At 49.7% G+C, this 245,634-nt stretch overlaps 3 protein-coding genes and 2 long non-coding RNA genes across 13 annotated transcripts; 3 read left to right on the forward strand and 2 right to left on the reverse strand.

Annotated features, from left to right (window-relative positions):
• The first annotated feature begins 478 nt into the window (after positions 1–478).
• LOC139178178 (uncharacterized) lies at positions 479–35,726 on the forward strand. 2 transcript variants are annotated; one of them, XR_011562565.1, is made up of 2 exons: positions 479–1,048; positions 34,288–35,726. It is a non-coding gene; the product is annotated as an uncharacterized lncRNA (long non-coding RNA). The 2 variants fall into 2 exon arrangements; XR_011562566.1 differs by lacking the exon at positions 479–1,048 and adding an exon at positions 17,230–17,849.
• Positions 35,727–38,988: 3,262 nt separating this feature from the next.
• On the forward strand, positions 38,989–107,879 carry LOC139178179 (uncharacterized). The gene is made up of 3 exons (XR_011562567.1): positions 38,989–39,557; positions 105,941–106,023; positions 107,794–107,879. It is a non-coding gene; the product is annotated as an uncharacterized lncRNA (long non-coding RNA).
• On the reverse strand, positions 101,428–126,533 carry RHCG (Rh family C glycoprotein). 3 transcript variants are annotated; one of them, XM_019983282.2, is made up of 11 exons: positions 126,236–126,533; positions 117,712–117,898; positions 114,182–114,332; positions 110,701–110,848; positions 109,757–109,923; positions 108,080–108,217; positions 107,777–107,913; positions 107,341–107,465; positions 107,059–107,132; positions 103,180–103,272; positions 101,428–101,873 (listed from the first exon to the last, which is right to left on the reverse strand). In XM_019983282.2, exons 1-10 carry the CDS (start codon positions 126,420–126,422, stop codon positions 103,204–103,206), a joined length of 1,383 nt encoding a protein of 460 aa, XP_019838841.2. In that variant the 5' UTR covers positions 126,423–126,533; the 3' UTR covers positions 101,428–101,873; positions 103,180–103,203. The 3 variants fall into 3 exon arrangements, with proteins under 3 accessions (XP_019838841.2, XP_070631208.1, XP_070631207.1); XM_070775107.1 differs by lacking the exon at positions 101,428–101,873 and adding an exon at positions 102,571–103,008; XM_070775106.1 differs by lacking the exon at positions 101,428–101,873 and having other exon boundaries at positions 102,571–103,272.
• A 52,837-nt stretch (positions 126,534–179,370) lies between these two features.
• TICRR (TOPBP1 interacting checkpoint and replication regulator) lies at positions 179,371–221,937 on the forward strand. The gene is made up of 22 exons (XM_019984025.2): positions 179,371–180,135; positions 188,522–188,801; positions 189,732–189,970; positions 191,226–191,460; positions 192,381–192,510; positions 194,194–194,333; positions 195,210–195,428; positions 196,713–196,879; positions 197,490–197,587; positions 198,396–198,489; positions 198,584–198,663; positions 198,832–199,068; positions 199,588–199,681; positions 201,625–201,685; positions 205,516–205,662; positions 212,860–212,950; positions 214,000–214,061; positions 215,329–215,463; positions 216,531–216,688; positions 218,475–220,614; positions 220,728–220,853; positions 221,729–221,937. Exons 1-22 carry the CDS (start codon positions 179,473–179,475, stop codon positions 221,839–221,841), a joined length of 5,709 nt encoding a protein of 1,902 aa, XP_019839584.2. The 5' UTR covers positions 179,371–179,472; the 3' UTR covers positions 221,842–221,937.
• Positions 221,485–243,250, reverse strand: KIF7 (kinesin family member 7). 6 transcript variants are annotated; one of them, XM_070775110.1, is made up of 20 exons: positions 243,095–243,250; positions 242,545–242,925; positions 240,379–240,730; positions 238,746–238,946; positions 237,725–238,118; positions 236,950–237,469; positions 236,405–236,521; positions 235,532–235,759; positions 234,483–234,628; positions 233,962–234,077; positions 233,614–233,766; positions 231,833–232,035; positions 230,432–230,629; positions 229,965–230,090; positions 229,612–229,788; positions 228,355–228,570; positions 227,284–227,490; positions 226,931–227,129; positions 226,706–226,852; positions 221,485–226,494 (listed from the first exon to the last, which is right to left on the reverse strand). In XM_070775110.1, exons 2-20 carry the CDS (start codon positions 242,572–242,574, stop codon positions 226,121–226,123), a joined length of 4,104 nt encoding a protein of 1,367 aa, XP_070631211.1. In that variant the 5' UTR covers positions 242,575–242,925; positions 243,095–243,250; the 3' UTR covers positions 221,485–226,120. The 6 variants fall into 6 exon arrangements, with proteins under 6 accessions (XP_070631211.1, XP_070631213.1, XP_070631209.1 ...); XM_070775112.1 differs by having other exon boundaries at positions 229,612–229,785; positions 234,483–234,631; XM_070775108.1 differs by having other exon boundaries at positions 234,483–234,631.
• Between the last annotated feature and the right edge of the window lie 2,384 nt (positions 243,251–245,634).

A 245,634-nucleotide genomic window follows, 5' to 3' on the forward strand; every position in this document is an offset into this window, starting at 1 on the left:
TATCTCATATTTTTCTAAATCTCATTTCCCCCCACCATGAACAGTCATAAAGCAGAAAAAGGGGGAGTCAGTTAGAAAAGCACTCAGTTACACTGCTGTCAAACTAATTTAGAAGAAGAGAACCTGGAGATATTATGGAGACCAAAACAGTAAACAAAATGATGGAGGAAAATGGTCAGGAAATGCGTTGGGGGTGGTGGGATGGGGAGACAAATCCTCTTTCTCTCTTCCAGCCCTTTTCCCGAGTTATTCAGGAAAGAGGGAAATGGGAAAGAAAAAAAGTGCTGTGGCGACCACAGCTTTGGGGAGGCAATGAATGCCTCTAGAATCGGAGAGAGCGCGCCCCAGCCAGGCAGCTCCTTCTTATGGGAGGCGCTCGGTTTGCAAGGGGTTAACAGCGTTGCTCGTGAACTTGGCCTGTCTGTCTGGCTTGTGATGGATGGTGAAACCCGCTGACAAGTTCAGCCGCAGGGACCTCCCCTGCTGTGGCGGCGGGAGAAACACACAAGCAGTGAGGACCCGGGACGCGCGGCCAGGGCGCGCGGGGAAAGACGGCGGTTCGGCGACAAGGGCAGGGCGACCGACACGGCGCGCGTCTCTGCCTGCCCCCTCGGCTCCCTCCTTTCCTTAACCGCTCGCCTCCTTCCCTGAAGCTTTCCGACCTCTCCGTGGAGCACCAAAGTTTCCCGGGACTCCGCGCTGGGTGTCCCAGAACCCCCTGCCGGCGCCTGTGAGCACTCTGGGCGAGGGGAACGAGGCATCAGGAGCCAGCCTCTAAGGAGGCCGGGTTCAGCATTTGGACAGCGGCTCCGGGGCGCCGTCGGCCGAGCGCGTGGAGTTTGCAGGTGCACAGCCCCGGGCGGGCCGGCAAGGAAGAGGAGGCGGAGGCCTTGGGCGTTGGAGAGGCAAGACCCAGGCTGGAGGGCTCTCTGCGCTCCGCACGGGACACGTTTCCCCATGCTAAAACATCCCTTCTGAGCTTCCACGGGGGCTCCGGCCTATCATCGTGGATATCCTCACCCTAACCCACACTCGCGTAGGGATCAAGGTAAGACGTCCCCTTCCAGCCCGGAGAGGAGACGTCCCCATCTTCCCAGCTCTCCATTCTCCGCGGGTCCCTGAGCTCAGAGCTGCCAGCGAGGCTTCCAGCCCGCTGCTTCCAGTTGTCGGCTCTGCACGAGTCAGGCGGCGTGAGGGGAAAGGAGGGCTCGAATGGCGCCACGACTCCCCGGGAAAAGCTGAGAGGCGAGCGGGGCGGGGGGCGCAAGCGCCGGGGCGCGGGGCTGGGCGCCCCTCGCTGCTTGCCTCCGCCCCCTCCATTCCGCACTGGTCCGGGTGAGGGGAGGGGGGACGGGGCGGGGGGGAGCCGCGCTGACGTCACTGCGGGCCGTGCCCGCCCGAGGAGGCGGCGCTGAGAGCGGCTCGGAGGAGCCGGAGAAGCAGCGTACCGCCGGGAGCCCCCAAACCACCGCTGCCACGCTCGCCTCCGGAGGTTCTTGGCCGTGCGTCCGCCGGGGCCGGGGCGTCCGGAGAGCGGCCGGAGCCGGGCCTGAGCCCGGGGACGCGCCAGATCAGGGACCGCGGAGCCGCCGTCCCCGCAGCCGCCCCACCCCCGCCGCCGCCTCGCGGGCCCCCGGCCCCCTTCCCGGTCCGTAAGTGCCGCTGCCGGCTGTGTGTCAGTGAAGCTGGGGAGCCGGGTCTCGGGCGCCAGGGCGGTAGCCTCGCCTAGGGCAGCGTCAGAAAGCTGGTCTGGACTGGGAGAGGGGCCTGGGGCGCCCCTGCTCAGCCCCTTTGGGCAGCACGGGCGGCTCCAGTCTTCCCGTTGGCGCCGGGCGGGGTGAGGGGTGCGCTCCGACTGCGGGTGGAAGGCAGGATCGGCCTCTGGAGCCTGACCGCCCCCCTCCATCCCCAACAAATCACCCAGGCCAAGGTCAAGGGTCATGGGGCAGTGGGAAGAGCCCAGAGGTGAGGACTTTGGGTGTGCAGGGAGGGGAGGGGCGCACGGCCGACGGAAGTTGTGGGATGGCCGACAGGTTGAGCAGAGAGGAGGCAATGTTTCGGAAGTGAGGTTCCCTGGAGTCCCCGACCCACCCCCTTTCCCACCCCACCCCCGCCCCTAAAGCTCCTCTTCCTTCTTATCCCTGCCCCCCCCCTCACAGGAAACAATCCAGAAAGTGGTTTCCTGGAAAAATATTTTAAGGACTATTGCAACCCACAGCACCCACTCTAGACAAGATTTATGGCAGGCTGTCCCCTTCTGTAATGGGAAGTTGTGGGGAAACCCTTTCTGGTCTGTTCCCTTCTCCATGCCCCAGAGCAGGCCTCTTGGATCTGTTTGGGGGTGTCTGCAGCCTTCTCCAGCCTGGGTTCCAGTGAACTGAGAAAGAATGAGGGTGCCAGTGGAGGTTGAGGCTCTGGTGAGGGCCTTCTCTGGGAGAAGTCTGGGTGGGGGCGGTAGCCAGGCTGGCCCCCTAGAAAAGCAGGGAGGTAGAAGAAGCTGGGAGTGGCTCCCAGCCAGTTCATGGGAACTGTACATGCATCCGAAAAGACACAGTGTGATTCTTTGTGACTGAAAAACAGATGCTGGGGCTGAAAGGGAACTCCTTTCTGAGCTCCCCCCACCCCTACCCTGAAAAAGGTGGTTTCTCTAGCTACGTAGAGGGACAGAATGGAGTTTGGAGGCCTGGCTTTCAATCAAGGAACAGAGGCCAGAAGGTGAGACAGGTGGGCACTAAGGTGGGGGTAATATGCAAAGCTCCACCGCAGGAGCTTCTATCAAAGATGCTAGCTGGACCTCGGAGAGGGGTGCTGCTCTGCCCACATCTTTTCAGAAGGGCTGTTTCCGGGTTCCTGGGTCACCCCAGCGCCCACACCCTGGATGTCTAAGCTTTAGCTGCTGAGGAAAGGGAGGCTGGATGTGGCAGCCATAGAGAGCACCACAGCTCTGCTGACCACGTGGACATGAAGGTGATGTGGAGGTCCTGGGTGCAGGAAGCTGGGTCCATCCGAGGCAGTTCACTGTTGGACTTCCAGACTCCAGACAACAGGAATATCATTTTAATCAAAGCTTGAGCCTGAGGGAGGAGGAACAGAGGGAGTGGGAAAAGGGCATTCTGGACTTGGCCTGGGTTGTGACCAGGGATGTCATCTCCTATTTAAGTCCCAGCAGAGCTCAGGAAGGGAGCACAAGAGCCAGGCTGAATGTCAGGTCCGGTGGCTGCATCTGCCTGGGCTGGAGCTTGGGGAGCCCTGTGGGTCTCAGGCTCCCAGCCTCTGGATAAGGGCCAGTCTGGCAGCAGGTAAAACGGGCCTGGCACAGGCTGCTGGCTGGAGTCAGGACTGCTTGCTCTCCTTCCATGTAACCAGTTAACTCACTGTGTCTTAAAGTGGGGGTCACACTCCTGTGGGATGGTTAGGGCCCTCACACTGACTGGTATAACAACCAAGAGGAAACAGGAACTTGGGCCAAAGCCGGCTCGGAGTCCTAGCAGCTGAGGTTGCCAGTGGATATGAGAACGCTGGTGCACAGAAGTGCCTGGATGGGCAAGGGACCTGCCACCTGCCTTAGGCCGGCTGCTAGATGGGTGCCTGGGCCAGGTTTTGAAGGTGGGGTTTTCGGGTTGCGTGGCTCTGCAGGGCTACAGGGCACGTGTGGCTGAAGCAGGAATGAGCATTTCTGTAGATGCAGGTGTGAGGGGCCCATGAGCCTCTCTGTCCTTTGGCTAGACTCAAGTATGAAAAATGAAATCTCTGGCCCTTGGGGGAGGTGCCTAGGAGGGAAGCCTCCTCTTGAGGAGTCACTTGCCAACAGGACTCTCTTCAGGAGTCGCTCCCTTTTTTTCCTGGTAGCTGCTTGTGTCCCTGGAGCTTGGTTTAGGACTGGGGAAGCGGCTGAAGACAATCAGGGCAAAGGGAGTGGGGGCAAGAGAGACCCGGCCGGTGCTTCTCAGCACCATGGCCAGGGCCCAGCTGCACCACTGCCGCCTGCATCTCCCTGCCCAGCACTCAAGTCAGCCCCAGTGTGTGCTTCCCCATAAGGCCTGTGCTGGGGCCCTGGCGCCAAGGCTTGGCGTGGGACAAAGTATGTAGATGCTAGACCCAGTCCACTGTGCAGAGAAGAGAGTGATCCGGGCCAGGGCAGATGGGGTTCTCCCCAGTCGGGCTTGGAATCGGCCTGCTCAACAGCCTGCCACCTCAGTTGTCGGTGTCAGGCCCACACAATGCACCTCCACCGGAAGGGCTCCAACCTGGACCATTTCCTGGGCCCCAGTGTAAGCTGTGCGTGGAGGCCGGCCACGAGCCTGAGGAGAACACGGTCAGCCCTGACCCCGCAGAGTGGTCTCCTTCCCAATGCCTGTGCCCTCAAGGTCGGATTTTTCTGTAGTCTCCTTCCTAGGAGCAGAGCTCAAAGGGCCAGCTGCAAGTGAAGTGTAGGGGTCGCTCATTCTGGGAGCATCCCGCTCAGGCAGGGCCTGGGACCTTTGCTGGCTGGTTTCATCTGCTCCCCGCCAAGGGACTCAGTTTCTCAGAAAGGGAGTGGATACGTGGCCCTGAAGACAGTGGCCTCTCACATCTGAACTCAGCCTAAATCAGGCTTTTAATTCTTCCTCCCAGAGCCCCTACTCGCCCTCAGCAGGCCAGTCGGGCCTCCGGCACCGCCGCTGTGTTACCGTGAGCCTCGCTGAGGAGCCATTTTGTGCAGCATCCTGGTTAAATCACACTCCGAGGGGCTCCTTTCTCGCTCTCTTCCCCCACGCTCCCTCTCTCTCCTTCCTCTCCCGCAGGTGAGCAGTGCTTCTCCACCCCTTCCTGCCTCTGCAGCCCCACCCTTCCCACCCTGGGGTGGCCCAGAGGACTAGGGCTCTGGAGGCCACCCACACACACACACCAAGAAGGGGAGATGGTGCGGGTTCCTGGAGCTGCTGGAGGAGGGGAAGCAAGGGGCGCCTCCCAATTATGGTAATCCTTTGGAATTAACTGTCTCAGGCCCAAATTCAGGTGGTTCCTTCCCGGAGGCTGCTGTCAGATGCTCTGTTCCTCCACCCGTTGTGGTTCTGTCTAGTTCTTGTTCACGTTCTGGAAAAAAAGGGATGTATGTGCAAAATGGGATTGGGGGGAGATATGTAAACACCAGGTCTGGTCTGGCAAAAGCGGACTGGGATGGGAATGGGATGCAGGCTGCCTTGGATTTAGGTTCAGGATGAGACAAGTGGTGGGGCAACAGGAACTGACAAAATTGAGAACTTGGAAAAATGGAAATGTGTCATGTTTTTAGGAGAAGATCAGGGAGATCAGGGATATTTAGAAAAATCAAGAAATCCTTTCCAAGCCACCCGCTTTGGCCCTCCTGTTTGGAACACATCCTGTGGAGATTTGCCTGGTTGAGAGTGGCTCAGCACCCCTGCATCCCAGGAAAATAGATCCTCATGGGTACCTCCGCACAACCTCCCCGGTGCTCTGCTCAGTGGCAGCAGTCTCTGTTCGGAGAAAACTGGTGTGTTGGCTGCTGAAAGTGGAGAATCCACCTGCCTAGTCCATTGCTAAATCTCTCCCTAGCTCTTGGACTCACTACCCGCCCCGGGGGTATCTGGGAGCAAATATAACACATTTTTTTCACATTTAATCTTTTGCCTCCCTGGGATGGCTGGCGTGGGAAGGTGAATCTCAGTGCCTAAGGTTGGAGGGTAGCCACAGCATCAAGGAGGAAAGGGATGATGGCTGGAGTGAGTGAGAAGGGCCGCCCCTGGCCATGCACCTCTGGAAGGCTACAGTGGGGCCTCCAGGTCTGTGTCAGGCTTACTTGGGGGTGATTCTGGGAGGTCCTGGGTGGCAGCCCCTTCCCCTGTGGAGCTACTTGCAGTGAGTAGGCCAGGCGGGTGCTGAGAGTCCTAGAAGGAGGGCCGAGGCAAGGCTTTGTGCTTTCATTTTTCACTGACACAGAAATGTAACCAGAATCGTAGTTCGGGCCTAGGACATCTCCAAGGGGTCGGGCACAATCGGTTGTATGTTTCCAGGCTTTCAGAGAGAGGAGGGACCCAGCAGCCTGGTACTGAGCGCCAGGGCCTGGCCCAAGTGTCGCACGGCTCCGGAGCCTCTGGGTGCCAGGCACGCACCAATGGGTGGGACACCGACCCACGCGCACCAGGACATTTACTTCCTCCCTCCCTTCTCACTCAGTCTCGGCAGGCGCGTGGGCTGGGTCGACTGTAAGGGGTAGGGCGTGGGGGAGGGAAAGGGAAGTTAAAGGTGAAATAGCGCCTAGTCTCGGCTCTCGGCCTCCCAAGCGCGTATCTCTGGCCGTTCTAGGGAGACCTTCACCACGCCCCACGAGCGCGTCCCCAAAACCTGTCACCATAGCTCCCTAACTCTGCTGGTCCGCGGTGGCTGCCAGGCTCCCAGGGACTTGGGGGAAGGCAAAGGAGTTGGGGGGAAAGGATAGACGGTGCGCACCCAGGCGCAGAGCCCCAGCGCTTTTGAGAGCAGAGGGGGCGCTCCCTGCGCTCGCCGAGGGGAAGCTGTGAACGCCGAGGCCATTGTAAGGCTGGGTGGTACGGAGCGCGGGAAGGGGGCTGGGATTTGAATGAGAGCCGGTGATTGGTCAACCCCTGGACTGACGTCACTTCCCCGCGGGGCGATTAGCCTGAGAGAGGAGGGCTGGCAGTCCAGAACGCTGGGGGCGGCCGGGGCGCCCGGGGCTGCCGACGCGCGCCGCGCGGGTGCCCTCGGTGCGCCCCGGGGAGCCGTCGGAGCGGGCAGCCGGCGCCGGTGCCCGGACGCACAGCGCGGGGAGCCGGGCAGGAACGCTCTAGGAGGGCGAAGGAGGGAGGGGTGGAAGGGACTGGGCGGGGGCTGCCGGCCTCGGCTGTTGGGAGTCAGTGTGTCTGTGTGTCTGTCGGTCCCCTTCGGCTCTCCGCGTGCGCCCGCGGCTCTCAGAGCGGCGCCCGCTCCAGTTTCCGCGCCCGGTGGGCAGCGGCACGTGGGGCCAGCGGCGCGGCAGCGGCGGTGGCGAAGGGAGGCCCGTTTCTCTCTTTGGTTATCTAGCTGTATGAGTGCCACAGAGCCGTCATAAAGCTAGATAACCGAAAGTAGAAATGACTCTCACAACTTCTGCGTGCGAGCGCCCGTCCCGCCGGCCGCCCCGGCCCCCACCAGCCCGAGGAACCCAGGAGGAGCCCAGTGCTGGCCCAGCGGACTCCAGCCCGGCGGAACGGCCGCGCCCGGACCAGGTACCTGACCTCGGCTGTCTCCCGAGACACTTTCCGAACCCTGGAGGAACTCGCCCGCTTTCCCCACTCCTCCTCCTCCTCTTTCCCCGCCCCCACCCATCCCCCAGCGCCGAAGTTGGAACCCCAAAGTGGAGAGGGCCGGGGGAAGGGAGGGGGTTGGGGTTGCAGAGGGGTCGCTGGCGGGGAAGGCGCCAGCCTTCGCCTTCACCCCATAAATCAGGCTGGAACAATCCTCTCCCGGAGCTGCGGACGGGGATTTTGGGATGCAAATGTGGACGGAGAGAGACAGTGGCCGGTAGGGGGTGGGAGTGGGGGGAAGTGAAAGGGTGGGCAGGGGGGCTGCCCTGCCGCTAACAATGCGCCCTTTATCGAATTATTCGACGAGTCAGTCCCTGAGCGTCATTAGCATACGGCTTGGGGGTTGCCGGAGCCTCGCCCCTCGGTGAGGTCAAGTTCTTGATAATTTGATCACTTTTCACGGGCTCTGGCAGCTGCCTTTGTGTGCAGTTGGGGGGTCTGTGTGCAGCGTGAAGCGGAGCAGAACCGGCGAGGAGTGCGCTCAATGGCTAGGGGCTGGGGTGGGGGGCCTCCCTCCCCGACGGGCCGGCTCTGCCCTGCATACAAACCGAGCGCTGGCCAGCCAGCGGGCAGGAAGGACGGAGCTCAACCCCGCCAACCTCTGCACTAGCCCTGGCTCGGCCATTCCTGCCCGTGCCTCCCCAACTTCCCGGAGTGGTTAGGGTGCAGGCAGGCTCCCGGCGCCTTCCCACTATTCTCCCTAACCCCCCACCCCTTTGCAACATAAGATGTATTACAATGTCTAGCAAATAAAAAAGCAATTGGGGGAAATCTGCATTCCGTTCCCATGGCAACCCAATGCAGCACACCCGGCCACTCAGGCTCCCAGCCCCTCTTAGCTGGGTGTGGGGGTGTGGGGATGCACCCCTGCTCACTGCATGGGCATCAGGCTCCCACACAGCACACAGCACTGGGGTCCCTCCTGCGGTCCTCATCTGCCTCCAGGTCACTTTCCTCCCTGGCAACTGACTTGTCCTGGAAGCCCTGGAACCTCCTGGGCTCCCAGGGATGAGTGGCTGTAGACCCAGCCCTGCACCCTGCCATGCTTCAGAGAAGAAAGAAGCCAATGTGGGTTCAGACCTCCTGATGGTCTGGGGGGCTTTCTAGGAATGTACGTGTGTGAGTGCTATGACAGGCAGGCTGGAATGAACTTGAGCCACTGTTTAAACATGGCCCTCCATCCTATTTCCCTTTTATACAGGAGGAAACAAATCAGGAGGCCTAGAGTGATTCCTGCAGGGTCTCCCAGCTCAGAATTGCGGAGCTGGGCCAGCTCTTGTTCCCACCTCTGCCCACTTCACTCCCCAGACCATCTCCCTCAGGTGTTTATATGGCTTATCATTCCCATCCTCTTACCCAGAACCTGCCCAGTCCTCTTTTAATTACAGAAATCTTTTTCCATTTTTCATCCCTTTAAGCCTTTTTGTTTTGTCTTTGCTTAACAAAAAAAAATTTTTTTGAAAATGGGTTATATGTGTAAAATGCAAAAATTCAAACAGTACAGAAGAGAAATCCATCAGCCCTCTGGACAGGAACTGTGAGGCTGAGATGAATGGTGGACGGAGACTTTCCACTACATCACCTTTTGAATTATGAACCACTTGAATGTGTTAGTTATTGAACATAAAATTAAAGAAGAAAACAAAAGATTAGGCAGGGAAGTTCAAGTTGCCCTCCCTCTGTCCCCCTTCTCCTCCTCCCTAGAGATAATCACCAGGTAGAAGGTTTTCACGGATCCTGTGTGATATCTGCCTCCCATTTTTAAAGGCCATTCTCCCCTTTTTTCCTGGGAAGAGGCAGGGAGGGGATGGCTATCTTGTTTCAGGATCCTGGAGGCCACAGGCAGCATCCCTGGGGTCGGCCCTCCCCTCTCAGCACACCTGGGAGTCTGTGCAATGATCGTGACCCCATTTCGGAAGAAACCAGAACAGCCCTTCCTGCCTCCGTTCCCAGCCAGCTGGCCCTGGGTCCCGGGCTTCCATCTTCCCTTCCCACCATCCCTATCCTTTGCTGTTTTGCAGGAACTAGTCTTTCTAGTAGCCTGATGGCTTTGCACCTTCACAGCTGTGTCTACACAATTCAAATGAGTTTTTGTTTGTTTGTTTTTAAACACTAGGGTCCCAAATCCTCTGGTCAGTCCTGAAATCTAGGTCAGGGGAGGAGGAGTCTGAGCAGGAGAGAATACGGTTTTCTTTCCGCTTATTACGAAAATTCGTTGATGCAAACCCCTGGGTCAGGGAAAGGATCATGGCGGGGCTTTGGCAGACAGAGAGCGCCTGCATCCTAATCTCCCGGACCCCACCCTACACCCACTAAGAAGTGGCCCTCGTAAAGAGGCCAACCTGCCGGATTTGGCTCCAGAGTATGAATGCCCGGCCCTAACAGAGCCATGTTGACATCCCCTCTGGACACTGAAAGCCTGAAGCACAGAGTCAAAATCGATGCCTCACCCCATCAAACCTTATCTGGCTTGCCCGGGCCTGGAGGAGCCGGCTGGGCCTTGGCCCTTCTTGACTCTTCTCTCCATGCCCCAGGGAGGCCTTCCCCCAAGCCTCCTCTGGCCACTAGGCTCCCCATGTTTGGGCTTCATTTTTGCCCCATGTTTCCGCTACCCACTCAAAAAGGCTTTAGGGAGCCTGAGAACTGCAATTAAAGATGGAGCTTGGGAGCTGGGAGTGGTTGGTGTCTCAAAGATGCTCTTTACCTAACCTCTTTCATTTGACATCTATAACAGCTAGCTCGGTAAGGCCCGGTTTCTCGCCAAAGGTCGCACGGCAAGCCACTAGTAGGGCAAGGATCAGGGTAGCCACCGTGGTGAGTGAGACATAAAGGGTTGCCTTCTCAGTAGTCCACGAACCGGGAATGCCTGCCGGGATCTCTGCCCAGCGAATGAAAAGCTGGCATCGCTGGGCGCCGCCGAAAATCAGGCTGCGGCGCGGCTAGAGGCCTGATCTAGGCTGGTCAGGGAGCTCTCCACGGTCGCGGGCCGACCTCCCGGGAAATGGGACCTGAGCGCGGAGGGAGCGAGGCCAGAAGGCCTCTCAGGGCCCAGCCGCGACGCTGAAAAGCATGAAGGGTCGGAATTAGGCGCTCATTTAGCGAGCGTTACTAATCCGAAGTTACAGCGCTAATTCCCTGATCCGGCCGCTCCCACACGCAGCGCTGGGATTAAAGGCGCGGCCGCCGCCCCGCCCCGCCCTCACACCCCTAAACGCGCGGGCCCCGCGCCCTCGGGTCTGCGGGCTCAGGGCTAATCCGCCGCGCTCGCCCAGCCCGAACGTGCCGTGCGCAGGGCGGATCCGGCCAGCTGGGGTGTGCAGTCCTGTACGCCTAGGTCGGGGAGAGGCAGGGAGTAGTCTGCCCCGAACCCCGGAGCAGCCCCAGCGGGATTTATGCGCCCTCCAGGTCCCAGGCAACGCGGCGCGGTCAAGGAAACCGCCCGGATTTCTCCAACCCGGTTATGCGCACCCAGAACAGCGGCCCCGTAGAGGCCGCGGCGCCATTTTAATAGCCTTCAGTTCCCCCTTGGCATTTCTCTTTCTCGTGTGTGTGTGTGTGTGTGTGTGTGTGTGTGTGTGTGTGTGCGTGTGTGTGTGTGTCGGGGTGTCTCGGTCCCCCATCCCACCTAGACTTTAGCCCCCCTCCATCAGCCTGGATGGAGTGACCAATCAGCTCTGGCCCAGGGTGGGATGCGCGTCACCATGGCGACAGTCAGGGCGCCCTGGCAGTGCCGCCCATCACAGAGGGTGAGTCTTCAATCCGCCTGGACAGGAAGGTGGTGACAGGTGGGGGGTTGGAGGAAGGCTGTGGCACCTCATCCTTACTCCTATCCCATTCTCTGTAGGGTCAGTTCAGCTTGAGTCAGGCAGGGGGAGAATGGATGACGTGGGCAGTGCCTTGGTAGAGACCTGAGCTTGTGCTGGGAATTGCTCTTTCAGGGGTTTTCCCATTCCTCCAGGTGGTATTCCCCTCTGTCTCTCATCTTGGTCAACCTCTTACCCTCTTCTGTGTCTCTCTTCCTCAGAGAGTGGTGTTCTGGGGCTCTCAGAGATTCCGCCCCCCCCCCCCCCCCCCCCCCACCAAATTGCCTTGTCTTAGGTGCTGTGATTTGGGGAAGTCACTTCCTCTTAGATTTAATATCATCCATAAGGTGGGCTGGTGTGCTGGCTCATGATGGAACATACTGAGTGCATAGTGGGAGCTCTGTCAATGTTAGACCTCCTCCTTTAGCAGGGAGGGCAAGATGACTGGGGACAGAACTCAGGGATGTCTTCTCTGTCTGGGGTAGCCAAGTTTGGGTGTCTCATGGCTTCCTAGAGCCAGCTTTTCATTTCTCTTCTAGACAGCTGGGAACTGGAGAGGAGGGGAGGGTTTTTCAAAATAGAGTTGGGGGTGAGGGGCTGTGCCGGGAACAAAACCTTGGTCAGTGGCTCTGAGAATGGGCCGCTGCAGTTCCTATAGTGCTGGCTCCTTCCTTCCAGGCCGGTTTGGCTTAAGCACCACTTTAAGTGGTCCCGGCATTCACTGGCCAGCCCCTCACCGCAATTGAGCCGCAGGGGTTTGAAAAGAGGGCCAGGGCCTCAATGACAGGACCTTGGGCCAGGCTAATTGGTTTTGGTTCAAGGGGATACTGGATTTGTGAAAAGCTCCAAACTGCCTTTCCCACGCCAGAGCCAGGCCACGGCTTTAAGGAGACGGGCTTGAGGAGCTTGGAGCCAGGCGAAAAGGCTGGGAGCCAGGTGTCTCCAGCTGATGATCCTGCTCTAATGGCCAAGATATCCCTCTGGTTGGAGGGCAGGGAGTTATTATAAGGCATTTCATGGGTGCAGGCAGGTTCTACTAACCCTCTCTCACACACATGGCTATGCCAAGAAAAGCGCCCCTTTATCTGCGCCTTTGGCCCGCCTTATTTGAGGAGCAGCCTTGTTTTTTTCCATTGCAGTCATCCAGTAAGAGAAACCAGCAATCACTGAGTTTTCATTCTTGACCCCAGAGCTGGACCAAATTTAGTCTATAGACTGTGGGAGAATCCTGGTCTCTTCTTGAGGCAGGCAGTGGAGTTGGTCTTAAGGTAACCCACTTCTGTCTCTTGAAATGTCCTTACACCACCCTGAGTATGAGCAAGCAAGACAGAGATGGGAAACAGGGAATCTTGAGGTACTTTTTCCTATTGTTTTTAAATGAAGGGTCAACTATTTCTTTACATTAAAAATTAAGCATTAATTGTATTATGATAAGTCTATCATTATTGTAGATAATAACATAAATGCTTTGGAGCTTTATGTCTTGAGGTGTACCAGATATGTGTGTGCGTGGACCAAATGAGTGAACATCCGTATGTACAGTATACCCATTTTTGTATATATATGATCTGTAAACTGAATCATACACTTACATGACAATCAGTTATGTTAAAAGGATGGCGGCAGGGTTAAGGAAGAGCTGTAAAAAGATCACTCCCATTTCAAACATTGCATTGATTGAGACCTGTTTTTCATGGTCCATTGTGTGTACTGGAGGGAACATTCCCAAGTAGTCACCAGTGAAGGAAACCCTCTCTACCTTTCTTATTATTTTCCACATTTTGCACCATGTTTGCCCACTTGAAACGTAGAATAAGTAGGAAGAAGTTACTTTGAAGAGATACAGAACTCTGTGTATCACATTTTCCATTTTTATTTCAATTTTTAATTGCCCAGAGCCTATTTTCTTTGGGCCTCTGCTGATTTGCATATTTTAGATTCATGTGTAAATATGCATGTGGCATGTGTGCACGCCTGGGCTTCCTTATCACAAAGTGTGCTCTCTTGGTGTTTAAATACACACAGTCCACATCGATACATGATTACGGGCTTGCATATTTGCCTCTTCTCTAGAATTGGGTTAATTTTCCCTTCGCTAATCCTCAAACCCATTAAGTTCCTCATCCCACCCCCACCCCTGCCCCCACAAAAAAATTGCAAACCCTATCACAGACCACTGGTCTCACCCTACTTCTTCAGCAGGCAGCTCCCAGGCAGGGTGCTGGAGTGAAGGTTCCTATTAGGCAGACTTCATTAATGTTACCAAATATACCCCAGCACATTTACTCGTCTACTATGAAGTATTATCATAAATAATTAAAATTAAACTGCACTTGTCAAAATAAATGAACAAAGTACAGTTAGTGATGTCTTTGCCTTGATTTGCTGATTCACTAATTTGAAGAAAAGGAGGAAAAGAAAGGGAGAGAGGGGAGGAGAGAAAGGACAGACCTCCGTGAGAAGGGGAGAGGAGCTGTGGAGAGAAAGCAGAGGGAGAGACCGAGAGAGGAGACCCCCGCAGTCCTCTGCCCTTGGGTTTCCAGTCGTTAGGGCACTCAGGGAGACTGGAATGCAGTCTCTAACGTCCGCTCCTAATGAATATTGAGGTGTGGATGTCGAAGGAGGGATTTCTTTGTTTACTGAGGAATGGCCATGGGAATGGGGGAGAGGATTGCCTTTGGGGATTAAGGAGGGGGCTTTGTTTTTATGAAGGGCCTTACTTCTTTTCTGAAGTTTTCTGCAGCTAATTGATTCAATTCAGACCTTCAACCTCCCTACCCAGCCAGCCCAGGCCCTGCGTCTGGGAGATGCGCGCGGCTCCACTTCCCCATCTGCTCCGACCCCTTTCTCTACTGTGACCCTTGAAAAGGGTATGAACCTTCACATCCAGGAGATCACAGGCTATGGAGAAATCGGTCATCGGCTGAGACCTTTGTGTGCATATGTTTGAGATATACTGCCACATACTTCTACACCTACATATATATTATTAGAAGTATAATTTACACGTAGAAACAGCTATAGCTGTACAGTGCGTTTACATCCATGTAACCAACACTCAAGACAGCATTTCCCTCATTCTAGAAACTTCCCTCCTGCCTCTTCCCAGTCAATCCCTGCCCAACCCCCTTCTGCCCTCACCTACCAGGGATCTGTTTGACCCATCTAGAGTGTCATCTGCATAGAGTGTGTGCCAGGACTTCTTAGATTTCATGTTTGTGGATGCGTCAAGTTAAACATGCTCCCCTTGAGTGAGTCCAGAAGCCCGACCTGTAGTTAGATTTGTTTGGGTGGGGCAGCTGGATTGGGGTGGTCTTCCTTCACGACAGCCCTGACCTCACCTGAGGTCTGTTAACGGTGGGGACAGGTGAAGCTCACACTTGCCTTTGCAACTTGCTTCCCATCAGCGGCACCCAGGAGCTGATGGAGAGCTATTAATGGAAGGTGCCGGCTTTGTGCTAATTAGAACTTCCTTTCAGTTTCCATCTGCACAAGCACTGGAGCCCTCACTGGTCAGCCTCACCTCCCCCTGCCCCCGCAATCAGCATGCAACCTAGTTTGTGTCCCCACCATGAATTAGGAGGTACTGTGAGTGGAGCTGCTCTCCTCTGTCTCTGGCCAAACCCGGGTTCTTTGTGTGTTGCAGGAATGTGCAGAGTGGCATTTCTCAAACCTTCTCTGTCTTGTTAGGGTGGGGATGGACTGCAAACTGGAACGGGGTGGGGGCCTGGCTACCATGGCCATTGCCCCAAGTTAGGCCGGTCTCCCACTCTTCCACTTGAGTTTATTTTGAAAGGAACCTTTCTCCTCTGTCCCCTGGAAAGTGTGTGTGACTTCAGATTCTTGTTCCCTCCATTTCCCCTGTTCCTAGTGTCTCTCCAGTCTGGCTGTACCCACCCCATTGCAACCTTCAGCTGCCATCTTTGCTGTGTCAGGCAGCTGAGGGTGGGGGCTGTCTCCCTGGTTCTCTTCTGAAAAAAGCCCAAACTCCCCCTTCACCATTTTGCTTTATCTTTCTTTCACCTCTGGTCCAATGGACATAATTTTTTTAATTATTAGAGGTTGTTTCTTATAGAGATTTCATAAAAAAGAGAGAGAGAAAGAAAAAAACATTAACGTCACATTAACGTCATATAAAGAAAAAGCACCTCTCAGCTTGAAGGCTGGGGGAGTTATAGATAGCTTCCTGTCTGATTATCAATTGGGATTGAAATCTCTTACAGAGAAACAGAAACAGGGGCATTTCCTCATAACTCTCGTCTTTATAGCTCCTGAATCCCCCCAGGTCTCCACTGGGGTTATGTGTAAAAATATCATGCCCTCCTGCCCCTTCATCTCATTTTCTCCTGCTTGAATTATCTTGATTATAATACAGGTCACCCAATTCTTTGACTGTGTAGACTGGGATTTTAAAAATCAGGAGTGGATTAATGGCCAGTCTGAGGCTTTGCTAGGTTCCCTCAAGGTTCTGGACCCAGTCTAAAGAGGGTGGAAATGCCCCTGGAGGGGTGGCTGGGGGGGCAGACGGGTTGCAGAATTTCCCCATCACAGGTCACAGGGCGAGCAGGATGACATGTTCTCCTCTGTGACCCTTTCTGCCCTTCTGGGTGACAATCCTGAGTTCAGGCACTAGGATGGAGAGCTCAGGACTATCCTGGAATGGGTTAATAATCCAGCAGTCCAGATTTCAGAAGGGCAGCAGCTGCGGGTGGGGTGGGGCTGCCCATGCCTGTGAGGCAGGATTTGAGGACATGCTTTAGCCATTACAACTCAAGTGTATCCTTGACAAGTCACACCATCTTTCTGGGCTTCTGTTTCCCCATCTGTGAAATGGGAATACTAGTCCCCAACGTCCAGGGGTCCTGGGAGAATTAAGTAAAATATACAAATAAAGTGCCTGGCATATGTAGGTGCTAAGTCAATGATAGCTACCTTCAGGGTCAAACCGGGGTGCACATGAATACTTGGATCTGAAATTCAAACCTCCACCTGCTGGAGATAGCGTGAAAGCACCAATGGATGTCCAGAACCCCCTGGAAGAACTGACCAGTGCCTGCCATTACCCCCTGGGCCCCTGAATTAAGAGGCGAAACAGGACTCCAAGGTGCACCGTTTTCTGGGGGGCGGGGGGCGGGGCGGGGCGCTAGACCAGGTATAAAGGTCCAAGCTTGGCGGGCTGGGGAGGACACACCAATGTCTACAGACTTGAAGGGAGCAGGATAAGGATTGACTTTCTCGCCAAGAGGGTATAACCAGTTGGTCCTTGTCAGTTCGGGGGTTGGGGATTTCTAACAGTCGGCGCCTGGCATCCCAGCTCTGGCAGGTTCTGAATATCAGGATTCATGAACATCTGTGAGGGGAGCCAGGAGCGTTTTGGGGCGCTGTAGCCTCTGCACTAATCCAGGTGCCCCACTCACGATTCTCCATTTCTGGAGCTTCAGCTCTTAGCGAACCTACTAGGGGTTCAAGGCATCCTTGCTGGTGGGTGGATGCCTGGCCCACTGGCCATATGGAGCTCCCGGCCGGGCCGGAATCCCCCTTAGCCGGTACACCGTGCCCCCTCCCCTCCGCTCCGTCTTCCCTCCTGAGTCCTGGGCGGACGAGAGAGACTCGCGGAGAGCGCCCAGAGGCCTCCCTGGGCTGTGGTCTTGACCTGGAGGACGCATACGCCTCTACCTGACCTTCAAGTGGACGCGGGCGCCCTTCTGGGCCGGCATGGGTTGAGAAGGGGAGGCAGGGGCTCCTGATTCTCCGCTCTGTTTTGCAGCTACTGCCCTGCAAGCGCTTGCCTCCTGGCGCCGTTCCGCCTGCGCTCGGCGCCCTCTTCGCGGGCACGAAGTAGCAGTGGGCACGGGCTCTGTCATAGGAGGGCGCGCCGGAGGCAAGGTGAGTGGCCAAGAGCCAGGGAATGGAAGGAGGAGCTGTCCTCCCGCATCCCACCTCTGCCCTGAGTTGTCTCCAAGAGCCGGCTCGCCGGCCGGCAGCCTGGGGGTTGGGCGATTCCCAGCTCGGGACGGTGGAGCGCCTGTGTTTTAACCTGGGTTACCAGAAAGGCGTCCCCTCCTCCCTAAGCCCAGATCCAATGGCGCGCGCGCGCACACACACACACACACACACACACACGCCCAACGCCCTGTGAGATGCCATTAACAACACACTCTCTGGCTTGCGGTGCTTTGTGATACAATTCGGCATGGCTTGCGCGGAGCATGCGGGTAGCACACAGTAGGCCTCAAGTAAATGGCGGCCCTGACGCTTCCGGCTTTGGCTTCTTGGACACCTGGTCTCCCCCCCAACACCGTCGGCTTTCTGCGGGAGGCCGAGGCCCCCAGTAGCCCGCGCCTTGCCCCTCTTTCTGGGGGTGCGCGGCTGGCCCGGGAAGGGTGGAGCTGAAGAAAATGGAGTCCCCGGCACAGGCTCGAGGGCCGCAGCGGGGCGCGAGCCTAAGCTGAGCGAGACTCCTTTGTAAGCCTTCACACCTCATGTATACCCGGGGCACTGCCTGGGCCTACGGCTTTCGGAACCAGACGCGCCCGCGGGCCGCACAGCGTGGGCTCTGAGGAAGGGGGTTGAGCAAACTGGAGGCCCTCGGGGCGGGCCGAGGTTGGCGGGAAAGGCGGCGGCGGGCCCGCAGCCGCGACCTCCTGACTGGCGCCGAGACTCGGGTGGGGCGCGCTGCGGGGCCCGGGAGGCCATTTTGAGAGCGCGAGGAGCGGCGGCAAGATGGCTGCGTGGGCACCAGGTAGGTCGTGGCCCCGCCGAGCTCCTCCTCGTCCCTCCTTGCGCTTGCCGGGCCGCGAGCCCACAGAAGCGGGAAGCGCGTCGAGCGCGCCCGGCCCCGCCGCGTCCCGGCCGCCGCTCGCCCTGGGAAGGCCCTCGGGCGTTAATTACCCCGGGGGGTGGGGCGGCTGGCGAGGGGAACGGCCGCCGTCCTCCTTCCCACCTCCCGCCGGGACCTTCCGTCGCGGCTCCCCGGGTCCCCAGGCCGCTCCGTGCGCTCCCACCCGGCGGGAGCCGCGGAGCCCGGCGGTTGCACATTGCGGCCGAAAACAGAGGCGCCAGGCTGGAGCTCGCCTCACTTAACCTGCATCTGACTGGGGCTGAGACGGCCTTCCCCCTCGGCCCGAGCAGGTTGCGGCAGGGCTGGAGCGGACAGGGAGGTTATGTTGGAACCTGGAGCCGCGGGCCCGCTTCGCACTCTTATTTCTGACGCCCGGTTTTCTTGAAATGGCGAGGCCCGAGTGGCGAGCACACCGTAGCCACTCTTCCTTGGACTGGGTGTGCCCCGGAGCTCAAGAGAGTGACAGAGGGGGCTGAGGAGCAGAGAGCCCCGCCGACGGGGGCGGTAGTCTCTCGGAGGGTCTCCGCCGCGCTGCGGTGGTGCGGGACTGAGGACGGGCTTGGAGGCACGGCTGTCATCATCCGGGACTGCTTTGGGGCCGTCGCGTCCTCCGCTGGCCAGTTGGAGCCACTTTGAGGTCGCCCCCTCCAGGTCTCGGCCCAAAGGTCAGAGCTATGGCTCTAATGCGCCCCCAACCCCGTCCACCTGGTTGAAAAATTTAAGCTCAGTCCTACCGCTGCCCTAAAGCAGGTTCCACGCTTATGCTTTTGTACAGACTAAGAAACTCCAGTAATGTTCTCTGTGTTTGAGTCCTGCTTTGTGCCTGGCCCGCTGCTAAGCATGCATCGGAGTCTCAGCTTGATACATAAGGTGATGATTCCCTCTTTGTGATTTTGGCTATATAGCTAAGATGTGGCAGAGCCAGGAGGTGGATTCAGGCCTGTCTTCCCCAAAGCCTGAGTTCTTACCCACAAACTGCACTTACATAAATAACAACAGACTCATGGATTCATCTGTTGTGGTCTCATCTTTCAAACACACACCAAGCCTGTCCCGAATCCAAGCCCTCATCCCCACATCACCTATGAGGGCTCACAGAAGAGGACTCTCCTGTCACCCCATCATCCCCAACCTCTTGACCTAAATGTATTAGTCGCTGTCGTGTCAGCCGGCCAGGCTCCTCTGTCCATGGAATTCTCCAAACAAGAATACTGGCATGGGTAGCCATTCCCTTCTCCAGGGGATCTTCTAGACCCAGAGATTGAACTCGGGTCTCCCATAATGCAGGCAGATTCTTTATTGTCTGAGCCTAAAATAGATGTTCTAATTTAATGTTGTGATTCTGAGCCTCCTGGCAGCCAAGAGAAAGAAGAAAGATGATGATTTATAACCTTGTTCAAAAAAGGAAGCTCATCAGGATTTTTAGAGATAAGGACATTTTTTTCCTCCGGAAGATTTATCGAAAATTTAAGCCTTGGTGATTACGTAGGTCAGCAGCTCATGTCACAGATGAGGATCCAGCCCAGAAAGATTCATTTTCCCCAAAGTCATGAAGTTTGCTTAGCAGAGCAAAGAATGGGACCCAGGAGTCCTGATTCCCAGTCCAGTTTCCATCCTCTCATGAGCGGCTTTCGTGGGGTTCTCAGCAGTGGTTTAGCTGTGTTTAGTGACTGCTCCATCTCCACTATAAATGTGCTTGCCCTGGTTCCTGGTGCTAGGCTGGTCTCCTCATTGTGGGTGTCTGTGAATATCTGGTGGTGGAGAGACATTCTGGTTTCAGTCCTCTGGAGGGACTTTGTTTCTTGAACATCACTGAGCCCATGAATTGCCTAGACCTCTCTTGGCAGATGGTGTGAACTAGGTGGTATATTTCCCCCTTTTGGTAGTTGTCCGACTCCTATCACGTTGTTGGACCTAACAGGAAGGGGCCGCTTCTCTCTTGTTTTTATTTTGTTCTGGCTCCATGGTGTGTGGGATCTTAGTTCCCTGACCAGGGAATAAACTTGTGCCACCTGCAGTGAAAGCACGGGGTCCTCACCACTGGACCACCAGGGAAGTCCCTGGGTCATTTCTTTCTTGAAGGGACATGTCATCAGAGAGACCTGCAAGTCACTTTTTGTGAAGTAAGGAGAGTTTTCCCATGTCCCCAGCACACACAGCTGCTATAAGACCTGGTGGACCCATTCTTTTGTCTTTGGGTGCAAAGCCAGCCTTTCTGAGCCTGCTCAGGTTTGGTTCCTGCAGCTTAAGTACAAGTCACAGACTGTGGCTCATCAGATCCCCAGAACTGATACAGATTAGCAGATTTCCATGGCTCCCAAAAGGTAGCCTTTGAACCCCTGGCATGATAACTGTTGGTGCTAAGTACATTTAGTGAGCATGTCATAGACCAGATTCTCTGGAAATTTGTACTAGAAAGTTGTCACTTCTGTGTGTGGTCGGTGGGGGGGCGTGGAGGGGATGTGGGGAGGGGTCTGCTCCTTGGTGAGGAGCCCGCATGGAATCAGCAAGGCTCCAACAGACCCTATCCAAATCCTGACCATGGTCTTTGGGCCAGCTCTGCCCAGGCATAGCAGAGTGGAGAGCTGAGGCCAGTCTACAGCTAAAGCCCCAGCTGTGGAAGAAAAACAGGGTTCAGCTCCCCAGCTTAGTTACTGTCTACAAGGATTAAAGGCCCCAAATAATGGCTGGCCTCTCCCCTCCTCCGTGCCAAGGGAAGACATGTAAATACAGCCGCACGCCAGCTTAGGCAGTAGATGTGTATAAATCGAATTTAGCAAATCAGATCATGGTTTAAATGCACTATTTAAAGCAGTCCTGCAGTGAAGCCTTTTACAAAGGGAATAATCATTTTGTGATGCTAATCATCAGCCTCCAATTTATCTCCTTTGTAAGTTCAGATGTTGGTGCACTGGGTGTTCTGAAATCGGGGCGCTCTTGTGCCGGGCCCGGGTGATGGCTGTCTGCCTTCTTTTCCTGGCCTCTCATTTTAAATGGGTGTGCGTCCCTGTTCTCACAGGGGCCTCAGGATGCTTGCCACTTAGTCTGATAGTTCTCATCCATCCCACTCATCTTTTTATAATCGGATAGAGGCCACCATTCAGCGGCTCCTGGCTCCTTTTCTGAGATTTGCACCCTTCCTGGGGGGAGATATAAGCCCTGCTGTTCTCAGGGTATTAGATAGAACCAGCTCCCTCTCTGATCTGAACCTTCTTTTGTTTCCCTGAGCTTCTGGTACCTCTGGGGCTAATCATAAAGAAGATCTTAGAGTTGACTGGACACGCATCAGCCTCTAAATTTAGTAGGTAAATTAGATGCAGGCGCCCACCCACTGAATAGACACTGTCCGAAAAATATTCTCCCCATTCACAGCGAAATAACTGAGGCCTAGATGTTCAAGTGACTTTTCCCACAAGTTAAAATCGGGACTCAAAGGAGAACCTGTCTCCTAATTGCTATAAAAGTGTTTTATACACTGAGCCATAGCGCCTTTCTTTGCAGAGAAAATATAATCAAAGACCATCTGGGTGGGAGAGAAAGAATGAAGGGAAAGAGATGGATCAGAGTGGAATAAAGGAAGTGGGCAGGAAGCTGGGGGCCGCGAGGAGCCTGACCTTGCTTAGCTCACAGGCCCTGATATAGTGTCTTTGTCAATGCTGCCACTATTGGCGCGTTCCTCCGTAATTATGACTGTGTGTTGGCATGGCGACTCCGAGTAAGAAGACTAGAAGCACTGGGTAAATGCACGACTTGTTCTTGCCTTCTAAAGCAGAGAGAAGCTTTTGTGGGTAGTTCCTCCAGGGAGACATGGTAGCAGAATCACCAGACCCAGGGCTGGAGTGTGGGTATTTACAACCCACAGGAGCCAGGTGGCCCTGCTCACGGATGCCACACACAGAGGTCCTCATCAAGACTTGCCTCCCATGCAGAGATCTCCCAGAACCTCCCGTCTGTTCCTTCCTGTTGGTCTTTGTTCCGGAGCAGAGCGCGTGATGTCAAGTATATCTATTTCTGCTCCTCTCCGGCTTGTCTATTTCAAGTAGGTTTAAGTCGCAGGCCCCTTGAATTGTATTTATCATAAAATGATCTATTTCATAGGCCACAAGTATCTACCAGGAGGCTGAAGGGAAAGGCCCATGGGCCCAGCTGTAGGGATCGAGTTTGGGGCCTCCCTTTCTGCCCCGGTGCCCTCTCCTTAGATACTTGGGTCACATCCTTCTCCAAAAATGGGGGAGGTTGCTGGAGTCAAGAGCTGCGTTGTCCAGGATGCTAACCACTGTCAGTCTCATGAGTTGTTTGAGTGCAACATGCTGAAATGATAATACTGAGTTAAAATATATTATTAAAGTGAATTTTAGGGAGAAGGAAATGGCAACCCATTCCAGTATTCTTGCCAGGAAAATCTCATGGACAGAGGAGCCTGGTGAGCCACAGTCCACAGGGTTGCAAAGAGTCGGACATGACAGTGACTTGAGCATGCACACATGCAACTTATATTAATCATCCCTTTACTATTAAAAGCCTCCTGCATTTAAAAAAATTTTTTTAAATAAATAAATAAAACTTAATTTTGGACTTCTCTGGTGGTCCAGCGGCTAAGACTCCACGCTCTGGATGCAGGGGGCCTGGGTTCAATTTCTGGCCAGGGAACTAGATCCCACATGCCACAACTAAGAGTTTGCGTGCTGCAACTAAGACCCAGCACAGTCAAATATTTTTTAAAAATCAAATAAATTAGTTTTAATTGTTCTTACTTTTTGTTGTGTCTTCCAGAAATTTTTAATTAATTTGACTTCGCCAGGTCTTAGCTGGGGCATGCAGGATCTTTAATTGCGGCATATGGGTTCTAGTTCCCTGACTGGGATCAAACCTGGGCCCCCTGCATTGGGAGCACAGAGTCTTAGCCACTGGACTACCAGGGAAGTATCTAGGAAATTTTAAAGTGATACATGCCACTCATATTTTCATTGAGCTAGACTAGAGAATTAAGACCTCTTCCAGCCCCAGCGCTCAGTAACTAATGCTGATCTACCCCTGAAAGGTCTCTGGCCATGAGATATCTGTGCATGGAAAAGCCAGACAGGAGGCTGGTATAGCCTTTTAAATGGGGATTAACCCTCAGTCCTTTGACGCAGAAGACCTGATGGCTCAGATGGTGAAGAATCTGCCTGCAATGTGGGAGACCCAGGTTTGATCCCTGGCTTGGGAAGATTCCCTGGAGAAGGGATTGACTACCCACTCCAGTTTTCTTGCCTGGAAAATCCCATGGACAGAGGATCCTGGTGGGCTACAGTCCATGGAGTCACAAAGAGTCGGACACGACTGAGTGACTAACGCTTTTCACCCCTCAGTCCTTAGAGACAGACCTGAATCTATAGGCAGCATCGAGTTTCTCAGGTTTTAGGATGGGTGGGGGGAGGAGAGCCAATGGGGAACCCCAGAAGAGTCTTTGCTTGGAGGTTTAGTGGTGCCTGGTGGAGTTTGTAGGGGCACAGATGTAGATGACAGGAGGGTGGTCCTGGGGTGGAACACGCCCCCCATCAACTCCTGTCCTCAAAGTGATTTCATCGTCTCCCTGATGTGTGGAGCCCTCAGGGCACGAGGAGACAGCCGTGCACCCAGGTTCCTGCCAGACCCACGTGCAGCAGGTTTCCTTTGGCTTGAGGGATCCTTGTTGCCCCTCTTCTGGCGACCCCTCCTCCCCTCCGCCTCTGCTGCTCTCTGGGAGCTGAAGCTTCTGGGATGCGCCTTGGCTTGGAGCCAGCATCTTCTTGGAGAAGCCTCCTGCCCTGGCTCTCTGCCAAGCCTCGGGTCTTCAGCAAGATTTTCTAGGGAGGCGCTGGGCTCATCCTGCTGTCAGAGGGCAGAGGAGCTTTCTCACCTCGGAGGACTCCTGACCTTGGGTCCAGCCTCACTCCCAGTTACCTCCACATCTCTGAAACTTCCTGCCCTGGAAACCCTGGGCTGGGCTAAGGGCCTCTGAGCTCTGTAAAGCCTCGAGGTTATGAAAAGAGGGCTCCTCACACAAGCCAGGGAGGTGAGGAGTGGGCAGCCAGGAAACCGTAATGAGTCATGATAATGGTGACAGGAACCATTTATTGAGCACTTATGTTGTGCCAAGTTCCACGCTAACGCTCTGCATACTTTATCTCCTTTAAGGCCTGTCTCTTGGGGAACAGAGAGAGTGATAAAAGTAATCTAGAATCTGCCCTTCTTTTCTAAGCCAGATGCCATTGGGGTGTTCACATGAGGTGTGTCTCAGAAGCTAGAGCCATTGGGTGGGGGCGTCTGAGTCCCCTGTGAGTCCTTGTGTCCTTAGGAGTCAGCCTGGGCTTTAGGAAGCAGCAGGAGCTCACTTGGGCTGCCAGGGGATGGCTCTGTAGTGTCTCCGCTTTGGGCTGGTATTATACCTGGATGATCCAGGTAGGAAGGCTGAGTGCTGGGCCCCTGGGAGTCTTGGTGAGGTGCTCAGAGGGGTGAGAAGCACCCACCAGCCCTGACTTTCTCCTAATTGTCCATGTGATCCGTAGCCTGGCTATGCTTCAGTCTGTGAAGTCGGGTGGATTCAAGCCCACCCATCTGCCCATGGTGCCAAGGGATTACACCTTCCCTGGGACAAGAGAGAAGTTCTGCTTTCTGCAGTGTTACATGCCCTGAGGTGGCATGCTGTCTTCTGCATTGGAACACGGATTTTTAACCACTGAACCCCCAGGGAAGTCCCAGACTTGTGTCTTCTGGAGAAGGCAAAGGTCTCCACGTCTTCTGTCTAATCTTGTCCCTAAGCAGAGACCTTTAGACCCACTTCTGTTCAACCAGTGTGGCGGCACAGGAAAGGGAAGGTGGTGCGTGCCCCTGAGGGCGTGTCATGTGGGGAGTGCTGGGAGACTGAGAGCAAAAAGGAGGAGGTCTCCAGTTTACAGCCACCCCCGCCCTTTGAGTCTGCAGCTTCTCTTACCCATTTTTAGTTGTTTCCAGTCTGTTTCTCTCTCTTCTGCTGTTGGATTGCAGGCTTCAAGGTCATGGTGGTGTAAGGAAGTGCATGTGGCTCAGTGGGCTTCGGGGGTCTGTCTGACCTAGTTGGGACCTTGGCACACTCTCTCTTGCAGCCAGTTCTCCCATCTGTAACATTGAGGATAGTAATACTTAACCTTGTAGCTCTCAAGAAATGTCAGTTTGCATCCCCCACCTGCTGTCCTGGAGCGGATGTGTGTGTGTTGAGAGGAGGAACCAGCAAGTTTCTGCAGGGAGCCATCTCACTGGTGGGCCAAACATGTGGGATGAGGGAAGGAGCAGGGAAGGCAATGAGCAAGGGGCCAGGCTCAGCCAGTCTACCCAGCTCCTAGCTCCGAGGTCCAGAGAGAACCCAGGAGAAGCCCCGACCCGTTCCCTAAGCCCTCGGGGCAGAAAGCAGCTTAAGGATGCACACATTGGAGATGTACAGAGCTTGACTCAGGCCATCAGAGTTAGGAGAGGAGGAATTTATGTGGGGCAGAGCATCAGAGCAGGCTCATTGTAGCCAAAGAGGTCTTCTGGGCTGAGGAGGGGCAGGACTCCCTGAACAGAGGCTCAGGTGTAGGCATGAGTCTTACAGGACTGACCTAGAAATTTGGGTATGAAAAGCAGGTCAGATGGAGGAGGCAAGAACAGTGACAGTGGAGGGCAGGCTAAGGGAGGTGGTCTTGTCACCCTGTCCACGGTGGGTGTGTGTGCTGCCAGGCCAGCCTGAGTCAAGTAGACACATCCACCCTGGGCCTCTCACCTCTGCTGGCTCTTGGCCTGGATTTCAGCGCTTCTAGGGCTGTGCATGGAACCATACCCCAGTTAGCAAGGGAACCATGGAGCTCAGGAATTGGAACTCTTCCCGTACCAGATTGTTTTTTTTCTACTTCATTCATTTATTCATTCAGGTTTCATTGACCAAGCATTCCGTGTCAGGCTCTGGGCAAGGCCTTGAGGATAAAGAGAAGAAAACCACAGTCCCTTGTCCAGACCTTTAAAGCTTGTGTGATACAAAATTTCATCTATTCAGTCACGACCGGAAGGCTAGGCCCTGGGCAGGGGGTGTTGGATTAGCGGGCGCTGAAGGTGTGACAGCTCTCACCCATTTGCAGCTTCCTGGCTTCCCTTCCCCTCTCCACACCCCCAGAGCCTGGTAGGGGCCATGTCATGTTTTGCCCTTGGTGACCTTAAGCTGCCATTTAGCCTGGCCTAGAACTTTAATTTTCCAGATTCCACTGATTCTTTATAGAACTGTGACATCTCAATTGCCTTTTCTTCATTTTTTTTTTTTTTCTTTTCTTCATTTAAAACACAGCTTTGATCCTAGGAATCAGCATAGCAGTCACCTATCAAGATTTGCATTTGAGGCTAGACTGTATCCCGCCAGGCTTCTCTGTCCATGGGATTCTCCAGTGGGTTGGGTTGCTGTGTCCTCCTCCAGGAGATCTTCCCGACCCAGGGATAGAACCCGGGTCTCCCGCATTGTAGGCCGATTCTTTACTGTCTGAGCCACCAGAGAAGTCCTTGAGATTGGTAGGGAGCATCTTAAATGCAATCAAATGATAAATTACCTCTAATTCTTGTGCAGAAGGTTTTCCTCAGAAGGAATCCAACACTGTTTGGGACTTCAAGGCCAGAATTCTCTCCTGGTTCTGCTCAGACTGGAGCCCACGTGCAGTGGTTGGGAGGTGAACACGCATATAAGGTAGCAGTGGTGGGCACCCAGATACCTGCTCTCAACACGTCTGGTATTTGGAAGAGTCATCCAGGTAGCCGCTAGGTTAGAGCCCACCGTGCAAATGCAACTACCATCTCTGAAGCCCCAGCTACAGGCTCACATTCTCTCACATGCCTCTCAGGAGAGGGAAGGCCAAACAGATCTCATCTTACTGTGGTTGTTGGTGGTCATGTTTTGGTGGTTTTCTTGTTGAAGTTAATGTAGTATGTGTTTAGAAAGTTAACGCGGTAATACTAGGAGTTACAGGGCATTTGTGGTCAGAGTACTTTGTCAGAGGTGTGAGAGAGACCATGCGACTTCCTGCTGCATGGAAGTCTGGAACTGGAATCCCAGGTCACCTGGAGACTCTCAAGGAAGTGTCTTGCTCTCAGCTTCTATAGGGATGGGCCAGCTGTCTCTGGTGGGCAAGATGAGCATCTGTGAAACAGGCCTTCCTCTCTGGACAACGAAGAAGCAGGTAATGATATGCAGAGCATTGCTGGACTCTGCTTCTGAAACCTTCCATCTTTCCTCCCCTGAGAAACTCCGGAGAGATTGGCGAGAGTGATTTCTTGGGAAGATGTGGTACGTTCTGTGTTCTGTGAGCAACAGGACCATAAATGTTCAACTGCTGGCAAGGAGTGGGCCTTCCTCACACTGGGTGGCCTTGTACCCTTCTAGTTTCCTGGGCATGGCTCTCCTACAGGTAGTTGGAGTGAGTGTCATATGCACAGAGCCTGGCCTTGGGTTTGTATTTGGTGGCCAGTTGACAATGCACACTTTAGTCTCGAAGCTGCATGGTTGATGTCTCCTCCAGTACATGCACAGACTCTCAGCTAGCCTGGACACCTCTCTGGAGAAGAAGCCAGTAGCACGGCTGCCCCATTGCCCATGCCATTCTAGTCTCCTATTCCTTCCGTCCTCCCTAGGACATGCTCCAGAGCCAGACGATGGAGAAGGAGAAGCAGGAGCCCTGGTGGGGGAGCCTGAAGGTGGGGCTTGGCCTGATACAGGCCGCAGGCTGTGTGCGTGCTTGGGCGCGCGTTTGTGTGTTCACAGGTCATTCCAGCAGCTACTGTGACGTCTCTGCACGATGTGGCTATGTGGCTATAGACAGATGCTCCAAAAGTAGATCTGGGTCTTGGATCATTGGGTGTGTTTTTTTTTTCTTCTTTCAGAAAAAAATAACCCAGTCTGGAGAGGAAGTTTAAAAAGGGAAAATACACTCAATAGTTCTTGGAGCCAGTTGCCTGTTAGGTTGGCCTATATGAAATTTCTTTTTGATAGATCATAAATAGTCAACTATTGGTGATCTTGTGTGGCATTTCCACTTTGCCCCAACTTCAAGACATGTCTCAAAATGCAGGACAGTCAATATGACTTTTAAACACCTTTTCTTTCACTGTTAAGAAAATCCTTCAGGGCAGCTCAGACTGCCCTGACTAAGGGCTGAGTCCAGTTCCAAGCCTTTCTGTCTCAGGAGACATTTGCTCCCACCTGGGTGCCTGGCATGGTGTTGCACCTCAGCTCCACAGAGCCGAGAGCCTGGGAGAGGACACTGTGGGGAGCAGGCCTGCAGCCACTCCATAACCTTTCAGCCACCCTGGTGCTGGGCGACCAGCGGTGTGGGCTTTGGACTGAATGCTGTCGCCGTCCTGCATTCATTACACCATTGTCAGTGTGTGTGTCGGGGGCTGCCTCTGGGTGTGTGTGTTTCTTTTTATGTCTGCGTGTCAGTGTCAGGCTGTGCATGTCTGTTTACATCGTCCTGTCTAGGAGGGCTCAGTGCGACAAGTTGCTGGGGAACTGTTAGGACGAAGGGCTCAAGCCCAGATCGCCCATTCAGGAATCTTGGAGGATTTGTATAATGTATATAAATTTACATGTGATATATATATGTGTGTGTGTGTGTGTGTGTATATGGGCCTTCCCCGATGGCTCAAGTGGTAAAGAACCCACCTGCCAAGGCAGGAGATGCAGGTTTGATCCCTAGGTTGGAAAAATCCCCTGGAGGAGGAAATGGCACTCCAGTATTCTTGCCTGGAGAATCCCATGGAGCCTGGTGGGCTATAGCCTGTACGGCAAGTCAGACACAACTGAGCACACGCACATACACACACACACACACACAGAGGGTATTTTTATGCTGCTCATTGTTGGGCTCTGTGCAAGTGTCTGACCAGGTGTGGCATGAGCAGCCAAGCACTGGGTGAGCCCATCTGCCAAGAGCTCACAGACTTGCCTTCCCACCTGCCTGCCCGCTGTCCGTGGGGAGTCTGTCCCTTCGAAGCCCACGGCCTCCTCTCTAATTTATTAGCCGGGAAGGAGGAGAAAATGAAATGTTGCCTGAAGACAATGGCCGAGACAGCAGGTCCCACCCCAAGCAGCCGCCAGCACCTCTCCCCGCAGCCCCATCTCCTTGTCTGCAGTCCGGACCTGTACATTCTGCTGTAAGAGGAAAAAGGACCCCCAAAACCAGTTACAAAAGGCACACCGGCCATGGACACTCAGGGGTAGCTGTAGACTGCTAAAGGTGGGAGAGGGCGACAAGGCAAAGATTTGAGCCAGACTTTGTATCCACCAGCCCCGTAGATTCAAGGCCCCTAATCTACTGCGGGGACCCCCCACCTCCGAGTCAAGTCCCAGGACTTCTCCCCGGCTGCCAGCCTGGTGGGGGAAGGGAGAGGGGCCCAAGGCAGCTGCAGGGGCTGTGTTAGTAAACACTTTCCTGGGTTCCCATTTTCTTTACCACCCCACCCTTCTCCACTCCTGATGCCCGGTTCCACTGCCCACCCCCCGACACACACCGCCCCCCCCCCCCCCCCCAGAATCCCTTTTTCTGTGGCCTGCACAATGAGCTCATTGTCCTGGGTGTGATTTGAATAAGGGATCGGCAGGCCTGTTCCCAGCATTGTCCGAGGGGCTGGGAAAAACCCCAGCGCAGGCAGGAGGACCAGACCAGACAGAGACAGATGCCTAAATTAGCAACAAAGCTTTGTGCACGTCCCCTGGACAAGGGCTCGCCTTGTTTGCGTGGACTCGAGGGTGTGGAGCTGGCCGGCTGCTCGCATGTCTCCCCATGTTAATTAGTTTTGCATGCATGTCTGAGAAGGTGCCAGGGGAGACGCGTTTGCCTTTCCCCGGGAGGGGGACCTGTTTATGGCTGTGGGGCTGAGCCGGCCAGGGCTTACCTGGGGAGCCAGGCTCTGTGCCTGGGCGGGAATCTCGGCTCCCCAGCCTGCTTTCCTGTCTCTGTCATTTTAGAGGGGCCTGGCGGCACTCCCCATACCTTCTCTACTCCCACCCTGCCACGTTTGCGAGTTGGTTAGCTCTGGCTACAGGGAGCTCACTGGCTTCCACCCAGACCCGGGCCAGAGCCTGTCCATCTGGCCGTCTGTCTCTCGCGACACAGGGTCCCCAGGGACCAGGCAGCAGAAGCGGCCAGTCTCCTCCATCCCCAAGCCAGATGGCCAGTCTGCTTATCGCATTATGGCCTCCCCTGGCCCCAGACCCCCGCCGCCCACAGTTGGGCCAGGATCTCGTTTGGGGTATGACGGAGAAGCCCTCTTTTAGGCCCTCGCAGGAGCCTGGCCCTGAGCAGACGCGGCAGGAGCACGTGCTTGCTGCATGACCCCAGGGAGGCCAGTTCATCCTTCACACTGGATCCCGGTGTTCTCCCTGGCACAGTGAGTGAGGAAAACTTAAGGAATCTCTTGGTTCCTTCTAACTCAGAAAGTCTGTGATGGTTGTGATCATTTCAAACCTGTGTTGATTTCGCACTCCCCGAGCACAATGACGGGCGTGGGACCAGTGAATTCTGGCGGGCGGTGAGAGGACCTTAGAGGAAGGATTTTACCCCTGCGGACACTGGAGTGTGGGCCTCTGCTCTCGGAGCAGGTAGAGCCTCTCTGCTCAGGTCCTCACAGAACCACCCCTGCCCCCAGGCCCCCAGGCTCTCCTCTGCTGCCCCTGCCCTGCAGTGGTGGCAAGCAGGACCCGGCTGGCAGAGGGGAGCCTGGCAGTGGCAGCAAAGGAGAAACTGGAGTGAGAGCAGCTGCTGGCCGAGGCCCTGGGTGTGTCCTGGTCGCCCCCTGCAGGCCCTGGCATGGAGGATGAGGGGCTGGACGCCTGCTGGGCTGGACCTCCAGATGACTTTATGGGTCAGAGTTTCCAGGTCTGCACAGCCCCGCACAGAAATGCTGGAAGGTCAGGGAGTGGGGACCTGGAGCATGGCCCCTCTTGTCCAGGTGCAGGAGTCTTAGGATCCAGGGGAGCTGCTCCAGACCCTTTTCTTGCTTTTCCCCCACCCAGCCCCACTGGTCCTGTTCTCTCTTCACAGCTTCCCAGTGATTGAAAGGGTGAGTCTGGGACCCTCGCAGTCCAAAATTCCCTAGGCCAAAACCTCCAGTTCTTTCCACTGGGTCTCTATGAATCTAGCCATCTCATTTCTTACAGACCTTGATTCTTTGCAGACAGAAGGGAACTTCTTTTCCTGTGTTTGTACTTTAAATGCTTGGGGATGGCATTGGTTCAGGAAGTGCTGGGGTCTTAGGCAAGGGCTTCAAACGCCTTCTCTTGCCCCTTCTTCGCTGTTCTTCCCATCCCCGGTGCTCCCTCCTGCTCCCTCATGTTGCGGGGGTGCACCTTGCTGTGGAGTTGGGTGGTGGTTAGAGAACCTCTGGGATCCCCTTCAGAGGGCATGGGAGTCCTGGCCAGGGAGGCCTGGGCTCCATCTGGGGTTCTGGAGGGGAAGTTAGAAGCTACATGAGGAAGAGTGTAGAGGTTAGAGCTCAGGCAGGAACAGAGACCAGGGCCCACAATACGGGTGGGAGAGAAAGAGGCAGAGCAGGCAGGCCTTGGGAGAGCTGCCCACTGCCCTCCCTGCCCCTCCCCTCCCCTCCCTCCCCCTCCCTCTCTCCTGGGTGTTAGCTGCCTCAGCTGTAGCCCTGAGCTCCTTAATCTGGTGATCAGTGTGGTGCTGGGGGGTGGGTTGGCAGAGGCTTTAGGGGGTGACAGGGGATCTTGGGAGTCGCACTCTGCTAACCGAGCATCACACAAAGCCTGGGAATCACATTCCAAGCGTGGCTCACCGTTCCGAGGCTGGACCGGCATGGGTGGCGCCCAGTGGGGCTGGGCCGGGCCTGCGTGCAGCCAGGCTGACCTTGTGCTTTGTCCCTCAGGAGGAAAGCTCCTGAGATTAAGGCTCTGCTGCCCTTGCTGCCTGGCTAAGGTTTCATTGTTTGGTAGCTGTCCCCACCCTGATCCCAGCCCCCAAATCCTCAGGCTCCCTGTCTTAGTAGGAGAAGCCCTTTCTGAACATGGCAGACATTCCTTCCCCTGGTTAGCCAGGAAAATGCTGTCAGGGCTGCTCAGGGGCTGGGGGATTTGTTCTAGAATGAATCAAGTGTGCTAGGCAGTATACCACCCCTGCTTACACCGAACCCTGAGAGAACCCTAGGGAGGAAAGAAAATGAGGTGGGGGTGCTGGGCCCAGGCCCTTCAGAGCCTTGCAGTCCCGTGGGCTGGTGATAGCCCGAGCCTGGGACCCTGGCTGGAGAGGAGGGGCTGGCGAGAGGCCCAGATTGGCGTTCTGCTTCTGGCACCACTGTGCAACAGACCCCTGAATGTCTTAGAGCCTCTAAACCCTCATCTGTAAAATGGGAATAATAATTCCTACCTCCCAGTGGAGTCGCTTACCACTGAACAGGGCTCATCTTCCTTCTCCTATCCCCTACAGTCCGGGGCAGGTATGGAGGATCTGAGCTTCTCCAGGTGGGTTGATGCAGCCATGATTCGGAGGATGAGGACAGTAGTGATATGCAGGATATTTAACTGTGGGCACCGGCCAGTCAGGCGGCAGCTGGCCCAAACCAGCAGCCCAGGAAGGAGGGCACAGCTGGGCCGAGAGAAGTTCATTTGTCTTTGTGTCTTTCTGTCCCATCACATGTCCCTTCATCAGCCAGTGCACAGACTTCCCTCGAGGGCGGTTCCTGACAAGGCTGCACAACGCAGGGTCCCTGACCTCCTTTGCATTTTGAGCAGGTCAGATCTGCCTGGAATGGGGCACCCTGCTCCACCTGGCAGAGGACCCGGCAGCCAAGGGCAGCAAGCCGAAGTCCTCCCCAGCTCCAGACCCCGCCCTGGCTAAGGCTCCACCATCAGGCTCTGTGGGGACAAGCTTCTCCTGGGAGCTCCCACCCGCCCTAGTGCCGTTGCTCCTCCCTGACCCTTCTGGAAAGCATTGGTGGGTCAGGCTTCGGGGCCGGTCTGTGTTCTGATCCATCTCCTCATGCCTGTTTTGTCATCAGCCAGGTAAGGTTTGTGGTCCCTACCTGCGCGGTGGTGACAATGGTGTTTTCCAGGAAGGCTTCTGCTCTCAAAGAGGCATAGCAGCCACCCCTTGACACGTGGTGTGCTTTGCCAGCAGTAAGCTCTTTTGTCTGGTCCTTCTCTGTGCCTCATTGAGTGAAATCCCTGCTTTTGAGGACACAGGGTGGCCTGGTAGAATGCCAAGTCGCATGGGAAGGCACAACCCTACCTAGCTGAAAGTCAGAGACTTGAACTTCTTCTGGCCTTGAGTGAACCCTCTCCCTTTCTGGACTTGGCAAAGGAGCATTGGCTAGGATGACACCTAAGGTCCCTTTTAGCTGTGACATTTTGTAATCTGGAAGTTCTTCCTGCTTTTTCTCTTCTGCTACTTGCCAGTAACCCTCAGCCTCTGCCCCCTGGCTCGCAGGAAGCCCAACCAGTGTGGTCTCCTTCAGATTGCTCCCTGGATGAAGGGCAACATCTTCATCCAGAGGCTTCAGACAAAAACCCAGCTCACTGCCGGCCGGGACCTGAGGCTGGGATGTGACCTGCCCTGGGGCGGGACTGTGTCTGGAGAGCACAGGTCTAGCTGAGTGTGTCCCCAGCTTCTGATCTGGGGCCTCCTCCTCTGTTCCTGTTTGCTCTGGCTAGCCTTTGTCCTGTGACTCTGCCACCAGAGACCCTCACAGTGGGCTTGCATTGTTCTCCTTGGGACTTGCCTTGTCCTACTTCCCTTGGCCAGGCCCTTCAGACTCAGAAGGTCCAAGCCCCAAGAAGCAATCCACAGGGGAAATTCTGCTTCTTACTGCCTGCCCCCGCCTTCCCAGGGCCCCAGCCTGGTGGTTCTGCCACCCATACAGCTGACACAATGGAGGCCACAGAATCAGGGGACATGGGCTCAGGTCTTTGTATAACAAGGGTGACCTTGGGCTAGCTCTTAACCTCTCTGAGCCTCTCTTTTCCTAATTCTAAAATGAGGATCACCACACCCTTCTCATAAAGTTGCAGCAAGGCAGAGCAATGATACAGGAAAAGCTCTTTGAAAGCATACAGTGGGTCTGTCTTACCTTCCTGTCCAAGCTGAGCCTCCAAAGGCCATGGACAGAAACCATTGCCTTTCCTAACCTGTGGCCTTTGAGTTTCAGCCTGCTCTGCTGAGGAGGTTCTGAGACAGCTTCAAGAAGCTCCTCCCCCGAGCCCCAGGGAGCAGAAATACCTACTTTCAGCCCTAATAATACCTGAATGAGATTTCTAGGACACTTTCCTCCCCAGAGGACCAAGCTCCTTCTCACATATTATTTCTCTTATCTCTAGGTTGTCCTGCGAAGTGTGATGGGACAGCCTCTTTTCAGCTTCTCTGAAAATGGAGACAGAAGAGCTGTAGGTCTTGCTTGCCAAGGTCATAGGATTGGAGTCCAGAGCCATGCCCCTCACTCCAGGACACTCACCATCATCAGAGGTGGAAGAGCCAAGCAGAAAGGGAAGATGCAGTCGCTGCTGTCTTGAAGCTGCAGCGGTCAGGGGCCAGGATGGAGGAGGAGGACTGGGGCAGAGAGCACAGCGCGGGTTCTGCTCCCACTCCTGCCCTTCTGGGACTTGGCTGGGGACCTGGGGAAACGTGCCCCTACCCCCCACTCATCCTGCGGAGGTCTTGGCCTTTGCTCTGTGGGCCACCCTGTCTGCCCTCCTCACATTGTATGCCTGTTCCAGCGCAGGGTGTTCCAGCAAACAGAATCTCCGCCCTTTATCTCCGCCCCTGAGGGCCGAGGGCGGCGTGCCGGGTGGTTGCCCACGCAAGGGGCTCCAGCCTTCTAGGAGTTAACGATGCCCTCTCCCCAGCTGTCCTCCCCTTGGTGCTCCTCTTCCTCCCTCCTCCTGCTCACAGCAGGCAGGGCCTGGACCTGGGAGCCATGCCGCTGTGCTGTTGCCAGGGGAGCCGGGAGCCAGATCCGAGCTATGCAGGGAAAAGGCCCGGCCTGTCAAAGTGTCTGAGATGAACCGCCGCCGTCCCCGTGCAGCTGGGCTCAGACGTGTCTCTGCTCTTGTTCTGTGCCTGAGAATGGCGAAGCCCAGTGAGGTTCAAGGGCAAACTCACTATTCATTAGTCAGGGGTTCTTGACGTCCGTGTCTCCCAGGGATGGGTCCTCCCTCCCTTTTCCTCTCCCTCCTGTGACACATTCCTGGGTGCCTTTGGTGAGGGCTGCACACCCTCCTCCTCCTGCCCAACTCTTCTCCAAAGGCCCCTGAATAAACTCCCCCCAAGGAGACCAGGCAGGGCAGAGACAATGGCCACAGGAAACCGTTCAGGCAGGACTCCAGCCATGCTGGCCCGCCCTCCACCCCCAGCACCCCTGTGGGCCCACTCCCCTCTGACTCAGGGTACCCCTGGACTACTAGACCACACAGGCCTGGACAAGACAAAGGCACTGGGCACCGCCCTCAGGGCAGCAGGCCAGTCCTGCGCCATGCTCAGTGGGCTGGTTGGATGTTTCCATGACCTGTCTTACATCGCTGCCTCTCTCAATGCCTTTCTCTACCATCACGTATCTCTTCTAAGACACTCAAACACCATTGGTGGGAAAGCATGAAATGTGGCAATATCAGAATGTAAAGGACACATGTACTTAGTACCAAGCAAATTGCACTGATAGAAATTTACTATACGGTTAACACGTAGACGTTCGCAAAGAAGAATGTACAAGAATGTTCATCTGAGCATTTATTTTTTAAGAATATAAAGAAATGGAAATGAACCTGTGGTCCATTCATACTGTGTGAAATACTACGCAGCTACAAAAATGAATGTGGTAGGTCTCTAAATATTAGCTGATATGGAAGGCTGGCCAGTATATATTGTTGGGTGAATAGAATAAATCACAGAACAGGCGATAGAGCATGATCTTATTTGTGTGTATTTAAAAGTAAAAAATATGCTTATATGTGCAGAGATTCCGGGTGTGTATTAGAAGACTGCCTCTGGGGGTGAGAGGGAATGAAGGCAGTCCCATTTTCTTTCCATGCTTGTGGGATACTTTCACTGAGAAATGTAAAGCGGTTATTGACTATATCAGGCTTAACCTCTGTTAACCAAGTTGGAGTAGGAGCTCCACAAGAATTTTGCCACTGGCCTGCCTTGTTTGCTTCACCCCAGAGAAAGCAAGGGGCCCAGCAAGTGTCTCTGAGGAGGGACACAAGGTCTCAGGAGTGGGAGGTGTGGGTCTGACTCCACACATGACAGGCCAGGACCTGGCCATGGTGACTGGAGGAGCCCTCCATTGGGCCCTCATGGGCCTGGGTGGGCCCTAGGTGGGATTGGGGGGGAAAGTGCCATAGATCTGGACCAGGGAGCCACCCAGAGCACCCTGGGAAACCCGCAGGATTGCAGAGTAGTCCCTGGGACCTGGGCGACACCTACAGTCAACCCAAATCAGCTGTGGAGCTTGCAGAGTGAGCAGGAAAGAAGACTGCAGTGACTCCTCATAACTTGATAGACTGTCAGTATTACTGTTACCCACCCATTCTATAGATGAAGACACTGAGGCCCAGAAAAATTAAGTTTTAGGTCCCAAGTCACACAGCTAGTTAGTGCCAGAACTAAGATTCAAACTCAACTCTCTTGGACTGTGAAGTCTTACTCCAGACTGCAAAGAAATCCTGTTTGGCATGGCCACTAGGAGGTCCCCAAAGCTGGAACACCCTCCTTTCCACCTCCCATTCATAGAGATATTAACCCCTCCTCTGCAACTTCACCTCCTCAAGTATTTGCTTGCCTGGGGTCCTCCCCCAATTTTACCTAATGCCATGTGGCTCCTGCAGTATCCCTGCCCCTGGACTGGGCAGTGGAGGGATGGGGAGGAGGATTATAGAGACTTTGGTTAGTATAGCCTCTCCTCCAGAGCTGTCCAGGGCCAGAAGGGTTGTCCAGATGGACTTCCTGGGGGTGGTGGCCTGGAGGTAAAGACACAACCCAGCTGGTTAAGACAAGCCTGAATGAGCACTGGAAAGTGGGGGCAAGGTACTGGGGAAGGCTCAGGGCTTCCACCTGGTGGGAAATGGGAAGTGGGAGTAGGTGGGGTCAGAGGGTCTAACTGCTGCAGCCCCCCAGTCCCCTGGCTGCGGGTCACCTACACTTCTGCAGACTCTGCTTCTCCCCTGACCTGATAGAAGCCTGATGGGCACTCCTGGGCCTGCCCCAGTGCTTCCCAGAGTCTGGCCTGATGAGGTCCTCAAGGAAAGCTGAAGCTGCAGAAGCAGCAGTCGGTGAGCAGAGATCTCACTCAGGGATCTGGAATCACTGGGTCTCTTGCAAGGCCAGGGGGATCCCCCTGGATGGTCCTGAGGGACTTGGCAAGTTCTGCAAGAAAAGCCTCTTCTCATCCTGTAAACCTCACCTCTCTCTACCCCATGGGCTTCCCTGGTGGCTCAGATGGTAAAGAGTCTGTCTGCAATGCGGGAGACTCGGGTTTGATCCCTAGGTTGGGAAGATCCCCTAGAGAAGGGAATGGCTTCCCACTCCAGTATTCTTGCCTGGAGAACTCCATGGACAGAGGAGCCTGGCGGGCTACAGTCCAATCGGACACAACTGAGTGACTAACACACACACACACACACACACACACACACACACACACACTTTTCCCAACTCACAATAAAGTTTCTCTGCAAAGCCTTCCTTGTGTCTGGTCAGTTCTGTGGGAAGGATGTGGGTGAGGAAAGTAAGATTTAGCCACTAGCAAAGACAATTCCTGCTGTGTCAGGTGTGGTGGGTCCCTGGTATGGATCCAAGAAGCCCTCCCAAGGTCTGGGGAAGTGTCTCCCTGACCTGGGCTAGGCTCATCTGGCTAAGAGGACGGAGGCCATTGGCTGCCGGGTCCCAGGCTTACCTCTAGCCTTGAGGGTGGCAATCTTAGGTGTGCTACTCTCAGAAACGGGGTTCTGTAGGTTCTGGATCTTGAGGCAGCTCCCAAACCTCCATCAGTGTCTTGTCATTTAATCCTCATAGTGACAAACACCCCCACTGCCATAAGACTTAATCCCATTTTACAGAGTAGCTAACAGAGGCTTCAGAGATGCTAAGAAACACGTGCACACTCACACAGCTGGGAAGCAATGGCACTGGGCTCCAGATCTCATTTCTGTGACCAGAATGGGATGCAAGGCTTCGTAAATCTCCTGAAAGACCCTGACAAGGTTCTCTATGAATGTGCAATATGACAGCATCCCTTTTCACAAGGCCCTGGGACCCCAGACAATTATCAAGACTTTCTTGCGCCAGGCACTAAGTGCTTGCTCATGTCCTAAATCATGGTTTAATCCTCAGACATCCCTATACAAAACGGGCACTGTATTAATTCCTGTTTAACCAACGGGGAGAGTGAGGCTGAGGTAGCTGGTGGGTGCAGGGATGGGTGCAGCCAGGATGTCGGCACAGGCACACCTGCCCAGATGCCAAGCATTCAAACCCCTGCCCACGCGGCCTCCCTAAGTGCCTGGCGCCCTACCAGCCTCCCCTGCCAGGCAACCCCAGTGAAACGTCTCTCATCCCCGCTCCACCGCGCCCAGGGGGCTGCGGTCAGGGCCGCCGGCGGCGCGGCGGGGTGGGCCTGGCCGTCCGGCAGGCGGCGCTGCCCCTGGGCGCCCAGGTCCCCCCCGCGTGCCGCGCTCCGCCGGGCAGCAGGCTCGGGGCCCCAGGGCCCCGGGAGGAGCCAGGACCCCGGGCGGGAGGGAGAAGACTGAGGGGCGCGAGGCACAAAGAGCTTTTTATTTAAATTTGTTTAGAGTTTCGCGAATTTGCATGAAAAATGTGTGAGAAAAGCCAGCTCCGGTGACCTCATCCGCACCTGCCATTAACGTTCAATTAGCGGCTGAATAGCGGCCGCCGACGCGACGTGCAGGGAATCCGGCAGGCCCCGCGCGGCTCCGGCTGCGGGCCGGGCTCCGGGTGGGGTGGGGTAGGGTAGGGTGGAGGGCGGGGGCGCAGGGTCCGCGCCTACTCCTGCGGGCGGGAGACCCACGGCTTGGTTCGCACCCCGATTCTCCGAGGGGGAGGGCAGGAACCCCACGACCCTCGAGCCCAAGGCCGCTTGGGGGCGCACCGGGCCCTGAGGGCACCTGGGGAGGCAGGGGCTCCCTCCCGGCGCCGAAGAGGCCGGGTTCGCTCCCTCCCCAGGAGGAGAGGTGGACGGACTAGCCCCCCGTCCTAGCTCAGATGGGTTCCCTCGCCACCTTCCGGACAAAGTGTCAAGTACAAGTTCAAGTTCAGGGCCAGGCCCCGGGGATGGGGGTTGGGGGGCGCCAAGCCTTCCCCGGCCGCCTTTGTCCTTCCAGAGAGAATAGCTCCCAAGTCCCCTCCGGGCGGGGCCCAGCAGACGCCCCCGCCCCGCCCCGCCGAGCCCCGCAGGAGCCGCCTCCTCCCGCCCGCGCGGCGCCTGTCCCCTGGTCCCGGCGCCCCAGCTCGGGGCCACCGAAGGGTCTGGGGGCTCGGGGCGCGGTGGGGGGAGGCGCGATCCGAGTCCGTGGGAGCCTCCCCAGCCCCGCAGTCCCAGCAGCAGACCGAGCTCGGTCGGACGGATGCTCGCGCTTAGGTAAGAAGCCCTGGCGGGGTTCGCCGCACCCCTTCTGCCCCGCCCCCCAGCCCCGCACTCTGCGACCCAGAGAAACAGGGCGGAGGGCGGTGTGTTGCAAGGAGAATGGGAGGCTGGGAGGGACCCCCGCCGGGTCTGGGGGCGGGGTGGGCGCTGCCTCTCCAGGGCTCTGAAGGGTCCCGGGCCTGGGGCGGGAGGCACAGAGGGCAAGGGTGCCCCGTGTCTATCCGGTGAAGTCGCCGGCCTTTCCCAGGGGCGTCTAGTTCATCCATCTCTGGTCGGCTTAGCCTCCTTGGTCTCCGCTTCTGCGCGCTAGTTCCGGATCTTGCTCTTTCTCGCCTTCTCTCAGATTCTGCAGGAGGGGCCGCAGTTAGAATCTAGTTCCCCAGGCCCTGAGGCTCCTTCTGGAGAACTGCAGGGGCGCGAGTGTGGCTCGGCTCTAGGGAGAATCAACTATGGACATTCCCTCCCCCCACATCTCCAGCACCTAAATTAAGGTCCTGGGCTAAAGGGTGGTGGGTGGGGTGGGAGTGGGCTGTGATTTAGTGGCGGTGCAGGGGCCCGTAAGATATCCTCCCTTTTTATGGCTTAGGACTTCTGGCTGTTCCCACTGTGGCCGGTTACTGGATTCTGTGCAGGGACAGGTGTTAGCTGGTACCAGTGGCCCAAACCTTGCCTCCCTCCCATTCCTGCCTTTCATTGTCAGATATTCACTCTGAGGTTGTTTATATACTGATGTTTTACACACAATCCTAACATCCATGTTATCTGGTTTCTAAATTCATAGCCAGTTAGAAGCAGCAAGATAAAAAGGGGGAGATGGGCTTTTCCCTCAATTCACACTGTTCCCTTCTGCGTTCCTTTCCTGCTTCTCTGTATAGTTCCCAGATTTCTTACTGCTGGAATTCTAGTCATGATGAAGTTTCTCCCTCTAAGAATACACTCCTTCCATTTTTCACTTGGCCAAACTTTAGCAAGTGTCTCCTCCTCCAGGAGATCTGCCTGGATTTCCTCCACATCTCTGCTTCTCTTAACATCTTCAGTTGCACTGCCAAGGGCTTGGTACATGATAAATGAAATGGTTTCTGGATGGATTCATAAAAAAAAAAAAAAAGAATCAAGTACATATAAATTTAGGAACCATTGAGGATTGAGGGGTTTTTGCTGCTGTTGTTTTAAATAAACACTGGTTCAAACTGAGAGATCTCCCAGGGACTGCTTCCCTCTGTTCTATTACTTACAAGATCTCATTCACAAACAGGCATTAACAGGAAAATGCTGGGTCCATGTACTCTGTTAAAAAGAAAGGAAAAAAACCCTGTGCAAATTTCTTTAAGATTTTAAAAAGAAATACCAGAAGGGAGGCCTTCAGTCTCTGTTAGTCTTTCCCTCTCCATTTAACCCAGTCCTCTGAAGACTTGGAGGGGCTGAGGTTTCCTGAGCTGCATAAGATCATGGGCCCTCCTGCAAGGCTTCAGCCGGGCCACCAAGAAGTTGACTAAAAATGGAGACTGTGACCTACCTAGTGCGTGTCTTTTTGCTCCCGATGATTCATCACTGACAAGCTGATGTCAGAGGAGCCTGGGAAGATGTTTACATCTTTTTAAAAAGGGAAAAGGAAGCGTTTTTTTTCCTTCAAAACCTTCTGCAAAGTCTGCTCTAGACCCTTCCTCTTCCTCGTGAGAACTTCTGGTCTGAGTCTAATCTGATTCTCTCTGGGTTATCGTGACATCTTGGATAAACTGCTTTTTTTTTTTTTTTTTTTTTGTCCCAATAGCCAAGATGTCCAATTCATGGAGGGGTAGAATGAGGAACTTTAAGGCAGCAGTTCGAAGAAGGCAATATAAATACTACTCTGATATAGGCTGAGAAAATAATTTATAATTTATATATATGAACTCAGCCCTTCCAACTAAAGGAGACAGGGTCTTGTTATTACCCGCCTTTTACAGAAGAGAAAACTGGGATGTGAAGGGGTTAAGTAAACTGTCTGCAGTGTCACAGCAGAAAGCGGTTCAGGTGGGCTTTGAATTTGGGCAAGCTGTTTTATTTTATTTCTTTGAAATAATTTTGTTGGAGTATAGTTGACTTACAATGTTCTGTTAGTTTCAAATTCACTGTGTTTGATTACCAGCATTTGAGCTTTGTTTCTGAGCTAGTCACTGCAAATGCCTCCCAAATCACCTTTCACATGGACACTCTTGCTTTCCTTATCAGAGAAAGAAGGTAGAGAAGGTGAGGGTGAACAGCTCAACCTTTGGAATCTTGTGTTCAAACCCTGGCTCTCTCCCTTACAAACTATGAGTTTCGCCAGCTCTCCATTACCTCATCTGTAAAATGGGCTTGTAAATCAATCTCAGGGGCTTGTAAGGATAAAATAAGATGTTGTGTTTGTTCCAGTGCCTGAGACATAGTAAATGTTTCCAAGAGGGAAAGCCATTATTGTTTTAACAGCAGTCTTCTTTAATGACAATGATGTTACTGTCACTTTGCATTATCAAAAAGGAACATTCCCTCCCCTCAGAAAATAAAACACTGATACTAGTTGGTCTCCACATGCTTCACGGAGAAGGCAATGGCACCCCACTCCAGTACTCTTGCCTGGAAAAATCCCATGGATGGAGGAGCCTGAAAGGCTGCAGTCCATGGGGTCGCTGAGGGTCGGACACGACTGAGCGACTTCCCTTTCACTTTTCACTTTCCTGCATTGGAGAAGGAAATGGCAACCCACTCCAGTGTTCTTGCCTGGAGAATCCGAGGGATGGGGGAGCCTGGTGGGCTGCCATCTATGGGGTCGCACAGAGTCGGACACGACTGAAGTGACTTAGCAGTAGCACATGCTTCAACCAGGCATCTAAGGAGGTGTCTGGATTCTGGTAGGACAGCTGCTCCATTCTGTACAAGATAACCCAGACCCCCAGGAGGGCACACGGATCCCTAGTGTCTTTGAAGGTGATGAATTAAACACAGACCCTTAAACTCTTGTCCCTCCTGGAGTCTAACTCCTTACAGGGATGTTTGTGTGTTGGGGGGATGTTCAAAGAAGGACTTTGTAGATAATCAAGAGAATTAGAGGCTGAGCCAGAAGATGACTAAGAAGAGAAATCTGAGATGAAGAGTTCTCTTTTTTTTCTTTCTTATTTTAAAATCTGGCCATTGCCTCTTGATGAGGAAAATAAATGAACACTGGACCCTGCTACAGAAGTTGATCTGATCAGTGGGGACACTTCTTACTTTCACTAATTAAATAGTTATTTAGTGAGTGCTTGTTCTGTGGGCAGGCATCACTTTAGGTACTGGAGCTACAACAGCAAACAGAACAGAATAACCCCTGCTCTTGGGGAGCTGACAGTCGTGTATGTGTGTATTTAGAGAGGGCTTTCCCCGTGGCTCAGGGCTGCCCTGGTGGCTCAACTGGTAAAGAACCTGCCTGCTAATGCGGGAGTTGCAAGAGATTCAGATTAGATCCCTGGGTTTTGAAGATCCTCTGGAGAAGGAAATGGCAACCCACTCCCGTATTCTTGCCTGGAAAATCCCATGGACAGAGGAGCCTGACAGGTTACAGTCCATGGGGTCACAAAGAGTTGGACACGACCGAGTACACATACATCTATTCCTGGTGGCTCGGACAGTAAAGAATCTGCCTGCAATGTGGGAGACCCAGGTTTGATCCCTGTGTTGGGAAGATCCCCTGGAGAAGGGAATGGCCACCCACCCAGTATTCTTGGAGCTTCCCTGTTGTGTTGAAAGGGGAAGAAAATGTCAATTGTTTTGTGCAGTACACCCTGACTCACCTCTGAGCAGGATCCCTTGTAGTGGAGATAGATCAACTGGGCCTCCATTACTTGCTCACCCTTCAGAGCCAAGGGCATGTGTTTTCACACAGCTATTTCTGCCTATGGGTGGAATTGAGGAGAGAGAAGGGGAGAGAGAGATGACTCAACTTCCTTCCATCTCAGAAAATAAGTAAAGGATTGAGGCAGAGATTCCTTGGCAATGTACTCATCAAATGGGCAATGTACTCATCAGATGGGCAATACACAGGAGTCCTGCCCTCCTGCATCCCATTCCCAGACTCCCCAGACCCAGGCAGAGCTGTGATCCTGGCAGTGATGCAGGGACAGAAACGGTGATCATCAGTGGGGGAGACTAAGAGGGATGGGAAGGGGTGACACTGCATCCAGGGTCTGGGAAGATCATTTTAACAGCTTGCCCATGCCAGCATGCTTCTAGGGGCATTACATGTATATATGAAGATTAGCCCAGTTACCCTTAATTATTATCAATCTCTGTTTCAGAGATGAGGCAACTGAGGCCCAGAGAATAAAGTGGCCCAAGACCACAAAGCTAGTAAATGGCAGATCTGGGTCAGATTTGAACCCAGGCAACTTGGCTCCACTAACTCCACTATCACACTGTTTATCAAAGGACCAGGTTTCAGAAAGAAATGTTCACTCCCTTGGGAGGACACCAAGCATCCTCAGAAGTCTGCAGGAGTTCCCAGTGCAGCCCTCTCTCACACTTATTTGAGCCTCAGATTAGAGATGTTAAGGCTCTTCTTTGAAAACCCTCCTCCCTTGGCAGGTGAGGAAACTGAAGATGGGGAGGGTCTTTCCCCAAGGTCACTGTCAAAGCAGACATCAGACTGTAGTCTCAGCCCACTCACTACCTCACAGGTCCTGAATGTCAAGGTGTTGGGCTGAAGGGCTGCTTCCTTTACTGCAGACTCTTCAGGGTCAGAGAAACCTGACCCTCATCTCTTTCATCACAAACCCAGAGGGAAGATGTGAGATGATCAGGAAGAGGTGGGTTTCCTCGGGTTCTCCCATAACAGGCTCCATCTTGAGTGCTACCTTGTCCGACTCCATCCATGGTGAGCCTTGGTGCTGTGAGGAGGAAGCTGGTGTGTGAGGTAGACCCCAGGAAGAGCCAACACATACCAAGACCAGCAGGTCAAGGAGTTTGAGCTCTAGTCTGAAGCCTTCTGGTCAGAACTTGGCATTCAGCAGTGTGCACTCTACATCAGTCACTGGGAGAGTGATGGGCAGGATGCTAGGTTACTGAGATATTCCCAGCTTTTCCAGGAGCAATCATCAACTGATCAATGTATGAGTCATTTTTGATGAAACAGCTGTAGTAAAAAAAAACCCATAGGAGACTCCTGCCCTAACTTATTCCAAAACTTGATAAAGCTCTTCCTGGTAAAAGGGTTCTGGCACTGGCGGGTCTAAGGTCGGACTTAGGGGGCACCCTACTGAGGGACTCTGCCCAGGGCTCCAGCTTAGCAGGCCTCATGGCCTAATTCACTAGACTGCCTAGTGGGGCTTTGCAAGAGCGAGATGCCCCATGCCCACATGAGCACAAACTGCATTTGCCCAAAAAGCTTCCTTAGAAAAACAAACTTTCAGCTGGGGGAAGCCAACCTGAGGAGGGCCAAAGATTACATCCGGGCTTATCTACTTCTCCAGGAAGTCTATTCATTCTATTTTTCTGATATGTTCTAAATCTGTAATGCTAAGAAAGTCAATCGTGGGCGTTAGCATTGCTGGCCCTCCTCCTGGTCACACCTGCATCTTTTGGGTGCGCGTTAAAGGTCTTGGAAATAGAAATATAAAAACTGCCTTGCGATGCGTCATCTGTAGTCTCCACCACCGCCTGCACTCGTTCCAATCTTTCACTCCTGCCTAAATTTGGGGCCCCACGCCAGGGCCAGCAGTGTTTTACGGTAACAACAGAGGAGGCTGAGCCGCACTACATCTGTCTCAGGTTCGCCTCCAGGGCCCTGCAGTATCCACTCCATGTCTTTCGGGCGCGTAGGGAGTGGCAAGGCTCTGTCCCGAGCTCCTCAACTGCCCCTTCCCTCTTACTCCAGGCTGCCGGGCAGAGGCTACTTGCATGGCCTTGGAATCATTTCGACACTCCAAGGAGGGGGCCGCATCTAAATGTCTCAGGCTCTCCGAGGCTAGCGGCCCGCAATCCCCTTAGAGCAGGTGACGCAGGCTGTAACCCTGGAGAACACTGCTCCCTGGAATCCAAACTCAGTTCCTAGCAGGAGACACAAGGGGAAGCTTTGCTTCTCTGTTGTTCAGTCGCTGAGTCGTGTCTGACTCTTTACAACCCCATGGACTGCAGCATACCAGGCTTCACTATCCTTCACCATCTCCTGGAGGTTGCTCAAACTCATGTCCATCGAGTCAGTGATGCTATCCAACCATCTTTATCCATTCCTTCTCTAGTGATGCCTTTAAGCTAACCGTGGCTGCCCGTCGGGCTGGCTCTGGGTCTCACTGGGCTGCAGACTGGCTGATGGTGGCACAATCGGGTCCATGGGTGCTGGACTGGCCCCCACCTGCCTCCCCGCCTCACCTCTGGGTTACCACTTTTGGTTTGCACTCACATCCCAGATGGCGGATTTTCTGGGGAATTGGGATTCTTATATCTGCAATTTATTCTAAGCCCAAGGTTCCAAGAAATATCTATAATGAACATTAATGTCTACAATCGCCTGGTCAATTTGCATCGAGTGGCAGAGCCGCCTCATTCTTATTTATGGTAGAAAATGAAAAAAACTGCCTTGTGATGGGTCAGGTCAGGTCCCTGCCTGTTATTTACGGTCAAAAGAATTTTTCTCCCCACCAGGAATCCAACTTGCTTGAAATAGATTTCTCCTCTCTGATTCTCCGAACTGGAGAGAAATCTGTTTTCAAAACAGTTATTTAAAAAAAAAAAAAAAAAAAAAAAACAGGCAACCAGACAGCCTGAGGATATCAGGCCAACAGGCCAACAGTGTCCCCTCCACTGTCTGAGTGCCCCAGACCCCTGGACATGGCCAATACGAAGCACCCTAGCTGCCTGGGATGGGGGTAAGGCCCCAGGGGGGTGAGAGACACAGGTTACTCTATGGGACTCCAAGGGAGATACTCGGCCGCTCACGTCCAAGCAGGCTGGGGACCCGACTCTCAGTCCCCCAAGGCCCGCGCACCAGCTGCGCCCTCCTCGCGCTCCGAGACGCCGATCGTGGGCAAAAGCTGGAGGTTCTTAGGGATTCCAGAGCCACTCCAAGGCCGAGATCCGGTCTGTCCCACGACCTTGGCGCCAGGAAGCTGTGGAAAGAGACAGACCCCAATTTTCTCCCCTTGGAGTTGAAACAAAACCTGAAAGCCCGAGGTTACCCGCACGGCCAGAGGTGGCGCCTCGGCGGCGGGGGCGGCTCGAGCCGCGTGCCTGCGCTGTTCCCAGGCCCGGGTTCTGTGGCTTTCCTAGTTGTTGAGTTACTTAGCTGGTTAGCTAATAGCCAGCTTACAGGCAGCGTTTACACAAATGCCCAGTCTGGTCTCACGCTGAGTCCCTGTGTCCGCCAGACCGAGAGCTGCCCGGCTGGGCTACGGGAGGAGGGACGAAGGGGAATTCTTGGTAATGAGAGGGGAGGTTTTCCCGGGACGCCCCTTGGTGAAGTGGCCTTGGCTTCGGACGGGGAACAAAGGGCTAAGGTGCCTGCGCGCCGCGCGCCCTCGGGGCCCGGCGCGGCCCTCATTCACGCCCCTCCCCACGCCTTTGCGGCCGCGGGCTTTGTGCGCTCCGGGCGCGCGCAGCGTTGCACCTGCCCGGCCTTAAGTACCTTGGCGAGGCGGCGAGGGCGGCTGTTCTAATCGCCATCTCCAAAGTACCTGCTCATGAATAAACACCAGCCCCATTTATCAGGTACTTAGCGCTCATTGTGAAGGGGAAATTGGCCCTTTTCTGAAAGTGTCTATCTTCAACCCATCTGCACAGTCGTGGCTGCAGAACTTCCCCCACCCTTTAGATACACACACACACACACACACACTCGCAACACGAGACTCCTCCAGGCTAAGATAAACTCGCTTTTCTTCCGGTAAGTGCGTGATTGAGCTGCGACAATAGATGGAGAGGAGGAGGCCGCTAGGTCAATAACCCACCTCTCTCCTATTGACAGGAGTCAGCCCGCAGAACGCCCGGTCTTCGGAAAGGCTAGTCCTGTGTTCTGGCTACCGGGTCCTGTGGACGCACTTGCACAAAACCCAGGAGTTCCCAAACGTGGGGCCATATATTGGAAACGCTGGCCCGAGGTGTCCGTGGTGCCTGTCAACCTTGGCTGGGGCCCCTGCACGTCTTATCTTCTGCTCCCCTCTCTCCAGGAGGGTCCCATACCCGTGTCTGACTGTTAAGGCGTGAGCACGCAGGACACAGGATGTAAGGATCTGCACGGTACAAGGAAAGGGGACCTTTTCTGGCCCCGCTGGGCCGAATGGTAGCTTCTGGCAGAAGCGACTGAGGTTTCTGCCTAGCAAAGGGAGAAAAAGGGAGGCTGGCTAGGCCCGTACAACCATGACAGCTCCACGGAGGGTATAGAAGCAGCGTAAATAGGCAAAAAAAAAAAAAAAAAAAATGTAGATGCCAGCAAAGTCACACCAGTGAGTTTATAAAGGCGTTTGGTCCTGGGGGCTCACTTGTTAGCCTCTCATCCATTCCTTCTAACATTTGTACACCCGCTTGCGTTCCCAGGACTCTGTTCCCTGGGTGGAATTCACCAGGAAACACAATCGATTTTCTGGACCTGTGTGCGGCAACAGACAGCTCTGAAAATGAAAGTGTTTGCTAAGTGTGGAGATTTCACCAATGGAACGTTTAAAAATGGCTTTGTCTTCATTCGGCTCTCTGGATTTTATTGTTTTACAAATAGAAGCCCAGAGCCACTGCCGAGAGCCCCGTTCTGCCGCCTAGCCGTTGCATGGCTTCTGGTGGTTGATACACGGGGTTTAGGAACCCGGGATATTTAGAAAACCGCAGTTTATTGGGGTTTCGTAGCCCGTTCCCTTTACACTGAACGCAGGCAGCCACTGCAAATCCAGGCTCCAGTCTCTTGCCAACGACTGGGTAGAACACTTAGGGTCTTGCTATACTGCTGACAGGTGTGACCATCTCGGCTTGGGGCAGACCTGCGGTGGGGACTGGGTTCTCCTCTAAAGACAGTGGATAACGCAGGGTCTGAGCACGAGAACCAGAGGCTTCGGTGGTACGAGCTGCGGTAACTCTGGCTTGCGCTTCTCCCCAGAAACGCCAGTGGCCCTGAGTCCCTAGCCCCTCCCAGTGCCCGCGCCGGGCCCACGGAGATCCTACCCGAGCTCTGGCAGCGCCATCACGCCGAAGGACGTAAGCTCGGTCCCACTGGAATTCACCCAAATACAGCCGCTCATTTTTGGAATATTCTAGAAAAAAAAAAAAACAAGATTCCCGCATCTCTTTGTGATAAAAGGAGGTAACTGATGGGGTGAGCCTTTGGCGTCAGGGCAGACAAGGGAACGATGAGGGCGACTTCGGGAGAAATGCTCTAAACTAGGGACGGCTCGAAAGTCCCTTGTCTCCAGTTTCTGGCTATACATTGGCCTCGGGTGGCTCCTGTGTTGGGAGAACCCAGGCATTTCTGCGCCGCCGCTTTTGGGCCGCCTCCAGCCCGCTGCGGCTCCTTTTGTGGCCGCGGAGTCTGGCGGGCGCCTTCTTCGCCCTGTGAACTGGGGCAACAGGCCGCGGGCCGAGGGGGCGCCTCCAGGAGGGCGGGGTGGAAGGGGTTCCCTCTTGCCCCACAGGGCATCCAACAAATACCTTCTCCGCCGGCAAGAGGCTACCCCACCTCACGGTCTAGAGGTTGAGTGTCGCCTCTTTAAGTTTTATTTTATGTGGAGAAAATTCTGGAATTCGAATTCGTTGCTCCCATAAATTTGCTTTGAATAAACTGTATGGAGTCGCTGTGTGCGCTTCCACAGGAACCTACGGATTTCCGGGCGGCTGACTGTGCCTGGAGAGTGAGGGGCAGGTGGGGGGCGGGAGGAACGCTTCCCCAAATACCGGGACTGATCACCGAGGCGCGGCTGAAGCCTGATTTGGGGGCAATAAGGGCTCAATCCTCTCCAGTCGGCTCCCCCATTTTCAGCCTTCTCAGCCACGCCCTTGGTTCCATACCTGCTGTCCCTCGGGGCTCCGATCCAGCCTCCCCAGGAGACCTAGGAGGAGCGGAGTTGAACCGGATCAGGGCCCCGCGGGTCCCGAGCTAGTTCCCTAACCCAAAGGTGCAGCCAGGCCCGAGGCCTGGACAGTCGTTTGGGAAAAGCTACAATCCCAGGCGGGGCCCTCCGCTGGAGACTTTGGCCGCAGCAAAGGTCCTGAGCCAGGTCCGCTCCACGCAGCGTGGTTTGTCCTCCGCGTCTCCAACTCCTCCCCGCATTTCATTTGGGCTCTTCTTGAAGAGTGGCCCCGGGGGAGTTTCTCTGTCCCCAAGATAAGAGTGCACGGGGCTTCCAGGCCCGAAAGTTCGGCCTAGATAAATCCCCAAAACAGAACTCTGCGGAACCAGATTTGAGGGAGCAGTGCAAATACTCCCGCGGGAAGGGAGTGCAGAGGCCAGGCGAAACCTGTTATTTGACCTCAAAACTAGGCTTAGTAGACCCTTGCGTGTTAATTCTACCTCGGAGGTACTGGTGGCCCCTGAAAATTTCACGCTGCAGTTACCATGGACCTCTTAGAGGAGATGGGGAGGGATCTGCCATTCCTGTTCCGTGTGCTTTTCTGAAACTTCTCGGTTCAGTGAATCAATCCCGCCTCTACCTTAAACCCGAGCCTCTTTGGATCCCCAGTGATGCCCGCCCACCGCGCCGCACGCCTGGGTGTCCAAGCCCGGAAGATCTCACTTGCACTTTCTGCCCCCACTGCTTTCGGGGTGGGGGTCGTGCCCCTATTGTCAGCAACTAGTCTTAGCGCTGCCCTCCAGGGAGGAGGGGCGACAGCGGCTTCGGCTGACCCCCGAGGGTAGGGGGGTGAGGGTTCTGAGGCTTCGGCGGTCCCCGTCTTTTCTGCATGGGGTGGCTGGAAGGAAGTTTATTTCCGTTCTGGGGCTTCTTCCTGGCTTCTTCGGCTGCCCAGAGCCATCCTTCGCCCATGGCTCAGATGGAAACTCTGAGGCCGATTGGTTCAGGTTCGCCAGCAGCTGGCGGCGGGCCCCTGGCCGCCCACCCTGGCCACTGGCCCCTGACAGTAAGCCCCCTCCGCTCATTCATTCCCGGGGGCTCACTGCGCGCCGCTGAAAGAAGTGTGTGTGTGTGTGTGTGTGTGACCCTATGGGCTGTAGCCCTCCAGGCTCCTCTGTCTACGGAATTCTCTAGGCAAGAATGAATATAGGTTATGTTCTTAGAGATCGCGAGAGGGAAGGGGGCGGCGAGGCCTTGTGGTTCCCACGCTCCCTCTGCGGAGTTTACTTTCGCAATCTCCGTTCCAGTCTGGCCGGCTCTTCCCTAGCTTTTCTCAGCAGAGCGCAGTATGGGGACCAGTGGATTTCGCGGCGCTGACTCTTCGAGTCAGGCCCGAGGGTCAAGTGTATTCGTCCGGCCTCCTCCGGGCGAGTCTGTTCGAGATCCGCCGGCAGAGGGCGTCCCGGGCAGAGGAAGCGCGGGGTTGGATATCTCTTCTGGGTTCCGCGCGCCACACTGCGGGGCTCTGTGGCGTCCTAAACCCGCCAAGTCGCACGAATGGAGCCACAGATAGGGGCGGCTGAAGGTGGGTGGGGTGAGCGGGACGGCAGCGCCACCTGCAGCGGGACGTGCGCGGATGCAGGCCACTGGACTCCCAGGCCCGCCCTCCAGTCTGTAACCCTGCAAAAACGAGAAAATCGTGACTGTGTGCACTGTGGAGTGTACTGTGGAGAGCATACCTGAATACAGAGACAGGGACGGCGCGGGAGGAGTAACCCCTAACCCTTGACCCCTCCTAGCCAAAGGGTGATTTTTCACAGTCACCCCTTTCCACTTATACATGCCATGCACAGACAAAAATACCCCTCCATTCCTCCAAAGACACCCCTTCGCTCCTCCAAAGACACCTCTTCGCTCCTCCAAAGACACCTCTTCGCACACACTTCTGTAGATACAAACACTACACCACACAATCTGCAGGCACATGTACCCCTGGCTGGAATTTTCTAGAACATTTAGTCCAAGCTCCGCCTTTTAATAGTAGGAAACTGATGTCCAGGTGGGAAAGAGACCAGTCCGAGGGCCTGCAGCAGTCAGGTTGACGCCAGTGGCACTGTCCCTTGGCTGTGTTCTAAGCCTCAGTTTCCTCTGCTGTAAGCATTGAAATTGTACTGAGTCAGTGGTTTGAGGGGACGTGTCTAGAGGGATATGTTGGTGTCTGGGAAGCAGCCTGTGTGTCCATGACACACATGGAGACACACACGAAGGAGGAGTGTGTGTACATGCAATGGGTGCCTGGGAAGATATGGCAGGGCCTGTATGTGTTCACCCAGGAAGGGGTACAGGTGTCTGTTGATTGTGTGGAGTTGCATTTGTGTCTACAGAAGTGTGTGTGAAGGGGTGTGTTTGGAGGAGTGGAGGGGTATTTGTGTTTGTGCATGGCATGAATAAGTGGAAAGGGGTGACTGTGAATATTGGCACCCTCGAAAGGAGGGAGGGTGAATGTGTGTGCACACTCATGTACATGCACACTGCCCACTACACGCCCCCCACCCTCCGCCAATGCTTTGGAATCTGCTTTGAGGCCCTGAACCTGCCCTATAGGAAAAATGAGTGAGGGGTGAGAAGGCTGAGGGGTCCAGGCTCCAGGGTGTGGCCTTGCCCCAGTGCCCAGCACGCTCTAAGGGGCTGCAATTAAGCAACCCTTCTCCTGGGCTTGGGAGGAGGAGGAGGAGGAGGATTATGGCAAATTCATTTCTATTTTCCAGCCCACTAAGCCTGCAGCGCGACCCTGGTGTTAGCATGAGAATGGGCCGGGCTCTGTGAACCCCTCCCGACCTACTGACCCCTCCCCCCCCCCAAGTGAATAGCAGGACCCAAGCCTCTCCAACCAGCTCCTGCAAAGCCACGACTCCTAATCAGGGTAATTTAATATATTTTAAGCCCCCGGCGGCTTTATTTTCCCTCCTTTTCGAGTTTGTTTTAGGCATTCACAGCTCTCACCCCGTCATTAGACAGCCTTATTTGACGGATGGAAGGAGCTGCTATGAGACCACAGCCCTTTGTGTCCCCCACATAAGCTGGGCTTCCCTGTAATTAGAATGGTATTCCCAGCCATTGAGGCCTTTCATGAGACGGAACAAAAACCCGCCCGGAGATGAATATCCCTCAACTCTCAGCCTCCTGGCCAGGAAAGGGCTACGAGTTAAAGGGACTCCTTGGGGGAAGACGGTCTGGAAGGAAGGACAGCCTATGTCCTGCCAGGGTGAGGAATTTAGGGGCCATGGGGAGTGGGCATCAGACAAAGCCTCTGTGAGGTTGCCCATAAACAGCAGTCACCCACACTTACTCTCCTACATGCTCAGCCCACCTGGGGGCCTGCCTGGGCTCAGCCTCTGTAGTCAGAACATCCACATATGTCCGTGAGGCTGGGGAATATGGAACACGCAGGGGTGTGCAGGAAAAACACACACACATACAGAATCATCCAGACCCTGACTGAAATATGGTTTTGCATCTAAATACACAAACACCCCTAGTCATTCATATATAGTCTTGGGATTACATTATAAACACATATACACACATTCATACATGCATACATACACGCTCAGCTACAGAATGACAATTGTCATAAAACCAGGTTAGAAATGCTTGTAAATATACACACATACCACATGCACTGTCACCCAGACATAGCACCAATTTGTCTTTGTCTTTACGCATTCACACTATCCACCCAGATGGGTTTGTTTGTGAACACACACACACACACACTCTTATACACTCATGCTGCTGTTTAGTCACTAAGTCGTATCTGACTCTTTGTGACCCCATGGACTGTAGCCCACCAGTCTCCTCTGTCCATGGGATTTCCCAGGCAAGAATACTGGAGTGGGTTGCCATTCCCTTCTGCAAGGGATCTTCCCAACCTAGGGATCAAACCCCTGTCTCTTTGACAGGCAGATTCTTTACTGCTAAGCCACCAGGGAAGCCCCTTATACACTCATACATACGTGCGTATATACCCCTAGAGTTTTCCGGACCCCATTTTTTCTCTGGCTCTAGGGCATTAACCAGCTTGTGCACACTGTGGTGATGCCACACCCCTTCCCTCCCCAGAATATAGGCTTGTTCCTGGTCATGTTCTTGGATCCTGCCTAGCCTAGATGGAAATCCAAGAATGAATCTCTGTGTTCAGATACTGAGACTGTCATGCACACACATGTGTGGACATATGCACTTCCTTTAGCTCACACTGATGTGAAAATACAGGGAAACACTCTGGATCTGAAATACCATCATGGTGTCATTTTAGCGTTGCCAGGCCAGCCTCTCCCAGACACTCGTGACCAGACATGCAGGAGAGTTTCAAGAGTAAGCCCCAACAAACTACCCCTTGTGTGTGAATTCAACTTCTGCATGGGCTGGATTCTCCTCTGGGGCTCAGGTGGGTTTCCCCATGGAAAAAGAAATCTCCCTTTTCCAGTTTTCCCCTTCCAACTGGGCTTCAATACAATCAGTAGCTTTTCAAAGGTCTCGGGAAAAGCCCAGTGGGTGATACTAGATCTAGGAAGCTACAAAAGGAAGAACCCAACCTACCAACTGACTCACAGGGGAAGCACTCCCATGGAGAAGTAATGAGTGCCCCATTTCTGGGAGGATTCAAATAGGGACAAGATGATCACCAGTCAGGGATGCTTTGGGGGAATTTGTTTGTTAATAGTTCAGCCCCACCTGTACTTCTGTGTCAGATCCTGTGCTCAGAGCTCAGAGTACAGTGATGAGTAACATACAAACCTGTCTTCAAAAAAACTTAAGAAGGAGTCTTGGACTTCCCTGATGGTCCAGTGGTTAAGAATCTGCCTGCCAATGCAGGGGACACCAGGTAGATCCCTGGTCCAGGAAGATCCCACGTGCTGAGGGGCAGCTAAACCGGTGCACCATGGCTACTGAGCCTGCACTCTGGAGCCCAGGAGCACAGCTACTGAAGCCCATGAGTCCTAGAGCCCATGCTCTGAAACAAGAGAAGCCACTGCAATGAGAAGTCCTCACACCGAAACTGGAGAGTAGCCCCCACTCACCACAACTAGAGAAAGCCTGTGTGCAGCCAAAACAAACAAACAAACAAACAAACAACAAACATCCAGCAGAGCCAAAAACAAAATAAAAAAATAAATAAAAAACCTTAGAGTCTTAAAAGGGGAGTGTATGTGTTCATGCTCAGTTGGTCAATCTTGTCTGACCATGTGACCCCACGGACTGTAGCACACCAGGCTCTCTCTGTCCATGGACTTCTCCAGACAAGAATACTGGATGGGTTGGCGTTTCCTATTCCACTTAAAAGGGGCAACCACACACAATCTTTGGGCCTGGGGCAGGGTATAGGCATGACACTGGGGCTGAGTAGAAGGCAGTGAAATGAGTTTCTAGTTTCCACATTGGAATATCGATATCAGGGACTGGAATGGCCCATTTTATGTCATGTGCCTAAGGTACAGTTGTGGCACCTTTAAGTCCCTGTGTTGGGTAAATGATAGAGGCACTGGTATCCAAGGCCTCTCTCTAACAGTCTTGGACTTCCATCTGGGTTTGTGGCTTTCTCACTGTGACACTCTCCATGGTGGGTAGTCATTCTCTAACTCAACTCTGCACAGTATAATTTTACCGGGGCCCGTTGCCAGCCCCCAGGAACAAAGGAGAGGCTCAGGAAGAGTGTGACAGGTCCACTTTGAGGCAGTGGTAGGTCAGTTTCCTTCATGGTTCTTGGCTCATCTTAGAAGTGAGGAATGGGCTACTGAATTTTATTAAGCCTCATTCTCTTCCCTTCTGGAAAGGAAGTACAATTTTGAAGGGATAAATGGGGATCTTAAAACTGCTAGTAAACTACATGTTTCGAAAAAAAAATTTTTTTTTTAAACTTTACTTCTTTGAAATGTGGGGAAACCATCTTATTCTGGTGCCACAAGGAAACGCATACCCAGGAAGTGACCAAGAAAACCCTTATATCTCTCTCTAGATGAAACATTCATCTGTTTCTCTTTCTAGGAGAAATTCCCCAGGGAAATTAGAGACCAAGATGCTTTGAAGCCAATTCCAGTGTCTTTTTTTTTTTTTTTTAAACCACAGTGTCCCATATGTAATGTTTGCTGATGGCCTGGGCACTGGGGACAGCCTAAATTCAAAGCCATTTACCAGCTATGTATGACCTTGGACACATGTCTTGGAGCCTGAATGTCTTCAACTGTAAAGTGGAGATAATAGTGCCATCCTGCTACCACTGTTGTGAGGGTTTAATGAGCTAACACATGTAGAAGAGCCCAACATTGTCTTGCATGCAGTAAGCACTCAATTAGTGTTAGCCAAGGTGGTTAACCTCAGCTAGTAAGCAATCTGCCTTCTCTGGTAGCTCAGCAGATAGAAAATCTGCCTGCAATGCAGGAGACCCCGGTTCAATTCCTGGATTGGGAAGATCCCCTGGAGAAGGAAACAGCTACCCACTCAGCCTGGTTAATCTTAGAGTGCTCCCAGGATTCTTGGGCTTTCCTGGTGGCTCAGCTGGTAAAGAGTCCGCCCGCAATGCGAGAGACATAGTTCGATCCCTGGGTTAGGAAACCCCACTGGAGAAAGAAACAGCTACCCACTCAAGGTGGTTAATCTTAGAGTGCTCAGAACATATTTGTTGGCTAGACGAATGCATTCTTTATTTTGTTTGCATTTAGGGTAAGTTGTAGGAACATAAGATCTTCCCGGAATCTTCTCGTGTGCAACTTTGGCGGGAGGCGGGGCTGGGGTCGGGGTTGGTAGACAATGATTGGAGGAACCCCTAGCTTAAAAAAAAAAAAAAAGCTTTCCAGTTTTCGCCGCCAGTGCGCGCTCAGGTCTTTACCTAGGGCGCCAGCAGGGGGAGCCCGAATCGCCGCAGCATGGCGGGTTCCTGCAAGAATTACGCTCGACGGAGCACCACTGTGGGCTGGGCACCTGCCAGGGCAGCAGCTGTCGGATAGCCGGGAAATTGGGGGCTCAGGTAGAGCCGTGTGGCGCCTTACTTGGAAATAACTCTGACGTGGAGGCCAGATTTCTTGAGTGCCAGGGTCCCAGGTTTGGGTCCTACACCGGCCTAAGCCAGGGAAGCCCAGCTGGTGGTGACTCGCGCTGGTGCTTCACCGCTGCGCCCTCAGCACCCAGCTCGGTCGGAGTAGGCACCCTGTACTTCTCGCTTAAAGTCTCGGGGAGACTTTGTGGCCTGGGAGGCGTGGGTGCCAGGGCCTCCTTCCGGGCATTTTGGAAGTGAAAACCGTATCCTTCCCCCAGCCCTTCACGCCACCCCTGGGCAGATCCGGGAAGAGGTAAAACCTGAGCGCCTTTGGCACCTGGCGGTGCCAACGTGCAATCTGGCCTTGACCGTGACACTCTGTGTTCCACTTCCTGCCGCGCTGTTTTCTCCGCCGCTACCCTGCGGTGGCGGTCCGCAGCTGAGAGAAGAGCTAATTTGGGAGTCCTGGTATGTATATATGCATGTCTATTTGCGTAATAGTTGTTTTCAAAGGTATTTTAAAATATCAGAGCTGCTGACAATCCATCATCTCGGCTAATTAAAAACCAGTTTGAGTCTGGGCTTTGAAAATGCGGGAGTCAGACACTGAGAAACGAATGACCTAAGATGGTTATCTTCTCTCCCCACCGCAGGAGGGTTCTCCAACCCCAAGATCTCCTGCCCTGAGGGTTGAGAATGAGGTCTGGCACCGGAATCTGAAGTAGGGGTGGGAGCGGGGGACCCGTCTCGGATGCCTCTACTCAGCTTCCTGCCCGCCCAAGGGGACCTAAGGAACGAGTCAGAGCCAGCGACTCTAGCGCAGGTATGGGCGGCCTCGCCGGCCCTAGGGGCTCCTCGCACATGCCTTTTGCCCCGCCCCTCCACCGACTCGTCTGGAGCCTGGCTCCTGCTCTTTCAGGGATTCCAAGAGAACTTGAGCTGGAGTGGTGAAGCCACACGTTTCCATTTATAAACCCTTTGGAGCCAAAACATCAGCCCCTTGGGGCGGGGGAGGGGGGCGGAAATGTGGGTTCCTTTGGGGCGTCTGTAAATCCTGGACGCATTGCTGCATTTTTATCTCATCTAAGGAGTCGTCTTCTCCTCATTTAAAGATGAAGGAGCAGTCGTTCCCAAGTTCCTTTAGAAGTTTCTGAAATGGGGTTCTGGAGCCCCTGGAAGTGAAGAGAGGCACTTAAGGTAACTCTGGCTCAGGGTGAACATTTCCCTTCATCTTGAGTCTTGGTCAGAGGAGCCAGAGTGGGATCCTAGACAGAGTAGGTCACCTCCAGGGCCTCACTTTTCCCATCTGTACAATAAGTGTGAACATGTCTGCCTAGTCCTCAATGGAGGTCACAGAGATCTAGAGAGATACCAGGAAATTAACTAGTTGGGGTGAGGGAAGTCTCCCTTAACTCTGAGATCCTCCTCAGGCACTTTGCTTTCTGGAGGGCACCCACATTTTAATGAGTCATTGGGGCTGTGGTAAAAGGCTTACTTTATCTCATTGACTCCTGATAGCAGCCCCCTGGGAGGAACCACATTCATCCCATTTCACAGTTGGGCAAACTGAGGCTGAAAGCAGTAAAATGAAAAGGGACTTGCCCAAGGTCACATAGTGAGTGAGCAGAAAGAGAAGGAGATGGAGTTTGAATGAGGTCTCAGTCTGGCCACCTTTTCACACCAAGATACCTACTCCTAGCTACCTCCGCACTTCCATATCCACCTCATTTTCTCCTGGGGGCAGGGTGGTTCTGAGGTTGAGACACTTAAGCCCTGGTCCTCTTGGAGACTGGTAGGCCTAAAGACTGAGCCCTCTCAAAGTGTGGGGAGGCTCCTAGAGGACTTCTGGGCCTCACTCCGGAGGGAAGGGAAGGAGAAAGGGGAAAGTGGGTGGCCAGATGACTGTGTGGACCTGGGCAGTGGCAAACAAGACTGAAGAGCCAGACTGATGCAGGGTTAGCAGTGTGGGGGCATTCCAGATGCCCAGGTTGGCTCTCGCTGTAGTTTGCCAGTAAACCCAAGGCTAGAGTCTGACTCTCTGCTCCCTTATCCCTCAGGGAAGCTCAGAGATAGCTCCTCTGTGGGGACCCAAAACCCAGAGTTCATTTCAGAGAGGGAAATCTTTCAGTCCCTCCTGTCTTCCCTGATTCAGCAAGACTGTGTCTTCGTGATTGCCTGAGTCAGCACAGCAAGGTCCCTTTGGTCTGCTGACCCCAAGTCGTGCACACGAAAAGGAATTCTGCCAATCTCCAAATAAGAAAACCAAACCAGTTTAAACACATTGAGAGAAACTAGATTTGATTAGAGCCCAGCAAGGGGAAGGGCAGGAATGGGATCCCTAACTCTTGCCATTTCATCCTGGAGAAACTGCTATTGGAGGGAGAAAATCTTCACTGTGCCTGAAACAATTCAGACTGATTGTCCAACTCTCAGAGCAGCAGTTAGTTATCTGGAGCTTTGTCAGCAGCTATGTGACACAGTGGTGTAGGAGACCAGGAACTTCCCGGGGAAACACCCCAGATTAGGTTTCCAACAGCTCCTTCCCTCAAGGGAAGATTCAGCTTCATTTTAAATTCTCAAGTGTCAGGGAAATGAACTCCAAGCCTGTGCAGGCACTCCAGGCAGCCCCATCCACTGGTGCCCAGAGTCCTTGAGTAGTGGACTCGTTGGCCCTTGCAGCGGCCTTGTGGTATGGAGTGACAGTGTTATCACCTCCATTTTAGAGTGCAGCAAATGGAGGTTTCCAAAGGAATGATGTTCACCTAAGCCCAGTTCAGGGCCACTTCCCCTAGCTACCTGCCTCAACATAGGGCACTGGGAGAGGGCTGAACCCCGAGGCTCCCAGTTCTGAGATGGGGCAGGAGCTGTCCACCCAGTGGTGCTGAAACACAGACCGCCTCTGCTGGGTTCACCCACAGAGTGAGCTGGTTCAGCCACACCCTGGCCCGCCTTCCAGCCTCTGAGACCGGCTCCTCCCTGGGGAATTGAGGTGGGGGATTCTTCATGTAAGGAAGGTAATGCACCCCATTATCATCCTGCCACTAAATCTCAATAGCTACCTAACGGGTCTCACTGCTTCCAGTTTTGCCCCCTCAATTCATTCCCCACTCAGTACCTAGGGAAGTTTTTTTTAAGAGGCAGATCTCATTATATTTAAAAGCTTCCAATGGTCTCCCATATAATTTAGAGTAAAACTTAAATGTTCTTGCTACAGCCAAGAGACCTCTCCTTTCTTTCAATATTCTAGCCCCTGCCTACTTCTCCCACCTTAAACACCGAGGAGGATAGTGGAGATAGGTGAGAATTGGCTTATTGCTCATTTATTTTGAAGACAAAACTGCTATGATTTGCTGAGGGACTGGAGGTGGGATGTGAAAGAAATGGTGGAATCAAGGATGATCACAGGGATTTTATCTGATCTCCTGAAAGGATAAGGCTTCTATTTCCTGAACTGAGATGACAGAAGGAGGAGCAGAACCTGGGGGATGAGGATATCAGCTTGAGATCAAACCAGTAAATCCTAAAGGAAATCAGCCCTCAATATTCATTGGAAGGACTGATGCTGAAACTCCAATACTCTGGCCACCTGATACAAAGAGCCACTCATTGGGTAAGATCCTAATGCTAGGAAAGATTGAAGGCAAGAGGGGAAGGGGGTGGCAGAGGATGAGATGGTTAGATAACATCACCGGCTCGATGAACATGAATTTGAGAAAACTCCTGGAGATACTGGAGGACAGAGGAGCCTGGTGTGCTGCAGTCCATAGGGTCGCAAAAAGCTGGACACGACTGAGTGACTGAACAACAACATATCAGCTTGGGAATTCCCTGGTGGTCCAGTGGTTAGGATTCCATGCTTTCACTGCCAAGGGCCTGGGTTCAGTCCCTGGTCAGTGAACTAAGATTCCACAACCCACAAGCGGTGCCACTGGGGAAAAAAAAAAAAAGATAGCTTGACTCTGGACATGCTAAGTCTGAGAGGCCTATCAGATAGTTGGGTGGGGGAAAGGTCCCATAGGAACTGGACTTATAGGCATGGCATTCAGGGGAGAGGTCCAGGCTGGAATTTTAAATCTGGAAGTTGTTACCTTATAGGTCTTATTTAAAACTACAAGGCAAGATGAAAATACTAGGGAGTGAGTGTAGAAAGGAAAAAAAAAATTGTTCTAGGAGCTGAACACTGGGATACTTTTTTGAGAGGAGGAAGATGAGAATCAGTAAAAGAAACCAAAAGGGAGAGTCATTGAGTAGGAGGAGAACAAGAAAGTGGTATCCTTGAGGTCTGGGGAATAATACCTTAAGAAGGAAAGAGAGATTGAAAGTGTCTATATACTGACAGGCCAAGTACAATGACTGAGAACTGACCCTTGGATATACCCCCAAAGAGATCCTTTTTGAGAAATGGGGGTCTAAGTTGGTGAGCAGAGGGAAGACCAGGAGAGTAAGAGGAAATGGTAGCTGGCACTGACATGGCTGGACAGGCTAAGGAGGAGGGAAATGGAGCTGGTAGGGAGGCCAAAGGGAAGGAACCCCAAGAGGTGGTAAAATCCTGGGCTAAATATTTTCAGCCAGGTAAGTGTCCCATTGGCAGACCATGCCCTCACCTTCTATATGCCTCTAAAATTGGCTCAGAACCTGTCTAAACCTTAGTAAGACATTCAGGGCACACATGTTTGGGGGAGTTTTCATTTACCTCTTCCTTTTTATTTGAAGTCAAGATCCTAGCTGATGAAATGGTTTGACATCCAACCTTCTGGGATCAGAGCTTCACAGCCCTTTAACCTTATAAAGACCAGATTGGGGTGGGCACTGGGAGCATCAGGGCATGTTCTTTCTTCTCTCCAACCTGTGAATCTGAGTCTGAGTGGCCTTGGACCACATACCCTTTGGCAGGCCCCATGCCCAGTCCTGAGGCTCTCTGAGCCACCTTTCTTGTTCAGCCTCCCTTCAGGAGGCAGTAGACATCTCTTTTTGTCTTATTTTTCAAGTTGGGAAAGAAATAATGCCCCCAGATGTGGTCAGGCTTTGTTTGGTCTCTTATTTAGGCAGATGGTAGCAGGTTTTTCTCTCTGGAACCCTGGGCTCAGTAAGAATCCCCAGAACTTAGGATTTCAGTGATCCCTGAGCAGCCTTGATGAGCAGTCCTGAGAAGCAGAGGGGGCCTCTCTCACTCAGAGCTCATTTTTGTAATGATGGCTGTGACTGTCTAGTGAGGGCATATGATGTCCTAAGTCTCAAGTACCAAAGATGGAGACAAGGACCAACCTCATGCTTTTGGTACCCAGGTGCAGAAGTGGAGCAGATGAATTCAAGTGGGTTCCCTTGGGTGCTCCTCGGCCTCCATAGCCTCTCTTGAGTGGCTCTGTGTCCCCTCCTGAAGTCATAGGAGAACTGCAGAGCCAGACCAAGTGCAGGTCCCAGGCCGCATGGTGTGTGTGTGTGTGTGTGTGTGTGTGTGTCTTTCTGGGGCTGCCAACATTGCAACTGAGAGACTGAACCTCTGGGTACCCCCTGCCCATTCAGCCCCTTTATGAACCACACCTCCTGGCACGATGCCCCCAAGACTGCCCCCTTGTCCCATAAAACACCCAAATGCAGACTAAACCTAGTAATACAATACAAGTGTGGTATGGGCACCGATGGTATGCCTTTGTGTGTGACCTTGGGCAAGTTACTGCCTGTCTTCAGGTCTCAATTTTTTCTATTTTTTTTTTAATTTAGCTGCACTGAGTCTTAGTTATTGCATGTGGGATCTAGTTCCCTGATCAGGGATCAAACCCTGTCCCCCAGTCTAGGGAGCACAAAGTCTTAGCCACTGGACCACCAGGGAAGTCCTGGGTCTCAGTTTTCTCATCTGTCAAATGAGAGCAGATGAACTAATTAGAACCCATAATTTTTCCCATCTCAGACTCAAGGGTACCCCAGCTTGCCACCTGCTGCACATGTAAGGCTGCTGTACCTCCAGGTCAGGCCCCACTTTAGCCCTGGACTGCAGACTTTCTTTTCCTTCTCCAGCCTGTGTCTGAAGGCACAGCCTTTCCTATCTGTCCTGCTCACCCCTTCCTCTCTGACCCTGGAAATCTCTAGAGAGGAGGTAATCGTCTAACTAAACGAAGATGAGAGAAAATGGCATTCCAAGCCTGGGCACAGGGGTAGAGTCACGGAAGCACGGCTGATTTAGAGAAGGCCAGTGGTCCAGAGTAGCCAGGATGAAGGGTCAGTGGGAAGTAAAGAAGATGGATCCAGCAGGACTTTACAACCCATGCTCATACGTTTGGAGCTCATGTTAAAAACAGCAGAGAGAAACTGTCTTTAGGATTTAGACATGGTCAGAAATTTTAGTTTAAAAATATTACTCGGGGTGGTGTGAAGAACTTGAAGGTTTGTGGCAAAGCCTGGGTTGTCTCCATTTCCCCCTGCATGCCCAAAAGGAAGACTGCATTTTCAGCCTGTCTTGGGGTTAGGTATGAGCATGTGATTGAATTTTGGCCAATTGAGTGTAAGCAGAAGTATCCTGTGCACATTCCAGGGAGTGTTCCTGGTGGGAAGGAAAGTGCCTATTAACCTCTACAGCTTCCTTCTGGCTGGAATGTGCCTCAGTGGATGGGTCTCTGGACCTGCTCGGGTTAGGCTGATGGAAGCATGTTTAGGGGCAAGGCCAGGGCAAGATGGTGGCTCTCATCTTTGGTCCACAGCTATAATGTGCTTTTCCAGTGTGTTCTCCCATTGCTGCCTGAGCCTTCCACCCACCCACCCTAAAACTGGTGACTGCGGCGCCATCTCCACGGCTTCCTTTTCCCCCATGTTCCCGACTGTTAGCCCTGTCCTGGAGGAGGTCTTTCTCAGGGCCATCACCACATTTGGACAGCTGAGACCACTTAATTCACTTAGTGAAGCAGTAACAGCTAATTTTCACTGAACACTTACTATGGGCAGGCACTGGGCTCGGGGCTTTGCACAGATGATCACATTTATTATTTCTTGACCTTCATGGCATCTTGCTTCTGAAATCACACCAGGGTAAAGACAACAGGAAGGTTCTGATGGAGTTGGGAGTCATTACTGAACAGAACTGATGAGGCTATTCAGGCTGCAACCCCCTGACCCACTTGAATCCGCCTTCCTCTTCTAGATGAGGAATCAAGCTCAGAGATGTGAACCCAGTGGCTCAAGATCACACCTCTGCAAAGCAGTAGACAGGAAACCTCAGATATTTATTGTGCTCAAGAGAAGCAGGTGACCCTGTGAACTTCATCTCCAGTGGGGGGATTCCAAGGGTGGCTCTAAGTCTGTGTTTACATCTCAGCTCTGCCATTTACTGGCTGAGTCTCTCTGTGCCTCTGTTTCCGCATCTGGAAAAAGCTGGGTAGTCATAGTGCAATCCTCATAGGATTACTCCGAAGAGATAATGCAGGGCTTCCTTGATGGTCCAGTGGTTAAGAATCTGCCTGCCAGTGCAGAGGACACAGGTTCAATCCCTGGTCTGGGAAGATCCCACATACCATGGAGCAACTGAGCCCGTGAGCCACAACTACTGAAGCCCGCACACCCAGAGCCCATGCTCCACAATGAGAGAAGCCACCACAACGAGAAGCCCACTCACCGCAAGGAAGTCCCAGAACAGCCAAAAATAAATAAGTAAATCTTTCAGAAGAGAGATAATGCAAATTATCTTAGCATTGTAGCTCTTATCATTTCTATGATTATTATTATTACTAGTATTGTCATGGATCTAAGCCCCTCCCCTGACCTTGCCAGGTAGAGTCAGGAAATTTTCTGCCCCATCACCTGTGCCGGAGGCCAAAGGACAGAGGAGGGGCTGCGTGACTGCCTGGGCTGGCAGGCAATTTACTGGAGGAGTTCATTTGGTGACTCTGACTCGGAGTTAATTAAAGATGGCCGCTAGGGGTCATTGCCATGGTGACAATTAGGCCTGGAAGGAGCCTCATTAAGGTGCAGTTTTAACAAGGCCTGTTGTTTTTAACACGAGATCTCGTGAAAGAGGAGTCTTCAGGCTGCTTCCCCTTCTGCCTTTCTGTGTTTTGGATCCATTTCCGGAGAATCTCTGAGGACCAACAAGACAGAATTCTTGGGTTCAGTCCCTCAAGAAAATCAACAGGTTTCTTTCCCCTGGTTCTGCTCTGCATCTGAAAGGAGGTCTGGATGGTTGAGGTTTAAGGATGGAGGGGAGGGTAGAGACCATGAGGCCTGAGCAGGAGGTGAAGAAGGAGGATTTTATTTAAAATGGAGCTGGAAGCCTTTCCAGGAACTTAGAAAAGTGAGGGAGGTTGGTGTGGATGGAAACAATGGTGGAGGAGCTCCAAGCCTGTTTCTCCAGAGTTGAGAAAGGGAGGGAAGGAAGAAAGAAGGAAGGAAGGAAGGAAGACTTCACTTTAAAAAAATTATATTATTGTTATTTAAACATTTTTTCTTTATTTTTGTGGCTACACTGGGTCTCAGTTGCAGCACGTGAAGTCTTTTAGTTTCAGCATGAGGAGTCTTCAGTGGGGCATGTGAAAACAAACCCTTAGTTGTGGCATGTGGGGTCTTCCGTCTTCCTTGTAGCACGTGGGATCTAGTTCCCTGACTAGGCATGGACCCCGAGCCCCCTTCTTTGCGGGCTTGGAGCCTTAGCCACTGGACCACCAGCGAAGTCCCAGACAGGCCTCACTTAATTCTGAGCACTTTAAAAATGTATGTATTTTTTCTTATTTCCGTAGTAATATATATGCTTGGGGCTTCCCAGGTGGTACTAGTGGTAAAGAACTCGCCTGCCAATTCAGGAGACATAAGAGACGTGGGTTCAATCCGTGGATGGAGAACATCCCGTGGAGGAGGGCATGGTGACCCATTCTAGTATTCTTGCTTAGAAAATCCTCATGGACAGAGGAGCCAGGCAGGCTACAGTCCACATAGAGTCAGACATGACTGAAGCGATTTAGCAGCATATATGCTTATTGAGAAACATTGGAACTTTCAGAAAAGCACAAAAAAAGAAAATATCCCCTGCAGTCCTGCCCCCAGACTTAATAACTGTTAATGCTTTTGGTAAGATGAGCTGAGCAGAGGCAACAGGGAGCTGAACTGAGGGAAGCAGGAGGGGGAGGTATATTTTTATATTTATCCCCTTTTCTACTGTTTGAATTTTTATCAGGAGAATGTCAAATAAAACTAAGCTAAAATAGCACAGTGCAACACTTTGCTGTACATTGAGATACAATGTACATTTTTCTCTACAAAAATAGGGGTCATATTGTACCTAAGATTTTGAAATCTAAATTTATCACTTTGGATAACAAGGTATCTTGGATGTTTATCTAGGATGTTATGTTTTCTTCCTGATTTTTTTTAAGCACATTGTAAAATATACCATCTGTACAAAGGGTAGACAGAAAAGGTGAGTTTCCTACCTGGTTCCCCAGCCCTTGGTTCCCCACTCCAGTGGCGACTACTGACACCAGTTTCCTTTGTATCTGTTCAGAGACATTCTAGGGCTTCCCTGGTGGCTCAGATGGTAAAGAATCCACCTGTAATGCAGGAGACCTGGGTTCAATCCCTGGATGAGGAAGATCCCCTGGAGAAGGAAAAGACAACCTACTCCAGTGTTCTTGCCTGGAGGATTCCATGGACAGAGCAGCCCGGCAGGCTACAATCCATGGGGTCACAAAGAGTCGGACACCATTGAGCGACTAACAGCTTCGTGCAGGGCATCAATACCGTCAAGGGGAGGCCATAGAGGACTGGGAGGCCGAGGAGCCGAGGTTGGTCCCAGTGCTGCAGCTAACTGCATACCCTGGAAGTATGGAATGGAGGCAGGTCCCACATGGCTCCCATTGGGCATCCCTTCCCCCAACTTATCAAACCTATTAACATGCACTCACATTGAATATAATTTATTTTATGAGTAAATTGGCTGGTTGGCACTAGTTCCATTCTACAGACACCTAAACATTTGTTCATTTGGATGTTGTGCTGCTAAGTCACCTCAGTCATGTCCGACTCTGTGTGACCCCATAGACGGCAGCCCACCAGGCTGCCCCGTCCCTGGGATTCTCCAGGCAAGAACACTGGAGTGGGTTCCCATTTCCTTCTCCAGTGCATGAAAGTGAAAAGTGAAAGTGAAGTCGCTCAGTCGTGTCCGACTCTTAGCGGCCCCATGGACGGCAGCCTACCAGGTTCCTCCGTCCATGTGATTTTCCAGGCAAGAGTACTGGAGGGGGTGCCATTGCCTTCTCTGTGGGATGTTGTAGTTGTTTTCTTTTAAAAAGCAATACTTTGGGGGTTATCCTGCTGGTCCAGTGGTTAAGACTTCACCTTCTAATGCAGGACGTATGAGTTCGATCCCTGGTCATGGGGCTGAGATTCAATAAGACTCGTGGTCAGAAAACCAAAACATAAAAAAAAAAAAAAAAGCCGTATTATAACACGTTCGATAAAGACTTTAAAAAAAAAAAGCAGTATATTCTTTTTATGTCCCCCCTTTTTTTGGTAGCTACGTAAAAGCTGATAAACTCTGTGCCTGTTGCCAAGCTGGAGACCCCCAGTGTTGCACTCACTCCCAGCCCCAGCACCCCAGCCTGGCCCAGGCCTCCTCCATGTCTCATCAGGCCCAGTGCAGAGTCTTCTGCCATTCTCTCTGCCTTCAGTCTGTCTCTAACTTGTCCTACTCAACACAGCCAAAGTGGTCTTTTAAAAAATCAATTAATTAATTTTGGTTGTGCTGGATCTCCAGTTGTTTGAGCTTTTCTCCAGTTGTGGCGAGCAGGGGGCAACTCTCTAGTTGTGGTGCTGCTGCTGCTGCTGCTAAGTCGCTTCAGTCGTGTCTGACTCTGTGCGACCCCATAGATGCCAGCCCACCAGGCTCCTCCGTCCCTGGGATGCTCCAGGCAAGAATACTGGAGTGGGTTGCCATTTCCTTCTCCAATGCATGAAAGTGAAAAGTGAAAGTGAAGTTGCTCAGTTGTCTCCGACTCTTCTCGACCCCATGGACCGCAGCCCACCAGGCTCCTCCGTCCATGGGATTTTCCAGGCATTGAGGTTGTGGTACTAAGGCTTCTCATTGGAGTGGCTTCTCTTATTGCCGGGCATGGACTCTAGGCAGCTACTGAAGCCCAGGAGCTTCAGTAGGAGCTTCAGTATTTGCAGTTCCTGGGCTCTAGAGCATTGGCTCAATAGTTGTGGTGCACAGGCTTAGTTGCTCCAAGGCATGTGGGATCTTCCCAGACCAGGGATTAAACCTGGGTCTCCTTCAATGGCAAGTGGATTCTTCACCGCTGAGCCACCAGGGAAGCCCCATGATCTGTTTTTAATTATAAAGACTTTACAATCTTCAATTTAATAATTTTTATTTTTCAGAAAAGTGATTCATTTACATGGCTCAAAATTCAATACTAATACACACAGAGAAGATTTCCATCCCACTCCTGTGCCCAGCCCCCAGTCTTACTCCCAGAAGAAACTAATGTCTATCATTGTTGTGTATCTTTTGGATAAACTCTGTGAATACTCAGGAGTGTATGTGTGCATATTCTTTATATTTGAAGCTGCTTCTTTTCTTAAAAAAAAAAATACAAATAACAGCAGGATACTTTTCTAAGTGCACCTCCAACTGGACCTTTTTGTGACTTCCTAGAGTCCTACCTGATAAAGCCCAAACTTTTTAGGCTGGGATTAAAAGCACTGTGGTGTTGCAGAAGACTCTTGAGTTCCTTGGACTGCAAGGAGATCCAACCAGTCCATCCTAAAGGAAATCAGTCCTAAATATTCATTGGAAAGACTGATGCTGATGCTGAAACTCCAATACTTTGGCCACCTGATGTGAAGAACTGCCTCATTTGAAAAAACCCCGATGCTGGGAAAGATTGACGGCGGGAGGAGAAGGGGACAACAGAGGATGAGATGGTTGGATGGCACCACTGACTCGATGGACATGAGTTTGGGTAAACTCTGGGAGTTGGTGATGGACAGGGAGGCTTGGCGTGCTGCAGTCCATGGGGTTTCCAAAGACTCGGACACGACTGAGCGACTGAACTGAATTGAACTGAACTGAAAACTATTCAGTGACCAATCCTCTGCTGACCGCGCCCCTATGCCCTCGATCACCTCCAGGCCGGTGCACACCTCTGCCTCCACTCGGGGCACCCTTCCCCTGCCCCTGGCTCTTCCTGCTGTTCCCCAGGCTTCAGTTTCCCTGGTTACACTGGCAAGCTCTGACTGGTGATGTCGCTCCTGCCTATGTGAGCAGACAGCGCCCGCCACTGGCACTGTCACCGCTTCCTTGTGAGTCTCCCCCGCCAGGTTGTGCGATGCTCCGGGACAAGAGGCGGTACCTTACTCATCCGGAACCCCGAGATCCGGGCACGAGGCTGGCACAGAGAGGGTGCTCCCTCCGCAAGCGTAGCCCAGTGGGTTCGGAAGGGACGGATAGGTGGGGATCGCTTTGCTACAGCGGCACCTCGTGGTAGACCTCGGAAGTGCAGCAGGAATGGGACCTTGGGGCTAGGGGCGGGGGTTTCCCTGGCTTCAGGCGTCCTCTCCAGTCCAAGTCAGAGGCGCTCTTTCGCCCATCCACTCCAGACCCCACCTTGCCCAAAGGCAGCGCTCAACCTGGGCCAAACCGAGGAGGGGGCAAGTGACCCACCTTTCCATTATGGGGTTTGCTGTCCGCTAAGGAGATCTGTGTACTGCATGATCTTTGGGCACTTAGCAGAGAGGGAAGGAGAGAGAGAGAGGAGAGAGGGACAATACGTGTATGGTGTAGTTGTCTGTTTCAGGGTGTAGCTAGCATATAGGCTGAGCCGATACTTAACACCACTCCTCCTCTATAAAACAAAATTAGGAGCAGTAACGACCATGAAATGAATAACAATGAATAAATGGCAAGCAGCCAAATTTTTCTTTTGACTGAATTTTGTATATAAATTCATGTCATTTCAAAAATAAAATTAAAAATGCAATAATCATTATAGTACAAAAAGGGAAAAGTGGATACATACTTCTTATATTTTTTAAAAGGGGGGAATATATACCTATATATTGGTCTACCTCAATAATGAATACAATTACCTTAGAATTAAATCAGAATAAAAGACTAACAATTTTAAAAGAAGAAACCTTAATTCTAAACAGACTGTTCAAATTCAGTGAAATATTTCCCATAAAATAAAAAATTCACACTTTCCTAACGAAACTATTATGGTCTCACAACTCACATTTTGATTCATTGTTTTACATGCTAATAAAAAGAAGAAATTCAAATCTGTTTCTACAACTTCGCCATCACAGAGCCTAGGGCTTGGAGACAGGAACTGCACCTGAAAACAGTTGATTCCAAACACCAGAACCGAGTGCGGGGTCAACTGTGTGGTGTGGGTCTGGGACTTGTTGGGATTAGCTTCCATATAGAACACAGAATTAGTTAATAAAAATGTTCTGACTTGAAGCTTGCTGCTGCTGCTGCTTAGTCACTTCAGTCATGTCTAACTCTGTGCCACCCCATGGACTGCAGCCTGCCAGGCTCCTCTGTCCATGGGATTCTCCAGGCAAGAATACCGGAGGGGGTTGCCTTGCCCTCCTCCAAGGGATCTTCCCAATCCAGGAACTGAACCCGGGTCTTCTGCATTGCAGGCAGATGCTTTACTGCTGAGCCACCAGGGAAGCCCAACTTGAAGCCTACATATTTATTATAAGAGCCAACAGGTTAAGACACGAAAGGATGCATGTTACATGATTCCACTTATATGAGAAACTGAGAATGGGCAATTCATAGGAACAGGAAGTGGAAAGAGAATATCAGGGGCTGGGGGAGGGGGAATGGAAGTTGTTTAATGGGTGCAAGGTTTCTGATGGGGATGATGAAGAAGTTCTGGAAATAGTGGTGATGGTTATACAATGTTGTGAGTGTACTTAATGCCATTGAAGTGTTTGCTTAAAAATGGTTAAAATAGTCACGATAAAAAACAACAAATGGTCATTGTATGTTTTGTATATTTTCAGTTCAGTCCTCAATCGTGTCCGACTCTTTGCGACCCCATGGACTGCAGCACACCAGGCCTCCCTGTCTATCACCAACTCCCAGAGCTGGCTCAAACTCATGTCCTTCGAGTCAGTGATACCATCCAACCATCTCATCCTCCGTCGTCCCCAGCGTTCTCCTCCAGCCTTCAATTTTTCCCAGCATCAGGGTCTTTTCCAAGGAGTCAGTTCTTCACATCAGGTGGCCAAAGTATTGGAGTTTCAGCTTCAGCATCAGTCCTTCCAGTGAATGTTCAGGACTGATCTCCTTCAGAATGGACGAGTTGGATCTCCTTGCAGTCCAAGGGACTCTCAAGAGTCTTCTCCAGCACTACAATTGTTTTTTTTTACACAGTTGTTTGTATATTTTACCACAACAAAAATCACCTGAAAAAAATCCAACAGGTTAGAATTAGCAAAATAAGTTGGGGAGGGGAAAGGAATATTTTATCACTGACATGGTTAAAGAATTGCCAGTGCAAGGTGGGAAAAAGCAGACCTGAAGGTGTGTTTTTACTATTGTTTTCAAGTTCTCTGCAGACAAGGTATTTGGCTGCCCCCAGGCTGGATCCCTTGGGACACCACTGGGGTGTTTATCTTTGTGGGTCCAAGGTGTGTTTGTCCCTCTTTTGTGTCTGAGTCCGTAAGTGTTTCTCTTTAGGTTTCCAGCATGTGTCTATTTATGTCTCTTTGTGTGTATGTCTGTGTGTCTGTCCACAATGAAATGATCAGGCACCCATCACAGTGCCTCTGATGAAGATCCAACAACTGTTACACACTGCGTGCTTGTTTGTGGGTTCTCACCTTTGTGTCTCCAGGGTTCTGTCGATGGTGAGGTCTTGGTATCTCTGCACCTGTGTGTCACATGTGTGGTAGCCACACGGTGGCTGCCTCCATCTCTGCTCCTTCTCCCTGGCCTGGGGGTGCGGGCGGGGGTGCCACAGTGGATACGCTCATAGAGAAGGCTGTTGGTGGATGCGCTCATAGAGAAGGCTGTTGGTGGCCCCTAGCTTTCCAGCTCAGGGTTCCCCCAGAGTTGCACTGATGGGGGAGGGCACCCCACAGCCTGGTTTTCCTAAAAAGCCACACCAAAAAGTCTCTGACATTTTGTCTGAGACTGTCTATACCTCAGAGAAGGCAATGGCACCCCACTCCAGTACTCTTGCCTGTAAAATCCCATGGACAGAGGAGCGTGGTAGGCTGCAGTCCATGGGGTCACAAAGAGTCGGATACGACTAAGCGACTTCACTTTCATTTTTCACTTTCATGCATTGGAGAAGGAAATGTTCTTGCCTGGAGAATCCCAGGGACGGCGGAGTCTGGTGGGCTGCCGTCTATGGGGTCGCACAGAGTTGGACACGACTGAAGCGACTTAGCAGCAGCAGCAGCAGTCTATGCCTAGTGACTGCCAGTCCTTCCACAGTTCCCGCTAGCCCTGCACTTGCTCATCCATGGATCCAAGTTGGGCTGTCAGGAGTGGACGGCAAACCCTGGCAGTGACTGAGCCCTCTGCAGGTCACCTCGGTCCACCCCTTACATGGAGCTGGGGCATGAGTCCTTAGAGAAAATAGTCTGGGAGCCACAGGGGACAGCAGTCTTGGGTCTGGAGACCCGCTCCATGCCCCTCCCCGGGGCCCATGGTCACTGCCACCTGCTAGGTCTGCGCTCCACTACTTTCACAGCTTCCCAGGTGGCACTTGTCGTAAACAGCCCACCTGCCAATGCAGGAGACATAAGAGACAGGTTCAATCCCTGGGTCTGGAAGATCCCCTGGAGAAGAAAATGGCAACTCACTCCAATATTCTTGCCTGGAAAATTCCATGAACAGAGGAGTCTGGCGGGCTACAGTCCATGGGGTGGCAAAGAGTCAGACGAGACTGAAACAACTTAGGAAGCACCTTCAAAGCAGGCACAGTAGCTCCAGTTGGAATCTCTCCCTCTAAACACAGCCCTGAGCATGCTTCAATGCAAGCCCCTTTCAAGGCCAACAGGATGAGCCTTGTGAAAGGCCTTCAGAGCCCTGATGAATAGGTAGGGGTGGGTGGGGGCTAGAGGCGGTGAGCCAGGGGGGCCTGGGGATCCCGTAGCTTTAGAGTCAGGAGGGAGCACAAAGGTGGGGGCTCACTTCCCTTTGCAGCTCCGAGGTTCCCAAGGTGGGGGGATGGGAAGCCCCAGCTTTCTGAACAGAGGTCAGCCCCTTGCCGCTGATGCTCTTTTGGGAGCCTTTGCTTTGGCCAACAGGGAAGAAAGGCTCCTTCTCTCTGGGAGGTGGCAGGCCTGGCACGGGGCTGCCTGGGAAACAGAGTCCAGTGTCTGGCTGCAATGGGCATTCAGAAGCTCAGGGCCTGGAAGCTCTGCCAGCTGCCGGGAAAGGGGGGCATTGTCCCATCCTCACAGGGGCTAACAGGGCCTTCCCTCCCCTACTCTTGGGGGCCCAGTGGCCTCCCTGCTCCCAGGGTACACCGGGACCTAGGGGTGCCCACCTTAGGCCACCAACACCTAGTTCTGAGGGAGAGAGACTTGGGGGAGTGGGCTGGAACTTCTGGTTGTCATTCAAGCGCTCGACTGGGAATCCACTGTTGTGGATTCAGAACCACCCTCAGAGCTACAAGATGGCCTGACTTGGGGCTGAGGGTATGTGTGGACCCCAAACAGCCGGGCCATAGGGCCTCTCCGATGCTCCTGGTGCCCCGTTCCCATCAGCATTGTCTGGCACCACTCTGAAATTCTGCCTGCGAACTCCCAAGCTAGCGAGAAGCCACTGAAATCCTTCGTGAATCCAGAGCTCTGTGAAGGGCAGTTCTATGTGCACTCTTGATTTGGGAAACCCATTTCCAGACGGGGGAGACGCTGCACCATCCACAGGATGGTTTGTGTGGATCCTGGGCCCTCGGTGGAGACAGCTTTACTGGGAGCTCTGCCTTTGGGGAGTGAGCAAAGCTGATGCAGTGTCTTCCATCCACTAAAAAACAGGTGGCTCTGAACTTCCCTGGTGGTCCAAACGGTTACGAATCCACCCTGCAAGGCAGGGGACGTGAGTTTGATCCCTGGGTGGGGAACTAAGATTTTACCTGCCATGGAGCCGCTAAACCCTTGTGCTGTAACTACTGAACCTGTGCACCACAACTAGAGAGTCCGTGCACCTCAACAAAAGACAAAGAATCTAGAAAGATGGTACTGAATGAACCTATCTGCAGGGCAGCAACAGAGACACAGACACAGAGAAAGACTCGTGGACACAACGAGGGGAGGGAGAGGATGGGATGAATGGAGACGGCAGCAGGGAAATGGGAAATGGCAACCCACTCCAGTGTTCTTGCCTAGATCCCAGGGACGGGGAGCCTGGTGGGCTGCCATCTACGGGGTCGCACAGAGTCGGACACGACTGAAGTGACTTAGCAGCAGCAGCATGGAAATGTACACACTACCATATGTAAAATAGATAGCCAATAGGAGTGTGCTGGATGACTCGGGGAGCTCAAACTGTTGCTCTGTGACAGCCTAGAGGGATGGGATGGGTGGGAGGTGGGAGGGAGGCTCAAGAGGGAGCAGACATGTGTATACCCACGGCTGATTCATGTTGTTGCATAACAGAAACCAATACAACATTGTAAAGCAATTATCCTCCAATTAAAAATAAAAATTTTTTAAAGGCCAGGTGAATACTGTAGAAGGAACCCTATCACTTTCACCCAGATATACAACATTTGTTTTAAGATCATTGGAAGCCTTAGTCTGAGCACTACTTTTGCTGTTTTTTGTATTTTTTTTTTTTTACTGGTCCATGTCCTTTTATTACAATCCTGTTCTGTGTTCCAGAACGAATGGCTATTTAACACACAACCCAAAGCACTCTGAAAACTTATCTCAACTTCCCATTTCTTTCTCGGTATATTGAATCAAAAGGAAAAAAAAAACTTCCAAAAAATTGGATACAACTCTTTTAGAACTCAGAACCATTCCACATTCAAACAGGGCCTAAGAAATATTAGCTGCCATTTATAGAGCATATTCTATGTGTTGGGGCCTGATACCCATCATCTCATATAATGCACATTACAGCCTACAAGCAGTATTTCTGTTTAGAGATGGGTTATGAAGCCCACTGAGATCACAAAGCCAGAGCTACAGAGCCTCGGCATGCTGCGTCTTGAATCCGCGCACTTGCGCTGTGCTTCCCATAGTCCCAGAACCCCAGCATGATATTCCTCTATGAGAACTCAGTTGGCTAAGGACATGGCCCTTACAGATGTGACTGACTAGAGGGGAGGATGGCTCAGAAGAGGGGCTATCTCTAAGTCTCCTGTTTGCAAACCAGCATCCCCTCGGGGGGTCCATCCCTCATCAGTGGCCTAAAGGCCTTTCTGAAGCGCACTCTCAACCCTCATCAGTCACCAGTTCCGGTCAGTGTCCTAGATAAGATAAGAAGGCAGCATTTCAGCTCCCCCACTCACTCCTGGTGGGGACTCTTCTGGTACTTTCCAGGCTCCCTGGCCAGAGAGTGTGGGGGGTGTTCCTCCCAGCACAGCTGCCCAGGCTTTAAGGGGCTGGGGCCCAGCTGGCCCCCGGGGTGGGGTGGTGGGATGCGGGGAGGATGCCTGGGTGGGTGGCAAGTGAGAGCTGGCTTCCTGGGGCCTCCCTGGGTGCTGAGCAGCGTGGCCACTTCCGAAGGCCCCTTTGTTTGCCCCTTTATCCAGAAGAGTGGCTGCGATTGTATAGGGTACAAAGCCCCTGTGGGCCCTGACTTCCCACCCCTGCCTGTGGCCCAGCAGGAAGAGGGTTTCCCAGGCTCTCGTGAGTCAGCCGGAGACCCAGACCTTCTATTTCTGGGTCCAAGACCTGTTCATCCATCTAGCCTGCATCAGCTCCCCGCCGCCCCCTCCCCAAGTCCCCACCATTCACACCAGCCAGGGGCTCCCTGCTCCTCCAGGGCTCATATCTGGACACACAACATAACCAGTTCCTGTGCTAAACGCTGGGGGAGGTTCCAGGAAGATGCTTCTTTCTCCGTTCCCCTGCTGCAAAGCATTTTTGGAGTTTTGCTGAGATGCAGGCAGCCAAGGACGCACTGGGTGTGGGCCGCCCGGAGGGGCATCTGGAAAGTGGGGTGGGGTAGGGAAGTGGGCAGAGTGCCTGTTTGTGGGGCCCTGCACCCACCATGAACACACTCACGGCTGCCCTGGGCCAGAGGAGGAACAGAGTGAAGAAAGGAAAAGGACTCCAGGAGATCGTGACCTCAGCCTCCACCCGCTCCTTAGCCCTTTAAGCGCTGGTAGACTGAGCCTGGCCCCACAGTATGGTGTTCAGTGCTCCCATTGGTACCCTTTCCTGCAGACAACTAAGCCTGCAAGAAGGAAGTGACTTTCTCAAGGACTCACAGCTCAAAAGTGACATTTAAGGCCATGGGTCTCTCATCCTTAAACTGTTAGTCACCCAGTGATGTCCAATTCTTTGTGACCCCTTGGACTGTAGCCCGCCAGGCTCCTCTGTCCATGGGATTCTCCAGGCAAGAATACTGGAGTGGGTAGCCTATCACTTCTCCAGGGGATCTTCCTGACCCAGGGATAGAAACGGGGTCTCCTGCATTGCAGAAAGATTCTTTACCATCTGAGTTTAATCGCAATTCAGGAAAGCGAGCAGGAATGCCAAGCAGGGTAGGAAGCACATGGCCATGGCCAAAGAGCCTGATCTGGGACTGGCTGCTTCGGGCCCCTATCTGCCTAGACTGCCCAGTCTCAGCTATCTTCTGGGAGTGGCCACCTTTGCCTAGTGGGAAGGTTCTCCTTCTAGGAAAGAGTCAGAAAAGCTCTTTACCTTTGTTTGATTTGTTGTCTCTCGGTCTGCCCCCTGGCCTCCAAAGAAAGGACCACCCTGTGCACATGTGCACGTCCTGAGCACACTCTGGAGGAAATAATAGCTTGCCTATGGGCCAGTGGCTCTTAGTTCAGTTGCTCAGTCGTGTCTGACTCTTTGCGACCCCGTGGACTGCAGCACGCCAGGCTTCCCTGTCCATCACCAACTCCCGTAGCTTGCCCAAACTCATGTCCTTCAAGTCGGTGATGCCATCCAACCATCTCATCTCACCTGCTTTCCTCTAGGCCAGGGTAGGCAGTGACTCATGGTTTATTACTGGAATCCAGAAGGGCCTCCCCAGCCCCAGGGACCAGACTCTGGGCATCAGCCTCTAGGAAGAACCCACCCTGCCCCACCTCCCACAAGCTGGAAACCTTTCAGGTACACTGGGAACTAACTCATTCTTGGTCTCCTCTGAGGAGAAGGGAGCAGCCCAGCTGAAACTTCCTTCTCATTCCCCTGTCCCCCTCCCTCCTCCTTCCTCTGCCCTCCTTCTACTCTCCCGTCTTTCTTTCCCCCTGCTTCTCATGCCTTTCTTCCTCTCCCTTTTCTTTCCCCCTTCCCACCCCTCTTCCTCATCCCCTGTCTCCCACTCTTTTCCTCTTCTCCTCCTCTCCTCCACTCTCTCCTCCCACCTCCAAATCTCCCCAGGGACCCAGGACTTGAAGCTCATGACTGATGCAGTCAGCATAGCCTCCCCCTAATGAATCCAGAATGCCCACAAACTGTAAAGCTCATACCAGAAGGAGGCCCTGGGTTTCTTCTCCGAGCCTCTCATTTTATGGACGGCCCAGAGAAGGGAAGCAATTTACGCAAGGTCACAAAGCCCAGTGCACTAAAGTAGCATGTGGCTCCACTCGTCCATGGGAATAAAAAGAGTCATCCTGGGACTTCCTTGCTGGCACAGTGGGTAAGAAATCTGCCTGCCAATGCAAGGGACACGGGTTCGATCTCTAATCTGGGAAGATTCCACGTGCCTCAGAGCAACTAAGCCCATGAGCCACAACTACTGAGCCAGAGTGCTGCAACTCCTGAAGCCCGTGCACCTAGAACCTGTGCTCAAGAGAAGCTGCCGCACTGAGAAGCCTGCACACCATAACTGGAGAGTAGCCCCCTCTCTCCGTAACTAGAGAAAGCCCGAGTGCAGCAATAAAGACCTAGCACAACCAAAAATATAAATAATTTAAAAAGAAAAAGAATCATGATGCCATTTATTGAGCACCTATGAAATATTAGTTCTATTGCTTGATAGCAACCCTTTAGAATAGAGATCACTATTTCCTTTTAATATTTTGCACCAGGGAACTGAGAAGAATTACTTGTCCAAGGTCACACAGCTAGCAAGTGGAAAAGCAGAGAGTCAAGTCAGGTCTGCTCAAGCTCTGACCATCCATGAGGTCTGCTAGGATCACCTGCTCCAGCTCTCTCCTGCTCTGGGCTCTTTGGTCACCGACACTCCCAGAGATTGTTGAGGCCAAGCAGGGGCCCCTGTGTTACACCAGACCTCCCTCTGCCAGCCCAGTCCTGTGGCCCCATCACACACCTGGCCCCTCTCTGAGGTCCTGCCATCAGTTCAGCCCAAGGACTGTCCTGCCTGCCTGGGGGCCTGCAAATGAGGGCAGAGGAGCATCCCGGGAGAACGGGGGTGGGGGCCTGGAGCACCTCCCCTTCCATCTGTCTGCCCCAGGAGCCCCTGAGATGTCACATGAATTCAGCGTTGGCAGAAGCCCAGGGCTGAGGTGGGAGTGTAGCCACAGCTGTGGGGATGAGGCGGGGAAGGAGAGAGGCAGGTGGCCAGGGACACCCCCAGCTGCTGGCTGCCCCTTGGAGGAGAAGGGGGCCTGTCAGGTGTGGGAGGACCAAGAGCTACCCCCCGATGAGTGGAGGTGCCAGCCCCAAAGAGGCCCTGACCCCAGCTGAGCCAGCTGAGGCAGAAAGAGGGGTTTAGGGGCGAGGTAGTGCAGGTTCTTGCTCTTCACATGGTGTTTCCTGCATTCATAGGCCCCCTGGGTGTGGGGAATTAAGAGATCCAGGCAGCAGGGAGCCCTGTCGCTGGACTGCTGATGGGTGTAGAGGAGGAGGAAGAACAGTGGTCCATTTGACAGATGAGGAAACTGAGGCCTAGATAAGGGAAGGGAATTTTGTGGGTTCCGACATGAGACTACAGGCACTCAGGGCTCTTGGTTCTTGGGGGGAAAGTTTCAGGGAGAGCCACCAGGGGATCCCTTCCTTGTCCCAAATGGGGTCACCAGACCCAAGAGGGCTCAGAGTCTAGAGGAGGCTATCAGGAGACTGGGGGCAGGAGTTCCCTGGTGCTGCAGTGGTTAAGAATCTGCCTTGCAATGCAGGGGATGCGGGTTCAACCCTCGATCAGGAAACTAAGATCCCACATGCCTCAGAGGAATTAAGCCCTGCAACTCCTGAGCCCATGTGCCGCAACTAGAGAGTCTATGCCCCACAATGAAAGATTCCGCCTGACAAAACGGAGATCCCACATGTCACAACTAAGACTGGATGCAGCCAAATAAATTAATTAAAAAATTAAAAAAAGGAGACTGGGCGCAACTTTTCCCTAGGACAGGGTGTCAGGTTCAAACGCTCATGAGGTTCCCTGCAGCACTAGAGCTAACCCGGTGTCTCTGTTTGAATTAAAAAAGAGGACCCCTTCCCCTAACACACCCAGACTTTCTGCACCCCAGAGTTGGGTGCTCCTGCTAACCTGGCCCCTCGCCACCCCCCTCTCTTCCCTTCTAAACACCACCTCCCTCCCCTCCCCTCCCATTCTCTGAGCTCAGCTGTGCCCACATCCCTCTCGCCCCCAGAAGTCCAGACTCCCCTGCAGTGCTCACAGGGGCGGTTCCTCTCAGGAGCTGCCTCGCCCTCCCTCCATGTGCCCCTGTTCCAGCCACCCTGAGCTGCGGGGAGCCTCGGCATCGCTGCTTCTGGCCAGAACTCCATTCTTCCTTCTTGGCCTGGACTGCTCCTGGGCACTCACTGGGCTTAGAGGTCACTTCTTTTAGGAGGACTCCGAGGCCCTGGTGGCTGGATTAGCTGCCCCTCCTGCCCAAGGGGCTCCAGGACCTTCTGAAACCAGAGCTGGCTCCTAGCCTTGTCAGATGTGTGAGTCTCATCCTGTGAGCCTCTGGGCTACATCTGTAAAATGGACATTGTGCTCCTGCCCTGGTTCCCCACATCCCGGTTTGAGGGGTTCAGACAAGATCCTTGAAGCACACGTGCTTTGAAAATGGGACAACGTCTTGCAAACAGAAAACAGAGTTTGGGATTAATAAAACCTACTGGCCCAGCATCTTCCCTGGTGGTCCAGTGGCTTAGACTCTGCACTCCCAATGCAGCGGACCTGAGTTTGGTCTCTGATCAGGAAACTAGATCCCACATGCTGTAACTAACAGTTTGCCTGCTTCGATGAAGATTAAATGTCATGAATACTGCAACTAAGACCTGGCACAGCCAAATAAATAAATTAAAAAACAAAACACTTCTCTCTGGCTCCTGCTGCCTCCTCGTCCAGGGTCTGGAGCTCCCCAGACTGCTGGAGACAGGTGTGTTTGGGCTATCTTGGAGTCATCAGCTCCTTCTCTTTGCTGGGTCCCCTACATCTTTTTGAGGGTGGGTTGACAGCCTCCTGGGAGACATAGGATAATGCTTTCTAGACCCTGAGAGGCCCCTTGGAGGTCTGTGCCCTACAGCAGGGAGGATTAGTTTCCCCACCGTGTAGATAACAACCTGTTTTAGGGCTTGTCTTGAAGACAAAGGCAGAAGTGGGTTTAAAATTCAGCCTGCACCCAATCCCTGACCTGTGTGCCCTGCAATGGCCACATCTGCCCAGAGGGGGCACCTTTTCCTAATTTTCGCACAAGACTTTTCTGGGCTGGCAGCTGGGATGGGGTGCAGGTCACATCAGGGGAGAGGCAGCCAGGCATCTGAAGCCCTCCAGGACTCCCTGGGCCTAGAGCCCTTTTCAAGGCGTGAGTATTCAGCAGGTCTCCAAGGGAGTGGGGGAAGGGTCTGCATGCCCAGCGTTCCACAAGGAGCCTGGGTCAGTGATGTGTGTGGAGGTGCCGCGGGTGGGCCCTGGGCTGTGATCCAGGATCCCCACGTGGTCCGAGCATCATCCACAGGGGTGGCTTCCTGAAGCCAGGCCCTCCTCTCAATCCTCCAACTCTCCTTTCTTGGAAAGAACGAAACAGATAATGAAGTTCTTTTTTCCATCTCATTTGCCATTTCCTGGTCTAAGTAAGGAGTGTCAGGAGAGTGACAAGCTAAAAGCTGCTGATTACTGTGGCTTTAAAGGCAGTGACCAGTGAAAGGAGCCAACATCAGGAATAATGTGGTCCAGCCAGTTTTGGGTGCCCAACCCTGCAATTAATCAGCTTTGGAGTGGGGAGGGGGGAGTGGCTGGAGAAGATGGGTGAGAGTCTGTGTGTTTATCCCCAAGAGGTGGGGAACCTGGCAATTAAAGGGACAGACACTGTCCCTCTCCCGGGTGGTGATGGGGCCTGAGGATGGAGGAGGCAGGGGCCAAGTTAGAGTCATCATGAAACCAGTTTGGGTATTTTGAATTCAAACCCATATTGCAAGTCTGTGGCTTGGGTCTCCCCCAGACTCCCCGCAGAAATCCTTGGGATTATCATTCTATCCGATTTAGCAGCCTGCCCTCTGAGGGTCTAAATGTTAGACAGCTGAGGCTGATGGACACACACACACACACTCAGAGGCATTTAATCAGTCTGGCAGGAGGGTCTGTTTGCAGAAGTGATTTCATTTATTTTATTCCCACTAGCAAGCAGGCTTGACAGGGAATAAGCCTGTCCTCTGGGTGGACTGGTAAACTCTGTGACTTGTTTGCAAGATTATTTTAAACGTATGGTGTCATAGGAATAAGGTGAGCTTGGGGCCTAGATCCAGCTCACATTTATCCTTCTGGACTCACCTGAGTTATTAACTTTGATGGTGCTGGTGCTGTCAGGCACGTGATCACCTGGATTCAGGTTTCTGGGATTCCTGTAGGTCGTCCTGCACTGGTGGAGCCCCTTTTGTTTCTTTTTTAAAGAAAAGTTATTTTTTAATTTATTTTTCCTGTTGGCCACGCTGGGTCTTTGTTGCTGCACTCGGGCTTTCTCTAGTGGTGGCGAGCCAGGGCTGCTGCCTGGTTGAGGTGCGCGGGCTCATCGCAGTGGCTTCTCTCGTTGGGGAGCACAGGCTCTAGAGCACAGGCTGCAGCCATTGTGGCTCATGGGCCTGAGTTACCCTGCGGCATGTGGCGTCTTCCCGGACCAGGGATCGCACCCATGTCCCCTGCACTGGTAGGTGGGTTCTTCACCCTGGACCGCCTGGGAAGTCTGCCCCTTCGTTTCTCAGGCTGTTTTGGGGGATTTAGGAGCTGCCAGTGATGGCTCATGAGGCGGCTTAAATCTGAACCTCAGGCTGGGCAGCAGGCCCTTGCCAGCTGTGGGATTGTGCCCAGGCTTCAAGGCGGCCAGGATGAGGAAATGTCCAGATCCCTTATCCCATAGGAACCTCTGGGGCCATGATGCAGTGTGTGGGGAGTCGGGATGGAGGCTTGATCTCTTGCTCTTTTAGCCCCCTGAGGATCACTAAATTAATCCACTAAAGAGGTTGGGTTGTTTTTATCTCACTCCCAACTACTCCCCCCTACCCCCCAAACCCTGGCCTCCGGTCTCCTTTGTACACCCTGGGGGCTGAGAGACCAGACAGAACTAAAACCCACAAAGGGGTCAGAGGGGAGGGCCTGGCAATTAACCTCACGTCCTGAGCAGGGTGGGGTCAGGGGTCATTGGAGAAGGGGGGCAGGGGCTGACCGCCAGCTGCCAGGCCCAGGAGGAGGCCTCCAGAGGCACCCACAGGTGGGATTCCAGCCAGACCAGAGCTGCAGAGAGAGAGAGGACTGGAAGTTCTCTCTCCCAAACCAACCCTTGTACCCTCCCCCAGGCCCCCAGGCAAGCGTCTTTCTCACTTGGCTCCCGCTGCACACAGGGCCCATCCTGTCCCTGGCCAGACTTCTTCCAGGGCTGGGACCCTGCCCCCCACCCCATCCAGGAGCGGCAGCTGATTCTCCTCCCCCGTCCCTCCCCCCTCTCTACTTTCGGAGGAGAATAACCTGTGATAATTTTTTTCTTCTTCTTTCTGGCAACTAATGGACTCCTTAAATAGCAAAAATTGCGGCCTGTAATTAAGATCTTGCTTTTTAAATGATTAATCATTGTAACCCCTTTGAGCAGCATCCTACTTTCCTCTCTTCTCACATTGAAATGCAGATCATTGGCGGAGGGAGGGAGGTGCTCCCAAGCCACCGAGGAGCAATTAAACCTTCCCAGCTGTCACTCGTCCCGTCTGCCTCCCGGCCTGTCCAGACGCCGCCACGGAGAGAGGGCAGGGCATTGCTCAGAGCACCCGAGCCCGCCAGTGGCCTGACTGGGGCCTCCCGGAGAGCGTGCCTTCAAGCCTGACCCTGGGGTGGCAGCCCAGCTGCTGGGGTGGCTCTTGGAAATGCCCAGGAAGGCAGATAATGCTTGCTGAGCATTTCCAAATGTGCCCAGCTCTTTAGTAACGAGATCTAATTCAGTGTTCGAGCTCGCCACCTGAGAGAGAGGGGAAGGTGGCCCATTTCTACAAAGTGCCAACATGTATCGGCCCAAAAAGGGTTTTCCAAGCCTTTTGTCCCTTTGACACCCACATGGACTGACCACATGATTTGAGGAGGGTATATCATTAGAGCTAGGAGGAGACTTGGAACTCTGGTGTCCATAGCTGTCAACTTAAAAACAAACAAACAAACAAAAAAACTGGAAGGGCTCTCCTGGTGGTCCAGTAGTTAAGAGTCTGCCTGCCAATGCAGGGGACACGGGTTCGATCCTTGCTCTGGGAAGATCCCACACGCCTCGGGGCAACAAACCTCCGTGTGCCACAACTACTGAGCCAGCGCTCCAGAGCCCAAGAGCCACGACCACTGCGCCCAGCGACTACTGAAGTCGCTCCGCCTAGAGGCTGCGCTCCGCAAAAAGAGAAGCCACCGCAGTGAGAACCCTGTACACGGCAACTAGAGAGCAGCCCCTGCTCGCTGCAACTTACGAAAGCCACACAGCAATGGAGACCCAGCACAGCCGAAATGAATAAATAAATAATCTTAAATTGAAAAAACCACAGGGAATTCCCTGATAATCCAGTCGTCTGGGCTCCGTGCTTCCACTGCCAAAGGCATGGGTTTGATCCCTGGTCCGGGAACTAAGATCCCACAGGCCACATAGCAAGGCCAAAAAAAGTAAAGTAAAAACAACAAAAAGTACCATACCTGGACTTCCCTGGTGGTGGTGCAGTGGATAGACGTCCACCTGCCGTTGCAGAAGTTCGATCTATCCCTGCTCCGGGAAGATTCCACACGCCATGGAGCAACTCAGCCGTGTGCCACAGCTACTGAGCCTGCTTGGTGCAAAGAAGACCCAGCCCAGCCGTACATAAATAAATAAATAAAATTTAAAGATAGCATACCTGTCATCTTACTCAAGAGGATGCTGGGGGCCAGAGGTTAAGGGCCGTGGCCAAGATCGCGCATCACACATATAAGCACTTAGGAGGCTGCCAGGCCTACAGTGGGTACTCGTGGATCTGTTGACTGAGTAAACATGGGCAGATGTCCTTCTTCCTTTAGGGCTCTGCTGCTGCCTTTTTCAGAAGCGATTTGTGTGTGTGTGTGTGTGTGTGTGTGTGTGTGGTGGCTGGGGGAAGAGGGTGCCCTCCTTTATAACACTTACAGAGGAAGAGGCAGGGGAGCAAAAGAGAGTAGACTTGCATGTGAGCTGGGCCACCAGGTAAGGTCGTGCATTCTCCCTGCACGAGAGCACTGGCTGAGGCTGAAGGGCCTGTGCTCTGCTGGCCAAGCCACAAAGGGTACGTGTGACCATCCTTGCTAAAATCGCATCAGCCACAGACCGTGAGTAGGGGGTGACACCGCCCCCATGAAGAAGACGGTAGAGCAAAATGGCACATGCACAGAAGCTGCGGCCCAGCGGTCCCTCTCCTGGGACTTGGTCCTACAGATACACTCACACTTGTGAGAACTGACTTACGAGCAAGGTTATTTGTTGCAGTGACATTTGCAAAAGCAAAAGGTTGAAAGCAAGGCAAAGGAGTCTCGAGAGAGGATTGATTAATGTCATACTAGGAAGCGGTGTCAAATAAGGGAAGAAAATACGAGGGCAAGTTTGGATGGGCTGGTTTATGTATAAAGAAAATTCTGGGGAAGGATACATAAAAAATGAAAAACAGCTATTACCTTTCATTAAAAAAAATTATTTGTTTGGCTGCACCGGGTCTCAGTTTCGGCACACAGGGTCTTCATTCGATCTTCACTACAGCATATGGAATCCAGTTCCCTGACCAGGGATGGAACCCGGGCCCCCTGCACTGGGGGCACAGTCTTAGCCACTGGAGCACCAGGGAAGCCCCACGTTACTACTTTAATGGGAGACTTGAGAACAGGGCAAATGAGAGACAGGAAATGAAGGAGACTTCTCACAACATTTTCAGTTTTGTACTAGGTTAAAGTATGGGGCTTTCCCAGTGGCTCAGCTGGAAAAGAATCCACCTGCAATGCAGGAGACGTGAGAGACGCGGGTTCTATCCCTGGGAGATCCCCTGGAGAAGGAAATGGCAAGTCGCGTGAAAACACCTCGTCTAGGGTGCACAAGAGGCACTCAGTAGGCAGGAGGGTTGTTCTTAGGGCCTTTTTTTTGCTCTGCACTCCTGTAAGAGTTTTCACTCAGTTTTCACTCAGGACTTGATACATGGTGGCCAAAGGGTCCGTTGTCTAGTCCCGCTGGGCAAGTTTCAGGACAGGTGTCCCAAGGAGCATAGGGGTCCTCAAGAAATGCCTTTGCTGTTCAAGACCTCCAGGGATGAGGTCTTCTGGGGTGAGGGCACCTCAGGGGCCAGCACCATCTGGGGGAAGAGGCAGACCAGCTCACTGTGCCCAGAGTCAACACTCTGCCCTGGGTCCTCATACCCCACCAGGGCTGTGTCCCCTCCCCTCAAGGGAGTTCTGAGTAGCACAGCCCCTTCTACCACTCTGTAAATCCAACACCAGAAATCTGAGCCCTGGGCTACCTACTGCATCAGGTAGGATTGTGTCTGCTGCAAGTAACTGACAATCTGATGGACAGGACCAGGACTTACGCAAATGCAGGCTTAGTCATCTCACACAGTAAGAGGGTGGTGGTCCTCGGGTGAGCCCAGAGGCTCAGTGACATCGGGGGTTCATCTCTGCTCACCTTGGCACTTGAACCTCGTGTGTATGCATGCGTGTGTGCTCAGTCATGCCTGACACTCAGCGATCCCATGGACTACAGCCTGCCAGGTTTCTCTGTCCATGGGATTTTCCAGTCAAGAAAATCTGTAAAGGATTGCCATTTCCTCCTCCAGGGGATCTTCCTGACCCAGGGATCGAACTGGAGTCTCCTATATCTCTTGCATTAGCAGGCGAATTCTTTACCACTGCAGACTCCTGGGTAGCTCTTAGGCGCTTTTAATGCTATCCCTTCAACAATGCTTCACACTAACCCATCAGGAGAAAGGATCAGTGAACACTAATCCCATCCTTAGCTGCCAGAGGCACTGAGCCACCTTGACAAGGCCCAGGAAGGGAGACTGGCTAATACAAGGGGACGGTGTGGTTCCCAAATTGCATGCCCCTTGCCATCCTCGAGGTCTGGCCTGGGGGAGAAAGCAAGGGAGATAAGTCATTCCTTTCTCTTCCCACCCCAACCCAGCCCGAATTCCCGCACACCTCCCAGAGCGGGGTCACGCCAGCCCAGCCCGTTCCCATCCTCCCTGGGTTTGATGAATGCCAGGGCTGCTTATAGAGTCACAATCGCCAAATTAGGTTGCCAGAGCACCCCTGGCCTGGAAACACCTCCCCAGCTGAAAGGAGGCACGTCTGGACTGAGCAGACATCTTTATTCAGCTGTAATTGACGTTTCACAGACGTCTGTAACTCCGTCTGGAGGGACACAAAGCGCCCCCACGCTCAGCCCTGCCAGCCTCTTTATGTCGCCCCCTTTCATCTGGCAGTCAAAAGTGTATGAGCCGCCCAGGCTGTTCTACCCGGTCCGGGGGCCCCCGGGACAAAGGCAGGCGCTGCACACAGAGGCCGCCTGGTGGGCCTTTACCTCCAGGAGCGCGTTATGCTAATCCAGCGCCAGCCCAGACCCCTCCGGCATATGGATGGGCGGCTGCCAGCCTGGCTGGGACATGGTCACTGGGGACCTGGCTGCTGGGGACCCAGAGAGTCCCTGCTTACCCAGAGGAAGGGTGGCCCCAGTGTGTCAGGTTCTAAGAGAGTGGGTCCCCTTGGGCCCAGATTGAGGAGGCTGAGACAAAGGGGGAAGGGATGCTGGTGCTCAGCAAGAGTTCTTAGTCTGGGATCCCCGCCCATCCCAGGGGGAGCCGCATGTGAACCTCTCACAGGGTAGGCAAAGCTACACACAGGTCCTTTTCTCTAGGGATAGGGTCCCTAGCTTTCATCATTTGCTCCAAAAGGTGACTGTTACTGTGGGGCTCATCCAATCACCCATTTTACAGATGGGAAAGCAGAGGCCCAGAGCTGGCATGCCTTACCCAATGTCACCCAGTAAGTTGGTGGCAGCACACAGGCCCCTACTTCTGCCCAGAGGACCTCTCTGCTGTCAGAGGCCACACGCCCCTGAAATTACAGAGGCAGGCAGGCAACTGAGGAGGTGTCCAGGTGCAAGGAGAAGGGGCGGGCAGGACAGGGAGCACTGCTGCTCAGTCACAGCCCTGTGTTGCTAGGTCCTCAAGAGGAAACTTTATTTAAAACAGATATATGAAGTTTGCCAGTTCAAAAATGTAGATTCGGGGGCTTCCCTGGTGGCTCAAGGGTAAAGTCCATCTACAAATGCAGGGGACATGGGTTCGATCCCTGATCTGGGAAGATCCCCCATGCTGCGTGGCAACTAAGCCCACACACCACATCTATTGAGCCAGTGCTCTAGAACCCGGGAGCCTCAACTCCTGAGCCCACTACTGAGCCCATGTGCTGCAACTACTGAAGCCCGAGGACCCTAGGGCCTGTGTTGTGCAACAAAAGAGGCCACCACAATGAGAAGCCCATGCACCACAACCGGAGAGCAGCCCCTGCTTGCCTCAACTAGAGAAAACGCCCACACAGCAACAAAGACTCAGCACGGCCAAAAATACATAAATAAATAAAGGAAATTATTTCAAAAAGTAGATTCAGGACTGACATATATACACTATACATCCTATGTATGAAACAGATAACTAAGCAGAAAACCCACTGTATAGCACAGGAAACTCTACTCAGTGCTCCATGGTGACCTAAATGGGAAGGAAATCTAAAAAAGAGAGAGGAAAAAAAAACAAATATATATATATGTGTGTGTGTGTGTGTGTGTGTGTGTGGCTGATTCACTTTGCTGTATAGTGGAAACTAATACATTATAAAGCAACTATACATCAATAAAAATTTTTTTTAATGTAGATTCATATTTTTGACAAATTTTCAAGCCACTGAGGGGCAAGGGGCAGTGGCATACATGGCCCTCAGGCTGCTGAGTTTGAGAGCTTTGCTTTTAACCTCACGGAGATCCCCGTCCTTAGTTCCCAAGACTGCAGGCGAGGCAGGCTTGAATGTGGCCACCAGCTCAGACTCTCCCTATGCCACGGTCCCTGCTGGCTCAGAAGCCAGAAGCAGCTATGATGTGGGCTGGTGTCCAGATCCCCGCTCTGCTGTCCTCGGCGTCCCAGTGCCTGATCTGCAGCCCTCTGAGTGGGTGGCTTCTGCTTTCGGTTGTCAGCCCCAGCTGAGACGTCTCATCTCCAGTGACTGCAGTTCCTCGCCTTTCCTGAGCCCCGCTGTTTCCCCCACTGGAGGCAGAAGTGACAGGTTAATGGCAGTCTGCGCTGGTCTCTGCAGGGCGCCCTGACCTTCCCTCTGGGCTTGGCATGATCCCACAACACAGATCAACCCCCAGAGGGGGCAAGAGGGAGGAGACTGCGAGGGACAGAGACAGAGAGAGAGAGATGCAGAGAGAGACAGACCACCAAGACAGAGAAAAGCAGGAAGGCGAGGAAAAGAGAGGAAGAGAGAAGAGAAAGAAAGAGAAGGGGAATCAGACAGATACACAGAGAGAAACAGCAAGGAAGTCAGAGATGGGGAGAGACAAGAGATGGTAGAGGAGACAGAAGGAGAGATGGGGAGAGATAAACACAGGGGCCAAGACTGACAGGTGGAGAGAGAGCCAGAGAGAGACCGCAGAGAAGAGGAGGTGACTAGGGCAGGAGAGGGCAGAAGGTTGGGGACACACTCCCAAGTGGCCCCAGGCCCCCTTCCCCAGACTTCCTCTGGCAGGGCCGTCTCTGCAGTTTCCAGAGGCTCTGAAGTGTGACAGTTGGAGCCCTCTGAGAGGCTCCCTCTGGGCTCTAAGACCTGGGGGTCGTGTACGCCTGCATTTGAAGCGCAGGTGAAGCCTCACTGCCTCTGCTCTGGGCTGTGAATGACTCCAGGACTGACCTATTTCAAGAGATCGGAGAGGCAGAAGGGCAGCTCTCGATGGGCTCCACAGAGCCCCGTCCTTCACCTGCTACAGGAGTTGACATTTATTTGGGAAGGATGAGACCAACATGTTGAAATTCTTTTTTAAAAAATAATCCTTTTAAAAATTGTTCTTCAGCTTTGAGATGACAAAGAAAAAAAAAAAAAAACCTACTGTGACAATATGACAATATAGGAAAGGGTCAAGTGAAGAATCAATTCTCCTCCCCTGCAACGCACCCAGGCACATTCTAGGGGATAGGATTCAAATCCAGAGCCCTCTAAGCCAAATTCACAAGGGGTTCCCTAAGCCTTCCCTTCCCTTGGCCATGGGACTGGGGCTACTGGTTGGCATTCATGCCAGCTCTGCCTGCAGGACCCCTTGGTGGCATCTCTTAGGAACATACAGAAAAGCCAGGTTCTTGATGAAGCAGCTTCTCACCAGTACCCACATACGTAAGTGCACACGAGTGCACACACACAACCCATCTTCCAGGTGTGTCCAAAGAGTTAGCTTGGTGACCTTCCATTATAATCATTGGTAACAGTCAACCAGAGAAGCTAAAACATGTATCTAGCACTGTGCCTGAGTGCTAAGTCATTTCAGTTGTGTCCGACTCTTTGAGACCCTATGGACTGTAGCCCACCAGGCTCCTCTGTCCATACGATTCTCCAGGCAAGAATACTGGAGTGGTTTGCCATGCCTTCCTCCAGGGGATCTTCCTGACCCAGGGATTGAACCCACGTCTCTTATGTCTCCTGCATTGGCAGGCGGGTTCTTTATCACCAGCACCACCAGAGAAGCCCATCCGACGCTAATGTGCTGCCTGTAACTATGATCTCTGGGACACTTGACCTGTGTGCCTTGGTGCTCAGTGACTCAAGTGGGGAAATTTCAGGCACAAGAGAAAGATAAACAGTGCTGGGCCAGTGCGGGAAGAGGTTTGAGGGGATAATGGGCAGATGGGCCAGACTCATCCCTTCTGTGTCTTTATGACTGATACCTTCTTCCAGCAAACATTTACAGTGATGTTTATCTCATGTGCATTTAATTATGTGCATAGATATTCAAAATGTTTTTAATTAAAAATACTGTACAGGGACTTCCCTGGTAGTTCAGTGGTTAACAATTCATCTTCCAATGCAGGAGACATGGGTTCAATCCCTGGTTCAGTTCAGTTCCGTTCAGTTCAGTCTCTCAGTCGTGTCCGACTCTTTGCGACCCCATGAATTGAAGCACGCCAGGCCTCCCTGTCCATCACCAACTCCCGGAGTTCACCCAGACTCACGTCCATTGAGTCAGTGATGCCATCCAGCCATCTCATCCTCTGTTGTCCCCCTCTCCTTCTGCCCCCAATCCCTCCCAGCATCAGAGTCTTTTCCAATGAGTCAACTCTTCGCATGAGGTGGCCAAAGTACTGGAGTTTCAGCTTTAGCATCATTCCTTCCAAAGGAATCCCAGGGCTGATCTCCCTCACAATGGACTGGTTGGATCTCCTTGCAGTCCAAGGGACTCTCAAGAGTCTTCTCCAACACCACAGTTCAAAAGCATCAATTCTTCGGTGCTCAGCCTTCTTCACAGTCCAACTCTCACATCCATACATGACCACAGGAGAAACCATAGCCTTGACTAGACGGACGTTTGTTGGCAAAGTAATGTCTCTGCTTTTGAATATGCTATCTAGGTTGGTCATAACTTTCCTTCAATCCCTGGTAGGGGAAGTTAAATCCCACACGCCAGGGGGCAACCAAGCCCACATGTCACAACTACCGAGCCCTTGAGCTCCGGAGCCCTCTCACTGTAACGAAGATCCCGTGTGTCGCAACTAAGACCTGACACAACCAAATAAATACATAAAAGCAAATATTAAAAAAATAGTGTACAAATACATTTGAATACGGACTCTTTCTTGTATCCTACATACTAATACATCCATTTATACAGGTATGTTACTGTTCAAATTTATATATACAAAACCATGTATACTGACTTGCCAGGCAAATTTTAAAGGCTCATTAGGAGTAATTTTGGCTATACTGGACATTGACCTTAAGTACTGACTCTGATCCCACAAAATATGAGTCCACTGTGCCTGTTCCCTCTTCTCTGCCAAGCCCTCCATTATGGCAGAGGGAGACAGAAGCAAAAATCTCACCTTGCGGGATATTGTGTCCTATTGGGGGTAGCCGGGTGGGTACATGATGAGAATCTACTGTGATGGGTGTTAGATGGGAGGTGTGCCCATGGGCAAATGGCACCCAGGGAGGCTTTGTAGAGCAGATAACACTGGAGGAAAGTCTCACAGGTTGGGGTAGGAGAGGTCATGGGTGGTAAGTTTCAGCCTTGCTACAGATGTCTGGGAGAGAACCTAGGTTCAAATCCTGGCCCTGCCACAGACTGGCTGTGGGACTCTGGGCCAGTTCTCTCATCTCAGTGGATCTAATGTCCTCAGCAGATGCTGTTGGTCACCCACCAGCAGCCATTGCTTTGTCCTTGGCATGGCTCTAATTTTGTCCCTGGCTCAGGGAAGGGGAACCCAGCCCCCGCCCCAGCCTCAGAGGGGAGGGTTCTGGAATGTTTAAGTCCTAGTTCTGATGTCAGTGATTGGTTTAGGCATTGAAATGAGTTGCAGCGTTGGTACAACTCCCTAACAAACCATCTCAATTAAAGCAATTATCCTTCAATGAAAAAAATTTTTTAAAGCAATTATCTTCCAATTAAAAAAAAAAACAAACACCTCAGCACATCAAACAACAGTCATTTCTTTGGCTCAACACATCTGTGATTGGGGCAGGAATCAGTGGGACGGCTTCTGTAGGTCCCACGTGGTATCAGCTGGGCAGTTTGAATGGAACTAGAGGATCAATCGCCTGGCTGCAAGTTGGGGCTGGCTGTGGGCTGGTCACTCAGCCTAGCCTGTGGGCCAAGGGCCTCCATTCCTCGTTGCTTGAACTTCTGCAGACATGGCTGCTGGTTTCCTAGAACAAATGTCCCAAGAGACAGGAATAAGAAGCTGCTGTTTCTTAAGGTCTCTGGGCCTGGAAGCTGGCACAGTGTCATTTTGTTCTGTTCTATTGGTCAAGCATCACTGGTTGAATGGACATGAACTTGGGCAAACTCCAGGAGATGGTGAGCAACAGGGAAGCCTGTCATGCTGCAGTCCATAGTGTGGCAAAGAGTCGGACACAACTTGGCGACTGAACAACAACAAAAATTGGTCAAGCAGTCACCAAGGTCAAATTCAAGGGGAGCGCGCTGACTGCACTTTTTGATGAGAAGAGTCTGGAAGAACTAGGGTTGGGGAGCATGCTTTAAATGGGGAGAAGTCTATTGAGAAGGATTTCTCTTTTTTTTTCGGCTGTGCCGCATGGTTCTCCCCCAGGAAGTGGAAGCTCAGAGTCTTAACCACTGGACCACTGGCGAAGTCCACAGGGGATATTTCTAAAAAAGTTTCCTTTGCTCCCCCAAAAGACATGGGCTTGACTGAATCACAATTGAGAGGCTGAGACTTCCCCAGTGGTCCAGTGGTTAAGAATCTGCCTGCCAATGCACGGGACACGGGCTCGATCCCTGGTCTGGGAAGATCCCACGTGCCACAGAGCAGCTAGACCCACCACTAAGAGAAGTCACTGCTATGAGAAACCTGCCCATAGAAATCTGTCTACTTTCTCAACTAGAAAGGAGACCCCACTCGCTGCAACTAGAGAAAGCCCACACACAACAGTGAAGACCCAGCACAGCCACACACACACGGACCCAATGAAAGAAATGGAGAGGCCAACATAAGAAATGAGACTATCCCAACAAGAATAGGATGATCATACGCTTGATCCTTTATGATTATATTCTTAGTTTCATAAAATTTAGGGAAAGAAGACCATTATAGTAATATTTCCTGCAGTTGTTATATTTGGGATCATAACAAAGCATGCCTAAATTACATATAAGTATGTGAATTACACTTAAAATCCTATAGAATTTCAATAGTTGACGGGAAAACTCAATACTGTCAAGATGTCGATCCTTCCTAAGTTAAAGTGTATATACAATGCAATACCATTGAGAGTGGAATTTAGAAACAGATTCTAAAGTTCATCTGGGGGACTTCTTGACGGTCCAGTGGCTAAGACTCCACACTCCCAATGCAGGGGGCCCTGAGTTGGATCCCTGGTCGGGCAACTGGATCCTATATGCCACAACTAAGAGTCTGCATGCTACGACTAACACCCAGAGCAGTCGAATAAATAAGTAAAAATAAATATTTAAAAAATTCATCTGGAAAAGCAAATGTGAAAAATTAACCAAGAAAATTGTGAGAGAGAAGAAATGTTCTCATAGGACACAAAAACACATGTAAAGGGACGTGTTGTAACACAAGTTTTAATAATAAGAAACTGGAAAACCTTGAATGTCCAACCACAGGGGAATAGTTAAACACGTTAGACAGTAGGTCTCAAACTTGGGCATGCATCAGGATCACCTGGAGATTGTCAGGCCTGCTCTCAGAGTCTCTGTAGACTGAGGGAAGGACGGCTCAAGAATTTTGCATTTTACAGCCATGAAAACGATAGTGAGGTGGCCGAACCTACAGTCTGTTATACAGAGTGAAGTAAGTCCGAAAAAGAAAAACAAATATTGTATATTAATGCATATATATATGGAACCTAGAAAAGTAGTACTGATGAAACGATTTACAGAGAAGTAATGGAGACACAGGGGGACTCCCAGGTGGCGATAGTGGTAAAGAACTCACGTGCCAAGGCAGGAGATGTAAGAGATGAGGGTTCAGTCTCTGGCTTGGGAAGATCCCCTGGCAGAGGGCATGGCAACCCAGTGCAGTATTCTTGGCTGGAGAATCCCATGGACACAGGAAGCTTATGGGCTGCAGTCCATGGGGTCCCAAAGAGTCGGACACGGCTGAAGTGACTCAGCATGCGAGCAGTGCAGACACAGGTATAGAGAACGGGCTGGTGGACACAATGTGGGAAGGAGCTGCTGTTGTTCAGTTGCTAGGTCGTGTCCGACTTTTCGAGACCCCATGGGCTGTAGTGCACCAGACTCCTCTGTCCAGGGATTTTCCCCAGCAAGGGTATTAGAGTGGGTTGCCATTTCCTCCTCCTGGGGATCTTCTTGATCCAGGGATCAAACCTCCATCTCCTGAGTTGGCAGGTGGATTCTTTACCACTGAGTCATCTGAGAAGCCAGTACCCGGAGTATAATACCCAAACTGCCCTTTGAGTTGTCTCCCACCTTCCCCTCTGGCCACAGGCCTGGCCATTCCTGAGCCAGATGTCTTGTCACCTCCCAGAAGGCAGTTTCTCCACCTCCAAACCCTTTGCTTGAATAAATCCTATTTGTCCTTCAGGACTCCGATTAGACATCATGGCCTCTGGAAAGTCGGGCTAAATACTCTCCTGTTTGTTTCACCAAATTCATGGGTTTCATGCGGGTGTTATCAGGAGGGATGGGAGTGAGGCTGGGATGTTGTTCTGTGGTCTCCTCTCCTCCCTTCCTCAAGGGTCACTTGGAGCTGGCTATGGCCCTTGACAGGCATCACTGATCTGCTCGAGGCAGCCCTCTCCACGTAATCCCCCCCACCTAGGATCCTCCCTTCCTTTGCCTCCTCAAGTGACCTAAGAGTGGTAACAGCCTGTGCTCCGTGCTAAGTCGATTCAGAAGTCACTTCAGTAGTGTTTGACTCTTTGCGACGCTATGGACGGTAGCTTGCCACACTCCTCTGTCCATGGGATTCTCCAGGCAAGAATACTGAAGTGGGCTGCCAAGCCCTCTTACAGAGGATCTTCCTGACCCAGGGATCAAACCCAGGTTTTCTGCACCTCCTGCACCAGCAGGTGGGTCTCTTACCACTAGCGCCAGCTGGTATATAGGCACTAAGAGTGGTAACAGCCGAGCTGGGACTCAAAGCTGGGTGGGCCTCTGGGGCCATCGTTTGAATGCCAGCTTTGCTAAACGTGTAGCTGTGTGACAGAGGCAAGTTACTCAGCCTCTCTGTGCTTCAGTTTCTTCATGAGGCAAAATGGAATCAATAACCGTACTCCCTTCATAGAATTATTGTGAAGAATAAATGAAGTAATGTATGTAAAGTGCTTAAAACTGTGCCTGACACAGAATAAGTGCTCTGCATTGCTGTTATTCGCCTTTAGTCCTCTCCTGGCCTGACCCATTGCCGTATCTGTGCCCTTGACAGGGCTGTGGAATCTCCCCCGCCCCTCCCCACACCCTTGTCTTCCAGCACCTGGCCTAGTAGAGTCAAACGACAACTGCCCATCAAATTGGATTTGCGCTAAGAAGGATTTCTGGCCATCATCTCATTCAGGGATAAACATGGATTCCAGCCTTTTCTCCCAGTTGGGGAGTGAGGGGTGCTCAGCTGTGACTGCAGACCCTCCCTCAAACCTCTCTTCCTGCCCTAACCTCCAGTGCCACCCTGCACCCCAGCCCCCTGCCAGCTTCCAGCAGGGCAGATCCTAATAGCCCTGAGTGGCACAGTGAGGAGGCACCTGGTGGTTGGGGTTGGGGGTAGGTGTGGGTAGCAGCCCTGTGAGTATCTGTTGCGGGGAGGGACGGCAACAAGCCAGGAGGGTCCACCAGGGAGCGGCCAGAGTGCACAGGGCCCCCTAATCTGAGAAAAGGAGGTGTTGGGTTGCCACATCCAAGGGAGACAAGAAAGGGCCTCACATGCTAAAGGGGGACCTGAGGAAGGCAGGGGAGCCCAGAGGGCAGGGGAATGCCCTGGACAGGGAAGTCACCTGTATCTGGTCTGTTGACAACCATTCTTCCTAACGTCCACCATGGCTCCCAAGCACCGTGTCCAATGCCTGACCATCTTTGTGGCCATAGCTCTGTGCTGACTGTAGAGGGTGACTCCAGCTCACGCCAGTATGCCTATGCTGAGGACTCCCTGACCCTGACCTTCCTGGGTCCTCTTAGGTCTCTGCACCCTCCATGCCTTGTACAAAGCCAGGCGTTTCTGTCATTTCTTGTTTGCTGCTTAAAGGAAGCAATGAACTCCTATGGGTGGGTGGCTGGGGGTGGGGGCAAAGGGACAGAGGGATCAGATAGACCTGGGTTCAAAGTTTTGTTCCTCAGGACTTCCCTGGTGGTCCAGTGGTTAAGAATCCGCCTGCCAATGCAGGGGACAAGGGTTTGATTCCTGACCCGGGAAGATCCCACATGCCTCAGAGCAACAAAGCCCGAGCACCACAGCTACTGAGCCCGCACACCTAGAGCATGAGCTCTGCGACGAGAGAAGCCACCACAATGAGAAACCCTCGCACCTCAACTAGAGAAAGCCTGAGCGCAGCACGGAAGAACCAGTACGGCCATAAATAAACAAATATTTCTGCTCCTTACCCACTGGCTGTGTGGCCTTGGGCAAGTCACTTAGCCTCTCTGAGACTCAGTTTCTTTGTGAAATGGGAAGCCCAGTGCCAACCTCCCTGGATTGCTCTCAGGCTCAACGGGTTGCTGTGTACAAAGCAGTGGCGCAGTAGCTGGCCCTGCATAAAGGCTAAGTCAACCGATTAGAAGTTACTCCAAGTCTGCACATTCCTCAGTCTCACCCTTTCAGGATCTCATCTCTCTAGCATCTCCCAGGTCCCCTTTCGCAGTGGCCTTCAATCTTTCTGGCATCAAGGATCAGTTTCATGGTGGACAATTTACCCATGGACCAGGGGTGGAGGCATGATTTCAGGATGATTCAAGTGCGTATCACTTACTGTGCACTTTGTATCATTATTACATCAGCTCCACCTCAGATCATCAGGCATGAGATCCCAGAGGTTGGAGATCGCGGCCATCCAGTTCACAAACTGCTCCAGCCTCAGTCTGGTCCTCAAAGGACCAGGCATAAAGACAGCAAGCTGCCTACCTTCACCTTGAAGGAACCCGGAGGCCACCTCTTCTGTCCCCTGTGGGGTCCTCCCCTCCTTCCCCATCCTTCATCTTGACAGGCCCCAAAGGATATCCCAGAGCATAACCCAAGCTGGAAGTTTCTGGAATTCATGGGACAAAGCCCCACACTAGCTAGGGGAGAGTTCCCAAGGCCTGGGTGCCTACACCCCCGGCCCGCCTGCTCCCTCGAACGAGGTCCAGCACCTCCTATTTTCCCAGCCAGGAGGCCTGCCGGTTCCCACATTACCACATGAATGGGCCACAAGCCCCCCTGTCCACTCGAGCAAACAATTTGGCTAGCAAATTGACATAATTACGAGAGACAGAGAGGGAAGAAAGCCGTCCCCACCCGCACGGCCCCCCCGCAGGCGGCTCCTGCCGAGCTCCTCCTGGGCTTTGTGGGCTGGGGCGCTCAGGGCTGATTAGAAACCTCGTGGCCTTTTCAAGAGCCCTAAGTGATTGGCCCCCTTAATCTGATTACAATTTGCGGAGCCCCTCCAGCCACCTCTGAAGGGCTGTTCTCAAGCACCCTGCTCGATGGTGCGCGCACACACGAGGACACACACACACACACACGCGCACACACACACACACACTTAGCACCCACTCAGGCCTGCTGGTGGGGGCGCTGCCTCTTCTCTCTCTCCAGGCTCACCTCTTCAGTCAGGGACCTCTGAGTACCTCTGGGTCGGCCTGGTCTCTGCCTTCAGGGACTGTTCCCCTTACGAGAGCCCCTAAATCTCAGACACAGAAGGGGGCTGGCGCTGCCCCTAACACACTGGGTCACCTATCTTTTTTTTTTTTTTTAATTTCTTGATACGATTTTAAAGGTTACTCTCCATTTACAGTTATTACAAAACACTGACTCTATTCCCTGCGTAGTGCAATACTTGTGCCTGTCTTATATCCAATAGTTTGCACCTCCTCTCCCCACCACCCCACCGGTAACCACTAGTTTGTTCTCTATGTCCTGGGTTGCCTATCTTTCGAGTGGCCCATTCAGGCACCCTGCCCAGGCCAGGGGCACAGGTGTACATGCACACCCCATGGGCATGCCTCCCCTCACCCAATCCTCCTCAGAGCGGCCACCCCGAGCATCCTGGACCAGCCTGCCCCCGCCCCGCCCCCCACTACTACCAAGGGCAGCCCTCTCTCCAGAGCAGCTGTATTTCCAGGGCTTCTCGGCCTGCAGCTCCCAGGGGATTAGGCCCAGCAGGCAGCCTGGACACGGCTCATGCACAGGCTGGTCTAGCCGCTCCCCCCTGGGAACTCAGCTCGAAGGGCTACCCTCAATGGCCTCAGCCCTCCACTTTGTAGCTGTTAATCCCCGGGCTCAGCCACAATGGCCCCTTTTCCCAGAGTTGCTCCTGCTTCTCACAGGCCCCGGCCTGGCCTCCCACCCCAGTCGGAGCCCTCCTGGGTCACAGCTCCGGATAAGGGTGAGGTGGGGGACAAAGCTGGGCCAAGGCAGAAGGGGACAGAAGAGGGGGCTTGGCCTTGTTAACGAACCACCCCACTCCAAGAGATGCAAAGTGGGCAAGTATGCAGGAGCAGGGAACATGCCTAGAGGCCTCCAGAGTGACCCCAGGTTGCTGCACACCCATCTTTCAGGCCATTCATCCTGGAGGCCTGAAGAAGAGGTTCTCAGGGCTTTTCTGGTGGCTCAGAGGGTAAAGAATCTGTCTGCAATGCAGAAGACCCGGATTTGATCCCTGGGTTTGGAAGATCACCTAGAGGAGGAAATGGCAACCCACTCCAGTATTCTTACCTGGAGAATCCCATGGACAGAGGAGCCTGGTGGGCTACAGTCCACAGGGTCGCAAACAGTTGGCCATGACTGAGTGACTTACACACACACGTAGGAACCCCACTCTTGTCTCACAGTGTCCTGAAGACCCTCATCTCCTGGCTGGACCAGGAGCCAGAGAGCAAGAAATGTGAGGTCCAGGCTCAAACATTGACATCAGAGGGACCTGGGCTCCAGTCTCACCCTAGCACCACTTTTAACAAAACTGTGACCTTGGACCGGTTACTTATCCTCTCGGAACCTTCGTTGCCCATCTGCCTCCTCTCCGCCCCCCCACAAGTTGCTGGGAGGTTACATACCAGGACCTGTAATGATAGCACAGTGCCCAGCACGCAGTCAGGGCTTCATACATGGCTGCTGGCCTCACTTGTGAGTTGAGAACAGGAGGGGACTTGCAGTAGAGCCACGAAGCAACAGAAGGGGGACAGTCTCCGGGTGCCCCTACAACCGGGATGGAAACTCTGGGCTCTGCAGGGCCCTGAGAAAACCTTCAGAGGTGGGCCTTCCAGGATAAGCCTCTCAACATTTTTAAGCCCTCACCCCCAATCACTTTGGAGTAGGAAATGGCAACCCACTCCAGAATTGTTGCCTGGAAAAGTCTATGGACAGAGGAGCCTGGCAGGCTACAGTCTATGGGGTAGCAAAGAGTCGACACAACTGAGCAGCTGAGCACAAACAAGGGCCCACCTTAATCCATGTTGATCTCCTCTCAAAATCCACGATCACCCTGGAGAAGGAAATGACAACCCACTCCAGTACTCTTGCCTGAAAAATCCCGTGGAAGAAGCCTGGTAGGCTACAGTCCATGGGGTCGCAAAAGAGTCCGACACGACTGAGCGACGTCACTTTCCCAATCACTTGACCTGAGCTAGTTTGGGCAACAGCTCAGGTCCAGATCCTGGGTCTCTCCGGTCCAGATCCGGGTCTCTCCCTTCTGGGATCTGGGCTTGGGTTCCCAGGGCAGCCTCGACCATACAGAACCGACTGCAGGACCCTCGCCCCCTGGAACTCCGGTCGTGTCATCAGGGGAAGGAGCCCAGCCCAGAACCCCAAAAATCTGGTCCTCGGCTGGGCCTCATACCGGGCGAGACTGCCCGTGGGACCTCGAGGACTCCTGATCTCCTCACCCGCACCCACCCTCCCGCGCCGCCGCCCCTCCCGTGCCCTCGCGGGGCGTGCCGGGCTGGGCCCGGCCGGCTCCGCAGGGGGAGAGAGGCTGGGGCGCAGATCAGCTGAAATCAAAGCCGCCGCTCCCCGCCCCGCCACGCCGCGCCCCTGCTGAGCCGCCGCGCACCTCCTCCTTTGTCACAATGTTTTCAATCGGTGAAGCAAACTGTCCAATTAGAGCCGGGGCCTCCGGCTTCCATCTTTGCCGACGTTTAATTAACATGCTCCTCTTGGCAGCTGCTGACAAGTTCCAGAAACAGGTTGTAAAGGCTTTTTGTCTTTACCCAGCATGGAAAATGAGGGGTGTTACATCGCGGGAACATGAATAGGTTGCATTTCAGCTCCTCCTCCCCTCCGCCTCCTCCCCCTCCTCCGGCAAGGGGAGCGGAGGCCCGAGTGTGTGAGTGTGTCTGTACATGTGAACTGTGAGGGGGGCGGGGAGGGTGGACTGAGAGGCAGGAGAGACCTTCTCCACCCCCTCCCCTCACCCCTTCTTCTTGGAGTCTCTGCTCCACAAAGGATCTGGAATCTGCTTCTTATTCTCCAGCTGGCACACCGTCGCCTCACCTCCTTGTTACCCATGCCAAACCTGGCCAAGTTGATTCTCATCTCTGGTCTCTGCTCAAGCTATTGGCCAGCCTTCTGGTGAACTCCTATTCAACCTCCAAAGCCCTGCACAGGTGGTCCACTTTGGTAAGCCCCCGGAGCTCTGAAGACCTGCTGGAGTTCAAGGTAGATTCTGGATGTCAGGTGGATCCACTTCCCAGCTACACTGTGAGCCCCCAGGGGGCTAGAGTTGTGTGTTACTCTGACCCGGGTGGTGGCAGGCCTTAATGACTGATGGGAAGATCTGAATGGCTGCAAGTTTCTCTCAGTGTGGAGGGAAAGCAGGGCTAGAGTGGCAGGGAGGAAAGTGGGAAGGGTTGGGGGAGGGGGAGTTGACCACAAAAGCCCTATCTCCCTACCCCCTCACCCTGCCTGAGTGCCCTTGAAAGGGTGCCCGGTCACATGGAGGGCACATGGGCATGGTTTCATGCAATGGGTGTTTCTGGGGGGTGGTTGGATGTGAATGAAGTAAGGAGGGGTCTTGGGGAAAGAGCTCAGTCTAAAAGCTGAGCTCTACTAGGGGGCACTCCAGGCTGAGCCGACTCCAGCACCCCAAATTCTTCCTCTTGAGCCTAGGATGGTTTTCCCTGCAGTGTGAGTGGCAGCTGGGTGTAGGGGGTCAGGACTGAGTCTGGAGGTTTCTTGGGTCTTATGCTTCCCTGGTGGCTCAGTGGTAAAGAATCCACCTGCAATGCAGGAGACCCAGGTTCGATCCCTGGGTCAGGAAGGTCAACTGGAGAAGGGAATGACAACTCACTCCAGTATTCATGCCTGGAGAATCCCATGGACAGAGGCTATAGTCCATGGGGTCGCAAAGAACCGGATATAACCAAGCGACTCACACCCCCTCAAACTGGCCCTGTTGGAGAATTCACACCCATTCTACAAAGAACACCAGGCATATTTATTCACGGAGGCCACCATCTGCATGGCACAGAGAGGTCTAGGGGATTCAGGGGGTATGGAAGACACTGGCTTACAGGCAGGCAGGGGGTGGAAGAGCTCAGCAGACACTGGCTGGCAGCTATGATGTCTCTGAGGAGGACTCGGGTCCACTCCAGCCCCCAGCCCCACTCCTGCCTGTTTTTCTCAGGATGTGACCACCAAGACCCCCAGTGGCAGGCCTCCTGCAGCTGGAACCTGGCTTGGATGCCCACTTTGTCTACAGCTCCTCCTCCATTCTCAGGCAGGCCCCCTGGGATGAAGGCGGAGGGGGAGATGGAGGCGCCCTGGACCAGGCCAGCAGGAGGGGCGCCACTCGCCTTGCTCTTGTGCTTCCAGCTTGGTCAGCACTGGCTCCTTGGGGAGCACCAGAACAATCTGTGGAGCCTGCAGGGAGAGAGGCAAGAGCAGCGGGCCACTGTCAAGTCCTGCCCAAAGCCCCTCAGGCACCTTTTCCTTTTCTGGACGAGATGGGCAGCATCAGAAGCAGCTGGTCACAGTCTCGCTTTTCCCTTTCCTTAATCCCTAGCAACCCCTCCTGCCACATCACTCAGCCTTTTGTCCCAGAAACAGTTCTTTGCAAACTCTGGTCTCCAAGGAGGTCAAATAGCTATGGTAAGAGCAATGATAGTGACCTGGAAAGACCCCAGTTCCTCCACATGTGCTGTGTTGGCTTTGAAGCGCCTGAACCTCTCTGAGCCTTAATTTCCTCATCTATTAAAAAAGCCTCCCAGGTGGCACAGTAGTAAAGAATCCACCTACCAATGCAGGAGATTCAAGAGACACAGATTCTCTCCCTGGGTTGGAAAGATCCCCTGGAGGAGGAAATGGCAACCCACTCCAGTATTCTTGCCTGGAGAATCTCATGGACAGAGGAGTCTTGTGGACTACAGTTCAGGGGGTTGCAGGGTCAGACACGACTGAGCATAAACGCACACACGCATTAAAAAGAGGGAAGTTGGGATTCCACTGGAAGCCCAGTGGTTAAGACTTCACCTCCAAATACAGGGGGTGCAAGTTCAATTCCTGGTGGGGGAGCTAAGATCCCACATGCCTTGTGGCCAAAATAAAACAAAACAAAACATAAAACCGAAGCAATATTTATTGTAATAAATTCAATAAAGACTTTTAGAAAACTGGTCCACATCAAAGAAAAAAAAAATCTTTAGAAAAGAAAAGTGGGAAATCATTGCACTTGTAGAGATCTCTAAGGTGTCAGGTGCAAACGGTATGAAAAAGGGCTTGGTGCATCTCACAGAGGGAGCAAGGAAATGTTAGTAGATGAAAAAGAAAAAGGAAGGAGAATGAGAAGGAAGGAAAAAAGGTTCTTGCCTGAGTTGATCAACTGAATAGAGCCAGCTCTGTCATTTCCACTTTTATAAATGAGGAAATTGAGGCTCAGTCTCTGGGGTGAAGAGATCCTCAAAGTCACACAGGCAGTAAGCAGCAAAGCCATGGGTGTGCCCAGGTCACTTTCCGTATATTCCTTCCAGTCCAGAATGCCTTCCACAGATTCCTGTGTCTGTCCAGTAGGCACACGGTCTGACACCAGGTGCCTCTCCCACCAACCCCAGCATGACGCTAGCAGGCGAAGCTCACATCCTCAGTTCTTGATGCTTTCCTTCTTCCCCTTTGCTGGTGGCATCTGATTCCCAGAGCTGGGCCCCCACGGACAAGCCAAACCCATGCTCACCTGCTTCTCTCTTGCCCCGGGAGTTTAAGGTTCTGGGGGCTTGATGCTGGAGTCCTCAGAACGGAGGGCAGTGCTTTTCGGCTCCTTGGGTATCTGCAGAGAGAGGCGGCGGCTCTGAGGGCCCTGCCCAGGTCGGGCAGGTGTCGCTGGTGGAACTGGAACAGCCTGGGCAAGGCCAGGAGCAGCGAACAGTGTGTGGTGGGCGCCACCTTGTGATCACCGTGCAGTTTGCATGCCATGAAGCAGGGCAATCCTTCACACACGTGTCCTGCTCCTAGTTCAGTTAGCCACTGTCCAGGGTGCTTGGGCACAGCAAGGCCAAGCAGGACACAGTCCTTGCCCCACTAGAGCAAAGGAAAGGGGTCCAAGTGAAGTGCACAGTGACAGTAAGAGTTGTACATGCACGCAAGAGGCTGATACCCCAGCCTGGGGGGATTCCAACTGTGCCAAACGCACTTCTGAAAGAGGACTAGTAATGGACCAGGTGAGAGGCAGCTTGGCAAGCTCCCCGAACTCCACGATGGCCCACGAGTGAGGTTGGGGTGGGGAGTGGGGATGCAGGGGCAGCCGCAAGTGGGTTGGTAGATGGAGTATGGATGGGAGAGATCAGCCCAGCCTTGGCCTCAAGGCTTAGCTTTGATCCTAAAGATGCCCTCACCTGTGCTCCTGGGGGACATCTGCCTCACTTCTGTCCTCTGGGAAGTCACCTCGTCTCCCAGGTAAACTGCCAGAGGCCAGGGGCCATGAGAATGGCCTGATGGTGGCTTACTCCCAATGGCATGGGATTGTGTGGCTTGAAACTGAGCACTGCTGATAATACAGCACAGAGAAGGTGTGAACTGAGAATAATTTATGAAGATCAAAGTCCCATGGACAGAGGAGCCTGGCGGGCTACACGGGGTCACAAAAGAGTCGGACACAGCTGAGCAACTGAAACAACAACAATGTAAAAAAAACAACAAAACAGAACCAAGAGGGAATTCCCCAGGGGGCCAGGGGTTAGAACTTGGCACGTCCACTGCTGTGGGTGCTGGGTTCAATCCCTAATGAGAAAACTAGAATCCCACAGAAAAGGAAGAAGAAGAAGAAGAAAAGAAGTGAAACCAAGAGTGAACTTCTGTGTATGGGAATGGATACTTTTGTTTTTTTAGTTTATTTCATTAACCTTAAATCTGTGTGGTTTCTAATTGTGGTGTCTGAAATAATTTAAGTTCCCACTTCATATATAGGATGAAAATAATTATGCTGCTAAAAAATAAAGTTTATTCATAATGTAATAACACAAAACAGTTCTTATGATAGAGAAAGAAAAAGAGCAGGATATGAAATCAAGTATAATATCATAGCTATTTAAGAAAAGTCCATGTAGATTTAAAAAGGAGAGGCTGGAAGGAAATATACCCAAAATATTAATAGTGCTTGAATGAGGGTGATGGAATTTCTATTTATCTCTATTTCCAGATTTTCTTTAATGAGCTTCTATTCATGTTATAATTTAAAAAATAATTTAAAGAGCAAATTTAAAAGGCTTATTAGTCATGTACATAATATTGGTTTTTAGTGGATATTAGTTAAGATTATCCTGAAAAGTTCTGGTATGATTTTTAAAATACAGAGCCAGCTAATCATTAAAGATGCAAATCAAAACCGCAATGAGCCATCACCTCACACCTGTCAGAATGGCTGTCATCAAAAAATCTACAGAGACCTGGGTTCTATCCCTGGGTTGGGAAGATCCCTTAGAGGAGGGCATGGCAACCTACTCCAGTATTGTTGCCTGGAGAATCCCCACGGACAGAGGAGCTTGGTGGGCTATGGTCCGTGGGGTCGCAAAGAGTCAGACCCAACTGAGCAGTTAAGCACACAACGAATGTTGGTGAGGATGTGAGAAAAGCGAACCCATGTGCAGTGTTGGTGGGAATGTAAATTGATGCAGCCACTATGGAAAACAGTATAGAGGTTCCTTAAAAAACTAAAAATAGAACTGCTATATGATCCGTCAATTCCACTAGTGGATATATATCCAATGAAAATGGAAATACTAATCTGAAAAGATATATGCATGCCGATGTACACAGGAACATTATTTACAAGAGCCAAGATATGGAAGCAACCTAAGCACCCAACAACAGATAAATGGAAAAGGAAGATGTGGTGTATATATAGATATGCAGTGGACTATTACTCAGCTATAAAAAAGAATGAAATTCTGCCATTTGCAACAAAATAGATGAACATAGAGGGTGCTTAGTGAAATAAACCAAAGACAAAACACTGTATGTTATCACTTATATATGGAATCTAAAAAATATTTATTTTTTAGAATGAATGAATATAACAGAAAAGAGACAGACTCACTGATATGGAGAATAAACTAGAGGTTACCAGCAGGGAGAAGGAAGGAGGGAGGGTCAAAATGGGGCAGGGGATTAAGAGGTACAAGCCAGCAACTATGAATGAAATCAATAAGCTACAAGGATATATTGTACAGCACAGGGAAATATAGCTGTTATTTTATAGTAACTTTAAATATAGTGTAATCTATTAAGATGTTGAATCACTATGCTGTACACCTGGAGTTAATTTAATATTGCAAATGAACCATACTTTAATCATAAAACAAATAGCCAAAAGAAGGAACATGTTGGGCAGACCTTTGTCCCAGGGGCCACAGACACAGGCTAGGTCACTGCCCTTGTCATGAGGGGGAAGGCTGGGAGACAAGAAGGACCCTGTGTTTCATCCCCATCTCCTAACACAGGCAAATACCTGTCATGATGATTCGTGGGGAGGAAGGCCCCCCTGAAGTCACAGAAAGCCCGGATTATGGCACATTTTTAAAAGGTGAGTTCTGTGACATTCTACTACTTTCAGCTTCTAGAACAATGTTTCTCAAGTTAGATTTTGTACCAACGCTGTTCTAGAGGCTTAGGGGAGTGTCAGTACAAGATCACCTGGGAGCTAGTTTCCATGCAGAGTCCAGGCCCTACTGAATTTGAATTTCTGGGCTAACGTCTGGGAAACTGAGTTTTTACCAGGTCACCAGGTGGTATTTATGGCCACAGAAGCTGAAGACTGCACTGCGATTCTTAACCCAGGCCATATATTAGATTCACCTGGCAAATTTTAAATACAATGCTAATTTCCAGGCCCCACACAAGACCAGTGAACTTCAAGTCTGAGGCCTGGGAAGTTTCTAAAGACCCCCACGTGATTCCAGCATGCATTTAGGGCCCAACCACTGGTCTTAGTTGGTTGGTTCACAGATGAGTTTTTCATCAGAATCATGTGGAGGGCTTGTAGACAGAGGGCTGGGCCCTGCCCCTTGAGCTTTGAAATTAGGAGGTCTGAGTGGCACTTGAAGGTCTGGGTAAGCAGAAAAGAAGTCATTTTTGACCTCTGGCCAATTTATATTTCTCACAAGTTCCTAGATGCTGCTGCTGCTGCTGTTCTAGGGAGCACTATACTTTGGAAAGTACTGCTCTAGAATGAGGGCTTCCAAGGTGGTTCAGCGGTAGAAGAACCCACCTGCCAGTGCAGGAGATGCAAGAGACGTGGGTTTGATCCCTGGGTTGGGAAGATTTCCCTGGAGAAGGAAATGGCTACCCACCACAGTATTCTTGCCTGGGAAATCCCATGGACAGAGGAGCTTGGCAGGCTACAGCCCGTAGGGTCGCAAGGAGTTGGACATGACTGAGCGTGCTTCATTCTACACATGCTGTAGAATGAAGCCTTTAACCCCCCAGGGGACAGCCTCCTGGATAAAGGAGCAGAGGACACGAGCTCTGTCCCCCAACCCTCAGCTTCCGGCTTCCCAGGCCCCAGCCCAGCTGATGGGGTCCATGGAGAGGAGCCCCGGGACAAGTCGGTAGAACTCACCTCCCAGTAGACTGCATCCTCAAAGCAGTTCTCATCAGGTGCTTGTCCCCAGAATGGTAATCTCAGAATGACCCCTAAAGGAAGTTGGAGGTCCCAGAGGTCAAGAATGACTTCTTCTCTGCCTACCCAGACTTTCCCCTCAACTGGAAAAATCCTCCCGGTCTCAGAGCCATCAGTGCAGAGACAAAGGGTTCCTGGGGGCTCCAGGTGACCTCTGGCACACACTCTTGGGTCCCCCAACCACAGGGCCCCAGCTTCTCTGGCATGGTCACCCCCACTCACCTACGATGACGCCGCCCGCCAGGGCCATGGCCAGTGACACAAAGAGCCCGGCAGCCTGGAACCTGCCCTGCGTGTTTGGGCTCCAGTTTAATTTGGATCTTTCAATGCCAAAGGCATAGGCAAGCCTGGGGTAGAGACAGGAAGCAGGTCAGGATCCCCTGGAGAGGCCAAGTGACTACCCACTGTCACCCCACACGCATGAGTGGACACAAAGGCTCAATAACCTCTGGGCCTCAGCCTTTCCATCTGCAGAATGGGGGCACTAGAAAGATCAGATGGTCTCTAAGATTCTTATGGAAGGACAGAGGTTGAGGAGAGAGGCCCATGAAATAGTGGTCCGGGGTGGGTGAGAAAGGGGACAGAGTTAGTCTTGGACCCTAGAGAAACAGTAGGAAGGAGGAATGGAGAAGGAAGGAGGGACCGCCTCCATTCTTACCCTTCCTCCCCATACAGATCAATGTTGGCGATGCTTGCCGTCACTGCACCCGCAATACCTCCTATGATGCCAGGAATGCCGTGCAGGTTGTGAACACCACACGTGTCTTGGATGTGCAACCGGGACTCCAGGAATGGCTGGAAACAGGGCGATGAGTGTTGCTCAGGCAGGGGGCTGTGGCAGGCTGTGGGGAGTCTGGGGATTCTGGAAGCCCCAAATACACAGAGACCCAGCCCCCACCCTCTCCCTAGAGACCACCCACACCCCCCACACCCCCCCAGTCCCTGGCCCTGGAGCTCTCACTGTCAGGTACACAAAACCCAGGGTGGAGACGATGCCGCAGACAAAGCCGATGATGAGGGAGCCGAAAGGAAGAACCATCAGCTCGGCAACGGTGCCCAGGCCCACTCCTCCGGCGAGCGTCGCATTCTGGATGTGCACCTGGGCAGGGCAGGCAGAGCAGGCAGGAACTCAGTCCTCTCCCAGAGTAGCGTCCTGGAGGAGCTGACCTAGGGCCCAAGTTGATCTGTGCGTGGTGGGCCGCCTGGGAGCCAGAGATGGCTCCCATGCATCTCAGCCAGCCAGGAGACTACAGAGGACTCCAGCCTGAGCCCGGGCTTGGGACAGCCACCCCTGTGCTGTCTGTATACCTGCCACTCTCACCAGCACTCGGGGCATTTTCTATGTGCACATGTGCTTGTGTCCATGGGTTCCTTCAGCCCACCTGCATGTCCTCTTTGGATTTGGGTGCCCAGACACAAAGGTGTGCCCAGGTTCGTGTGTCTGATGTCCTCTGTACGCATGTGTGCTGGCGGCAGAATCTGCGAGCCTACAGGCGCACCGGCTGACTCTCTGAGGACTTACCTGTGCCATGGACCGCGGTGCTGGCTTGCAAGGAGTATGTTTCATCTCCACAACAAGCCCAGGAGGCGATTACGGTTACCTTTTCATGTTTTCAGGTGAAGAAAGTAAGGCACGGGAGAGGTTCATGGACTTGTCGAAGACCACACGGCCAGCCAAGGGCAGAAAGGTGTCTTGATCCAGGTCCGTGTGGAGCCAGAGCCCCTGACCTTCATCCTCTTCCATGTCCCTCCCTGCATATGCCCACATGAGTGTGTCTGATTCTCTCCCCCCGGTGCCTGTTCCCCATCTCTCTGTACAGTGACTGTCCAGTGCATCCCGGGGCTCAAGGCTGTGTCCCGGAGTAACACACACTCCTGGCAGCATCTTGGCACATAGGTGCCTGGGTCTAGAAGCTAGTGTCAGAGTATTAGATGGTGGGATTTCGTGGATGGTCCAGTGGTTAAGAATCCACCTTCCAATGCAGGGGACGCAGGTTTGATCCTTGGTTGGGGAACTAAGATCCCACATGCCTCCGAGTAACTAAGCCTGAGCACTGCAATGAAGACCCAGTGCAATAAAAAATAAATAAAAAAGAATATCAGAGAGAGAGGTGGTCCTCTTTCTATAGAAAAATCTACCAACACCCATTACTCCCCCAGGAATGACAGGAACATGTGTCCCAGTGGCGTGATATGAAGGACACTGGGCAACACCACAGCCCCACAGACGTCCCAAGTGTTTTGAAGGGGTTCTCTTTTGAGCACGTGGAGGGGGCAGGTAGGGGCAGAGCTAGGAAGGCTGAGGGCCAGAAGCTGGTTTTTTGGGGGGTTGCTCAGTCCAGAACTAATGTCAGCATTGTGGGGAGAGGAGGATGAGAAGGAGCCAGTTCATCCAGGGCAGCCAGCATGATAGAACCTCCATGAATCTGGTTCTGGGCTCTGCCTAAAGCCAACTGTGTCATCTGGACAAATCATTTCTCTCGGGGCCTCAGTTTCTTCATCTGCAAGATGGGTGCAATAATCCTTATGCTGCCTGCTTCACTGAGTTGTTGGCAGGGCGTGGTGATCAGTGCCCACTGGGCACAGGCAGTTGTGGCCACAGCTTCCCCCAAGGTTCCCCCGCCCCCACCCCACTCACCATGTCCAGCTTGCCCTTTCTATGTAGGGCGCTGGACAGCGCCACTGAGGTGAGCACGCAGGCTGCTAAGGAGCAGTAGGTGTTGATGACCGCTCGGTGCTGAGCATCTCCGTGATTGGATATAGCCGAGTTGAAGCTGGGCCAGTACATCCACAGGAAGAGGGTGCCTGGCCAGACCAGACAGGGTCAGTGGAACCAGAAGAAGGGGCGTTAGATGGGCCTGACGGAGCTTGGACAGACATCCTGTCCTTTAGCTCCAGAGATATCAAGTGACTCACACAGCCCAGCCATTTCCCTCCCCTGGAACTTTATTCGTGCTGGGGGCTCATCTTGAAAGGCCCTCCCTGCCTTACTCACTACCTAATGCCATCTTAATCTTTCACTCCGCCCCAGGAAGTCTACCTTGACCCCACAACTTGGTGAAATGCCTCCCACGCTGCTGCCCAGGCACCTTGAGGGAGAATCTTTTTCTCCACTGTAGGGAGATAATCAAGTTGCATGGCCATCTGTTCTACTACCCTGTCAGGAGCTCCGTGAAGGCAGGGCTGAGTTTTAAAGGACCAGAGAAGGTAGCTGATATGTGTTCTCTGGAATGAATGGACACAGGAAATAGGCACGTACACCTTGCTGAGATCAGGGCTGGACGCACTTCCTGGTTATCACTGTGTCTGCCCTGGGGCATTCGAGGGAACACACAGGATGAGTGACCGACTTCTCCCAGCCCCGTGGGGAAAAGGGACAAGTAACTGGGATCCTTGAAATATCTATAGGCAACCTCTCCCTGCCCGTTCTCCGAAGGGAACTGGCAGCCACCCACCAGACCATGTGGGGATGAGGTATGATCACCGCAGCCTGAAATGCTCATGGTGACCCTCACCCACCACGGTAGCATGGCAGCCCTCGGTCATCATGGGGGCCCCCTCAATCGCTATGGAAGCTCTCACCGATCATGGCAAAGAGGTCCGAGTGGTACGTAGAACTCTGCCTCTCCTTGCTGAGGTGTAGGTTAGGGCGGTAGAGGATCCAGGCCACTGTGAGCCCAAAGTAGGCGCCGAATGCATGGATGGTCATGGAGCCCCCTGAATCCTTCACCTGGTGGATGTGTACAAGGGTACTCTCAGGGTCTGACCCTCCTCTCCCTCCCTCCTCTGACACTCTCCCACCCCCACCTCCCCACACACAGACAGAGGTGCAGCTGTCTCCAAGGAGGTACAGGCTACAGAAGGAAGCCCAGGGCCCTGGCAGACCCATCAACTGGGAAGGGGAGGAAGTGGGGATCCCCTCCTCAACTATACTTCAGTGAAAATTAAAGTGGGGAACTTCCCTGGTGGTTAAGAATCCGCCTGCCAGTACAGGAGAAATGGGTTCAATCCCTGGTCCGGGAAGATCCCATATGCCACGGGGAAGCTAAGCCCATGCACCACAGCTACTGAGCCTGTGCTGCACAAGAGAAGCCGCCACAATGAGAGGCTCATACATTGCAACGAAGAGACGCCCCACTCGCTGCAACTAAAGAAAAGCCTATACAGCAGTGACAGCCCAGTACAGGCAAAATAAATTAAAAAAAAAAAATCACAGACCTGCTTCTTCCCTTTAGATGGGAAACCCAACCAGAGAGGTAAGCGTGTCATCCAATGTCACAGGGCTAGTTGTTGAATTGTTGACATACCTCTTTCCTGACTCCCAGCCTGGTGGGTGCCTCTATTAGCTGTGTGACCTTGGGGGAGCCCCTTACCCTCTCTGAGTCTCAGTTTTCTCATCTGTAACATGGGAGTAATAACTGTGCCTAGCTCAGAGAGAAGGATTGAATGAGATAACCCACGAGAAGCATTCAGAGCAGGGCCCAGGCAAGGGCAAGTGCTCCTTGATTGTCAGCGGTGATTACTGTGTTTCAACTTGGCTGCAGGAGAGGCCCAAACACTGTCATGCATTTGAGGGAATTTCTGCAGCAGATCAGAGAGGGGTTTTGAAGGTCAAAGAAGCCTTCTCTGCCTCTAAACTCACATCCAAGGTACTACTTCTCAGTCAGTTTCAGATCTCATCTATTGACTCCCCTGTGTACCTCCTCATTTAGCCTAGCTTCTTTCTCTCTACCCACCCCAACCAGTCTCCAAGGCTGGTTTATTCACCTTTTTTATAACTCGCTTATGATCCACTTTCTTCTCTTTGTCCTAGGCCAGACCCGGTCCCATTACTTCTCACCAGGGTGACTAACACAGCCTCTTGACTCTCTGCCTCCAACTGTTCTCTTCACCACAGCCAAAGTGACACTTCCATAGCATGTATTTGACCATGCCCCTCTCCTGCCTGGAACTTTCCATAGCTCCCTATTGCCCTCATGATAAAGTTGAGACTCTTCAACACAGTCTATGAAAGTCTTGATGATCCATGCTCCTTCCTGCCCCCCTAGCACCCCACCTCCATTCCCTCTGCCTCAAATACCTTTGCTCATTCCTTTGCCTGATTATCTACTTGACTTCTGGCTTTAACAACTCTTCCTCCAGGAAGCCTCCCTGGCCTGCCATATGCTGGCTCAGGTCCTCCTCCCCACCCCCCAGGGCACCTAGCCCTGGAACTCCATCCTTGTCTCACTGTCTGGTCATTGTTTGCTTCCTGGCCCCCTCACCAGATTGTGAGTTCCTTGGGATTGAAACAAAGTCCTGCTCACTCCTGTATCCCACTGCCTGGAGCACTGCCTGACATGTAAATCCAAAATTTATTTCCTTGACAAATACTTCTCGATAATTTATTAGGCATTGGGCCAAGTGCCAGGAATAGAGATAGTCTCCAGACAGATAAGGTTTCACTCTTATTTTCCCTTAAGGATAAATGCTCTGAAGAAAATAAGTCAAGGATAGTGACTAGAAGGAGGTAAGGGAGAGGGCAGCACTGGTAGGAGAACCTGGGCGGGCCTCTCTGAAGAGGTGAGACTGCAGCTGAGACCTCAGTAATGAAAAGGACCAGGGAGATGAGCGCTCCAGGCAAAGGGAGCAGTAAGTGCAAAGGCCGTGAGGTGGAACCAAGCTTGGGTATTTGAAAAGCAGACCACAGGATATGGTCAAATCACAGAAAGATGGGGAGAGGGTAGATGATAAGCTTAGAGGAAAGGCTGAGGCCAGAACATGTAGGGCCTTAAAACAAGTTTAGATTTGATTTGAAGTGAAATTAAAAAAAAAACAAACAGAGTTTTAATCAGAGGAATGGTCTTATATGCATTATTAACAGGTCCCCACAGCTGCTGGTGGAGATTAGCTAGCTTGAGGTGGTGGATCAGGCAAGGATGAAGACAGGGAGGGACTTCCCTGGTGGTCCAGTGGTTAAGACTCTGTGCTTCCACTGCAGGGGGCACAGGTTCAATCCCTGGTAAGGGGACTAAGGTCCCACATGCCACCTGGCATGGCCGAAAAAAAAAAGGACGATGACAGGGAGATGAGTCAGGAAGAAGGAATATGATAGTGTGGTAGAGGAAAACAATGACAAAATGAGTGACTGAATATAGGGTCGTCTGAAAGCAAAACCCCTGGGGGTGGGACTTCCCCGACAGTCCCAAGATTAACATTAACACTGTGCTTCCACTGCAAGGGCGTGGGTTCAATCCCTCGTTGGGGAACTAAGATCCTGCATTTGGCACAGCACAGAAAAAAATTAGAATGGAAATCATGTGCTCAAAATAGTGAAACAAAAAAGACTGAATCCCAGATAATACTGAGGAACCACTGTGCAAGTATGATCACCCTGCTTCTGAGAAATTCTATGTTAAAAAAATAAACAACTCATGGGGGTTTCTAGCCAGACTCCAAACATAGAGAAGTTGGAGAATGAGAAAGGGATGGGGTTCCTGAATAATCCCTACTCCTGCAAATATGCCAAAGAGGTGTCTAAACAAGAGTCAGAGGCCTAGGATGCTCTTTACCTTGGCCAGTGAATTAGTCAACCTCAGGGGGCATCATTCCTGCCATAGAGGTCCATGTGAATGGCACCTCCAGAGTTGTGCAGTGTGCAACCCATGCAACTGTACATGTCTGCTTTGGCCACTCCCCTGGGAACCTTCCTTACAGATGTGCCCCCTCAGTATACCGGGTCATTTTCTTGGCAGAGCAATCTGGGAATGTGTGTGTGCAAGATGATGTGCAGGAACATCCCATTCTTTCTTTCTGCTGGGCCAAAAGAGAAAGGAGGAAGAAAACCAACATGTGAGGAACCTCTACTCTGTCTAGTTGCTGGATTGATGTACCGGGTGGATGCTCAATATATGTCATTTCTCCTGCTTTACAGCTGGGGAAACTGAGAGTCAGAAGATTAAGTGACTGGTCAAACTTGAATTGAATCCAGCTGGCTTGTCTCCCCAGTCCTTTCTTTCTCTGTCACCTTCCTGTCCCCCCAAGTGTCCCTTCCACCACCATCCCTGTTCTGAGCTCTGCTCACCTCTAACAGGTTGAGGAGAATGTACTCATTGATTGAGAAGAGGGTCACTTGGAAGAGAGTCATGATGAGGAGCTGGACAGGGCTGACTTTGCCCAGAACTGCCCCAAAGGCCACACAGACAGAGCCCACGCAGAAGTCCGCATTGATGAGGCTGTGGGGAGACAGGTCAGGGGAGGGGCTGAGGCCACAGCAAGAAGTGGCACTCAAGCTCTGGGGTTAAATCTGAACTTTGGTCACCTGTGGGTTTGGGCTTGTGGTCTAACTTTGCTGAGCCTCAGTTTCACCATCTGTGGTAATGGGCATGTAGCATCTTAGAGCTACTCTAAGAATGCAAAGAAATAGCCTGTGAAGTATCCAGCACAGCAGTGGCACATACCAGATGCCACCACACCCTTCCTTTGAGGGCCCATCTCAGGCCCCACCCTCTTCCTTGCAGGCAGCTTGTACTCAAGGCACCCAAGTGATCTGGCTGCTGTTGTTGAATATCGTCCGGTCCGTATTTGGGACCCTGTCCTGCCCTTCATTTTCTACCTGCCCTTCCAAAACCTCTTCTCACCCACCACCTCTTCAGGAAGCCTTCCCCAATACCTCTAACCAGATGTGGTCTCTGCCTCCAAATCCTTATCTCTACACACACTTCTCCTGCTGGCTACCAGGGCCTTGCTTGGGTTTGAGTCATCATGACCTCCTCTTCACCTTACCTGGGAGAGAGGATTTATGTCCAGGGAAGAAGGAAGGCCCTTCCTTCAGGCAGTAGAGAGCTGGGGGCTGGGTGGAGAGAGGGGACAGGAAGGCCAGCAGAGAGAATACAGGCCAAGGAGCTTGCAGGCCCTCCTTAAGTCTGGACCCTGAAAACCCAGCCAGCCAGCAGAGGCATGCCATGTGGTCAGAGGGGATCCGGATTCCATCCATGTGCCTGCTGTGCCTAACCCAGGTCTCCTTGGGCCCTGCCAGCAGCAAAGCTGTCCTGGAGTCCAAGGCAGACTCTCAGTGTGGCCTCCAAGTCATGAGCGTTGTCAACCAGGGTCCTCATAAAGACAGCAGGGGCTACTACTTCCTTAAGGCAGTCACAGCCACAGGAGCCCCCTCCCCCATACTCAAGTGTGTGTGTGTGTGTGTGTGTGTGAATCAGGAAGTGAGAAGTAAGAAGCCAGCTGATGGTAGGGACAGTGTGTGGAGTTGGGGCAGGGCTCTGTCCCCTCAAGGTTCCTCCCCAGACAAAGGATGTCCACTGGAATGTCTCTTCACTATAAGCCTTGTTCATTGCCGCATCCCCAGGGCCTGGCTGAATGCATGATGACAGGTGCTAAGTGCCAGGCACTTCAATGCTTGTTCAGTGCAGCACAGGCCTTCCTGTATCACACCTGGACCCATGGAACAGGTACCATTATTAGCCATTATTCTCCATGGGAAATGGAGACTTAGAGAGGCCAAGTTATTTGCCCAAATTTCCATAACTCAGCCAGAAGACCACCTGGCAGAGATCACCCCCTAGGAAGGAGTGAGAGGGAGCACACAGAAGCCCATACCTGGGCCATCAGCCCCTGGGAGATGGATATCTGGATGTCACATCTCAGGCAAGGCCTGAGAATGGAAGCTGAGGAGCACACAGGTCCTCCTTGAGTCTGGGGAACAGCCCTGGAGGGACAGGTGGGATCTGGGACTCTTCAGCAGGGGCAGGACAGAAGCCAGGAGAAGGATCCTCAGGTGAGGTCTAGGGGGCTACATGTTCATCTCAGCCCTGGGCACCAGAAATCGGCTCCAGCTAAGTTGCTGAAAATCATTTCTCCCAAAACCAAGTTGTCAAAACTCAAGTTGTCAAGTGACTAACCTGTTAAATAACTGGTTTAAAAAATTTAACCCACAAAAGTTTACAATAATTTCCTTTGAACATTTAAAAAAGCTCTATAGTTCTGTTTTGCATTTAGCCATAGCTATTTTGCTGTGGTGGCCAATTAAATATATCACAGGCACTTTTATACTTTGGGTCTATGGCTTTGGGAATGAGAATTTCCTGTGTATCTTATACAGTAGAATGATATGCATGTATGTCATGGATTTTATATACAAAAAGACCAATTTCTTGGTTCCAAAACATTTTCTACCTAGTCGACTATTTTTCCTGTTTCTCTTAATTCATGGATTCATTAATTGGCTCGAATGAATTAACATTTTGCAAATATTTGACATATGTTTAAAATTTCAGGCCCCTGGCCTATGATATCTGATTGGTGTCCTGTATGTGACAGCAGGGATTTGCACTTTAAATGTAGTTTTGGGGAGGGAGGTTCAAGAGGGAAGGGGCATAAGTATACCTATGGCTGATTCATGCGATGCGCAGTAGATGCCAACACAATATTGTAAAGCAGTTATTCTCCAATTAAAAATAGATGTTTAAAAAAACGTGGTTTCATACCAATTTGCCTCTAAACCCTTTCTGTGGATTTGGTTTTCCAAGCAGGCTAATGAATGTTTGTTTTTACACACCAATGACAACTTTCTCAAAATGTACTTTTCTTTAGCCAAACGTCATATGTCTACAGAAATTGAAGACAATCTAACTGGACTTAAAGAAAGAGCCTTCAATAAACCAAACCTTGACTAAAAAGGGAAGGGAGGGGGGAAATCTCCCAAAGGCTGTTGATTTTGTACCATGCAATGGAAACTGTTGACAGTTTCTTAAGTTTCCCTGGCTGGAGAGTTTGATAAATGAGTCATTCAGTGAGATGACTGCTTGGCAAGCTGGGTTTTGGCAAGTTGGCAAATTTACTGTATAACCTGGTGGTGGTGTTGAGGGAAGAAACATACTAAGGCTCCTAGGAGGTCTCTTCAGACAGAGGGAGGGGCTGAGTTCCCTGATAGAAGGGAGTGTAGTACTTGTCAGACCAAAAGATTATCACAGACGAAAGTGATGAGGATGGAGGTGAGAAGAGATAGGGATCAGGGGCCCCCTCGGAGGCTGATGCAGGGAGGGGCTTCAGCCCTAGGACTCCACACATGCCTCACAGCTCTTTGCTCTGTTCCGTGGGTGGGGACACAGGCAACTGGATTCCCCATTCAATATTCCCTCTACAATGAACCTAAGTAGGCTGCTTCAGGCAGTCTCACACTCCTTCCGCTCGCCTGCCACCCACTCCCTCCCCTCCATGGGTCCTATGGCCCGATTTCTCTCAGGGCAAATTTTGATCTTTGCCCTGAGATGTCAGAGCGGAGTCAGGACTTGGACTCTGGGGAAAAGCCTTGCATCCCTACAGCCTGTGTCTTAGGAGGAAGGAAACCCTCCAACAGCACTTAGTTACCATGAGAACTCCCACCCTGGAGACTCACTGATTAGGAAGTGAGTGTGTGTGTGTGTGTGTGTGTGTGTGTGTGTTGTGGGTGGGGGGGTGTATGTTGCCGGGCCCCTGGGGACCCTGGCTGGAAGACGAAGACCCAGTTCACAGCCCAAAGCCTCTGGGCCACGCCCCCGGACCCGCCTCCCGCGCAGGCCCCGCCCACTGCTCTACGCCCCCGGCCCGAGCCGCGCTCACTTCTCTAGGTCCACCAGAATGTAGCGTCCGTCAAAAGATTGAAGCCAGCCCTGCATGAGCAGCGCCCACTGGATGCCGAAGGCCGCCAGCAGAAAGTTGAAGCCCACAGAGCTGTAGCCGTAGCGCTGCAGGAAGGTCATGAGGAACCCGAAGCCCACGAAGATCATCACGTGTACGTCCTGGAAGCCTGTGGGGAGAACACAGTCCAGAGTCCCGGTGGCCTAGCGAAGCCCCTCGCTGCAGCTCTGCGTCTGGGCCAGCGCGGTCCGCAGCTGAGCCTGTGTCTGCTCCGCCACTGGCCGGGCCTGGGCCACCCTCCAACCCCCATCCCGCCACCCCTACATCTGGATCCTGAGGCTCCTGCAGTAATTATGACTCTGCTGCGAGTAGAAGAGCCACTACTACCCCATCACATCATAAGATACAAACTGCTATGTATACAACAGATAAACAACAAGGTCCTACTGCATAGCATATTCAGTTATATATGTATAAATGAATCACTGCTATACAGCACAAACTAACATAACATTGTATATCAACTGTACTTCAATTAGAAGAAAAAAAGCCTCTGGGGTGGACTTGGCTGGGGGGATGGAGGTAAGACCCCCCCCCCCCACTTTAGACCACTTAGACCACTGGGTTTTAAGGCCAAGGAATGCCTGAGCGTCTCTTTTGAGAGATGACAGCCCCCTTTCACTGCCCTTGCCAAGGGCCTTACCTGCGCAATTCCATTCTTCTGCTGTGGAGAAGTTAGTCTCATTTGACCTAGGAGTCCCTTGACTGGCCAAAATAATTAGGTACCATAACAAATGAAAATCATAAAAAACAGGAACAGTTTTGTTTTTTTTTTTTAAGAGAGAGAGAGCAGAGAGGGTTCTTGCTTACAACAGGATGCTGACAGCCCAACAGTTAAATGTGGAATGAGCACTGAAGCTGGAAAATCATAATTTTCACAATGAAGATTTCATCACTGGATGTTAAAATCCAGGGACAAATTTTGACGAAGAGCAAGGTATTTGCGTTGTCTTAAAGGAGTCTTATGAGTTGTAAAGGAGGGTGAAAAAACATCCGGTAACCATACAGTGGAGAAATTGGGCAACATCTTGATGGTGTGATCAAAATGAACGTCACCAGTGGGGGACACGCGGACATTGTGCACCTTCAGGAAGATATTCTGAAAAGGACACAACACCTATGTGGTGCTCTGGCTGAGAAGGCACAATCCCAATCTAATCACGAGGAAACACCAAACAAAGAAACATGCTATTAGAAAGGGGTTGAAGCTGGACTCTTGAAAAATATCAGTGTCTTAAAAGATAAAGAAAGGCTGCCCTTGTGAACATCTATTATAGGACAGACACGTGCTAGGTGCCTTACCTACACAGGAATGTTCTAGGTTAAAGAGGCTAAAGAGACAGGTCAAATAAATCCAATACTTGACCCTAGATCCTGGGTCCTGGATTTGGCTGGGGTAGGGAGTGGGTGCGGGTGCAGGGGAATGCCACAAAGGTTCTTATTGGGTCCACTGACAAAATTGTATAGGGACAGTATATGAAAGTAGCATACAGTGTAAATGTGTGAAGTTGATTACTGTGGTGATGGAAGAGAATACCTCTATTCTTAGGAAACAGTGGAGTAATTAAGGCAGCCAGACCGCAATATGTATAACGGACTCTTAGTTCAGGGGAAAAGGAACGGTATGTATGTGTTGCTTTTATGTGGGAAAAGAGAGAGATGCTTAATGGGAGTTAAAAAGAGTATATAGTGTTCTTTGTACTATTTTTGTTTTAGCAACTCTTTGTAAATTCGAAATGATTTCCCCAATTAAACATTTTTGAATAAGAGAGAACTGCAGGGCTCACCAGGCCTGGCCTGGCCCCTCCCGCCAGTCTCCTTCTTCCTTTCCTCGGTCCTCCCTTCCCTCTGGTGCCCCAGCCGGACTGGCCTCCCTGAGCTCAGTCTCACTCTGGATCTTCTCCTGTGGTGGGCCCTCCACGTGGGACGCTATTCCCGCAGAATGGCCAGCAACTTCTGTTCTTCTTGTTTAGTCGCTCAGTCGTGCCCAACTCTTTTCTTCTGTCCATGGGATTCTCCAGGCAAGAATACTGGAGTGGGTTACCATTTCCTTCTCCATTTCTTCTTGTGGATCTCAGCAAAAAGTCACCTCATCACAGAGGCCTTCCAGACCCCTGAGTTTCAACTTGGTTCACTCCCTCATGACACCTTCTTCTTTCTTTTCTAGTTCTTACAACAATTTGTAGTTAGGTAGTTAAGTTTGTTTGTCTAGCCCACTAGACTGTAAAGCTCCAAGGAGTCAAATGGTGGTGGTTTATTTGCTAAGTCATGTCTGACTCTTTGCGATCCCATGGACTGTAGCCCACCAGGTTCCCCTGTCCATGGGATTTCCCAGGCAAGTATACTGGAGTGGGTTGCCATTTCCTTCTCCAGGGGATCTTCCCAACCCAGGGACTGAACTTGCATCTCCTGCACTGTAGGCGGATTCTTTACTGCTGAGCCACCAGGGAAGCCCCAGGAGTCCAGGCCAAGCCTATTTTGTTCACGCTGGTATTCTCTACTGCCTAGGGCATTCCCCAGGTGGATGCTCCATAAATATCCCTGAAGGGATGAATGGATAATTACTCTTGTAGTCTCAGGAGTAGCCAGATATGCCAGCTGAGCAGCAGCCAAGGGCCCCAGGTGGCACTTCACCATCAGGGGAGACTGCAGACCCTCTCCTGTCTGATGTCTCCTACCCACTGGGTAGATAGGCCCACAGTGTGGGCGGGCAGAGATGCTCAGGCTGTCCTGCCCCTCCCCCGTTGCCCTCATCTGTCTCCCCTGCAGGCTTCCCTAAGGCTGGGTAAGGGTTGAGGCACAGAAGTTGATGCAAGAGAGCTGTAGGTCTCACCCCAGCACGGTGCTCTGAGCTGCTTTTTGCACAGAGTTAAACAAACAGCAGCTCGGCTTGGGTTTCCCAGTGTGTGAGACTGTTATAGTGACTCTTGGGAAGAAACTGATGGGTGACAGACTGGAGAGAGAGGGAGGAGACACCTTCAGACCACAGTTTCGAAAGCAAATGCCGGGAAGGAGGAAGAGGTTGCTGGGGAGGGAGGGAGGTGCTGGGTCTAGGGCTGGTCGTGGGAGTTTGAGATGACCCCATGACCCCGGGTGTGGGTGGTGGCGGTAAGTGTCAGGCGGGGTAGTGTGGCGCAATGGAGCCTGGCCATTCGGGATGGAGCTGGGGTCTGAGGTCCAGCAGACCTGCACACAGAGCTGGGAGTTGGAACGATGAGTGGGAGACAGGAGCCGAGGACTGGCCGGCCGGAATTAAGCAGATTAGACAAGGACAGTGTTGGCAAGGAGGTGAGGGGAACCCCTGGGAAAAGGCAGCATCACAGACTTCCATATGTGAGCTGTTTGGAGGTGGGGGAAGCAGGCGGGCAGGGGCTCAAGAGACTGGAGGCGGCCTTCCTGGGGGCTGCCTTCAGTTCTCCCTGTGGCCTGGGACGAAAGAGCAGAGAGCGCACGGCTTCTCAGGGCTTCTCCCTGCCAGTCCCCACCTCGCTAGTTCTCCGTCCTTCTCTGTGACTCCCCGGCTGTCCTGACCTCTGTCTCTAACCCTTCTGTGGATATCTGTTTCTTATCCCCCCAGCCTCAGGTGCACAGACTCCAGCTTTGCTCTCTTTCCACACCTTCCTTATTCACTCTCTTACTCCTTTCTCTCTGTCTCCTAAACTGGTCCTTACTGGAATACGAATGTTGTTCAGTCACTAAGTCGTGTCCGATTCTTTGCAACCCTATGGACTGCAGCACACCAGGCTTCCCTGTCCTTCACTGTCTCCAAGAGTTTGCTCACACTCACGTCCATAGAGTCGGTGATGTTATCTAACCATCTCATCCTCTGTCGCCCCCTTCTCCTCCTGCCCTCAATCATTCCCAGCATCAGGGTCTTTTCCAATGACCTGACTCTAAGCATTAGGAGGCCAAAGTATTGGAACTTCAGCTTCAGCATCAGTCCTTCCAATGAATATTCACAGTTGATTTCCTTTAGGATTGACTGCCAAATGAGTTTGATGCTACTGAAAGTGCTTTTAATAATAATGATCCAGAACTTCCCTGATGGTCCAAGGGCTAAGACTCTTTGCTCTCAGTGCAGGGGTACTGGATTCCACCCCTGGTCAGGGAACCAGATCCCACATGCCACAGCTAGGACCCGGGGCAGCCAAATAAATGAATAATAAATATATATTTTTTAATGGTCTGAAGGTTCAGATTGTATGACCTTGAGCAAGGACATAACCTCTTTGACCTCAAGTTTCTTTTTCTGTAAAATGAGGAATAGTAACAGAACTCAGAGGTGTGTGGTACACATTTAATGTCATCCAATCAAAGCCCTGGGCCTAAGCCTGATTCCTCAGCAACTGCTTACTGCTGTTGCTCAGTCGCTCAGTTGTGTCCGGCTCTTTGCGACCCCATGGACTGCAGCACACCTGGCTTCCCTGTCCTTCACCATCTCCTGAAGCTTGCTCAAACTCATGTCCATAGAGTTGGTGACGCCACCCAACCATCTCATCCTGTTGTCCCCTTCTCCTCCTCAGCAATTGCTTAATTATATTAATTACTACTTCTCTTTTTCTCTTTCAAGACTGACCAGGTGCTTTGCATTGGGTTGGCGACTTGCTGGGGGTCGGTGGAAGTTAATAAGACAACGCCTCTCTTCCCCTACTTTCCCCAGCCTGTAGTGAGTGACTGAGCAGCCAGGCAGATTCCCTCCACCACGGGAGGTCCCTGAGGGGCAAGCCTGGCTCCTGGAGGCCAGTTCTAAGAGCCGCCACCAGGGGGCGCCAGTACACAGCTGTTCTGCGACCCCTTCCTGGTTCACTTTTCTCTTTTGGGATGGTCTAAAGAAGGCCAAGTTTTGAAAATTTCTGAAATCTGAGGATCAAGTTTCCCATGCTGGTGGGTAACAGCAGCTCTCTCTCCAACGCTTCCTCAGCCCTGCAGCAGCCTGGGGACTGGCCCTTCCCATGCTCTATAGGCCAGCCCAGCCTAAACTGTTGCCTTTCAAGTCCACTGGCCAGTCCCTCAATTTTCCATGACTCTGTGTCCACTTCTCCCACAACTCGGAGCCAGACACAGAACCATCCCATCACTGCAAAACCTCCTGGAGAGGTGGTTGAGGAGTGGCAATGCCACAGAGATTGGGGGAAGAGGTTTTTGTGCAGTGTGAGGGCTTGGCCTCACCCCTGCCTGTGCCACTGACCAGCTGGGAAAATCTCTAAGCTCCACCTCTGGCAACATAAAATAGAAGCAAATACACTCCTCGTCTGACAGAGTATGGAGAAAGTGTTTGTGAGTGGGAAGGTTTCTCTGGTGGCTCAGTGGTAAAAAATCTGCCTGCCAACGAGAGAGACACGAGTTTGATCCCTGGGTTGGGAAGATCCTCTGGAGAAGGGAATGGCAACCCACTCCAGTAGTCTTGCCTGGAGAATCCCATGGACAGAAGAGCCTGGCAGGCTACAGTCCATGGGGTCGCAATAGAGCTGGACATGACTTAGTGACTGAACAACAAGTGGGGAGAACACAAAGGAAATTAAATGCTATAGTAGTTCAAACTCACGTTCAAAGAGATATTCCTTGGCCACATTACTGAAGTGACGTGAAGTGTAAGTCGCTCAGTCGTGTCTGACTCTTTGCCACCCCATGGACTTGTCCATGGAATTCTCCAGGCCAGAATACTGGAGTGGGTAGCCTTTCCCTTCTCCAGGGGATTTTCCCAACCCAGGGATCAAACCCAGGTCTCCTGCATTGCAGGTGGATTCTTTACCAACTGAGCTATCAGGGGAGACACATCACTAAATGGATGCTAAGCCTGCACTTAAACACCTTCAGCAACAGCATCAGTCCCTTCTGAGGAAGCTTGATACCAACATTTACTGTCCTCTGGCTTCATGTCATGAGACATGCCCTCCTGGCTACCCATTATCTTCAATCTTCCAAGAGTTCCTATGCATTAAATAACATTCCCATTTCATAGATGAGCATACTGAGACTCAGTGTGATTAGGGAGGTGGCTTAATCTATTTTGGGTTTCGCTGGTGGCTCAGATGGTAAAGAAGCTGCCTGCAATGCAGGAGACCTGGATTCAATCCCTGGGTTGAGAAGATCCCCTGGAAAAGGAAATGGCAACCCACTCCAGTATTCTCGCCTGGAGAATCCCATGGACAGAGGAGCCTGGTGGGTTATAGTCCATGGGGTCACAAAGAGTCAGACACAACTGAGCTACTAACACTTTCGCTTTACTCCATTTAAAGTGATGGGCCCATATCTGTTTAATTCCAAAGTCAACTGCCAGGTTACACTGCCCTCTGCTTGAGGAATGCACAAATCTGAGGTTCAGGTTACCAGGAGCACAGGGTGAACCTTGCTGCTGAACCAGACCTTCAGGTGTTTGAAACTGTGGCATCCTCAGCCTTAGGTCATTTCCTTTCTCCCTCTGTTTTCCCGGGAAGCTTCGAGAGCCCAGGATCTGATGGCTTCTCCTCAGGCCAACCTCGCCAGACACTGCCCGGAGCATCAGCCCAGGAAGAAGTTCGTGTTCAGCAGCTTGGGCTTTCAGGGCACTGCCAGGATGGGTCCCCAGCTGGTTCTGTGCCTGCTATTTGCCAAGGGGCCCATGCCCCGGGAGCCATCTTCAGGCACCCCTGAGCCCCAGCTTGAGCCAGCTGGAGCTAGACTTCTCTGAAAACTGAGATGCCCAGAGGACTCCTCTAATCCTCTGGGCAGAAATGAAGCCTGCACAGGTGTCGACAGCATGGACCCAAGAACCCAGAAAGAACCAAAAGGGATGGCCCTCACTCCATACCCCTGGGAACTGCCTTGAGGCCTGGGAACCCAAGTTTGGGGCCACACCTATGTTCCAACTCCTAGTCACAGCCACCAGTAGGGAAGGGGAAGAGAGGAAAGGTGAAATGAAAGGGAGGAGAGCAGTCCAGGAGGGTGGGTTCAGGTCCCTGGAGCTCACTAGGTTTCTGGATGAGTGACTTTTGCAAGACATGTCCCCTCTCTGGCCTCAGTTTCCTGGTCTGTAAAATGGGAGTCATAACATTGCCAATAGTCATGTACAGATGTGAGAGTTGGACCATAAAGAAGGCTGAGTGCCAAAGAATTGATGCTTTCAAACTGTGGTGCTGGAGAAGACTCTTGAGAGTCCCTTGGACAGCAAGGAGATCAAACTAATCAATCCTAAATAAAGGAAATCAACCCTGAATATTCACTGGAAGGACTAATGCTGGAGCTGAAGCTCCAATACTTTGGTCCCTTGATGCTAAGAGCCAAGGCATTGGAAAAGACCCTGATGCTGAGAAAGATGAAGGGCAGGAGAAGAAGGGGGTGACAGAGGATGAGATGGTTGGATGGCATCATGAACTCAGTGGACATGAGTGTGAGCAGACTCTGGGAGATAGTGAAGGACAGGGAAGCCTGGCATGCTACAGTTCATGGGGTTGCAAAGAGTCAGACATGACCGAGTGACTGAACAACAACAAACAAGTCATGGAGGGAAGATCAGTTTGCATAGGTGACTGTTGGAGATGAACTTTAGGGTCCCTTCTAAAACTAACAGTCCATGACTTTGTGAGTACCAACAATTAGAAAGAGACTGTCATTGGCTGTTGGCAGATGGTGTGGAAAGCTAGAAAGCACAAGGGCATGAAGAGAGTCCTGGGCTGGGGCCCCAGAGGTTGGGCCAACCCAAGTAACCTTGCACCAGTTCTTCTAACTGCTGAGTCCTAGGGCGTCTGCACTTAGTACTCATCCAGTAATTGCTGCATTATGAAGTGAGGACTCCATGCCCAGCACAGTGCCAGAACTTTATGTGCAATGTCTCATGCCAGCCTCACCCCACTCCTGTAGGGTAGGTCTCATTATTATCCCCATTGGACAGATGAGGAAATCGAGTCTGTGTATTGTTGACATTTGCCTACAGGTCACCCACCTGGTTGAGGGCAGAGCCGTGATACAGGTGAGGTGTGGTGACTCTACGGCCATGCTGTTAATCACGGCACCACGGATGCCAGGGAATTCAGGGGCATTTCTCTCCCTCTCCAAGCCAAAACATGGTTGTGCTGTGGTCCTGCACGCCAGCAGGGCTGGTAGGCCAATGAGCCACCCCTGCAGCCCTTGAAGTTGGAACTACCCTCTTAAGGTGGAGAGTTTGGGCACAGCTGGATAAGAGAGCCAAGGTCACCCACTGGCTGGGGTCTCCTGAAGACATCAAGAAGGGCTCTCTGAAGAGAGGTTGGAGGTCTCTGAGGAATTTGGGCACACCTGGCCATTTCCCGAGCTTAACCTCCAGACACTGGGAAGTCTCCATAGTGGGAAGCCTAAGAGGGGCGGGGCAGGGGGCTGGGGGCTGCATCTCCTCAGGCAGCTCCCGCCCGAGGCCAGGCAGGACCCTCCGCCCGGGGCGGGGGGAGGGGGGTGGTTGTGGGGGGGTGACCTGCAAGGTGGCGGAACTTACTCGGGTAGCGATAGTAGAATTCGTTTTCCAAGTCAGTGGACAAGTTCTTGATCACCTTCTCCTGCACCCAGTGGGGATCGGCATCCATGTCGTAGCGCACGAACACACCGAAGAGGGCTATCAGGGCCACCTCCAGGAGCAGGCAGGCGACCGGCAGCCGCCAGCGGAGATTGGTGTTCCAGATCATGCTGCAGGGGGCGCCTGGCCGGGGCGGGCAGCGGGCAGTTCGGAGGTTTGAAGGCAGGACAGCCTTATAAGACCCGGGGCAGGGGCAGGGGCGGGGCGGGGCGGCCGAGTCGGGTGTTGTGGAACAGTTGATCCGGGTGCCGCCCGCGCGCTCGCCCAACCGGAGAGGGGACCCGCGGCCCCGGGGTCGCCCAGTAGCCAAGGGCCCCCGCATCGGGGTGGGGGGCGGGAGGGACGGTAGCGGGCGCAGGAACCGAGAGGGCAGAGGGCAGGGAGGGATTAAGGCGCCCAGCCTCTGTGGATCCCACAGATGCGAGGCAGCAACTGCTTTCCCCGTTTTGTACTGGTGAGCAGAGAAAGGAAAAGAAGATCCTTTGCCTCCCACCGAGATAAAAACGAAGGCATTCCGGGACATAACTCTTCACCATCACCATCATCATCTTCATCTTCTTTTCTTCTGCTTCGTCCTCATCCCTTTCTTTTCCTGATTACAAAATTCACACAGGTACCTGGAAAACCAGGAACGTCCAAGAAACTGTCACAGACCAGGGAAGCCTGAAAAGACAGGGACAGATCAAGGCGATATGGTACCCAGGGATTGTACCCTGGCACAGAATGAGAATGTTAATGGGAAAACTGGTGAAATCCAAATAAAGTCTGAAGTTTAGTTACTAGTGCTGATTTCTTAGTGACAAGTGTCACTAAGGGTTATGACAAGTGTACCCTGGTTATGCAAGTTAGGAGGGATGGGGGTGGGAAGAGGGGCACTTTCTATACTACCTTTGCAACTTTTCTGTAAATTAACATTATTTCCAAAGAAAAGGGCATTAAGAATTTACATATATATGTATGAAAGTGAAAGTCGCTCAGTCATGTCCGACTCTTTGCGAGTCACATGGACTATACAGTCCGTGGAATTCTCCAGGCCAGAATACTGGAGAGGGTAGCCTTTCCCTTCTCCAGAGGATCTTTCTGGTCCAGTAATAAAAGATCATAGGGACAGTTTAAAAGTTTTTCACAAGTTCATTGAGCTATGATCAGAAATTATCTATAGGTTAACATAAGTGATCTCGACATGATATAAGATAAAATTTAACTATGTAATTTGTTATATCTCTGCTTAGTCTGTATTTTGCAAAAATGAGCTTGATTTTCTAATTTTTCTTTCAAAACAGGTAATACAAAAAAGAAAATGCAGAAAAGCATGAAGAAGAAACTAGAAAACATTTGTAATCCTACCATCTAGAGGCAACTTTAGTACGAGAGAGGGAAAGAGATGTATACTATAATACTGATTTATATTTGCTTTACTCATTTAATATTTTGTAAACATCTTCCCATATTATTCTTTTTCTGTAAAACTATTTTTAATGGCAGGATATATCATATGTTTTATCTAGTAAATCCCTAGTGTTAGACAATGAAGTTATTTATTTGTTTGGTATTATAAATAACATTTTCATGTACACCCAGGTCTGTGAGTCTTTGTACAGGTTTCAGTGAATTCCTAGAGGCTGAATTGTTTTGATAGATATCGCTCCTCTGTTCATGGGATTCTCCAGGCAAGAATACTGGAGTGGGTTGCCATGCCTTCCTCCAGGGCATCTTCCTGACCCAGGGATTGAACCAGTGTCTCCTATGTCTCCTGCATTGGCAGCCGAGTTCTTTACCACTAGCGCCACCTGGGAGGCCCTGAGATATCACTAGATTTTCCCAAACAAAACACATGCCTCAGGAGCCAGGTGTGACAGCGGGAAGCACACACCCTCACCAATGCTGGATTTTAAAAAGTCATCGTCAAGTTGAATCTCAGATTTGTAAAAGCCATGAATGTTGTGTGGAACACCTGAGGTTGAGTGCCTGCCCAGCATGCTGAGGACTGGAGTGTGGCTTCGCTGTGCCAGCCCGGGGCACCAGGGTGTCCTCTCTACGCGAGGCAGCCTGCTGCAAGTCACAGCCAGACACCGCAGGAACAGTGTCAGCAAGCGGGGCCTTTGATTACTGCTTGCTCTGGCCAAACCCTTTAGTCAGCTTCTACTCGCAGTGGAACCCTTGCAAGGTGGATATTGGAGTCCCATCCTACAGATGAAGAAACGGAGTTCTCAGAGAAGCCAGGGAGCAGGATTCAGAGTCAAATTCTGGGCTGTCTGATTCCACTGGACCAGGCTGCTTGTTGGCTCCGGGCAGAGCCAGAAGGAAGGTTTGCTTTCAGGGACGCGTGCTCGCTGTTACAGGGAAAGACTTCCCCTCATTCACACAGCGAGGGGAGTGAATGGAGCGGAACTTTGGGAATGAAGTGGGGGGAGGGGCACACAGGTTTCTGGCGCCATCCATTCCCAAGGATGGCTCCCAGGGGCCATGAGTGTCTTAAAGAGAGGAGTGATGTCTTATTAGTTATTTTTGGGCCTGGCTGAGTTCCTTGAGGGATCTTAGTTCCTCGACCAGTGATCGAACCCATGCCCCCTGCAGTGGAAACACAGAGTTCTAAGCACTGGACTGCCAGGGGAGTCCCAGGATGTCTTATTGATGACTCACGCCCCTGCCCAGAGCACAGTATGGGCACAGAACCAGCACTCAAGGAATTTTGGAAGGATGAAGGAAGGTGTGAGTAATACTCTTTGAGCACCTACTGTGTGCCAGGCACTGTTCTGGGTGCCAGAATATAACAGTGAGCAGAAGAGGTAAATCCCTGCCCTCGTGGAACTTGTATTTGGGGTCTGGGGGGTTGTTGACAAAAGCAAACACAATATGGGAATAGAATCTAAAAAAGAGTGGGCATATGTATACGTATAACTGATACACTTTGCTGTACAGCAGCTCATTACACAGTACTGAGTAGAGTTCCCTGTGCAAGGTAATTCACTAAAGTATGATGTCAGCAGGCAATTTCTGACCTGTTCAGATTATTTAACTTATCTGCTGTTCCTGTTTAGTCACTAAGTCATCTCCAACTCTTTTTCGACTGTAGCCTGCCAGGCTCCTCTGTCCATGCATTTTCCCAGGCAAGAACACTGGAGTGGTTTGCCATCTCCCTCTGCAGGGGATCTTCCCAACCCAGGGATCCAATCCATGTCTCCTTGTCTGAAAGATTTCAATTAAAGATCTAAGGAAGTGCTGAAAGTTTTGATCCTGTATAATATTTAACGAATCACTGAAGCTTTATGTCTTAGATACATTGAATGCTGAGCTTCTTCCTAGTACTCTTGGCTACCACCATTGTCACATCATGGTAAACTGGCTCCTCATTATTGAGTAACAAAATTTTAATTTAAAAAAAGCAAGAACACAATAGATAAGTAAACTGTATGATGTGTTAGAAGGTAATAAGTGCCACAGAGAAAAATAAAATGGGAAGTGGAAGAGAGAAGGCTGGGAGTGTAATGTGCACAGAGTGGCTAGGGAAGGTCACACTGAGGGAGGGAGGGCAAAGGAAGGGAGGAACGAAAGGAAGGGAGGAAGAAGATTCTTCTGCTGCCTCTAGTCCCAGCTCAGCCCTGACCTTGGGGAACACGGCCTCCTCGGCAGCATTTTGATGCTGCTGCACTTTTCTGAATGTCCCAGGGCAGCTGTCCCCTATACTGGCTGCCCTTGGTCTTAGCGGTGGACTGAGTTCTGGTTTTCCTTTGAGAGGCCAGCAGTTTCATTTCTGGTGCCTCTGGGCGGGGGTGAAGGTGGGTGATAGCCAGTGCTCTAAAAGCCTAGAGTAAATATCTCCTCCTGGAATATCTTCTCTCGGACTAACATAAAGCCAGGGCAACAGGCTGCCCCAGCTCTGGCGAGGGCAGACTCTCTGCAGAGCGCCCGTCCTCCAGGGTGATGGCAGGAGGATGGGAATTCCCTCCCTGAGCCTTTCATCCACTTTCTCCTCTCCTCCATCGACAATTCATTCACTCACTCACTCATTCTTTCTTCCTAGAGCTGGCCTCATGTTATCTGCTTATTTATCTGTGATCCGTCTCTCTGCACTAGAATGTCAGTCCCCGAGGGTGAGCGCCCCTAGAAGAGATTCTAGCTCAGAGCAGTTGCTCGTTTAATGATGTTAATGATTTTTTCGAGTGAATGAATGGATGAATAGATAAAGTCTTTCATTTTATTTAGCTAATCAAAACATGTGCTGAGTAATGGAAGCTGGAGTCTTGCCTACAAAAACTGGGGGACAAAAAGGCCTCCATATCCAGCAGCCCCACAGGGTCGTGCTGGGCATTAATTACCCCTTTGCTTTTCTTTCTTTTCTAAACTATCACGTTTCTTTCTTTTTAAAAAAGATTTGTATATGCATTTATTTTTGGCTGCTCTGGGTCTTTGCTGCTGCAAGCGGGCTTTCTCTAGTTGCGGTGTGCAGACTTCTCACTGCAGTGGCTTCTCTTGTTGCAGAGCTCGGGCTCTGCGGGGCATGGGCTCAGTAGTAGTGGCTCATGGGCTTACTTGCCCTGCAGCCTGTGGGATCTTTCCAGACCAGGGATCCACTGCATTGGCAGAAAGATTCTTAACCACTAGACAACCAGGGAACTTTCTCCCCGCCCCCCCCCCTCTTTTCTTTGATACCCCTCAATCTTGAGGAACATAGGATTCTTTCCCTTTTTCTTCAAGCTGCTGCTCAGGGCATCTCTCTTTTTCACACTTTCGGCAGCACCTGGCCTCCTGCTTTGAAGGGTGGAAAGGGACTTCCAGGTGAGAGGGAGACCTGGTGGAACACAACCTATTGAACATACTGTTTAATTTTACCTCCTGTGTTAGACATGTTTCTCTTTTTACTTTTAGCAGCTAAGTGTGTGTGCGTGGTCAGTCACTTCAGTCGTGTCTGACTCTGTGACCCCATGGACTGTAGCCTGCCAGGTTCCTCTGTCCATGGGGGTTCTCCAGGCAAGAATACTGGAATGGGTTGCCATTTCCTCCTCCAGGGGAACTTCCCCACCTAGGGATCAAACAGGGGATCCCCACCCATGTCTCCTGCAGCTCCTGCATTGCAGGCAGATTCTTTACTGCTAAGCCATTGTGGAAGCTCAGGAGCTAAGCGTGGTCTCCTATATATCTTTTCATAAGGGCTCATTCCTAGTCCACTTATGGGGCCACTGGTATATGCAGAGCAATTTGTAAGACCTTTTTCCATTTTAGGCTTCCCTGACAGTAATTTTAGATGAGTTTTCCAGCATAGCTTGGTGAGAGTTTTCTTAACACTATCCTTAAGAAGGGTTTTTGTCACTTGGGATGCTTTTTCCATTTTGACTGGAAAGTCTTCTATTCAACCTTGATCCTTTCAAATCTTTAGCCAAAATCTTTAACCAAAATGTTGAAGAGGGTGAGGGAATTTTTAAGTCCTTGTGGTCTGACGTATCTCAGAAAATTCAAGTTTGCAACAATACAGGATTGAATGCATCTGAATGGCATCTACAATGGTCACCTAGTTTTACAAAACACAAAACAAAAACCCATGCACTGAGCACCTATTGCATACATGACTCAGGATTAGGCCCAAATAGCTGCACAAAGCTGCCCCCGCCCCCCGCCCACCGCCAGTTAGTACTATATAAAAGGAAAGTGAAAGTGAAATTCGCCCAGTTGTGTCCAACTTTTTGCAACTCCACGGACTGTCTGGAATGGGTAGCCTTTCACTTCTCTAGGGGATCTTCTCAACCCAGGAATTGAACCCAGGTCTCCTGCATTATAGGCAGATTCTCTCCCAGCTGAGCCACAGGGAAGCCCAAGAATACTGGAGTGTAGCCTATCGCTTCTCCAGGGGATCTTCTCGACTCAGGAATCAAACTGGGGTCTCCTGCATTGCAGGTGGACTCTTTACCAACTGAGCTATCAGGGAAGCCCAGAAGTGAAAGTTGCTCAGTCATGTACGACTCTGGGAGTTCATGAACTATACAGTCCATGGAATTCTCTAGGCCAGAATACTGGAGTGGGTAGCCTTTCCCTTCTCCAGGGGATCTTCCCAACCCAGGGATCGAACCCAGGTCTCCTGCATTGCAGGCAGATTCTTTACCAGCTGAGACAAGTGAAGCCCAAGAATACTGGAGCGTGTAGAGGAGACACAAGCACTTTGCCTGTTTTGGTTAAAGCAGAATTAAGTACTTTCCCATATAGTTGAGGGGGCTTCCTTTGTGGCTCAGATGGTAAAGAATCCATCTGCAATGCAGGAGTCCTGGGTTCAACCCCTGGGTTGGGAAGATCCTCTGGAGGATGGCATGGCAACCCACTCCAGTATTCTTGCCTGGAGAATCCCATGGACAGAGGACCCTGGCAGGCTACAGTTCATGGGGTCTCAAAGAGTTGGACACAACTGTTTGGCTAAGCACATATAGTTGAGCAGAGCTTGCTGAGCACCAAGGTGGTCAAGGTGGGCTTCACCGAAGAGGTGACCTAATCTAGGATTTGTAAAGCAGTAAAGGGGTGGACCTTTTCCCCTTCACCCTCTGGCTTCCCTTGTCTTGCCCATGTCCCACCCAATCCCCCAGGTGATTCCAGGCCACCTCCCCATCTTGGCCCAGTATTTCCTCTTGCCTCCAGCAGGTGGGGATTCTGGGCTTCTCTGAGACCAGGGTTCAAAAACCAGCTGCTCAGGTCTATCAGGCTAGGCAGGGGTTTGCCACAGGAACCAGCCATTTCTTCCTAAAACAAGGGTGCCTTGACAAGTGGATGGCTGGCACGGGATGGTTCCCTCCCAGCCAAGGAGAGGCAGGACGAGACAGGCACAAGGGCAGGCGGAGGGGGGTGGATTGTGGCTTGGGGGCAAAGCAGGGAAGATCCCTGCTTCACTCATGGTGGCATGCTGAGGAGGCTGCGGAGGGACACTCACTGCCATTGCCCTGCCCTCTTGCCATCCCTCTTGGCATATCACCATCAGGACCCTTGGCATCTTTGCTTTTTTGTTTGTTTGTTTTTAAAAAATATTTATTTGACTGGGCAGGGTCTTGGTTGCAGCAGGCAGGATCTTTTGGTTGTGGCATGCCGAGATCTATTATTATTATTATTTTTTTAGTTGCAGTGTGTGAGATCCAGTTCCTCCCTGACCAGGGATGGAACCCGGGCCCCCCGCACTGGGAGCTCAGAGTAGCCACTGGACCACCAGGGAAGGCCCTCCTCGGTATCTTTGGCCTCAGTCCAAGAGCAGCCTGTGGCTGCAGCAAAGGCACTAGGCCAGGACTCCGAAGTTCCGGGGCCTACTCCCAGTTCCACAAATTTGGCCAGAACACACAACTTTTCTGGTTTTATTTCCTCCATCTGCAAACAGGTACCTTCACGTCTTCCCTGCTTGCCACTGGATCTTCTGTGAAGCTCAAAAGAGAACTCGCAGCATGCTGCTTAGAACCTTGGCTAGGGGTTCAAAGGAGCCAGGGTTCGAGTCCCAGCACTGCTACTTCCTAGCTGGGTGACCTCAGGCAAGCTGCTTAACCTCTCTGTGACTCCATTTTCCCATCTGTACACCGGGGTGACGGTTGTACCCACCTCTCAGGATGGGTGTGAGGAGCAGAGCACTCTAAGGCATATGAAACTTTAACAAATAACATGGTTGGTGCTTGAGGAGACTGGCTCTTATTTGCCCCTGGAAATGAAGCGGGAAAGTGCTGGGAGCGAGCTCCCCCCGTGGCAAAGGTCAAGAGGAAGGAGGCTTGGCATACGCAAAGGCCAAAGGCGGGATCGAGCCTCAGGAGTTCCCCTGGAAATTTTCGAGCATCTACCCCCCAAACCAGAGTCTGCCTACTTTCTGCTTTATGCTTTCACCTACACCTCTGACTTTATGGGGGGCTGTCCCCCACTACCTCTCTCTGAAAAAAGAGTTAGCTTACAGCTCCAGTTAATAATTCCTGGGTGTGACAGTGTTTCAACCTACAAACTCCTTTGGAAGTCCTCTAGCCTGCCTGAATAGGTTTTTCTGGCCACATGTGATTGCTCAGATCCTCCCAACTGTGAGAGGCATGAGATGTTCTAAACTGTCTAAATACAGATTCCTTTGAGCAGTTAAAAGATTGATTAGAAATTGTATTGGTGAAGGGATTTTCACTTGTTGGGCCAATGTTTGCTGCTTAGTTTCCATATCCCTTACCTGCTGTGTCCCTGGCAGTGTATTGATTAATATAATTGGTGTAAGTAGTAGCTTTAATGTTTGTAACCTTGGACCCTTGAGTTAATTCTTTTTCTTGTTATAGCCCACCACACCTTTGCTCTGTAGGAATGCAACTTTATCTAATGCTTTTGGAGGGTGGCGCTTGACTTATCACCTTTAGAGAAAAGTAAGTTTTCTGAAGAAAGGGTCTTAAAATGTTAACAGGCCTCCGGGCCAGAAGATGATGCAAATCACCTAAACTTTTGCATATGATAAGTTTGCAGGAAGAAAGCCTGGCTTACTGCATGACTCTTCCCCTTCCCCCATTATCCTCTATGCATAACTTAAGGTATAAAAACTACTTTGGAAAATAAAGTGCGGACCTTGTTCACCGAAACTTGGTCTCCCTGTGTCGTTCTTTCTCTTACCTTCTGGCTGAATTATTCAGCCTCTTTTCTCCACTGAATTTCCTCACTGAGCTATCCTTATTCTATTACTCTTTATATCCTTAATTAACGTTTAATTAAGCAGTTGTTTCCTGATCCTCACCGACGCTGTCCCCGCTTCAAATTCCCTGGATCCACCGGGGCTGGACCCCGGCAGGAAAGTCCTTTGGAAATCGAAAAGTATCATAAACACTGGGGTTGCCTCTGTGATGATGGATAATGACTTTCTCCTCTGGTGCTCTCTGAAAAATCTATAAAGGGGGAGCAGCCAAGAGAGCGAGCCCCTGTGCTCTCCCCCAGAACCCCGGAACTGAGGGTGGGGTTTGGGACCCTGGGAAGCAGTTCTGGCCACACTCCATTCCCTTCAGTCCTTAAAAGTCACAGAAGGTGCCACCTCCCCATGGGGAGGTCTCCAATGTGGCTGGCCTGGGGGGCAAGCAGAGAGGTTGCAGGTTCCCGCAAAATTCTCTCCTCTATGAAAACCTGTAGGGTCAAAAGTAAGGTCACAGATAGTGGGACATGGGACAACTTGTGCTGCCTGGTGGGATGTTCTAAGCGCGTCAAACTTTTCTTCTGTGCTATTAATGTGCTGTGCTTAGTTGCTCAGTCGTGTCCAACTCTTTGCAACCCCATGGACTGTAGCCCACCAGGCTCCTCTGTCCATCAGCTTCTCCAGTCAAGAATACTGGAGCCCCCTGTGCTATTAATATTCCTACCCAAAATGCACACCCTGAATTTAGGCAAACCACTCCAGTGTTCTTGCTTGGAGAATCCCAGGGACGGGGGAGCCTGGTGGGCTGCCGTCTCTGGGGTCACACAGTTGGACACGACTGAAGCGACTTAGCAGCAGCAGCAGCAGCAACTAGCGTGCACTCGTGCTCAGTTGCTAAGCTGTGTCCAACTCTTTCTGACACCATGGACGGTAGCCAGATAATCTCGAATTGAGGGACATTTGTGCAAAACAACTAGTCTGGATTCTTTTTTATTTTTTTTAATATAAGTATCAGGCTTCCCTGGTGGCTCAGTGGTAAAGAATCTGACTGCCAATGCAGGAGACATGAGTTCGATTCCTGATCCAGGAAGATCCTGAGGAGCAACTAAGCCTAAGTGCGTGTGTGCTAAGTTGCTTCAGCGGTATCCAACTCTTTTCGACCCTATGAACTGTGGCCCACCAGGTTCTTCTGTCAATGGGATTCTCCAGGCAAGACTCCTGAAGTGGGTTGCCATACCCTCCTCCAGGAGATCTTCTCAACCCAGGGACTGAACCAGAGTCTCATGTCTCCTGCATTGGCAGACAGATTCATTTACCCCTAGTGCCATCTGGGAAGCCCAACTAAGCCCATGCACCACAACAATTGAGCCAGCTCTCTAGAACCCAGAAGCCACAAATACGGAGCCCTCGAGCCCTAGAGCCTGTGCTCCACAACAAGAGAAGCCCTCATACCACGACTAGAGAGTAGCCCCTACTCACTGCAACTAGAGAAAAGCCCGAGCAGTGGTCAAGACCCAGCGTAGCCAAAAATAAATAAATACATTTTTTAAATCTTTTTTTTTTTTAATGTAAGTGTCCCAGATGACCAAAAAAACAAAAAAGGAGAACTAGGTTAAAAAGACATGCTGTGCAACCCCATAGACGTCAGCCCACCAGGCTCCGCCGTCCCTGGGATTCTCCAGGCAAGAATACTGGAGTGGGTTGCCATTTCCTTCTCCAATGCATGCATGCATGCTAAGTCGCGTCAGTCGTGTCCGACTCTATGCGACCCTATGGACAGCAGCCCACCAGGCTCCTCTGTCCACAGGATTCTCTAGGCAAGAATACTGGCATGGGTTGACAATTACATAATTACATACAGTGCTTAGATAGGTCCTTGATCAGCTCCCGGATCGAAACAAAACAAAAAATATATATATATAAAAAAATCACAATTGGGACAACTGGGGAAGTCTAAACAAGAACCACAGTTAGATAAGGGATTCATCAGCATCATGTGTTTTGAATATGATCACCGTGTTGCGGTTTTAAAGGAGAATGTCCTTGTTCTGAAAGGATGCCTAGGGAAACATTTTGAGATCAAGTGTCACGATGTCAAGTTTCAAATGGTTCTGAAAAAAGTGTGTGCATGTACACAGACAGGGACTTTTCTGGTGACCCAGGGGTAAAGAATCTGCCTGCCAACGCAGAAGACGTGGTTCAATCCTTAGGTCCAGAAGATCCCCTGGAGCAGGAAATGGCAACCTACTCCAGTATTCTTGCCTGGAAAATCCCATGGACAGAGGAGCCTGGAGGGCTACAGTCCGTGGGGTCACAAAGAGTCTGACATGACTGAGCGACCTAGCACGCACGCCTGTGTACAGATAGAGATGAACCAAAAGAGGTGGATCCAGGTGAAGGGTATATGTATGCTCATTGCACCAGTCTTGCAACTTTATTGTAGGCTTGAAATTTGCAGCCAAAAAGCTTGAGGAAAATCCCTCGTGGAGCCCTGTCACTGGGAGCCTTTGATATCTGAGAGGAACAGTCAGCCTCCTCAAGGCCTCGGGCAGAAGGCCCAGAGTCAGAGGCTCAAGGAGAGTCCCACCCACACACTCTGCCCGATTACAGTTCAAACTCTGCATGACCCACGGGGCTCCCTGCGTTCCTTACAGCACAGGGAGCAGCAGGTACCAGGGACTCGGCACTTGGCACCCACCCCACGCCAGGGCCCTGCTCAGCCCCTGCCCTCTCAGTGTGCACAGTCATTTCTCTCTGCAGCTCACGCCATGGCAGAGTGTGTTCTGGGTGCTGTCCTCAGTCGTGTCCGAGTCTTTGCGACCCTGTGGACTGTAGCCCACCAGGCTCCTCTATCCATGGGATTCTCCAGGCAAGAATCCTGAAGTGGGTTGCCATTTCCTTCTCCAGGAGATTTTCCCAACCCAGGGATTGAACCCTGGGTCTCAATCTGACGCATCTCTTGTATCACCTGCAGGCGAATTATTTACCACTGAGCCATGTTCTGGGTATAGGAGTCCCCAAACCCACAGACAGCAGAGGTCTTGGGGAAGAGAGAAGCAGAGATTAGCAACAGCAAGCTCTGTGAACCAGGCTCTTCTGGGAGCCAAGTACAGAGTTGGGTCTTCTCTGGGCATTGCTGTGTCTTCTCACAGTGGCTGGCAGGGGGAGGGAGTTTTGTTTTGTTTTTAATTTTTTTTCTAACAAGGTGGAAACTCCGGCTCAGAGAGGTCAAATCACTTGCCTAAAGTCACATAAGCGCTTCCCTGGTAGTTCAGGTCTTAAAGAATCCACCTGCAATGCAGGAGACCCTGGTTTAATTCCTAGGTCGGGAAGACCCCCTGGAGAAGGGATAGGCTACCTACTCCAGTATTCTTGGGCTTCCCTGGTGGTTCACATGGTAAAGAATATGTGTGCAATGTGGGAGACCTGGGTTCAATCCCTGGGTTGGGAAGATCGGCTGGAGGAGGGCATGGCAACCCATTCCAATATTATTGCCTGGAGAATCCCCACAGACAGAGGAGCCTGGTGGGCTACAGACCATGGGGTCACAAAGAGTCGGACACAACTGATTGACTAAGCACACAGCAAAGTCACACAGCTAGAGGATGGCAGATCCGGAAATGCAGGTGACACGATCTCAGCCTTGAAGACGTTTGACAGCCAGACTTAATTTTTTGCTTGTCAGGCATGATGTGGAGGGAGGAAGGTGTGGGCAGGGATCCTCAGCCTTGGGCCTGGTGGAATTAGGGGCCAAAGAATCCCTGTTGTGTGGCTTCCTGTTCATTGCAGGATATGGGGCAGCAGTCCTGGCCGACATAAATATTTCAAAAGCCAAACCAAAACAGTGGTCGTTGTAAAGGGAGAGGCCTGTGCAGGGTCCCCCGGGGGCATTTTGGAGGTAGGGAAGGTCCACATGTGGGGGAGTCTCAGAGCACTGGGTCTTGAGGAATAAGTGGAAGATCGTAGGGAAGGACAAAGGGGGAAGGGAATTCCCAGAAGAGGGACCAGTGTGTGCAAAAGACCAGAGGTCATCCATAGGATGTGGAGAGAGAATGTTGGAACTTGTACTTATATTCACTTTTTAAAAGGTTTTTGTTTCTATTTCTTCATGGCTGCATCGGGGTCTTAGTTGAAGCACACAGGCTTAGTTGCCTTGAGGCATGTAGGATCTTAGTTCCCCAGCCAGGGATAGGACCTCATCCCCTGCATTGGAAGGCGGATTCTTAACCACTGGACCCCCAGGGAAGTCTCTTATATTCATTGTTAGTCTCATGTTTTTGTATTTCCTATTTTATAGACATGCTAACATAGTAATACATATAATTTGGAGGGATGTTTTTTGCTGAGCTGCTCAGCTTGCAGGATCTCAGTCCCTCAACCGGGGACTGAACCTGGGCCATAGCAGTGAAAGCCCAGAATCTTAACTACTAAGCCTCCAGGAAACTCCCCTGGTTTATTTTTTTAATATATGTATTTTGAGGCACACACCCACACATTTTCTACTGACAAATGATCATAACTGTTGCCAAGGGGCTTCCTGGGTGGCACAGTGGATAAGAATCTACCTGCCAATGAGGAAGATCCCACATGCCACAGAGCAACTAAGCCCATGCGCCTGTGCTCTAGAGCCCGGGAGCTGCAAATACTGAGCCCAATTCCTGCAATTACCGAAGTTCTTGCGCCTAGAACCGGTGCTGCACAATGAGAAGCCTCTGCAGCGAGAAGCTGGTGTACCACAACGAATAGTAGCCCCAGGTCGCCACAAGTCGAGAAAACCGCCACAAGTCGAGAAAACCACCACAAGTCGAGAAAACCACAAGTAGAGAAAAACTGCAATAAGTAGAGAAAAACCACAAGTAGAGAAAAACTGCAATAAGTAGAGAAAAACCACAATGAAAAGTAGCCCCAGGTGGCCACAAGTAGAGAAAACTGCCACAAGTAGAGAAAACCACCACAAGTAGAGAAAACCACAAGTAGAGAAAAACTGCAACCTGCAGTTGAAGACCCAGTACAGTAAAAAAATAATAAATAGCAAACTGTTGCCAAGGTTGGCTTGAGACATGTTGTGTTTGAAGGGCCTGTGAATGTCCAAGAGATAATGTCTGGCTTGGAGCTAGATATGGGTGTTAGTCAGGGAGACAGCCTGGGAGTGAGGAAGGGAGAGGGGCTTAGATTGTGCGAGTCCAGAGTGACAAGGCACAAAGGAGCAAGTGGTTTTTAGCCCGGCTATACCTAGGGAGTTTTTCAAAAGTACTCACTCCCAGTTTCTTCGACATAATCAGCCTGGAGTGAAGCCCAGCATCACTGTCTTTTAATCTCTCCAAGTGATTCCAGTTGCAACCAGACTTGAGAACCACTGCCCTAGATCACTGTTCTTCAAATTTTCATGCTGTGTATCCCCTCAAGGAATTTTGGAAAACTACATATTGTCATATTTTGAAGTTGACATCTAAATTTTTTATCATAATTTTAACAGCAGCAAAAAATATAATTTCCTGCATGTTGTATATATTTTCTCGAGAACCTCAGAGTTGCAGATTTGGTTTATTTAATTTATGGGAAATGTCTGCCATATAAGCTAATCGGCAAAGCCAGAATTCATTGTCAAACAGCCAGCCCAATTAGACTTACTCTCTGTCAAAAGAAAAATCTGGATTCATTTTTCAGTTCAGATAAATGTATTAATACATAGCCTCATGACAACCATCTCACTTTCATATTCTAAGCTAAATAGACAATGCACAGAGCCTTGTCACCTAGAATATGTCCCTTAGATGGAATAAGATGCTGTCCCTTCAATATTTATAGCTGATGCTCTCTGTGCTTTGTGGAGGGGGTCTCTCCTTCAGAAGTGTGCTCTCTCTAATTGCTCCTTTGTTTGGGTCTACAGTGCTTTGCACTTGTCTAGATGACAAACCATGTTCCCACGGGAATTGAGTGAAAGGTAAGCCTTACTTGGAAAGATTAGTGAAGTGGGAAAGAACAACTGGCTTGACGTTTCATTGCAGAGGCAAACAGATCCAGTTTAGAAAAAAAAGACGTACAGAAGTTGAGGATCTGGAAACTGATGCCTTTAAAGTTGTTCGTGGGGCTTCCCTGGTGGTCCAGTAGTTAAGAATCCACCTTGCTATTGAGGGGACCCTGGTTCAGTCCCTGGCTGGGGAAGATCCCACATGCTGCAGATAACTAAGCCTGTTGCTCCACAACTACTGAGGCCTGCAAATCCTAGAGCCTGTGCTCTGCAATAGGAGAAGCCACCAAAATGAGAAACTCGTGCACCACAGCTAGAGAGTAACCCACACGTAACAGAGAAGACCCAGTGCAGCCAAAAATAAACAAACTTTTAAAAAATCAATAATAAAGTTGATTGTGATAGATCCATACATATATGGTAACTTCATTTACTATAAAGACATCTAAGCAATTCTGGGGAAAACCCATTTTTTTTCTATGCATACTCATAGAGAAAAATGAACTCTAACCCCTTCCTCACACCATATAAATTAATTCAAGATGGATCATAGGCCTAAATGTGACAACTAAACTAATAAAGCCCTGGAAGAAAACATGGGAGATCTTCATGACCAGGCAAAGATCTTTTAGTGAGTGTTAGTCTCTGAGTCAAGTCCAACTCTTTGCGATCCCATGGACTATAGCCTGCCAAGAATTTGTCCATGGAATTCTCCAGGCAAGAATACTGGAGTGGGTTGCCATTTCCTTCTCCAGGGCATCTCCCTGACCCAGGGATCGAACCCAGGTCTCCTGCCTTGCAGGCAGATTCTTTAGCATTTGAACCACCAGGGAAGCAGCATGTGCCAAGTACCCACAGGTGCTATGACTGTTCCATGACCAACCATCAAAGACCAAAAAGTGGGCAGTGGTTCAATTCCTGGAAATCTCCATCCCTTCCCCCAAATAGTTAGAATAATCTTCCCACTTATTACCTTATGAAATTATCCAGCCGATAAAAGCTAACCATACCACATTTCAAGGCTGTGTTCACCCTCTGCAACGGCCCATACTCTGTCTGTGGGATGTATATCTCTCTAAATAAGTCCACTTCTGACTTATCACTTTGTCTCTCATTGAATCCTTTCTGTACTGTGACATCAAGAACCTGAGCTTCATTAAGTCCTGAGACCAGGCGTGTGATCTCAGTTGGAAGATCATGGGATTTGGCCAGGTTCAAGGCCTGGCCATATGAGTTCAAGTCCCAGTCTGAAGTGAACGGTTTCAGTATGACTCTTTTCCCTGAATATAAAGGAAAGAAAGCTCACAATTACCAATACAAATAAAGGAAATAATACAAAAATGGGCTGAAATCCCAGAGATAACTATTGTCAACATCTTGCTGCATGTCATTCTAGAATTTACATAAATATATTTAAATATTTGTATATTAGAATATGTAATATATTTTAAAAGCAAACAAAAATGGAATCATACTGCACACAGCGGTTTGTAACCTCCTTTTTTCCTTAGGTAATGCCTTATGGACACTTTAACTGTATTGAAAGTGAAAGTTAGACTTGATGAAAGTGAAAGTTGCTCAGTTGTGGCCGTCTCTGTGCAACCCCATAGACTATATAGTCCATGGAATTCTCCAGGCCAGAATACTGGAGTGGATAGCTGTTCCCTTCCCCAGGGGATCTTCCCAGATCTTGGACCTGGGATTGAACCCAGGTCTCCCGCATTGCAGGTGGATTCTTTACCAACTGAGCCACCAGGGAAGCCCTTTCCTGTATTAGTAAATAAAATTTCACATCATCATAGTTTTTTTAATTTAACGTTTTTGAACATTTAGAGATTTCCCCCTCTTTTTTTTTTTTTTTTTTTTTTTTTACTGTTAAAAACAAGTTTGGGGAAAACTTAGCCCTTGCAACATCCTTTGAAAAATACACACACATAGACTATGAAAGACAGTTGATTTTGAACCACAAGTTTTAGAAATAACTTTGTAAATTCACAGCAATATCATTCATTAAGTGCAATGTTGTGGGGAAAACAAAGAATTGGGCAATATCTGACACTGAGACGATTGATAGTAAGCCATGGAAAGGGAAATGTTTTGTCCTGAAAGGAGCACTGAAGGTTTTTTTTTCCCCCAAACTAGACCTCTCCAAATATAGTTGTCTTGAACAAGCTGTTGCAGCAGCTGGAATCAAGGAGTTCCTAGGCTCTGACTCCCTGCTACCCTCTCCCTGGGAAAGAGATGCTTCTTGCAAACAGACCAGGATGCTGGCATCCCCTGCCTCCTGTTGCAGCTCCTCCACGATAACCTGCCCCTCCCTTTAAGCTTTAAGCTTGAGCTTTAAGCCAACTTTTTCACTCCCCTCTTTCACTTTCATCAAGAGGGTCTTTAGTTCTTCACTTTCTGCCATAAAGGTGCTGTTATTTGCATATCTGAGGTTATTGATATTTCTCCTGGCAGCCTTGATTTCAGCTTGAACACCACAGCACAGTACACACACCTTCAGGCGCAAGGTGTCGGGGCTGTTCTTGAACCAGTCAAGTTTTAGAGTTGTTTCCAATAGGCTTGAAGACAGCTTAAAGGTCACCTTATCTGACTGACCCCGCCCACTGAGGACTGATTCTGCTCTCTGATCCCTCTCCACCTTTTCAGAGGACACTTTAGGTGGCAAGAAGCCCTTTACCTCTCAGTTCAGTTAAGTCGCTCAGTTGTGTCTGACTCTTTGCGACCCCATGAACCACAGCATGCCAGGCCTCCCTGTCCATCACCAACTCCCGGAGTTTACCCAAACTCATGTCCATTGAGTCAGTGATGCCATCCAACCATCTCATCCTCTGTCATCCCCTTCTCCTCCTGCCCTCAATCTTTCCCAGCATCAGGGTCTTTTCAAATGAGGCAGCTCTTCACATCAGGTGACCAAAGTATTGGACTTTCAGCTTCAACATCAGTCCTTCCAATGAACACCCAGGACTGATCTCTTTTAGGATGGACTGGTTGGATCTCCTTGCAGTCCAAGGGACTCGCAAGGGTCTTCTCCAACACCTCAGTTCATAAGCATCAATTCTTTGGTGCTCAGCTTTTCTCACAGTCCAACTCTCACATCTATACATGACTATTGGAAAAACCATAGCCTTGACTAGACAGACCTTTGTTGACAAAGTAATATCTCTGCTTTTTAATATGCTGTCTAGGTTGGTCATAACTTTCCTTCCAAGGAGTAAGCGTCTTTTAGTTTCATGGCTGCAATCACCATCTGCAGTGAATTTGGAGCCTCTAAAATTAAAGTCAGCCACTGTTTCCACTGTTTCCCCATCTGTTTGCCATGAAGTGATGGGACTGGATGCAATGATCTGAGTTTTCTGAATGTTGAGCTTTAAGCCAACTTTTTCACTCCCCTCTTTCACTTTCATCAAGAGGGTCTTTAGTTCTTCACTTTCTGCCATAAAGGTGGTGTTATTTGCATATCTGAGGTTATTGATATTTCTCCTGGCAGCCTTGATTTCAGCTTGTGCTTCTTCCAGCCCAGCGTTTCTCATGATGTACTCTGCATAGAAGTTAAATAAGCAGGGTGACAATATACAGCCTTGATGTACTTCTTTTTCTATTTGGAACCAGTCTGTTGTTCCATGTCAGTTCTAACTGTTGCTTCCTGACCTGCATATAGGCCTCAAGAGGCAGGTCAGGTGGTCTGGTATGCCTATCTCTTTCAAAATTTTCCACAGTTTATTGTGATCCAGTCAAAGGCTTTGGCATAGTCAATAAAACAGAAATAGATGTTTTTCTGGAACTTTCTTGCTTTTTCGATGATCCAGTGGATGTTGGCAATTTGATCTCTGGTTCCTCTGCCTTTTCTAAAACCAGCTTGAACATCTGGAAGTTCATGGTTCATGTATTGCTGAAGCCTGGCTTGGAGAAGTTTGAGCATTACTTTACTAGCGTGTGAGATGACTGCAATTGTGCGGTAGTTTGAGCATTCTTTGGCATTGCCTTTCTTTGGGAGTGGAATGAAAACTGACCTTTTCCAGTCCTGTGGCCACTGCTGAGTTTTCCAAATTTGCTGGCATATTGAGTGCAGCACTTTCACAGCATCATCTTTCAGGATTTGAAATAGCTCAACTGGAATTCCATCACCTCCACTAGCTTTGTTCCTAGTGATGCTTCCTAAGGCCCACTTGACTTCACATTCCAGGATGTCTGGCTCTAGGTGAGTGATCACATCATTGTGATTATCTGAGTCGTGAAGATCTTTTTTGTACAGTTCTTCTGTGTATTCTTGCCACCTCTTCTTAATATCTTCTGCTTCTGTTAGGTCCATACCATTTCTGTCCTTTATCGAGCCCATCTTTGCATGAAATGTCCCCTTGGTATCTCTAATTTTCTTGAAGAGATCTCTAGTCTTTCCCATTCTATTGTTTTCCTCTATTTCTTTGCATTGATCGCTGAGGAAGGCTTTACCAGTTGCTCATTAGATCCTACTGTTCAGTTATTTATTCGATCAAATGGTCCATATTGAGTGCTATGTACAGAGCACTTACTATGCACTAAGAAATAAATCAGTGAATAAAACACACAAAAGTCTCTGCTCCTATGAAGATGTCATTCTAATGGCATGGAGTGGGGAGGACGGACATTACAAAATTATCGCATGCTAGAAGGTAATAAATGCTACAGCAAAAAAAAGTAGGGGGAAGAGTGCTGAAATGGATCAGGATGGCAAGGAAGGAAATTCTACGTAACATGGACGAATCTTGAAGATTCACTGAGTGAAATAAACCAGACACAAAAGAACAAACACTGCATGATTTCACTTGTATGAGGCACCTGGAATAGGCAAATTCATCAGTTCAGTTCAGTCGCTCAGTCGTGTCCGACTCTTTGCGACCCCAGGAATCGCAGCACGCCAGGCCTCCCTGTTCATCACCAACTCCCGGAGTTCACCCAGACTCACATCCATCGAGTCAGTGATGCCATCCAGCCATCTCCAGGCAAATTCATAGAGACAGAAAATAGAATCTTGGCTGCCAAAGGCTTGGAGAAAGGAGGACTGAGAAGTTATTGTTTTAATGGGCACAGATGATTAGTTTGGGAAGATGAAAACCATTCTAGAGATGGATGGTGGTGATGGTTGCACAAGAATGTGAATGTGCTTAATACCACTGAACTGGAGTGCAAGGAGATCCAACCAGTCCGTTCTGAAGGAGATCAGCCCTGGGATTTCTTTGGAAGGACTGATGCTAAAGCTGAAACTCCAGTACTTTGGCCACCTCGTGCGAAGAGTTGACTCATTGGAAAAGACTCTGATGCTGGGAGGGATTGGGGGCAGGAGGAGAAGGGGACGACAGAGGATGAGATGGCTTGATGGCATCACTGACTCGATGGACGTGAGTCTCAGTGAACTCCGGGAGTTGGTGATAGACAGGGAGGCCTGGCGTGCTGCATTCCTGGGGTCGCAAAGAGTTGGACACGACTGAGCGACTGATCTGATCTGTACACTTAAAATTGGTTACAATGGTCAATTTTATGTTATGTATATTTTACCACAATTAAGAAAATAAATTTTAAAAACTTAAAAGGAAATTAAAAACCTATGGGAGCATATACAAGGCGCTATTAAGATGAGTTGGAAAAGGAAATGGCAACCCGCTCCAGTATTTTTGCCTGGAAAATCGTATGGACAGAGGAGTCTGGCAGGCTATAGCCCATGGCGTCACAAAGAGTCCAACATGACTGAGCGCATAAACCTCCACTATCATTAAGATGACTATCTGGAGTGGAGGTGGGGAATAAGCTGGAAAGTAGGCAGATAGGCAACAGGGGTGGGAGCAAGACTTTCACTGCGTTCCTTTTAATACTTTTTCAATTAATGTATTGCCTATTCAAAACATTAAAAATAGAAAAAATATTTTTTAAGTTCTTTCTGATATTGGGCCAAAATATATCCCCCAGCTGTGTTGAACAAATCAAATTCTCCTCTAAGCGACAGCCCCTCAAGTCCTTAAGACAATATTCTGCTCCCTCTGAGCATCTTCTTCAGCCTTCTGTTCCTCCTTCTCAGTACTGGGGGCACCGATCACTGCAGAGGGGTGTCTGAGTCTGTGGGCTCTCTGCTGGACACTTTGGGGATCTCCAGCACCTTCTTCCCCCTGTCCTATAGCACCCTACGTCTCTTTGGGAGAATCTCCCTGCTGCGTTGGAGGCTGGAGCCCCACTGTGTAGTCTTTGTGGAGAATATCCCAACTTGCCACTAGGAAAGCAAAAGGTACCAATGAGTCCTCTCTGTCTACACTGGCCCCACTCAGGAGGAAAGCATGTGACTCAGCCTATCAACTTGACCTCCCTGGGCTTTGCTCTTTAGAGTGCTGCAAGGAAGTTGAATGCCAAGGGATTGTGTTTATCTGAGCAGTGGTGGGCTAGACTCCTTAGATTGTACAATTCTTATGTTCCTCCTTTATGTGAGTACCTGTTGCCCAGGCCTCCAGACCTCCTTGGTTCTGGCTTATTTGACAATCCTGGCCTTTTAGCTTCCATCAATTCTATAAATCCTAAAGGAGTCCAATTTTTTGCTTAAGCTAACCAGAGCCAGCTCCTGTACTTTGTGACTTAGAACAGCCCTGATTTCCATATGAACTGGGCAGATTGTATTTTCCCAAGATGGCCTCGTCAATTTCTCCCAACACACACTGATCAATAGTGTGTGTGTGTGTGTGTGTGTGTGTGTGTGTGTGTGTATGTTAGTTGCTTAGTCATGTCTGACTCTTTGCCACCACATGGACTGTGGCCCGCCAGGCTCCTGTGTCCATGGGATTTCCCAGGAAAGAATACTGGAGTGGGTGATGATCCCTTTTCTGGGGGATCATCCCAACCCAGGGACTGAACCCAGGTCTCCTGCTTTGCAGGCAGCTTCTCTACTGAGTCACTACAGTACTGACATCTTATACCCTGTAACAGGCGGAGACTCAGTTGCAGGAGATTTAGTTGTTTGTCCGAAACATCATATGATAAGGAAGTACAGGCTGAAGAAGGGTCCCCCTGGGGTGGGGCGTATGGGAGGAGAAAGTGGCTGACAGGCAGCAAGGCCCTGCTGGCATAGAGCCCTGAGCAGAGGCACAGCCTAGGGCCCTGGGAGCTGTGGGCGCAGGGAGCAGGACCTGGAGGAAGAGTTGGCAGAATATGGGGTCCCCAGAGGCCATGGACGTGGCCATATGATCATCAACCTACTGATGGGGCAGAACCCCCAGGGACCCATGTCTCATGTTCATTGACTCCCCAAGCTAGAAGAGGCCTGTCTCATCTAACTCCTTCAATTCAGAGATGAGGCAATGGCAGCCAGAGAGGACTTGCCCAAGGTCCCCCTGCTTGTCAGCAGTAGGGCAGGACAAGAGCCCATATTTCTCACTCCTGGACCAGTGCTCTTTCAGAGTCACCTTCCCTTGGTTCTGGGAATCAAGCCTGGGCTCTAAGGTAACCCTAGTTATCATCCAAACCAGAGTGAGAGGGGGCATTATTAATCATTACACCAGGACGGCAGGTGTAAACAGGACTGCCCGGGGCAAGTGGGACATATGATCACCCTAGCATGACAGCTGAATGCCACCCACTTGCCCTCCAGGAAAGCGTCTTTGTAGGCTTATGGCTGAAGGGACCTGAAAGCTCGTCATCACCCTCAACACCCAGGCAGGGGCCAGAAGACAAAGCAGGCTTGAGGGTCTGGCCTTCCCACAGATTATCAGGGTGCCCTAGAACTGGCTGCTCCACAACAGGCCTCCTTGCCGCCTGGAGCTGTGTGTGCATAAACAGGCCCATTTGTACTGTTCCCACCTACCAGAGATCGAGTGCCCTGCCGAGGCCAGCAGAGCTCCGGTTTTGGGTGCTTCCCTCTGGGTGATGCCCACTGGACCAAAGCCCTTCTCACCGCAGAGTCGTGATCATGGGGCCCTTCAGTGGGGCCCAGGGCAGTGGAGGAAAGGTCTCTCCTGGGCTAGTAGCTAGGTCACAGTAGAAATTTTAGAACTGAGGAACACATCTGAATGTCTTGGGCTAGCTGTGCTATTTCCTTCCCTCTTTCTTGCACTTCAGAAATGGCAACCCACTCCAGTGCTCTTGCCTTGAGAATCCCAGGGACGGAGGAGCCTGCTGGGCTGCCATCTATGGGGTCGCCCAGAGTCGGACACGACTGAAGCGACTTAGCAGCAGCAGCAGCTGTGCTATTTCCTCCCCTCTTTCTTACACTTCTGCTTCTCTCTGATAGTCACAAGTTTATAGTGCACACGAATGCCTGGCTAAAATGCAGATTCAGCAGGCCTAGAACAGCCCAGGTTGCTGCTTTTCTAACAGATCCCAGGTGATGCCGATGTTGCTCATCCAGGAACCACTTTGAGTAGCAAGATCCTAGATGTCCTCCTTTCAGTCCTTTCCCTGCATTCACATGGCTACTCCTTTAGTGCATGGATGCCAAGTCACTTCAGTTGTGTCCAATTCTTTGTGACCCCATGGACTTTAGCCCACCAGGCTCCTCTGTCGATGGGATTCTCCAGGCAAGAATATTGGAGTCAGTTGCCATGCCCTCCTCCAGGGACTCCTTCCTTAGGCATCAGTGCAAATGACCCTCCTCAGAAAGGCCTGCCCTAGCTCCCACCTAAACGTGGTCCTTCCCATGATCCTCTCACAGCATCCTGATCACTTCCTTTAGAGCAGTAATCCAAACTTGTCATTGGTTTATGCATTTGCTACTGATTGCGGGAGATTATTACAGTCTGTCCCCAACTGATCACGTCTCTCCATACCCACATTCTTGGGAAGCCTCTCATTGTAATGATCCCGGGCGTAATGATTCTGGGCCGGCCTGGCCATGTGATCTGCTTGGGCCAATGGCACATTAGCATGATGACACAGTCACAGGCTTGAAAACCACATGCGCTGGACTTCCCTGGTGGCTCAGTGGTTTAAGAATCTGCCTGCCAGGGCAGGGGATACAAGTTCAAACCCTCGTCCAGGAAGATTCCACTTGTCAAGGTGCAACTAAGTTGGTGTCCCACAACTACTGAGTCCGTACTCTAGAGCCCACATGCCACAACTACTGAAGCTCATACTCCACAATGAGAGAAGCCACTGTAAGAAAAAGCCTGTGTACCAACGCTAGAGAGTAGCCCCTGCTCATTGCTGCAGCTAGAGAAAGCCCACAGGCAACAGTGAAGTCCCATTGTAGCCAAAACTAAATAAATACGAAGTTAAAAAAAAAAAAGACAAGCACATGTGCATTGGGCTTGCCTTCTTCAAATGCCGCTGTCAAGTAAAGAAGCCCAGTCTAGCCTGCTAAAGTGCCTGGCCCAGTGAATGACAACGGCCAGACCTGGTAGGAAGGTCACCCTAGATCACCTAGCTCTAGGTGCCCCACAAGCTGGCTGAAGACATGGAGAGTGAATCCAGAAGAATTGGTCAACTGAGCCCAGCCCAAACTGCTGACCCACACCATGCTGAGCAACTAAAATGGTTGTTTTCAAGTCACTGAGTTTCGGGGTGGTTTGTTACACAGCATTAAATACACTCATTTAATTTCTCCATTAGGGATGGGACTAGGTCTGTTTTGTTTGGTACTTTCTACCCATTGCTTTGATCCATGAATGAATGAACTAACCAGGATCTGATTCTAAAGCCCATGGGTTTCTGCTCCATCACTTTGTTCCCAGACAAGGTGCTCATCCAGGAATGGGTGGAGTCAAGAATAGAACGTGTAATCTAGCTTAGGTCAGTCAGTGCTTTCTAGCTCACAGTGATTGGTTAAGGGGAGTGTATATGGCCTGCTGCTGCTGCTGCTAAGTCACTTCAGTCATGTCCGACCCTGTGTGACCCCATAGACGGCAGCCCACCAGGCTCCCCCATCCCTGGGATTCTCCAGGCAAGAACAAGCCTTGAAACCCTTGCTTCCTGCACTGGCTTGCTCTGATTAGTCAGATTTTGAAAATTGTCCCTAGCTATACTTTCTCTATTGTCTGGGGAAAGAGAAGGTGTTTTCCCCAGCATCCTCAGCAAATGTCCCGAGTCTCAGTCTGATTACACTCGCTTAGGCCATATACACCCACTCCAGTATTCTTGCCTGGAAAATCCCATGGATGGAGGAGCCTGGTAGGCTGCAGTCCATGGGGTCACAAAGAGTTGGACATGACTGAGCGACTTCCCTTTCACTTTTCACTTTCATGCATTGGAGAAGGAATTGGCAACCCACTCCAGTGTTCTTGCCTGGAGAATCCCAGGGACGGGGGAGCCTGGTGGGCTGCCGTCTATGGGGTCACACAGAGTTGGACACAACTGAAGTGACTTAGCAGCAGCAGCAGTAGCAGCAGCAGCAGAGAAATGTTCTAAAATTCTAACTATTTGTATCAATGCAACCGTGTGTAGTGCTGTCAGTTCTGAGAACTGTTGAATCTGTCTGAGTATGAAGCCAACACCCAGGAACTGGTCCTCAAAATGTAGAAAGAAACCAGGCCCTTTTCAGAGCTCTTAAGTCCTAGGTAAAGCCTCACGTGTGTAGTCACTCAATCATGTGTGGGTTGCCATTTCCTCCTCCATAGGAGCTTCCCAACCCAGGGATCAAACTGAATCTCATGTGTGTCCTGGGTTGGCAGCTGGATTCTTCACCGCTGAGCCATCCGGGAAGCCCCAGGTAAAGCCTTGTCTGATCCTAAAACTACCGCTGATCTTTTTTGGTCACAGGAACCCAGAAATGTCATTTTGTTTTAGCCAGTAGTATTAAAGTTTCGGTTGCTTGCAAGTGTTAGGATCCTAACTGACAGGTCCTTTTTCTGGTAATACAGCTCTCTTTGAAGGTCAAGCAGATAATCCAATCCAGATACTTTAAAACTAACCCCAGCTTAAACCAGATCAAACAGGGGATGAACCCCAGGGCTCATACTCCACACCCTGCAGACTCGCCTTTATTCTGCTGTTTCGCCAAACAGAAATGCTCTTGAAACTTGGCCCTGAGTCCACTGTAAAGCTGTTATTGAAGGGGTGGCTCCCTACTTTACACAAGGTCATTCTGGTCTTTTAACTCTGCCTCTGCTAAGTAGTGGATTCATTTTTTCCCACACAAACCCTGTGAAGTATGTAAATAACTAGTTATCCTTTTTCCTCTTGCCTGCCAGGAAACCCAATACTTGCAGCAAAAATAGAGAACTCCATCATGTTTGTTTGTTTGTTTTTAATAGTAGCCTTGTTCCTGGTTTAATTTTATGTTCTTATCCTTGTTTTCCCTGTCACATTCTCACTTACTTTTTATTTATACAATCCTGCTGCATTTCATGTATCCCTATATGGAAATAGGAATTATAAATCTAAAAAAAAACAACATTGCTTTGATTTAGGTTTGGTTAAAATGAAAAGATACTCCAGGGAAGAGTACTGTTGTATCAGTTACTTTGAATTTTAGTAAAGGAAAGGGAAGGGGGATGGAAGAATATTTAAATTCCAGGGGTCTCAATAGCATAAGGAATCAAGACACCAGATAGGTGGGAGAAAGATCCTATTTACATTTTAACCTCTGTCTCATTTACATTCTGCCAAGAAGAAGCAAGAAGTCTCCTGAGCAGACTAATACAGAGTTCCTCCTGAGATGGTTATTTACTGTTAAGTACAGAGTCTCCACAGAGCTTCCCCGGTGGCTCAGCAAAGAATCCACCTGTCAAGACAGGAGATGTGAGTCCTACCCCTGGGTCGGGAAGATCCCCTGGAGGAGGGCATGGCAACCCATTCCAGTATTCTTGCCTGGGAAATCCCATGGACAGAGGAGCCTGGCGGGCTACAGTCCATGGGATCCCAAAGAGTTGGACATGGCTGAGAACCCTCACACACTTTAGAGTTTATGGAAAATGAGATCCAAAGGAGTCGAAATTGCCTTGAGAAGTGGATGTCTAGGTGTGGAAATGGGTAAAAGGATTTTGGCTGACACTGGCAACATTGGTTGCCTTGCCCTCCTCCAGGGAATCTTCCCAACCCAGGGATAGAACCTGTATCTTTTATGCCTCCTGCATCAGCAGGCAGATTCTTTACCAGCTGGGTAAAGAGCCACCAGGGAAGCTCCTAAAAGCTATTCTCAAAACACCAGTGACACCTGGAAGCCTGTTAGAAATGTGATATTTTAGGCCCTGTGGTATGCAGGATAATGGCCCCTCAAAGATGTCCTCATCCAATCCCCAGAATCTGTGAGGAAGTCGCTTTACATGACAAAGGGGATTCTGCTGATTGACACAGGGGGATGATTCTGGGTTAGCTGGGTGGGCCCAATATAATCACACCATCACACAGATTCCTTCTGTTTTTAAAACATGTTTTGATGTGGGCCATTTTAAAAGTATTGATTGAATTTATACTGCTTCTGTTTTATGTTTTAGTTTTTTGGCCTCGAGGCATGCATGTGGGTCTTAGCTCTTTGACCAGGTACTGAACCCACACTCTCTGCATTAGAAGGTGAAGTATTAACCACTGGACCACCAGGGAAGTCCTTACACATAGTTTCTTTATAAGTGAAAGAGAGAAGCAGGCAAGTCAGGGTCAGAGAAGGAGATATGATGATGGAAGGTTGGTGTGATGCAGTTCCCGGCTTTGAAGATGGAAGAAGGAGCCTGTCTTCTCCTTTGAAGAAGGAACCTGAAGCCAAGGAATGTAGATGGACTCTAGAAGCTGGGACAGGCAAGGGAGCGGCATCTCCCCTAAAGCCTTCACAGGGAACTCAGCCCTGTCAACACCGATTTCAGCTCCATGAGATTCGTTTCTAACTTCTGACCTCAAGGGTCTAAGATAATAGATTTGTCTTTTTAAAATCATTGTTTGTGGTCATTTGCTAAAGCAGAAGTAGGGAACGACCACAGGCCACATCCCAGACCTACCAAGTCCAAAACTCTGAGGGTGGGCCCTGCACCTCTGTTACCCACTTCTCCTCCCGCCTTCAATCTTTCCCAGCATCAGGGTCTTTTCCAACGAGTCGGCTCTTCGTAGCAGGTGGCCAGAGTATTGGAGCTTCAGCTTTAGCATCAGTCCTTCCAATGAACACCCAGGACTGATCTCCTTTAGGATGGACTGGTTGGATCTCCTTCCAGTCCAAGGGACTCTCAAGAGTCTTCTCCAACACCACAGTTCAAAAGCATCAATTCTTCAATGCTCAGCCTTCTTTATGGTCCAACTCTCACATCTGTACATGACTACTGGATAAACCATAGTTTTGACTATATGGACCACTGTCACCAATGTCTCTGCTTTTTAATAAGTTGTTTAGGTTTGTCATAGCTTTCTTTCCAAGTAACAAGTGTCTTTTAATTTCATGGCTGCAGTCACCACCTGCAGTGATTCTGGAGCCCAAGAACATAAAATCAGCCACTGTTTTCTCTTTTTCCCCATCTATTTGCCATGAAGTGATAGGACCAGATGCCATGATCCTAGCTTTTCAAATGTTGAGTTTCAAGGCAGCTTTTTCACTCTTTCATCCTCAGTAAGAGACTCTGAGTGCCCTGAGGGCTCAGGAATTCCCATTTGGAGGGCTGGAATCACTGGTTATTGTGACATCCTTGTTTACAGATATGGCAGGAAATGCTCCATTTCTCACAACAAATAAAGCACAGAGCCTTCTGGTTCGAAGCCACTGTCCTTCACTCCCCCCTACCCCCCCACCCCCAGCTGCTTTCACTCTGACTCTGTTCCTTGCGGTGGAAAGTATCCACAGAAGATTCCAGGAAAGGATCTGGCTCTTTAAAACCATCCCCCACTTCCAGGCAGAAGGGGGCCTGTTCAGTGAGCTAGCACCAAATCCCATGTAGGTGACCTTGAGGGAGGGGAGGGTGCTGACCAGAGAGATTCTGATGACCAGAGATAAGGGAAACCTGCGGGGGAAGGGGGGGCAGCCAGCTGAGACCTACGGGTAGGAGATCAGTGTAGGGAGGGGGAGATGGTGGGGAGGGGATGAAGAGACACAGTTCAGGGACTGAGATAAATAGCCCCATCCCCACCCCAGAGCTGCTGGGAGGGGAGGAAGAGATACAGTTCAAGGACCTGAGATAAATAGCCCCATCCCCACTGCAGGCTCATTGGGAAAGACCCTGATGCTGGAAAGATTGAAGGCAGGAGGAAAAGAGGACAACAGAGGATGAGATGGTTGGATGGCATCATCGACTCAATGGACATGAGTTTGAGCAAACTCCAGGAGATGGTGAAGGACAGGGAAGCCTGGCGTGCTGCAGTCCATGGGGTCACAGAAAGTCAGACACAACTTAGTGAAGGAACAAGAACCACTGCAGGAGCCCTGGGCTGACAGAGGCCTAGTCTGTGCCTCTCTTCACCCACCCGCTAAGACCTGCAGACCCTTCCCTCACTAAAGGGTGAGTTGAGGGAGGAGGCCTGGGCGGGGAAGGGACTAGGCCTGGCTGCCAAGTGTGCAAGGTTGGGAAGAGGACAGCAGTTTGGTGTCCTGAAAAGCACAGGCAGCATTTGGAATTACCTAGTGAAAGTAAAGCCTTGGAAATCCCATGGATGGAGGAGCCTGGTGGGCTGCAGTCCATGGGGTCTCGAAGAGTCGGACATGACTGAGCGACTTCACTTTGACTTTTCACTTTCCTGCATTGGAGAAGGAAATGGCAACCCACTCCAGTGTTCTTGCCTGGAGAATCCCAGGGACAGAAGAGTCAGGTGGGTTTCCGTCTATGGGGTCGCACAGTCGGACACGACTGATGCGACTTAGCAGCAGCAGTGAAGGTAAAAGGAAGAAAGTGTTAGTTGCTTAGACTTGTCCTACTCTTTGAGACCCTGTGGACTGTAGCTCACCAGTCTCCTCTGTCCATGGGATTCTCCAGGCAAGAATACTGGAGTGGGTTGCCATGCCCTTCTCCAGGGAATCTTCCTGACTGAACCCAGGGATCGAACCCAGGTCTCCTGCATTGCAGGCAGATTCGTTACCATCTGAGCTACCAGGGAAGCCCTGGGAATCATGTAGATGCAGATTCAAATCCTAAATCTGCCACCTCATTCAGCTTGGAGTGTGACCTGGAGCAAGTCTGAGCCAGGTTCCCTCGTAAAATAGCAATAACAAAGCCTGGTCTTTGATAGGATTCTGAGAAAATACACATGCTGTCAGGTGATTCTGCTGCTGCAAAGACCACACTTTGAGTGGCATCATCTGGGAAACTTCACACCGAGCCCCTGAGCTATGCCAGGCATTGTGCTAGCTACTTTCTATACATTTACTAATGGAATAATTTCAACAATCCTCTGAAATGGAACTTACCGCTTTTACTTTGGAGAAGGCAATGGCACCCCACTCCAGTACTCTTGCCTGGAAAATCCCATGGACGGAGGAGCCTGGAAGGCTGCAGTCCATGGGGTCGCTGAGGGTCGGACACGACTGAAGCAACTTAGCAGCAGGAGCAGCAGCTTTTACTTTCCAGAATAGGGGGCTGAGGGTCAGAAAGATGAAAGAAAAAAAATTGGGGGAGCCACCTTGCAGCTTGCAAAATCTTTAGTTCCCTGACCAGGCCACCCCAGTGGGAGTACCATGTCCTAACCACTGGACCACCAGCAAATCCTCAGAAAGATGAAATATTTTACAAAGTTAGTAAGTAGCAGCACTGGGCTTTGAACTTGGGTCTGTCTGACTTTATAGCTCATACTGGGCCTCCCAGTCAGCAAGACTGCTGTGGACTGGACTGTGTCCCCCGCCAAATTCATATGCTGAAGCCTTAACTTCCCATGTGGCTATATGTGGAGTAAGGAAGTAATTAAATAAGGTCATAAGGGTAGTACCCTGATCCAGAAGGATTAGTGTCCCCATGAAAGGAAACATCAGAGAGCTCATTTTCTTTCACTGCCATGTAAGAGCACAGTGAGAAAGGGCCATTTGCAAACCAGGAATTGAATCAGCTGGCACCTTGATTTTGGACTTCCCAGCCTCCAGAACCATGAGAAATAAATGTCTGCTGTTTAAGCCACCAAGTCTGTGGTATTTTGTTATGGCAGCCCAATTAGACTAAGACAGGGGCTCAGCTGCTGCAGAGCAGCCAAGGATGCTGATTAAAATGAACAGCTCTCCTTCTATGGAATGTTGCTCTGCTCAAAAAGAGCAGGACTGAGGGAGAATCAAAATGATGATCATAATGATGATAATTCACACCCAAGCCGAAGCCACCTGTACCATTCACAGGTGAACACACACACACACACAAAACAAGCTCAGAACAATAAAACCACCCAGAACCTCACAAACTAAATCCAAACATTTTCCTTGAGAAGACAGGAAGTGGCCCAGCAATCAGGTATTTATTACCCACTACTTTGCTGCACATACTGAGCTGGCTGAGTCTGCAGTCTTTCAGGGTGGACAGGTGAAATGCGTAAACTAAGCCCTGGCTCTTAAACTTTAGCAGAGCCCCCTGTGCCTGCAGGTCATTGGACAATGTGAGTGTGGTAGATTAGATATCTGCATGATTCTCCCAGTGAGAAAGTGAAAAAACTGAATGCTGGATAAAATATCAAACAAAACATCTTTTTTCTTTTTTTGGTGGTGCCACATGGAACGCAGGATCTTAGTTCCCCAACTAGGGGTTGAAACTGTGCCTCGTACGGTGGAAGGACAGAGTCTTAATTTACCACTGGACCACCAGGGAAGTCCTCAAAATATCTTTTAAAATGTATCACTGAAGTGACACAAAAATGAGTAATCTACAGATATCAAAACTGGGGGTAAAGGAGTCCTGAGGCCAGCTGGTACTCTGAGGCTTTCTGCTGGACACTGGAGGCTTTGAGCTTGCACTTTGACAGTTGCTTCAGGTGAGAGATCGGAAGACAAATCTTAGGGTCCACCCAGTGATGTGGGAAAAAATGCATGTATATATATGTACATAAATTTTACTGACATAAATTGATGTATGGCTCCAATTTACAAATAATAATAAAACATACAACACACCTTATTATAAATTCTATATAGAAAATCGAAACACTTGCTGATTTTTGCCAAAATGTTTCATCCATAGCCAACCTATGGTTGTAATTCACTGTAGCTCTAATATGAATGTTGGCTAACACTTATTTATGTTAAGGAGGAAGATAAAATGAAACAAGACATATGTTGGCACTTTCTTTGTTAGTCAATAATGTAATCAATCTCTTTATTCAATCAGATAATAATTTTAAATACTGGAAGAGTACTTCTTCAATTTTTCTGAGCTAATCTCAACGTAATGGGTACAGACACAACATACTTTTAAGTTTAATTTAAATTATTAATATTTCATCACTGTCTTAAGGCTAGACAATTAATAAAACATTACACCAAGTCTTCTTTTGTAGCATTTGTTGATTTTCAGGTGTAAATACTTTCACCATGGCTGATTTCAAGCTACCGATGTGATTTCACTGAACATGAAGTTGGGAAGAGGTACACAATACTATTATTAATATGTAGGATTTTCAATAGCGAATGGTTTAAACCAGGGGTTAGCAAACTTTTTCTTCAAAGTGAAAGATAATAAATATTTTAGGCTTTGTGGGCTACATAGGTCTCTGTCAAACAACATTATTTGGTTTTGTCCACAACACACTAAAATATTTTTAAAAAACATTCTTAACTTGAGGACTATATAAAAACAGGCTATGCACCAGATTTGGCATACAGGCTATAGTTTGCCAACCTCAATTTCAAATAAAAGATTAGATATAGCATAAGAGAGAATTAGTGAACTAGAGAACTAGTGAATTAGCAACAACTGAAACCCAAAGTGGGTGGAATGATATCTTTAATTTGCTAACAGAAAATAACTGTTGACCTATAATAATTCTATACCTTGTGAAACTAGCTTTCAAGAAGAAAGATGAAATAAAACCATTTCAAACAAAAGCAGAATGTGCTGCCAAAATTTTTTCACTAAAGAAAACCTAAAGAATGTACTTCTGATACCCTGGATAGAAGAACCAAGTAAAAAAAAGAAGAAGAAATGGTGAGAAAAGATGTCAGTCAACATGTGTATAAAACTAAGCACATATTGTCTGTATAAAAATATTAAAAACTGTGACATTTGTTGTGTGTGTAAAAGGAAACAGGCTAAAATACCGGGTGGGAATATCAAATAAATTAGGAGACTGTGATTGGGATGAAAGAATTCTAAGACCCTTACGTATTTGGGAAGAATGCACAGATTCTGATTGGACTTTAGACTTCACTATGTTAGGTATGCTACTGGAGATCAGTGGAGAAATAACTCCAGAAAGAATGAAGGGATGGAGCCAAAGCAAAAACAATACCTAGTTGTGGATGTGACTGGTTTTTAGAAGCAAGGTCCCATGCTGTAAAGAGCAATATTGCATAGGAACCTGGAATGTTAGGTCCATGAATCAAGGCAAATTGGAAGTGGTCAAACAGGAGATGGCAAGAGTGAACGTCGACATTCTAGGAATCAGCGAACTAAAATGGACTGGAATGGGTGAATTTAACTCAAATAACCATTATATCTACTACTGCGGGCAGGAATCCCTCAGAAGAAATGGAGTAGCCATCACGGTCAACAAAAGAGTCTGAAATACAGTACTTGGATGCAATCTCAAAAATGACAGAATGATCTCTGTTTGTTTCCAAGGCAAACCATTCAATATTACAGTAATCCAAGCCTACGCCCCAACCACTAACGCTGAAGAAGCTGAAGTTGAATGGTTCTATGAAGACCTACAAGACCTTTTAGAACTAACACCCAAAAAAGATGTCCTTTTCATTATAGGGGACTGGAATGCAAAAGTAGGAAGTCAAGAAACACCTGGAGTAACAGGCAAATTTGGCCTTGGAGTACAGAATGAAGCAGGGCAAAGGCTAATAGAGTTTTGCCAAGAGAACGCACTGGTCATAGCAAACACCCTCTTCCAACAACACAAGAGAAGACTCTACACATGGACATTACCAGATGGTCAACACCGAAATCAGATTGATTATATTCTTTCCAGCCAAAGATGGAGAAGCTCTATACTGTCAGCAAAAACAAGACTGGGAGCTGCCTGTGGCTCAGATCATGAACTCCTTATTGCCAAATTCAGACTTAAATTGAAGAAAGTAGGGAAAACCACTAGACCATTCAGGTGTGACCTAAGTCAAATCCCTTATGATTATACAGTGGAAGTGAGAAATAGATTTAAGGGACTAGAACTGATAGATAGAGTGCCTGATGAACTATGGAATGAGGTTCGTGACATTGTACAGGAGACAGGGATCAAGACCATCCCCATGGAAAAGAAATGCAAAAAAGCAAAATGGCTGTCTGGGGAGGCCTTACAAATAGCTGTGAAAAGAAGAGAAGTGAAAAGCCAAGGAGAAAAGGAAAGATATAAGCATCTGAATGCAGAGTTCCAAAGAATAGCAAGGAGAGATAAGAAAGCCTTCCTTAGCGATCAATGCAAAGAAATAGAGGAAAACAATAGAATGGGAAAGATGAGAGATCTTCTCAAGAAAATTAGAGATACCAAGGGAACATTTCATGCAAAGATGGGCTCGATAAAGGACAGAAATGGTATGGACTTAACAGATGCAGAAGATATTAAGAAGAGGTGGCAAGAATACACAGAAGAACTGTACAAAAAAGATCTTCATGACCCAGATAATCATGATGGTGTGATCACTGACCTAGAGCCAGACATCCTGGAATGTGAAGTCAAGTGGATCTTAGAAAACATCACTATGAACAAAGCTAGTGGAGGTGATGGAATTCCAGTTGAGCTACTTCAAATCCTAAAAGATGATGCTGTGAAAATGCTGCACTCAATATGCCAGCAAATTTGGAAAACTCAGCAGTGGCCACAGGACTGGAAAAGGTCAGTTTTTATTCCAGTCCCAAAGAAAGGCAATGCCAAAGAATGCTCAAACTACTGCACAATTGCACTCATCTCACACGCTAGTAAAGTAATGCTCAAAATTCTGCAAGCCAGGCTTCAGCAATACATGAACCATGAACTTCCAGCTGTTCAAACTGGTTTTAGAAAAGGCAGAGGAACCAGAGATCAAATGGCCAACATCCGCTGGATCATAGAAAAAGCAAGAAAGTTCCAGAGAAACATCTATTTCTGCTTTATTGACTATGCCAAAGCCTTTGACTGTATGGATCACAATAAGCTCTGGAAAATTCTGAAAGAGATAGGCATACCAGACCACCTGACCTGCCTCTTGAGAAACCTATATGCAGGTCAGGAAGCAACAGTTAGAACTGACATGGAACAACCGACTGGTTCTAAATAGGAAAAGGAGTATGTCAAGGCTGTATATTGTCATCCTGCTTATTTAACTTATATGCAGAGTACATCATGAGAAATGCTGGGCTGGAGGAAGCACAAGCTGGAATCAAGGTTGCCGGGAGAAATATCAATAACCTCAGATATGCAGATGACACCACCCTTATGGCAGGAAGTGAAGAAGAACTAAAAGGCCTCTTGATGAAAGTGAAAGAGGAGAGTGAAAAAGTTGGCTTGAAGCTCAACATTCAAAAAACGGAGATCATGGCATCTGGTCCCATCACTTCATGGCAAATAGATAGGGAAACAGTGGAAACAGTGTCAGACTTAATTTTGGCGGGCTCCAAAATCACTGTAGATGGTGATTGCAGCCATGAAATTAAAAGACGCTTACTTCTTGAAAGGAAAGTTATGACCAACCTAGACAGCATATTCAAAAGCAGAGACATTACTTTGCCAACAAAGGTCTGTCTAGTCAAGGCTATAGTTTTTCCAGTGGTCATGTATGGATGTGAGAGTTGGACTGTGAAGAAAGCTGAGCGCTGAAGAATTGATGTTTTTGAACTGTGGTGTTGGAGAAGACTCTTGAGAGTCCTTTGGACTGCAAGGAGGTCCAACCAGTCCATCCTAAAGGAGATCAGTCCTGGGTGTTCATTGGAAGGACTGATGCTAAAGCTGAAACTCCAATAGTTTGGCCACCTCATGTGAAGAGTTGACTCATTGAAAAAGACTCTGATGCTGGGAGGGATTGGGGGCAGAAAGAGAAGGGGACGACAGAGGATGAGATGCCTGGATGGCATCACCGACTCGATGATCGTGAGTTTGAGTGAACTCCGGGAGTTGGTGATGGACAGGGAGGCCTGGCATGCTGCGATTCATGGGGTCGCAAAGAGTCGGACACAACTGAGCGACTGAACTGAACTGATGTTAGGTATGCGTTGTTTTTCAGATGGGTGGTGAGTATATAGATATTCATTCTATTATTTTTCTTTAAAATAGTTCTATTTTTAAATAAACTTTGTATGTATTAAATATTTTACAATTATAATTACAATGATAATTTTTTTCAAGAAAGAAGGAAAAGGTAGTTGTAAAGTCAGTTTAAAAATAGACTCTGCAAAGGACCCCGAGCATGGGAGTGAGCCATGCTGGGTGCCCCACTTCAGCATCTAGGTCTGGAACTGGAGGAGAATTTAAATGCAGCCTCGTTTGCTGTCCTGTCCACTCTGGTTCTCCATAGATGGGGATAGTGTCTTCTCTACTCTCTGACCCCATAGTTCCTTATCCTATGGTCCAGGTGGGGCCATTGCATACCCAGCCCCATTCCTTACTGGTTTGTCTTCCTCTCACACTTTTCACTTGTCTTTTATGATTCCCAACAGCAGGCCAACATTCTGCAAGTGTTTGTTCAAGTTCAATTCTGTCTGGTGACCTCTGTCTCCCTTAGTCTTTTTTTTTCTCCTTTAAATATTTATTTATTTGGAGCCTCCAGGCCTTAGTTGCTGCGTGGGGGATCCTCATTGAGGCATGCAGGATCTAGTTCCCTGACCAGGAATCAAACCTGGGTCCCCCGTGTTGGGAGCTCAGAGTCTTAGCCACTGGAACACCAAGGAAGTCCCTGCCTTCTCTGTCTTTGGTGGTTTCCCAGTCTTTTGTGGGAATAGGAAAGAGTTACACAGCTCTGAGTCTCTCCACCTGTCCTGTACTCATTACGCTGAATGTAACTCTGGGGTGTGGATATGGAGAATAAGGAAGACAATATAAATAACTACAGTGAGCATTTATTTAATCTGTAAAAGCACTCTGCATGCATTATCTCATTCAATCCTCACAGCAACTCCATGATCTGAGTAGTAGTAGTATTCCTAATTTACAGATAAGGACATGAAGGCTCAAAGAGGTTAAACAAGGCTGCACAGTTGGTCAGAAGAGAGCCACACAGTCCTACCAAGACGCCAGGCTCCTTTGGCTCCTTAGGTGTTCTTGTCCGGGGAACTGACCACCCAGGGGAGGCAGTGAAAACCCTTGAGGATCATGAGAAGTGACCCCTTGTGTGTTCACAGAAGGCCTAGAGAGATGGCCTCATCCTCCAGACATTCTCAGAGTAAAAAGCCCTCTCAGAAATTAGGGCACACTTCTACAAACTCACTGCTCACTCTGCTTCTTCCACTTGTGAGTAAATAGTAGACAGTCTGTGACGGAGATGATGTGCCTTCGGGCAAGTCACTTAACCTCTCTGTGCCCCATTTAAATGGAGAGTATAATGACATTTACCTCATGGAGTTGCGAAAGTGAAATGTTAATATGTATGTGGTTCTCAGGACGGTGCTTGGCACTTAGTAAGCACAACTGTTGGCTGTTATTACGTTACTAATATCTGCAGTCCAACCATCCAGTCACTCCGCCCGAGTTTCGGTGTTGCTGCCTGCCTCATTGTCTCCTCAAGTGCCTGCGGAGTTAAGTTCCTGTTTCAAAGGCCAGAGGGAGGCAGGAAGGTGGGCAGACCCAGGAGATTACTTAAGAGATTGGGTTGGGCCAGCTGAAAAGGCAGTAAGTCATCAGGTGGTGGAAATCTTCCCCTTTAGCTCACCATGTGCAGTGAGGGCACCCCTGGGTGATGGCTGGGGCCCAGGATGCGCATGGGTCCCATTCCCACAATGGTACCAGGAGGGCTGAATCAGAGAGCATTGTTTAAATACGGCTGCTACCAATCATTTGGTGAACTGATCTGGATAATTCTATGTACTGTCTCTCAATATTCTGAATTTATGACTGTGGTTTTCTTTTTCTTCTCTCTCTCACCCCCCACCCCTAAATCCACTGAATTTGGCCTCTGGGAATCACGGGGATTATAGGGAATCATAGTGTGCTGGGACCAAGGTGATACTATTCACTGAGCTCTGGGAGCATCTGAAAGAAGTATTCATGATAGGAGATCCTTCCATGTCAAACAGGGCCAAGGGAAAAGCTACTAGGCTGGCTTGAAGAAATTTAGCCTCATCTGATTAGTGAGACTAACTCTTCCAAGCCAAGAAATAGGAAGTTAGTTGCCAAGGTAGACAGGACAATGCTTTTTTTGGAGACTTCAGCAACGGACAGCGACCCTCCGCACTCCCAATGCCCCACCAATGCAGCACCTCTCCTGCTAATTCTTCCACAGCACCCTGGGACTTCACATCTCATCAGGGGTGGCGTGGGGGTTGGGGGTCAGGGATGTCCCAAAATGACTCAGGGTTTGGGGAAGTGGAAGACTTGGATGAAAAAGGCTCTGACTGCATCTCATGCATGCATGCTAAGTTACTTCAGTCATGTCAGACTCTGTGACCCCATGGACTGTAGTCTTCCAGGGTCCTCTGTCCATGGGATTCTCCAGGCAAGGATACTGGAGTGGGTTGCCATGCCCTCTTCCAGGGGATCTTCCTGACCCAGGGATCAAACCCAAATCTCTTATGTCTCCTGCATTGGCAGGCAGGTTCTTTACCACGAAAGCCACCAGGGAAGTCCCTGACTGCATACCAGGCAATATTATCTCCTTCCTTCTGCAGACACAGGGGGAAGAATCCACAGAATCCACTCTGGCCAGCTTAAGCAGAAAAGGCTTAAGATACCTCTAAGAATCTCTTCTCTGATAGCTAGCTTGTAAAGAATCTGACTGCAATGCAGGAGGCTCCAGTTCAATTCCTGGGTCAGGAAGATCCACTGGAGAAGGGATAGGCTACCCACTCCAGTATTTTTGGGCTTCCCTGGTGGCTCAGCTGGTAAAGAATCTGCCTGCAATGCGGGAGGCCTGGGTTCATTCCCTGGGTTAGGGATATGGTCCCACTCCAGTATTCTGGCCTGAAGAATTCCATGGACTGTATAGTCCATGGGGTCACAAAGAGTCAGACATGACTGAGTGCCTTTCACTTTCAACAATCTCTGTGAAGGCATGAGGCTATGTTTGGCAGCTGTGAGAAGGCAGAGCTGCTGTAAGAAGATACCATTGCTACCTTGACTGAGTGTGGGCCAGGTGCGATCCCTGGCAGGACTGATGCTGGGCTCACACTCTGCCGCTGCCACCTCTGGAAGCAGAACACTTCCAGACCACCCACGCCAAACTGGGTGGGTCTCAATTCCCAAACAGGTAGGCTCTGAGGTTGCATCTGATTGTCGGACACCAGGTGTGGCCCTGTGTGGACCACATGTGTGGGCCCTAACTGCAAAGGAAGCTGGGAAAGTGCAACTGGGGTTTCTACTTCAGTGGAGGCGCAGGGTGAAAGGGGGGCAGACTTTCTACAAAAGAAGAGTGTTTGGGGATGCAGGAAGAATGACGAATGTTCACATATAGTCAGGAACTTTAAAATTCATAAAACTAAGAATCCTTCAGAGGTAACCATACTGCTTTGAGAGAGATCTTTGAGCTCTGATCTGCTACGTGGGTGTGAACCCACCCTGCTGCTACTGCTGCTAAGTCGCTTCAGTCGTGTCCGACTCTGCGACCCCAGAGACGGCAGCCCACCAGACTTCCCCGCCCCTGGGATTCTCCAGGCAAGAACACTGGAGTGGGTTGCCATTTCCTTCTCCAATGCACGAAAGTGAAAAGTGAAAGTGAAGTTGTTCAGTTGTGCCCGACTCTTAGCAACCCCATGGACTGCTGCTTACCACGCCCTCAAATTCTTGCCTGCCCCAGGAGTCCACAACATATGGTTGGATGCCCCTCCTCACCTGGGGCCTTCTTCCCTGTGTATCTCAGGAGCAATGGTTTAATCCTTGTTGCTTTTATGGTTGGTTGGGCCTTTTAAGGCAAACTCAAATGCCTTCAAGGGCCAGGCAGGTAAATAAACAGGTGAAGTGAGCGGTGGGAAGGGCAGGGAGCCGGCAGGAGAGGACCTGAAAGAACTGCCACTTCCTTGTTTACTCGAATTTCTTTCATTCCCCAAGATGACTTTAGATGCGTTGTTCAAGCCAGAATCCAATAGAAGACTAAGAATTGAATTTGGCTGTTCTGGGTCTTAAGTATCTTTAATCTAGAAGAAACACTGGGCTGTTTGTTTTGCTGTTTTCGTGCGTTTCTACTGGCAATGATTTGAAGAAGCCACGCCAGTGTCTTGTTGCCTGTCTAGATATACGTGCTGTTTTCTTGTGATGCCTGTCACTTTGTTTCCTTAATCCTTGCATCTTCTGAAAACGGAAAGTTAGAGCTAAAGGCTTGATTAAATTTGGCAAGACTATATCCAGGTGATGCTGACTCTGCCTAATTCATCACCTCAGAAAGCAGGGGACAGTGTCCTACTAGTAGTGATGAAATGGAATAAGACCTTCTGGTCCTTGCCACCACCCCCACCCCCCCCCACCCCAACCATGACCTCTGTCTGCCTTTTGTCTGTGAAAAACTTTAGTCAAAGAATAAGTTTAATCAGAGACATGAGACATGTGGAAACAAAGGAAAATAGTCAAAGGAGACTAAATAATAGTAATGTAGTCATTAAGCATAGTCAAGCCCTTTTGTTCTTTCTTGAGGGCTATAGATAATATTCTGAGCCATATCCTGTAAGCGGTCTTATAAATACTAAAACACCAGGTGGAAAAAGTTAACTACATGATGACCAGACTGTACCCACGACTTGAGCTGGCACAATTCTGAAACTTGGCTTCAAAGAAATGGAAACAAACTGACCCTAGAACTGAAGGTCAACTGTACCTAAAATAATCAAGATGATGTTGGTCAGATCACTGATGACCAATCTGAAGATGACTGTCACGGCTGACCATGCTGTTTTTATATGCAGCCCCCTCCTTCTGTTTATAAAAGCTCTTGCCCCACTGGTTGCCACTGTGTGTGGGGGAATTGGCCTTTGGACAGATGTCTGCCTTCCCAAGTTGGTGGCATCTGAGATAAAGCAAACTTTCTTTTCCACCAACCTGGGCTGTTTATTGGCTTTCAAGTGGCAAGCAGCCAGCCACACACACTCTTTCAGTAACAGTGATGCTAGATGAAGGTTTAGAAGACCCCTGCCACTGTAACTATATTTTCTTCCTTAGAAAAATCATTTCCCCAAGAAAGCTTTTACCTAATGATTTTAGCATTCACTGACTCTCCTTTCCTGAATTAATTATTTCAGTAGGGATTGCAAGAGGCTGTTTTTCTAATGCTATAATTTCTTTGACATTTATTAGCTGGCATTCCTGGTAGCTCAGCTGGTAAAGAATCTGCCTGCAATGCAGGAGACCCTGGTTCAATTCCTGGGTTGGGACGATCCCCTGGAGAATGGATAGGCTAGCCACTTCAGTATTCTTGGGCTTTCCCAGTGGCTCAGTGAGTAAGGAATCCACCTGAAATGTGGGAGACCTGGGCTTGATCCCTGGGTTGGGAAGATCCCCTGAAGGAGGGCATGGCAACCTACTCCAGTATGCTTGCCTGGAGAATCCCCATGGACAGAGGAGCCTGGTGGGTTGCAGTCCACGGGGTCACAAAGAGTCCAACATGATTGAGCAACTAAGCACACAGCACATTCTTCTATAAATAAGAATTTTCTTAATCAACTTGAACTATTTGGTGATCCTGAAACGGAAACTACTGGTTCCTACTGGACTGCATCATCAGGAACCACATCACAGGCTTCCAAGAGGTTATCTTTGAGTGATTATTTCAATTTATTCAATTTGTTTATCTAAATCTTCTATGATAAGCAAATATCACTTTTTAATAAGAAATAATATTTAAGGAAAGAAATCAGGATAAATTCACAAGGACACTCAAAGAGTAGCCATACTAGGTAAGAAAGTAAGAACTGGACTGACCCAGGACCATGCCTTTAAAGTCAGAAATACTTAGACAGGAGGATACCAGGCCTGTGGGTACTTGCAAAGATGTTACACATCTATTCATCATCCCTGATTCTCGAAGGATTCGCTGTCATCCTCATCAATCACAATGACCGCACTAATCACAGGGTGGGGATGGGCAGGATGGGGTGACCAGGAAGGATGCCATAGGCACTTAGCTGAAAGAGTCAAGTCATCTTTGTCTTTGAGAGCCTTTAGATTATCTGGCCCTACCCAAGAAGAGGCCCTTTCTCAGCTATTCCTACCCTACTCTAACCCCTGCCAGTTCTGGCAAGAACTACCTAGGCTGGTGCCATTGTTCCTAGGTCAACTGAGCAGTCACCCAATCTAGTAGTAAAGCCAGCAGGCCAGGGAGCAGGATGGTGCCCCAGTGACCTGTGGTTTTCAGCATGTAAGTCTTGTACATCGTTTGTTAAATTTATCCTTGAGTATTTTCTGTTTGTTGTTGCTGTAAATTGGATTGTTTTTTCAATTATCTACTGCTAAAAAATATGGAGAGGCTTCCCTGCTGGCTCAGCGGTAAAGAATCTGCCTGCCAATGCAGGAGAAGCAGGTTTGATCCCTGGGTCAGGAAGATCCCCTGGTGTAGGAAATGGCAACTCACTCCATTATTCTTGCCTGAAAAATCCCATGGACAGAGGAGCCTGGCAGGTTACAGCCCGTGGGGTTGCAAAGAGTTGGACGCAACTGAGTGATGAAAACAAGAAAAAATATGGACTGCTTCCAAATTTGCACGTCATCCTTCTACAAGGATGAGGTTAATCTTCTGTATTATTATAGTTTTGGTATTGAGTAAGTGAGTGAGTGAAGTTGCTTAGTCATGTCCAACTATTTGTGACCCCATGGACTGTAATCTACCAGGCTCTTCTACCCATGAAATTTTCCAGGCAAGAGTACTGGAGTGCATTGCCATTTCCTTCTCCAGGGGATCTTCTCCACCCAGGGATTGAACCTGGGTCTCCTGCATTGCAAGCAGATGCTTTACCATCTGAGCCACCGGGGAAGCCCATGTTTTGGTATTAGGTTGGCCAAAAAGTCATTTCTGTAACATCTTATGGAAAAATCTGAATGACTATTTGGCCAACCCAACACATGGGCTGTCAAAGTGATGTTTTATGTGTTTTAAGTAAAAACATAATAAGATCCACTCTTGTGAATTTTTAAGTAAAACTCCAGGCAGGTAAGTCCCTTCTTTCCTGAGGCCTCTTGTGCTCCTGCTGCTGCTGCTGCTGCTAAGTCGCTTCAGTCATGTCCGACTCTGTGCGACCCCATAGACCGCAGCCCACCAGGCTCCCCCATCCCTGGAATTCTCCAGGCAAGAGTACTGGAGTGGGTTGCCATTGCCTTCTCCGTCCTGTGCTCCTAGGACACTGCAATAGACAGCTACCTGGGGCATACAGGATCTCAGCTGAGAGAGTATACCTTCTGCTGCTTCATTATCTGGCTCTTTCAGCTTAAACGCAGCCTGTGTTCCCCACTGCAAACTTCACACTCACACCAGCTGAGATTGTGTAAAATGGTTCAGCAGTCCTCAAGCAGGCTATAGAAATGCCAGGGCCTGTCTCATTGGCTCAGCTCTCACATTCACCCCCAAATATTACTGGAAAGGAGAGAGACAATCCCATCTCAAGGATCTAAGGACAGCCAGAATGAGTGAGAAGGGAGGCACCTCCGTCAGGTTTTTAAGAATCCATTTCTAGGGACTTCCCTGGCAGTCCACTGGTTAAGAATCTGCCTGCCAATGTAGGGGACATGGGTTTGATAACTGACCTGGGAAGATCACACATGCCGTGGGGCAACTAAGCCCGTGCGTCACAACTACTGAAGCCCATGTGCCCTAGAACCCGTGCTCCCCAACAAGAGAAGCCACTGCAATGAGAAGCCTGAGCACAACTGGAGAGCAGCCTCTGATCTTGGCAAATAGAGGAAGCCTGTGCGCAGCAACAAAGACCCAGCACAGTCAAAACTAACTAACTAAATAAACAAAAATTAAGGGAAAAAAGAATCCCTTTCTAAACTCATGGGCAGGTCACTTTGAGGCTTGTGGGAAAGACAATGCCTTCCCTGGAACCTGCAGGTGCTTCTGGAAACCTCTCTTCAACCTCAGATGAGACTGGTGCTTTCTGATCTGATGAGCTTTCTAAACAGTTTCACCTCCTGTTGTTGTTGCTTAACTGTAATAAGGGCTTCCCTGGTGGCTCAGATGGTAAAGAATCTGCCTGCAATGCAGGAGACCTGGGTTGGATCCCTGGGTCAAGAAGATCCCCTGCAGAAAGGAATGGCTACCCACTCCAGTATTCTTGCCTGGAGTAAAACACATACAACATAAAATCTACTATGTTAACCATTTAAAAGGATAGTTCAGTAGTATTAAGTACATTCACTTGGTTGTACAAGCATCACCACCATCCATCCCCAGAATGATTTCATTATCCCAAATCAGTTTCCTCTTATTGAAATATTTTTATCTGATCTTAGGTTTTACCTATTTGAATATTTACTTATTTAAGAATGAATTAGGGACTTCCCTGGAATCTTCCAGTGGTTAAGACTCCGCACTTCCAATGCAGGGGGAACAGGTTCGATCCCTGGTTGGGGAACTAAGATCCCATATTAAAAATAAAAAAAAAGAATGAATTAAAAGCAGGCTCCCCAGCCCTTCACTTGCAAACGACCTGGCAGCCCCGAAAGGTGTGACAGAAATCTCTCCCCTTGTGGCTGCTATTAGCTGGTTCAGGCCTCGCTGGCTTAGCCCAGCTTGGGGCTGTGAAACTGCCTCTTGATTAGCTCCAGCCCTCCCCTCTGCTCTGGCCATGGCTCCATCAGGGAGGCAGTCCTGCCCAGCCCGTAAATTGTCTGGGGTTTGCGTTACTTCTACCTTTCCACCCCAGACCTCATGGCTTCCCTGAGCCTCTACAAAGCTCTCCAAGAGTTGTTGTTGTTTAGTCACTAAGTCGTGTCTGACTCTTTTGAGATCCCACAGTCTGTAGCCCGCCAGGCTCCTCTGTCCATGGGATTTCCCAAGCAAGAATACTGGAGTGGGTTGCAATTTCCTGCTCCAGGGGATCTTCCCAACCCAAGGATTGAACCCACGTCTCCTGCATTGGCAGGTGGGTTCTTTACCACTGAACTACCTGGGAAGCCTGCCTCCAAGAGCAGGGAGGGGAACGTGTCCTCCTTCCTCAGAAGCCAGGCTATCCAGCCTTGGGCGACCCTGAGGCTGATGGCTGGTCATCAGGGTGAGGCCTGCCAGGGTCTGTGAGCAGTGTAACTGGCTTCCAAGAAGGAGTTCGACCTTAGGAGTTTCCGCTTTGCTCAGTGGCTCGAGGCCCCTCATTCGCTTCAGTCCCATCTCTTGACAGGTTTCCTTGAGGTGCCTGGGCTGCCTCCCCCAGGGACCTTCCTTTTGTCCTTGGGTTCTCACGAAAGTGAATGACCCAGTGTTCCAGGCCATTTCCACAGGACTTGAGGTGAAGGGTTTCTGGGCTCTGTGTGGTCCTGATAAGGCAGGCCTGGACAGGCTTCACTGGCTTCAGTCACAGCTTGGCTCACTTTGCCAGAAAAGGGAGGGCCGGTCCCACAGGGCACTGGGGTTATACCGACCCTCAGACAGGGTTTGCCCAGGGACCATGGCTGGGTAGGAATGGGGGTGGGGGTAGAGCAAAGTGGTATGACCTCTATGACCCAGGCCTCAGGTTGGCCGGGGTCATAGAGGATGAGACAGAGGTGGGGGCAAGCCCCACCCAGCCTTGTTGTTGTTCAGTCTGTAAGTTGTGACTTATAGACGCTGCGACTCCATGGATTGCAGCACACCAGGCTCCTCTGTCCTTCACCGTCTCCCAGAGTTTGCTCAAACTCACGTTCATTGAGTCGATGATGCCATCCAGCCGTCTCATCTTCTGTTGCCCCCTTCTCCTCCGGCCATCTATCTTTCCCAGCATCAGGGCCTTTCTTTCCCACCCAGTCTTATCCCTCCACTTCTGCACCCCACACCACCCTCCTCCATGTCTCTGAACTGCATCATTGCCCCTCCAGTAAGTGGACGGACAAGTCAATCAGCTGTGTGCTGTCCAGCAACTTATTTAAGCTTTCTAAGCTGTATTAAAAAAAAGCAGGGGGCGGGGGGGGGGGGGGGGGGGCAGATTCTAGAAAACACTTACCCAGAGGATTTTTGGGAGGTTAAATAGGAATGCTCCTCGTATAATACAAGATACTCAGAGAGTGTGCAATACACATCACTTTCCTCTCTGCTTTCTTCTCTATAACAGTTTTGTGCCCATTGCTTTGCTCTATCAGGGAAGCTAGGCAAGCTGGCAGTTCCCAGCAGGAGTGGGGAAGCCACTGTTTTCTCTTTGTGCCCAGAAATACTGCTACCAATGGATGGCTTCCCCCACCAGGTAACACTGGAGTATTGAGACCCTGGGAAGAATGGATGGATGGACAAATGCTGCTGTGGAGGAGAAACAATGTCCCCAAAGACCTGCCCTTTACCCAGACCCACCAAGGACACCTATTCTTCATGTCACTGCCAGTAAAAATTTCCAACCTGCAACCTCAATCCAGTTCAGTTAGAATCTGTGGGGGTGTGGCCAGCTTTGGGTATTGTTTAAAAGTCCCCAGGTGCTTCTAATGTGTAACCAGGGTTAAGAACTACTGGTCTACTCCAACCTCCCCATTGCAGAGATAAAAACACACAGAGGGGAGAAAAAAGTAATCTCAGAAAAGTTAAAAGTAATAAAATATTTAAAGGGACAGGCAGAATTTAGTATAAAGTAGGACCCTAAAAATCCAGCGCATTTGTGCTCAGTCGTGTCTGACTCTTTGCGACCCCATGAACATCAGGCTCCTCTGTCCACAGAATCTTCCAGGCAAGAATACTGGAGTGGGTTGCCATTTTCTCCTCCAGGGAATCTTCCTTACCCAGGGACTGAACCCTTGTCTCTTGCAGCGGGTTGTTTTTTTTTTTTTTCCCACCACTAGCGCCACTTGGGAAGCCCACCCCAAAGAGGGAACCAATTATTATTTCATTATTTCTATTATTGCTCTAGATGGAGCTGGCATCAGGGACAAATGACTTGCAAAATCACACAGGCCCTCATGCTTAGAAGGGGCCTGTGTTGGTTTAATGCTGTTGTTGCTGTTTCGAATTTTTTAAAGTTTTTTTTAAATAAAGGGGTCCCACATTTTTGCACTTTGCACTGACCCTGGCCCAAGATCATACAGCTCTTAAAAGCAGAGTGGATTATCACCCCATTAAAGAAAGAGGAGGAACACACTTGAAGCAAAGAGGCTTGTTGGTGTGGGGCTGGTCTGGGTCCACTCCCCAGGGAGGTTCCTTCTCTTGTTCATTCCATCACAGGGAGGACGCTGGTCTTGCCTCTCTTGGAGGAAGTAGGGTAAGAGTTTCAGAACTTCCTCTTACTAGCTGTGACAGGCCCTCTGAGCCTCAGTTTCTTCATCTATAAAAGGGAGGGAATAATGCCTGTGAAATATTGTGAGGCGTATCCCTCTAGATGCATGACTGTCCCTCTCAGTTCAGTTGCTCAGTCGTGTACAACTCTTTGTGACCCCATGGACTACAGCACGCCAGGCTTCCCTGTCCATCACCAATTCCCGGAGCTTACTCAAACTCATGTTCTTCAAGTCAGTGATGCCATCCAACCATCTCATCCCCTGTCATCCCCTTCTCCTGCCTTCAATCATTCCCAGCATCGGGGGCTTTTCCAATGAGTCAGTTCTTTGAATCAGGTGGCCAAAGTACTGGAGTTTCAGTTTCAACATCAGTCTTTCCAATGAATATTTAGGACTGATTTCCTTTAGGATTGACTAGTTGGATCTCCTTGTAGTCCAAGGGACTCTCAAGACTCTTCTCTAACACCACAGTTTAAAAGCATCAATTCTTCAGTGCTCAGCTTTCTTTACAGTCCAACTCTCACATCCATACATGACTACTGGAAAAACTATAGCCTTGACTAGACGGACCTTTGTCGGCAAAGTAAGGTCTCTGCTTTTTAATATGCTGTCTAGGTTGGGCATAGCTTTTATTCCAAGAGCAAGTGTCTTTTAATTTCATGGCTGCGGTCACCATCTGCAGTGATTTTGGAGCCCGAGAAAATAAAGTCTGTCTCTGTTTCCATTGTTTCCCCACTTGCCATGAAGTGATGGGACCAGATGCCATGATCTTAGCTTTTTGAATGTTGAGTTTTAAGCCAGCTTTTTCACTCTCCTTTTTCACTTTCATCAAGAGGCTCTTTAGTTCCTCTTCACTTTCTGTCAACTCTAGATGCTGGAAATCTATAACTCCCCACCATGTGCTCCAAGTGCAGCCTTGGCAGGTCCTTTTCTTTCCCCCTGAGAGGCCCAAACACATTAAGGTCCCAGACTTCAGCTTTTCTCACACAAACTAGGACAGAAGCAATCGTGGGGAAAGTTTTCATTCTGGAGCAGGGGTGTAGGCGGCAGAGTCCTTAAGGAAGTGTTGCTGCTACTGCCCTCTGGTGGTAATATATCTGTATCTGCACAAATTCGTAACATCCTTTGCTGAGGCTGCTGATGCTGCTAAGTCGCTTCAGTAGTGTCCGACTCTGTGCGACTCCATAGACGGCAGCCCACCAGGCTCCCCCATCCCTGGGATTCTCCAGGCAAGAATACTGGAGTGGGATGCCATTTCCTTCTCCAATGCATGAAAGTGAAAAGTGAAAGGGAAGTCGCTCATTCGTGTCCGACTCTTAGCGACCTCATGGACTGCAGCCTACCAGGCTCCTCCGTCTATGGGATTTTCCAGGTAATAGTACTGGAGTGGGTTTGGGGAAATACAAAGATGCTTGATAACATACTGCTGCTGCTGCTAAGTCGCTTCAGTAGTGTCCGACTCTGTGCGACTCCATAGACGGCAGCCCACCAGGCTCCTCCGTCCCTGGGATTCTCCAGGCAAGAACATTGGAGTGGGTTGCCATTTCCTTCTCCAATGCATGAAAAGTGAAAGTGAAGTTGCTCAGTCGTGCCTGACTCTTAGCGACCCCATGGACTGCAGCCCACCAGGCTCCTCCATCCACGATTCCATTAAAAAAAAAAAATTTGATGTTGATGTTTGGTAGAAACAAACACAATACTATAAAGCAATAATCCATTAAAAATAAATAAAAAATAAAAGGGAATAGCACAGTAAAAAAATAACTGATTGCTACTCTTCTAGACACTAGGGATGCAAAGACAAATAAAACACAGTTCTTGCCCTCACTGTAGATGTGAAACAAACTCTGAAAGAGATAGCTTAAATACAGTACAACAGGGCTTCCTTGGTGGCTCAGCAGTAAAGAATCTGCCTGCAATGTGGGAGGCCTGGAGTCAGTCCCTGGGTCGGGATGATCCCCTGAAGAAGGGAACGGCAAGCCACTCCAGTTTTCTTGCCTGGAGAATTCCACGGATAGAGGACCCCAGCTGGCTACAGTCCATGGGGTCAAAAGGAGTCAGACACAACTGATAGACTAACACTTTCACTTTTCAAATACAGTGCAATGTGATGTTTTAATAAAAACAATGATTCCTGACTTCTGGTTCCAGACAAAATGGAGTAGACATATTTATTTCTAGTCTTCTGACTAGTAAAAGCTAAAGTTCCCCTGGACATTCTATATAAACAAACATAAGAATATCCTGAGAGTTTGCAAGAAGAGGCAGACTGGCCAGACCTCTTGAGACCCAAGAAATGACACAGCAGTGTGTACTCTGGGTTTCCTTTATGCCTTTCATATCGAACTAGGTACTGGAGAAGTGGCAATCTAATAAAGGATGCAGGCCAAAAAAACCAACAAAACCTGCTCTCTCTAGTCAAAAGAACAGGAAAGGGGCAGGCTAGTAAGAGAGAAAACTTTTAGGCAATAATAAATCACTTCAGTCTGGCCAGAATTTAAAAAAAAAAAAACACAATGCGATGGCTTAGCCCCGTAGGGAGTCTACAATTCCAGACTTGGACATCATGAGGTGGCCCCCTCCCTGGTCAGAGTGGCATCAGAGAAGGCCAAGTGGGGAGCTGGAATTTTTTTTTTAAGGGTATGAGAGGATGTTTCTTTATTTACTCAGGGCTGCGCTGGGTCTCTGCTGCTGCACGCAGGCTTTCTCTCGCTGCAGCAAGTGGGGGCTACTCTGTATTTGTGGTGCTCAGGCTTCCCACTGTGGTGCACTCTCTAAATATGTGGGCTTCTCTTGCTGCCACATTGTCTTACTATAGAGAGAGGTTGTCTCCTTTCAGTCTAGGTAGATATTCAATGCATGTATTAAATTCTTCCTGCTTTAAATACCTAGCATGGTTTCTGAGTCCTGCACTGAACCCTCAGCCCTTCTTTTTCCAGGCTTCCCAGGTAACCTTCATCACCTGGATTTAACCCCTTACCGCTCCGTATTTCCCCTAAGACCCCATCTCCCACCCTTCCTTGAGCCCCTGTAGTGTTTGCTGGAATGGCAGTGCACCGTGAACAAACTTATCTATGTCCTCAGATCTTCACCTTCCTGCTTTTGGAAACCCGGCTAACGCCTGCTGATACTACTTCCAATGTAGTTTCCCCAAGTATGGGCCCTTTTCCCTCTCCCACCACTCATTCCACCTGGCCTGCAGGTGGGGGGAAGCTGTCCTTTTCCCTTCCCCAGGCTTTCTGATGTTAAACTGTACCCTATCTCCTTGTCACCGTCATCTGTAGATCCTTACCTCGGTCACTGAGCATTTGGGCCACAGGCTCTGTCTCTCTCTACCACTGCCCCTACTTCAGCATCTGTGAAAATGATCCATCCAACATAGACCTCTCAGTCGGTCTTCCCAAGTTCCCCAGGCTCCCTTGCAGCTAGAGGTAGTGCTGTGTGACCCACTGAGACTGAAGTCACAATCTGATGGTGGGATGGATTCTGTGAAAGCTTTGCTTTCTTGCCTTGGGATCTGCTCTCTTCTTCTGACCTTGAATACAATTGGGGTATATTGGCCAACCCAATAAAAGAGTAGAAAACAGGGAGAGAAAGAGAAACAAATATTAAATAAAGAAACTTTAAGGGAGATTGCTGAATGCAGCAGGGAGAAGAAGTGCAGAATAGCCAGATCCCTGTCATTGTTCTAAATGAAGACCTAACCAATCAACTTTACTCTTAAAAGTATTCTATAATAAGCCCCTCCTTATGAAGCTGATTTTTCAATCTAGGTTGTAAGCATTGTACCCTGGGAACCTGCTTTTTGGAATCTGAATTTGATCCCATTTGTGATTCTGCTGTGTATAAAATCATGGAGACTCTTCAACTGCTCTGAGCTTCAGTTTCCTCTATTTGTCAAAGCAAGAGTCTAATAATAACTCTTTAGAAATTAGCTTGGTGAATAGGGAGCAAAATCCTGTCCTAGGATTTTTGCACCTGCTCTTCCCTCTTCCTGAAACCCTCTGCTCCCAGATGTTCACAGGGCCTCTCTCCCTTTGTGTCCAAGTGGCTTCCCTGACTGCCCTATTTGAAACTGCATACTCCTACCTACTCTATGTTACTTCTTCCACCTAATTCTACTCCAAAGCTTTTATCATCACCTAACATCGGACACGACTGAAGCGACTTAGCAGCAGCAGCAGCAGCAACATATACTTCCTTCTTTGGCTCTCCCTACTGGAATGTAAGCTTCTCAGGGCAAGGACAGTTAGCTCTTTTGTTCCCTGTAATGATTATTTATTGAATGAATGATGAACAGGTGTGCGTGTTTTTAGTAAGCAAGATCCTCTGGAGAAGCATTTGGCTACCCACTCCAGTATTCTTGCCTGGAGGATTCCATGGACAGAGGAGCCTGACAGTCTACAGTCCATCGGGTCCCAAAGAGTCAGACAGGACTGACTGACTTTCACTTGACAAATTAACACTAAAAAAATGTTTGTTGCTTTGACAGTCGATGGATTAGGAAATGTCAGGGAATAAATCTACTAAGCATCTTTAATGGTCTTTCTTGAGACAATTGGCTCAGAGAATCTCAGGATTGGAAGAATATTTAAGGTAGCCCAGTTCCAGATAGAAAGTTTAGATTCTCCTCTGCTGTTAGAACCAATAATAGGAATCTCTAGGATCTAGAGCCACAACTTTTTCTACAATTGAGGATTCTTCTATTTGCAACAGAAGGATCCTTTTCATCAAGAATATTCTCCCTGAGAAGGGACATATGTATACCTATGGCCAATTCATGTTGATGTATGGGAGAAACCAACACAGTATTGTGAAGCAATTATCCTTCAATTTAAAATAAATATATTAAAAAAAATATTCTCCTCGAATGTAAAGGCAAAATAAAAAAAATATAGAACTGTAGAAAACTTGGAAAATGCAACAAAAAAAGCCAAAACAAACCTTTAAAACCATCACCATCTTATTACCAGATACACTTAAATTTTCCCTACACAGTATTAACAGTTTAAAAATATATATGCAGGTAGACAGAAAATTTTGGGATCTCATTGCATGTGTGGTTTTGCGGTCTTTTTTTCATTTAACACTACGTATAAAAACATTAAAATTTGCACGATGTTCCCCCTTGGAAGTGTACCATAACTTATTTAATCACTCAAGCCGTTTCCTTTTTTTTCCTCAAGTTAAACTTTTATCCCAATCTTCAATTACCTTCTTCAACAGAAACGCCTAGAAACTAGGGCAAAGAGACTGAACTTATAATTTCTAATATTTTTTTCTTAAATTAGAGAAAGCTTGTCTTCGTCTTCAGATCCCACTCCATAGAAAGTTTAGGGTGGCTTACAAATCAGTTCAATTCAAACTACCCCAAATTCTCTTCCCCTACTATTTTCAAGGTCTTAGTAAATACCTCCCGCACAAGTACTGCTGCTGCTGCTAAGTCGCTTCAGTCGTGTCCGACTCGGTGCGACGCCATAGACGGCAGTCCACCAGGCTCCCCCGTCCCTGGGATTCTCCAGGCAAGAACACTGGAGTGGGTTGCCATTTCCTTCTCCAATGCATGAAAGTGAAAAGTGAAAGTGAAGTCGCTCAGTCGTATCCGACTCTTAGCGACCCCATGGACTTCAGCCTACCAGGCTCCTCCATCCATGGGATTTTCCAGGCAAGAGTACTAGAGTGGGGTGCCATCGCCTTCTCCGCCCGCACAAGCACAGTCCTCCAGAAAACGGAAACCTAAAGACACAGGCCGCAGGCACCACCTCTTTAAATTTTAAAACGGAGGCTCAGGCCAATGAACGTTAAGTTTTTCCCGGAACAAAGCGTCCCGCCCACAGTCCCGCCCTCCACCAAGCAAGCCCAGGTCTTCTCCATCGCTCTTCCAATCAACGCCAAGGATGAAAGTTACTCACGTAACTTACGTAAGGCAAGCGACCAATTGGAGCTGAGTTTGGGAGTTAGCTCCACCAATGCCAGCGGCCCTTGGAGAGCGCGGGAGCTTTTCGACCAGAGTCCCTGAGAGAAGCGGAGGATGGCGCTGGTTCCCTGAAGCAAGGGCCTAGGAGAAAGCGGCGCAGGTCCGGTCTCGAACCCTGAGGCAGTGGGGCGGGAGACATGGCCTGCTGCCACAACGTAATGCTGCTGCTGGACACCGCGGGAGGCGTCGCTGGTGAGAGTCTGGTCCGGCGAGCTGCCCTGCGCCTTCTCACTTACCTGAGTTGCCGGTTCGGCCTGGCCAGGGTCCGCTGGGCCTTCAGATTCTTTGACTCTCAGGGGGCGCGGAGCCGGCCTTCCCGCGTCTCTGACTTCCGAGAGCTGGGGGTCCGCTCCTGGGAGGACTTTGAGGAGGAGCTGGAGGCCCGGCTCGGGGATGGCGCCCAGGGCGCCCACCTGCCCGGCCCGGCGCCCAGGGCCAGCCACACTCACAGCGCGCTCATGGAGACGCTGCTAGACTATCAGTGGGACCGGCCCGAGATCACGTCGCCCACCAAGCCGATTCTGCGTAATAGCGGGAGAAGACTGCTGGACGTGGAGGGCGAGGCCAGGGAGGCCGAGTCTGCGCTCGGGGGCTTTGTCAACGCCGTCTTCCTCCTGGCCCCCTGTCCGCACTCGCAGAGGGAGCTGCTGCAGTTCGTGTCCGGTTCCGAGGCCCAGGCCCAGCGCCTGCCGCCTACTCCTAAGCAGGTGATGGAGAAGTTGCTGCCCAGGAAAGTCCAGGAAGTCATGAGAACTCGAAAAATCACCCTCTACTGGGTGGATACCACCGAATGGCCAAAGGTAAGATTAAACGGTGCACTGGTTCTAATGAACCAGAACTTGGCAAGTGTCTGCCGAGCAGCCCCGAGCAGGACCCAGAAGGAGACTAACATGACCAACAGGTGTCCCTTCCGAAGGAAAGTCCTGGAGTCACAGCACATCCCTACAGTCATCACACCGGGATAGGTAGGCCCTGAATACCTACTGAGTCAACTCATTTGAGGACCTTCACTATTTAGGTCCTATCTGTCTTTCCAGACTTCATTTTTGTCTACACATGACTCATGTTCCAGCCTGTCTGAAACATAATCTAGTTGCCCAACAGATCGTCACAGCTTGTACTGTCTTAGTCACTTGAAATGCCACTGCTCTTTTGTGCCAGTTTAAAGACCCAGGTTCCATCGGGTCTGGAAGATCCCCTGGTGAAGGAAATAGTAACCGACTTCAGTATTTTTGCCTGGAGAATCCGATGGACAGAGGAGCCTGGTGGGCTACTGTCTGCTGCTGCTGCGTCGCTTCAGTCGTGTCCGACTCTGTTCGACCCCATAGACGGAAGCCCACTAGGCTCCCCCGTCCCTGGGATTCTCCAGGCAAGAACACTGGAGTGGGTTGCCATTTCCTTCTCCAATGCATGAAAGTGAAAAGTGAAAGTGAAGTCTCTCAGTCGTGTCTGACTCTTAGCGACCCTATGGACTGCAGCCCTGGACCAGGCTCCTCCGTCCATGGGATTTTCCAGGCAAGAGTACTGGAGTGGGGTGCCATTGCCTACTGTCTATGGGGTGTCAAAAAGTTGGACACGACTGAGTGACTAACAGTTTCAGTTTTTCATTCTTTAGGGCCTTTGCCACATGGCAGCTTACTCAATCTCAACTTCTGAATTGCCAAACACTTTTGTGGCACTTACCCTTTCTCCATTATATGTCCCAGGTGTGCAGTCACCCACCTTCCATCAAGTTTAAAAATAACCTCAGAGGCAGCCACACATCTCTCTCTTGTCTCCTGTGTTAGAGGTGTTGAGGAAATATTTGTTGGCCAAATGAACAAATTCTTACCTACTTACAGTCCTAAATGGCTAATTTGAATTTTTGGTGAGGCAGTGGATCCCCTGCTGTAGTTAAGTGCTGTGATAAGTATATATTTATATGTCCATTATTTTCTTCTGATCACTTTACATTGTCTGTTAATAATTTAATTTGAGGAGTCACTACATTGTGTACCCACTACATTGTTTTAGCTGCTGGGCAGGTGGTGGTCAGCCAGGTGGAGTTTACCTTCTGGGGGAAGAAATATTACACAGGGAAGGTTAACAGATGAGCAAGTGAGTGATAGGATTTCAAATTATGCTCGAGAATAAAGCTGAGTAAGAGGCTGAGGGTAGGGCAGAGGAGGTAGAAGCTGGAGGCAGTGGTACATAGGTTAGTAGTCAGGGAAGACCTTTTTGAACAGAGAATGGAATGGTGAAGGAGGAGGAATGTGATGTTGGGAACAAACATTCCTGGCAAAGAGAACATTCCAGTGTAAAGATCTGAGGGGAAAACAAGCCTCTTTTGTTTTAGAAACTGGGTATGCTGAAACCTGCTAGGCAAGGGGCAAGCACCAGAGTAGAGGAAGTTAGAAGGTAGCAGAGGCCTCTCTGTAGGGCCAAGGTAATAAATTCAGATTTTGTTCTGATTGGGAAAGTGGCTTAACCAGATGAAAGATGTGATTGCATCTATTGGAAACATGTCTCTGAGGTAGAAGTGCAAGGCTGCAAATGGGAAATGAGATACTTAAGACAAATAATGATACACTGGGTTAAAATTTCCGAATTACTTTTACATATAAAGCCCAAGAAAGATGTAGCAAATGCCAAATAAGCCAGCAGTGACTTGTCAAAGAAAAGAAAAAGGCAAAAATGTTTAAGGGGGTGGTAAACATTGATGGAGAAGATGGAATCCTAAAAGTGTTTGTGAAGACAGCGAATTAGGTGTTGGACACAGTACACAACGAATTAGTGCTCGATTTGGGATAATTGATACTCAATCACATCAGAGAATCTGTATTCTGAAATTGTATTATATCAGATGTTGGCTAGAAAGAAGTCTTAGCAGAAAGGGCTTGAAGATTCTTTTTTTTTTTTTTTTTTTCAGAATGATATTAAAATAAGTAGGTTGACAGTGTCTATTTAAATATTTTCCCAGGTTTCACATTCCATCACCTGCAGAGGTGGATCTTCTCTGAGCCTTCCTCCATTTGTTATGTTGTTTCCTATGAGAAAAAGCCCATCAAACAATCTTAAGCTTTTCTGGAATTTTTTTTCTAGTGTAGATCTAATTTTTCGTATTCAGAAGCCTCTGCTTTGCCATACTGCAAAGGTGAAAGGGAGACTTGCATTCTGTCCTTGGGGAGCTCTCACAATGAGAGTAGAAAGAAGAGAAATTCCAGGGCCTGCCTTGTGGAGTTTACAGTCTGGGAAGTAGAACTGGGAGAAACAGACTCAGGGAGAAGGGAATCCAAGCACATAGAACTCTTGCAAAGACATCAGTTAGAAGGGAGCATGAGAGGCCCTTCTCACATTTTCAACCTATGCTTCTGATTTACTCAGTGCATACCATGCTGGACACAGGAGCCTGGCGGGCTACAGTCCACAGGGTCAGAAGAGTTGGATACAACTCAGTGGCTAAACCATATCACCACCATATGCTGATATGCTGAATACTGAGTGCACCATTTGGGAACCAGACAGATGTAGTCCCTGCTGTCTTGGAGCTTATAGTCTTGTGCACATTTATAAATTCCTAAATTTGAAACTGCCACTAGGACTTGTCTATTACTTAGTCCATAATATGCATAAAAATAAAAACATTGCTATATTCTATATGTATACTGGTGGTTTTTTTTAAGTCACGTACATCAGTTCAGTTCAGTCACTCAGTTGTGTCCGACTATTTGTGACCCCATGAACTGCAGTATGCCAGGCCTCCCTGTTCATCACCAACTCCCAGAGTTCACTCAAACTCAACGTCCATCGAGTCGGTGATGCCATCCAGCCATCTCATCCTCTGTCTCCTCCTGCCCCCAATCCCTCCCAGCATCAGGGTCTTTTCCAATGAGTCAGCTCTTCGCATGAGGTGGCCAAAGTATTGGAGTTTCAGCACCAGCATCAGTCCTTCCAATGAACACCCAGGACTGATCTCCTTTAGCATGGACTGGTTGGATCTCCTTGCAGTCCAAGGGACTCTCAAGAGTCTTCTCCAACACCACAGTTCAAAAGCATCAATTCTTCGGTGCTCAGCTTTCTTCACAGTCTAACTCTTACATCTATACATCACCACCAGAAAAACCATAGCTTTGACTAGATGGACCTTTGTTGGCAAAGTAATGTCTCTGCTTTTGAGTATGCTTTTGAGTATGCTCTCTAGGTTGGTCATAACTTGCCTTCCAAGGCTAAACGTCTTTTAATTTCATGGCTGAAGTCACCATCTGATTTTGGAGCCCCCAAAAATAAAGGCTGACACTGTTTCCACTGTTTACCCTGTTTCCCCATCTATATGCCATGAAGTGATGGGACCAGATGCCATGATCTTAGTTTTCTGAATGTTGAGCTTTAAGCCAACTTTTTCACTCTCCTCTTTCACTTTCATCATTCAGGTATGACCTAAATCAAATCCCTTATGATTATATGGTGGAAGTGAAAAATAGACTTAAGGGACTAGATCTAATAGAGTGCCTGATGAACTATGGACGGAGGTTTGTGACATTGTACAGGAGACAAGGATCAAGACCATCCCTATGGAAGAGAAATGCAAAAAAGCAAAATGGCTGTGTAAGGAGACCTTACAAATAGCTATGAAAAGAAGAGAAGCGAAAAGCAAAGGAGAAAAGAAAAAGATATTCCCATTTGAATGCAGAGTTCCAAAGAATAGCAAGAAGAGATAAGAAAACCTTCCTTAGTGATCAATGCAAAGAAATAGAGGAAAACAACAGAATGGGAGAGACAAGAGGTCTCCTCAAGAAAATTAGAGATACCAAGGGAACATTTCATGCAAAAATGGGCTCAATAAAGGACAGAAATGGTATGGACCTAACAGAAGCAGAAGATATTAAGAGGTGGCAAGAATACACAGAAGAACTGTACAAAAAAGATCTTCACGACTCAGATAATCACAATGGTGTGATCACTGACCTAGAGCCAGACATCCTGGAATGTGAAGTCAAGTGGGTCTTAGAAAGCATCACTGCGAACAAAGCTAATGGAGGTGATGGAATTCCAGTTGAGCTATTTCAAATCCTGAAAGATGATGCTGTGAAAGTGCTGCACTCAATATGCCAGCAAATTTGGAAAACTCAGCAGTGGCCACAGGACTGGAAAAGGTCAGTTTTCATTCCACTCCCAAAGAAAGGCAATGCCAAAGAATGCTCAAACTACCGCACAATTGCAGTCATCTCACACGCTAGTAAAGTAATGCTCAAACTTCTCGAAGCCAGGCTTCAGCAATATGTGAACCGTGAACTTCCAGATGTTCAAGCTGGTTTTAGAAAAGGCAGAGGAACCAGAGATCAAATTGCCAACATCCGCTGGATCATAGAAAAAGCAAGAGAGTTCCAGAAAAACATCTATTTCTGTTTTATTGACTATGCCAAAGCCTTTGACTGGATCACAATAAACTATGGGAAATTTTGAAAGAGATAGGCATACCAGACCACCTGACCTGCCTCTTGAGAAACCTATATGCAGGTCAGGAAGCAACAGTTAGAACTGACATGGAACAACCGACTGGTTCCAAATAGAAAAAGAAGTACGTCAAGGCTGTATATTGTCACCCTGCTTATTTAACTTCTATGCAGAGTACATCATGAGAAACGCTGGGCTGGAAGAAGCACAAGCTGGAATCAAGAGTACCGGGAGAAATATCAATAACCTCAGATATGCAGATGACACCACCCTTATGGCAGAAAGTGAGGAGGAACTAAAAAGCCTCTTGATGAAAGTCATGTACATTTATGTGTATCTTTTTAGTATTTCTCTATTTGACTGCTTGTGGTCTTGGTTGTGACATGCAAACTCTTAGCTGTGGCCTGTGGGATCTAGTTCCCTGACCAAGGATCAAACCTAGGCTCCCTGCTCTGGAAGTGTGGAGTCTTACCCACTGTACCATAGGGAAGGCCCCATGTACATGTATTTTTAACCAAAGCTAATGTCCTTCTCAGCTCCTTTTTAAAGTTTTACTTACTAAGAAAGTTTTAATTTGCTAAGAAAAAATTTTTTTCCTGGTCTTCTGGCTGAAACAGTTTCAGCACATTTTTTGTTTCCCTTGGGCAGAAAATCCTAATCAGAATCTATGATACCTGAATTAGCTTGCCACTCTCCCCCTTAGCCAATGAGCAAGGGTGTGGCTGCCTTGGTGGTAACATTAAATAACAATTGATTAGTCTATGGCAGCGTTTTCCAAAGTGACAGGCACAACCAGAGCAAAACATTTGCAGTACATTGCTTATCTTCACCATACATGATGTGTTCTGTTGTGCTCTGATAATTTTCTTTCATGGCTTTTTTCCTTTAACTACTGTTCCTAAACTGTTCAATCGATTCGTCCAAGTCCATCAGGGCCATGACCCCTACGTTAAGAGCGCTGTCAGGAGAGTCCTGGGTTCTTGGACTGGAGTGTCGTTGCCTTGCTGTGAACCTGGGCACCCTTATGCCCCTCTTTGAACTTTGATATAATCAAAAATGTGGAGATGACCTGGAATGCCCTTCTGGTTTTAATTTTTCACATTCACATAGCAATTTATGGTTTACAGTTGTTAGCTCATCTGTGAAGTAGGCAAACCAGCATGATCAATGTATTCTAGGGGAGGTGCTCCTTCATGTAACAATGTGTGCTAAGTCGTGTCTGACTCTTTGTGATCCCATGAACTGTAGCCTGCCAGCCTCCTCTGTCCATGGGATTCTCTAGGCAAGAATACTGGAGTGGGTTGCCATTTCCTCCTCCCGGGGATCTTCCTGACCCAGGGATTGAACCTGCATGTCCTGCATTGGCAGGCAGCGGATTCTTGCCACCTGGGAAACCCCGTAGTGCCTGAATATTGTACAGTATATTGTGGTTCTGAGTTAAATTTTACATGTTATTGCTGTTTTACTCACCCCACGCTTGGCTTTAAGATCAACAAAGATAGGGACTATGTTTTGCTAATTCATGGTTTTATCGACTTGGGTCCTTGGACTCTGTAATCAACAGAAATTGGTGAGAGGCTAGATGAAAGATTCAGTCTAGGTTTTGCTGGGACTTGTACTGCTTGAGGGAACAAGAACAAGAAACAGGTGCCCTTAGGAGACAGGCAGGGATCTGGTTTCTTACATGGGGTGCCGTGGAGCAGATGGGGGGGTTGGGTGGAGGTATAGCTTGGGTGGACTGTCCCCCTACCCCCCCAGGTGGTGCTGTGTACAGGATCATGCTCAGTACCCTGCTTTTGCTCTCAACACCTCAGAGATGGCAGTTGATCTGTGGCCTTTTTGTATCATATTGTTCAGAGTTGCCCTGGCTGCATACAGCTCCTTTTAGTCCCTCATAATTTCTCTGAATTCGTCTGTCCAGGTGCACTCACTCCAATAAAGGGTCCCAGGTCCTAGCCGGGCTCAGTGGCACATATGGTGGCTCAATAAAAGTTTGTTAAAAGAAAGTTGGATGAAGAGTCAGCTATGTGTGATGGAGTAAGGAATGCTTTTACGGGGACAGCGGGGTTTGAGCTAGATAGTGAAGTATAATGAGTATCCAGTTGGTGAAAATGGAAGGGGAAGACACAGCAAACAGAACCAGCGAAAACATGGAGACGTTATAAAATATGGCACGTTCAGGAAACAGCAAATGGTTCAGTGTGCCTGGGACGTAGGAACGAGTGAGGGAAGGATAGTGTCTTTGCAAAAGTTGTTTAGAGCTGGGTTTAAAGGGCTCTATCACCATTACAGTAGGGCAATGGGAAGCCTGTATGAGTCTTCACAGAAGTAGCATGATTGAGTATGTAGTTTTTAGAATACTTAAAGGAGGAAAGATTGGAGGCAGAGTACAGACTCTGTAGGCTACAGTAAGAGTCCCAGTCTTAAGTGAAAACACTAAAGATAGGACTGAGAAGACCTGTTTGTTCTCCACGCAGACCTGTGGGTGGTAACCCTCTAAGGGAGATGCTCCTGCCTCACTCTGGTGACACCTGGCTGTGGTTGTGTGGTGGAGGACATGATTGTTCTCTTTTATTAATGTGTAATGGTTTTGTATTTCTTCTAACATTTTATGATTTGTCCCTAGTGATTTGCATCACTTCTGTTCCTTGACAGAAGATAGAACTTGAAGTGCTGTTTTCACTGAATAGGTGCTTTCTTAAAGGCCTATTGGCAATGGCACCCCACTCTAGTACTCTTGCCTGGAAAATGCCATGGACGGAGGAGCCTGGTAGGCTGCAGTCCATGGGGTTGCTGAGAGTCGTACACGACTGAGCGACTTCACTTTCACTTTTCACTTTCATGCATTGGAGAAGGAAATGGCAACCCACTCCAGTGTTCTTGCCTGGAGAATCCCAGGGACGGGGGAGCCTGGTGGGCTGCCGTCTATGTGGTCACACAGAGTCGGACACAACTGAAGTGACTTAGCATAGCATAGCATATACTGCATTTATTCCTGGGCTGTGTACTAATGGGATGTGTGTGTGTTAGTTGCTCAGATGTGTCTAACTCTTTGCAACTCCCATGGACTATAGCCCGACAGGCTCCTCTGTCCATGGGATTCTCCAGCCAAGAATACTGGAGTGGGTTTCCATTTCTTTCTCCAGGGGATCTTCCTGACCCAGGGAGCAAACTTGTGTCTCCTGCATTGCAGGCAGATTCTTTACTGTCTGAGCCACGAAGGAAGCCATGGTAATGGGATGCTGGCCATTATTTATGTTTGGTTCAACCAATGCATGAATTATATAATTTGATCCTTTAATGTACATATCTACTTTCTCCTGATTTCCCTTACTTTTATGAATGCCTTTTGTTGTTCAGTTGCTCAGTCGTGTCTGACTCTTTGTGACCCCATAGACTGCAGCACGCCAGGCTTCCCTGTCCTCTACCATCTCCCAGAGTTTGCTCAAACTCACATCCATTGAGTTGGTGATGCCATCCAACCATCTCATCCTCTGTCATCCCCTTCTCCTGCCTCCAATCTTTCCCAGCATCAGGGTTTTTTTCCAATGAGTCGGCTCTTTCCATCAGATGACCAAAGTATTGGAGTTTCCACTGCAGCATCAGTCCTTCCAATGAATATTCAGGGCTGATTTCCTTTAGGAAATTGGTTTGATCTCCTTGCTGTCCAAGGGACTCTCAAGAGTCTTCTCCAACACCACAATGAATACCTAATTTACAATAACCCAACATTCTTTGTAATTTTCATTTTAGCTCTGGGAATCCCCAGACCACCTTGGCTACTGGACAGTATGTGAACTGCTCTACCATGTGGGAGGCACCGTCTTGCCATTTGAAAGTTTCAGCCAGGATTTTACCAAAGCTGGGGAAACACTGCTCAGTGGTGAAAGAAAGCTGTCAAGTAAACCTCACCTCTCTTCATGGATTTCAACTCTGCCAACTGATTCTACTTTAAACTGTTTGCTCTATAATTCTCCTGAGTATGAAGCCTCATTTCCACGGATAGAAGGAACATTATTTTTCCCTGTCGAAGGTAAGCAAATACTGTTTGGGGCAGGGGTAGTGTGGGGATGGAGTGGTTGGTCTGGTGTCATTCATTTCTTCAAGGCAGGCCGATGAATTCTTTAGAATTTAGAATTTCTAGCAGCCTAGGCCCTCCGTTAATGCTTGTAATTAAAAGATGTCTAAGCCAAATCAGAGATACCACAGGAAAGGACTGAAGTCTGGTACACTGTAAGCCCATGCAGAAAGGACAACTGAGTGATTTAAAAGGGTTTTCCAACTTTTTGCAGAGTTGTCAGGTGCCGAAGCGAATGAGTGGTAAGGTTTCACTGTCCTATAGATGAGATTGATACATTGAAGACCCTAGAAAATCAGTGATTGACTAAGAAGACATAACAAATTAGTCAGTTGAAGTAGAAAATGGTGTTTATTACCATAAAGAGCCAGCATACAGGAATCTTCATAAATTTGCTTTATCATATGATTTGCCATATAGTGAATCATAATTTCTGAATCATTGTATATTCAAGCAATATTATATAGAGATATAAATAAACTGTATTTTACATGATGGGCAATTTAAGGAAATTTCAAGAGTATTATTTAAGCAGGTTTGTCTTACATGGTCTTTAGAATTTAACCTCATAAGATAGGATGTGCTGTATTTTATGGATTTAAAAAGCAGCAGATTTCCTGTGTGTGTATTGCTTGAATACTTATTTCTAAGTCATAATTATTGAGTTCTGACATCAATTACACCCTTATAATTCCTGTCACATACAGCTTTTCCTTATAGAATTTACTATGATAGCCTGTTGATGATAGAGTGGGGGTTGAAGTGTAAACTAAGCGATAATACTGGTACCCCAGCTGGCAGTGTAATTTTTTTCTTCTTAACCTTGCATCTCTTTTTAGGAGCTACTTCTTTTATTAGAATTTCAATATCCTATATTCCTCACAGGCAAAGAGCTTCAGGAAACATGGACAGTCACGCTAGAGCCCTTGGCCATGCATCAGAGACATTTTCAGAAACCAGTCAGAATTTTTCTAAAAGGCACAGTGACCCAGTGGTCCCTCCCAACAAGTGGAACTTTGGGCACCGATAGCTGGATGCTGCAAAGTCCAGATGGAGACAGATCAACTCAGAGGATGTTATTTCAGCACCTGGTAAACAGGCTGACTGCTGAAGAGTTACATCTGGTAGGTATCTTCCAGGTGGTAAGTTATTCTGGTCTAATAACACGGGTAAAGTGAAATAAGTGCATTTGTAAAATGCCAGGGAGCCCCCTACATAATACAGTCTCAATGAAACAGGTGCTGTTTTTGCAAGTAATATAGAGTCATGATAGTGCTTATTATTAAAGAAATAGCATATAGAACTGCATGTAACCTTGAATCTAATTAAACTAAATTATATTCACATAGGGAAAAGGTGGTGGGCCAGATGGAATAATTACATTAGGGAAGTGAAATGATAGGTGGTTTCTCATTGTTTTTAATACATTGTATTATGTATTTAGTACTTTTACATAATAAATTCATTTTTTAAAAAACTGTACATTGTAAAATTAAATATAATAGTGTCCAGTAGTTATACAAACTTATTAATGTCTTCTGAAGCAGAATTCATGTATACCCAGATTTGATAGAAAAGTGATGGAATTTTTTAACTCTAGCAAATTCCTTACTTTACTTCATCTTTTGCCTTTGTAAGCTCAGAAGGTTGCTATCTTCTGCATTCCATTGTGAAACATTCCAGAGGAAAACTGGGTAGTCGTTTGGATGGGTGTTGTTCTAAGAGTTGTGTACTCCGACAGAGCACTGGGGTCAGAGTCAGGTGACCTGGATTAGGTCTCAGCTCGGTTGCCCACCATATGATCTGAATAAATCCCCTCAAGTGATAGAACTGATTCCTGTTTAAGAGCATGAATTTTGAATTCAAACACGCTTGGCTTCTGCCTTTTATTAACTGGGTGACCTTAAGCAGGTTGCTTATTCTTTAACCTCAATTCCTCCTCTATAAAATGGGGATTAGTGTTTTTTTTTGTTTGTTTTTTTTTTTGACCACACTGTGCAGCATGTGGGATCTTAATTCCCCGCCCGGGAATGGAACCTAGGCCGCCTGTAGTAGAGGCTTGGAGCCTTAACCACTAGACCACCAGGGAAATCCCAGTAATCATTTTTACGTCAGTGGTTATGAGGATTCTGTGAGTTGCAGTAAGTACATAGTAAGTGCTTAGTATATACTTCTGGTGACTTAGGTTTTTGTCTGTCAATTGAGGGATTGGGATTATAGGATCAGTAAGTTCAGCTCCAGCACCAGTATCCCCCAAGTCCCTTTCAGTTTTCTCCTTTATGTTAATCATTGGATGACACAGTCATCCTTTTACTAAACTACATGCTTCTTTAGACACATGTTAACGGTGTTCTCAACTAATTAGAACTTCTCGTGTAGGTTGCCAGTGTGGACCCTGGCGAAGGCTGGCCCCCCATCACTGGAGTTATTTCTCCCTTCTCCGTCGGTGCTACAGTTCTCACCTTGTTCTGCACCAGGGAGACTGAGTCTCAAAGACATCTTCTCCAGACGGTTGTGGCAGAGAGCCCCCAGGACTCAGCTGCCCTTTTTTCTGAGGTTGTGGATGGTGTACTCAAACAGATTGACAGTTCTCTTGAAGTTCCTGCTACCTCAGGTAAGCTTCTGAACCAGTAACTGGCCTACTCCAGGTCAGTGGTTTACCATCGTTTCTAGCATCATAACCTTTTTTTCAGTATGCTCTTAGTAGAACTTAGTATCCGTTATAGAACAGGTAAAAGTAGCTACAGTATTTCTGGCAGTTTTAAATCATTTATAGAAATCCTGAAGCTTTTGAGGAGGCCAACGGCTCTGTAAAACCTTTTTGAAATTGAAAGTATAAGAGGAAACCTAGTTTTTAATATGTTTAATAAAGTGCATGTAAATCTTAGGGTTCTGTCTACCTTCTACTTTATTGCATTGTTACTAATAGGGTACAAACCTTATTTATGCCAAATAGATATAAATAGAATCAATTTGATATTTCTTCCATTCATATTTACTCAGTAGATATTTGTTGAGTGCCTGCATGTCAGGCTCTGTTCCGGCTGCTAGGAGAACATCAGAGAACAAAATAAAGGTCTCTGTTGTCGTGAAGCTTACCTAGTCAGGGGAGACAAGGCAGGAAACTCAATAGGGAAATTATGTAGTGTGTTTTAAAGAGTTAAGTGCTGTAGTAATAGAGCAGAGAAAAAGGAATGGGGAGTTGTAAGGGATGGGAGAGTTACAGTTTCAAACAGGCCTTGTTGAAAAAGTGATATGTGAGCAAAGGCTGTGAAGGAGGTAATAGTGGCAAAAGTCAGTGCTGAGGCTTGTGTGTCCAGTGTTTGAGGAACAGTGAGGAAGCCTGTGTTTGCACACTGATCATAGACAACAAAGGCCTGTTGGAATTGGTTGTGCAGTTGAAAGAACGTCATTAATACTGCTGCTTTGGAATTCCTCTGGAAGAACGCAGTCAGTTGAGAGGAGGAGCAAGTGCTTGGGAGTCTCTGCTTTCTTCTAATGCCTCTTCTGTTCCATCTCTGCTCGTTTCTATAGACCTGCCTGTCCCAGAATGGGCCCAGCAGGAGCTTGGCCGCAGTGCTCCCTGGACTTCGGCTATTGTGGAGAAGTGGTTTCCTTGCTCTAACCTCAGTGGAGCCAGTTCAAGTTTGATGGAGTCATTCTGGTAAAACTTATTTATTTCTCTGGGTTTTGATAATCAAAACCATCTCTCAGTTGTCTGCATGTGAGTTTGTTGTTGTTTATAACAAGCCACATTGCCTGAGTATAGTCCAGTAATTTTAAAAACTAGTTACAAATGGAGAATGTTGTTTACCAGGTACAGAGTTTGAGTTTTACAAGGTGAATTCTGGAGCTGGATGGAGTTGATGGTAGCACATTAGGAATATCCTTAATACCAGTGATCTAGGTGGTGATTAAAAGTGATGAAGATGATAAGTTTATGTCGTGTATTTTATCAGAATTAAAAATTTAGAAAAGGTTAATTACAAAAATAAAATACTCTCATAGATGTCAGAAAATATTTAGTATTAAATCTCAATAAAAAAGAAACTGGTGTGATGCAGCTAAATTTATACGTAAAGGAAAATTTACAGACTTAAAGCATCTTCTGAAGAAGAAGTAAAAACTAGTTAGATGAATCACGAAGTCGAGAGCACACCAAAAATTTAAAAAGCAATAATGAAAATAAATAAAAACCTAGTCATAGACTTGGGTATCTCTGGGAGAAAGGAATGGGAAGAAATTGGGTTAGGCTTTCTCTGTGTCTGTCATGATTGATCTTCATTTAAAAAATAATCTGAAGCTCTGGTAAATTAACAGGGAGAAAAAAGCAAACCTTTCTCACTATTAAGGAAATACCAACACACTTAGGGAGAATTAGGCTTTTTCAGATCTACTGCTTGTATGAACTAATTCAACTAATGTCATCATAACTTTCTCCTACTTTTAGATCAGATGATATCAGATAATAGAAGATAATGAAATAGAAATTACACATTTTGAAAGTTGTGCTATTTTCATTATTTCCTTAGTGACTGTAATTTAGCTCTTGGTGGTAAAGCAGTTAATAGCTAATCTCCCCTGCTCTACTTCCTTCCCTGCTCATCAGTCCCAAATTAGTTTACTAGAGTGTGAAAGACTTATTCAAAAGTTACTCTGATACTCACTACACGGTATTACATCATTGTGTACTTTAATGTATGGACACTGGGTAAAGACTATGGAAGCCCAGAAGTGAGTGAAATAGTTGCCATAATTAGACATGAACCCTAGGATATGAAGAATCTTATTAATGAAAGTCAATATTGGGGCTTCCCAGGTGGCTCAGTGGTAAAGAATCCACCTGCCAATGCAGGAAACATGGGTTTGATCCCTGGTTGGGGAAGATCCCATATGCCATGGAGCAGCTAAGCCCGTGTGCCCACAGCTACTGAGCCTGTGCTCTAGAGCCTGGGAGCTGCAACCACTGAGCCTGTGTGCCGCAGCCACAGAAAGCCCAAGCGCCTAGAGCCTGTGCTTCACAGCAAGAGAAGCCACCGCAGTGAGAAGCCTGCCTACCACAAGTAGAAAAGAACCACACAACAAGGAGGACCCAGCACAGTCAAAAATAAATAAATTGTGTGTGTGTGTGTATAAAGTCAATACTGGATGCCCTAATACATTAATGGTTTTGTGAGCAGGTAACTTCTGTCCCTGAATTTACTCAAATCATAAATGATAAGATGGACATTTTTCCTTGTGGGGACCTCTTTTGAGTAGCTTTCAAATATTGTTGTCGCTTTGTCTTTAAAGCATTTTGGAAAATCAGAATGTCACCTTTATGCTTGACATCTTGACTTACTCACAGGTTACTACAGGCTACCTCATCTGCTAAGGAGGAGCCTTCCAAAACTGAGAGTGACTTGACACGCGGCCTCTCTGAGCTCTACCAGAGAAAGTCTCGTGAAGAATACAGTGTATCCAGTCAGGAAGACAGCAGAAAGAAACGTAAGCATGTAGATAGGCAATTTCTTACAGTCTTTTTTGACACTGTATGTTGTAAATATTATTTATTTGTCTAAGCCGGCTCTTAGTTGTGGCATGTGGGATCTAATTCCCTGACCAGGGATGGAACACGGGCCCCCTGCATTGGGAGTGCCAAGTCTTAGCCACTGGACCACCAGGCAGGTCCCAACACTGTATGTTTTAAAAGATTGATATTCCCTAAAATGAAGTTGAAATGGTAACTGAATAAAGGTCAAGTTCTTCTATTTCACATCTGAAAATAATTACATTAGTACAACAGTGATTTTAAAAGTCACCCACAATCCTTCCTACCTTCTTAATGACTAAACCATTTTTGGTTTTAGTTGTAACAGAAATTTAAATGGCAACTTTGTGTGCTGCGTATAGATACTTGCTTGTCTGTTCCTTTGTCTTTTTTTTAGTTACTGTTCTATCTCATTGCTTAAAAAATTGGCAAATTCCTTATGTTGCTGAACATGTAGATTGTTTTCAGGTTTTACCATGGTAAATACTATAGTGTATATCATGTATGTGATTTATCCTCTGAGTGATTTCCTTGGTATACATTTCCATGAACAAGTTACTGTATCAAAAAGTGAGGAAAAGGGAGCTCTGGGTGTAGACTGCTGGATTGCCTTTCAAGAGTTTCATTGCAACTCTGTGACTATTGGGTAACACCAAAATGAGTCTGTTTGGCATTTTGTCTCTTGTCTGTTTGGCATTAGAGGTAAAAATCATCCAATTATGTTGAGATATTTAGCTCCTAAACTTCAGTTAAAAGAGCGCTTTCCACCCTATTGGTAGCAAGAATTACCCAATTCAGATCATTCTGAAGGGCCCATGATGTTGTTTTGGTAGGAGGTGTCCCTCGCACTCCAGTGAGGAAGAAGATGAATACCATGTGCCGTTCCTTAAAGATGCTGAATGTTGCAAGACTGAATGTAAAGGCTCAGAAATTACATCCAGATGGCAGTCCAGACACAGCTGGGGAGAAAGGGATCCAAAAGACAGCCAATGGGAGAACAGCAGATAGACTGGAAAACAGAGGAAGAACACTGAGAAGTTCTAAACCTAAAGGTATTCCTTAATTCCATTGGATTTTGATGCCTACACTCATGTTTACTCTTCCATACGCTCATATTTTTAAGCTGTAATCATATCCTTCACTTAATGAACATTTATTAGATATCTGCTACATGTCCACAAGTGTGTTATGGGGAGTAAATAATTTCCTCTCCTTAGATTTATGATCCAGTTACAAATAATAATGAATATATATATGTGTGTGTGTGTGTGTACATACACACATCTCTCTACACAATGAATTGGTAAAATGAATATAAGAACCAAGAGTCTGCAACTGAAAATACTTGTTCATTTTAGAATTAAAGACATACTAGGAGCTGAGAAAGGAAAGGTCATTGTAGGGAAGAACAGGTTGAGAAGGCTTTTAAAAAGCCAGTGGAGCCCAAGTTAGACTTTGAGGAATAAGCAGAGATTAGAAGGCAAAGACAAAAAAGAAGTGTGTGCCCAATGAAGGATTAGTATAAGCAGAGTCACAAAGGAGGTCTGTGGCCTGGCCATAGGACAAGTGGTTAAATAAGTTTTATATATTTGTGAATGAAGAGAAAGGGAAAAGTTTTGTGAATAATCTAGGGTTGGACTATTGGGGTTTTTCAAAGTTGAGCAGAAGAACTTTGGGCAATAATTGCATGATGTCACCTCTGAGTTCTTTTGAAAATTCTGGGATAAAAGTTTTCTGCTGCTCTAAACAATTTTTTCCCCTGTGAAATACTGGATCATAGATGATGGTCAGTTTGAGTGAGATAGAACATCCGTTGTGAGCTATTATGGTATACTGGAATGCAGATGGGAAAGCAAATTAATTGTAATGCAAGGCAATGTGGCATTATCATAATTTCTGAACTAGATCTTTTTTCCATAAATAGACTAGCACAACAGTGCCCCAACAATTCAGTGGGACAAGGATAATCTTCAATGGGTTTGGAAGTAGTATAGTTTATTTCTTATTTGTTACTGGTTACCTTTGAATTTATAACATGTACACTTGATGTGCAAACCCTTAAAATTAATCACTGTCTCTGTACTACTTCAGCCTCTGCATTTTTGACATTTTGGACCGGATAATCCTCTGTGAACCATAAGATGTTTAACAGCATCCCTGGCCTCCACCCATGAGATGCCAGTGGTATCCTTACTCTCCCCACCAGTCACGGCAGCCCAGACAGAACCAGATGTTCCCTAAGCAGCACAACCTCCCGGTTGACAACCACTGGCTTAAATAAAAGACAACGCCTTCCATTGGATCTGGTGATCAGTTTCACTTTTTTCCCCCCACAGATTTTAAAACTGAGGAAGAGCTACTATCTCACATACACGAAAATTACCAAAAGACTGTGGCTGCAGGAGACACCATGCTGTATTCATGTGCTCGGAGCACCATCTCAAACATTAAAGCGTTCTTAAAGTCCAAGGGAACCAAGGAATTAGAGGAAGCCAGTCTGGAGGTTGTCGTTTGTCATAACTCTGTTGGTTACTTGTTGTTGGGTCTGGCTCATGTGTCTTGGAAAATGTCTCTTTGCAGTGTACATTTTAGAAATGATGAGGGAGAATGGTGAGTCCAGTCAGTTCTAGGTCTTGGAAGGTGGACATGGTCCACTGGGAAGGCGAAAATCAAGGAAAGGGGCCAACTAGGAATAATTATATGCACTTCTCTTCAAATGGAAGCTTTGTCCTCATCTGAGCTGCATGTTAGCTGCATGAATTAAACCAGTAGCTGTTAACCCTGACTGTACTTTAGAGTCACCTGGAACATTTCTTTAAAATATTGATGTATTTTGCTTAGACTTCTCAGTCACTACTTAATGAAATCTTTCTTTTATGGAAGTTCAAACCTGCAGACTTGCTGTATCCATGCCCACTTGCTGTCAAATGCTTTCAACATTTAAAAAAAATGTTCTTTTAAAATATATAAAAGAATAGTATACTATTTTTCACTCAAATGAAAGAAAGAACATGTTCTTCCCTTCTTAGGGCATTATAAAATTGTGTGAAAATTAGAAATAATGATAAGCATTAATACTAATATTCTCCTATGTAATAATTTTATATTTTCAGATGAACTGCCTGTATCAAGTAAGAAACAACTTCTTGAAAACTAGCAAAAGTCTTCGACAGAACGTAGGAAAACTGGATAAAGAAGGCAAAGTCAGAGAGTAATTAACTACCTTTTCTTTTAAACAATTACTCCAAAAACAGCTCTCAAGATTTGCTTGTATTGATTTTAATATTTTTTAAATTTTTAAAAAATTCTTTTTATTATAGGATATTGAATATAGTTCCCTGTGCTACACACTAGGACATGATTGTTTATCTATACATAATAGTTTGTATCTGCTAATCCCAAACTCTCAAATTATCCCTTCCCCACCTCCTTTCTCCTTTGGTAACCATAAGTTTTCTATATTTGTGAGTCTTTTTCATAGGTAAGTTCATTTTGTGTCATATTTCAGTTTCTACATATATGAGTGATTATGGGATATTTGTTTTTCTTTTCCTGACTTCACTTAGTGTGATAATCTCTCAGTCCATTCATGTTGCTGCAAATAGCATTATTTTTTTTCTATGGCTGAGAAAGTATCAGTTTAAAATAGATTGCCTGTTGCTTGAAGAGGCTTTTGTGGCTGATTCTTTGTAATGTTCTCATGTGCAGTCTTGGAGAAGGAAATGGCAACCCACTCTAGTATTCTTGCCTGGAGAATCTCATGGACAGAGGAGCCTGGAGGGCTACGATCCATTGGGTCGCAAAGAGTTGGACACGACTGAGCGACCAAACCACCACCACCACCACGTGCAGTCTGCATCACCTGTTTACCTAGTAACCCTATCGCCATTTAGAAAGCCACGGCTCTTCTATTTTTTGGTTGTTTCTTCTATAAACAGATCTCTACATAATGAAGGAATTTTCATTTTAGTTAGGTGACACTCAAAGTAGATATGACCGAGTGTTTTTTTTCTCTCAAGGTGCCAGCTTCAGGTGTTTCTTCGTTTGGAGCTGTGTCTGCAGTGCCCTTCAGTACATGAACGTGTAGAGGATCTGGAGCAAGTAGTGGGTGAGGCAAGTATGCTGCTTAGTGCCACTGGGACATGCTGTATACAGATTGTTTCAGCTGCCCTGAAGAGGCCATGTGGTAATTTTCTAAAATCTTCAGGTGACAGATTTGCTGCGCATGCTGTGTTTAACTGAAGATTCAGCATACCTAGCAAAGTTTCTGGAAGGAATTTTGGAATTGTAAGTTTGATGACTAATTTAAAATTTACATTACTTTACCAAGTACTATATAAGTATTGTCTCAGAGCTGTAGGATTGTAAGGACTGTTTCTCATCCTAGGTGAGGAAGGCATTAGAGACGGTGGAATGGTGACTGACTGTTCCACATTTAACCAACCTTTTCCACAGGTATATTGACTCAATCCCAAAGATACTGGGAAGTCTTTACGACAGCCTAGGATTTGTGATTCCTCAGAAGCTGGCTGGTGTCCTTCCTGCAGATTTTTTCAGCGATGACTCCATGACCCAGGAGAGCAAATCACCCCTTTCTGTGCCTCTTCCGTCAAACGCTCATAGATCATTGCCTGGCGGCACTGAATCTGACCAACTGGAGGAGCTTCGTACTAGATCAGCTAAGAAGAGAAGGTAGGAGTGCAAGGATTTAAAGGAATTTTCTTGCACTGTTACCATCTTGGCATAGGGCACGTTTAAGCCCAAAGTCCAGTTGTCTTTGTCTATAATTTATTGAATTAATAGTTGCCTTTATGTCTGAATCACAGAAGCCAATTATTAAGAGTTCTTAACAAGGAGCATCTGACGCGCTTTATATTATCTTGGGAACATGCAGTGTAATATATATGTGTAATCATAGTCTTCTCTTGACTGTCCATGTGAGGTCTTTAAGAACTAGGAGCCTTCCATGAGATAAGCTTAGGGTTTTAGCTTTTTATTTTCCATGAAGCTATTCACTGTTCTTAACTACTTAAATTTGTAGTTGTTACTTTTAGAAATCTGGGGTTGACTTGTTTTGCTGTAAGTTCAGACCACCCTTAAGATAATTGACTTTTATTTAAATGTTTTATTTTAAACTCTAGTTCCATTCTAATCTAACTAGTTGTCACCTGTATTGAGTGTATATTGACTGTTTCTTTCTATTTTTAAAAGGAAAAATGCAATCAGACATAAAAGCATTGCAGAGGTTTCACAAAATCTGCGACAAATTGAAATTCCCAAAGTTGCCAAGAGAGCTACCAAAAATGTAAGTCATTTCCAGGAGATAGAAAGTGGTGCTATGCCAGAGTTGTTCCTTTGGGCATGAATTGATGCAATAAATAAGAATGAAAGGCAGTATCTTCACTTTTAAGAAATGAATGTTAGTGGATACAGAACTAAGGTATTTTTATGAATGTGTGGTCCACAACCGTGGTCTAAGGAGTAAAGACATATAAATTTGTTTAAGATTAATTGTTTTTCCCAAAAGTGAGGTAATATTAAAGGGAGAAAAAAAACACTAGTAAAAGTTAGGGATAAGTTAACTAAAAATCTTTAACGTGGTTAAGAAAACTCATGAAATGATAACTAACATAAGCAAAGAGGCCATTGAAAAAGTAATATGCAATCATATTAGGACTTTGTGTACCAGAAAGTACTTTTCAGTGAATATGTGTTACTTCAATAACAAGTTAAAAAGAAAAACATATGAAGCCAGGTGGTAATTATTTTTCTCTGTCAGTAGATTTAGGACTTGTTGGTTACCAAAAAAAATAATCCAGCTGGAGTCTATTTACTAAATAGAATTAATGTCTAAGAGGAGAGAGACAAAGAATGCATTGAAACTTTTGAACTGCATGAACTATGAGAAAAGTTAGAATTCTAGAACTAGCTTTCAAGCATTAATCATTACAATAGTGGTTTGTTTGAGATTTATAGCTGCGCTTCAGAATAGGAGGTGGGGTTTCTTTTGAAGAGTTAATGGTGTTCACTTTTTTGTTGTTTAGGCGCTAAAAATTCATGTCTGACTCTATTGCGATGCCATGAACTATAGCCCTCCATGCTTCTCTGTCCATGGGATTTTCCCAGGCAAGAATACTGGACTGCGTTGCCATTTTTTCCTCCAAGGGATCTTCCCGACCCAAGGATTAAACCGGCGTCTCCTGCATTTGGCAGGCGGGTTTTTTACTACCAAGGAAGTCTGTTCACTTTCTTAGTATACCTTAATACATATAAGTGAACAAGATTCAAATCTTAGATTTTGTTTGGAGAGTGTGAAGTCCAAAGTGTCAGAACATCTCTGTCAGAAGATTCTATATGATAGGTCTCCTTTCTGAAAACGTGTGTTTCAGATTGGCCTAGAAAGTGTATTTCTTTAAGACCAGGTTTATATGATCAGGATTTGATTTTGGTTAAAGAGTATCATTTGTTAAGTTTTTGCTCTACTATGACTTTCCTTCTTCTGTGATTACAGTGGCATACTTGAAAAAAAACAAGAAAATCTTTAAAAACAGTTCTCTCATTTAGATGCCATTTGATCTTGGGTACTTGAATCCTCTACTGTAATAGGAAATAAATAGCAAGAATTTTTTTTTGTTTTTTGGCAACACCACATGGCATGTGGGATCTTAGTTAATTCCCTGACCAGGGATGGAGCCCAAGCCCCCTGCAGTGGAGGCGAGGAGTTGTCTTAACCACTGGACCACCAGAGAAGTCCCCAAATAGCAGTTTTATATGGAGACGTTCCTCAGAGTATACCCATCCTCTAATGGAGTTTCCCTTATATTTTAGTTATAAAAGGTCTACAGAAACATTGTTTAAAAATTGAAATTAGGGACTTCCCTGGTGGTCCAGTTGTTCAGACCCCAAAGTTCCACCACAGGGGTTGCAAATTCAACCCCTGGTCAGATGGGTAAGATCCCATCTGCCATGCAGCCAAAATATAAAATAAATGCAATTTTTTAAAAAATAGAAATTATATGAAGTTAAATGTTAGTACTTCTTCACCATCCATTCTTCGGAAGTAGTCACCGATGGCAGTTTGTTGTGTATATTCCCAGACCCTGTTTTTGTCCATTTTACAACTGTTTCTGTTACAGATTCCTACAAGTGAAATTGCAAGGATCAAAGGGGGGTTTTTTTGTGTGGAATTCCTATTCTTTTAAATGAGTACCTATTGAAGTTTTCTTATTGGATTTTCTCATCTTTCAGGAGAATTCTCACCCTACCCTTCAGCAGCAGCCTCCTCTCCCAGTGAAAGACACAGTACAAGGTATGCTTTTGTTTCCTTGTTACAGCCAATGACAAGTTTATTTTGATTACATATATTTAAGCAGCTGCATGTAGTATATATAGTTTTATAGTATATATAAGTATATAGCTTTGTAGTTGCATGTTGCAACTACATGTTGCAGTATATATAATATATAGTTTGGTATAATTATCAGCTAATGAAACATGTCTGTGTGCTAGGAGACTAAGATGTTCACATGGTCTCAAAATACTGCATTTTGTAAAATAACTGGCTGAAATATACATATATTTTTAAATGCCATTCACATGAAAGCCCAAAAAGAAAAGAGGCAGCAGAACTAGTTTAGATAAAAGGAGTTTAGGTGTGACATTCATGCACCACACGACCCCTGCTTAAATTTAGGGCAGAAAAGCTGTGAAGGATGTTGCTGAGTGATGAGAGAGGGTGGGATAGATAGTGTGCCCTTGTTCTTTGGAGATACCTGCTGAAGCACAGGAAACTCCAGAGTTGTGATGTCTGCAGGTCACCCTGCAGCGTTTTGGGATGGGCAATTGTATAAACGTAGAGAGGACGAGGAGGAAAACGAATGTCCACAGTTGATAAATTTTAGTGATGATTCTGTTTATTGTATTCCTTTTGAAATTTTCTATCGATATTAAACTTTTCCAAAACTTGGGGAAAACAGAGAGTAACAGATCAAATTTGGCTGTCAGATCACAGATTAATTTCATAGAACAGCCTAAGGCAGGTCACAGAGGCTTTCATAATGGAGAGAGAGAAACACTTTTGGAAACTTTGTGTATTATTGATAATCTTAATGTATATTTTGGTGATGGGTAAACAAAGAGGCTTCTCCCAGTTTGTGAATCCCGGTTTATTTGATTTTTATTTAAATGACTTGCCTTTAGAAATTTTTTTTAAGATAATTTATTTTCATTTTTGGCTGTGCCGCATCTTCGTCGCTGTGCACGGCTTCCTCTAGTTGTGGCGAGCAGCGTCTACTGTCTAGCTGCGGTGTGCAGGCTTCTCATTCCGGTGGCTTCTCCTGTGGAGCACGGGCTCTAGAAGGCACTTGAGCTTCAGTCGTTGCAGCTCGAAGGCTCTAGAGCACAGACTCAATAGTTGAGGCACAGTGTTTTATTTGCTCTGCCTCATGTGGGATCTTCCCAGATGAGGTATCAAACCTGTGTCTCCTACATTGGCAGGTGGATTTTTTACTGCTGAGCCACCAGGGAAACCTGGTCTTAGACTTTTTTTTACCCTGAGTGAATTTTTGGGTATGATCCACTAGGACGTCTTGCTCAAGTTTAAGATGCCATCCCACTTGCCTTGTCAAGTATTTCCTGACTCTTAAGCTTTTTTTTTTACTAACTTTGAGTTTAGGTGGTTGCAACTCTTATGCTCTGGAGTTAGGAAGAGGATTTCAGATATAGTAGTTCCCCCTTGTCCACCCTGATGGCTCAGACAGTAAAGAATCTGCCTGCAATGCAGGAGACCCAGGTTTGATCCCTGGGTCAGGAAGATCCTCTGGAGAAGGGCATTGCAACCCACTCTAGTATCATGCCTGGAGAATTCCAGATAGTGAAGCCTGGTGGGCTACAGTCCATGGGGTCGCAAAGAGTCAGACAAAACTGAGCAACTAACACACACACACAGTTCCCCCTTAACCACAGGGGATACATTCCAGTATCCACAGTGGACACCTGAAACTTCAGATAGTACCAAACCCTATATATGTTTTTTCCTATACATATATGGAGCTTTCCAGGTGGCACTAGTGGTAAAGAACTTGCCTGCCAATGTAGGAGACATGAGAGATGTGGGTTTGATCCCTGGGTCAGGAAGATCCCCTGGAGGAGGGCATGGCAACCCACTCTAGTATTCTTGCCTGGAGAATCCCATAGACAGAGGAGCCTAGTGGGCTACAGTCCATGGGGTCACAAAGAACTGGACATAACTGAAGCAACTTAGCATGCACATACGTACATGCCTAGGATAAAATTTAACTTATAAATTAGGCACGGTAGGAATTAATACCTTATAAAATAGAATAGTCATAACAAAAGTTAACATGCATTTGGTCTCTTGCTCTCAAAATATCTTGTACAGGTTTAATGCCTCTTCAATCCTAACTAAACACTTTAATGCATAATTTTTGCAGTTTGAGATGTGACAGTAAAACTAGTGTGAATTTTTCCTTCACCATTTCACAGATGATTCATTCTTAATCATAAATCATAGCAACCTCAGCATATAATTTTTTTTTCTTTCCTTAAATGGAGAAACTTTTCATTTAAAGAAAGCATTTTGCAACTTCATTTTGGCATATGCCAATTGCCAGCATCACTACTTTGTGCTTTGGGGCTCAAGAGATATTTGGGTGAAATAAGGGTTACCTGAACACAGCACTGCTATATATTGCGATAGTTGATCTGATAACCCAGATGGCTACTCGGTGACTAATGGAATGATTTATGTTTTGAGTGGGACAGAGCAGAATGGCATGAGATTTTATCATGCTATTCAGAAAGGCACACAACTTTAATCCTTATGAATTATTAATTTCTAGGATTTTTCATTTGATATTTTCAGTCCGTAATTGGCTGTGGATAACTGAAACCTTGGAAAGTGAAACCCTGGATAGGGTGGGGCTACTGTTACCCAGTAAACTAGTAAAATACTCAAAAAAAGAAAAAAGAAATCTTTTCTAATTTAAGTGATGTGGGCCTTCCGTGTATTCCCAGAACGTTGGGTTTAAGATGGCTAACAAACACATGAAAAGATGCTCAACATCACTCATTATCAGAGAAATGCAAATCAAAACCACTATGAGATACCATTTCACACCAGTCAGAATGGCTGCGATCCAAAAGTCTACAAATAATAAATGCTGGAGAGGGTGTGGAGAAAAGGGAACCCTCTTACACTGTTGGTGGGAATGCAATCTAGTACAGCCACTATGGAGAACAGTGTGGAAATTCCTTAAAAAACTGGAAATAGAACTGCCTTATGATCCAGCAATCCCACTGCTGGGCATACACACTGAGGAAACCAGAAGGGAAAGAGACACGTGTACCCCAATGTTCATCGCAGCAATGTTTATAATAGCCAGGACATGGAAGCAACCTAGATGTCCATCAGCAGATGAATGGATAAGAAAGCGGTGGTACATATACACAATGGAGTATTACTCAGCCATTAAAAAGAATACATTTGAATCAGTTCTAATGAGGTGGATAAAACTGGAGCCTATTATACAGAGTGAAGTAAGCCAGAAAGAAAAACACCAATACAGTATACTAACGCATATATATGGAATTTAGAAAGATGGTAACGATAACCCTGTATACGAGACAGCAAAAGAGACACTGATGTATAGAACAGGCTTATGGACTCTGTGGGAGAGGGAGAGGGTGGGAAGATTTGGGAGAATGGCATTGAAACATGTGAAATGTCATGTATGAAACGAGATGCCAGTCCAGGTTCAATGCACGATGCTGGATGCTTGGGGCTGGTGCACTGGGACGACCCAGAGGGATGGTATGGGGAGGGAGGAGGGAGGAGGGTTCAGGATGGGGAACACATGAGAAATAAAGGAATAAAAAATTTAAAAAAAAAAAGAAGTAAAAAAAAAATAATAATAATAAATTTATAAGAGTAAATAGTTTTGATATACCATGTGAGTGTACTATTTAAGGAAATCCTATTACTAAATGTAAATATATAATAGCAGTCAGTCTGTAAAATAGTTTCCTCAAGCAGATTCTCTGTTTTAGATATCTTCCTTTTCTCATGTGTGGCATTTATTAATGATGATGTTTGACTTTTTCTTTTTTTAATGCTTTCAGAAGTAACCAAAGTTCGAAGAAATCTCTTCAACCAGGAAATGATTTCTCCTTCAAAGAGATCTGTGAAGAAGGGGTTGCCCAGAAGCCATTCAGTGTCAGCTGTGGAAGGTCTGGAGTATAAACATGACAGCTTTAAGAGGACCAAAGGTACCGCACTGCAGGGCAACCAAGAGAAGGGGTTCTTGACCTCAGGCCAGTCTCCAGGCTGTGTGTTGCAGGAGCTCATTAATCCCATGTTTTCCTCTCCTCTGTGGTTACCGTCAGTTAATTTTCCACTTGGGATGTCTCTCCCTCCAAGCTTAGATGAAGAATTAATCCTGGTATTTTTCTCATTCCTCTCTTCTGAAAGACAACAAATACCTATTTTATAAAACCACTTAAACAGGAATGAAAGATGGCGACTAGTTGTTTTCTAATCTTTCGATGTGTTTATTTTTGTTGTTGTTGCTTCTTTGTTGTAATTGAGGTAATTCATGTATCATAAAATCAACATTTAGTGGTTTCGGTATGTTCACAAAGTTGTCCACATCATGACACATTCCAGAACATTTTCATCATTCCTGAAAGAAACCCTGAACCCATTACTAACTAGTCACTCTCCGTTTCTCCCAATCCTTCCAGCTATAGGCAACTACCAGTCTGCTTTGTATTTTTATAGATTTCTTACAGGTATTATAAGAGGAATCATATGGTCTTTGTAACTGGCTTCTTCTACTTTAGCATAATGTTTTCAAGGTTTATACATGGTGTAGTGTGTCTCTATTTCATTTCTTTCTATTGGCAATAATATACCATTGTATGGATAAGCTCCATTTTACTAATCCGTTCATCGTTTGGTGGTCATTTAAGTTGTTTCTACCTTTGGCTGTTGTGAGTGATGCTACTGTAAACATTCGTGTACAAGATTGTGTGTAGACATGTTGTTAATTCTCAGGCATATGCCTAGAAATGAAATTCGCTGGGCCACATAACAACTCTGTTTAACTTTTGAGCAATTACCAAACTGTTTTCCAAAGTGGCTATATTCCCACTAACCATGTGTGAGGGTTTTGATTTCTCCACATCCTTACCACTGCCGTCCATTGTCCCTCTTTGATTCTACTCATCCAGTGGGTGTAAAGTGGTGTGTAATTGTGATTATGAATTGCATTCCCTTGATGACTAATGTTATTAACCTTCTTTTCTTGTGCTCACTGGCTACTTGTATAGCCTCTTTTTTTTCTTTTGGTCTCACCACTGCATGGCATGCAGGATCTTCGTTTCCTGACCAGGGATCAGACCTGCGTCTAGTGCACTGACAACACAGATTCTTAACCAATGGGCAGCCAGGGAAGTCCTGTATAGCTTCTTTGGAGAAATCTTTGCCCGTTTTTAAATTGGGTTGCTTTCCAGTCCTCTATAATGAAAAGGACATCTTTTCTGAGTGTTAGTTCTAGGAGGTCTTGAAGGTCTTCATAGAACTGTTCAACTTCAGCTTCTTCAGCATTACTGGTTGGGGCATAGACTTGGATTATTGTGATATTGAATGGTTTGCCTTGGAAACGAACAGAGATCATTCTGTCGTTTTTGAGATTGCATCCAAGTACTGCATTTCAGACTCTTGTTGACTGTGATGGCTACTCCATTTCTTCTAAGGGATTCTTGCCCACAGTAGTAGGTAAAATGGTCATCTGAGTTAAATTCACCCATTCTAGTCCATTTTAATTCACTGATTCCTAAAATGTCGATATTCACTCTTGCCGTCTCCTGTTTGACCACTTCCAATTTGCCTTGATTCATGGACCTAACATTCCAGGTTCCTATGCAATATTGCTTTTTATAGCATCAGACTTTACTTCCATCACCAGTCACATCCACAAATGGGTGGTGTTCTTGCTTTGGCTCTGTCTCTTCATTTTTTCTGGAGTTATTTCTCCACTGATCTCCAGTAGCATACTAGGCACCTACCAACCTGGGGAGTTAAAACTCAACATTCAGAAAACTAAGATCATGGCATCCAGTCTCATCACTTGATGGCAAATAGATGGGGAAACAATGGAAACAGTGAGACTATCTTTTGGGTTCCAAAATGACTGCAGATGGTTACTGCAGCCATGAAATTAAAAAACGCACTTGCTCCTTGAAGGAAAAGCTATGACCAACCTAGACAGCATATTAAAAAGCAGAGACATTACTTTGCCAACAAAGGTCCGTCTAGTTAAAGCTATGGTTTTTCCAGTAGTCATGTATGGATGTGAGAGTTGGACTATAAAGAAAGCTGAGCACTGAAGAATTGATACTTTTGAACTGTGGTGTTGGAGAAGACTCTTGAGAGTGCCTTGGACTGCAAGGAGATCCAACCAGTCTACTCTAAAGGAAATCAGTCCTGAATATTCAATCGGAAGGACTGATGCTGGTGCTGAAACTCCAACACTTTGGCCACCTGATGCGAAGAACGGACTCATTGGAAAAGCCCCTAATGTTGGGAAAGATTGAAGGCGGGAGGCGAAAGGGACGACAGAAGATGAGATGGTTGGATGGCATCACTGACTCAATGGACATGAGTCTGAGCAAGCTCTGGGAGTTGTTGTTGGGTAGGGAAGCCTGGCATCCTGCAGTCTGTGAGATCACAAAGAGTCGGATGAGACTGAGCGACTGAACGGAACTGAAATTGGATTGTGTCTTTTTACTATGAGTTGTAAAAGTTCTTTATGTGATAGTCTAGATACTAATCTCTTATCAGATGTGTGATTTGCAAATATTTTTACCCCAATTTGTTGGGTTTGCTTTTTGTATTCTTGATAGTGTCCTTTGATATATAAAGTGTTTTTAGTTTTGATCCTATCCAGTTTAACACGTTTTTGTTGTTATTTGTGCTTTTGGTGGCATGTCTAAAAATCCATTATTCAACCCAAGTTTTATGGCTTAAAGTCTTAAATTAGGTCTTTGACTCATTTCCAGTTAGTTTTTGTGTATTGTGTGAGGTGAGTACAGTGTCATTCTTTTGCCTCTGGTTATCCAGCTGTACCAGCCTCGTGCGTTGAAAAGACTGTTCTTTCCTCCTTGAGTTGTCTTAGGTGCTTTTTGAATTGCTTAGGTGTTAGGGTGTTAATTCTTGTTTTAATGTTAGATAGAATTCATCAATGAAGCCATCTAGTCCTTTTTTTTGTTCTGCTCAGATGGGAGAATTTTGGTTGTCTTTAGCTTCAAGTTTATTGATTCTTCTGCCTGCTCAAATCTGAGGTTGAACCCCTCTAGTGAACTTTTCCAGTTATTGTGCTTTTCAGCTCTGAAGTTTCTGTTTGGTTCCTTTTTATAATTTCTGTTACGTTATTGATATTCTCACTGTGTTTATCCGTTGTTTTCCTTATTTCTTTCAGTTCTGTGTTCGTTTTTTTTCCTTGAGCTCATTTAACATTTTTAACCAGTGATTCCAGTGTCTGGGATTTCTCAAGGGTACTTTCTGTCAAATTCTTTTCTTCCTTGACACACTTTCCTGTCTATTTGTATGCTTTGTAGTTCTTTGTTGAGAGTTAGGTATTCTGAATATTATGGTCTGTTGACTCTGGAGGTAAGACTCTCGCACTCCTGTGACATCACTGATCTTTGCTTATTGAGAGCCTGTTCATTTGTGCCTTCCCAGCTATTTTTACAAAGCATGTATTCTCTCTTGTGTGGTCACTGAAGTTTCTGTTCTGTTGTCTCTGTGATTAGCTGGTAACCTGAGAAAGATTTCCTTAAATGTCTGGCTCCAAAAAGAGACAGACAAAAAGGTGTTCCTGTCCCTATAAGTCACCTGTTGGATGCAGTGGGGGAAAGCTGCTGGCGCCCGAGGGCAGAAATCAGGGCAGATGTCTGCTCAGCCCCACAGGGCTCCACTCTCCAAGCACGCTGACTGAACCTTATAACCCAGAGTTAGGAGACAGGGTCCCCACTGTCTGCTCTACCACTCGCCAGCTGCTCCCAGGACGTGGGCCACTGCCCCACAGCTGCGGCAGGGCTGAGGAAAAAGGGCTGGTAGCTGTTCTGGGCACGTCATTCCCTTACTAAATATCAGGGTACTCCCTTCATTGGGCTCTTTCCTCGTTGTCATTAGTGCCAGTCAGGTTGCAGAAGTTCCAAAATAGTTTACTCTGATCATTTTTTTCCTAGTTTACTGGTTGTTTTAGGGGAGGGACCAAACCCTAGAGCTTCCTACTTCACTGTTTTGTATGGTGTCCCTTTCCATGGATGTTGCAATTAATTTCTTAATTTATCCAGTCAAGGTTGATATCAACTTAATTTCAGGAGTGCAACAAAAACTTTGCTCCTCTGTATAACTATTTTCTATCCCCTTCTGTGTGCTAGCTCGTCATACAAATTACATCTTGATACACTGTATGCCCATCAGCACATTTATAATCCTTGCTTTGTCTTTAAACTCAAAGGAGAAAGATACAGAATTAACAATACTTTTATTCTGTTGTTGGCACTTACTTGTATGATTGCCTTTACCAGTGCTCTTTAATTCTTCATGTGGACTCATGTTACTCTCTAGTGCCCTTTCCTTTCAGCCTAGAGGACTCCCTCTAGTATGGATAGTACTTGTAGGGCTGGTCTGCCAGTGTCAGATTCTCTCAGTGTTGTTTTTTGGGTGTATCTTTGAGGGTGGGGAGGATGTTCTCCTTCATGTTTGAGTAATAGTTTACAGGATTTATTGGTGGTGATGGTGGTTTAGTCCCTAAGTCGTGTCTGACTCTTGCAGCCAACCCATGGACTGTAGCCCTCCAGGCTCCTCTGTCCGTGGGATTCTCCATGTAAGAATACTTGAGTGGGTTGCCATTTCCTTCTCCAGGGGATCTTCCTGATCCAGATGTCAAATCCGTGTTTCCTGTGTTGCAGGCAGATTCTTTACTGCTGAGCCATCAGGGATTCCCTTACAGGGTATGTTGGGTGGGCCAAAAAGTTCATTCGTTTTTTTCTATAAGATGTTATAATAGAATAGAATTCCTGATTAAGTCTTTTTCTTTCAGCCCTGTGCCTTTCATCACCCCACATTTTTGTCATCCTGTGTTTCTGAGGAAAAGTCAGCTGTTAATCTTAGCAAGGACTGCTTGTACATGACGGATCGCTGCTTTCTTGATTCTTTCAAGAGTCTGTCTTCCCCTTTGACTTCTGATGATTTGATTGTGATTTGTCTGGTGCGGATCTCTGTCTTTATCCTACTTAGGTTTATTGAGCTACTTGGCTATGGAATGTCTTTGATCAGACATCAGAAGTTTTCAACCAGTATTTCTTCAAAGTTTTCCACCTCTTTCTTCCCTCTTTCTCTGGACTCCCACTATGTCTTATGTTATTATGCTGGATTGTGTCCGATGGCTGTCTAAGACTGTTCGTTTCTCTTTCTGTCCGGCAGACTGGATAATCTCAATTACCTATCTTCACCTTTGATTCTTTTGCCACCTCATATCAACTTCTAGGCCCCTCTAAATGAGTCTTTTATTTTAGATAGTGTACTTTTCGATTTTAGAATTTCTACTTGGTTCTTTTTAATGACATCTTTATTGATATTCTGTACTTGGCAAGTCATCAGGCTCGTACATTCCTTTAGTTCTTTAGATATTATTTTTCCTTTTTTAGTTCTTTGAACATATTGCAGATAGCTGATTTAAAGTCTTGTGCTAATGAATCCATGTCTGAACTTCTTTAGGAATGCTTTCTATTGAATGGGTTTCCCACACGCCCCCCCCCCCCCCCCCCCCGCCGCACCCCCCGCCTCCCCGCCATGTTTATGGGCCATACTTTCTTATTTCTTGTCTTATATTTTTTGTTGACAACTGGACATGTTAAATATTGAGTCAGCGCTGACAATCAGATTGCCACAGCTCCAGGGCAGAGTTTGTTTTTACTCTTGTTTGTTTACTGAACTAGTTCTTTCAAGTCTGTATTCTGTCATGTGTAGCCACTAAAATCTCTGCTTGGTTAGCTTAGTGGTCAGCTAAGGGTTGGACAGAGATTTCCTTCCACGCTTGGAACTAGTAAGTTTCCCAGCTTTTGCTGAGGGGCCCTATGTGTGCATTGGCTCACGTCTTCAATACTCAGCCAGACAGTTTACAACTCTTGCTGTTTTCTAGAGCCTTGGGGTCAGCCAAAGGTGACAGCCAAGAGGAAATGGGAACCCACTTCAGTATTCTTGCCTGGAGAATTCCATGGATGGGGGGCCTGAGGGCTGCAGTCCATGGGGTCACAGGGAGTTGGACACGCCTGAGCACACATGCAGGGTCCTTCTTGGGTCCATCCTGGGCATGCACACAGCCCTACCGCACACGGACTTGCAGGCTCCCCGAGTGTGTCAGAAGTTAGCAGAGTCCCTTGTGGATGTCTCATTCCCCAGTTTTCACATCCAGACTCTTGGTTATCTTGTCTGCCCCAAGATCACCACCTCAGGCAGCTGTTGTTTACAGTTGCTGCTGATTGTTTTTAGTAAATGGCTCCCTGGGAAAAAGTTGTTTGCATTGGACGAGTTCTGAGTCAGGTCAAATAGAGACAGGCCAAGTGAGTGCGATTCTCCAGGGAACTACCAGATAGGTCAAATAGACTGTTATCTGGGAATGGGGCTGTGGAGGAGCTTAGACACCATTTGTTCATCCAGGGGCCGCTGGGCTGTTGGTTCTCAAGGCTGCTGCGGGGCCAGGGAGAGGAGGTCGGGGCCAAGGAAGTTAAAGTTGTGCAGGGCTTGCTATTCTTAAGGAGATACAGCTGTTTTTGTTGAATAACTACTCCTTGGATTACTCCAAACTGGTTAATTTCCAGAGTTCTGGAGCAATTGAGTTCACTTTTGGTCAGTGTTCTCATTCCTTTTATGGGGGAGTTTTTTACCCCACATTCCTGCTGGCATCAGTCCTCTTCCTAGTCATTTTTATCTCCCTTAAAACCAGTCCTCCCATGAGTAACTTGTCTGTCTTATGCTATTGAGAAAATTTATACCAGAGCATAAATTAGATTTATCTTTGTATTAAATATCTTAACATTGCATGACATATCAGCATTTTCACATGCCTTAATCATAAATGCAATAATTTAATCATAAGTAAAAGAACCACCAACTAACTAGGTGGACAGAAGTATTAGCCCTAATAAGAACTTTTTTTTCAGGATCATTATTTTCATTATATTTTATATTGGATTATTTATTGTTAAACTCTAATAGTGCTGATAAACTGTAATGTCTTGTTAAGTCAAATTTTATGGTTAGACCTTGGTCCACGAGTCCATTAAGAGCCACTCTGGCTAAGTGTTAAACCATATTTAAGTTCAAATTGCTTCCATTGCCTTGCTGTTTCTGCTTGGTAAGATTATGTGAAATTTATCCTATTTACATTTTAGGTTATCGCAAGCTGCTGACCAAGAGTGTGGCCGAGACACCAGTACACAAGCAAATCTCCGGAAGGCTGCTTCATAGACAGATCAAGGGCAGGTGAGCGACTTCCTTGTCTAGCTTCTTCATGCTCCCACACAGCCCTCCTCATCTTATGGGCCATGCTTACCTTCTCATGACATTTGTGACCCAGTCTCAACCACATTGCCTATTACCCAAGAGCATTCTGAAAATTCTGTGAGGGCTGGAGAACCATACAGAATGCACTCTGGTGTCCAGCCTCTTTCATTTGGCATAATTATTTTGAGATTTATCTGTGTTGTTGTATATATCAATAGTTCGTTCCATATTATTGCTGAGTAGTATTCTATTGAATGGATATTGCCTAATTTAAAAATCTATTCATGTGTTGACCTGGGGAAGGAGGGAGTCTCGCTGCCAGGCCTGGGATGATCCCAGCTAGGCCTGTTCAGGGGTGTGGTGAGGCCACAGTTTTCCATGGCAATTGGTTTGAGTAGGGCAGCTTTTGCTGAATGTTTCTGTCTTACTTGGCTGCCCCTTTCCTGGTTCTTTGTCTAAAGAGAACTAACTTTGCTCAGGGCAGTTTCTGTCTGCACCTCTTGGTGTATTGGGGTTGTCAGCTTGTTGAGCACCTGATCCAAGATCTATGAAGCAAAACAGAAACTCCCAGAGCTCACTGCCCTATGTCTCTTCAGGTCCTGAGGTCCTGAGTCTTCTCTCCACCTTTGAGAGCCTTCTGCTTGCTCTGTATGTAACACCCAGGGTTCTTAACTGTACATGAGAGCAAGAATGGGGAGAAGTACATCTACTCCTCCTTGTCAAGGCTACATCTGGACATTATTTGTGTGTGGATTTTACACACTTGTGCTCATTTATCTACAGGGTAAATTGTAAGAAGTGAAATTTGTGGATCAAACGGTATACAAATTTAACTTTGTCAAACTGCTTTCAAAAAAAAAGTTTTAGCCTTTCACTCTTGACAGTAATGTCTGAGAGTGCCTGCCTACAGTAATGTCATCAAGACCATTTGTGGTCTTTGTTATCTTGTGAGGTGAGAACCTGTAGGTCTGTGATATGCATTATTTATGAGTGATGCTGACTAGTCCTTGTACCCGCTGTTCCTCAAGGTCCTCTGATCCTGGTCCTGATATTGACGTTGTTGAAGAGTCCCCAGAGAAAGGAGAAGATGGTATTACCTACTTTTGTTTTGTTTGGGGGTTCTGGGCTTTTGTGTTTTCTCTACTTTCTATGACAACTTTTCTGGACTTGTATCCTTGCTCAGCATATCCATTATGACAGCTCTGGGCCCACAGTGTGTATCAGTACATGTTAATTGGTGAATGATCTGTTACACAGAGTGTACTGAGAGTTTCTAGAGAAGAAATATGTTTACATAATAGAAATGGGATTCAGAGTGAACGCTAAACTACTATGTTAATATATGGTACTGTGGGGCTTCCCTGGTGGCTCATTGGTAAAGGATGTTTACCGCAGGAGACATGGCTTCTGTCCCTGATGGGGAAGATCCCACATGCTGCAGAGCAGCTAAGCCATGTGCCACAGCTACGAGCCTGTGCTCTAGAGCCCGGGAACCACAAGAGAAGCCTGTGCAGTGCAACTAGAGTGGCCCCCGCGTGCTGCAACTGGAGAAAAGCTCATGAAGCAGCAAAGACCCAGCTCAGCCAAAAATTTAAAAACAAACCAACCTTGGCTTATTTTTAAAGTATACATGAAGGAGGGGTTTCCAAAAACATTGTTTTTTAAATCAAGTAGTATATTTTAGAAAACAGAGAGAAGCCAAAAAATTAACATTTGGTAATCCCACAAATCAGAAATACTCTAATGTTTAGCTTTAATAATACTCTTACAGGTGTTGTTTCTATACAAATATATGTAACATAAGTATGAAAACCGTGATTTAAAACTTTTTAATGAAAGTCACACTCTACAAACCTTTTTTATCACTCTACATAATGCTTCAGGGTGGCAGTTCATAATACTTATGCAGGTTACAGTCTGCAGCGGTCGGGTTTTTTGTTTGTTTTTTTGGGGGGAAGTTTGCTGGGGCCACATATCATAGCCCTCTTAGCTTTGTCACACTTCAAAGATCTCAAAACCAAGAGCATGTTGGAAACCAAGTTTTCCATCTTGTACATGAAAGTGTTAGTCACTCAGTCATGTCCGACTCTCTGCAGTCCCACAGACTGTGGCCCACCAGGCGTCTCTGTCCATGGAATTCTTCAGGCAAGAATACTGGAGTGGGTAGCTATTCCTTTCTCCAGGATCTTCCCGACCCAGGGACGGAACCCAGGTCTCCTGCATTGCAGGCGGACTCTACCGACTGAGGCGCCAGGGAAGCCCCTCTTGTGCATGGTGTCACATAGTTCTTACCCATCTCATAGGGGAAACACCGAGCTTGCATTTCTTCTTGGTACTAACTGATTCTGGTCTTACAGTGGTGAGTTTGAGACGAAGTCCTCGAATCAAGCAGTTGGCGTTCAGCAGGACAAACTCTGCTTCCTTCTACTCTGTGTCTCAGTCAAAGTCTCGAAGTATACAAAGGGTTCACTCATTCCAGCAAATGAAGTCAGGTAACACACTTTCCCTGCCTGTCTTCAGAGGTCCACACAAGCTTGGTGGGAAAAGAATGAAATTTGATATTGGAGAAACAGGTCAGGTACAGTAAGTTGCCTATGTATGAACCTTCAGATTGTGAGCTTTCAAAGATGCTAACACGCGTTAGAATGTCTAGTCATGTAAGTTCACGTGTCTGGTATACGTCGTCACGTGCGTGCATCCTCTACAAGTGGCTGTATGTGTATGTACTTTACAGCACTGTACAGGGTGTAATAGTACAGTGTCTTTATTTCAAGCCCAGGATGTCTGGAAGCAAGCATAAAAACAGTGGTGATGTAGCTGGCAGTTGTTGCTTGCTGCCAGCTGTTGTACTGTACTTTGCAAGGTACTGTACTCCAAGGCTAAGAATATTTTAATTTGTGTGAAAAATACCACAAACCAATTATAATACAGTACTACATAGCCAATTGTGTTAGCTGGGTACCTCGGCTGACTTTGGACTTATGAACAAGTTGGACTTAACGAATGCACTCTCAGAACGGAACTCTTTTGTATGCAGGGGACTTACAGTATAAATATTTGAGGTTCAAAGTGATGACCAGATGAACAGGTGACCACGGCCACCATTATCAGAATCACCCCTTTGGCTTCCTATGGCTGGCTGTCCACACTATCCTTGTAGGTACTTCCATTCATTCAAGAAGAAATGACCTGTAATTTCCTCCATACATACATTCAGATACTATGGGAAGGTATCCCCAGGTTGAAGGTACTGTATGACCTTCATTCTTTTATCCATTGTGAACTTGGCTTATCAGATCTATCTTTTATACTTGTCTTTTCAAATTATTTCCGTTGCCCACACCTCCTAACGTAGAGACTGGGCTTGATAATGCAGTCTCACAATGCAATAAAGCAGCACTTGTTACGACTGCTGTCATAATTAGGTGGGATTTCCCCCCATTTGCTCCCAAATCGTCATCTTTCTTATATAGACTGGCTGTTTTATGAGTATTGGGTAGGGGGTGAGAGGGCAGGAATTGAGAAAGAATTAAATATTGTCACTGTTTTTGACTTGCAGACCAAAGAGAAAACTCTCCAGTCCAAAGTATTCGGTCTCCCAAGAGACTTCTATTCGGAGCAATGTCTGAGATGATCAGTCCCTCAGAGAAGGGCTCAGCACGGATTAAAAGGCCTTCAGGAAACACTGTGGGTTCTGCAACACCTACAGCCTATCAGGTATAAAATTACTATGATGTTTAAAATAGTATAGTTTGGGGAACATGTAGACATGGGCAAGGAAAGCCACTGAGGCCAGTGAGGAAGAGAAGATAGTAATAGAGATTTGAGGTGGTTGAGGCTGACTTGATGAATGATTATTGGGTACATGGGGACTTAAGGTGGCAGCTGGACTGAGCGGGTAGATCTCACCTACCTCTTGGGTTCATCTCCATTTATACTGGACACCAGGTCTATATCTGTCTGAAATGTGCAGTAGCATTCTCACCTGTTTGATTGCCCACTCGATCCTGTCACCCATGTTAGAAACCTGGTAGTCATCCTGGACTCCTCTCCTCAGGCCTGGCTAATCCATCCATTCTGCCCATTTTATTGACAGCCTATCTCATACCCATTCCCTCCTCTCCATCCCTTCAGTTCCTACCCGAGTTCACTTCTGCCTGCAACACTTCCATAGCCTCTTGCCTCTCAAATCCATCCCACCCCCAGAGGTTGATGGGACCTCTGTGACCCCATTGGGTGCTCCTCTGACAACCTCACTGTGCTGGAAGCTCTACAGACTCTGCCCCAAAACCGCTTAGGGGATTGGGGGGACACAGGAAGCTGTGGGGAAGGGTCCATAGGACCGTGTTCCGTCTCCTCCCTGGACAGGCACTCTGACGCCTACTCACCCATCTCTGCTTCACACTCCACCTTCCCAGCCGCCTCAGGATGCACAGAGCTGCTGTTTTTCACTTTCGTGCCTTTGCTCATACGGCTGTGTGTGCCTCAAGGTTCCTCTCCCGCACTGTCCACCTTGTCTTCACCTGCCGACACCCATTCTTTTAAGACCTGGCTCACTGTCCGTTGCCTCCCCTTCTGTGCTCCCGTATTGTCCCGTGCACGCCCCGTCAGTACATCAGCCCGTGTATTATCATCCGTCTGTGTGCTGAGTTGCTTCAGTCATGTCTCTTTGCGACCCTATTGACTGTAGCCCACCAGGCTCCTCTGTCCATGGGATTCTCCAGGCAAGAATACTGGAGTGGGTTGCAGTTTCCTCCTCCAGAGAATCTTCCCCTCATCTGTCTATACCCTACATGAAATGCCAACTGGACCAGGACTCTTGAGATAATAAGATTGAACAATAGTTGTCAGACTTCCTTACCTGTTGGAATTAACTGCAATTTTTGCAAGAAGGGAAGTTTTTTTGTTGGGAAGGTTCCTCTCTGAGGTGTTATCTTTATTGCTGTGTATCCATAGGGTCCATGTTTCATCTCCTCCTCCTCCCCCACCCCGGCCTTCTGCACACATTTTGCCTGACGCATATCAGGTACTTAAAACCACCTGTTGAAGGCATGTGGAGAGGGAGGGAGTCCAGGATGACTACCAGGTTTCTAACATGGGTGACAGGATCGACATGTGGTGACAAGTGACAGGTGAATAGCAGATAACGTGGCTCCTAAAGGTTACTTCAGGCAAAGATCAGGAAAAGACAGCTGTGAGTAGTGAGTGGAGTGATATAGAGGCAAAGCATATTTTCACTGTAGTGTGCAAATTGTTAAAACAATTTGTCTTAGAAGAAATGAAGCTTGGATACAGTGCTTAGTGCTAGAAAGCTGACAAGTAAAATCTGGGTCATGTTTTGGAAGTGGAAACGTGTCCTGTATGAAATCCAATTTATCATTCCTTTGGCTGATGATAAGAAACCTCCCACTGGACTTTTTAATCTTCTTAGAGATCATTAAAACATTTCCGAGACTATAGGTTATGATGTTCAAAGCACTGAAATAAGCATCTTTCTTTACAGACGCCTGAGAAGAGTTACTGGAAGTCCCCAAGCTCTTGTAAAGCCACACCAAGAAAGGTCCCTCGGACACCACAGACTCCACTGCACACCCCGGAAAGGCTGCAGAAATCCCCTGCAGAAATGACCCCTGCCAAACAGGTCATTTTTAAGGAATTCTTGAAAGACTTATCTCCACATGGCTGGGATTCACCATCGCAACCAAAAGTCACCCCTCGGAAAGGACACTCCCTGGCAGAAGGTGCCTCTTCTCTTGAGAAGGTCCGGAGAACTCCCCAGAGACAAGGTGGTCAGCCCCCCAGATTTTTGCAGAATTCTTCTTGGCCACACTTGGTGGACTCCAGTCCGGAAAGCACCTCCTGTCCAGCAGCCCTGGTTTCATCAACTGCCCCAACCAGGACTGAGTGTCTGACCCCTAACAGATCCTCTGCTCGAGCACCTCCCAGGACAGCAGCCTCGGGGCTCCAGAGACAAGCCGCTTCCAAGGGCACATCTCCAAGTCAGAAACACCAGCTCCCCCAGGGCTCTGGAGCACCCCAGGCAGAGAAGCTGCCGCAGCCGTGGAGTAACAAAGCTGTCAAAACCCCAGAGAGACCAGGGAACGCAGCTCTGACTTTTCCAAAAAGAGCCGTTACCTCTCTTTCACGTGGTATTTCCAAGGAGAGTTCACTTGGGGAATTTCCCATAGCATCTCTGTCCTCTGGACAAGGCGGCTGGCAAGAAGTCCAGAGATCACCCAGTGTCACCACACCTCCCTCCTGTTCTGCTCCCTTGACGCCCCCCAGTGCCTCACAGGTAGCTCCGTCTGACCTCTGGCCCCCTCCGCCCCCTTCCAAACATGGGAAACGGCATAACAAGACCTCAGAAACAGAACAAGACTTCCTGGAGGGCCAGCCTGACAGCTTGGCTGCTCTGAGGGTTGCCATAACTGACAACCCAGCTGCCATCACAGACACTGGAAAGAACCAGAAGGCAGCGACCCTCTCTTCTCCAGCTTCACCTGAACTTCCAGCTTACCCTGGAACTGGCTTTGGGGGTGACTGGCATACATCCTCTCCTTTGCTTATTGCAACAGACTCGGACTGTCTCACTCTCCTGGATGAAGCTGAGCACCATGGCCATGATAACTTAAAAAGCAGCATTTCACCCCTGGACGGAGGTGAGGGGTTAAGGATGGGTACGTGTGAGAAGCCGTCTCCGTGTGACCCCAGGATTCTTCCCACCTCTCCTTCCTCTGGACCCCACTCTCCCCTGATGCCCCCCTACGACCCACACTGCACGGCAGACATGAAGCAGTGCCAGGCGGCCACGCAACTAGAGGATCAGCAGGCAGCCCCCTGGCCCTGCGGAGCCCCTGCCAGCCCGCAGACCTATGAGGTTGAGCTGGAGATGCAAGCTTCTGGCCTCCCCAAGCTCCGAATTAAAAAGATAGACTCCAGCTCTTTGCCAGAAGTTGAGCCCCCGCCAAGGGAGGAGAGCTCCCTCCTGGGTCCCAGTGTGCCCAGGGCCAGCAAGTCCTCAGGCAAACCCGAAGCCACCTGCCTGTCGGCCCCCTGCCTTCGCCCCTCGCACAGCACCCCTGGCAAGAGTGGGGGACAGACCTATATCTGCCAGTCATGCACCCCCACCCGCTGCCCCTGCGGTACCCCCTCTCCGTTCCAGACAGAAGTTGGGGTTCCTTGGACCCCATCCCCCAAGCACAGTGGGAAGACGACTCCTGACACAATTAAAGACTGGCCCCGCAGAAAGAGGGCAGTGGACTGCAGCCTCGGCCCCTCTGCTGGGAGGAGCGAGGTCAGTTCCGACCTTCCCGGGGGAGTGTCGCCACTGGAGCCGGAGGGCAAGGAGCGAGGCCTGGAACTTGGCATTGGCAGGCCCCCCATCCTGGGGGATTTTGAGCTAGAGGGTGTGTGTCAGCTGCCAGACCAGTCGCCTCCCAGGGACAGCGTGCCCAAGGCTGAGGAGGCCTTCTCCTGGGGACAGTTTGGGTTGGGATCTAGGAAGAGATGCCTCTCTGCTAAGGAGGAGGCTGAACGACAAGTGAAGAGGGCCTGCGATCAGCAGGGAGACTCAGAAGAGCGGTCTCCAAGCACAAGCATTTGCCAGTTGCCCTCCGAGGCGGACGACGAGGTGTTCGTCCCAGGTGAGTTTGCCATGTTGGGCCGTGTGGGCGCGGTGTGACCGAGGGGACACTTGGGGAAGGCTTGGGCTTCCTTGTCAGGGCCGTGGGCTGCGCTGACCATGCCATTGCTCCAGGTGCCACCCCGCCTCCCGGCTGTGCTGTGCGGAGCTGCCTCTCTGCCAGTGGGCTGCAGGCGCTGACCCACTCTCCACTGCTGTTCCAGGGGAAGACACCCTCCTCTCAGCGTAAAGACGCCAGAGGTAATTTGTTGGAGGTCCTAGAGACATCACCAGGATCTAATTTCTGTCCTTTGGTTAGCTTGATCTCAAGTTACCTCCGGGGTTTTCAGGCAGTTGAATCTCGGAGGGGTCGTAGAGTTAGGGTGGTTTTATCCCCCGCCTTGTCATGGGCTCCCAGAGAAGTACCACTTTAGAACTTATGTGCTTTGGAACCACCACCACCAAAAAAGAAAAACCCTCAAAATCCTACCAGATTGCTTGAGCTTCTTGAAGACAGTGACAGAAGTGGGCGCACAACCACTTACTGCCCGTCTGGGTCCCTGAGATTGGAGGGGCGAGCGGCCCAAGTGGCAGGTGGTGTGTGTGGAGCCAGCCAGCCGTTTCTCCTCAGAGGTTACACCCCTGGGTTTCTGTCCATTTGGTCTGAAAAAGGCCTGGCTATTATAATCACCCTTCAGACTCTAGGATTCCCCTTGACCCCACCTGGGAAGAATGGGATTGAACCTGTTAACTGCACCACGTAGCTAGAATTGTTGAGGCGGGTGCAGGAGGCGGGGGCCTTCAATGGTTCTCCTCCCTCAAGACCATGATATAAATCATGCGAAAGAGCAAAACCCCCACAATCTGAGACAAAAAAGAAGGTGCAGAAAACTGAAGCGCCACAGGTTTTCTGCATTTTCAGTTACTAGTTGCCGTTTGCTCAGTGCTTACAGTAAGAGTAGAGGGCCTGATAAACAGTGTGGGTAATGAATGCTTCCACGGGATGAGCGCGCCTACAAGCAGTGCTGGCTTTCTTAAGTCCATCTCCATGCGTAATCCTCTGCAGGTGAAGCCCACTTTCCTCTGTTGTGTTCTCCGTTATGTCCTGCATGCTAAGTCTTTCCACCTTTTTCTAGATGAGGATGTGGATGTATTTTCCCCCACGGCAGAAGACTCTCCTTTCAGCCGAGCATTCTCCAGGAGACGCCCTATCGGCAGATCTTATTCACGGAAGAAGCTACTCAGCTAGTTAGAACCATCTGGGGGACGTATAACTAAACACTACCAACTTTGCCCGGAGCCACTACACTTCCTCACAAAAGTGCTCTGAGAGCAGTTTTCTCTGGAAACACATGGAATTCCAGATGTGTAGAATAAACGCATTCTTAGTCATATGCCCAGAAACCCGGTCCATCTGAGCCAGGGCCCTGCCAGTCCACTCCTCATATGTAACCCTCAGCTTGCTGCACAGAAATAGGAATAACCAGGGCTTAATGAAACTGAGGAAATTTAAAACATGAAGGTGAGGCCAGTCAGGTCCCCACGGGCAGAAGGAAACTGGGGCCTGGTCCCAAGCCTCTTTTACCAGGATCAGCTCTCAGAGTCCCAGTAGAATGCCTTCAAGTTTTCAAATCCCTTCTCTGGAATCCATCCACCCCCAAGCCCAGCCCTAATCCACCACGCCTGCCTGGCCTTAGTGAGGTGGTATGCTGCTGCTAAGTTGCTTCAATCGTGTCCGACCCCGTAGACGGCAGCCCATCAGGCTCCCCCGTCCCTGGGATTCTCTAGGCAAGAATACTGGAGTGGGTTGCCATTTCCTTCTCCAATGCATGAAAGTGAAAAGTCAAAGTGAAGTCACTTAGTCGTGTCTGACTCTTAGTGACCCCATGGACTGTAGCCTACCAGGCTCCTCCATCCATGGGATTTTCCAGGCAAGAGTACTGGAGTGGGGTGCCATTGCCTTCTCCAAGTGAGGTGGTATAGCTGGTAGTATAACTCAGTGGCAGCCTGGGTGTCCAGAATCAGACAAGGAACTGTAAGGCAGGATCCCATTCCAGCCCCACATCAACAGTGACCATGGCAAGTTCAGAACACTCTGTGTCACTTGTGAAATGGGAGAAGGACCCCTACGTTGGTCCCTCCAGTTGCTATAAGGCTAGGACCCTAAGACAGAGGCAGCACTTGGAAGCAGCGTACACAAAACAAGGCTGTGTTACAGGGGTAGAATAAAGGTTTGCATTCCCTGTGTAACAATAAAATCATCCTTAGCATTTGGTGCATTTCTGTGTAACATTCCAGCCTGAGGTTAAATATGACCATGGTCCAGCTCTAGTGGTTTCCAGAGCAGCCATATCTCAAGGTCGGCCCTGGGAGCTGGCCAGTCCCCAGCACGGTTCCTGTCCTTCACAGGGAAACTCACCTTACCCTGCAGCCCAGCTGGCTGTCAAGTCTAGGCCAGGGCCTTGGCTAACAGCTGATTCAGAACCATCTCACGGTCTCTGAAAAGTTTTCAAGCCTGTTGTGTTTCCAGATCTGAGTCCTACTATGATCTTATCAATAAAACCCACTGTTTTTTCCCTCCAGAGATTATTTTCATTTATTATAAAATGGTTTTCTGAAACTCAAGCCAAAAGGTGGCAGAGAGAGACAGGACGGTGGAGTAGAAGGACTTGAGCTCATCTCCTCTCACATAGCCAGGACATGGAAGCAACCTAGATGCCCATCAGCAGATGAATGGATAAGAAAGCTGTGGTACATATACACAATGGAGTATTACTCAGCCATTAAAAAGAATACATTTGAATCAGTTCTAATGAGATGGATGAAACTGGAACCTATTATACAGAGTGAAGTAAGCCAGAAAGAAAAACACCAATACAGTATACTAACGCATATATATGGAATTTAGAAAGATGGTAACAATAACCTGGTGTACGAGACAGCAAAAGAGACACTGATGTATAGATCAGTCTTATGGACTCTGTGGGAGAGGGAGAGGGTGGGGAGATTTGGGAGAATGGCATTGAAACATGTATAATATCATGTATGAAACAAGTCGCCAGTCCAATTCGATGCACGATACTGGATGCTTGGGGCTGGTGCACTGGGACGACCCAGAGGGAGGGTATGGGGAGGGAGGAGGGATCAGGATGGGGAACACAGGTATACCTGTGGCGGATTCATTTCGATATTTGGCAAAACTAATACAAGATTGTAAAGTTTAAAAAAAAAAAAAATCACAACTGCTGAACAGCCATCAACAAAGATGCTCTACACCCAAAGACCAAGAAGAACCACAAGACAGAAGGAGGGCCGCTTTCACGATGTAATCAAATGCCACACCTGCTCAGGTTCTCCCACAGGACTGAGTTCTGAGCCCACGTTAGGCTCCCAGCCTGGGGGTCTGGCATCAGGGGTAGGAGCCCGAGAGCATTTGGCTTGAGTGCAGGAGCTCCACAGGACTGGGGGAGACAGACTCCACTCTTGAGGGCACACACAAGGTTTCATGAGCACTGGTGCCCGGGGCAGAGCAGTGACTCCATTAGAGCCAGAACCAGACCTACGTGCAGGTCTTGGAGGGTCTCCTGGGGAGGCAGGAATTGGCTGTGGCTCACCATGGGGACAAGGACGCAGGTGGCAGACACCTCAGAAAATACTCATTGGTGTGAGTTCTGGAGGTCACTGCTTTTGCACCAAGACCTGGCCCCACCCGACAGCCTGCCGGCTCCAGTGCTGGCACGCCTCAGGCCAAACCAACAGGGTAGAAACAGTGCCTCCCATCAGCACACAGGCTGCCAAAATAGGAGCCAGCAGCTGCCTACAAACACCCCTCGACAGTCCTGAGCCAGAGGGACAACCCCTCTCCACCCACCAGTGGGCAGGCACCAGTCCCTCCCATGGGAAGCCTGCACAAGCCTCTTAGACCAGCCTCATCCACCAGGGGGCAGATACCAAATGCAATCCTGCAGCCTGAATGGAGACCACACACACACAAAATTAGACAAGAGGATATGGCACAGAAATAGTTCCAGATGAAGGAACAAGAAGATAAAACCGCAGAAGAACAACCAAGTGAGGTGGAGATAGGCAGAACAGTCAAGGTGATCGCCTACGTTTTATAAAACTCTTAGAGGAAAGCACAGGCAGCACGTTCTTCGACATAGATCACAGCAGTATCTTTTTAGATGCACCGCCCAGGATGATAAAAATAAATGGTACCTAACCTAATTAAGCTTAAAAACTTTTGCACAGCAAAGGAGACCATAAACAAAGACAACCCACAGAATGGGAGAAAATATTTGTAAATGAAGCAACTGACAAGGGCTTAATTTTCAAAATACACAAATAGCTCATGTAGCTCCGCATTAAAAAAAAAGACAACCCAATCAAAAAATGGGCAGAAAAACTAAATAGACATTTCTCCAAAGAAGACATACAGGTGGCCAGAAAACACGAAAAGATGTTCAACATCGCTAAGTATTACAGAAATGCAAATCAAAATTATAAGGCATCGCCCCACACCAGTCAGAATGGCCATCATCAGAAATTCTGCAAACAGTGAATGTTGGCGAGGGTGTGGAGAAAAGGGAAGCCTCTTGCACTGTCAGTGGGAATGTAAGCTGGTACAACCATTATGGAGAACAGTATGGAGGTCCCTTAAACTAAAAATAGAACTACCATATGATCCAGCAGTCCTACCCCTAGGCATATTATCTGGAGAAAACTATAATTTGAAAAGATAAATACATGCATTCCAGTGTTCACTGCAGCACTATTTACACTAGCTAAGACATGGAAGCCATCTAAATTTCCATCAGCAGAGAAACGTACAAGACATGGTACATATACACACTGGAATATTACTCAGCTATAAGAAATGAATGCCATTTGCAGCAACACAGACCTAGAGATTATCATACTAAGTGAAGTAAATCAGACAGACAAATATATGCTATCACTTATATGTGGACTCTAAAAAAAATACAGATGAACTTATTTACAGAACAGAAACAAACTCATAGACTCTGAAAACAAACTTATGGTTACCAAAGGGGGAAGGGAACAGAAGGGATAAATTAGGAGTTTGGGATTAACATGTACACACTACTATATATAAAATAGATAACCAACAAGGACCTACTGTATAGCTCAAAGAACTCTACTCAAAAATCTGTAGTAAGCTGTCTGAGAAAAGAATCAGAAAAAGAGTGGACATATCCATGTGCATAAACATTCTGCTTCACATCTGAAACTAACAATGCTATAAATCAACTATAAAATTTTAAAAATTATATTAAAAAAAAAGCCAAAACATGGCAACTGGGTACCACATCCTAAAGGAAGTGACTGGTAGAAATCTGCACCTTTTTTAAACAAGTGATTCAAGTCCAGTTCTGGTCTGTAGCCCGAATTTGTTGACTCTAACAAGAAAGATCAGGACCTGATTTAGAGCTTGAGGTAAGGACTCCTTCACAGAAGGGAGCGTCAACACCACACCTTTGGGCAGGCCCCAAATCTCCCAGGTGTGCCTACAGGGGGTTTTTCCTGACGTCGATCATCCCTGGGCTGACCCTCCGCAGTTCCCGCCGGGGCTTGGCCAAGGGCCCGAGGTTCCAGGGCAGACCCGCCTCACCCACAGGCAGCACCCGCCCCACTGGGAGCTCAGCGGCGTCCCGCTGCCGCAGCTCCTCAGGAGAGCCCTGCTCCTCACTGCACAGGCTCGAGCGTTTCCACGTCAACGGTAACGGGGCGTGGACCAAGTCCCGCATCTCCTCCCGTGGGCGGGGGGCACCCTCCATGCCGGTGGGCTGCCAGAGAGGCTCAGGCGCTGGGTAGAGCTCATCCTCGCTTCCAGGGGCTTGTCTGTTCTCCAGGCACGGGGTCCTCTTCTCCCCACCCATCACTGGCAATAACAACATCCTTGTCAGAAATGGAGGTAGCCAGCTACCCCTTCCTGAAGCCCTAGCCTTCTTCCAACACCCCCATGCAATCAACAACATATGGGATGACCCAAGAGCTGAAGGCAGAGTGGTTTCTAAACTCTGCCCAGAACAAAGAAGACCTGACGTCAGGGCTGAGCCCCGGCCGGCCTGGTGACAGCACGCAGCAATTACCCCTGCTCTGGCTGGCAGCACTCAGGCTACTGAGCTTCTGCTTCAGCTCCTGGTTCAGCCGCACGTGGCGGCCCAGCTCCTTCTCCAGAGCTTGGATTCTGGTCTCGTACTGCCTCCTGCTGTCCGCCAGCCCTTCGCCAAGATGGTCTGGAGAAAAAAAGGCAGGAGGAGGTGGTGAGGGGCTACAGGGCAGGCGGCAGCCCCCGTGGCGGGCCCGGGCCCCACCTCGGCTCTGCTGCAGCAGCAGCTGCACGTGCTGCTCATGTCCCCTCTGCTGCAGGGTCAGCTGGCGGTCCATCTCCAGGCGCTGCCGCTCCAGGGCCGCCTCCAGCCAGTACACCAGCCTCTGCTGCTCCTCCAGCTGCAACTCGAGCTCCGAGAAGGCCACCTGCTGCTGGTGCTGCTCCTCTCGGAGTGTCACCACCTGTCCCCAACAGCCAGGCTCAGCCCCCAGCACCGGCTCCCTTCACCCGGGACTGTTCACGCAGGGGCAGCAGGCGTGTGGCCAGCTCACCGCCCGCGCCGTCCACCTCCCCCCACCCCCGTGAAGGCGGGGGTCTGCAAGCTCCAGGACCCACTTTGTCGAAGTACTTGCAGAGAAGGGCTCGGGTCTCCGAGGACGAGAGGTAGCTGAGCTTGGCCATGAGGTTCATCTCGCACTGGGACAGCAAGGAGGCTGAGGCCCGCAGCACTCGCTGGCGGCACGTGATGGCCTCGTTCTTGTACTCGATGGCGGCGTCCAGGGCCTCAATGGCCTCATCCAGCTGGAACAGTGTCCGCTCCTCCTGCAGGGACACGGGGATGGGTGGAGGGGGGCACGGGCTACCCACTCCATGGGTCACCTGCCCCCTGAACACCGAGGTCCTGGGCAGAGTCGTAATGGCCACACGCAGCCACAACCCAGCCTTTATGTGCCCACTTGTCCTCAGAGCCAGAGGCACCCCCGCCCGCTGCAGCAGGAGCAGAGGCACGTCCATCTGAGCCTCGGTTCGGGGGTCAGGGAGGCCAGGGCTCCGCTAGGAGGCTGCTCTCTGAAGCTCACAGCCTCTGGAGTGACCTGTGCTTGGGAGACCCTGCTCTGAAGGGAAGGCATGGCAGGGCTGCAGAGGCACCCAGGGTCTGCTGGGGTCCATTTCCCCTTCTTTTAAATTTTAACTTTTTGGCTGCACCATGCAACATGTGGGATCTTAGTTCCCCAACTAGGGATCAAATCTATGCCCCCTGCAGTGGAAGCACAGTCTTAACCACTAGACTGCCAGGTAGGTCCCCAGGGGTCCGTTTCTCTAACAAAAGCTCTCTCTGCTGGCAGGAGGGCAAACCTATGTGGCTGTGAGGTATGCTGACATGGTCCTGACTCGCGTCCCATGTTGGGAGTTGAGAGGTGTGAGCACGCTATATGCCTGAGGTCAACGTGATACAGGACACAGGACGAGTCCCGACTCCAGCTGGGGCAACCGAGGGCAGCGAGGCCCAGCTCTGTGTCCCAGGCCCGGGGGCTGGACCAGCGGTGGGAGGGCTAGTCCTGCGCCTTCTGTGGGGCTGACACCTGGGAGGGATGTGTGTCCCGAAGCAGGGAGGCCTGCACCCAGCGAAGAGCCGGGGCCAGGGGCAGAGGGGAGCAGACAGCCGGGCCGGCTCGCAGGGCGCACCTCAGGCGACAGCAGGCTGCCCTGCCTCAGCTTGCTGTCAATCTCCAGCCGCTGTTTCAGCAGCGAGTCCTTCTCCTGGCGCAGCGCGTCAATCTCCCCACGGATCTGCTGCTGGCTCTGGGCACTGCCCTGCCGCAGCTGCCCGCTCTTCTCGGACAGCTCCTTCTCCAGGTGCTCCAGCCGGCTGGATACTCGCACAATGTCCTCGTTGAGGGCCTGGGGGTGGCACCGCCGGTGATGAGGAAAGGGGCAGGCCCCACCCTCCCAGGGGCCACAGGAACAGGCCAGCCCTGCCATGGAGGCTAAGGAGGCGTGCTGTCCAGCAGGAGGCCTGACTCTCAATTCTGTACAAGCTGGGGAGTGGGGGCCTAGGGGACCCGAGCCTCTGAAGAGGGGCCCCCAGAGACGGCCCGGAAGGAGGATACAGAGACACTAAGGACAAGAGGGGCAACATGGGCAAAGGCAGAGAGGATGGTGGTGGCTTGTCACTGAGATGACCTGACTCCAGCTGGTGATGGGAAGGAGGTGGGGTTAGTGGCCAAACCCCAGAGGCCCTTCGGGAACCTAATGTGGAAGGAAGTGAGGGTTCTAATGGCCAAGGGACTTCCAGAAAATCCAGCTGAAACCCTCTAGGACTCCATGACAGCAGAAGATGGTCTGGAACCCTGTGGGCATCTAGCCCAAGCACCGGCTCCTGGGACAGCTCTGGGCTCTGTGTGAAGTGACGTACCCCTTCTCTAATCCTCAGGGCAACGCTGTGGTTCCATCTAAGAGGAGGAAATTTGGCTGCGAAACTCCCTACTCAAGAGGGAGCAACGAAGCCAAGTGGAGCTGGGTGGGTGGGGCCTGGTGCAACTGCCTCCAACCCGAGTGAAGGCTCTTTCTCTCTGGCCAAACCACCTCTACACCTGTGGCTCCTCGTTCTGCCTGCAGAGCAGGTGGCTAATGAGGTACAATGCTCTGGGGGCAGATACCTGGAGAGGCTCTTCTACCCACACATCAGAGCCCAGATCACAGACACTCTGAAGATGCTCAGGGTAGAGCCCACAAGGACAGTGGCGTGGCTGGAACTCACACGGCAGGGGCACCACCGAGAAGAGCCTCATCCGTCCAGAGCTCACCCGGCAGCATTGCCAGCTGGAGACATCTCACTTGGAAGGACCTTATCTGATGGCATCTCACTCGGCTGGGCCTCACCTGGTAGGATCTCACCTGGCTGGGCCTCACCCAGCTGGGCCTCACCCGGCAGGATCTCACCTGGCTGGACCGAAGCCGCTTGCTCTCCAGCCCCGTCTTCTCCTGCATCAGGGCCTCCTTCTTGGCCAGGATGGCCTCCCGCTTGTGGAGCTCCTCCCCCAGCTCCTCCAGTGCCCGCCGCTGCTGCAGGACCTTCTCCATTTCCTGGTCCAGCCACTTCTTCTGCTCCTCAATCTTCTGAGGGACAGCGGGGGAGGTGGGCAGGAACTCAGCTCTCCCCTCTGGCCACGTAGGTGGTGTGGATGGCCACCCAGCTCAGGGGGGGAGAATGGTGTGCCCACTGGCTGACCCCGCAGGGCACTCTAGCAACTGGCTACGGGTGCCCCAGGGGTGTGGTTCAGCCCAGACCCCACCTGCTGCTGCTCCAGGCTGACCACAGAGCCGTTGCTTCCGCTGCGCCGCTTCCTCTGAAATGCCGCGATCTCTTCTGTCTTGATCTTCAGGATCTTCTGCTGCTGCTCGTGCTTCAGCTCCAGCTCCTGGGCACAAAGTTCAGGGTGAGTCCGGTTGGCAGGGCGCTGTGGGGTACCAGTGTCCTCCCACAGCCCGTAATCCCCAAAGCCCACAGGAGTGCCTTCCCGCTCCCAAGACAACCCTGCCCAGCACCCCCCAGCCTCACAAACACAAGATTGCTGGACCCCTTATCTGGTTCATCTCACTGAATTCTCACCCTAGCCCTGAGTTTCCTGTAACTCTCACTTTCAAGTGAAGAAACAGACTCAGGGAGGCCACGTGACCAGCCTTTTACGGTCGCGTGGCGGTACGCGCTCCCCTCGCCTCCTGGCTGGGACGCAGCCACCCCGCCAGCCAAGCACCCAACCTTGACACGGTGCTGCCGCTTGTTCATCTCCGCCTCCAGGCGGCGCTTCTGCTCTGTCTCCTCGCGAAGCCGCCGCTGCAGCTGCCCCTGCTGCTGCCGCATGAGCTGCACGTTCCTCTCCAGCTCCTGCAGCCGCTTCTCACTCTGCGCCGACAGTGATGCCAGCCGCTCCGTCGCCTGCTTCTTCTCCTTCAGTACCTGGACCAACACAGCTTCCGCTGGGCTGCTCATGGCAGCTGCCAAAAGCCGGGCATGGCGCCTGGCACTCAACAAGGACGGGCAGGACGGAAGGACGATGAAGAGGGACAGACAAAAGGGAAGACAGGCCAATGGACAACAGACTGATAAAAATAGCAAATTATAAAAATGTCAAAATACTGTGACATTTACTGCATACTACACAGCACACCAAGTGCTCTCAGTATATTAAGTGATCCTTAGAACCCTACGAAACGACTTCAGAGGTTTCCTACTTAACAGATTAGGAAACTGAGGTGCAGAGAGGTTAGGAAACTTGACCCAGGACCCACAGCTAGTAAATGGCAGAGCTGGGATTCAAACGCAAGCAGTCAAGGCTCCTGCACCTTCGCTCTTAATCACTCTACTGCAGTGGAGGGACAGGTGCAAAGATGAGTGGATGGAAGGGTGGGTGGACAGACAGATGATGCGATCATATCAAGGTAAAAAACAGGGGACTTCCCTGGTGGTCCATGGCTAAGACTCTGAGCTCCCAAAGCAGGGGGCCTGGGTTTGATCCCTGATCAAGGGAACTAGATCCCACATGCCTACAACTAAAAGGATTCTGTGCGACACCTAAAGATCCCGCATGCTGCAACTAAGACCCAGTGCAGCCAAATAAATTAAAAAAAAAAATTTTTTTTTAAGTAAAAAACAGGACGAACAAACAATGCAAGGATCGATAAACAGAAATAGAAGACAAATGAACAGGCACATAAATAGTCACTCAACTGGTAAAAGGATAACTGCATGGATCAGACACCTGGACTGGTGGGTGGATGGACAGAGGGATGATGGGCTGCAGGGATGGATGGACAGACAGCTGCAAGGGCAGACTCATGGAGGGAGGGGAGGGCCACAGGAGGGAGGGTTGCTTCCTTCCCGTACCCTTCCCTCATCCTCGATGGTCTCCTAAGGTGGTCTTCAGGCACGGCCCACCTCCCCGCCTCTGCCTCTGCTGTGTTCAAAGATCTCCAGCACTGCCAGCTCCTACCTAATACCAGCCTCACTCTGGAAGGCCAGGAGGGCGTTCGCACCAACAGCTGGGGCTGGAGCACCCCCTGGTTCCACAGTGGGCGTGGGCTCTGGGGCTCACACAGGTCTTGATCCCAGGACCCCAGCCTGGGAGGCTGCAGCCACCACGCCTGGGGTTCTGACACTGACCTGCACTTGGTTCTGAGCGGCAGCAACCCTCTTGCGGAACTCCTGGAGCTGCGAGCGCTCACCAGCGTCCTGGGGCTCCCTGCCCTCGAGCTCCCGCAGCTGCCTCTGGCCCTCGCTCAGCTCTGCCCGCACCCGCTCCGCCTCCCGCTCCAGCTCCTGGATGCGCTGGCTGTGCTGACGGTTCAAGGCCTGGGCAGCCTTCCCTGGAAGAACCGGGGTGTACTCAGCACCGGAGACCCCTCCCTGAAGCATCGCAGCTCCTCCCCCGTGGCTTTCCCAGACCTCTGTCAGCCCCCAGCACTTACAAGGATTTCACAATGACTACCCTCCAGTACTGTGACCATTTACTACTTTTCTTTAATTTGACTTATTTTTTATAATAGCCTTTTCCATAGCAGTGACCCAGAAAAAATACAGGTTAACTAGTTTTCCTGTTATCTAACACATGCTAAAATCAATATGTAACTTGAGCCACCATACAACTAAGCCTCTAGAACTAACTTCCATTTGTAGGAGACAGGTCAAAGGAACAAGCTAAATGACGCCACAAGGAAGCTAACAGACAAACCCAGAATATCTGGGATCTGGAACATTCTACAGGATGACTGAAAAGGTGAGCGAAGGGAAATTTCAGAGACCCCCACTCCAGTACTCTTGCCTGGAAAATCCCATGGACGGAGGAGCCTGGTGGGCTACAGTCCATGGGGTCGAGAAGTGTCGGACACGACTGAGTGACTTCACTTTCCCTTTTCACTATCATGCACTGGAGAAGGAAATGGCAACCCACTCCAGTGTTCTTGCCTGGAGAATCCCAGGGATGGGGGAGCCTGGTGGGCTGCCGTCTATGGGGTTGCACAGAGTCGGACACGACTGACATGACTTAGCAATGAGCGAATGTGTGGACAAGCCCAGAGCTGCACACAGACACTGTTGAAGAACTGCTTCTGTTCGGAGCACTGTGAGGGCATCAGTTTAGTTAGATATGCTAATGGCATTTTGGTTAAAATATCCAAAAAGAGGCATACTGAAAGGTGCAGGAATGAAATGACATGAAGTCTTGGATTTGCCTCAGAATATTTCAGCAAAAAAGGACTTCCCTGGTGGTCCAATGGCTAAGACTCCATGCTCCCAATTCAGGGGGCCCAGGTTCAGTCCCTGGTCAGGGAACCAGATCCAGCATGCCACAGCTATTAATGAGTCTGCAAGTTGCAAGCAAAGATCTGGCATAGCCAAGAAGTTAGAAACAAAAAATTTCAGCAAAGAAAAAAGGGAGAGTTGATGCAAATGCGGGCCAAGCTTGGAAATGCTAAATCTGAATGATGGGTATGTAGGGACTCTCATATGTCTGTCTGCAATTGTTCCCAATACATTTTATAATAAAGTCATAGCTATTAAAATTAAAAAGCTTGACCAGTCACCACCTAGAACCATCCCCTGCTCACTTGCCTGTGTCACCAGCAGCAGCCGTACTACTATGACTGGGGGACGCTGTTTGCTCCCCAGGACCGCTTTTGCCCCGTGCAGCGTCTGACACACAGCAGGCAACTGATTAGTAACAGTAAGAAGCTTCCTGAAAACCAGTCTAAGCATTTTACCTGAATTAACTCATTCCAACCACCTAAGAAACAGGTGCAGTTACTCTCTCCATTTCAGAGCACACAGCGGTTATCCTACCTGCTCAAGGTCACCCATCTGGAAGAAGCTGAGTGGGCAAACATCTGGACCCTGCTCCTAACCACCCACCCTCAGGTGGGAGGCCCGGCTCAAAGCTCCTCCCTCACCTGTGCGCACCAGCTCGCCAATGAGCTCCTCCTTCATGCGGATGTTGATGGCCAGCTCACGGATCTTCTGCTGGGCTTGGGCCAGTCGCCACTCAGAGGCCATGGCCGCGGGGGCCTGGCGGGGCTGAGCCAGGGCCTTGCTCCCACCAACCACTGTAACAGGCTGACGGTCAGGGCGGCTGCCGCGACAGATAGTGGGGGAAGCAGGGGTGGCAGGAACAGAGGGAAGAGGAGGACTGCCCTGGCCAGGGGCAGCCAGAGATGGTATGTGGACTCTCCAGGGTGGCCAGTCCAGGACCATGAGTGGGTAAAGGGGTTGGGACCCTCTCTGCGCCCCACCCAGCTCACCTCTGGGTCCCGGGATAGCTGCACCCAGCTCCTCCAGGCGAAGCTCTGGGCCCTTCCTGTTGAGTGGACTCTCTGGGCAGGCCCCCATCCTCTGGTTCCACTTGCTGATCCCATTCCTGGAGGGCAGAAGGGGAGTCTGTACCCCTCCCCAGCCCTGCCCCAGCCCAGCCTCCTCCCAGGCCCAAAGGGGAAGAGAGAACCCCAGGCCTTCCATCACCCCAGGGTCACCTTGACCCCAGGATGTCCATCTGGTACAACTCAGAGGCCAGCGGCTGAGCTGAGAGGGTGCAGGGTGCCGAGGGCCACCTTGGAGGCCGAGAACCAGGAGGCCGGGTCCGTCCCTCAGCACACCCACCCCAGTGAGAATGCTTGATTCAGAGCCCACAGCCCCTGCCTGCTTTCCCCAAAGGCTGGCCAGGCCAATGGAGGCAAGGACACCCTGAGACTACAGTGGGATCCCCCTCTTGCCCAGCTGAGGCCCTGAGCTGGTCCTTGTCAGGTGGGCCATGGGTCCCACTCACCTTCGTGGGTACAGGCTCTGTCGGGGCAGCCCCTCCTTCTCCTCCTCCTCTTCCTCTTCCTCTGCCTCTGATGCATCTGAAGAGCCACTTCCCGGCCTGTCTCCCTCTGTCAGAAACTTGGCTCCAGCCTCCCTGCCATTTTTCATCTGCTGGGGAATGCCCAGGTTTCAGGACAGGCTCCCAGGGCCTTCTCCATCAGCCATTTCCCCCCACCCAGTCTTCAGCCCGCTTTGCGTGCTCTTCAAGCCAGACCTTACCTTCAAGATCTAGCTCCAATGATATCCGAGAGGCCTTTCCAATCTCAAATTGGAACATAAACTTCTCCCCTCCTCCCTTGTTCCTTCCTCTACTCCTCCTGTTCTCTTGACCCCCACCACCCCCACCCTGCTCCAGCCCCCACAGCTGAACTAGCACTCCTCAGGGGACAACCTCCCCTTTCCACCGTGTATATAAGTCATCTGCAGCAAGTCTTATCTCACCAACAACGCCCCACCAGAGTAGGGGGTGGAGGGTCCGTAACAGGCTTCTTCCAAACCCACGTCCTCCCACCCCTCAGTCCCTCTGCCCTTTAGAGCTCAGATGACCCAGAAGTTTCAGGCAGATACAGGAGCAGCCCTTGTCCAAAAGGCCCCAAGTGACAGAACTAGAAACAAGAGACCAAGTGCAAGGAGATCAGAGCTCATGGAAAACTGAACTTGCAGAGGAAGGCATCCAAAGATGGTGTGTGTGTGGGGAGGTGACTCCAGAGGTGATGAGCTCCCCATCCCTGGAGGTAGGCAAGCATTCCATTCCATACTGGAAGCCAGAACCCTCTCCGTAATCCTCACTCCAAGCAATCTCCAACTACTCCAAGGATGCTCCATGGCACCAGATCCTTCTGAGAGGCCCTACCCAAATTTGGGCCATTCCTCCAGGAACACCAGAAAGGGGCATTTCATAGCTGGTCCCGTGAAAGCACGAGATGAGTGACACATTCCCCAGGATTGCCCCTCCCCTGCCTGAGCCTGCCCAGGTCAACCAGCAGACACCGAGCCTTGCCACCGTCTCACCTCTCCCCGGCTCTCAGGGCCAACTTCATCTCCAGGAATGCAGGCGGGGGGAACCATGCCCAGCACATGGGTGTGGGCACCTCCCAGGGGGGCTGTGTGAGGCCGGGGCACAAAAGACCCTGGAGGCAAGCCCTGCAAGATCCCTGGGGCCCCCCAGCCTGGCCGCACCAGCTCCAGCCGCAGTCGCAGCTCTGCCATCTCCTCCTGCTGCTCACGAAGACGGTCACTCTGCAAGACATGGTCCAGGTGCTGATGGGAGACGTGGATGAGAGAGAGGTAGGGAGCCGGGGTGCTGACAGGCAGAAGTGCAGGAAAATGAAGAACACGTCTGAGACCACCCTGCCCTCTCTGTGTTAAAATGGAGGGCCAAATGCCTCTGACCACCTCTTGGTGTCCCTCTGGAATACACAGTGCATTAGCTCAGGTTTAAACTCTCCCACCCGCCACATCACCGACTCGATGGACGTGAGTTTGAGCAGGCTCCGAGAGTTGGTGATAGACAGGGAGGCCTGGTGTGCTGCAGTCCATGGGGTCGCAAAGAATCGGACAGACTGCCTGCCTGAACCGACCCTGCCCCATCTATCATTCCCTCCATATTCATGCCACTCACTGCCACCAGGGGGCGCCAGGAGCTGCGCTGACCTGGTTATCTTTGCACAAAAGGAAAAGCAGGGCTCAGGAGTCTCATGGGGCTGCCCCTTCAGTCCCAATTCCAACCCGCCTTCGCACACCCACTTGCGCCAATCCGTTCCTTTCCTCCGCACTTCTGCTCACACCTCTACCCATCCTGCCAGAACCCACTCCGACACAGCTGCTTCGCCTCCCGTCATTAGTCTCCCCTCCCCACCACCACTGTGGCAGGGGGCGCCCCACCTGAAGTTTGTACTGCTCCATGGCGTCCTCCAGCGCAGCCAGAAAGTCTCGGTTCTCCTCTTCCAGCCGGGCCACCTGGCTCTGCAGGGCCAGCAGCTGCAGCGGCCCCTCATCTTCCTAGGGGGGCAAGGAGAGCAGCTTCAGGGGAACAGTAAGGACGAGCCTGCCTATCCCTGAGTCACCCCGCCGGCCCTGCTTGCTACTCTGCTCCAAAGCCTGCCTGCAATGGGAAAGGGGTCCAGACCCCACATGGCCTGCAGTCCCCTCCACAAGCCATTGGGCTATCTCTTGTCATTAATCATATTTTCATTACCAGTAATATCACCACCACAATTATTAAGAACTAGCTTCCACCAGCACTTATGACACCCTCAGTCCTTACATCCCGAGGAGGTAGATACTCCTGTTATCTTTATTTAACAGATGGAAACCCTGAGGATACATCAAGGTCATCAGCAGAAATGCCTCTGAATCCCTGTATGGAAAACCTTCTTCCTCACCTCCCCCACCCCGCCCACCCCAGGCCACCCCCGGCCCCTGGTCACCTTTCGCCCGCCGGGTCCCTGGGTGGCCTGCTCCTCGGCAGAGGCGCTCTCGATGCCGCTGTCGGGCCCGGAGGCGGAGCTCAGGGCGCTGCGCTCGCCCTCGACGGCGCACAGCCAGTCGCGCACCTTGCGGGCGGCGGCGCCGGGCAGCCCGGGCTCGGCCTGCAGCTCGCGCAGGAGGCTGTAGGCGGCGTCGGTGCGGGCTCGGTAACGCGCGCACTCGGCGCCCAGGCGGGCAGTGGCCGCGGCGGAGGCGGCGGCAGGGCCCGGGGCGCGACGGCCCCGGTGGATGATGCGTGTTTCCGACCGATGCCTAGGCGGCCCACGGGCGCTGGCCACGGCCTCCTCCGGCCCCCGCTCAGCCTCGGGCCGCCAGTTGACAGTGGCGCGGTTTCGAATATTCTGGGCGCGGCTGGCGTAGTTGAGGGTGTTGAGGGTCTCGTCAAAGTCGGAGGAGGAAGGGCTGATGCAGGCGATCATCATCGTCTTGGCGTTCCCGCCCAGGGAGTCTTTGAGGATCCTGAGGGCGCCAGGGAGATGCGTCAAGGGCCCCAAAGTGCCAGAGCCAGAGGTTCAGACCCCAAAGAGGGTTTGAATCTCTGTGTGGCTCCCTGTGGGCCCAAGACTTCAACCACGTGTAGATTGTGCCCCAGAAACCAGAGGGGGACCCATCTCTTATCTCCTCACCCCAGCCAGAGAGGCCAGACAGGAGCCAGGACAGACTAAGGGGCTCACGGGGCCTCTTTCCCCTGGGCCAGCAGCAGCGGCAGCTCACCGGGTGATCTTGGAGTCCCGGTAAGGGATGTGGCTGCCCCGGCGCTGGGGATCACCCAGGGCACTGATGACGTTGCCTAGCGCCAAGAGGCTGCTGTTGATCTGGATGCTCTCCTTGAGTCGCTCGCCTGTGCTGCCTGTCTTGAGCACCCTCTCCGAGCCCGCCAAGTCCACAAAGTGGAACTTGGAGACAAGCAGCTGGCCGGCCGCAGGTCGGGGCAGGCGGCTGGGGGCGCGACCCCGCTGCTCCAGGGTCACGGTGAAGATGGTGTGGGAGCGGCTGGAGAGGCGGTTGAGGTGTGTGGCTCCCGTGTGCCGCGCTGCATTGCCCATCTCCAGGAGGCTCAGCACCTCGTCCAGGCCCTCCACGTCCACTTCCTTCACCCCACACAGCACTGTGGGCACAAAAGGCTGTGAGCCCAAGGCAGGGCAGCCTGAGGCTGATCAGCCAGGAGGGCAGGCTGAGCAGGACTGGTCCTCTAAGCTCTTCCTGATTCAGGGGCCCCTTCGGCATGCCCAGGGGGTCCTGCCCATCCTGCTTGGGGATTTAAGGGGCTCCAGCTTCCCTGGTAGCTCAGCTGGTAAAGAATCTGCCTTCAATGCAGGAGACCAGGGTTCAATCCCTGGGTTGGGAAGATCCCCTGGAGGAAGACACAGCAAACCCACCCCAGTATTCTTGCCTGGAGAATCCCATGGACAGAGGAGCCTGGCGGGCTACAGTCCATGGGGTTGCAAAGTGTCGGACATGACTTAGCAACTAACACTTTCACTTTTTTCAGCTTCTCCCATGCCCACCTCAGTGACTCTCACTCTGGGTACACCAGTGTGTACTGAACTCACTCTGGGTACACCAGTGTGTACTGAACTCAGCAGAGACAGGGAAATGAAAGCAAAACTTCCCAGAGCTTGAGTTTCCTAGTTAGGAGTTACCCCTCCTCCAGACAGGGTATCCACCCTAAGCAGGTGAAGCCTCCCCAAGCCAGGTTCCCCACTCCCAACCAGAGGACCCAGGAGCCTCTTACCAACATTCCCACGATCGTCCTCCCGGAGCTGGATGTCCCGGCTGGCGGTGCCCACCTCCAGCAGGTCTCGGAACTCCTCCTTGTACACTTCCAGGTAGGACACGTGCACCAGACAGTCCAACAGGTCATTCTCATCAATCAGCTTGAAGGCCTCGGCCATGGCCCGTGGGATGATGCCCTGCTCGTCCTCGTGAAGGGAGGCTGGGGAGACACCGCAGGGCCACCTGCCATGGTGCTTTCAGCTGGGCATAGCGCCCACGAGGCCCAGAGGCTCCTGCCAGAAGCTGGCGGATGGGGCTCCAGTGTGGAGAAGGTAGAGGCAGAAGCCTTACAGGCTGGGCAGCCAGGCCAGGCTCCAGGGTGCTCAGGCAGAATTTCAGAGTTGGAAGCAACCTCTCAAGGTTCAACCAACCACTTTCATGGTGTAAGCATCTCCACTACATCCCTGCCAGACAGTCAGATAACCTTTGTTTGATGACTCCTGGGGACTCATTATCATAGTCTATGCTCAGTTATCTAAAGAAGCCCCTAAATTTATGCCAAGGAAGTAATAAAAGGATGTTCAGAACATACTCTTCCTCATAACTTAAAAAAAAACAAAACACCCTCAGTGTCCATTGCAACATCCAAGAAGGGGTCTGATTAAATAAATTACCTTATATTCACAATGGCACGCTAAGCAGCCATTAAAGTTTTTGCTTGAATAATAATTAGTGATATAGAGAAATGTTCATGATATTAATATACTGTTAAGAAAATAAAACAGGATACAAAAGAATGGTACATTGGTACCATATTTTTTTAAGTATAAAAATTTTCACCAGGAAAAACTGAATGCTAACAGGGTGAGTGAAAGGCAATTATCAGAAAGTGTGGAAGTGTTAGTCCCTCAGTTGTGTCGCTCTTTGCGACCCTGCAGACTGCAGCCCACCAGGCTCCACTGTCCATGGAATTCTCCAGGCAAGAATACTGGAGTGGGTAGCTATCCCCTTCTCCAGGGGATCTTCTCAACCCAGGGATCAAACCTGGGTCTCCTGCATTACAGGCAGATTCTTTACCATCTAAGCTACCAGGGAAAGGCAGTTATCAAATAAGTTTTCTTTTGTGGATGTGCTTTTCTGTATTTCCCTAATTTTCTACAACAAACATGTACACTTTTCAAATCATGGTCCTTAGAAGTGGGCAACGCCTTCAATTGGCCCAAAGCATCTCTTGCAAAACTCTGTTCCAGAGCCTCATGGAACCAGCCCGCTTCCCTGCTATGCAGCCCCTGGAGCATGTCTCTTCCAGGACAGTCTCCCTTCCAGCCATCCTGACCCTTGACAACGATCCTGACAACCTCTAGAGACAAGACAACTTCCCATGCCCTTCCTCCCAGTGAGGTCTCCAGAACCAGACAGTATGATCCCATCTCTATGGACTTGAGAGGGCCGCTCACCTCGGAGGACTCTTCTTCCTGCCCGACCCAGCCCAGTGACACAGCTGATCCTACCCTGGCCTGCAGATGGAGTTAGGAAACCCGCCCACCCTCCTCCAGCCTCCTCATCTTCAACAGGAAATGGCAGAGGCAGAAATTCAGGAGATGTCTGAGGCCCCTCAATGAAGGCAGGAGGTCTCAAGCCAGGTCACTCACCCACACTGGCCTCCCCCATGGTGTACGTCTTCCCGGAGCCCGTCTGACCGTAGGCAAAGACGGTGACATTGAAGCCTTCAAAGAAAGCCTCGAGAAGGGGCTGTACACAAGCCTGGTACACAGCCTCCTGCCCGGCGTCCTCATCCAGCACCACGTGGAAGCCAAAGTGGCGGTCTCGGCCCAGGGTGACCCGGCTGCGCCCCGGCTCCACCGTCAGGCAGCTCTGGTGCCCGTGCAGCAGCTCCTTGCGCAGGAGTGGGCGCACTCGAAGGGCCACCCTCACGGGGGCCTCCTCGGCCCCTGGCAACCTCTGGGCCTCCAGCCCCATGTTGAGAGACTGCTGCTCCCGGCCCTGCAGAGAGAGGAAGAGGCCCCGGCCATCAGCACCTGGACTCACCTTGCAGGTGACCTGGAGCCAGTTCCTGCAGCTCCTGACCTTGGAGGGATTAAAAGGGAAGTGGTCAAAATTCAAAACATCCTCTGTGCCCCAACCTGATGCCCAGATGCTGCAAGAGCCACAACAGAATCCTACACGGTAGCATTTCACGGCTCCCATCACTGACAAAATGAGGCCCTAACTCCTCCACTCGACACCCAAAGGCATCTGTGTTCTTGCTGGGACCCCATCTCCTGGAAGACACACACACAAGCAGCACTGTACAAGGATCTCTTTTCCCAACACCCACCCATAGTCTCTGCCTTCGTAAAACTCAGCATTCAGAAAACTAAGATCATGGCATCCGGTCCCATCACCTCATGGCAAATAGATGGGGAAACAGTGGAAACAGTGAGAGAAGTTATTTTCTTGGGATCCAAAATCACTGCAGATGGTGACTGTAGCCATGAAATTAAAAGACACTTGCTCCTTGGAAGAAAAGCTATGACCAACCTAGACAGCATATTAAAAAGCAGAGATATTACTTTGCCAACAAAGCTCTGCCTAGTCAAAGCTATGGTTTTTCCAGTGGTCATGTATGGATGTGAGAGTTGGACTATAAAAAAAACTGAGTGCCAAAGAATTGATGCTTTTGAACTGTAGTGTTGGAGAAGACTTGAGAGTCCCTTGGACTGCAGGGAGACCCAACCAGTCAATCCTAAAGGAAATCAGTCCTGAATATTCATTGGAAGCACTGATGCTGAAGCTGAAACTCCAATACTTTGGCCATCTGATGCAAAGAACTGACTCATTTGAAAAGACCCTGATGCTGGGAAAGATTGAAGGCAGGAGGAGAAGGGGACGACAGAGGATGAGATGGTTGGATGGCATCACTGACTCAATGGATGTGAGTTTGAGTAAGTTTTGGGAGTTAGTGAAGGACAGGGAAGGCTGGTGTGCTGCAGTCCATGGGGTTGCAAAGAGTCAGACACGAGTGAGTGACTGAACTGACTGCCTTTGTCACCTCACATTCCCCGCTCCCCCATCTTAAAGAGAGTCAGCACATCCTTTGAGGCCAAGCCCCCACCACCAGATACTGCCAATTCCATCTCCTAAATATCAAGTATATCCGCTTCTCTCCATCCTATTACCCAAGCCCGGATCCCGCCCACTGGGCAGAGTATTTACCAACCTCTTCACTGGCTTCAGCCTCCCTGCACCTTCCTATGTGACAACCAGGGGCATCTTTCAAAAATGCAAATGTGACCACACCACTCTCCTGCTTAAACTGCCCCCAAAAGAGGCGAAAGGGGCTCCCTAATGCTCTAGATTCAAAACCTTAACAGGAAAAACTTTTAATGGACCCTGCCTACCTTGATGACTTACCCCCTAAGACCCCACATTTCCTCACCTTTCTCTGCCTGCAGCACACTCAGCTGTTACCAGGGCCACCTCCAGGGAGCGCCCTCCCCTCCAAAGAGGGGCGTCTGCTCTGTGGCCCCCACCACTCATCCACCCACACCCACCGCTTTAGTTCTCCCATCAGCCACTGACCACTCCCTTACCTTGCAAAAGCCGGATTATCCACTGGTCTCCCCTCACCTCCCAAACTGGGGGCTGGGAGGCAGAGGCCCGCCTGTCCCCTTCATGGTGTATCTCCAGCACCCAGCACAAGGTCCGACGCTGAGTAGCTGATGAGTAGTTTACATCCAGGGAACTTTCCCCATCCCCACTCGTCGCCCCCACCCCGAGGGTCACAGCTCTTTATTTTTCACTACTTCTCTCAGCACCTGTAATCGTTCGCTCGGTCGTTCAATCATCAGTCCCAGCTGGGTGTCCGGCCCTGGGGCCGCAGCGGTAACTGCCACGCAATACTACAGGCGCCTTCGAGCATCCCTCAGTCACAGCTTTTCCAGCCCCGCGGTCCCGGCTTCTCCGCGCCCGGACTCGGGGCCCAGTGCTCTGCGCACCGAAGGCGCCCGGCCCACATCGGGGGTTCCGGAGTCGGAGGCGCCGGGCACAGGACAGGAGCTCCGGGAAAGTGGGAAAAGTGATTACAAAGGCGAACCCGACTCTCGCAGCGTGGGTGCTCGCTCCTCCTGGCCAGGCCCGGAATGCCGGCCTCAGGCCCCGACTTAAGGAAGGGGAGTCTCCGGTCCACTCGGAGGGGCCTGAAGGACGTTAGCAAAGATGGGGAGGGAGGGAGTGGTCCTCGTGCTCGGTCAAGGGTCCCCAGGGTGCCGACGCCCAGTGCCACCCAACCCAGGCCTGCACAGGGAAGGGACGAGCCCACGCCCCCTCCCTCCCACCCACCTCCACCCCTCCCCGGCCCACACCCACCTGCTAGGGTGCGCGCGTCGTCCCCCTGCGGGGCACTGAGGCTCTGAGCCCCAGCGCGGCGCGGTCGGATGCCGTCACTGGGACCCCCGCCCACCAAAACATCCCGCCCCTCATCCGCAACTCCTCCCGCCTGGGAGCTCCGGGGCGGAGGCGCGGGCTGCGCGGCGCCGGGGAGTCTGTCCGCAGACTGGGCGGAGCGGGGGCGGAGGGGCGGGGAATTGGGCGTGGCCTGGGCTGAACGGCTGGACCACCGGCCCCGCGACCCCCAGCACCGCCCCGAATCGCGAGCGCTGCGCGCTGATAGTATCTACTCGCTGAAAGCTGGGGACACAGCAACCAACAAGGCCGCCCGAATTTTCCGAGCTGGAAAAACCCACCAGCTGGTGGAGCGGAGCATCCAGGTTTATGATGCAAGTTGTAACAAGTGGTAAATGAATACTAACTAGGAGACAGTTTCGTTCCACGAGCATTTGCTAACCCTGAGACTCCGGTTAACAGTAGCCTAAAAATCAATTCCTGCAGAAGGAAATGGCAACCCACTCCAGTATTCTTGCCTAGGAAATCCCGTGGACAGAGGAGCCTGGCGGGTTACAGATAATGGGGTCGCAAAGAATCGGACACGACTAAGCGACTAACACTAACTAAAAATCAACTACTGTAGTTCGATTGTTCATTCAGGCGCAGAGACATTCCCCCTTCCTTTCTATCGCAGCCCTCCCCACGCCCCGTCAAAGCTCAGCAAAGCTCTCCCTTCCTAGAGCCCAGGAAGCCTCCAGCCTTGTTTTCGTCTGATTTCACTACCTCTTCTAAAGCCGAGAAGGACTTATCCCCTCTGAGATATTCGGGAGTGGGATGGTGTGGCAGAGGCCCTGGCTGCTCCTTGGGCACTCACACCAGGAAGTCATCGCTGGGCCCCTTCTCTGCCCCAGAGCTAGGGTGACCTAGGGTGGATGGATGAAAGCACTGGGGAGCTCCTGTTCAGGCCTTCTAGCAAGCTGGGCAGAGAGCAGGACGGCCTGAGAAATCCTGGCCCCACAGTTCTGGCTCATAAGTGCCCAGTTTGGAATGGGCATGGGATCCACTGGTGGACCACACTGCCACCCAGCCTTGGGTTCCTGGCTTGACAACTGGCCCTAGAAGAGGCTAGTGGGAGGTGGGGTTGCCACAGAGTTCTTAGCCAGCCTCTGCAGTTGGGGAGGCAATTCTGTGGGTGAAAAGTCAGTGGAATTCCTGCAGAGGGGGCTCATCCTGCACATTCCTGAGCAGGAGCTGTCCAGGACACTGCCCTCAGACATCTCTTCCAGCATGCCCCACACCATCCACCCCATCACTCAAGCCATATTTGACTCTTGTCTTCTCCAATATACCACCAAGTTTCAATGTTTAGGAAAAGGCAATGGCAACCCACTCCAGTACTCTTGCCTGGAAAATCCCATGTACGGAGGGGCCTAGTGGGCTGCAGTCCATGGTGTCGCTAGGAGTGAGACACGACTGAGCGACTTCACTTTGACTTTTCACTTTCATGCATTGGAGAAGGTAATGGCAACCCACTCCAGTGTTCTTGCCTGGAGAATCCCAGGGACGGGGGAGCCTGGTGGGCTGCCGTCTATGGGGTCTCACAGAGTCGGACACGACTGAAGCGACTTAGCAGCAGCAGCAGCATGCTTGATACAATGAACATTAAAACCCAAGTTGTAGGACTTCCCTGGTAGTCCAGTGGTTAAGAATCCTCTGCCTGCGTTCGATGCACATGCATTCGATCTCTGGTCTGGGAAGATCCCACATGCTGGGAAGCAACTAAGCACGTGCGCCCTAGAGCCTGTGCTCTGCAGCAAGAGACACCACTGCAATGAGAAGCCCGAGAGCCACAAGGAAGACCCAACACAGACAAAAAAAAAGCATGATAAAGGTATGTTATTAAGTGTAACGGCTGTTTTTCCATCTCCAAAACTGTGATTCAGTTGGAGGTGCATTTTGTGAGCTGCAACAGAAGAGAGGGAACAATGTATTTCTCTGGAGAGGGACCTTGGCATCCCAGCGTGAGGGGGAGGTCCTCCTGAGGTCCAGAATGTGGGTGAGCCGTCACACCCACATGAGCAGGAAGGCCAGCCAAACTGATGTCTCTAAGGAGAAAAGCCCCACAATCCAGCCTGGAGCCAACGAAGCAAATTTCTGTCATTTAGAGGAGATGCTTCATTTCTTATTTCTCACCAGAAAGTAATCAGAAAGACTGAGGGCCAGGCTCAGAGCACTTTGCTATCAGTTTAATGATAAAACCAGAATTTTGGGGACAAGTTGTTTACCTCCTGGGCCTGTGCCATATGCTGGTTCCCAGCACCCTGGTTGGGATCCAGGACAGGGTGAGAGGTCTGGGTCTGGCCAGTGGGTGTGTTGACTTCTATGGCTGTCCTGGCAGGAGGGGCCCCAGGGCTATGGAGGAACAGACAGTTAGGAGTGTGGATTCCGGAACTCCAGGAAGAAGGCGGCGCAGGCAGGTGATGCCCAGGATAACTGGGTGTTTCTATTTATACCACCAGGCC

The sequence above is a fragment of the Bos indicus genome, chromosome 21 (assembly GCF_029378745.1).
Source record: "Bos indicus isolate NIAB-ARS_2022 breed Sahiwal x Tharparkar chromosome 21, NIAB-ARS_B.indTharparkar_mat_pri_1.0, whole genome shotgun sequence".
Classification (NCBI taxonomy): Eukaryota; Metazoa; Chordata; class Mammalia; order Artiodactyla; family Bovidae; genus Bos; species Bos indicus.

Bases quoted from the DNA above. Each gene is read 5' to 3' on its own strand.
- RHCG (XM_019983282.2), bottom strand. From the start codon at position 126,422: ATGATCTGGAACACCAATCTCCGCTGGCGGCTGCCGGTCGCCTGCCTG. The intron at 108,218-109,756 runs GTGAGTGGGGTG...TGCCCTGCCCAG, and splicing joins GAAAGGGCAAGCTGGACATG to GTGCACATCCAGAATGCGAC. The intron at 103,273-107,058 runs GTGAGTTCTACC...CTCTCTCTGCAG, and splicing joins AGGATGCAGTCTACTGGGAG to ATACCCAAGGAGCCGAAAAG.
- TICRR (XM_019984025.2), top strand. From the start codon at position 179,473: ATGGCCTGCTGCCACAACGTAATGCTGCTGCTGGACACCGCGGGAGGC. The intron at 198,490-198,583 runs GCAAGTATGCTG...TAAAATCTTCAG, and splicing joins TGGAGCAAGTAGTGGGTGAG to GTGACAGATTTGCTGCGCAT. The intron at 199,682-201,624 runs GTAAGTCATTTC...CTCATCTTTCAG, and splicing joins CCAAGAGAGCTACCAAAAAT to GAGAATTCTCACCCTACCCT.
- KIF7 (XM_070775108.1), bottom strand. From the start codon at position 242,574: ATGATTGAACGACCGAGCGAACGATTACAG. The intron at 237,470-237,724 runs GTGAGCTGCCGC...TGGCGCCCTCAG, and splicing joins CGGGACTCCAAGATCACCCG to GATCCTCAAAGACTCCCTGG. The intron at 230,091-230,431 runs GTTGGGTGCTTG...CTTTGTGCCCAG, and splicing joins AGCGGCAGCACCGTGTCAAG to GAGCTGGAGCTGAAGCACGA.